Source organism: Semicossyphus pulcher, unplaced genomic scaffold, assembly GCF_022749685.1.
Source record: "Semicossyphus pulcher isolate SPU_LCO1_2020_fin unplaced genomic scaffold, fSemPul1.0.p SCAF_26, whole genome shotgun sequence".
Lineage (NCBI taxonomy): Eukaryota > Metazoa > Chordata > Actinopteri > Labriformes > Labridae > Semicossyphus > Semicossyphus pulcher.
Window position 1 is genome coordinate 4210437 of NW_027211700.1, and position 288358 is coordinate 4498794.

At 41.8% G+C, this 288358-nt stretch overlaps 8 protein-coding genes and 1 long non-coding RNA gene across 12 annotated transcripts; 7 read left to right on the forward strand and 2 right to left on the reverse strand.

Moving 5' to 3' along the window:
- Positions 1-8969: 8969 nt before the first annotated feature.
- crk (v-crk avian sarcoma virus CT10 oncogene homolog) lies at positions 8970-22404 on the forward strand. The gene is made up of 3 exons (XM_069676695.1): positions 8970-9490; positions 10237-10826; positions 18313-22404. The coding sequence occupies exons 1-3, from the start codon at positions 9271-9273 to the stop codon at positions 18448-18450; spliced, it is 948 nt and encodes a 315-aa protein (XP_069532796.1). The 5' UTR covers positions 8970-9270; the 3' UTR covers positions 18451-22404.
- Positions 22405-24111: 1707 nt separating this feature from the next.
- On the forward strand, positions 24112-39650 carry ywhae1 (tyrosine 3-monooxygenase/tryptophan 5-monooxygenase activation protein, epsilon polypeptide 1). Its single transcript, XM_069676515.1, has 6 exons — positions 24112-24342; positions 29484-29683; positions 31322-31428; positions 31523-31729; positions 33088-33224; positions 38479-39650. The coding sequence occupies exons 1-6, from the start codon at positions 24279-24281 to the stop codon at positions 38529-38531; spliced, it is 768 nt and encodes a 255-aa protein (XP_069532616.1). The 5' UTR covers positions 24112-24278; the 3' UTR covers positions 38532-39650.
- A 17090-nt stretch (positions 39651-56740) lies between these two features.
- LOC138604551 (unconventional myosin-Ic-like) lies at positions 56741-133490 on the forward strand. Of its 3 annotated transcripts, none has more exons than XM_069676483.1 (32): positions 56741-56893; positions 100733-100888; positions 102206-102321; positions 105520-105718; positions 106125-106205; positions 107390-107569; positions 108010-108108; positions 111589-111699; positions 112359-112430; positions 112622-112741; positions 113845-113918; positions 115074-115179; positions 116165-116245; positions 117891-117982; positions 118148-118242; positions 119763-119809; positions 119903-119983; positions 121400-121505; positions 124228-124345; positions 126155-126268; positions 126413-126489; positions 126588-126656; positions 126768-126852; positions 126960-127119; positions 128202-128285; positions 128371-128464; positions 128552-128607; positions 128699-128834; positions 128926-128996; positions 129107-129204; positions 129354-129453; positions 130764-133490. In XM_069676483.1, exons 2-32 carry the CDS (start codon positions 100760-100762, stop codon positions 130788-130790), a joined length of 3078 nt encoding a protein of 1025 aa, XP_069532584.1. In that variant the 5' UTR covers positions 56741-56893; positions 100733-100759; the 3' UTR covers positions 130791-133490. The 3 variants fall into 3 exon arrangements, with proteins under 3 accessions (XP_069532584.1, XP_069532583.1, XP_069532582.1); XM_069676482.1 differs by lacking the exon at positions 56741-56893 and adding an exon at positions 87436-88066; XM_069676481.1 differs by lacking the exon at positions 56741-56893 and adding an exon at positions 90000-90249.
- A 2293-nt stretch (positions 133491-135783) lies between these two features.
- LOC138604643 (large neutral amino acids transporter small subunit 4-like) lies at positions 135784-172616 on the forward strand. The gene is made up of 14 exons (XM_069676598.1): positions 135784-135918; positions 138759-138980; positions 147447-147657; positions 147749-147804; positions 148066-148142; positions 160350-160442; positions 161002-161135; positions 161547-161758; positions 164837-164980; positions 165398-165524; positions 166569-166701; positions 167025-167098; positions 167418-167541; positions 168394-172616. Exons 2-14 carry the CDS (start codon positions 138821-138823, stop codon positions 168553-168555), a joined length of 1707 nt encoding a protein of 568 aa, XP_069532699.1. The 5' UTR covers positions 135784-135918; positions 138759-138820; the 3' UTR covers positions 168556-172616.
- A 12475-nt stretch (positions 172617-185091) lies between these two features.
- On the forward strand, positions 185092-187409 carry LOC138604612 (uncharacterized). The gene is made up of 3 exons (XR_011309298.1): positions 185092-185236; positions 185543-185634; positions 187208-187409. It is a non-coding gene; the product is annotated as an uncharacterized lncRNA (long non-coding RNA).
- Positions 187410-187442: 33 nt separating this feature from the next.
- On the forward strand, positions 187443-192230 carry LOC138604543 (phosphatidylinositol transfer protein alpha isoform-like). The gene is made up of 7 exons (XM_069676474.1): positions 187443-187508; positions 187842-187925; positions 188451-188528; positions 188639-188749; positions 189480-189602; positions 191344-191399; positions 191493-192230. Exons 1-6 carry the CDS (start codon positions 187443-187445, stop codon positions 191392-191394), a joined length of 513 nt encoding a protein of 170 aa, XP_069532575.1. The 3' UTR covers positions 191395-191399; positions 191493-192230.
- A 5611-nt stretch (positions 192231-197841) lies between these two features.
- Positions 197842-207823, forward strand: LOC138604648 (inositol polyphosphate 5-phosphatase K-like). 2 transcript variants are annotated; one of them, XM_069676604.1, is made up of 12 exons: positions 197842-197946; positions 198096-198204; positions 198348-198464; positions 199420-199595; positions 199704-199815; positions 201254-201363; positions 201492-201518; positions 204098-204329; positions 204469-204606; positions 204689-204772; positions 206546-206650; positions 206776-207823. In XM_069676604.1, the coding sequence occupies exons 1-12, from the start codon at positions 197849-197851 to the stop codon at positions 206869-206871; spliced, it is 1404 nt and encodes a 467-aa protein (XP_069532705.1). In that variant the 5' UTR covers positions 197842-197848; the 3' UTR covers positions 206872-207823. The 2 variants fall into 2 exon arrangements, with proteins under 2 accessions (XP_069532705.1, XP_069532706.1); XM_069676605.1 differs by lacking the exon at positions 201492-201518.
- A 3929-nt stretch (positions 207824-211752) lies between these two features.
- Positions 211753-216088, reverse strand: xaf1 (XIAP associated factor 1). Its single transcript, XM_069676676.1, has 7 exons — positions 215975-216088; positions 215144-215279; positions 215010-215066; positions 214543-214771; positions 214374-214441; positions 212448-212699; positions 211753-212360 (listed from the first exon to the last, which is right to left on the reverse strand). The coding sequence occupies exons 1-7, from the start codon at positions 216010-216012 to the stop codon at positions 212328-212330; spliced, it is 813 nt and encodes a 270-aa protein (XP_069532777.1). The 5' UTR covers positions 216013-216088; the 3' UTR covers positions 211753-212327.
- A 4527-nt stretch (positions 216089-220615) lies between these two features.
- On the reverse strand, positions 220616-276951 carry LOC138604635 (endothelin-converting enzyme-like 1). Its single transcript, XM_069676592.1, has 18 exons — positions 276885-276951; positions 276097-276827; positions 274024-274092; positions 271752-271862; positions 271574-271666; positions 267393-267517; positions 250753-250975; positions 244180-244278; positions 243631-243705; positions 239854-239957; positions 238851-238909; positions 236951-237002; positions 231288-231355; positions 229142-229266; positions 227242-227307; positions 226518-226613; positions 222840-222916; positions 220616-221029 (listed from the first exon to the last, which is right to left on the reverse strand). Exons 1-18 carry the CDS (start codon positions 276949-276951, stop codon positions 220930-220932), a joined length of 2340 nt encoding a protein of 779 aa, XP_069532693.1. The 3' UTR covers positions 220616-220929.
- Positions 276952-288358: the final 11407 nt, after the last annotated feature.

Consider the following 288358-nt stretch of genomic DNA (forward strand, 5'->3'; position numbering starts at 1 on the left):
TTTTGTAGGTCATATTGAGGCATCAGTATAATTTGCAGTCTGTTCCATAACCAGCTAAAAACTCCTCACAGTAAGGTTAAATTATTTCACTGTGATTTGGCCAAAAAAACTAAAGAGTGTAAAATGTGCAGTTGTCTCGTTAGTAACGAACAAGGGGCACTGAGAATGCGTCAAGTGGTAAAATAAACATAATAATATTCTGCAGCATTTCTCTGTTGCCTTATCTGCAGCACCAATGCCAGGTTTTGTTGTTTATCATTTTGTTATATTCACGGCTGTGTTAAATACTTGATTCTGGCATTCCAAGGTCTGCTATTTCTCGTTAACAGACCGTTGCTATGAAGAACAGACGGTTGCTAGGGATGCAGTTCTAATCACACAATCTGGAGGACTAACTGTAATCATATAAATTTGCCGAAAGAAGTCCGGTAAATTTTGACGTCGGTTTGTTTACAGAGGGGAAAAAAGAAAAGAGACAAATCAGCGCAGAGAAAGGTTTATAATAAAATAAGTTCAAATTATTTCATTCCTAAGTTAACAGACGTTTCACGTCGGGTCCTGCGCACCCTGTCAGGATTCCTTTCTACTATAAAAACCTGCGTATACATTATCCCTTACTTATCTACTCATTATAGAAACCTGAGTGAAGTTGGTGGCCTGGGTTCGATCGTTTTTGTGCAGAAGAGTCACGTCAAACATCCCTTATATGTGAGCGCCACCACCTTTGTGACACCTGTTATCTCTTCACCTCTGTATGTTAAACTTGCTTGGTAGCACACCCCTCTGCAGAATCAAGGTGACATATTTAGAAGCCTCATAACCCAGTCATGTTTCACTCCACGGTACTCCACACATGCTAAGCGCTGTGTTTATATACAGGCCACGTTCACAAACACTTTACACTGCGTTACAATTATATCTGTGTGCAGTATGTAGCTCTCACCCAGCCTGTGCTTTGCCCTCATGTGCCACGTCTGCAGAAACAAGCTGTATTTTTGGACGTAGAGTATAGAGAGTATATATTGTTTTAATCTGTGCAGAGGAGTAGCGCTTAATTCAAGGTAAATGTTTATCTGTCGTGAAATCTTTGAGCAGTATTTGTGTACATGAATATCGCTTAAAAGCTGAAGGGAAGGTGAACCTGAGCACTTTGTGAAGACAGAGAAATTTAACTCATGTAGACAGACGTCTCGTCTTAAAGGAGGTAGAGATGAATTAATGCATATCTACTTTTCTCCTGACAGCTGCCCCAGAGACCCTCATACATTCATATTTTGAGCGTGTATAGCATAAAAGCCCTTTAATGACATGTGGATGCGTTCAGTCATGTTTGTGTATATGAAGGCAGGTTTGAGGACTGAGTTATTTAATACGGATCAAATCTGATCACATCCTTTTCTTCTTTTCAGACATTTAATTTGAGCTTGTAGAGATTCTTTCCTGCTCCTCGTCGTTCATATTGTTCATGAAGGGAGAACACAGAAACAGACGGTGTGCAGGATTCTTTGTTTGCTCTTAACATCAAGAGTTTTTGATCCTGCGCTCCTGTCACGTAGACTTTATGGTGACCAATAAGTTATTTTATTTGATTCATAAAGTTTCTCAAAAATTAATAACTGACTTATGAACATTTGTTAAATGTCTTCTCTTGCTTTTAAATACATTTTGCAGAGACCTCAGACTGTATTTAAGAAGTGGACGTAGCCTCTTGTTTTGCACAAGTGCTTTTAACCTGACCAGCAGGGGGCGACTCCACTGTTTACAGAAAAAGGAGTTCTACCAGAAAGCAAACCCACAACCTGATGTTTGTAAATGATGGTCCTATTCAGAGTAAAATAGACGATAAAGCAGGGTATGCGTCAGGGCGTGACCACCTGTGATCAATAAGCGGCGTGTAGACCAGGATAGAGGCCTAGAAATGTGTATCCACCCTCGCATCCTAATATGGTCACTTCTGGTTCCATAAAACCAAGATGGCGACGTCCAAAATGCTGAACTCGAAGCTTCAAAATGAGAGTTATATGTTGTCTATGGCTACATTCATCTCCTTTACACAGTCTATGCTACAGCATAGCACTGAAAAGTAGTCGTGTAACTCCTGTTAATGTTGTTGCCAAACCAGCTGGAGATATTTTGAATTCATGCCAACAGAAGTGTTTGACTGTAATGTCAACCTGGATAGAGATGTAGCAATGAAAATCTTCCCTCTCTTCAAGATACGGTCAATTCTGCCTCCTGAAAAACAAGATGGCGGCCAAAATGCAAAACTTAAAGGAGCAGTTCGTCCCTGGAAAAAGCCGCTGTCAGTCAAAGCTGCCGTTCTCTGTAGTCGATAGAAGCAAAGTTGAAATTGGCGCCCTAGCTGTGGAGAAAGTTGTACAAACAGCTCGTGGTTTCGTCCATTCTACATTCCTACAACACCCAGCGTGCATTGCGTCCCTCCCTCTGAAAGGAACGATTCAGCGGGAGACGCTGGAGGGAAATACTACCGTTTCACTGCAGGTGATGACTCAGAGCGGGACAGAACCTGAAATACGACGAGAATATACCGGTGGATCGTCTAAAAATCTTCAGGTCTGCAGTCTACATTTCAAACCTGACGATTCTGAATGAGACGTGACATCGGAGGCGGGCGTCCTAGATTGAGGAAGTGTAGTTTAGCTAGCTCCCTGGTTTTCCAGGGCCCATTGGAGAAGCGGATAGCATCCTCCAAAGGCACAGAGCCAAATTGCATTTTTGTTCTACCATAAAGGCATTAGCTCCCCATGATAGCATGATGGGACTGAGGTTGAAAATTGGCGAACTGGCCCTTTAACGCTGTATGACGTGAGAATGCTAAGTCCACTTCTTATATACAGTCTATGGTCAAGACTTATAGAAAGTAACCCCGTTGATGTCGTTGTGATGTCGTCGGGGGATTCTCAGATGTAGCCTGAGTTCACTTTGTTTTCTACAGAAGGCCCATGTTAAAATCTGGGGCGGCGAGCATGAAAAAACCTTCTTGGCAGGGAGGGTCCGAAAAAATACAGTATTAAGTTGCATTGTGGGAATTGTAGGAATCAATGTTATTGGGGCCAAACAAGCGACTTGAAATGTAAATATCTTGGCCTCTAAGCCTGCTGCATCAACCACATGTCTTTAACTGTGTCCTACAAATCCTGCAAGCGTTGAGATGCAACACCACATTTTTGAAGTACCCTTTTACAATATAGTAATCATGTCTTATCTACCCAGAATATGCATCGGATGGGAGCCATGTTTGATTCTGCCTTTTTGCTGCAGGACATATGAACTCTGAGAGGATTTGTTTGAGGCGTTGCTGAAAGGTCAGTGAGGGATTCCACATCTAGAATAAGATGACATTTGCACAGCATTGTTGTAGTTTTGTGCTGTACTGAATGAGTTCAGCTTCCCAAAGTATCACAGATAAGATATTTTCTCTGTTAGTACCAAGATTTTATTGAAACCAAAAATCTGATAAGCCGGAAATCCTCTGTAGAAACTCAAATAAAATGTCTCAAAGGCGTTAGTCTGTGAGTTTTATTTAAAAGACTGAATTATGAGAAAGAAACTAAATTGACCTAAACACTAAAAAGTTATCAAATGCATTTTAAAGAGTTGTTTAGCATATGCAATATTTAAAGCAGCACCTGTCCTTTAAAGCCTTTCTGCATATTCATACAAAGATTATGAAAATAATTTTCACTGTTACCCGAGAGATCCTGCAAGTCTAATTAAAGCCACAGTCTGTTTTAACCCACCAGGTGTTGTGTCTGTTTATCAGTGAGCGAGGTTATTGTGATAGACATTCAGAAGCCCCTTTAAGCCACCTGAACGATAAGCTTTTATTGCATTGTTCCTGCAGAATCAAACAAACATCACAACTCATCTGCCTCTGTTTAAAGGGTTCATTGTACGAAGTGTTTTGGCTTTCACAGTGCACATTTTTTTAACTTCAACAACTCCTGTAGAAGCTCATAGACTTTACTCTCAGGTTCACTTTGCTTGCTGTAACGGGATCTCCTTCTAGCTGCAGAGAAAAGAGACATTAGTTTATAGTCACTGCAAATCAAAGCAAAGAGATCCCACATGGTATTAGCATGTTACAGCAACATAGATGCAGGCTTTTATTTTGAAAACCTTTGATTTGTCACCTTTGTTTATCTGAAGGGACATTTAGGGAAGCCCTAAGCGCACATGCATCCATACATTTTATTTACTCTGTTTGCATGTGATAAAGAGTCCTTTCAGACTTATTTATCTCGAGTCATTACGGTAACATCAGGTGATCATACCTCGTATCCCCAGAGTTACAAAAGCACAAAACAAACATAGAAACAGACTTGACTTACCTCATAAGTGTGGGCAGTGGCAGCATGGCATGTCCTGCTCTGTATTATCACAGTGACCAGAGAAAACGAGCTTTGTTATCTCAAGACAACGAGATAAAGAAGTCGAGATCTCGATAAAACAACTGAAATTACTTGTTATCACAGGAAAACAGAGTAAACAAAGTATTTGGATGCATGTCCTCATAGGGCTTCCATAGAATGTTACCTTAATATCTAAAATTGTTAAAAGGCCTTCGGACATCTTGAAATGTCACTTCTACCAGTGAAAACTTCTACCATGTTAAAACAAGTTGCCATGACTCAGTTTGTTACTGTTATGACTTGTAGCAATTCTTATTAAGGACACTTATAACTCAATAATGTGTAGTCACGGTTGTTGTTCTAATGAGTGCCAAAACAGTTATTGATATCTATAATTAAACTAAAGATATCTGTACATCAATTATGACTCATCAATATACAGTTTAATTTTTACATGTGAAAATAGATAAAGTATCTAACATGTCAAAATTATTTACAGACATCTTAAATCAACATTTCAACCTCAAATCAAAAATTATATTTTGACACGTTGACATTTCATTTGCTCCATTGAATACTAAATTGCTAATAGGTAGCCCGTCTGATTAAATGTTTAAACCAATGACTTTATATAAAGATGTACGACGCGTCTACTCTCATTGTATAAAATTAAAGCCAAAATACCCCGGGGGCGGGCGCTGCCATCTTACACTCATGAGGTCATTTGGTGCCAGAGCTGCGCAGTAGAGATCGACAGGTGGAGCCGCCGTAGTCACTTCTGCTAACCAAAACACACATTTAAAAAACAGCAAAGATTCAGCACGTCAACGTGTTTATCAGCAGAGCAGCTTCTTGTGTCGGTCTGAAGCAGATATTCACGCTGATGGAAAGTTCAATGACTGTAGTGTTAGTGTTAGTTATGTCTCCTCTTGCCGTTCCTCCTCTACTCTGCTACTCGGGAACAGAACGCTGCAGGAGCCCCATTTGTCAGCAGAGCTGTCAATCTTGAGGCCACACCCCCTTTTTATAGCATCAAATAACTAATTAAAAGTAAACTTGTCAGAAAAATTAACTCTTGGACATAAATCAGCATGATAAGAACTAACTATAATGACAGAAACCATGTTTGAGAAAAATGTATTTTGATTTTATAGTTTGACTCATGTCCCATCTGTTAACATGGAGGAGGCGGGGCTTATGACCTATACTGCAGCCAGTCAGCAGGGGGCGATAGAGAGGGTTTGGCTTCACTTTTAGGGAGCTGTCATGTCGTCCATCTTTGTATACAGTCTATGATTTAAACAGCGTGAAACTTTCTGGATACCTATAACTGAAATAAAATGACTAAACTTTATTTTTCTTACCAAAGGTTTAAAAAACGCTCGACTATAAATATTTCGCTTCAACTCTTCTGTTGGTCTGTTTGAATCAGAGGAGAATATCGTTTACCACTCACATATTGCTCTGCTTTTCTTCATTTACTTCAGCTTCATGTAGATGTATGAATCCAGATTCTACGTCTCTATAGGTTGTTGATTTTCTCTCCCTTGTTCACAACAAAAGACCCCCCGTGCACATCACTGCACATCCTTTCATATCTCAAAGAAAGACATGAGCTGATCAATGTGTTCACCTTGGACACAGAGCAGGAGCGGCTCTGAATGCTCGTGTATGTTGTGTTTGTTTGCTCAAGGACTCTGCTTCTATAAAAGAAACGTAAATGTGTCTGTAGCCTTGGATCTTTTCTTTCTCTCCATGTATTTTCAATCTGTAATATTCTCTTTACAGTATCGTCCTCTGACACTCTCCTTTTCCCCAAAGCTCCAATCGATCTTTTATTCTCATGACACTTTCTTGACGTGATCCATTGACAAGAATGCACCTTGCATTTATTTACAGATGAAAATGTTAAATGTATAATTTTCTGTTTTGGATCCAAATAAATTCTATGATACAAAAACACATCTTCCATATTCTTCTTTGAATATTATGACTGCTCATATTGTAGTTGTCAGCTACATGCAGTGTGCTGGCTCAGAGAGCAGCAGAGACTGTGCAGGCCTCAATGTGCAGGAGCATCCTCCTGTTCAGCTGGGAGGTCGCTGTGGTTGTTTGTTAATGATAAAGGTAGTTGTTTGTGCCGTGCATAAAGTGATTTAGAATATTTATTTATATTTATAATTGAATAATTTGTTTATTTGATGAACAGGGAACACACCAGAACAAAAACACAGGATGTAAACATGCTAGCAAGAATGCTGAAAGAATTTACTTTCTTTGTAACATGTTTTTAAATAATCTCAAAGATCAGCCAGCAGTGGTTGGTCTGCCAGAGAGGGTAGGCGGAGCTAAGCGGCTGCTTTTCTGCTCTCTGCAAGTGTTGCGAGTAAACAGTAATCTACTATGGCTGAACAAACAAAGAAAAGATGGATGACTACAGATACAACTTCAACAAGAAGTGAAAATCCAAAGAAAAAGAAACAAACTCGACGCTCAGATGAAGCAAACAGTCTAAAAAGGAAAGCGACCGTCAGCCAGGAAAATCAAGAGTTACAACCGGAGCCGACCGTGGACGTCACACATGCCACACTGTCTGGATATCTGGGAAGTGTTACCGTTTATCGCCACAGGTGCCGCCAAACAGAACGAAACTGAGATCTTCGAGGTAACAACTTTAACATGAGCGGAATTATTACAAATGACATAATACAGATATAAATTTACAATACTCAAGAAAAAAGTAAATAATCTTGCAAAAGTTATGGACAAATATATTTTTTTATTAGATTTTTTATTTTCTACTTACCACAGTCCTGATTCTATTTCCTCTAACATTAAAACTAAGTTAGTACGTGTCCTGAGCAAACTACAATAATGACTTGTTTCTCTCAGGTTGAAAGCTACCACTTGTACATCACTTTTAAATGTTCCAGTTGGGCAAGAACATATCTATGTGCAATGATTATTTAAAAACATTACACCCGTGATTGCAGCTATCGGCCGGTGTAGGCCATTTTGAAAAAAGTGCTATGAGTGACTAAACACGGGAGAAACTCTGACACGCTGTAAGAATAATCAACTTCCAAAAACGATATGCATCCCACCATTTATTCTTCCACACAAAAACATGAAAAATACAAAGTTTATCAATTACCTGCTCGTAAAAATCTACATTTTTAGTGAATTCCTGCGTGCGTGCGGTCAACAGAAAATATCAACTCCCAAGCTCATACCCTTTCTCCATCAAAGCCAAAACCCAAAGTTGATCAGGTGAGTGCAATCAATACAATCAGTGCCATTACCGCCTAAGTCCCGGTGAACACTCCCACCAACAATAATAAAGTCACAGTAAGAATTAACAAAACTATCAAACAGAGAAAACAAACTAAACTTACATTTGTGGCTCCTGGGATTACTGAGAACCAATGCAAGGCACACTTTGAGGAGGTTTATAAGTCATGGCTAATGATTTTATGCCGATGATACACAGCTTTATCTCTGCACCAGCTCATCTCACCTCACAGTCCCTTACATACAGCCTGCACAACTAGAAAACCTGGATGTTTTGTCAACCTACTCAAGCCAAATAGTGAGTGATGAAATCAGAGTTTCTTGTCATTAATTTGTCAATACAATAATTTGATCCAGATGAGTCAAACAGTCCATTGGATGTGCTGGTATTCACTAACAGACCAAGAGAGATACAACAAATGTGGTGTGGGAGAGGATAAACGCCTGACACAACCTGGCAACCCAAAGGATGTTCTTATAAATGGCTTATAACTGATTCATAGAGCATTAAACTATGTATTATCCATTAACAAGCCATCAGTTACAACATATGAATCATTAACAAAGGTTGCCTTCCAATGGCAGTGATATCAAGAGAGGCATATACACTTCTTTAAATGTTAATTTTATTACTATAATCTTTTGTTAATCCTTTATTAGTTTAATTATTTATTGTGGACAAGGGTTCTGAGGGTTAAATCAAACCACAGCAGATAGTTTTAACAATATAAATGTTGAACGTATTAAGGTTTAACGGTATTTGGCTGACATCTAGTGGCCACCGTTACAATTTGCAGCCTAGACGTTATTTATTGGTTTAAATGTGCTTGTTTTATATTCGTGAGAGCCTCTGTATGCTTGCGGGAGCAAAATGTGAATCGTATATGTCCCCAGTGTAATTACAGCACTGGTGCAACAATGAGAAGAGCTTTAGATTTCACAACAACCCACAAACAAGGCCGTCAAGAAAACGGAGTAAGCTAAAACCGGAAAAGGAGCTTCCTAACGTTATTACCAAAATAAGAGCTAACAAATTTGCCACTTTTGAAAATAAAATATATATACCTTCTTTTTAGAAAGTAGGCGAAGTCAAGTTTGTAATAGAAAGCGTCAATGACATATTTGGACTTTATTTGATTATTATAAGCTTGTCTGATCAGCGATATAATAATGAGTCGCTTATTGCGGAAGTTGTATGTTACGATAGCAGATTCTACGTAGCTTGACACTGGTGCATCTGGCGCACATAATTAGTACGTCACATCCGGTGAGTGGGGTCTTTTTTTGTTTTCCCGTATCCGCCATTTCAGTTTTTGAAGTTAGTTGTCATCGGTCGTTGGATTGTAGCTGGAATTCTGTTGCTAATACGCACTACAAGATTATTAGAGCTTAATTCCGGCCCTAAAGCGAATAAGAGTCCTTTTAAATTGTTGGTTGCGCGTCTATATCGGCGAATTGATGTCCAAACGGCTAGCTGCGGATGTCGCCTGTTTACTAAACGTGCTCTAGGCGCTAAAGTTTTTGTATGAGTTGAAGGCTTCGCCTGTGGATAACGGGAGAGGGAGAAGGGAAGGCCCGGTGAAGCCTCGGCTTTGGAGTGGTTATCATGGCCGGAAATTTTGACGCGGAGGACCGCGGCAGCTGGTACTGGGGTCGGTTGAGCAGGCAGGAGGCTGTGTCTCTGTTGCAGGGGCAGAGGCACGGCGTGTTTCTTGTCCGGGACTCCATCACCAGCCCCGGCGACTACGTGCTATCGGTATCAGAGAACTCCAAAGTCTCGCATTACATAATAAACAGTATCAGCAACAACCGACAATCCGGTCCAGGTAAGGCAGCAGAGGGGTTTGGAGGGGCTCGGCATATGGGGATGCTGATGTGACCATTCTTGCATGACTTGCACCAAAGGAGATGCGCAATAGTCTTTCCCTTTCCACTGTCTTTTATGGAGAATACGACAGGCCAGACCACATGAAACATGTGCTTATCTAATGTTGGCACCGACAAGCTTCTGCTCATAGTTTCAGACCTTATTAGTGTGCTCAGACGGACAATGCATAATATATTACACAACACATTCTAACTGTAAATCATTGCTGCACGTTATTGTCACTACATTACACCCAGGTGGGCGGCGTGTGTGTTAAAATAGCAGGCTGTAGTAATGTAAGTTCGGGCCTGGTGCACCATTCAAATTGATATAATTTACCTCCTGACCCTGAGAGAGTTGTAAATGTTCAGAAGTCTGCCACACTGCCAGGTTTTATTAGACTTTGACCAGACATCGTCCACTGCCTCTGCTGGGTTTTTCCTATTCAGGAGGATATTTGTTTTATTTCCTCATGCATTTGCAGTAAACTAACACAGACCTTTCTTTGGAGGGAACAAAAATATGAAAGGAGGAAAGAAACATAAAATAAGGAAACAAAACTCCTTCCTGCTCATTCTGGAAATCACCACCATCATGCTTGGTTACATAAATAGAAAGGCTTCAGATCTGCCAGATTTAAACACGCTTACATCATTTTGTCTTTATGACCTCTCTTCCTCTTCCATCCTCCCTCATTCTCACCAGGTTCTGCCCATCCAAGGTTTCGAATCGGTGACCAGGAGTTCGAGGCTCTCCCCGCTTTGCTAGAGTTCTACAAAATCCACTACTTAGACACCACCACCTTAATAGAACCCATCAACAAGTCCAAACACACTTCCTTTATCAGCGTCGGCCCCGGTGGAGGCCCCCCGCCGCGCCTGGAAGACGAGTATGTCCGTGCACTTTTTGATTTCCCCGGCAATGACGAGGAGGATCTCCCGTTTAGGAAGGGTGATATTCTCCGAGTTCTCGAGAAGCCAGAGGAGCAGTGGTGGAACGCCCAGAACTCTGAAGGCCGGGCGGGGATGATCCCAGTGCCGTACGTGGAGAAGTACCGGCCGGCGTCTCCGAATTCGGCGGCAGGGCCAGGCGTTCCTGGGGGACCGCCTGGAGGAATGGGAATGGTAGGGAACTCTGACGGCTCTGCAGCCCAGCCCGGTGCTCCTCTGCTGGGAGACCCCAGCCAGTATGCCCAGCCCACCCCCCTCCCAAATCTCCAGAACGGACCTGTGTATGCCAGGGCCATACAGAAGAGGGTGCCCAATGCCTACGACAAGACTGCGCTGGCCTTAGAGGTAAATATGATGAGTGTGTGTGTATTTTTCCTTTACTCCATGCATCCTCTTCATATGTGCTGGAGGAAAAAAGAGGGTTAGCAAAGACGGATGTAGGACCAGCCCTTTACTCTTATCAAGCTCACATTCTTTGGCTTTCTTTCCCATTGTGCTTTTGCTTATTTCCTCCTCAGTATTTGTGGAGCAGAGTGAAGAGAAATCAAAGTCAGAAAGTGATCCATGTGTAGTTTTCTGGATGATATAGTCCTTGTATATCGATTTCTTTTGCAGAGATCAGTCTGATAACTGGTTTCAACTGCCTTGATTAGGGCTGTGTGATATGGCCTAAATATCAACTCCGATATTTTTGCGTTTCTCGTTCTCATTAATTCCCAGATTTGACTCGAAATTGATAAATCAAAGAGGTCAAATGTTAATGTAGAAAAAAACTTTATTCTTTAAAGTGTTAACTTAACACCCGAGAAGGAAACCCACATAACTCTAGGCATGCTAAATATCGTAGCACCTGAGATTAGAGGCAGTGTTGATGCTTTTTATCTTAAAAATTCTGTTATTTTAACCAAACACATTGAGCCTTATTTGTAAGTATTAGTAAAAGACTTCTAATTTTTCCTGCAAATAACGGATGCTAATTTAGAATTCTTTTTCTAAACCGATAATCGACCCCAGCTAACGATCATTAATTATTAGAAAAAACAACCGCAGACCGACAACGAGCTCTCCATAATGCACACTCATTCTGATGCGGGCTCTTTCTAATGCTCGCAGAAACACACACACTTACACACACACAACTAAGAGGTAAATTTGTTATTATCCTCAAAGGTAAATACCTGTGGCAGCGACAATCGTGCCCAGTCCACAGATATTAACACACTGTCCAGCGTCCGTTACGCACGCTCTGGAGAATACAGCCACGTGATCCAGCAGCAACAATAAGTAAACAAACATTTACAGCCGACCTTTCTTTGATGGTCAGCACACAGAACTTTTATAAACATAAGATCCTGTTCGATCCTGACGACGCGTTTGAAGATTTAAATAATTAATGAGTTACGCTGTTGCGCCTCGAGTGCCAATGTTAATTTTCGTTTCTGCTCAAAAACAGTCAATACGTTAACAGCAGGATATGGAAACTAAAAATAAAAAGGCCAGGCCGACACCAGTCCTTATTATGTAGGAGACAGTTTGTCGTCTGGCTTTGGTGAAGAAATAGCGACATGTCGACATGCTGTGGGGTTAGTCTGGTGCGCAGTCTGTTGATTGTGAGACCCGCCGCGGAGAATATGGACTCAGACGGCACCATGATCCTACTTCTCATCACACTTGATTTATAATTTATTGTTACGAAGACGAATGAAGTATTTTTTGTGTCAAAAAACACTCAATAGACTGCGTGTGTAACTTAATGCATGAATCTCTCTTGGTAGCTCAGTGAACAGACTGCACAGTTCACACAGGGAAAACCTAGACACTGAAATGCCTCTAAGGAATAAGATTCTGCCTGTGCCACTGTCTGGCACCATATATTTGGTGTTTTAAACGCCTCTGCGTCTCTTATACGAGACTGTGGGGAACTGATTCCACCAAGATGCCCGGCCTTTGAAAGGTGTTTTTGGTTTGCTGCTGTCTTGTGCAGCAAGACTGAACAACTACCAGACAAGAGGGGCGCCTCTTTTTGTCCTTGCTTTTATTTGTTATTATTATAAGCGCTTGCAGCCTCAATGATATGTTAACTGAAGAAGCTTTTTACAATACTATGAACTGCATAAGCTCAGCGAGGAATATTATAACAGCCTAAGCTAAGTGAAAGCCATACATTCAAATGAACTGATCGGAAACTGATTTTATTTCCTGCTGTAATCTGGACTAGACTTCTGTTTCTGTGACGGACACTTCGTCTCCCCCCCGATTTTAACCTATAGGGTACCCAAATATGAACACTGCCACCAAGCTGTGCTCCCTGCACACAGTGGCTGGGCTGTTAAACTGTGCGGAAGCGAGAGCGGGGCTCCCACGGAGCGGGTCGTTGGGGGAAGGAAATAGTTTGTGTTTGGGAACAGGACCATTTCCTCTGGTCTCTCTGAAGCCAGGAGTCAAGCTGAGCCAGGAGTGAGACTAGGCGGCAGTTTAGTCAGAGAGTAAGCTCTTGTCTCTAGTGCTCTCTGCTACTCTGAAAAGCTCAAACCAGAACCATCCTTTTTGACAACTTAAATCCTCCCCCTGCTTTAGTTTTCTGAAGCTGACTTCTCCTGCTTATCTGTCAGCTCGAAACCTTTCGTTTAAGTTTGTTGCTTCCAGGGCAGGTAGATCCTTTGTATGAGCTGGCTTCTGCCACTCCCACCTGTGGTAGGCTCTTCTGGCTTTGACCTGCATGTTTTCACCGCTCTAGTTGGCCAGAAGTGACTCAGCGAGGCGGTGCTGGACAGTTAATAATTAGCTTACAGTTCCTTGACTTGTTGTCTACAGAAAACCTCACTGATGTTGAAGATCACTGCTCTTATTCGGTGAATGAAACAGACTTAAAATCATGAATGATTAATCATACTGCATTATGAATTAATGCTATAAAACATTTTAGCATAATGTTGTGACAGTGGTTTCAAACTATAACAAAATTGCACTTTAAATTCCTTTTCTAGTCTTTGATGTTTGGAGTTGATGCGTAGTTGTTTAGGTTGATAAAGATCTATTCAGTCTTAATTAATAAGAAATGACTGTATTGTCCCTTAGGGAAACATGTAGCCTGCCCGATACTGGACTCTAGAGACAGATTTTATAGGGGAAAGATTCACTGATTACCATTCTGGCTGCGGCTATAGTGAATGTTTTTTAGCTTGTATAGAAATGTGGACTGTGCTTGGATTATGCACTGATATGACTAAGGGCGAAGGTACTCTGAAGGCTGCTTTCCGAAACAAAGAACTTTTATTTATGATTTTTTACATTATAATACTTCAGTAACCAATTCTAGTGTGTGCTACAGTCTGCTCAGCTGCGATGCTCTGCTGCATGTGCTGCCGACTGAGCAGAGAGGAGTGTAGACCATTTCTTAATGAACCCAGGCATTGTTTTCCACATTATATGTTCTGTTAAAGAGTTTGCTGAACACATATGCATGAATACCGATATATTGGTGCCCATATTTGTTCAAATTAGCACCCACCTCTCACCACGTGCGAGTAAAAATCTAATTTGTCGACTAAAATAAATGAGGTCGGGCACCAGAGGCGGATGATCCCATCACTACAAAACATACTCTAAGTTGTTGCCGTCTGCGTGTCGCTGGCGCGTGTATCGCAATCCTTTGAATGACCCTCGCTGACCACCATTGCTGCGCTCGTGCTTCTGTTATTTAGCTCGTGCAGGACTTTAGTGCATCAACAATCTGCTTTACACTTTCACTGGTCGCACCGCGGCGTCTGAAAATGCTGCGTTGAAATCCTACAGAACTTACAGAACAAAAACAATTAACACACCCCCTGTTTGATTACAAAGTATGAACACAGAGAAATTAAAGCTCCTGTGAGCAGTTTTTCTGCTGTCTATGAAACAGGCTGAAATTAATTTTGATTACTGATATGAGCTACAAAAGCAAACCAGATCATCAGCGACAAGATTGATTATTTCTGTATAGGTATTTTTAATGCCTCAAACCGCTGGCGGGGGGGTAAATGAAATGACCATGTACAGGTCAAAATCAGCAAACATATAAGAGGTGCAGCTTCGGCCACAGGGGGCGCCAAAATCAATGCAAACTGCAAGTTCCTCACAGCAGCTTGAAGAAAACTTGAATAAATGCATGTGTACAAAGGGACAGTTATTGTAAAGGGCAAAACAAATAAATTAAAATGAATGCTGTCAGGCAGCAGAGATGTGCTGGCCCACATAGCATACTCTACAGACTTAGGAAACATATTTGCAGGTCAAAGAGCTCCGTAAAAACAATCCTTAAAATGTGTCTGAAAATAGAAAGAATAAAAAGCTTAACGTCCACTGCTTATATCGAAATCGCATCACATTAGTCAAACAACTGCGAGATGTCTTTTTGAATTTTTTCAGGCTCGACATCGAGCTAAGAGCAAAGGTGTCTCCCTACTTATAAGACATGTTACAGAGAGTACAATGTTACAGAGTGTGGGAGAAAAGAGAGCTTAAATCGGTTGAACAGCCCGGAAATTGAACTAGGTTAAGTTTGGAGGTCTTGGTTTCATCAGTTACCAAAATAGTTCCAGATGAATTTATTATTGATCATCTGAACAGCATTTTGAGGCCACATCTTGCAGTTGTGCTGTATTGAATAACAGCATATTGTCAGTGTCTGATATTTTGTCTCCCCATTTAGAGTATGTAGCGAGGAAAAATAGCCCTCGATCCGCTAAATCAACAACCTTCTGTGACCCCTGTGTGTCAAACGGCTGTGGCCTGTTACATAATGATGATAAGGTCTGTATGCATTTCACCATGTAGACGTTTCAGCGCCTCCTATTTAAAGGATCCTGAATGTAATGCCGTGGGATGTCCTGAGCCGATCCTAAAGACTGACACGGGGCCAATACATTATTTTTTATGGCGCTGGTAGCTGCTGTATGCAGCTTTATCTATTAATAATCCTTAGTTGATTGTACTTGAGTTAAAACACCCTATTGTGCTCCATTGAAACACTGGAGCTGTCTCTTAACTGTGTGAATGATTGACACACAAAACATGCAAACACACAGCAGCCAGCGGTTTAAATTAACAAGCTGCAGAGTCACTCTGAGTTAATACTGTCATATTTTTAAGCTCAGATGCCAAACGTTCTCTGGTTTCAGGTTCTCAAATGTAAAGATGTATTGCTCTTTGTCTTGTGTAAGAGCAACTAAATAGAAAAGGGTTTTAGGATTAGGGGTGGGACAAGACATCGCAGTATATCATCGTCCTGACTCTCGCTGGCACCAAATATTTGACATTTTGACTCACCGCGTCACTACTTAATGACTCTTATGACATCAGTGAGGCTAACGTACACAGAAATTAATTGGCTGGAGAAGACGTTGATGGCAGGATAAAATAAGAAGACGACAGCGAGATCGTATCGCACAGCGGTGAAAAGAAGTTGAGAGATGCGCCTGCCTAATTTGTTTTTACAGTTCTATAGTTCTGTAAATTAAATTCACAGACTGGAAACAGTTTCATCTCAGGTTGTATCAAATTCTGTGAATAAACACATTAATCCTGCACTTTATCTTTTTAGGAGCATTTTGTGTTCTTCAGTTAATCAGATATCGTGATGTATCGTTATGATTGTCGTCTTGCAATATATAAATGATCACAGAATCACTGTATCGTGATACTATTGTTATCATGGGCCACTTATCGCAAGTTACCGTGCGATTCCCGACCCCAGTTAGGATGTTAGTTGAACATCAAAATAAAAAAAATAGTCTGTTGATTTATTCATATTTGTAAAAATTACTGGCAGTCTTAAACTTTTCAGGGTGGTATCTGAATATTTGGAAACCAGAAGGAATCATTTGACTCAAAATACACTTCGTATTCAATTCAACATTCAAACTATCATTTTAGAATACATCGGCCTATCTTATATATTTTAGAGTATCATATTTAACTGCTTGTATTCTAAAATTCACGTTACAAATATGCAAACACACAATACAAAAACAAACGTTAACGAAAGATGAGCAAAAGAAATCTTTCATCTCAATAAGGCAACATTTCAATTTATTTCATTTTTGAACATGGTCGTAAAACGTCAAACAGTTTGGAATAACCTGAAGTGATATTAGTTAAACCACCTTTGACTCTAACACGTTTATCCTATGACACATGTCCCTATTTTTCATTTTTCTCTACTTTTATTTTACATTTGTTTGCAAAAAAACTAGATTGACTCATTTCCTTCACTAATTTTAAGTGTGCACTGAAGTGTGAAAGAATATGCTTTATTTTAGGCGTAGGAACTTGACTGACGCATCTATAGTCAAGCAAATGTTTGTAGTTACAACACCAGGAAGATTGTCGTCACTGGTTATCAAGCGGATACTGTGAGTCCTAGAAGAGAGTAAACCTTGAGCGTGCCCACACAGCTTTAATGTCTGCTTCAGGCATCACACACACCGACCTGAACTTTGGAAGTGACTGTTAGTCGCTGTTTGCTCAGGTTCAGTGACGCAAGAGCAGCCGCTCCTCTCCATGACCAGGTCAGCTGTAATCAGACATGTCAGCACCCGACTGTCGGGCAGCTATTCAACTTTTTTATTATTTAAAAAAATCAATTGAGTTAGTGTTGAGAGTTTTAGAAAATAAGGGGAAATGCCTTGAAGTTGCTTATATCCTCTGACCAACAGTCCTACATTGAAAGATCATAAAGGAGAATTCTGGTACTTTCTAGCCTGGGCCCCATTTCTAAATATGTTGAGGTCTAGAGGACTAATAGGTGAAAAGGTTTTGGAGATGCTCCAGAAACTTCCCTCAACATGCGGCTGCAAACCCGGCTGCAATGGATGCAAATAAATCCTGCACGCAAATGCACTCAGTCAAACAACGTTTACTATTACGGTGCTTTTTATTTGCCGCTGGCACGCTAACATTTGAAATATGTGACAAAATTATGGAAAGGATCTCTTCAGAGACAGATCTTTCTTGTAAAGGAATATTATCCTGTTTTTGTCACACTTCTTTCTTCAAAGCCACCAGACTCCACTGACAAAAACAGTAATTTAACCCTGCAGAACACAGGAGTTTCCTGTCTATGTCTGCCTTGATGGGTTAGTTTGTGTTATTGTGTGACTTTGGTGTTAGTCCAGATCCAACACAATGTTTGTGTAACAGACAAACACACAAAAGAACTAACTAGTTCACAAGTAATTACATTTTTTTGAAGGAGTAAAGTCACTGGTTTTGTAAATGGGGTCTGGTGGCTTTCATAAGAGCGATGTAACGGCTGTTTCTGGGTTCAAAAAAGCATCTTACTCCAAAAGAAAAAGGGTTATCTCTGCAGGGATCCATTTTGTAACATAGTCAAGCCTGTGAGCTACAAACATTATGAAGGTGAAGGTATAAGTGAAGGTGCTTCAATCTACCAAATTATCTACCAAAGGACTGTGTTGCAGTCACCACAGCCTGTTTCACGATTACAGACTGAAGCTATCTCCTGGAGCAATTAAAAACTTTTTTTACCTATTTATCATTTAAATATTTAGATCCTGAAAAATGTAAAAAATAAATAAAAATAGGACCCAGGATTAAAAAAATAAGGGAATGACCCTTTACATTTATAGCCTTATAAAACAAATAAAGCTTGAATCAGTCAGTCATCATTTTTGCCTCAAAAGTAACAGTTAAAATAATTATCAACAACGCTACTTTTCCGTTGAATAGATGTAATGGATTCTAGAGGACTATCTGTTTTATTATTTCCATTGATGATGAAGTCTTGTCCTCTGTCACATCACACTGAACTCTTTCTCCCCTCCCCCTCCAGGTGGGCGACATGGTGAAGGTGACCAAAATAAACGTGAACGGCCAATGGGAGGGTGAATGTAAAGGCAAGCGCGGCCACTTTCCCTTCACGCACGTCAAACTGCTGGACCAGCACAACGCCGAGGACGAGCTCAGCTGAGAGCGGACAGCCGGGCCATAAACCTGGACACTAGTATTAGACCCTTCCTCTCTTCCTTTCCCCCCTCTCCCTCCTTTACATCCTGTTCCAACACACTCACCTGCTCCCCTCTCCCTCACATCTGCTCCAGCTTTTACCTGCACCAAGTACAGTTTCATAGAATCACTGAGAACTCAACAAACAGGCCTTTCGTTGGACTCTTGAATCACACACACCCTCCATTTCTACCCCCTCTGAATAATCACACCTGCCCTTATCCTCCACCTGTGCTGACTGACATAACCCCGGATGATATACTCTACAATGGAGCTGTAAACTGAATTGCTCCAAGGATGTTGCAACACCCTTTAGATCCTCCTCCTCGTCCTCACGTCCCCGCTGTGGACACGTTATCAACACTCACTCCTAAGGAGACTCCTCGCCGCAGACTTCAACACTTCCTCTTCCTGTGTTGGAGCCAGTAGATAACCGCTCAGCAGCGCCGTGTCATTTGTCATCCACGCCCTCATCCGTCAGCATTCTCACAGGATCTGAGAAACACTCGTGCTGCATTCATGTCAAATGGGAAAACAATAGCAAGGTGAAGATTTCCACCACAGTTTTTATGTGTTTTGACTTGTATTCAAAGCTTAGATGTGTCATTAAGACCTGAGACCGGACCCAAAGATGGCGCTTACTTAGTCCAATGCTTTTCTCTGCTCAAGGAGAGTTTTACAAGAACAAAACCTCCATAGATCAATATTTATTGTGAGAGTCATAAGCATCCTTTGCTGCTGTTCATATGTCCTGGCAACAGTTTTACAGACACCTCCCTAAAGTAGTGGCCTGGGAGTAAATGCTTTTAAGGCTACTGGGTGCTTTCTAGCTGCAGTACCGGGCGTGGCCACTGGGTAGAAGTTGAAACAAGGCTCAGAGGTGATGGCATGTCTAAGTCTTAATAATACATCTATGGTTAAATGCTATAAAGGTGCCATTCTTGAATATGTTTAGAAACTTTTTCTTGAAGGAGTAGTTTACCAATTTTCCGACATATGCTTCCTCGCTTTCTTGCCAGAAGTTAAATAGGAATGTCTCTCTGTTTGGTAAATATTATGATGTAAGGTGCTAAATACCGGCAGCAGCAATTCAGCATATTAACAGCTCCCTTCCTTTCCCAATAGAAGTCAATTTGCTATCACAAGAAAACTCAATTGGAAGGTGTTGTGGGCCTGACTATTAATTGGCTAGGACCAGTTGTGAGACAACCAATGGGTACAATGGGAAGTAAAATAGTCCAGTGCATTATTCCTCTTGACCGTGGTGTGTTCAAACCTGATTCAAAAAGTTGTAAAAATGTATTTTAACGTATTTAGTGGTGCGTTTAACACCTTGTATGTTGTGTTAAGCAGGCATGCTGCCTTTTTAATCACCAGGGTTAATATACATGCTGCTACAGATTGAGCAAAACCTCTGACACATCCACCAGATGAGAGTAAAAGCTCCTCAAAGCCTTTTGCACGCTGTTTTTGGGAAGCATGTTGTTCGGAAATTGACGCAAAAACTGTGCAAGCTGTTTTCAGATTGAACGCGTCTGTAGTTACATTTGGACAGAGCCGGGCTAGCTGTTTACTCCTCCTTCAAGGCTTTATGCTAACCTAAGCTAGCACCAGCCGCCTTCATCTTTACCGTACAAGAATGAGACGACTATTGGCTTGGCAAGAAAGAAAATGGGAGCATTTCACAACAATCTAATAAACAATCTGCACATTTTTGGTTTTACACTAAATGCATGTAGTATATTACACCTCCAGTGTCAGCTACAAAGGCAGTTATTTGCTCAAACCTGCCATGTCAGCATTATTATATTGTTTTCTTCAGTTTTGCAAACTGGTACCTTCTTGGTGGTGAGGTTTGAAGACATGGACGTCCTGGCTAATATTTAATGCTGAATAGTTGCCGAGAGGGACTTTAAGGAGTTTAAAACATCTGACTTTTACAAATACAAAACTGGACCTAACATTCTTCTGTTTACTGTCTGCCAAAGCCGAGTTTAAAGGTATTTTCAAAGCTTAAAATATCCGCCATTGGACATGAATGCAGCATTATTTTAGGGTAAACCACGACTAAGAAAAGAAACCGTGAGGCTCAAATACAGCTGCATCTTTTTAACGCTGGGAAGACTCAACAGAAGAACATTGTCTCTTTGAAATGAATGAAGTCAACAGGAGGTGTACAGTTCTCCAGAAGGAGCAGACCAAGGACCAGTCCACTACCACCCCCTCCTTCTCCTCCTCCAACACCAAATATCAAACAGAGATCCCAAACCTGAGTCGAGACCAGCAGCTCGGAGCGACTTCATGTAGTTTTAGATGTAGAGGAGCCGGCCTAAGAAGTAAACCTGAGAAACTTCAAGACTATTATTGAGGTGGAGAAAATTGCAACACTACATTCAACCTCTCACACCTCCCACTCTGGCTCACCCCAGCCCCATCCACCCATCTACTACGACCAAGTACCACCAAGTAGTCTTTTGTAAGAAAAAAAGAACATATTGTTATGAAATGATGTACTATGTGATTATCATTACATGCTAAAATATTGTTTTTGTTATCTTTGTAGTTTTTCTTCATAGCTGTTTTTCTTTTCCTGGGAGGATTTTGATTTTTACCGCCGCATGTTGGGAGGAAGCGATGGGTCTCTGGTGCAAAACGCTGACTCCAGGGGGGCCTCATCTGTTTGCCCCTGGCCCTCACTAGGCCTCGTGTGGTCGGTCTGCGTCTGAATGAAGTTGAAGGGAGTGAATGTAGGCTGTCCACCATGTTAGTTAGCAACGTCTTCTCATATTAGCGCTCTGCTTTCAACTCACTGAATATTCCTTAGCATAAAAAAACAGACCGTTGTGTGTTCACATCTTGTCAAATGTGTCCAAGAAAAGAAAGTGGTATTATTTTGCGACCTGCCCTTTTTGTTTTTAACCTTTTAATAATCGTGTTGCCTTGCACCATTTTTAAAAAGAAATGATTTCCTTCTTTTCCTCACGTAACCCTGTGCCATCCTTTTATTTAAAGCCAACTGCTTACTCTCGTATTTCTACCTTCTGCCATGTTTGTCTCACCAATCGATCAGACATTTAGAAGAGCGACTTGTGTCGTAGTCCAGATTGCCTTTTCCCCCCTCAAGAGGTGGTTTTCTGTTGAGTTTGAATCAATCCTTTTGTTGACATCGGACAATCATCCCCCTCTTGTAACATAAAGCAGACTGGTTTAGATTGAAGTAAGCTTCGTCTGTAGTTAAAGTCCTTTTGAAGAAGCTGTGGGAACTCCTCTCAAATGTCATGCTACAGTATTTCTGGCAGGCGCACCATGTGACCTTTAGGTGGCACTATAGCAGCATTTAGAGAAAAGCATTGTCTGCAAGTGCTTATGAGATTTAAGGAGATGAAATTATTAACAGAATGCACTTACTGCTTTTTACATTGAGTTTGCATTAACGTATGCTCTCCTTTTAAGGGTTTTTAATTCTCCATGATTGCTCCCACTCCACCCCGTATAACTTTGCCTGACCCTCCCCCAAAACTCACTGTTTAAAAATAATTGGCCAACTTCTTGGAAAGTAACATTTTTCTTTACCACCAGCTTTTCTACAAAGACCATCCGTGTGGTTATGATGAAATCAAGCTCTCTTAGTCACTCACACTCATGCACAAGGCAGGTGCTTAGCTCCATAAATCATCATGTTATAAATTGTGTTGCCAATGAAACCACCAAGAAGTATTTTTTTAAGTAGCCCTGCATGAAGTCATTCATTTCCTTTCATACGAAGGAAGGGGTGGCAAACAATGCCAGTGGGAATTGTGTTAATATCAAAATGTGCCATTTTATTATAACACTATATTCTTTCAAGACGATTGACAAATTACCTTTTTATTTTCTGTAGCATGTAATGTGTTAATATACTAGTAAATAAAGTCAAACCCATGACAAATGATGTGCTGACTTTCTGTGTGATTGTAAAAACTTTGAGCTTCTTTTCTCAGAAGTTAAGAAATCTAATGTTTTTTAATGCTCGCTGTTTTTATTGTTAATTTAATGGCCAAAAATGTTTTTTCATTCATGCTACACATGGCAGGTGGCAGGCTCCAGGAGGTACAGCCATTAATACTACCACGAGGTATTTTTAGTAACACTATGTGTACTTGGGTAACTGTAGCGTTAGTGTACAGTGGGATTTTCTCCAGACACGTTTTGACAGTATGTACCTAAAGCCGACTAAAGCTAACACCTGATATGTTGCTCATTTAATGCAGCTAGCAAGAAAACTGAAATGTGATCTGGTGGTCTGTTGCTGTAAGCAGCAGATAGATATTTCTTCATTTTAACAGCATCATTTAAAATAAAAAAAGTATATATATCCTTATTTTTAACCCTAATTAAATTACTATGGGCAACCAGTTGTTTTTAACTATTTATTTCTAATAAGCTTTTACTTACTGTTTTGCTATTATAAGACACAGTTTGGAAGAGAAAGTTGGGAAATAGTAAACTTCTATGATCAATTTAACAGCACTGAAATAAGTAAATATAGAGCAGTCGATTGATTTATATTCTTGAAATTGTCAGATAAATAAGTGATTGACTGACCTTTTAAATAAATGTACTTTGGGGTGGCCGGTGGTAATTTGTTGTCCCAATTATGTGCTATTCTAACGTAAGGCTGGGAAACATGACGATATATCGTTAGAACAACATGACGATGTCTATCATATGTGTTCTTCTATATCGTCTCTATCGTCATGTCACAGAACCAGCAGCTGAACTGCTTTACGGCAACCTTTACGTCATTTTGACAAAGCTTTACGTTCTAATCCTTGCACGTGGGAGTGAACCCGGAGCGAGCCATAGAGGGAGGCGCTGTTTATTAACACGGACATTAACGTAAGAAAAGGACTCAGGATCAGCCTAAGTGAAAGTGGAAACGCAGTACTTTTTATTTGTCAAGTATTTAATTCACGCAGGATTACACAAATAGGCTTTAACCATGTGGTTAATTCAGATAGACTAATTGGTAAATTACCAGAAAAAAAACCTGTATCCTGATATATTGTAATCGAGAAATGAAAAATCCTATATCGTGATATATCGTGATATAGGATTTTTGGCCATATCGCCCAGCCCTATTCTGACACGACAATACATTCCCTTTTAAATGTTTGACTCATCACCCAAATAGAATAATATGTTAATATACAAGCAATGCAACAAACCCCTATCAGCCTACAGCTTTATAATAAAGATAAATGTGATTTAATTGGGTGAAGAAAATGTGAAAACCTCATTAGAAGTGATACAGTTCCTCATTTGTCTGCTGTTAAGTGCTTTGTAATTTTTTTTGTATTTTGTGCACCACAAATCACAATATCCCAAGTATTTACATTTTTGTTGTTTTTTTACAGACAATTATTCAGTTATCTTTTTAAAAACTAGAATAAGAATCAACTGAAAGTGTAAAATATTGACAGTGATTGTAAACTAAAGCTCATAAAGCGTGTTCAGTGTTAGACCAAGAGAGTTTGCAGAGATCCAGCTTTATATTGTAATAATCTTTATTTACAGAGGGGACGTATCAGAGCTGGTGATTCTTGTGCGTATGTGCAGTACGCGGATGAGGCTGGTGGTCGCCATCTTTACTCCATCCCAGCACACAGCGCTGCCGGTGGGGCGAACACCACTCATCGACCCAGTTGATTTCTAGGAACCGCCGACAGACCTGACACACAGCCGCACCGTGTTTTTCTCCCGAAGAATCGTCACTTTTAACAGTCTGCTAATTCACCTGCATCCCGTTACAAGATGGGAGAGCGAGAGGACCTAGTTTATCAGGCAAAACTTGCCGAACAGGCAGAGCGATATGACGGTAAGACACTTGCAGGGTTGGCTCGGTGTGGGACATGTTCGCCGCAGGGATTTTTTTCTGCTAGCTAACAGCTAACGTTAACGGAGCAACTTGCTAGCTCTGTGCTAGCCACGGCTAACAAGAGATCTAACGCGGCTATGGTTGCCCTCGTTCAGTTTACTGTTCATTGACATGGCAGATGGCTCATTGTTGGAAGAGCATAATGCGCCATTAAAACAAAAACCAATGCGAGGAAGTGTCTTTTCTTTTAGTAAAATTGTACGGATGTGATTGACAGTGGCTAACGCTAGCGAAAGATGCTAACGTTACAACAAAATGGCGGATTACTGGAGCGTGAGCTGTCAGGAGTTGCCTCCCCTGCACCATGCTAGCCATTTAGCTTAACGCTTGAGCTACTGGTTTAGTTAGAAAAAACAATGTCATCTTACTGATTTGTAACTTAAGTAACATGCTAAGTTGTTTGCAAGATTCTGTTACCGATGCTAACATTGATTGAATTGCAAGGTTAGCTAGTTAATTTAAGCTAGCAGTAAGTGGGAGTGGGAGGGCAGCTGTTCACTTGGTGGGGTGTTCCCCCTGCAAGCAGGCTGTACGGATCGATTTGCGAAAATGACTCCTCTTCCTTTCTCCGGTACAGTCCTGACAGACTGTCATACCATTACAGGCCCTGTAACATGGCAGGCTGTTTTTAGACGGCTGCCTTTGCCACCGGTCACACGTTGCCCAGTAACGTTAAGTGAATGTGCCATGACTCATTCACGGGATTTGGACTGGGTGTATTTACAGAGTGATTTGTGGTTTACTGGCTAAATGCTAACCTTGCTGTGATGTAGTTGGATTAATACTGTAATTCTACACTTGCTTATCAAATATTAACGTGTTGCTGAGCGATAAATTCACAAGTTTCATATATTAACGAGGTTAAAGTCACATATCCCCTGATTTACATCAGCAAACTGTCTCAGACTCATCGTGTGCGTTTCTTCTGCAGTTCCCGTCTCTTACCTCAGTGGTTCTCAACAAAATAATGACAAAAACGACCATGTTCAACTTGTGTATCAAAATATTTAAAATGCAAGGGTTAAAAAGCCCTTTAATGATGTAGTCCACAATATTGGGAATTACTAGTTATAATGGGAAAAACATAAAAGCTGTCAGTCTAACTGGGTTACAGTAATTTGACGTTATAGCGGGTTAAATTGTGTTGGATTATTATTAATCCCCGGTGTAATCTATGTTATCATGTACAGTAGTAGCTATCTAAAGTTATCATGCATACATGAACACATCGTAAGTTTACTTATTATTTCAAAGAATAATGATGGTGACATTTACTTTCCCCACTAAATCAAAGCTACAAAATGTTTCTTTGTAATTTCAAGAAAGGGAAGCTGTTACTAATTACTTCTGTGTTTGTGTCACAGTTTTAAACTGTCACATACATCATTTTTCCGTCTTTCTAGACATCAGCTATTTATGTTGTGGGGAAAACCTCTGTATCATTGCTGAAGTTGTTTCTTGAGGGTGTTCATGAACTTTCTTTTGACCGTACTTTCAGCAGTTTCTTAAATGCAAATGTTGAAAAAGCAACTTTAACTTTATCAAACAGACTTTTGTCACTAGATTGCTCAGTCCAATTAGCCTAGAGGGACTAGAAATACAATGCAATCACTTTGTTCCAAAAATTATAAAGTTTGATCCCTGCAAAAAAAAACATGCAGATATTTGGCAAGAAACACGAGCAAGTCACTTTGTGAGAACTCAAGTGGAATTTAATTCAGAGGTGTTATTGTAACAAACGTTTAAGAAACAAGTTGTGAACAAGATATGATTTTAAAATGCATATTGTATGACAGAAGTCTTATAAACTACATGAGCATCTACATTAAGGTTTTTCTTTTACAAAACAGGCTTACAGGATTTTATGCCTCTACAATGTTGAGCTTAGATCTGTACTTTGTTTTAAGTGAGGCAACATAAGAAAGGCCGATGTAGCTGAGATAGGATGTGGTGAAGGAAAGCAGAGCCACAGCGCTCTGCCCAGTGAGTTGATGCTCCGTCTCCACTCTGAGCTGTAAACCTCAGCCTCAGGGTGGAGTCGGATCGTATCTCTGTGAACTGGTCCACTTCAGTAGAGCTGAAATCAGCAGGTGCTGCTGCGTGTAAACCTCCCACATAGTCATACTGAGCTCTGTTGTTGTCAGTGTTTTTGAAAGGATCCTCTCAGGGACGAGATGGGCCGCTTAAGATATGAAATCACTGTGGAGGCTACAGGGCTCGCTTTCACAAAGACAGACTTTGACTGGAGCTCAGATCAGACTTTCCCAAAGTCTGCCGACAATTTCCCAAATGAAATTTCCCACTGCAGATACCGAATGAAAAAGCCGCCTTGTCTAAGATAACAATGCTTAAATGTAACTTCAGCAAGACAAACAAGACTGTTAGAATTTCAGGGGTTAGGACAGTCAGCATCATCAGCATGTTCAGGGTCTGGCATTTTATCTCATCACTCGACTGTTGGACCTTGCAGCCATTTCAAACTTCATATCGTTTTGCTTTAATCAACAATTAAAGAGTCAGAATCAAAGTTTGTTAAGATAACGTTAACATTATTTGTTCATGTCGGTAGTAAGCATTTAAGCATTTATAGAATTTATAAAAACTAAGCTAACGACTAATTTGAACCTCTTTGCAAAGTGATAGTTACAGTTGAATATTTGTTGTCTGCATTAAAATACGATCAAATAAACAAAAATGTGTGTGAACTTCAGGGCTCAGGCTGCAGTTGTTAGACCTTTCAGCAAGGCTTTTTCTAACCACAAGTTGCACATGTACTACAGTTTCTGTATGACTACCTTAGATCCAACTGATAGACATCTTAATTCATCTGTTGTAAAAAGCTTGTCAAAACCAATATTGACGACAGGAGTCAGCTGTTTGTGTCTTGTAAAAAATCAACGTGGACCTTAACCCTAGCTACTATCTTTCCTAAACCAACCAATGAGAGTTTGTGCCTCAAACCTAACCAGAATGCAACAGTTTCCATGAGGTTAACTTCATGCTTGGTTAGGACCAAGATCACTCTTGATGCACGTGTTGCTGATTTTGCTACCAGAGGCAGTTTTGATCTCTGTGGTTAATGATGCAACAGATGGGCCAATTTTTACGCGCCTAGGTGCTTCCACGTCCAAAAATAGCACTAGGAGTTGACAGACGCAGATTTGATAGGGCAGAAATTTCACAACCCGACTTGTTTAAAAGGTGCTACAAGCTCTGTGTTTATGGTAGTTTCATGGCTATGTGCCGGGTTTTATGCACCTGTTAGCAATGGATGCGGCTGGATCGTGCAACTCAATATTTACAAGGGTTGTCCCCTGACTTTTGCTTATGTAGTGTATGTGTTCAGCACTTTTTTATGCCTTAACGGTACGACACAACATGTACTTAAAAATCTGCAGAAGCATTTCTTTTGGACTACGGAATTACATCTGGATCTGGTAAGTAGACTTTCAGAAATCTCTCTTGTGAGCTGAGAAAAGCAAAGCGTCTTGGGCAAAACTATACAGCCCAACTAGGTTACAGTCATTTAATTGTATAGTGTTTTTAATGAGTAAGACTAATAATTTAAGATTGAATCATCATTTGGTAGTAAGCTGAAGTTGTCAAACATGTACTGTAAGCTGCTTTAAATAGAATAGTCTATTAGATTATTGGAATGTGATACAGTTTACTTATTGAAGCATGTCAGATGATGGCATTTATTTCCCCCCCTGAAACAGGGCTATAATAGGTTTCTTTGTAATTCAAAAAATCTGGAATCATAGACCACTGGGGCTGTGTCGCATCCTCCTTTTGATTATATTCTTACTTTCCAGACATCACCTATTCCCAATGCTGTTATGAACACTTCAGTACCGATGCTGAAGTTGTGTTCTGATTTTGTGGATGGCCTGAGGATGGGTTTCCGGCTCACATACGGACGGTTTGCTGTGAAAATGCTGATAGTACCAGTATGCACCAACAACACTAATGGCTGGGAACCTGAGCTGGAGATTCTCATCACGCCATTGGTTTGCCTTTCAGTTGGCACAGAAGATGACGGACATGAAGCGAGCAGGCCGCACATCTGCACCACTTCAGCACTATGATTTTTAAATGGATGCACATGTAAATATCCCATGTTAGTAAATAAAGAGTTGAAATGCTTCTTCTGTTTCTTTCATTGCCTTTTTTTTAAGAGGATTCATCTTAAAATATTTGTAAGGGGAAAAGAGAAGTGTCTAGACATTTTGAGCATTTTCTCAACCATTTTTCACAGTTGAATTAAAGTTGTATCTGACCTCTTTTTGGAGAACAACTTGCAGAAATAGATCTTTTCTACCAGACTTGGCAGGAGGGCGCTGGATATTTCCCTCTCTGAAATAAGCCTTGGCCCCCTCACTTCGGCTGGTGCTGAAGGGATAGGGTCTGGTTAGATGGTGGAGGTGGGGTTTCCCCCTCGCTCACGATTTCAGGGGGCCTGTGCAGACAGCTGGCTGTGTTGGGATGGTCTTCCCCTGCGCATGAGGCAATGGGAACTGGAGGAATAATTGATGGTCTTGAGCCAATTGCTTCATGCGTCAGGGGGGAACCATTGCCAACAGCACGCCCTGATCGGTCCCTATTCCTGGGGTGGTCGGGTGGGGTCGAGTTGTTGGTTAGGGGCGGTAAATCATATATCCATATAATTTACCAAGCCATGCTATATGGCTGTAAAAATCTAAGCTACTTCAGTCATCAGTTAACCTACACTAACTGAGTTGTCTTTCATGATGGTCCTATTGTGTGTGTTTAATAAAATGGTGCCAGTGGATACGTGGAGTGCTGCTGAGAAGCCACGTTAACATGCGCTCCCCCTGATACCAGAACATTTTATCCATGAAGGAACTTTTAAACTAAAACAATTAATTTAATGTCAGAACTGTAATGCACATTGTCAAATGGGTTTATACTGCATACTGGTGCCTCCCTGAATGCACCTGAATGTCCCACATTAAGCCAGAAAACATGATGAGGAGTCAACTTGTTCTTCGACGTACTCTGAAAGAAACACGGTTGATTATGTCGTACTAAAGGGTTTGTCTCATGTGTCTCCTGAACAGAGATGGTGGTGTCGATGAAGAACGTGGCCGGCATGGACGTGGAGCTCACAGTGGAGGAGAGGAACCTACTATCAGTGGCCTACAAGAATGTGATCGGAGCTCGGAGAGCCTCCTGGAGGATAATCAGCAGTATCGAACAGAGGGAAGAGAGCAAGGGTGAAGGAGAGAAACTGAAGATGATCCGGGAATACAGGCAAACGGTAAAGCACTCACTCGAGGCTCACGGTGTCTCGTAGCACTCGTTTAAAGACAGTGCGTGTCAGGAGCATTTGCATAAATTCATCATGCCTCATTGTCCCAGTATGAAACCCGTTTCAAAGCATTTGCTGTGCTAATCTGCGAACACTAGCTCGTATTAATAATACACACTATGAGCAGCTACTGCACAGACTGCATCTGAGTCATAGTTGGCAGTTCCCCTTCTCTCTCTTGCTTTTATGAAGGGAAATAAGAGCTGCTTATTTATCTGGGAGAGGCCAGAGTGTGTCAGAGAGATGGGAGGGGCAGTTGGACTGCAGTCAATGATCTAATGGGATTCAGAGATTGGTAATCCTGCTGTTGCATCGTCATTTCGTCCTTCCCTAAATCCCCTAGGGGACATATTTCTTCTGTCACTATCCCGGCACCTAGTGAGCGTTCAATTGAATCAAAATTCAATCAGCAAATTAAATATTGAAGCTGCCAGCAGACCCAGAAAACATTTGTATTTGGGGCTTTTAAAAAGAGGACACTGACAGCTGCACAGTGAAGCAGGGAGACTCTCTGCTCCTGGCTCGTGGGCTGTTTGCTCCCTTCAGTCCTCTGCTCGTAGCTGCTCCTGCCTGCTGTGCTGAAAATCCCTCCACGCTCAAGTCAGATTTGAGAAATACAAAGCTTCATTGCATTTTAGCATACAGCATTGCTGCCATATGTTATTGTTTGGGAATGGTACACCTGTAAGACCTCCCTGTTCCTTTTGAAAGCGCAGTGTAAACTTGATCTTGCAGCAGTTTATTTTTGGTACATTTTTGGTCGAGCGGGCTTCAGACTAACTGTGTGGTTTTAGGAGCAAAATTTGGAGGCGGGGCTCCTCATAAAAATAAACAAATATATATTAAGCTTGTCTGAATTTTTAAATTGAGTAAAGCTGAAAATGTAGGTACTTCTTTTCTTTTCTTTATGGCTGTATTAATTGTTTCCATGGACAAAATATATAAACCAAGCTTCAGACACTTCTGAAATTCATAACTTTGTGTTTGTTTAGATGAATAAAATATGGGGGGAACAATAATGTAATATTGTTTCTTCAATAGGTTCAGAGAAAATAATACTAGTATAGTAAGAAAAGGATAATTTACTTCCTGAGATATTTGACATTGGCACATTGTCGAACTTTCTGCGTAGGCGTGTGGACTGAATGATAAAACTAGATGTAAGTTTTTCTGGCCTGAAAATACTTAATATTAACTTTAGAAACAGAATGACACGCAAAGACAGAATAAGATTTTCAACTGTAGAGCTTCATTTTATTAATTTGATGTATTTTATTAGATTTATTTACAGAACAAAGATCTTGCTGTTTGATTTCTGATATCATGCTCTGAAAAATCTGCAAAGAAATCTGAAAATTTTACTCATTAAAAATGTGTAGGAATCCTTTGCACAGTGCTGCAAACAGATATAATCCAACGCTTGTTAAAGCGTATGCATTTTTGGCTGCATGTTTTCTGTGCTGACCCTCGCAGATGATGACATTACCTTCATATGGACCCCTGCACTCAGAAGGGAGAAGGAATAAATTGGGCTTCAAAATGACGAGAAGGTTTTGCCGATTGAATAATTCTTTATTTTGTTTGCAGGTTGAGAACGAGCTGAAGTCGATCTGTGGAGACATTCTGGATGCACTTGAACGGCACCTACTCCCCTCTGCTGTAATGGGAGAGTCGAAAGTCTTCTACAACAAAATGTAAGAGCATCAAAATTGATCACGTGTGTAAGACTTCTGTCCAAAAAAATGGGAAAACTAAGTTTGTGGCCCAATTTGTCTTCCCCAATCCCAGGAAGGGTGACTACCACAGGTATCTGGCGGAGTTCGCCACCGGCAACAACAGAAAGGAGGCCGCAGAGAACAGCCTGGTGGCCTACAAAACTGCTACGGATCTAGCCCTGTCGGAGCTGCCACCCACACACCCCATCCGCCTCGGCCTCGCTCTCAACTTCTCCGTCTTCTACTACGAGATCCTCAACTCGCCTGACCGCGCTTGCAGGTTTCTATCTCTGCTCTACACTTACTTTAGTGTTTCTTTTTAGTTTCACAAACAATGTTAAAGCAGATTGTAATCTTTTGTTTACATTGCACCTTCAAAAATGTGTTACACACTGCCTTAACAAATCCTCCACATAACGTGAAGTTTGCAACATTACAGTCACTGTCCTGAGAGGTGAGGCTGAAATTTTAAACCCTCTGTTTATTATAAATGTGTTTAACGCCTCCCCTCTTTAGTTTTTGTATTAACTCTGTAAAAGCAGATGAATTTTAGTCGTCTGACATCTGGAAGTTAAGAGAGAAAAAGCTGAGCCAAAGTGGCAGCTCTGCTCCCAGCCCCCTGAGCCTCGCGTAAGAGTAACCTCATTTATTTTTATTTTAATCAACAGTGTATTCTGTTTAAGAAACAAGGAGACATCTGCAGATAATTCTGCTCTGCTAGAAACCTAGAGAGGGACAAACATCGAGGGCATCCAAACCTAAAAACTGAGCTAACGTCGTTAGCTGCAGCTCGGCCTGCAGCCCCTCCTAATGACCTCCACCCAGGAGCGCTGAGGAAACAAATATTAACCATGAAACCACTTTATTCAGCTATAATATAATATATAAGCTAAACAATAAAGAATACAGCCTTTAAAGATAATTTAAGCCCATGTTGATAAACTATATAAGCTTATCGAATGAACCCTCTGATTTCTTTATGCCTCCGTCATCATCTCTGTACTCCACAAACTGGCAGCTTTATCAAATTCTATGTCCAGATAAATATTGTGCACTATAGAAAAAACATACCATGATCATATTTTGGTCGTATTGCCCGGCTATAATTAAAAGTTAAGTTTTACTGTATAACATTAAATCATAGTGGATGTAATGAGGCTTCTTTTGACTTGAGAAAAAAAAAAACCTACGGATCAATTGGAGTTAAAGACGAACATTCAACACAAAATTGTAAATACGATACTTAATTGTCCCCATAGGAAAAATTGTCTTGGACTCTAATGCTGCATACATTTAGCTGCCTCCACAGTAGCATTGATTAAAAAAAACAGTATAAACAAACAATCAACATGTAAACATAGAAGCACAGACGAATGATGACCACCTTTTATATACTGCAATATTCCCCCCATGCATCTTAAAATAGTTGCTCCAGCTGCGACAGGTTGCATGGAAATACGGCTTTAACAGCAGCCGTTCCTGTGTAGCTTTGGCTTCATGCTAACATATAATTAAATTAAGTGATAACTACCATACTGCAGGAAAAAAAACCCTGTATGATTAGTGTGGATAGAGTTTATGGTGCTGTAAAGGCTCACTTGTCGGTCTGTAAGAATGCATCTATCTGTGTTTCCTCAGGTTGGCAAAGTGTGCTTTCGATGACGCCATCACAGAACTGGACACACTGAGTGAAGACAGCTACAAGGACTCCACACTTATCATGCAGTTGTTACGTGACAACCTGACACTATGGACTTCAGATATGCAGGGAGAGGGTAAGACGCTCGTTCATCATTCTTTTAGAGGCTGTGGTAACTCAAACTGTGATGTATGTTTAGTCTACCTGATTCTGCAAACCTGTTTTTTTCCCAGGACTATAACTAACTCACCTGCCTCCTCTGTCTTAACATTTTTACACTGGAGTTACATGTGTCTAAATATTGTGAGCAGCTTGATTCATGTTCCGCAGTCAAATGCTAGAATTTCATCTTACAGATGATTGCAGCTTTGTTATCATGGTTCTATGACATGATGTACTTGAATAGCAAAAGCAGCAATCGGCTAAATAGGACCTCAAAATAGTCGTGTTTTTCAAAGGATGGCCCTTTTAAAGCCACATTTCTAACCTGGTTGCTTGTTCAGCTTTGTGTATTTTTTCAGTCTCCTCTTTGCCCAAGATAAATTAGTTTTAGGCTTCTGAAGTTGCACATAGAGACGGTTAAATGTAAGACTCTGACATCAGCTCAAGTGCTCAGGACCTGGATCATGCTGCTCACAGTGTGCATGCCCTGATACAGTTCATCCTTTACAAAGTTCTCCATCTAACTGGTGTACATGTGGCGTTCAAGTCCACCCTCTTGAAGTCATAACCATCCTGCCTAACAAAGATCGCCGGCATTTCCACTTTGCAGCGTTACATTTTAGGCTGAACGATTTAGCCTAAGGTCGGGCCTCAGCGTTTGAATTTCAGCCAAAATGTCCGACTCTTTCTTTTCTTTACATCCTGAAAACAACCAAAGCACCTTCAGTCTGGTTGGTCAAAACTACTTGGATTACAAACAGAAACCGAAACACTTCCAGCTCTAAAATCTTGTCCTACCCACAGATTCTGTGTTCATATTTCCAGAGATAAGAAAATATCTTCTTTTAAACCAGCAGTGTGAATTAAATTGGGATTCATTTAGAGATTTAACTTCACACAGAACAAACAAAAAGTTTAACGATGGACAAATATATTAGCTCATTATGGTTCTTTTTTTAAACAGCCAGTTAGAGAAAAGTAAAGAAAAGTTTTTTAAACAAGAAAAAATGACCTGTGCAGTTCACATTTATAAGGATTTTACATGAGTGCAGTTATATTAGTTTTAACACATACGTTGTTTTTAATGTTATGGTAATAAAAGCAAACTGCTTGTTTATAAATCTGACAGTAGCCGTGTCCAAATTCAGGGGCTGCATCCTTAAAAGGACGTATTTGAAGGCTGATTGTGCCACAGCAGCACGTCGAAGGCTGTCCGACAAATGCGTCCTCCTTTTCCCAGGCCTTGAAGGATGCACCAGATGCATCCTTCAGGTCCCAACATATTGCAAGATTCATTGCGTGCAGATTAAGACGAGATGGCGGACTCTTAAGCGGCCGAGGAATACACTTTAAAATGTTTTTGGCTTCAGCTCAGTCGAATAGCTAGAGATACGAATTTAAAAATAAGTAAAGGCGCCTAGAAAGAAATGATCTTTAAAATAATAGGTTAAGTTACAAATGACAGCTAGTTAGCCCGCTAGCTACCTGTTGCTAGGCGACGAGCAGCATTTGGTGACGCAAGGGAAAGGGATGGAACGGCTGGTGATGCAAACAGGAAATCCTCCGTAGACCAGACAGTCTCATTTCAGTCAGTGGTTTGTTGAAGGGTGCAGCCCCTGAATTGAGACACGCCGAGTGTTTCTATCGGACTGATGCTCCCAAATGACTGACAGGACGATTAGTATTAATCAACGTCAAGCTACATTTTGTCAATGAAGGTTTGTGTTATTTTCATGTGTTGTGTATGAAACTTGAAAAATATAACACAAATAGTGACGGCCCGTTTACTACCATTAGATTTGAGCTCTTACCCTTTGTAGCGCCGTTCTAAAGGTCCAATACTCAGTCAAGGATTCCCTAAAATGTAGAGGGTTGAGTAAGGAGTAAGGAGGAGAGGAATTAGGATTTTGCCTTCGTGTGGACGCAGACTAAATCCGCCCGAGGGTGTTGTTTTTTGTAGCCGCAAAATTCCACTGCTACAAGCTACAACTTGTAAAGAACCAGTTAATGATGTGAGATAAAATCACAGCAGTAGTGATTTAAAACTTTCATCGCTACAAGGATAAAGAAAGGTTCAGCAGCCTGTGGTTCATTCTTTGTCTTCCTCCATGAACTCCTGCAGCTCTACTACTTCCCAGTGACTCGTCATGTCTCTTGTCTCTCTCTCGTTCCCTCTGCTGTAGAGTCCTAAAGGAAACAAACCTGACTGTTCATTTCCCATGTTAACTGTACTTTGTAAGTGTTGCTCACCCAAAGCTTTGCTGTGTGTGTGTGTGTGTGTGTGTGTGGCTGCTGCCTCCTTCTCTCAACACTGACTCACTCGGCTTAATCATTCCGTCCACTCACCTGTCACTTCCTCACTCACCTGTTCAGTCTGTAACCTTTGATCTTCCCACCACAGAGATTTAAAACTGCTGAGCTTGACTTGTGTTTGTTTAGAGAGTTTAAACTGTTTGTACACCGAGGATCACAGACTCTGATCGTGTGACTGGCATGTCTTCACACTCCGCTCACTTTAGTCGATGATTTAAACACATGCAGACCTCGGTTAGGAAATGATTTAAACATTTATTTAATGCCATTTATATTATAAAGTTTTCAGCCTTTTACATTCAGAACACACAGTTAAATGTTTGTGATGTTTCTGCATGTGTGAAGGTTTGTGGAAAAGCTGGATTTGAGCACTGGTCACTCTTAAGATTTCACGCTGCAGGTTGTTGTGGCCACTGTACTTAAATGTGTTACTGTGATTCAGTTTGATTCAACAACTTCTGTTGGGGTTCAGCATGCTCTTTTAGATTTACTGCATATTTCAATAACAGTCCTGAAAGGTGGAAGTAAAACACTACACTCCAATAATTAGGGCCCGATCAGACAGGACACGTTTTACCAGCTGGCGGCTTTTATGTCGTCGTTTTGTCTTCGATGAGAAGCTTTTTGCGCGCTGCTTTTGTGTTGCAGAGCGCCTCCAGATTTTTTATTTTTTAAAGATAATTTTTTTGGCCTTTGGCTTTATTTATAGGACAGCTGAAGAGAGACAGGAAATGTTGGGAGTAGAGAGTGGGGTATGACATGCACCAAATGATCGGCAGACCGGGAGTCGAACCTGCGATCAGTGCGACGAGGACTGTAGCCTCTGTACACGGGGCAACTGCTCTACCAACCGAGCTAAACAGGGCCCCCGCCTCGTGTTTTGAGGAAACTCTCCGAGCGCCTCGGGTTGAAAAAACATCAACTCAAAGCAGAAACGCGTCCCACGTCATGTGCGAGAGGCGGGCCTTCTGTCAGTAGACAATATAACGGTTAGGTTAATGACGGCTAATGATTCGGTGGTTGCCTTAACAACAGTAGACAAAAAAGGCGCAGTGAGCTGCTCTTTTTTTCTTTAACCGTTGGCTTCACCAAAAGCGGCAGTGCGGTGCGCCTCACGTCTGATTGGGCACTTAGTGCACTACAGTACAGTTTGGAGGTTCTTCTTATTCTACTTTATGCTGCTTTATAGATCTGCTTAACTTCATTTAAAATGTTTTCCACTAGATTATTGTGTATTTCACTATATTAATATAATAAAGTTACTAGCTTCTTATTAGATCTAGATTTTATATATAACATACAATATACTCGTAAGTGCACAAATTCTTCTACTTCAGTCATTAGACTGTAATTGAGTCGATATGTGAAAAAGTACGACAGTGCTGTTGGAGAACTGTTTTTTTTATTTTTATCAAATCAACTTTATTCAGTTCTAAACTTTATTACAGCCTCGAGGTCCAGAGAAAAGACAGAACAATACTAAAGCACAGTGAGAGGTCAGGGTTTAAAATGTAAAACATAAATCTCTCTGTCTCCAGAGCTGGGACTGTTAGCGCGCAGTTCTTCACGTGATGTTTGACAAAACAAGAGGATTTCATGAACAAATACATTTAAACACAAGGTTTATGAAAACAGCTTGGACGGTATTGACACAAATATATTACTTCTTGTCATAGTATCACTATAAGATACTCAAGTATTTTCTTCCTTTTTTCATAATTCATGCTACATAGAATTATTTATGTCAACATTTTTAACACAACATGATTAAAAAAACAGAAATTTCTCTCGTTTTAAGAACAAAATGTTTTTCAGACTTCTCCATAGACGAACATGAGACGAGGAGTAGTTGACATTAAACTCCTAAAGGTTCATAATTGTAATAATCAGCTTTATCTTATAACTCCTGCTTACAAAAGAGTTGGGACACTGTGTCAAATGTAAATTAAACCGTAAAAAATAATGCTTATTGCAATGTAAATCTCCTTTCTGAATTTGATGCTAACAAATGTTATGTTGCAAAGTAAATTTGGTTGTTAGCAGCTACAACAGGCCACTTATACACTGAGCATTAATGACATAATATCTAACTGAAACACAATTAATTGTACTACTTTTATAAGTATAATTTGTTAAATGCAAGTTTCTTGTAAAGGAGTGATTTTAATCTGTAACATCGTTACTCTAACTGCAAAAAGGCCTTTACTCATAGATATTTAAGACGAAATAAAAATCATTTTTTATTCTGGTCATCCTTTTTGATTTAAAGTCCTTTTTTCTCTCAAACTAGAAAATAAAGTCCAAAGTTTTGTTCTTCTTAAACTAAACTCCTCGAGATTTTTGATTTACCGTATAATTCAGTGTATAAGATGCACTTTTAATGCATTTTCTTTCATCTAAAAAGTGAGCTGCGTCATATAAACCGTTGCAACCAGTATACTAGTGTAAAATGCGAGGAGGTATTTAATTGTGTTACGGTATTTAACTCAGACGATGGCGCTGTAATCTAGCTAAAGATTTGTTACGGACATGCGGCGCCATGACCGCCAGTGCAGCCGCCATCCTCACAACGATCTACCTTACCGTAGGCTGAGCTCAACGACCGCACCGGTAGCTAGCAGGACTGCAAACTCGACATGATGAGAGCAGATGGTTGGCTGTAGTTTGTGTGTTTTGAATACAATGAAAAAAATAGTGTTGAAATAACTTGTATACACGTTTTTATGAATAAAAAGCTCGAGCAGACCTTTTTCCTCTGGCATACCCCAAAAACAGACTGCGTGTTATATTCCGTATTTTACGGTAACTCCCTGAGTTGACGGTGTTTCCGATGATGCGTTGAAGCTTCCTGCTTCTCATTGAGCATGAAATCAGATTAAAAAACAAACCCTCACTTTGCACTTTCTCTTCTCCAGAACAAGAACAGAACAAAGAGGCACTGCAAGACGTTGAGGACGAGGCCCAGTGAGACTATGCCACAGCAGCCAACAACCTGAGACCCTCCCCTCACCTCCTCACACTCCTCGTCTCTCCACCTTCGTCCTCCTCCATCCTCCTCTCCCTCTCCAGCTCCTCACCTTCCTCCTCCTCTCCCTCCTTTTTCCTTTTCTTCCACCTCTGCAGCTCCACGACCCAGCAGGGCCGCCGAGTTAACAAGTTTATTTTTCTCTTCTTTTTTATTTTTATATTAGCCCTTACAGCATTGAAGTAAAAACCACTTAATTGAGACAGGAAATACGATGTTAGTCAGACAAAGATAGAGGCGGAGTCCCTGGATTGTTTTTGTTTTCGTGTCCTGGTACAAGCGGTTCTGAAACGTTATCTTTGTTCTCATTATTGTATTTTTGTTTTGCTTTTTCTTCAATATTTTTATCAGTTGCTGGATGTAATGAGAATTTTTTTTCTTAATGTAATTACAGAAATTAACTTTTATTACTGATGATGTCGACTTAGTTATGGGAGCTATTTTATCTGTTTTTAGTGAAATGTCATGCGAATCATTTTAGCGTTTTACGGGCAGTTTGGGAAACTTCAGCTGCCCTTTTTTGTGAACTTAGGTTTTCAGAGGAAGTTGGCAAAATTCGCGATATCCACGTGGGGCAAAGAAGTGCTTAACTTTTACACCATAGTGATTCTGTTGTCATGTTTTTGTAGTTGTCCTTGGACTGTACTTTGTGCTGAAATACTGTAGCTGTGCACACATGCTGAACCTCGAGGTCGACCTTTCGCTAGCAGGTGGTTTAATACATTAAAAACTTGGGAGATTTCTCGCTTGTGTAAAAGACAAGTCTCAATTCGGCCCCGCTCCTCCACGCAGAGCCCTGACATCAAGAGAGCTTGCATGAGTTAACACGTCTTCTTTTTCTTCTGCTTCTCCCCTCATTCGTACTAAACGCTCCTCTGAGCTCGGAGGTTTTCTTTCTCTGCTGTCTTTTCTTTGTTTCTCTTCTTGTTTTGCTTCATTATGTGTAACTTGGAGCTGATTTGTACTACTGGATATCTGACTGAAGCCACAGACAGGGAATCTGTATTGTTTTGATTGAAACACAGCATGGAATTAACATTAAACAATCTAAATTAAACATTACTAACTGACTCAGTGTGTTTATTCTTTTATTGGACCCTTCACAACTAAAGTACTGCAGGTGGTGCTTCAGTCGTTCAAAGTCCAACCATATTTATTTTATTTGTTTATTCGGGGACGATCCACAGCTTCTTAGCTGGACCGGAGTTAGCTATAAGCTAATTAGCATCTGTCGTCCCTGGGCAGGAAACGGGGAACAACGACAAGTAATAAAAGACAATTACCAGGCAGTACATATTCACTACACAACAACATTTCACAAGATTAAAACACTAAAGCAGTTAGTGTTTATGTGTGATGGGGACATGATTGGGTTGATTTTAGCCATGATCTCATCTTTCATTTATAGTTTAAGTTGAATAAAAAATCCCAGACGGGAAATTCAGGTGTTGCAGCAAAACAAAGATAAAAATAAGCAAACAAGTAAATACAAATAAGAATAGATCACGTAACTTATATATGCATCTTGTTACAATGACCCGTCAGTGGGATATGTTCGGCAGCAAGTGAACATTTTGCCTGGAAGGATGTGAGCGACTTTGACAAGGGCCAAATTGTGACGGCTAGACGACTGGGTCAGAGCATCTGCTAACCTGCAGCTCTGGGTGCTCCCGGTCTGCAGAGGTCAGGACCGACCAAAGAGGTCCAAGGAGAACTAGTGAACTGGTGACAGGCTCATGGGCGGCCAAGGCTAAATGATGCACGTAGTGAGCGAAGGCTGGCCTGTGTGGTCTGATCTAACAGAAGAGCTGCTGAAGCTTAAACAGCTGAAAAAGTTAACGCTGGTTCTGATAGAAAGGTGTCAGAACACACGGAGCATCACAGTTTGTTGTGTATGAGGCTGCTTAGCCGCAGACCGGTCAGGGTGCCCATACTGACCCCTGTCTAGAGCCGAAAGCGCCTACGATGAGCATGAGCATGAGAACTGGACCACGGAGCGCTGGAAGAAGGCGGCCTGGTCTGATGAATAACGTTTTCTTTTCCATCATGTGGATGGCCAGGTGCGTGTGCGTCGGTAACCTGGAGAAGACATGGCACCAGGATGCACTATGGGAAGAATACGAGCCTGCGGAGGCAGTGTGATGCTTTGGGCAATGTTCTGCTGGGAAACCTTGGGTCCTGCCGTTCATGTGGATGTTACTTTGACACCTACCTAAACATTGCTGCAGACCAAGTACACCCCTTCATGGAGACCGTATTCCCAAACAGCAGTGGCCTCTTTCAGCAGGATAATGCGCCCTGCCACACTGCAGACATGGTTCAGGAAGGGTTTGAGGAACAAGTTCAAGGTGTTGACTCGGCCTCCAGATTCCCCAGATCTCAATCCAATCAAGCATCTGTGGGATGTGCTGGACAAACAAGTCCGATCCATGAAGGCCCCACCTCGCAACTCACAGGACTTAAAGGATCTGCTGCTCACGTCTTGGTGCCAGATACCTCAGCACACCTTCAGGGGTCTAATGGAGTCCATGCCTCGACGGGTCAGGGCTGCTTTGGCGGCAAAAGGGGACCTACACTATATTAGACAGATGGTCATAATGTTACGGCTGATCGATGTGTAATTAGCAAAAATAGACAATGAAGCTGGGAATGATTTAGGGCGTGGCTTCCTGTTAATGAGGATAGAGACGTCTCAGTGTGGGTCCACCGTCTCAACAAATGTGGTCATTTCTGACTCCAAAAAAACCAAAGTGGCGGCTTCAATTAAGCCGAGCTTCGAGTCTCAAAAACAATCGTTAGGTGACGCCGCGTTGGCTAAGTCCACTTCCTGTATTTTGTCGATGGATGTACCTCAACGAGCTGCAACACTCCCCAGGATTTGTGCTGTTTTTGCGGGGAGAAAGTTTCCTACTCCAAGAAACTGCTGGAGACACATCTACAGGACTTTTTTTTTAGCATCATGACTCAGATTTAAATCAACAATAATACACATAATCAAAACAGTTCAGACAAGATAATAAATAAAACTCTCCTGGGGAATCTTGTCAGTCTTGGTGCTCGTGTTACTGCGAGCTGTTATTGCAAACTCCAACCTTCTTCTAATGAGTGGTATGAATTCAGTGTGGAAACCCCGGCTGAACCCGAGCACAGTGTTTCCTCACACAGCAGATGTTGCAGCTGTGCTGTGAGGTGGCAACAGAGAGCGTAATCATAAATTTATATCTTCTATTTATAGAGTTTGAGAGACAAATGCAATCTTAATGCCCGCTGCTCTGCTGTGGCTGGAGCTGCTGGAGGTGACATGCCGACTGTGATCATCCACACATAGATTATTCTGTGTGGGCGAGAGCCAGGACAAGCCCCCGGGAGGTTTTCTTTTTCCACTGTTATTATTATTGTTTACAATTTTTATCATTATTAGGTTTTGAATTTCCAGTTAGCCTTTTGGTCGTCACAAGCTCAACTCGGGCCGTTTTAGTCTCAGTCCAAACACACCTATTTTTTGAATAATGTTTGTTGCAAGATAATGTAAATGCAGAAATGAAGTTGCATTATTAGTTACACAAGTATAAAGTTTGGCGGGGCCCTGGTTGAGCTCAGTGTGTAGAGCAGACGCCTTATTAACAGAGGCACAGTCCTTGGACGCAGTGGCTGAAGGTTTGACTCCCGCCCTCGGCCCTTTGCTGCGTCATTCCCCCTCTCTCTTCTACCTGTATTTCCTGTTATCTTCAGCTGTCCTGTCAATAAAGGTGAAAATGGCCAAAAAAACATAAGGTAAAAAATTAGCATAAAGTAACCTGAAAGCTTTAAGTGGAAATGAATCCACACATTTTATTAACCCGGTTTTCCTGTGATAACAAGTGATTTTAGTTGTTTTCTCGAGATCTCGACTTGAGATAACAAAGCTGGTTTTCTCGTGATAACAGGATAATTATCTGGCGATCTAGAGAACAAAACAACAGGCTGCTCACTGTGATATGAAGTGATGTGAAGTTAAAGATATAATCTAGAAGATTTTCATTTAAATGTTGACTGTTAAGTCACTATCTATCGCTGATTGAAGTAACACAATGGTGATTGAGTCTATGGCCCACTGATGAAAGCCTTTGCATTTACAGTATTACAGACTGAGTGTCTGTGGCGATGCGTTTTCCATCAGCCAGCAGTGGTTGGTCTGCCAGAGAGGGTAGGCGGAGCTAAGCGGCTGCTTTTCAGGTCTCTGCAAGTGTTGCGAGTAAACAGTAATCTACTATGGCTGAACAAACAAAGAAAAGATGGATGACTACAGATACAACTTCAACAAGAAGTGAAAATCCAAAGAAAAAGAAAATAACTCGACGCTCAGATGAAGGCAAGTCTAAAAAGGAAAGCGACCATCGGCGAGGAAAAGAGTTACAACCGTAACAAAGGGAGTCAACCGCAGACATCTGGATAAATTGAGAAGTGTCCTACTGCAATTACTGTATCGCCAGTAGGTGACACCCAGGAGAACAAATTAGGAATCAACAGGATCGTCAGATTAAGCCTGTTTCAATGCTTGTTTTGTACTTTTGCACCTCTGGGGATACAAGTTATGATCATCTGATGTTACAGTGGTGCAGCGCTGTTATCTCGAGATAACGAGATAAATAAGTTGAGATCTCGAGAAAACAACCGGAAATGACCCGCAATCACGGGAAAACGGAGTTAATAAAATGTATGGATGTATGTCCGCTTAGGGCTTCCGTATGAAGCAAAAAAAGTAGCAAAATAAGATTCTGATGCTTTCTGCCATTAAATTCTAATATTATCTTTAAGCACTTAATGTTAAACATCACTCCCTCATTTATTTATATATGACACTTCCCAAGATTAGAAGCTTCAATCTGAGCCCCAAAGGACGTTTGTAACTTGAATATTAAACTGTCTGTGGCGTGAAATGTTTCACCGTACCCTCCAGATGAGAGTTAGCATATTACGTGTGTCTAAGTATGTTGTTGTTGTTGTTGTTGTGTGTAAGTAGGAAAACAAAAGCTTTAATTAAATTTAAAATGTGTTTTTTTGGCAAAGTTTAGGCTGAATGAAAAAAATAATGTAGCAAAAAACATCCAGAGGGTTTGACCTTCTTCCCGGCCTGGTAGTTTCACCCTTTGTTGTTTTGCCACCATGATTTTATCACAGACTAGTGACTTAAATAATCCACCATGCTGACCGTTAAAAACTGCGCTTTTAAAACCACCTTTACTTTGTATTTTAATTCTTTTTGAGAGGAATCTGAGGCCCGTTTTTAGACTATTAGACTTTTAATAAGAGTACTCATCATAAACGTTTCTCATCCTTATGTTATTGTAAATATATAAAGACAAACTGTACAAAACATCCATCCAATATCTATACTGCTTATCCTGTTCAAAAACATTCATCACGTCCCTTTCCTTTGACTGACAATGGTAGTGAAATTATTCAGTTAAATCTGGCACCAAAAAAAACCGTATTAAATAAAATAGCTTGTTTTGTTTATGAGTAATATATAAGACCTAGACTACTGTTAATTCCTCACGCAGCTTTGATGGAAGGCTACGCACCCTCTGACTACATGACTGTGCAGCAGCTCCTCTAGCGCCCTCTGCAGGCCACATCTGACACACACAACATGAGGACGTTCCCACGAGTGACTTTGTTATGTTGTTGCTTATAGAGGCGTTTTTATGTGCTGTTTAATGCAGTAAAAACAACTCGAAAAAAGTACTAATGTTTAGGTAAGAGAGAGTATTTGGGTGCCGCGTTTTTTTCTAGAATTGTTTTTGTTGATAAAAAAAAAATGACGTTTGGAAATGGACATAAAACTTTTGTGCATCGAGGCCGGACTGCTGCGTGCTTAAAACAAACAATATCTTTTTAAAACTGCTTCATTTTCAGAGGTGTCTCTGTACCCGGATGGGTTCTGGCATCGTTATAAGTAAAGGATACGAAAAAAGGCCTAAAACTTCTCTGCAGAGGATTCCTGATCGTGACCGGTTGAAGGGAAGCAATTGCAGCAGTACGACATTATGACAGCATCTCAGCATCTTCTATTGTTAAAGGAGTTTTAATGTACAGTGAGGTTGTCATGGCAGCTTGTGGTGTCTCCTCCACTGAGCAGCCGGCCTGGTGAAACATGAAACCTCAAGAGGGCAGCAAGTTCCAGCTAATCTGAAACACATCCCTCCACCTGTAATCATTTCCATATTTCCACAGAATGGCTGCTGGTGTTGGATGTTGTGGTAGGAAACAAAACAAGGTGCAGCGGCTTAGCTTCCCGTTCATTAGCTCTCCAGGGGTGTGTCCTGCTCGTAGCTTCTCCTCTTCAACGTCTGCAGCCTGATCGGCGTCCTCCAGCTTCCTCCGCCTTCCTGTGGAAACTGGAAACTGCCGCGGTGTTCTGCTGGCAGAGTGCGGCCCAGGGAACAAACGTCAATGAAATATTATGCACTTCCTCTTCTGCTGCAGAGACAGCGGTTATAAATAGCCCGGGTTATTTTCAGGCGACACTTGTGAGATTTACTCAGCCCTGGTCTCATCTGGTCTGGGCCGCGGCTCCGTGTGAGCTCTGGTTTCAGGACTGTAGCACAAATATACAGCAGGATGAACCCGTGAACTACAGCTTGAACTTCCCTGCCCCTCGGCCTTCAGACACAAATGTTAGCGAGTGTGCACCCACAGTCCTCTCTCTCTCTCTCTCTCTCTCTCTCTCTCTCTCTCTCTGTCTCTCTCTCTCTCTCCCTAGCAGACAGGATCAACTCCAGGAAGGTGGGTGTGTTAATCAAACATACAAACTCATTAATAAAAGTCTGATGCTGGATCTGTGAATCACAGACATAATGCAGTGAAACATTGCAGTGGTTTGTGACATTGGCCATATAGAGGCTGCTTGATATGGGACTGATACTGACACCAGCATCTTTTTACGTGGACTGTGCACCAGCATGACAATCCAAAGGTACTAGGAAGGCTGCTTTCTTTAACGATTAACTTTATTAAAGAATATATCTCACATTTTTATGCCAGGGCTGCACGGTGCAGTGGTTAGCACTGTCGCCTCACAGCTAGAAGGTTCCTGGTTGTGTTTGCGTGTCCTCCTCGTGCGTGCGTGGGTTCCCTCCGGGTTCTCCGGCTTCCTCCCACAGTCCAAAGATGTTCGTTAGGTTCGTTGGTGACTCTAAAATTGCCCGTAGGTGTGAGCGTGAAAGGTTGTCTGTCTCTATGTGTCAGCCCTGTGATTGACTGACGACCAGTCCAGGGTGTAACCCCGCCTCTCGCCCAATCACAGCTGGGATAGGCTCCAGCCCCCGCGCGACCCTGAACAGGATAAGCAGTATAGATGATGGATGGATGGATTTTCACCTTCTCAGCTGTGATGCTACATGTTCTGCAGACAGTGCTGGGAAAACAAAGTAACAACACAATTTCTTAAACCCCCAGCATTGTTTTCTGCATTACATAAACTGTAAAATAAGCTTTCATAACTGCACATACAAGAAAGATATATGCAGAAAACTATACATGTGTAATAGTGCCATATCTGTGCCTGCATTGTTGCTGCTAATGCTAATAGTAGACCTCTTAACTCCAACTGTTACAATTACTGTTAACACAGCCTTTATCATTGCTCTGCTTCTCTTGCTAATATGCTAATCTTTACACTGGTGAACCACTATTATTGGCATTGACACCATAAGTATGTATTACCTGTTGTTGAAGAACATATGTTGTTGTTGCTCTCTTTGCCTGTCTCTATCCTGCATCTCCTTCTATCTCAGCAGACGGCTGTTCAACATGAGTCTGGCTCTGTGTTGCTAAGTGCTACTCACGGTGATTCATGTCGGGCCTCTCTCTAAAGAACAAAGAGTCGGTCTAGACCTGCTCTTTTTGAAAAGTGTCTCCAGATAACTTTGGTTATGATTTGGCGCTATACAAATAAAGTTTGATTGATTGATTGATATCTGCCCCATAAAATTTACCGACAGATGTATCGGCGGGGCTCTAATTTTAGGTCTGATGTCGTTTCAAATCCCTGTCAGATTAACTCAAAAACTCTTTAATCCACAACATCTTAAATGTCCCAAGGTAAACTGGTTATAATTCAACACTGTTGATTATTCAAAATGGGCATCCCACTACCACTTAGGGGGCATTCGCTGTTTGTGTCACAATGTATGCATTGATTTTGGCTATCAGTCCCAAATGTTTAGCCATTACTTTTAATTCTATATTTTAATTATCCATCACTTTTAGCTTTTTGCCATAGACTGTATATAGGAAATGGACGTGGCCATTGTGACATCAGTTTGGGACGCGAAGTGAAAAAAGGGTGGATAAACATATAAACATTGCTACTCCTTAATCCAAGCTGACAGGTCATCAATGTAGCCACAAGTAGCCACGCCCCCAAAAGAATACCCTTTCCTATTTTTATCTATCAAAATATACAAAACTAACACCATGCCGTGTTCAGAAAGACTCGAAACATAATATTTAAACCATAAACGCATTAGAAAGATGAGGTAATAAATCAACTAAGATGTCGGCTAATTTTCTCGTAGACTTCCATACAGTCTGACTTCTTCTCCCCCTGCTGGCCATTTAAAGAATGCAGGATTAAGGCAGTATCTTGTATTCTTATACAAAGTCTGTGACGTCAACATTTTATCTATGACTTCTTAACTGTTTTCTTCCCGGCTCGCTTGCTAAGCACACATCTGTGTGTTGACACTGTCAGGTCGTTCCATGAGTCTCTGGCAGGAGCGTCTCTATTGTCTCATCGTGACTCACCTTCAGCCCTCTGAAGCAAAGGAAACACAATGACACACACGCAACACACAAGCTAGATGGAAACTCCTTTGGTAATGCAGCAAAATGAGGGGAGAGGTGTCCTTGGACCTGCCATCTACTTCTGTGAGCTCTCAGGTGTTCCTCAGGGGCAAATGGAAAGGAAAGGAAGTGTGATCACTAAGGGCTTGGTGTGACGATGTGACGATCTGGGCAGGAAACTGTGCTTTTTCAATCCTTCTGCGGCCTGTATTTCCAGTAACTGTAACTCTTTCCAAAGCCTTAGATCAAATAAGATGATGTTTCTTCTTTTTTTGAATTCTTTATGCATCTCGAAACTAAAAACAAACGACCAAAAAACTGTAAAAATCCATTTAAAGCTAAAGAATCGTTTAGAACCTGTTTTCAGTTGGAGTATTTACAAATAGACTGAACTAATATCATCTGTGTTTATGTTCTTTTCATTGTTTGATTTCACTTTCAGTCCACATTAAACAAACAATGCTTTGTTTATCTTGGAAGTCAAACTCTCTGTTCTGACTGGAGAGAACAGAACAGGGCAGAGACGTGTGCGCTTCAAGGCTGCAGAGTGTGTGTGTGCACACACGTGCGTGTCTCAAGGCCACAGGTTTCCTGTTGATGCCAGGCTGTCAGGAACGACTCCAGCTGGGGTCAGAGGTCAAAGGATGTGTGTCACTGTCACTTCCTCTCTCTCACTGGCAGTCTGTGATGCCCCCGCACACCAACCCAGTGCCACGCTGGAGTTAAAGGACTGTAGCTACTGTTTAATCATCAGTCATATGTTTATTATTGTTATTATAGGCTTTATTTATTTGCATTGCTATCTGTCTGTCTCCATGTCTCCATGTCTCTCTGTATGTCTATCTATGTGTCTGACTGTATATCTGTCTGTCTGTCAATAAATACATGTTGCGTAATGTGCACAAGTAGCTGGATGTGTCCCACAGTGCTGACAGTGAGCAAACAGGAATGCAGGGAGGTGTGTGCAGTCACCAGACGGGTCAGGAAGGTCGTCCAGCTGATGGTTGTTTATCTAACACAGTGATGCTGTTTATATTTTTCTGTCACAAAGATAGAAATGTACGACCGCAGTGTCACATTTTAACCCAGCCCTCTTTAAACCACACCTCTGTATTTAGTGTGTGTGTGTGTGTGTGTGTGTGTGTGTGTGTGTGTGTGTGTGTGTGTGTGGAGTGTCAAGGGCTTGGTTAGTCTGTTCCCTGGGGACAGGAAGTGCACTGCTACGACAGCACAAGTCCCTTATTTGTCTTTAGAAAGTGTGTGCATACGCGTGCCTCTAGCTTGTATATCCTAAAGGAAGTGGTTTCTGTCATGCACACACACTAACACACACATACGTCTCAGACATACACTTAATCTACTGGGTGGGTACTGGGAATGTCTGGGGCAGGATGCTGGGTCCAGGAGGAAACCCTCCTCAGACCAGCCCAAAGAGAGAGGTTGTGCATGTGTGTGAAATGTTACAAAACGTGGACACAGAGCCATCAATTATCCAATAGAAGCTGCATGGAAACAACAAGATGAAAGAGACCAGCGGTTCCCACCCGGGGCTACGGAGGAAAAATGTGTAAAATGTGTAGTTAAGCACACGGGCAAGCTGAGGGAAGTTAGCTTAATATAATCAATAGTCAAAAAACAACAGTAAAAAATAGAAAGCTAGCTAAAAAGCTAACATAAATGGTGAAAATGCTACAAATAATGGTAAATTGGTTGAAATCTTTTGCTAAATGTAATAAATAACTGTCTGAAACATTAAGTTAAAAAGTAATCAGCTTAAATAGATAACAAGTTAAAAGACAATTAGACAAATGTTAAAAAAGACTAAATGTGATGGTTACATGGTTGAAATGTTTAACTTAAAGCATCGTATAAAAAGGTCAAAAAGTAAGCCTGAAAAAAATAAGTTCAACAGTCTAAATTCTTTGTTAAACGTATTGAGTAAACATTGAAAATAGCCAGCTAGCTAAAATGTAATTGTGGAAATAATGGTTAAATGAGTAAAATGTTTAACTATATAACTAATTGAAGCAGAAAAGCTAACATCATGATCAGTTGAAACAGATAGCGAGCTAAAACGTAATTGATAAACTATTTAAAAAAAGCTTAATGGTAAAATGGTTTTGGTGTTTTTCTTTAAGAGTTGGATAAATGTTTGAAATGTTAGCTTTAAGTAAAAGAGCTAAATAGCTAAAGGTGTTAGCTAAAAGTAATGAATGAACAGTGAAAATAGCTAGCTAGCCAAAATGGCTAAATGTTTTTAGCTAAATGTATGGACTGCTGGATGATCAGTAGTCCATAATATAAAAAGGTATATGTAGTGCATAGAGTAAGGAATACATTCCTGAAATAATTCTTGGTAATGGATAGACTTAACTAATCTTAACATTGATAGTTTAACTGAAGTAAACACATATGTGAATCGCCTTTTACATGACTAATGTGTTGAATAAAAGCCAGTTAATTCGATTCAAATGAACACATTTAGAGAATAAAGTTGTTGTCACAAATACGTTTACCACACACACTTTTATCTCCCCATGCACACACGCACACTCTAGTAAGACAAAAGACACATATCCTCTTCATGTGACATCCATCTTAGGCCGGGCTGAGCTCCATATCCTCCCCGTGATCCCTCAACTGGAGAGGCAACATCCTCTGACTGCAGCGAGGGGAAGCTGGCCTCACTGTGGCTCTGCGCTCTGCAACAGGTAACACCTCAACAACAAATCTCTGCAGCTTTACTCGACCATTTGTCATCTTCATGTCAGGAAGTGAAAATTCTCTGTCAGGTAAGAGCTTGGACTTGAAAGATAAGGTATTTCTCCTCATGTGCATGTAGAAGAAGGATTTATGGTCTATGTCTATTTCTAATGAGGGTGAAGGTCTCTGACTGTTGTGTGTGTGCTTTTCAGGCATCTCCTGGGATCGTCTTCTTTTTCTGCCTGACCTCAGGTTTTGTCAGCGGACCTGAGAGGAGAGGTGGAACACTTTTCTGACACTTCTGGGAGGAATAGACAGCACCAAACAAGGGACGGGAAAAATCGGAACGATGATGGAATTGAGGATCCAGCTGATCCCGACAGGGGAAATCATCCTTTCTCCTGGGAAGAATGGAGAAAACTACTGCCACGGCTGCAAGGTCAGTTCACACACTGTGGCCAAGACTGGGGCCAGATCTGGAGTCAGATTTTTCCACTCATGCTTCAGTCCAATGGATTTTGCGCAGCTCAGTCAGTGTAATTTCATGCAGACACAGCTGAGGTTGTAGGGTTCGTCTCCCACAGGGACGAGGATGAAAGACATTTAAATTTAAGAACTGTAAATTACTTCAGAGTTTACTGTCTGTCATGTTAATGGCATTGATAAATCAGGCCAGTTGTGGTTACAAAATAAGTCTGACTCTTTTAAAAATGAGCTTCCTCCGTTGACTTCTACTTACACAGACTTACATATAAACACTTTATTAACATGACTAGGATGTAATTTATGCAACACAACATAAGCACGTGTTCCAGACATCAGTCCTGTGTAACATACCAAGAATCATGCTGTCAAGTACGCAGGTTAGAGCCCTCTTTAAAGGGTTTAAAGTGCAAACATTATCAATGCTACATTAAAGGTGTCTGTCCTGTCACACTCTTTGGTGATGCTAAATAAATGTAAGGGTTAATTTAGTTGGTGAGTTTTCTTTAGACTTAGACTTAGACTTAGACTCAACTTTATTGATCCCTTTTATACAAAATAAAAACTGACGGCTTCATCTTACACCAATTTATTTTCTGTGCAGCTACAGGTACACTGAGAAGATAGATTTCCTAATATACCGCATAATTATTCAACACCATAAACACAGAATTTCCCTTCTGTGGATCAATAAAGTACTATCTTCAATATCTTATCTTATCTAACGACTTTGATCTCATATTTATGACTTTTATTCTCATAATTTGATATAATCCGGATTTATTTCTCAAGATTTTGACTTTTTAATCCCATAATTATGACCTTTGACCTACATTTATGACTTTAGATCTCATAATTTCAACTGCTTATCTCATGATTATGACCATCTAATCCCACATTTTTTATCATAGTTTTGACCTTTTTTTCTACATTTGCGACTCTGTAACTCATAATTTTAGCAGTTTATCTCTTTGTTATGACCGCTTATTCCCATTTTTTAATATCAGTTTGGATCTTTTATATACATTTATGACTTTTTATCTCATAATATTAACTGTTTATCTCATGATTGTGACTCTTTAATCCCATATTTGTCTCAGTTTTCACGTTTTACCTACAGCTGTGACTTTTTGTCATAATTTCAACTGTTAATCTCATGATTAGGACTATTTATTCCCATTTTTATTTTTTATGATTTATCTACATTTATGACTCTTTATCTCATAATTACTTTGTATCTCATAATATTAACTGTTTATCTCATGATTATGACCATTTAATCCCATCAGTTTTTACCTTTTATCTACATTTATAACTTTTTAATTTTTATTTCAACTTTTCATCTCACAACTTTAATGTTTATCTCATAATTCAGACTTTTTACTTATCAATTAGGACATTTTACTCCCATAAATATGACTTTTTTATCTCTTTAGCTTTTTATCAAAGAGTTCAATATTTATCTCATAAAATTCAATTGATCTCATAAATGAGATTATTTCATTCATATGACCTTATCTCATAATTTGTATTCCTCTATTTCACAATTTGGTGGCGTTTCTATGGAGACAACTAAACAGTTTGACATGTGTTACATGTTTCACGTTCTTGTGTAAGAGGATATAGGGTAAAGACAGCTGATAAACACAGTATCTAAGGAATGAAGGGAGTGTGCTTCTTAAAATCAATCATATGGTATAAGGCACAGTTTGGTACAGGGCAGCGTGGGCTGACCCAGGATTAGGATGTACAGTCAGAGGAATGTGGTTAATGCTGCCTGCGGGGATGATTGAGGAGCAGAGGAATGTACTGTAGCCTGGACGGGAGGAAACGACAAAGACATTCCTGTCCACCGCTTCGTTTTTCTCCCTTCCTACATTCCTCCAAGGTCGCATCAACCTGGATGTGTGTGAAAGGTGTCATCAGGGTCATCGGTTGTTTACTTCGATATGAGCGTGATGAATGTGCAACCTTATGATTTGTTTGGACAATGACTGATGGGATGACGTGCGATTCATTTGGACAATTTCTTTCCAGATGTATGAATGTTGTTTTTTCCCTGCATTAGAGTAAAATACATTTCGATAGACATTTTTAAAGTTGAATAAGTTAAATAAAGAAAATATGCGTTTGGTTAGTTGGCTGTTGAATAAATGAGGTGATTACGTGTGTGTGTGTGCATGGTGAGTTTTGGCAGTGTTTCCTGGGTTAGGGGTCAGAGTCACGACCGGCCTTCCCGTCCAGTACAGTCTGTCTGTCTAACTTTGCCTTGTCAACAGGATACAACCTGACTTTCCGTGTGTGTGTGTGTGTGTGTGTGTGTGTCAGTGAATGCTATTGGTCCGTCCCTGGCTGAATCGATCACTCCCCCCTCTGGCTGTGCAGCCATATTGCAGTCCAGCTCTGACATTGATTCACCTTCAAATTGGCACGACACATGCTCATTAACTCTGCAGTAACATCTGATTTGACTGTGAGGCTGCTCTGGAATGTTTTATTTGTTTTATTTCTTGACAGGCTATAAACACAGCCGGGCCGCCGGGTGGGGGTCAAAGGGTCCAGATGACCCAGGCACATGTAAAGGTCACGGGTTGACCCTAAAATAGGATCCAAAACAACAACTTACCTAAAGTTAACTTACTTACCTATTGAGTTAAATAGCTATCAGTACAATGTATTCACAAGATAAATATGTTTATTGTTGACATTAATATACATTTTAAATAGTTTACGCTTTTATTGTGAAAATGGTGCTTGAAATACGATTGCTAAGTACTGCTAGCTAAGGAAAAGTTGCTTAAAAAAACATCTGCGACTCAAAAAATAAAAGCCAGAGAAGCTTAAAGAGACTTCTGAAGGAGCAGTGAGACAAAGACCAAATTTCTTACTGACAAAACAAAGAAGCAGCAGGCAGGTACAACAGGTGAAGCTGAACCAAAGTGATGAGCTAGTAAGACTAGCATATAAAGCTTTAGCTAGCTTAACCTTTTGTTATGTTAGCATGGGACTGAAAACAAGTAGTTTTGAAGCATAAAGACGTCCAAACTTTAACAAAATAAAGTGTCAGTAAAAGCACTTGATTAGGTTTAGTAAGTTTTTATCATGTGTTAGAATAGTTATCTAACTGGATTTTAAAAAACAAACAGTGCTGCACCGCCCCTATTGTGTTGCAATCTGCTGGTTTTACTAAAGCTTACAATAAGAGAATTGTAAGGCCTAAAGTCAGCAGGAGGTCATGACCTCAGTTCAGTTTAATTTAAAGTTTGTATTCTACAGTTAAAAACATAAACATGGTGGGTATTCAACAGGTGAATTTCAGCAACTTATCTTAAATAAAGTGACTTATTTTAGGCCAATAAAGGTCATAGTGAAATTAATTTAGACGCAGTGATCGTGATCATTCTAGAAAGGGAAATGAAACTGAAAGTAGGCTGGGATTGTATACGCCTTACTAAAATCTCCAGACCCTAAAAACGGTTTAAAGCTATTTTATAAATAAGAAAAAGTGTTAATCAAGGACTAGAATTAGGAAGTATAATACAAAAACTTTATTGTACTTTACTTTGCTATTTATTACTCTGACAACTCTTTACTTCACCCCCCTGCATTTTAACACAAATATCTGTACTTTCTACTCCTTGCACTTTCATTAGGCTTTTTTTTACTTTGGATCATTGGGTATCTATTTTCCAACATCAAGACTATTTTCAACCTAAATGTTGGAATAACTCATGTTTATGTTATACCAAAAGCAGTGAGTTTCAGTTAGCTTTGCACAGACTTTTACTTCAGTAAAGAAGTTTAATGAGAACTTTACTTTTACTAGAAAATACACAAGATACACAACTTCTATTTAATAAATATTGTGTGTAATTTTTCTACCTCCTTTTATGAATGATAAACTTCTCAGCTCGAGTTTGCTATACATCTCCTCACTCTGACATTAGTTTCAGCTAGCTTGATATGAGAAGCAGTCTGGACTGTAGAGTCTTCAGACTGTGTTCAGCTCCTCCCTACAGTGTAGAGTCTGAAGCTGCAGTAGCTGCTTTAACGACGGTAGAGGGTATGAGAACTCTTTAAAACTGATATCACTATTTATGACAACAGTCCTATGCAACCCTGGCATGAGATCATGCCACTGTGGTGTATTTTACAGCCGAATTACACCGACTACACCCTACGTTGAGGAGAAAGATGAATACGCAGCGGCTGCGCCAAACTCCATTCAAATATCTGCTTATTTTAAAGATGTTATACATTTGTGCCCGCCGTTCGCTGAGTGTACTTTATCACTCAGAGGGGATATTTAGTTAAAAGTTTGTCTTAAAAAACTGTTCCTGGATGTTTCCCCCACTACATTTTTTTATTTGACTTCAACCAGGCGTTTCAGTGTGCGGTTAACCATCAGAAACTAAATGTCCACATTTTTGAACAGAGTTTGGCATGTTATATGAAGAGTCAAAGTTATTTTTCTCTCCCACTCACGAAACGTGTCTGTATATTATTCCACATTAGTTCAGCACGAAAGGGACTCTGTCAGGGGAACCTGGCACGCTTCGGCTTATCTAACCACGGGAAATTATTTGTACAAGACAACTCAAAGTATGTGAAAGATTAGGAGATCTGAAGAGGACAGCTCCTTTTTTTTTTAGCCCGGTTATTCTCCGTGTTGTAGAGTGTTTGTATAGAAAACAATGACGACATGGTGCGTGGCAGAGCTAAAATAAACCGTATCACTCATGCAGGAGCTGTGGGGTGGGTTCTTGGTGAACTTCCTGGTATTACAGGGCTGAACTGCCCCACAGTGACAGAGTAGGAAGGGGGAAATTGCCACACCACTCCCATACAGGGTTTAGAGGAACCGCGTTTAAGCATAACCGCACATTGACTGTGTTTTTTTTTCATATTATGTATCATTGCGCCACTAGTGATGGGAGTTTCGTCTCTTTTAAGTGAGTCGGATCATTTGGCTCTGCTCTTTATTTAGTACCACTACTGGATTTAATAATGAGGGCAAATGTATCAATATTTTGTCCTATGACTGATGTTGGAGCCAATATGAGTGCTTTTGGTTTATCTTTGGTGGAATGATTTAAAGTGTGGTTATTTGTATGCGACACCACAAGGGGGAATTAAAAACACCTTGGTGATGGTTCACGTCATCTAATTACTGTAGTTGATAAATACACACTGATGCTATGGTTCTTACAGCAAATGCTATCCTAAACTAACACAACTTAAACTACACAAAACAGTAAGTTAATATGCACTTGAGCTAACACTGCAAAGAAGGCTTCAAACAACACCGCTAGAAGAAGCGGCAACAAACTGAAGGCATGCGCATAAAGAACACCTCGTAGCGTTTCATTCACCTCCGTGGCTATCGATATTGGGCAAATTAGTCACCACAAATGCTCTGTGTGCAGACATATCTATTAAATTATTTAATATAAGCCTTATGTTTTTCAGAATATATCTTATGTGTTGTACAAAAACCGAAATAGAATATGAATAAATAAAAGCAAACAAGAAAAGAAAACCTGTATTACGTGCATGTATTGATCGATTACTTTCTTATTTGTTGTGAGAAATAATTATGTAAGATTCGTCATCTTTAATACATTGAAATATTCAGTTACATTGGTAATTCAAAAGTGGGATATTTCAAGAATAACCATCCTAGTTGTCTTACAAAATTAACATACTAAATAATATGGGTAATAAATAATGACAGAACTTTCTACAGACATACAGTATTTCATTTAATATATGTGATAAATGTTAAATGTAGGTTGTGATGCCTCTATATGTTATCGCCCTGTAATTACGCCTGGTATCAATTTAGCCCCCAAAATATGTACCAAAATAAAAAAAATTAAAAAAAAATCTTCTCGTAGAGAAGAACCGGATCCTCTCGTTCACTTTAAGGAGTCGTTTCTAAGAGCCGAGTCGTTCGCAAACAACACATCATACTACTCGCCCCTAAGATATTAATATGACTGGCTCTGGTAATATGAGTATTATACTATTGAACCACCAGAGGAGGTGAAGTCCTCTGCTGAGGCTGCAGTCTGGGAGAAGCAGCACAGTTGTGACAGAGCCTACAGTGGGAGCGCTGGTGTGTACTGGGAGTGGTGGGAGGGTCAGGAGAAACCTGGCAGACACCAGTCACTGACTGACTGACTGTGAAGCGGAGTGACTGAACCAAATATCTCTACTGGTCTATTTGGACGATAAAAACTCAACCAAAGAGGAGAGACTACCTCGCTTTTTACATCGGCCGTTTTAAGGTATGTTTCGTGTTACTACCAACACTTAGAAACCGCCTGCTTGCCGCCCAATTTAAGCGTTAAGTTCCTATAACGTCACTTGGTAGTCAACTGTAAACTTTTGCTTACGTTACTCGTAATGACAGTGGTGTTGTGTGTGTGACATTTGGAAAGTTTCTGCACACTAATTTCTGACACTGCAGCATGCTTGAGTGAGTGGGCTGGAAAGCTTTCATTCGTGCCATATGGAGAAAACGCCATGCCAAATGTCATTCAAAAATGTGTCAATTTAACCCTGTACAGTCCTGTTGGCCACTCATTTACCTGTTAAACACAAGTTAAGACATGTGACAAATCAGTGAGAGCCACTGTTTAGTTCTGCATATCTTAAATATCTAAATGTTCTTTGACTTTGACAATATTTAAGCGTTTAGACTCGAACTAACTAAAAGATACTCCGTAGTTTTCCACTAACGTTTCTAACGTTCTTAAAGTGTGATTTGTGATAGAGGTTATTGTGAACAAACCCAACAGCTTGCTAAGTAAAGAAGTGGTAAACTTATTTTTTAATACTGTGAAGTACATAAAGTTAACTTAGATATGATTTCAGTTTGGACTGTCGTTGGCAAGTAGCATCAAGCTAAGAAAAATACACTTAATTGTAGGTGTGTTTTTGAATGAAGTTGGGTTGAACGTTCTCTCCTCAACGTGTCAGTCATCAAGACTTGTAAGCGCCAGTGAATTTGCGAACTGACGTTGAGTTACACTGTTGTGAGCTCTTGACCACGTACTGATTTTGGCGTTTAGCCTACAATTTAAAATCCTTCAGGTGGGGCTTGTCTTTTTATAGACACCAGACAGACACAGATTAGCCCTGCCTTCACGTGCTCCTCGGATGCTCGGAGTTCCCATGTTGGAAACTCGTTCTAACGACTTCGGTGTGTTCACGAGCCTTAGTAGTATGTCGTAATATAGAAAATTCATAGACGTTACAAGTAAAATGAGTTGAAAAGAAGTTGTATCTTATTGCTGAGAACTAATCAAGGTAACTCTATGATGTCGGCAACTAATGCTTACCATCGTATACCATATCACAGAATAAATAATGATTTCACACTTTATATGCAATACGTTAATTAATAAAAGATTTTCCCAATTAACCCAACATTTACTCTGGTCAGCCATGTGTTTGCGTAATATGACATAAATTCAGTCAACTCTGCAAGTCTGTTAGCAACAATTTCCGGATCATTTCTTCGACCTGAGGGGCTGTTATGTGAATTTTCCCAGTCAGAAACTTATATTTCCAATTATTACAACACGTCGTGAAAAGTGAATATTTTGGTACTTGACAAAAAATGGCGGACGAAAGTAAATGTAATGTTAGAAGACACCTTTTCATAAATTGATTTATTGCTGATCAATTTGTGCTTGCATGTAATGTGCAAAGTGGTATTAGGTCTGAAGCATTAGTTTATGTACACATAGAGCTACTGAGATTAGCTCTGAGCAATAAAATACAGCATATTATATTCCCAATTTGTGATCCGAGGAGCATGTGAATGCAGGGTAAGATAGTTAAATAACCAGCTAACCTTCCTGTCTACCACACCTGTCTGTGTAGAAAGCTGTTATCCTGTCAGGAGGGAGTGGAGCATGTGTTGTCTCTAAGCCAGTGCAGTGTTGTTGTTGTTGTTGTAATGAATGCTTGGCAACCACCGACCTCCATCATGAGTATATCAACCACTAACATGTGGGCTGTTTTACCTAAAATACCAAACTGCCATTTAACTTTGGTCAATTTGATAGAAATTAGAAGTAGGTGCTGTCAACATGCCTCTCCACCTGTGAATGTTTATGTGTGTGTGTGGTTTGTGGGCTACATGGTGTAAATATAAGTGAAGCACCTGGCTTACAGTGCAATTCTTTTTATATTGGCTTTCTCACCATTGATTACGTTGGCGATCAGCTGTTCTCTTTGGAGAAAGTGGAGATTACCCACCCAGCTTGTAGGGATAGACAATATAGCCCTGCACACAGAGGGAAGTGTGAAGAAATAAGCCAGCATGGGTCACATATTCCTCAGGGGTCAATCTGCTTAGAGCAGCTGACCTGTCTCTTCAAGGTCACCTGGAGGGCGGGACCTCCCGGCACTCACTGCCCGCCTGCAGCTGCCTCTCAGTTGGCCGTCACTCTGCTGTAAGGTTGATGTAAGCTCCTTTAGATGACAGGTGGAGATGATTAGATGTGAAGGAAGGGCTGCAGAGGAGCAAAGACAGCAGTTTTGTAACATGGGCGAATCGATTACTCAATGAAAAGAGACTTAATCGGAAACTATTTTGATTTTTTTTTTTATAAGCTGAAATATCAGCTGGCTCCAGTTTGTTAAATGTTGGGATTTGTTGTTTTTTTGTGTTGGTTGTCTCAGTAAATAAAGAGTCTTAGGTTTTGCACTGTTCAGAATCAAAAATCACTAAAAAAAACATGTCATTTTTTTCAACTTGAGGCCGCCATTTTTTCCGATAATGTCGACACCGAAATAACCATTATGACCAAAAAGATAATCACGATTATTTTGATAAATCATGATTGTTAATCATAATTATTTCTTAATTTTAGAGACATTTTTTATGTACTTTCATATTTGAATAAACAGAGCAACGCTTTCAGTAACATTTTGTGCTACTTGTACGTGTACAAATTTTGCATGAACCTTAAAATCAGGTTCCTTACCCGTATTTGGTGCATCATGGGTAATTTCAGTGTGTCTTTGGGAGTTGGGTGGACAGGATGCCAATGTCTCGCTGAAATACCTCCAAACAAGCGATGACGAGCCGTTTCGGGGGGGCCAGCTCTTCGTCTTTTGTTCCAGATGTTTGACTTTAGTTTCTCCTGACCGTCTCTGTTGTTTACTCTTCCACTCTAAACTGCTGCTTCACGGTAGGCGCTCATGACGTGACACGCCAGCTCCCTTAAAAGTGAAGTCACAACCTCTCCATCGCCCCCTGGGGGAAGGGGCTGTTTAGGGAGTGCTTGATTTGATATGCAGCAGAGTTTTCTATGTGTGGAGGATTTTAAACATCAATATCACCGTCAATCATGTTTATTTAATCATGGGACGCCAAAACTGTGATTGTGATTAATATTAGATAAATTATGCAGCCCTACCTACATTTATGTGACTGGTAACGTCAGAGAAAATGTTTTTTTCTGGCTGTAGTTTTTTTTAAATGTGAGGATTTGCTGCTTTTCTTGGTCAGTTATGAGAGTAAATGACGAGTCTTTGGGTCTTTGGACAGTTGGACAAAAGAAACCTCACGTTTGCCTCCAGAAGAGCTCAAAGTTAAGAGCAAAGTCATGTCAATATTTTGATGGACTAAAAGTTCAATCGATTTATTGTGAAAACAATCAGATGAATCGATTACTTGCTGCCCTTACGTATTGTTCTTTTTCACCTACCTAACATTGGTGACTCCATGCAAAGTACTCAGACTGCCTCCGTCGTCTGCACCATTATCTGACTTTGACACATCAACGAGCTGTTGTCGATACATTTTTCCAAAGCAGCTCCCGTGTGTTGTTTATCCTCCCTGCTGGGATTCATTTAGCTGCATTTTCCATTGGACTGATGTGGGGCAGATGCTTTAAGGCTGATTTTTCCCTTGGTGCTCTGCTTCGAGCCCTTTTTAATCTCTATTGGCTGTTTTTTTTTTCAGTGATATTTTTGGTTTGTGGCTGTGGTGAGAGTGGCGTTGGGTAGTTTGGGGTTAGAGTGAGATTTTACCCCAGATTTCAGCCTGCTTGTGCACGGTCAGGCAATTCCTTTTGGCTCTTTAAGCAGAAACATATGGTTGGGAAAGTGTTTTATAAGTATTTAAGATGTTTAAGGTAATGTTAGAAGAATTAAAGAGATTTATCGGTAAGTTCATGCAGACTGAGGGTTGCTGTTTGACTTTTATCTGATCAAATACAAGCCTGGCTTTGCCCCCATTGTTGTGGTATAGTAGATTCCTTAATGGCAGATTCCTTATCTTTCTTATTCAACAGCTCATACAGTATGCATCTGCAGAAGTAGAAGTGAATAATATAGGCGGATATTTGGCGGATAGGACCTGCTGTTGACAGGGTGTAGGTCGTCTCTCTGCTACATGTTGTAGATCCTGGGTGGAACCCCAGAGGATACACCTGACTGCCTGGCTGTCGTCCAGACCTCCATCACCTCTACAACAGGAAACACTCTCACGCATGCATACGCCCTGAAACAGACGCATGTACTTGAACTGTGTTGTAGGAGGGGGGGGATTTATTTCCACATTTATGGCCTTTTATTGTAAACTTGTCGTATCAAACGTTTGGATGTCAATACATTTCAGCACCTCTAGAGACACCGGCGTCCTGCTGGAGGAAGTTTACCTCGCTCACGAATGAAAGAAATGTAAGGAAACAATCAGCAACAGAAGCAGAGACGGATACATATTTTTTTGACATACTTGAGATGTCAGAGTGAGGGCGCTGCACATGGACATACGCCCTGAGCAGTTAGGGGATTCGGTGCCTCGCTCAAGGACGCCTCTCAAGCTACCAGCCCCATATTCGTGCTTGATCCGTACCAGACTTGAACCGGCCACCCTCCGGTTCCCGAGCCAAGTCCCTACCGTCTGAGCGACCGTCTTACGTCTAGAAATGTCTAGCTTTACTACTTCAGCTGAGGGTACATGTAAAACAAGCCATGTGACATTTTTAGGGTTGCATACTGCCACCTACTGTATTGGAGTGTGCAGAGCAAGGTTAGCTTTTCGCAGTCTTTATGCTGAGCTAAGCTAGCCAGCTGCAGGCTGTGGCCTCATTGAGTTTACGGACCTAAGAGTGTTAATAACCCTCTGATTAGGCAAGAAAGGGAACAAGCACATAAAAGAGCTATTTTATTCAGCATATTTGCGTGTTTTCTATAAAGCTAGGAAAGGAAGTGTTGCAGATATTAATTAGCATTCAGGAGCTAACTGTGGTGCATGTGAAAACACAGTGATGACCTATAACTGCTAGCTGGCTTGCAGCTCCTGTGTGTCATGCGGAAGGCATAGAGACAGTAAAGATAGCATGAGGCACAATTAATTGAAGCGCTTAAGTGAAAAGAAGAGCTACAAAAGTGCTAATTATATTACCGTTTATTGGAGGCAGTGAGAGCGCAGACGGGAGCAGGAGCCTGACATGATGGAGACAGACTACCTGCCAACTAAAACTTCTCCATGTGGAGGTTCACTCATGGGTTGTCCAGCTGTTCCTCACATTAATCTAGACACGCCTCGTTCATCTGCGAGTACAGCATTAACCCAAGCATTCAGATATAGTCAAGTCTTAGGACACGCTGCTCCGATAACATTAAGCACAGATATACAGCAGACTAAGCCAGGAAGAGGACTGATAGGGTCCTAATGCAACAGCAGATTCCAGTTCAAAGTGCACTCACACTCTGTGCTCATTTCTTAAGACATGATGTGTTGCATCAGCGTGAGTTATTGAACATTAAATGAGATTAGCCTATATTTCTCAGGCTGATAAGGCTGAAGCTAAAGATTGTTCTCGTCATCGACTAATCTGCTGATTATTTAAACAATTAATCGTTGAGTTTTTATTGTGAAAAATGCCAAAGTAATGTCCCAGAGCCTACAAAGCTTTTTATTTCAAACCAACAGTTTAAACTTCATAGTTAGACAATGACGAAAAGGGATTAGTGATTAATTCTTGCTCCTCCTTAAGGCTGAAGATTTTCAAGTTAAAATGTGACAGTTATCATGCCTCCATTGTTTTGCCGGAGAGCTTGATTTGATTTCCTTCTCCATCTTTTTCTTGTCTCTCCTCCATGGTTGTAAGCACGGTACAGTTCCACATTTCCTCTAAGAGAAAGAGTTACATATAACACAATAACTTTTTATCGGCCACTTTTTCTGTCATACAAAGTGCTTAATAACTGATATGACAAAATAAAACACTTTGCTATTTCCTGTGAGAGAGATCTTAGGAATGAGACTGATAGTGATTTAGAGATGCTGTCGGTCGTACGTGTGGGAGGTTGTTCAGATGATGACTAATCGAGGCTGTGGGTATGTGGGAAGTTGTGTCACACATCTTGGTGGGGATGTTGTGGAGACACTGAACTTCCCGTTCAGTGTCTATTGATCCAGGCTTTGTGCGACGGACGGAAAGAGACACACAGGTGCAGAAATATGATGAGAGGAAGAATTTGCATTAGAGATGGTGGAGGTGTATTTCATCTCAGCTAATCCACCGTTTAGTCCCTTAACTTTTTGCCATCCTTTTTTAAAGCTGTCACAAGTTCATTGGATCAGAATGACAGTATGCTGAAATCCTCGAATGATCCAATCGGTCATTTGAAGGTAAAGTTTTAGCAGAGTTTCTTTTGTATTTCAAATAATAAGAACAGATTCTTTACGGAACATTTCTGGTGTAATGAGGGTTAATGTCAGGCAGGTTTCTTCACTTTGCTTTGTGTCTCCGGTGGCAGAGATGCTGAGTGAGTTTGAAGTTATGCAGAAACACTTAGTAAAGTGAGAAGAGGGTCCAGTGGAATGGAAATGATGAGGTGTCTGGCAGTGATTCAGACTTTGTGTTACCTGTGTGTTCATGACTCACAGTCAGACGCAGGGTGTGTATGTACAGTATGCGTGTGCCTGGTTAGTTTTAGCCTGCCGCTGTGGGCAGCTGCTTTAGCTTTTCCATGCGATTCTTTCCCACATCCCAAAGCCGGCCCTGGCGGTGGAGCCAGCCCCGCCCTGCTGGGAATAAACGTTATGAGTGACTGAATGCTGCTTCTCCTCAGTGTAACAGCTCTGACTGCTGTGGGATGGAAACCAGCCTGGAAGTGAGTCAAAATCCACGACGGCTTCACTGCCATTTTTGTACATGCAGTGCGACTGCAGCAGGAGCGGGGAAGTCCTCGAGTGACTTCATATGAATGCTTATTACAGGCGTTTCACATAACACTACTGCATTACTTTTTTTATTAAGATATCATTGATTAAAATCTCTTATCAAAGACAAAGCTTTGACTTGATGGAGAGCTTAATGAGAGGAGTGGAACAAATAATACAATATATTGTGAATTAGTTCATGGAGGTTAACAAACATAATGAAGACAGCTGTAGACATGGCATCATACCACCAGTGTTTGAGTCACAGCAGCATGTATCCCAGTGAATGTGTCAAAAGAACAGTAGCAGGACTGTTTTTCTTTGACTGCATTCGTCCCTCAATCTCGTCTGACAGGCTGAAATTGGTGTCAGCTGACAACAGAACAGCTGATTCATGTTTATGTATCACACTGTTGACTATCCCATTTTCTAATCCTCTTCTTGACGACATACTCGCACACATTAACCTGCACAGCTTCTCTCAGATTAGCCAGGTAATAACATATCTAGTAATCCTATTTCATCTCATGCTCTTCTTCTCCCTTGTTTCTTTCTAGGTATTTAAAGGTTAATTCCTGTGTTTTTTTTAAACCTGGACCATATTTTTTAAATATATTTTGGGGTCGACATGACTGATGAAACTGCTTGGGTAGTTTGCTTCAGCTGGCAGCCATAAGACAGGCTGTAAAGACTGATAAGTATTACTTGGGAGCAATTGCACCCCCATCAAAGTGCATCCACTAAAAGTTCTTGAGAGGCTCAGATGGTTATTCAAAGTGTCTGAATACGTAATGGAAGGATCCCTACAAATATAAACCTTTTTTTAGAAGCCGGAAACAACAGTTCCATCGCTCTCTTCAAATCCACCAGACTCCATTGACAAAAACAGTGATTTTACCTTGCAGAACACAGCAGTTGCTGGTCTACCACTACCTCGATCTGCAAGTTTGTTTGTATTATTGTGTGTCTTTGGTATTTCAAGTGGTTAGATTGATCTAACATGATACTTCTGTAATGCACAATAACACAAAACAACTGACTAATCGAGGCAGTGGTAGACCAGCAACTCCTGCGTTCTGCAGGATGAAATACTTGTTTTTGTCAATGGAGTCTGGTGGGTTTGAAGAGGGTTTAAAAAAAGGGTCTTACTCTTAAAGTAAAAGACTATCTCTGTCTAACTCCTTTCCTTAATGTTGTTAGACATAAATTGACAATCAAAGCCTGTAAGTTGCAAAAGCAGGGACATTCCCTGCTCGCCTGTAATTGCCCCAAAGGATTACATTGCAGCTATTGCTACTACAGCAGTGTCGTGGCTGCTGTTTGAGGCGATCTACTGGACTAATTCTAAACAGTTTGTACCTATCAGTCATGAACACACCAGGACATTTAAACTAAGAAGGATTAGAGAGTATGACTCTTTTCTAAAGGCTATTGGATGTTGAGCCCTTAACCTCATGAGCAATAATAAACTTTGATGTTTATTTAAATACCTATTAATGTAAGTCATTGTACTCCAGCCCTGCCTCCCACACACGGAGAAGGTAGGTGGCCTAAGGAATAAAAAACCTTCCCCCAGTAGGTTCAAGATAAACTGTGTATAACATCCCAATATAGACCTTTAGTGAGCTAAATATTATGACAACCCTTTTAGTTAAAGAGTTCTGATGTTCGTTAGCTTACATGAAGCACCTGCGTTCACCTGTTGTATGTGTTGTACATGTTTGGTACGCGTGATCATGCATCCATCCTTATAATCAAACTAACCCCCTGGACCTGTACTGTATCATACCTGTTATTATGTCAGCTCCCCTCCTGTGTACCTGTTCTTTCCCAACTGCTTCCTGAGTATACGGTCAGTGTTGGGACACACCCACCCGCTCTGTGTTTGCCGTGTTGTGACAGCGAAGGCAAATCTCTGTGTTTTGTTGAAACAAGGGTGCATATTGTGTCTCCATGTGTTCGTGATTGATGAGGAACTAGCATACTAGGACATTTTAATACCACTCCTACTCACCATTCCTCTTCCTCTACCCAACTCCTTCTACACTTAGAAACTCTATTTTTTACCATTTTCAGCTGGCTGCATATCTCTCCTTCATGTTCAAAGAAGTGAGAAAGAAGTAAAAGTGGAGAGAATGAGGCATGTTGCATCAGTTGACTGGAAAGGACATGGGAAAGAACCAGTTGGACTGTGATTAAAAACCATAAAATGACCTTGATGGCTCTACTTAGACTCCCTTCAGACACAATTTACCCTGCCCTGTGGGTGACTAATTGCTGCCTTATCAGGAAAGTTCCTGCTGGAGCAGTTTCGGACTTTGACTTCAAGGATATTTAATGCACCATTTATATTGTTAGCTTATAAGACCAGTCTGCTCTGATTGCTCAAGTACAGAGAAGGAATTTTATATCTTCCTTTTGTCCGTACAATGCTTCAGGCTATGTAAATATGCGGCGACTTGCAAGGCTACTTGGTAAGTTAGGTGGATTCTCTTGTTGCATAGTCACCAAAGTTAATACAGAACACATTTTTTACACGCCAGAGAGAACATTCCTACAGTATTACTCGATAATGCCAGCGTCTATTTCCAACCATTTAAACTGAAATGTAAAATAAGTAAAGTTAATAAACCTGTGTTTCTTTTTGCCTAAAACTGCAAATATTGTTCTTATATCTAACTCATATTGAAGGCGGAGAAAGAGACCAGACCCACTTTGGAGACAGGAAGTGAATGCTATTTTAGTAGCTTGTAATGCGTCATCTTTGTTATAAAGAATCTTGCAACTTTAGATTTCAAGTTAGCCACTAACATGCTAGCGCTAGTCAGTCTGTTTTTGTGTTCTCTCTGAACTTGGCCCATTACTCCCCCAATGCATTTTAATTTCAGGATTCAGAAATTATTTATTAAGAGGGATAGAAAGTCTCCAACTAGCTAGCTTAATAACATCAGGTAGCAGGCTTCTTAGCTCAGGTGCTAATGTGACTTCACGCAGCAAAGCTCCTGCTCGTTCTCACTGTGACTTCTTCAGAAAGACATTATTTTGTATGAGGGATTCAGCCAACCCTTTGAAACCACAATTCTTAATCGTTAGCATTAGCATGTAGGTATAGCTTTTGGCTAGGTTGATGATAGCAATTTATCAATTAGCGTCGGAGTATTTAACATGCTTCATGTAACACAAACAGGCTTTTTCCATGTCATTTAACATGGTGGTAACTGAGTCTTTTTTTGCCTCTTACCAAGAGAGGACTGACAGCTATTTTTAATAATGGTGTGACTTACTCTTCAGTCTGTGGTTAACACCTTTTTGTCAGGCTCATTACTACTATCTATTTTCAGAATGGTTTTATTTGTGCTTATTTCCAAAAGATTAACAGTAAGCTGATGAAATAGGACATTTTTTATACTTCTGCAGGACAAACGGAGCTTTCCTTATAGCCAGTGTAACTAAGTGGAAAGAAACTGCATGTGCTTTCAATAACCTTGACTATGGTGTCATTACAGCAAACATCCTTGGTTGACACCATGACGGCTTCCTCTCACTCAGTACCTTTTGTTAACCTTTAACCAAATCTTTCCATGGAGCTTTGATAATGTCAGTACAATACGAGCAGGTGTGGCCTTGGACCCGCGAGGAGAGAGAGAGAGCGAGAGTGTGAGAACGAGAGAGAAAAGGGAGGAGTGTCAGGAAGAAAGAGTATGAGGTGGTGGAGTAGGAGGCAGAATGTGGGCAGAAAGTTGTCTTTATATATAACCTGATCTGTACAGTGAGGCTGAGAGAAGGAAAAACGAAATGTGGCATGAAATCACAGCCAGATACCAGCAGAAGGAAAGGAGAAAATGAAGTTAGCTGAAGGGTCTGAAGGAATGCAAACACAGCTGATGGAGATTAGAAAGCTGCTGCTCGCTAGGCTCTAACCAAGACAGGGTACGGATGGTTGATATTGCAGCTGGGATGCAAATAATATGATAATTCTATTTTTTGCTATAAGTAAAGATAATTAGAACTGGTAAAAACACTGAATGCAGCTGCTTGGTGTCTATTCTTTGCGGGGGCTGCAAGCCGAGGTGCAGCTAATGAAGTTAGCAACGTTTAGCCAATGTTATGGAAGGATTCCTTTAGTGTTCATTGTGTCCTGCTCTCAAAAGCAAAAATACTTCTTCATTAAAACTGATTGAACAATAAATAAATACATAAATGAGTCACTAAATTAAAGTCTGTGTTTCTCCAAAAGGGTTTTGAAGTCAGCGAGACTAGCAAACTTTACAAGGAGCTAAAAACTGACGTGACGTGAAGAAAGTAATCGTCTGAAAATGTTGAATGCTGATACATGTTTTTCCGCACTGCGTGCTGTTAGTTTTCTCCAAATTGAGTTCAAGTTGTCCACAGATTATCAGGGTTTTCAATTTATATTGTATTATAATTCCATATTGAGATTGTTTTATCGCCCAGGTCGAGTTGATCTGGCCGACTGATTTTCATGCATTCCTTCTCTTTACCTGCTCATTATCTGCTAATGAAGGTGACGTGTTTTGACACGCAAGGGTTGAAAGTGAAGCAGGTTAACACCCTGGACTGGTGATTAGCCGATGATAAAGTTGACACACATATTGAAGATTGTTAAGGACAGACTGTTCATGCTAAGATGTGAAATCCTTATCAGAAAACTCTCCCTCTCTCACTTGTAGTCACTCTTTACCCTCTTGTGAAAACCAGGTTGCTTTACTATCTGGGTGAGGAGGTCAATGTTCACCTGTTTCGCAATCTTTTCCATCCCTGCAGAGTCCACATAGGAATAGCCTGACCGTGTTTGTAAGTGTGCAGGGTTTCTTCAGGTTTCGTTTCTCCTGATCTGGGAGAAAGCCTTGCTTTTTATGACGGTTTTGTCCCAGATTATAAGTGCAAAGGATGTTCTTTGTTATCCAAGCTAGAGTACTCGAGCAAAAAAATGCGAGGGAGTGAGGCTGAGGCAATGCATCCTGGTACATGACTTAACAAGCAGGAGAATTCAGCTCTTTGGGTCCAGCACATACTGAGATATTTATCACTTCAACTGACTACTCTTACTCTCAACATTCGAACTCTAAAGTTTCATTTTTCGGTTACATGTTGTACTGACGGCAAGTGTCTAACATTTCACACTTTCTCTTTGCACTATGAAAGTTAAACCGTTGTATTGGAGCCATTGTAGTTGCACGGCTCCAGGAAGAGCAACCTCAGCCAGTTGGAACACTTTGGTTGATCATTTTTTCATGCTCCCCAAAGGCTAAGAAGTGCAACATTATGGGATTCCCCAACCTTTCCTCCAGACAGGAGGTTAACGTTTTCACTTATCTAGTTATTATACTCGATGGATTGGCAGAAACTTTTGCACAGACATTTATGGTCCCAAGAGGAGGTATCCTATTGATTCTTGCGATCCCCCGACTTTACCTCTTGTGTTGGATGGACTGCCGTGAAATTTGGGAAAGATGTATGTCTCCAAATTAGGAAGAACTGTGAACAGTTTGATGATCCCCTGAGTTAGCAAGAAGCGCCAAAAATACTTTTTAAAATTACTTTTACAAAATTACTTTACAATATTTTGTCCAATACTTTTGCTTATGTGTTTAACCGCTGATTAGCAAATTTAAGTAGCTAACTACCAGTCTGATCATGGTGCATGTTAGCAGATCACTGTGGTATGATAGAGTGGAGATTGTAGCATGTAGCTCAAAGCATCACTGGCCTTAGTTCCTGAAGAGTTTCCCTCCCAGAGAAGCTGCGGGCGCTCAAACTGCGTACGTTGTGATTAAAACGTAAGAATGTTAAACCGCTAGGATTTCCCAGTTGTCTCCTAATTAATGTATTTTTATCACCGACACAGTTGTGAGCCACATTCCTCCTTAGCTCCCACAAATAATCAAAGCTCTCTATCTAACATACCACCGCAGCCCAACCCAGTACAACTATGACAAGCGGTCGGATGGTTGTGAGCGTGTGCATGGGGGGAATCTTGAGAGTTTGAACAACTGGTCATTTTGAAATGTTCCCAGAGGGATTACATTTTTGCACATGTAGCACTGGTGCTATCCCCACAGAGGACATTCTTACAGTGCACCTGAATTTAAATAACACTTTCATGCCTCCGTGGCAGCGACAGCCATCGCTGAAGGCTTTATGTTGTTGGGTTCGTCCCACTGTCCATCCCATTCTTCTGAACATGATATCTCAGGAACGCCTCGAGGGAATATCTTCAAATTTGGCAAAACCATCCCCTTTGAGTCAAGGTTGAAGTGATAAGAATTTGGTGGTCAAAGGTCAAAGGTCAAGATCACTGTGACCTCAAAAACGCCTTGGCCGATAAGGCGTGATTGAATATGACCCCATTTCACACGAATTTGAAATAGGATAAAATGAAGAAGTGAGGACATTTTATATCCAAAAGGTCAAAGGTCAACTGACTGTGTCATCATAATGCCTGTGAAAAAACAATTCCTGCCTGTATTTCTGCCCCTTTCTTGTGAACTCAATATCTCAGGAAGAACTGGAGGAAAAATCTTTAGCTTTGGCAAAAACGTCAAACTGGTCTCCGGGGTGAAGTGATTAAACTTTGGTGGTCAAAGTTCAAGAATGAGCTCACATCCGTCTTACTCTCATGAACACTTTATCTCAAGTAGTGCCAGGAGAGAACTTTTGCATCTGCAATTTATTAGTGGACAATCTCCCCTTAAGAATCTGTGCAGTGTAACAATTTGTTCTGTATTTTGTTTGGATGCATTTTTCGTTTCACAGCTGCAGACTGAAGCAGTCTATCGGAGCAATTCCAAAACGTTTTCTATAACTCATCAAGTCATTAAGACCCCAAAGAAAGTAAAAATAGAGTTGAGATTTAAATACGGGAATTCCCCTTTAGGTGCGAAGTGTTGGAGTTAAGGGTAGTGAATAAAAGATCCTCTCAGCATCATCAGGTCATGAACACGAGTGTGTCTGTGACCTCAGAGCAGTTGTGTTTATATCTTCTGTCTCAGCAGCCCAACCCCGTGTAATAAATCTGTGAAGGAGAAGATTCCAGAGAATTTGCGATGAACTGTGTGCGACTGAAATGCTGAGCTGTCCTCCTGCGTCGGGAGAGGGTCTGTGTTTGGTTACTTTCTCCAGAGATTCCTCAGAGTTCAGGCAGCTCACACATAAATTCTCATCCATCTGTCAGGTTTAATGTAGGTGGATTGCTGACATGTCAACAGCACTTTAATGAGAAACCGATGGCCTCCGAGGAGCCATCTTTCTGTCACTTCCTTTCAAACTTTTCTTTCTTTTAAAAATGTTTCCAGCTTAAAGTCCCCCTCCCTTTCTTTCACCCCCATTAGCTTCATTCAGATATGTGTGAAGAGACAGCTGAGCACTTTAATGACTCGACTGCATGTATATGTGTGCATACATATAGCTGCTGAATATCATCTGTAAAGTGAAATCTGCAGAAAGGATTCAGTTCAGAGGCATAAACAGAAGTAAGAACGGCTTCCAAAAAGTTACATTAACCAGCGTGCAGTATTAAAAGGCCATCTGTTTGTTGTGATGGTCTGGTTTTGTTTAGTCCCGCGGCTCAGCTGTTAATAATGTCTAATCAGCAAAGAGGAAGTGCTCGGAGTAAACAGGAAATTCATTGTTTGGAAATTTGTCAGCTTAGTCAAAGCAGTTATAACGCCATAGAATAACTGTGGACTCAAAACATGGTGAATAACATTCAGTCAAAGCTGATGGAATACTTCCTTATTTATTGTGTGGAGTCCAAACACATTTGGTCTCAGACTTGTTCGGATGCTGACTGAAATACAAGGTGATGACAAACGGGAGGAAAGAAGAGGGGGAAGGGGGATATGCTGAATTGTTTTTTATGGGGTAGTAGTGTACCAAATTTTAGTCTGAAGTCTAAAGATACTTTTCTTTTTAAGAGTATTATGTAGGCCACTAAACTCTCAAAAAGAGCTACTCAACATGCAACCCAAAGTGCTTCACAAAGGAACAGACAGAGAAATTGGTACAAAAGAAGAAAGTAATAAATATAATAATAAAAAAATAAATAACCACAGTAAAAACAATAAAATGTTAGAAACCACTCAATTAAAAACAGTAAAAAGTTACATCCTTTGTGTATTATATTTTGTATTTATTGTAATAGACAAATTTTTCATTGTGTTAGCGTAATTCAAGCGTCATCTTGTGGCCTGTCACATGGATTCAGATGTTTAGTTTTTACAGGTTTTATTGGTGTATAACGATGACATGCCAATACGATCATTAAGCCCTACTGTTGAGTAAAATCCTCACGTGTGACCAAATTCACCATCTTGCAGGAAAATATCCAGTTTACGGTAGTTGTGTAGTTTCTCTGCACAAAACAAGTCAAACTTGAAGGCGATGAGTATGAGCCCAATTATCAGCTGGTTAAAGTTCCAGCCGATAATTGGGCTGAAGCTCAGAGCCAAAGAGTGGTAATCAGCGTCGCTGTAACACGTCTGTATCAGTCCCAGAGTCCATTGTGCTGCTCCGTATCGCAGGCTGACCGGCATTGTTTTAACCTACAGCTAAAGCTTCTCCATATAAGGCCTGCTGGGTATAAATACAACCAAGAGGCCCTCCATTCATAGGGGAGGAGAAAACAGAGGAGGGTCATGGAAGAAAGAGGAAAAGAAGGGAAGGAATAAGAGACAAAGAAGGGATAGTAGAAAGAGAAAGAGATAGAAGTAGTGAAGGAGTATCAGGATGTTCTGATCTGTAGGTAGAGCAGAGTGGGAATGGGGGTTGGAGAGGCTGAATGTTCCCGATGTTTTGAGTTCCTTCTCAACAAGTCACCACCTGCCCCGTCGACTGTGAGGGCCTGTCGACTGTGGGAGAGTGGAGTGTTTTCATTTACCTCCGTGTGTGTGTGTGTGTGTGTGTGTCAGAGCCTTTCAGGAACATTACAAAAGAGGGAGTGAATGGAAAGTCTCCATAAGTATACAAAGGTTTCTAATGGTTATCTCACCCTTTGTTTACATTCTTTATTGCTCTTTATAGGCTCGTCTACCAGCTCTGTATACATGTGTCTTGCACTATTGTAAATTGTTGTTTAAAAATGTAAACAACAATTTAAAGCTCCTTTATGCTTCATTTACTTTGGTGCCTCCCATTGGTTGTATCAAGGACTTGAGTTAAATGGTTCGACGCTGAGATAAACAGGCTGAAATCATATTTAGTGCACCGATTTTCACCATTTCCCTCCATTTTTAGGTAAAGAAAAACTTCATTCGGATAAAAATGCTGAAATCAAATAAAAATTGGATTCAAAGGAGCATCAAAGTTCATTTTTTAATTCGAAAAATTGTTGGTTTTTAGGTCTTTCGTACTAATTTTGGGTCCAATTAAAAGCTTTCTCAAAGTCCTCCATGATGCACAAGACTCCCAAGCTAGCTAGGAGTTATTGCTAATCCCTGTGTTTGCTCTTGAATTTACTCACAATGATCCCTATTGGTAATCTCAGATGTTTCCTTCGGGAGCGCACAGATGTTCGATATGTCCTTCAGCATCTGATCAGTGGGACTGGGTGCGGTTGCGTCAGAGCTGGGACACGGGGGGCACGTTGTTGCTGTCCACTGTGTTGCTAGCTTTAGCTGTGCTGTCTTTGCTAGCTTTGCCGTGTGTGTTGGCGATGTGTTGAGGGCTTTTGCTGCTGGTTTGGTTAAGTCCTTTATTTCCTCCTCTATAGATTGTGTGATTGGTCAGGAAATCATATCCTGTATAGCTCAAACTTTGTAAATTAAGTTGCCTTGGCTGCAGAGCCTCTCGACTAAGCTGCCGTCTTCACTGCCTGCATCACGTGACTCCTCACTGCTGGTAATCTAAATTTCAATCAATATCCACAGAACCTGTAGCTTTCTGTTTTTATAGGGAACAAGAAAACAAGCAGAATAAATTCAGAATATCTTGTGCTAAAAAGATCCATCATACAGTATGTACGTCTAAAAAGAGGCACCTTTGCGAAGTCAAACTCGTTGACCTCCTACAGTGTGTGTATCATGTTGACAACACCAGCTGTGAGGACGAACAGGTTTAAAATAGGGAGTTAATTTAGGACGGTGTTTGGTGTTTTGAGGTTTTAATTAGGCTGAACATGTTTTTAAAAGAGGCCGGTGCGAGCTTCATTTCATCCACACGGAAACCTTTAACTCAGATCCAGGTCGGCCCAGGATTTAGTCTGTAAGGATGCTAGACACTTTAGGAAATGCCTGCATGACCAAAACGCTGCCACAGTGGAAAAGTTGGCGTGTGAGTGTGTGTGTGTGTGTGTGTGTGTGTGTGTGTGAGGGACAGGGAGTGTCTCCATATTTGGTGTGTATGTGTGTGCGAGTAAGAAATAAAGAAATATCCTGGTTTAGTTTATTAAGGTTTTTTTTTATTCTGAAGCTTAAGTCTTTTATTTCTTTGTCTCACATCTGGTCACAATGGAAACATCGCACATAGACACACACACACACACACACACACACACACACACACACACGCACACACACACACACACACACACATATTTTGGTGATTCACTAAACCCAGAGTAATGAGGAGAGAAAGACAGAAGAAGAGAGACACAGGCAGAAAAGAAAGACTGGTGGACAGACAGACAGAGAGGGAGAGAAACAGAAAGAGAGCGAGAGAGTAAGAGAGACGGACAGAAAGAGAGAGCGACCGAGAGACAGTCAGACTGAAGAGAGAGACAGAAAAGGAGAGACAGTAAGAGAGACAGACAGAAAGATACAGAGAGAGAGAGAAACAGGAAGAGAGAGATGAACATGAAGAGACAAAGACAGAAGGACAGAGAGACAGACAGAAGAACAAGACAAAGACACATAGAGAGAGAGAGAGAAATAGATTGAGACAAAAAGATTACGAGAGAGAGAGAGAGAGAGAGAGAAACAGGAACAGGCCATGTATGAGTGTATTCGGCCCCTGGGAACCCCCTGTGTGTAAATTTAGGGGCTGAACCACCAGAAGCTGACACACACCGCTAGTTATGTCAGCACACACACACACACACACACGCACACGCACACGCACACGCACACGCACACGCACACACACACACACACACACTCATTCATTCAGTATCTTAATTCCTCCTCTGACACTTTCACCATCTGCCACCAGCTTCCTGCCTCTCATCCTCTTTCTTGATACTTCTCTCTCTCTCTCTCTCTCTCTCTCTCTCTCTCTCTCTCTCTCTCTCTCTCTCTCTCCTGCCGTCTCGTGTCTGTTTCCCGACTCTTGTTTGCCGCCTACATGTCTTGCATTCCTTCGCTCTGACATCACAGCCGCCCTGCACTGCCATTTAACTTTTCTGTCTAACTCTCTTGCCCCTTTTTGCCGGTCCTGGACTCTTGGTATTTCATTTCTTGTTGTAACGATGCTGGAGGCTGATAATGGATTAAAGAATGCAATCTTTGCATTTGTGGAGGTGGGACTTTCCCTCAAAGGTGGAACATTTGAATCATCAGTCAAAAAAACCCTCACATTTGGTTACTTGAATCGCTGCACTCAGAGCAAGGCTTTAGCAAGGGAGGTTGTAAACTTCACAAACCTTTCATTATTCATCTTTTACAAGGTTTTTAGCAGGGCCAAATAATCCGCAGAGCTTTCCTCCTCTCCAACACAAAAGTACCTGGTTATTAAAACCTGTCGAGGCACAGAGTAAAGCAGTTGCAGTGTTTCTCGGACACTTCTTCAGGAGACAAAGTAAACCTGGAGTGGCTGAAAGATGAACTGCTGCTCGCTTGTTTATAGGTGCACCGCTTGTATTTGGGTTAGCATTCCTTAAGTGTTGATCCAGAATGCTTTTATTCGGGCGCCGAATTGTCCGCAGAGGTTTCCTCTTGTCTAAAACAAACAGATCTGTTAATTTAAACAGTTAAAACACTGAATATAAGAGTTTCATAGTGTTTTTCCAATGCTCTTCTGCAGGCTGTGAGCAGGGCTGCTGCTTGTGTTACCTCAGTAGCTGACTCAAATTAATCATGCATTTTAAAATGACAGTGACGTGACTTCAAACACTGAAAAAGTGGATATAATCAAGTGTTCGATTTACATTCTTTAAGGTAAAACATGACGCTGATAAAGGAGTTTGCTGTGGTGCTAAACGACTAAAAAAGGAAGAAATATTTAAAGATTCCTGTTGAGCTGCTAAATCTGATTTAACTGACAACATTCAGCGTCAGGTAGAGGCCAAGAAGGAGTGTTAAGGATGTAAGAATGATTGAAAAACTGGGAAAGGAGAGTGAGGAGGAGTGTAGGAGAGGGGGAAGTGAAAGGTGAAGGCAGGAGACGGTGATGGACTGACAGTCTGGATAACGTCAGGATCTTGTTTGCATGGCTGTGTTTGATTTACAGCAGCTTTAAACAGGAATTTAATGTTTTAAAGAGACACTTTGAGACGCTTTATATTTCTCTCATCCTTTGATTTGTAGCCAGAAGGTTAAAGTTCAGTTCATCTCTGTTTTGTCTCTCACAGCTCACAGCGACGGTTGTATTCCGCAGCAACGACGGGCCAGAAATTCACGCAATATTTATTGTTGTAGCTGTTGTCGTGACTTGTATTAGATTACAAGACTGGCTTTGTTATGCTGGAAGAACCTGCAGAGCGTCAGGAAGAAAGCCAGGCCTGCTGCCGGAAAGTAACAATAGAAAGAGGAAAAACATGCAAGGAGGAGATGATGGTGGACTTTATCAAGTGTGCTGTGTGTTACAATGCTCAAAATTATCATGTTTATCATATTTTATTACATTTTCAGCCACTATTTTCTTAGTGTTTCAAGTCACACTGATGTAATTTTATTTAATTGGATGTGTTAGTTGGCTAGCAATGTTGGCATAAAGTTAGAAGCAGCTCAGATTGCAGCCCCCAAAGCCCCGCAGAGAAGTATCTTAGAGACACGGATTTTAAAATGATAATCTTGAAGATTTTCATTTAAATAAATGTCTGTTAAGTCTCTATCTATTGCAGATGAGGTAACACAATGGTGATTGAGCCTATGGCCTACTGATGACTAGTATTATGGACTGGATGTCTGGTGCAACTTTCACGGAAAAAATCACAAGCGGCGCTCTGCAAGTGTTGCGAGTAAACAGTAATCTACTATGGCTGAACAAACAAAGAAAAGATGGATGACTACAGATACAACTTCAACAAGAAGTGAAAATCCAAAGAAAAAGAAACAAACTCGACGCTCAGATGAAGCAAACAGTCTGAAAAGGAAAGCGACCGTCAGCCAGGAAAATCAAGAGTTACAACCGGAGCCGACCGTGGACGTCACACATGCAGCACTGTCTGGATATCTGGGAAGTGTGCTCCTGCAATTACTGTTTATCGCCACAGGTGCCGCCAAAGAGCACGAAACTGAGATCTTTGAGATTATAACTTTAACATGACACTTCTTTATTCAGCGTTTGTACTGGTTTTATTTACTTGGTCCATTTGTCAAGCAGAGCACCAACAAGCAAGCCAGCAACAGTTCAGCTCGCAGTCCCTTTTGAGGCCCTGTGTTCACCAAAGAGCGTTGGAGAAACTCAGATCTTCAACATGAAATTGCTTAAATAACCTTTTTTTTGTTTAGGAGCTGAGGAGAACTCTTCATCTCGCTCAAAACTAAACTACTTTTATCTGTTTCAAAGTAGCATTAGAGCTGATTCCACTTCTTATTTCCTTAGAGTTAATCCTTCTTTTATTAAGTTTTTCACATGGGTTTAAGAGTTTAGCCGAGCCAGTGATCCACCAGGGACAGGGTGTATCCGGTAGATCGATAGACAGTCTCTCATCATGTGACGGCTAAATTAACCACAAATCCTCCCAAACTAGGAGTGTTCCCTTTAACATAACATATACAGTAACTCAGCTTAGAGAGCAGACATGGATGAGAGCCAGCTGTAGTGTAACTCTGCCTCCTGGGACCGAGGCTGATGACATGTAAAACGATTCTTCAGGATATTGTAATGGAGACGGGTGGAGTCATCGTATAGACTGTACAGCAATGTCAATGTTCTTCTGCCTCATGGTGCTATAAAGCAACGAGCCCTGGTCCCATGCTGTCATAGGCTGGTTTTTATCAGCATCCCGAACCCCTGGGATTCATCAGTCTGATGAAACCTTCACAGCACAGGCTGAAAGTGAGGCAGCCGTGAGACAACCGTGCGATCCAGGGTGTGCTCGTCATGATGCAACAGTGCAGCGCTGACAGATCGCTCGTCCCAAAAGATTATGCTGAAGGATGAAAGTGCAGAGTAAGAGATATTTGATATCTTTGGCTTCTAACATTTATATACAAAGAAATCACAAAATACAAATGTGATTTTTAGAGATGTTGCAGGGCTCGATCTGATCGCTGAAACCCAACTCGAATCCCTTTGCTGCCGTGTGAGATGACTCAATAAATTAGATTTATCTAAGTTTACAATGCGCAATACTGTTTTTTGAATCTTTGACTGATACAAACTCAAAGTAATGACAATAAATCCCTACTCCGTGAGAGGTTCATCTCTTACGATTTTCCCTCCTTTCCGGGCACGTCCAACTGGACGGAGAGTCCAGGGTAGACCCAGAGCTCGCTGGAGGGATTATATATCCCACCTGGCCTGGGAACGCCCTCGGGATCCCCCAGGTGGAGCTGGAAAGTGTTGCCAAGGAGAGGGACATCTGGGTCACCTTGCTTAGCCTGCTGCCACTGCAAACTGACCTCGGATAAGCCGAATAGATGGATGGATAAATCCAGGTGTTGAGAGTATGAATCACCCTCTTCCACATCTTCCGTCTTTGTTTTAGCTCCTTGGCTAGTAGCTCACGAGTCGTATGCCTCATCATAAGATAGACCACCTAGGACATAAAACAATTAGCATTCAAGCTATGTTGGATTAATAATCCCTTTCTATCCTCTTTATTGGACAACTCTCTGACAAAATGATTAAAGAGAGGGTATAATGCTGTTGCACATTTAAAGATATATACATTATTTTACAATGTTGGATGTCCAGACTAAACGTGGGTGAAGTTTCAAATCTGTCTGTAAAAGTATGTTGGAGTAATCCCCAGGCTTCTCAGCTCAGTCTGCAGGCTGCTGTGAACACCAGGTTTCACACAGTTTTTTCTACATGCTGCATTTTGTGACGTCACAAAGTGCAGGGTTTCGGAGAGCTGACCAATCAGAAGAAAGTGGGCTTGTAGGGGCGGGGTTTCTTAAAGGGACAGAGCTGACTGAGTCGTTTCAGGCAGAGGCTGTACAAGAGGTTTTTTTGACTGTAAATTATGCTAAGCTACTCCACAGGTATCACAGAGTTAAATGTGAAGCTTGAAATTAGTATAATACCCCCCCTTTAATCGCTGAAATGTAGAAAAACAGCAGATTTAATGGATCATGAAAATGTTTGCTGCAGCCCTTCTGGTGGTGAAATGGATGTGATATTTATTAGGAATGCAACTTTTTCTATCTTTGTACTTACTGGCTCTGATTCATTTGTATTCCCTCACCTAAATTAAGAGGTGACATTATTAAAGTTGCTAGTGCCCTCTTAAAACGTCACTCACTTGAATCATTATGCTGAAAGATAAGATGTGGCCTCACATTTCTGTGGCACTAAAAACCGAGGCAGACACCGGCTGTGACTGAATTAATGAAACCAATAGAGGAAATATTGGATTTTATGAAGACACTGACATAGAAACTGTTATGTGGAGCAGCTTAATAAGGTCAGTATCCCCTCCAATATCCATCCAATGTTCTGAACGTACTGGGTCAGTGCCTCCCTGATGTTTACTGAAACACCAATCATCCCTGTGTTAAAGCAAACAGTGCCACAGCCTGATGCTGCTCTCTTTTATAAGTAATTAAAAGGTCACACATTTGTTGTATTTATATATGTTAAAGCTTATCGTTTGCTGAAAGAACATGCTAAACATGCATTTAGCATTACTGGTTAACTAGTGTTGCACATGTGGAAACGGGAAATCCCCTGTGCTCAGTGGGATGACTGTGGGCAGCTTGTTCTCATGACATCATTTTTGATGCAATATTTGGTGCACATGAGTCATTATCATTGGCACAGAGTTTGACTTCATTGAATTATCCAGGATGCTATGATAGAAATGTTGTGACGAATTGCATTGTGGGTGCTCCAGAGGGTAGTTCTGCATGCGTGTGGCAGCAGGTGTCTTGTGTTTACATGCAGCAGCTGTAGAGGACACTTCAGTTGTGTTAGCTGCCACACAAATAATGACTGAATGATCCACAGATGACGGCACAGAGTTGGTAACTATACTGCTTTTAGGATTTATTACTAACTTCAATGATGAACATGGTTTTTCAGTTTAAGAGTATCACATATCGATTTCACGCTTCAAATAGTCCCTGCTTGCACTTTGATTTGCTCTACTTGTGCTCAGACTGTTTTCCTGAACACGTCTGCTCCAAGATTGTGGTGTTATCTTAACCCAATCAAATGATCCTGCTTTTCCTTTTTACTTCATTGCATCCTGGTTACTCTTTAACAGGGTTCATGTACTCTTGCCCTACATGAATTTATTATATGTACTTCTATTGTTTTCTTAAAGACATTAGCGCATACAAGAAATTGAACTTGGTGTTTATGTGCAGAACAAAAAACTGTATTTACACACAAAACAAGACAAAACAATGCGCATCAATACACCGAGGCAGCCATCCGCGGCGCCATCTTGGATTTTAAGACATTACATGAGTGCACAAATCTGTGCATGCAATTTGAGCACAAGCAGAGCAAAGCAAAGTGCAAGCAGGGACATGAACGTCATGCACTTGAGCAGAAAGTCCATGTTCTTAAATGTAGCTAGGAAAAAAAACACGAATGAATTTGAAGAGGCAGCCTTAGTGCAAGAATACCTGGGCAAGAGAAAATATATCCTAGAGCAACAGTTTGAGCACAAGCAAAGGAAATGTAAGTGCAAGCAGGGACTGTTTGACTGCAAAGGCAGAGTTTTAAGGAAAATCTGAACTTAATATTAATAAGTCAAGCACTTAAATTTAATTAACCACTTTCTTGAGTAAGTTTAGGAAAGAAACCCGTACACTTCCACCCTTCACAGCCTGATTAAATAAATTCATATGATGAATTTGTTTCTGTTGGTTTCTTTAAGAGATTTCTCGAGTGCACAGAAGCCTGAGCGTGAGATAAAGGGCGAAAGCTGGACATGGTGTTAAGGGAAAGCATTACAAAATCTGAACGTGACATCAATACATCGTGCTCTCAAACTTAAGCACGATGCTGTAGACTAAAGGTATGAAAAAATATGCTGTAAAGCTGCAAGCATGAGAAGACAATATTGCTGATGAGTCTTCTACAGGCCTAGTCATGCCAGTGCAATGCAGCAGTGCAGTTCAGTTTGGTAATAGCCTCAAATAAATATGGCATAGTAGTGTTGCATGATGTTACATGACCACACGTTCCCAAGCCTTATTTCCGGATCATATGTGCAGCGGAATGAGTGGAAAATTTTCTAAATATACCCGAGATAGCTCTGAACAAACTCTGCTGCAGAGGAAGTGAGAGAGAAAAGAAGAATTTGAGGGGAGGGGAGCAGAGGAGAGAGAAGTGAGGAGCGAGGGAGCAGGAGGGGAAAGTCAAGTTCCCATTTCGGATTTCCCACGGAGGCGAGGTCACGTTGGTTTCCCTCAAAGTGGTCAGTGGGATTTAGGCTTTTTTTCTCTTCCCTCAATGTAAACAACCTAATGTTGATTTGCTTTTCCCCAAAGTGGCGAGTGTGAGTGATGAAGAAGCAGGTCTGCATAGACTGGGCTTTGAATAGGAAGGAAAGAGAGCTACTTAGACATCTTTTAATGAGCTAGCACACACATATTTTGGCGGAGGGATTGGTAAACCCTGTAATCATTAACCCTTCTCACACCTGGACTATATAACCACACTCCTCTTAAGTAAATAAAATAGCAAACTTGACGGCCAAAAGGTTGCGTATGACATCAGAGCCATTGTTCAAAACCTCCTCCGCTTGCCAAATGGCAGATAAAAAACAATGTTTGTATTGTTTCCATGGCTTTATGCCCCTCATTGTGCTTTTATGTCAAATCTTTTAAAGCCCCAGAGCTGTAAAAGATTGATTAAATATGCTGTATAGTTGCTTCAGCTAGTGTGTGCAGGAAAATGAGTGCCAGGCAGATTGTGTTTCTGATAGAGGAGGAACAGCCTGATAATAATGTGTTTTTTGTTGTTTTGGTCTTTGTTAATTATTTTCCAAGGTTAAAGTTCTAATCTCAAAGACCTCAGTTTCGTTCTCTTTGGCGCCACCTATGGCGATAAACGGTAATTGCATGCGCACACTTCCCAGATATCCAGACAGTGCTGCATGTGTGACGTCCACGGTTGGCTCCGGTTGTAACTCTCGATTTTCCTGGCTGACGGTCGCTTTCCTTTTCAGACTGTTTGCTTCATCTGAGCGTCGAGTTTGTTTCTTTTTCTTTGGATTTTCACTTCTTGTTGAAGTTGTATCTGTAGTCATCCATCTTTTCTTTGTTTGTTCAGCCATAGTAGATTACTGTTTACTCGCAACACTTGCAATGTAACCCCTTCTTGTATCAAAGTACATCCACTAAAACTTCTAAGTGTCTAAACACATTATGGAAACGATCCCTACAAAAATCCATCTTTTTTGTTGAGCTAAGATCCTATTTTTTAAACCAGAAACAGCCGTTACATTGCTCTCTTCAAAGGCACCAGACCCCATTAACAAAAACAGCATTTTTAATCTGCAGAACACAGGAGTTGCTGGTTTACCGCTGCGTCTATCGGTTACTTTGTTGGTGCTATTGTGTGACTTCTGTGTTAAAAATGTTTTCCTCAGCTCCAACAGAATATTTGTGTAACACATAATGACACAAAAATGAAAAGCATCTCCCATGTTCTGTTAGGTAAAATTACTGCTTTTGTCAATGGAGTCTGGTGGCTCTGAAGAGATCAGTGTAATGGCCTTTTCTGGTGAAAAAAAGGGCATTTTCCTTAAACAAAAAAGGTTTATTTCTGTAGGGATACTTTCTGTAATATTATTAGACACTTTGAAGCCTGTCAGTGGCAATAACAAGCTCTTTAAATGGAGGTATTTGGATGGGGTGCATTTGCCTTTACGGATGATATTGTTGAAATCAAGGCCTGATTTGTTGCTGCCTGCTGAAGCAAACTACTGGAGCCAAAACTTGTAGTTTTTAGACCCCAAAATATGGAAAAACAGGGTTTAAAAATAGTAGAATAACTCTTTAAGTGAAGCAGAAGTGGGATAAGAAAAGTGGATAAGAAAGGGTTAAAGTCCGACAGCTGAGTGAGATACTCGGGGTCAGATTCAGCCCCTCCTTCCTCCAACTCAGCACAAATATGCTGCCTCAGCATGAGCCTGCAGAAACACACACTCAGACAAACACACACATCTTTACAGCCAGCACACTTGCCAAAAGTCGGTTTAAGCCAGAGACATTAGCTTAGATTAATAAACACATTCATCTAGATGAGATGCTGGGTGTTTAACGTCTCTATCCCCTCTGGTGTCTTCGCCTTTTTGCAGCCGTCTGTCCAGTGAACTCTAACACAGTGGTGAGAGAGAGACACTCTCAGACAGAGAGAGAGAGAGCGTCTGGAAAGCATTACTCAGATTCCTGCAGCAGGGGCTCTGATTATCCTGGCAAAGAGGAGAGAGAGAGAGAGTGAGAGAGAGGAGTGAGTGAGAGGGGGATCAAACGAGGTATAAAAAGTTAAACCTCTGACACCGCTGAGTCGAGGACAAAGTGTGTGTCGCTCCGAGCATGCACGCAGAAGGAGATGCTGTTATTTTCGGGCGTTTTGATTTCTGCCTCAGCAAAAACCCAATGACTCATTATTGAGTTACATCCAGACCAAGTGACCAGTAGAGGGCGCTGTGCAAAAGAGAGATAGTGCTGTTTTCTCAAGGTGTGTTCTTCATTTGTCCCTGTAGTTCTCTTTGATAAGAGATGACGGTTACACCTGCTCTCTGTCTGTGGATGAACATAGTGAAGCTCTGAATGGCTCTTGATAGCGTGTTGGAGTTCTGCACTGCACAGTTTACCTCCCACTGTTTTGTAAAGGACCTTTGTGCTCACAGAAAGACTCCTGAAGCGGCTTTTTGTCCGAGTTAAAGAGCGACGAGAAAGCATGAATGAAAGGCATGAATAGAACGACCTTGACCGAGACTTTACCTGAGCTCTGCTAGCTGCAGATTTGACAGAGCACATTTATTGATAAAAGAGGAAGTGCAGGAAAAGTGTTCAGCCTGCTGCTGAAATACACGGATACATTTAATATACAGATATATTTAAATTAGAGATGGACTGATATGGTTTTTTCAGGGCCGATACTGATTATTAGTAGTCAAGGAGGCCGATAACCGATATTTGCAGTAAAAGTAAAAATATTGGCGTCAAAATTTTGAATAATACAAACTCCAACACTTAACTTTGTTTAAATTCCCTTAAGCATATGTTTATTAAACAAACAAGCAAAAAGCGCAGGGAGTTCCCAGGGTCAGCAGCGTCTCTTATAAAGTTAACTGGAAATTTAAATAAATAAATGAATAAATAACTTCCTGAAGTTTTATAAAGTAAATAAAACAAAGTGAAATAAAATTTGCAAAGAAATGTGAGTCTCAAATCAAAATAACCGAAATAACCCAGTTTTAAATTGATCTCTTATCGGTCGTCGGATTAAAGAAAAAGGGCGATGCCGATATGCGTCAAATGCCGAATATCGCCGCCGATAATCGGCCGGCCTTGGATATGTTACAGTTATGTTAAGTATGGGTAGGAATAAAATGGTTAACACTTAATCCTACTTCTTTTCAGACATGTACTGTTTGCTTTGTGTTACATTATTTATTAAAAATTGTTGTATTATTATTTCTTTTGTCCATTTTATTTTATTAACATGCTTTAAGAAAAGATATCAATCAATCACATAAAACATCATCTATATTCAGAAAAACAGGTATACCATTGTTTATGTATTTGTTTAATTATTTAGACTAACTGTAATAATAATCATCGATAATAATTAATAGTTGGAATAACAGCTGTTTGACTGAAGTTTCAACGACAGGTAAAGTGTGCAATATAAGCAGTTAAATGAGAGATGTTTCAATCCTCGACTTAGACTTCCTGGAGAATCACTGATTTCTGACATTTTGCTATTTTTGTAGTTTGTTTAGTCGCATTTTAATTAGCCTGACACGAGTTTTGGGGGGGCTTATAACTTATCTAAACGGTGCATTGACTGATACTTGCTAATATCTGAGGCCACATTTTAGGCAATATCAGAGGTCGATACCAAAACAACTTGTTGAAATTAAAGATTTGACAGCAGAAAAACATAAGAGCAAGTGTCAACTGGCTTGAAAGCACCTGAAGTGTCATAAGCTCCTTTCACACATCGCTGCCCTCCTGAAGATTTCCGACATTGTTCGGATGGGCTGCATGTGTGAGCGCACACGGGCGAATTTTTCACCCCGAGTTCACAGACTGTTTCCTGCCAGCCTCCGAGTAAAATATCCGCAAGAAGTCAGGGTGAGCCGACGTGTAAATGCAGCAGGTTAGAGCATTCCCCGCGAGCGAGTGGGTGGGGCGATGAGGTTTTATATCACGCAATCAGTGTGAAACCAGAAGAGCGAGAACAGGAGGATTAAAAAGATCCGAGGTTGAACAAGAAGAATCGTTTACAAGACGACAGCAAAGAGGTCTGCAGACGGGAGAGAGGAAGAGATTCAGGAGCTTCTGGCTGTGAGGGTTAACACTGAAATTGTTCGCCAGCTGGGGGGCCACGGCGTGCTTCATACATCATGCCCTGCCTCATTAGACCCACATCCTGACAGACAAGGGCAACTCTGGAAATTGTCAGGAGTGTACGTGCGAAAAAGGGCTGTAGAAAGTATAAATAACAACAACACTTGACTTTTCATCGTGTTTAGTTTAAGACCCTTGGAAACCCTTTTTTTGACAGTGGAGTGGTTTTAAGGAAACATGAATCGAAGCATGAATGGAGCGACCTTGACCAACTCTGAACCTGAGCTCTGTGAGCCTCAGAGCTGACTGAGGGAAATAGAGACAATGACAAAGCTCACAGCCGTTCAAATATCTATTTGAAAGACAAATTGAAGCCATCCTCTGTCTCCATATTTGATTTATTGTCCTCTTACATCATTTCCAGCTCTCTTCTCTTAGAGTATAAACCCTCCTGGGCACGCACGTCTCTGTTAATCAGGAGTGTGTCGGCTGAAGATTAGTAACTTTAAATGGGCCGAGAGACATGGAATATACAGTCCCAGCAGGCACCAGCTCTTTGGATTCATGGGCCTTTTTTTCTCAGATCAGCAGGAAGGAGTGGGTCATCCTAATGAGGTTATAAAACGTCGCCTTCCTGCTGCTGCTCTGCTCTTTGAAGCTGCACTTTGTGGCCTCTTCAGCCTCACCTGCAGAGACCGCCGTGCTGTGTCAGGCTGCAGGAACTCGTGAGGTCTCAAACATGTCTGAAGCATTTGGTTTCAGATTTCACCATAAACTTTAATCCTTAGTATTTTCTTCTTCTCTCTCTCGCTGAAAAGTTCAAAACCCTCTCTATCACCCCCGGCTGGCTGGCTGCAGTATAGGTCATAAGCCCCGCCTCCTCCATGCCAACAGATGGGACGTGAGTCAGACTATAAAATCAAAATACACGTCAAATACATTTTCCTCAAACATGGTTTCTGTCATTGGGGTGTGGCCTCATGATTGACAGCTCTGTTGACAAATCAGGCTCCTGCAGCGTTCTGTTCCCGAGTAGCAGAGTAGAGGAGGAACGGCGAGAGGAGACGTAACTAACACTAACACTACAGGCATTGAACCTTCCATCAACGTGAATATCTGCTTCACACCGACACAAGAAGCTGCTCTACTGCACACACGCTGGATAGAAATGGGCAAGATGGCAGCGCCCGCTCTGTGGGGGGTCTCGGCGTGATAATTAAGATTAGTGTCTGTCTCCTTATCTTACTCTTAGCAAGACAGCCAGTCAGGTAGCTTCTAAAGAGTTCACCTTTATGCTTCAGACTCATTAATGTGCGTGTTTTATTCCGGTGACTGTAGTGGAAACTTGTCTTCCTCTTTGTTCTCAGACACACACGCCCTGTGCCTGTAAGATGTCAGTTGTTATTAGTGTTAACAAGCAGATGCATTAGACTGCTGAGGCCTTTGATCTGCAGCTAGTGTGTGTGTGCGTGTGTGTGTGTGTGTGTGTGTGTGTGTGTGTGTGTGCAACGCTGGTCTGGAGTAATTACACTTCCTGTAATGATATTGGACTAACGATGGTAAGTCCTTGTGCATGCATGCGTGCATCATTGTATATATGTAAGGATGTGTGTGTGTGTGTGTGTGTGTGTGTGTGTGTGTGTGAGCTGGATGCAGCCATATTTATGACAGTGGGACTCTTGGCTGCCTGTCTGGTTTTCTGCTTCAGCTTGTAAATCACAGAGCGTGGAGAGAAGGAGGAGAAGAAAGGGAGGAGGGAAGGAAGAGGAAACAGTTTTGGCTCAAACTGATGATTATTTATTGGCATTTACTACTTAAGAGTTTCCCTTTTTTCACACAAGCACGCTTGGATGCACACACACACACACACACACGAACTCTTTACCCCTTTGGCATGAGGACACATTTTTCCCCTCTCATCCTTTTTTCTCTCCAGGGGTGGTTTGGGCCAGATGTGTGTGTGTGCACATGAAACGAGATTTTTTTTTTAGCTTACTTATACCCTATTTTTTCTCCTACGAGCAGAGAGAGCAAGAGGAGCGATGGTAAGTTTTTTAGCAGAAGTGGAGAGGAGAGGGCGACAGGGAAAGGAAAACACAGAGAGAGAGAGGGAAGAAGGGGGGTTATGTGTCACCTAACACAGGGACTATTTCCTCTGTAGGGAGGGAGGAGAACAGTGGGCGAACGAGTGGCGAGCAGGAGAGACAGAGCGAGGTGTGTGTGGAGCGTGTGCGAGCAGCAGTAAGAGGAGAAGCTATGGCAGCTGGGTCTCTGCACCGAGGGGCGAGCTTCTAAAAACAAACTCTCGGCTAAATAGTGGTGGGACGCGGCGCTGGAGGCCACATTCTTAGAGCTGGACTATATCGGCGCTGCAGGGACGAAAAAAACCCCGGGCTGAATTACTCGAGAGCAGGGCAGGAGACATGAAGTACAGACCTTTGGTAAGACGCGGAAAAGTCAGGGGGGAACTTTATTGTGTTTTAGAGTTTGCATTTAAAGGTGTCAGAGGTGAGGAGTTATGTGTGAGAAGGGTTTGCGTTTGGTTGGAGAGGTGGAGTTTATTTAAGTGGAAGGAGCTGCTTTATTGTGTAGCCACCTTGACAGAGTGCTCTTGAACTTCAAGGACGCACAGGTGAGGCAGATTCAGGTGAAACAGTCTGTTTGTTGTCACTCTCCTCCTTCATCTCTGCATCCTTCTACACCATCATTCTGTATGTGTCACATCGATGTCAGAGCTATTTGAATTAGAATCTGTTTCATATCCTAGAAGGTGTGTCCTCAACTTTTGTGTGTGTGTGTGTGTGTGTGTGTGTGTGTGTGTGTTTGCACCGCCCCAGGGCGAGGCAATCTCATGGTGGTGTTGTGTGGCCGGGCAGCATTCTTTGGCTTTCAATGAGAGTAAGAGTGAGTGTGTTAATGAAAAATGTGTGTTGATTAATCCTCCTCACGTAAGGCTTCAGGTCACCAGAAATCCAAATCCACAATAACCTTCTTAGTATGTAATTTAGGGTCTAATGTAAATAAATGTAAACATCTAAAAGTATAAGAAACTAGTGTGAATCCAGAGTCAAAATATTGGGTTAAAGTTTTTGTACATTTTTATGATATTTGGTTTGAATTTGTCTTCATTGTTTAAGATATATATTAAGAACCAATCATAAGAAGCTCACACAGCAGCTATTTGGCTGTTTACACCCAGCGTGAGCATCATGCACGTTTTTTCATTGACGAAAGCAGGTCCTGACGGTTGACCGCAGTTGTGTATTTTTGGCAGAAGAAGTTTAGATCTGTATAATATTGAAACCAAAATAGCCCCCGTGATTGGTGATGTCATTTGGAGCCAGAGTTGCGCAGTAGCCACTTCTGTTAACCAAAACACACACTTAACTTACTGGAAAAAAAACCCCGGGAAAAGTTCCGGCACGTCGGCGTATTTAACAGCAGAACAGCTTCATGTGTCGGTCTGAAGCAGATATTTACAGTTAAGGAAAGTTCAGTGACTGTAGTGTTGGTGTTAGTTACGTCTCCTCTCGCTGTTGCTCACTGCAGGAGCCTGATTCGTCAACAGAGCTATCAATCATGAGGCCACACCCCCTTTTGACAGCATCAAATAACTAATTAAAAGTAAACTTGTGAGAAAAATGAACACGTAAACATAAATCAGCATGATAAGAACTAACTATAATGACAGAAACCATGTTTGAGAAAAATGTATTTTGATTTTATAGTTTGACTCATGTCCCATCTGTTAACATGGAGGAGGCGGGCTTTATGACCTATACTGCAGCCAGTCAGCAGGGGGCGATAGAGGGGGTTTGGCAGTCTATGATTGAAGCTACAGAGCTACCATTTAGCATTGCATTCATGCTAATGTAGCTTGTGTAAGCTAACTACTATGATTTCTATACCAAAGCATTCAGTGAACAGTTTAGATGTCCTCTGCTTCCTCGTCTGACGTAAATGACTTAACATTTTAAAGCTTTGGAGCCATGAAGATGTTAAACGTTATCTGCCCGGCTCACACACTCTCACCAAACGGTCTTATCAGCAAACGAGCTCAACCAGGTTTCTGTAGTTTCATTTTTCACTCAGTTTTTTCTGGATGCCTCACGAGACTCTTAACTTTCATATCATTCACTTTTTCATATTCAGTCATATTTTCAGAGGCTGTAAAATCCCCTCTTGATGCTGCAGGTATTTAAACTGCTGAAACTTGTTCTCCGGCAGAGCTCCCACAGTTAACCTCCATATTTACCCCCACATTCTGGCACATGCAGCCATATGGACTTGATCAATTTTTACGAGCCTTCTCTCTCTCTCTCTGCTCCTACGACAGCGTGTGTGAGAGCAGTACGACTGACAGACTCGTCCGGATGGTACAATGCACTGAGAGATTCCTGACACAGTTGTCATTGCTGCCTGCAGGGCATCTGACTCCAGTTCAATAGGTAGTTTATGTTGGGCTCGGCTCACTCTCGTAAGGCTCTCAGGTCGGAGCTGCGAAGACATATGACCTGTTAGCCGCGCCTGAGTGGCTCTGTAAACTGGATTATTGTACCTGGAATACAAACCGGATGACTTGAAGAAAGGAAGTTGTTTCCTCATGGAGTATCGGTGGGGTCGGGTAAGTGAGTGCTGCCAAACTCTTGCGTCTGATCGACTAAAAAAGTAGTTACTCGAGTGAATCTGACAGAGTAAAAGACTTTTGTTGAGCTCTTCTCGGTACTAAAACAGCTGAGTAAAACCAAGGGGAACCTCAGCTGCTTGTCCAATATAGATGAATAAAATCTCTCCTATTATTGTAGTTGTAGCTTGTTTTTGCAGCTGTGCTAATGCGAGGAGTTTTTGTTGGATATTTCAGCAATTTGGGTTTAAAAATCAGCAACTTTTAAGATCTTAGAGCAACTTTTCATTCCTACAAATACATAACTTGTCACTTGTATTTTATAAAGGTTGTAATTATTGAAACAAAGGCTGTAGCTGTAAGAAAAATGTTCCCTGCCACTTTAAATCAAGATCAAAGTTCAGGATAAGCTACGTCGAACAGCGCACCTGGAGCTGGTAGGAACGCATCGCACTACTTCTCTTGCTCTGGATCATTTAAACCATGTTGTGTCATTAGTGAATCAGTGATCTATAAAGCACTCCCAGCTGCACGTTGTGTTGTTTGGACCCACATGCCCTCAGGTAGGAAGGTTGCTTTCTGCAGCCTGCAGGCGACTAGGCTAGCTCGTCCCACCTGTCTGACGGCTCTGCAGAGCGACGCCTCAGTCTCTCGGGGTAGAAGTGAACATGCTGAGCCTGCAGGGTTGTTCCGTGGTTATCATGAAAAAGTTAATAAGCTTGGATCCTGTGCAGGTGTGGAATGGAGAAATGCTATGGCGATGATATATCACTGGATTTTTACTTCACCTGCATTTATGTTGACACACGTGCTAACATGAGGTGGCTTCATACGATATATATACCTCCAGTTAGGAATTCTTCTTGTCTGTTCCTTATGTTTCTATGAGCGCTGCCCCCAACTAAAGACTTTCTAGTAGTCGATAGTTGAAGCCATTTTTTGAGTATTTGCTGTTGCATGATATTACTTTAATAACCTTTTATGTATTTTTAAGGGAAAAGAATAAAGTGTTGAGTTTTAGGGTTAACATACACTAAGCCCCTGTGGCCACAAAGTTTTCTCCCAATGCTGCAGGCCTTCACCATTGCACAGTTGCAGTTTAGTTTATTGTCCCACACAAAAATAGAAAAGCATTTAGAAAACTAACTTACTTTTATGTAAACCACAAAAAAAGACCTATAAATGTTAATAAAAACCAACTCTAACCTGTCATCCCTATTCCTTTGTGCTAGCTTTAGCGTTAGCAAAGGCTGTTGCTGTTGCTCTATGAAGTCTCCAGCAGCGAAAGAGTCTGAGAAACTGGACTCTGCTCATGTTATTTTGCTATTTTGTGACGGTACCGAATTCGTGAATAACTAACACCCCTTGCAGTTCAGCGCTTAACTGCCGCCTCAGCCCGCTGCCGGAGTACGTTTTGTTTTTTTCACTGCAGTGCATTGCCCAGACGGTAAATCATCATCGACACGAGTAAACACAGCATGAGCAGTGGAAGCACAAATTTATTATGGCTACTAAGTTCGTATCATTAATTGTTGAAATAAAATCTGTGATGGCTCGTTGTTGTTGTAGCGGCTAAACTAGCATGTCGCGAGACTGCACACGGGCTTGTCTGCGCCGATTAGTTGCGCAGAGGGTTGAAACAGCAGTGCTCTGACGGCGAGGTTTCTTTTGCTGATGACTGTTTGTAATGTTGTTCATAATGTATCGTCCTGTATGGATGATGAGGTGCATCCCCTGTGATGTATGGATAGTGACTTTACTGCGTCCCTCTAGATTTTAATGCGGCAGAGACGCTGGACGCGTACCGAGCAACATCGCTGGGTCCACCCCGCGGTTGGCGTCACATAACCGCGGTATTAGGGTCATGCGTTTACCGTGACAACCCTGATTTTGGATACTTTTTTGGCTCTTAGAGGTTATATTCTTTTCTGTGATTAGCTCCAGCTTACCCGGACCCTTAGGCTACCCCAAGGTTAGGTTGGACTGAAAAGAGACTAAAAAGTCACCATATAGGCTTGAAGCAGAGTCTCCCTGGTTGGCGTATGTTGTGATTTGTCGGCCACTTCCTTTTTCAATACATCCTGTGGTTGGATTGTGGGCACCCTCAGCTCTTGCATGGCTCCTGATGTCAGAATCTTTGAATCATTATAGCTTTATTACACCTTCACAAAGACAACATTCATGTCTCAAAACTCACATTCAACATTTCTGCACATCATGCCCCGTTTTTTCTGCCAGCTTGTGCAGAACAGATGAGAGAGGAGGAGAAGTCGGTGCCAGGCGACTGATTCATGGTGGAAAAATGCAGAAAAAGGGCAAAAATATTCTACGAGTAGCTCAAAGCTTTCTTCATCTGAACTGCAGGCCTCTCATTTGGTTGTTTGCTCTATGATTGTAGTGGATATTAAAGTGCTTCCATCCTGAGCACTGTACGGTGCTCTGGAAGAAGCAGGTTAGATGAGGTTTACATAAACAGTGTGACATCTGAGCTCTGCACGCACCCAGGGCGATGTAAAGGTCAAGTCGCTATTGTTCTCAGGCCGGCTGGATGATCAAATCCCTCTGCTTTCTCCCCCTTTCTCCGCTCCGCTAAGATGTGGTGGCTCGTCTGGTTTCTTATTTGAAAGAGAAAGGAGGGATTAAAGCAAAGACAAATAATTTAAAAGCTTAAAATGGAAAGAACTGATATTTAGTGTTTGTAAACCAGGTTTTAACAAATGCTAAACCTCTAATCTCTGACATCCCACATCAAATCTTGGTCTGTGTGTCTAAACATGTAAGTTAAATATTGGTCCAATTCACCATTTTCCTCTGACGTCACCTGTTTTATTGTCGTACTGCTGTGTTTGACGCTCCATATAAACGAAGGGGAATCTGACAAATCGCTGCTTCCAGATTGATCATCTAACAACAAGAGAAAGTGAAAATCTGGAGCGTCATTGGGAATATTTCAACATAAAACAACATATTTAATAACCCATTATCCACCGCTAGACAACAGCTAACGTTAGCATTCTGCCACTGATAGCTAGGAAGTGGTTATATGCTTATAGTGTCTAAAGTGTCTGTTTTATAATGAAATAAGGCCCGATAGCGCTCAAGATTATGATGCCCTGTTGTGTTTTTAGTTGCTGATCAATCAGGAGGAAGTGAGGTGGTGATTATTTGTTAGATTCCCTACTTTTACACCATAAGCAACCTGGAACACGGTAGTCAGACGTTATAACAGGTTTTGAGCTTCCCAACTTAAGTGTGACATCAGAGGAAAATGTGAATATGGTGTGAATGGTTCAACTGGAGTGTGACAAGACTACAAGTGAGGCTGTACTAATGCTCAGCAGGACTTTGACTTAACGCTAGCATTGCGATGTTTTTTCAACCAATCGTTTCAAATGTTTCGCACATTTTTGCGACCTTGCAATTTTGTCCGATCACCCTGTTATCTCCGCACTATACATCGAATCCATAAGAGTAAATCCAATACTCAATGTCTTCTTGTGATCATTCATCTATGTTGCTAAAAGGTATTAGCTGTCCACGTAGCCACTTCCCAATGCCTTGTGTTGAGTCTATCTCTGACCAATCAGAGACTGTGCTACTTCCTTCCACCAACCAGAGGCTCTGTTACAAATATGTTAAAGAAAAAATATCCCCATGTCTCTTTTCAATGCTGTTACACTCACCCAGCACCCGAAATAACAAGTAGAACAACGTTAACGTGTAGGTTCTTCCTGCGCGTATGGTTAGCATTGGACCACGAGCTGTTCTACTTTAGTTTCAGTCAACTTTCACACATTTTATTTGACGTCTCGTCACAGGAAACAAACGGTAATGATGTCAGAACACAGACGGCTCGCTCAGCCAACACGTGGCTTTCTTGTAGCTTTTGTCCCAGTCGCTCACAGTGAATGTGGGATGTGTTACACAAAAAATAAAGCTTCAAAAACATCACAACTTGCATTGCAACTTTTTAAAAAAGCTGCTGCAAAATCAGGAAATTCTGGAGGGACTGGTATTGACCTGCTTAGTTAAGCGTGCTAGCATGCTAACACTTACGATAAACTATTGGAGTATCACCTGAGTGCCATCTCAAGTGACACCCAGACACCTCTGCAGTTAGACTTTTCCTGACATAAAGAAAGCCCTGATGCTCTGTGAATGTCCTGTTTGGTTTGCTGTACTCGTACAAATCAAACATTAGCACAGGTGGAGGAGTTAGCAGCGAGTTTCAGGTCTCCTCAGGTCTCCTCTTGCTAACCTGGCTCTGTGCGGCCTTGTTTGCTGCACAGGATTTGGAAAACATGACGACATCTCAGAACCGGGTACTTGTTGTGTTCCTGAGAGCGGGTGGAGGTCCGGTGTGCAGCACCGCACGCAGGAAAGCCAAACAGTGAAAGCAGCGTTGGGAAACAATGAAGTAATGGAGAGAGAGGGAGAGGGAGGGCGAGGGACTGAAACGTGGAGGGAAAGTGAATGAGAGACAGAATGTATGGAGGAGGAAGAGGAGGGGAGAGGGGAGGAAACACGGCTCTGGTTTCTTTCCTCCCAGGCGCCATAATATTTGGAGGGTTTTGTAATAAACTATGACACCTTTAAGTAAATGCACGTCAGGTTTGCTACTCCGAACTGTGATTCAGCCTCTTTCCAGGTGATTAATTTCTTCACCTTTGGTTTAAACACGCTTTGTGCGTGTCTTTTTGTAATCTGAGTAGCGTTAGCGTTTCAGCAGGCTTTGGTTGTATGCAGGAAAACAATCTGTGCAAAGAGCAAAAGGGGCGGAACACGTCGACCACATCCCAGAAGCCACCGGCTTTTGTCTGACAGCGTTTAAGCATCTTATCTCTATTTAAACAGACATCTGCATGTACACCGATCAGCCATAATATTATGACACGTTTTCTATTACATCACGTGGATGGCCGGGTGTGTCGCATGGCACCAGGATGCACTATGGGAAGAAGGGAAGACAGTGTGATGCTTTGGGCAATGTTCTGCTGGGAAACCTTGGGTCCTGCCGTTCATGTGGATGTTACTTTGACACCTACCTAAACATTGCTGCAGACCAAGCACACCCCTTCATGGAAACAGTATTCCCTAATGGCAGTGGCCTCTTTCAGCAGAATAATGCGCCCTGCCACACTGCAAACATGGTTCAGGAATGGTTTGAGGAACTCCACTAGTTCAAGGTGTTGACTCGGCCTCCAAATTCTCCAGATCTCAATGCAATCAAGCATCTGTGGGATGTGCTGGACAAACAAGTCCGATCCATGGAGGAACGTCTTGGAGCCAGATACCTCAGCACACCTTCAGAGGTCTAGTGGAGTCCATGCCTCGACGGGTCAGGGCTGTTTAGGCTGCCAAAGGGGATCTACGCAACATTAGGCAGGTGGTCATAATGTTATGGCTGATCGGTTTAAGTGCAGGTTAGAATCCTGTCATAGACTTTGCATCTCCATGTTTCATCAATTCTGGCATCTGAAGTTGCTAATCTGACTCTAAACGATGACCAGCGCTTAGACCAGATATATTCTTTATCGCTTCCAGGCTAGCTACACTGGAAGCCCCCCAAAATCCAGAGGCTACGTCTTCATTAGAAGGTAGCTGAGGATTTCTAAGATTGAAGGATATGTAACAGCTGTGAGTGCGTTCTGCCTGTCAATCTATGTGATGACTACAGTTCTGAATCACCCCAAGAATTGTTTTCTGCATTATGTCTGTAAAAACGTTTCCTGGTGGCACATATGTGAAGACCTTTACGCTGATATCTCTGTGACAGAACCAGTTCTGCCCGATTATATCGGCCAACAGATATAACGGACAGGTTCTAGTTTATGGCATAACTTTCTATAACAGCTGCATGTCATTGTAATTCACAGTAGCTGATTAGGTTTCATCTTCCTTTTAAGCATATGCATTTTCTGCACAAGCTGGTCAGTCCAGGTTAGAAGGTGAGGCGAGCACTTCTCTCTCCTGATCCACTATCACTCCTAGAAGAGGCCCCTCTGAGGGGCCATTGAGGCAGCAGCAGTGAACTGTATAGTGCTTTTATGGGAGGTTCACAGGGTTCTATAGTTGTCATTGCAAAATGTGGCGATATGAACTTCCCATAATTTTGTTTTGGGGCCCCAAATATTCTGCTGGTTTCATCACCTGATCGTGCACCTCCAGCTACAAAGGAAGTCAGAGGTTTCATATGTTGTCAGCTGCAGCAGCAGCAGTGTGCTCGTGTTCAGAAGAAGAAGAAGAAGAAGAAGAAGTGGTTATTGAGCATTAGCAGAAATAACATTAATAGAAATGAACATCAGATATAAACATAGATTCTTTATCTGCAGCAAACTCAAGTGGTGTAAATATCGTCCATAATGTTTGCTGACAAGTGAGAAGTTTCACAACTTTAAACACAGAATGTTGTCAGATACACACCACGCACTTGACCCACCCACACACACACACACACACACACACACACACACACACACACAGCTGTGTTTCTTTGCTTTCTGTAGGGATGTGTGAAACAAAAGGTCACCAGAGCTCACGGTGTCCTGCAGTGAGAGAAACATGTTGAGATGTTTCAGATGTGAAACACGCAAACTCACATGTTTGTGTTAATACTTAAGATATTAATATTCCCGTTAAGCTTTCCAAAACGATTTGTTCTTTTCCTCCCTTCAAGTTGTAAACCTTCAGGCTTCAGTCCTGGAGCATCTTGCAACACTCATGTTTACTATAGTAACACGAAGTGGTTTAGAACTACAGTAAACACTCGACAAGAAGCTACTTGGTCAGAAATATAGCAGCTGGTGTTTCTGTTTACGGTGCAGCCAAACAAACGGACACTGTTTGGAAAGAGGTCCGTCAATAATCATTGACCTGCCTGCAGGTCGCTCCTGATTGTTGCATTATTCCCTATAATGTTGTAGTGACTAGGTGGGGGAATGGCAGGGTAACTCATGATACAATAAGATACAATACAATATGACGCGATACGATACGCTACTCTACGATACGATATGATAGATACGATACGATGCAATGCGTTACAATATGATACACTACAATACGCCACGATATGATACAATAAGATTCCATACGATATGATTTGATACGATATGATACGATACGATACGAAATGAAACGATACAATAGAATACGGTAGGATAAGATATGATAGATATGATATGATGCGATACGATACGATACAATATGATACGCTACGATTTGATACGATGCGATGCGATACAATACAATACGGTAGGATGCGATGCGATGCGATACAATACAATACGGTAGGATACGATACAGTACGATACAATACGATGTGATACGATGCGATACGATGCGATACGATGCGATACGATGCGATACAATACAATACGATAGGATACGATATGATAGATACAGTACGATATGATACGATACGATACAATACAATACAATACGATAGGATACGATATGATAGATACAGTACGATATGATACGATACGATACAATATGATGCGATACAATACAATACGATAGGATACGATATGTTAGATACGATATGATACAATACGAGGCAATATGATACAATACGATATGATACGATACTATGCCATACACTATGATACGCTACAATATTATACGATACGATATGATATGATACGCAATATGTGGTCCACGATAACGATAATATCACGATACAGTGATAATTGATATATTGCAAGAAAATCATGTAATGATACATCACGATATCTTATTAACTTCTTCTTCGGCTGATTAATTTCCCTTCAAGTCACCCTGAAGAGTCATGAAGTAGTGACGCGGTGAGTCAAAATCGCAGGCAAATCTGTTAAGAGCGCCGTATAGTTGTACTGTGAATTAAAATATCGATATTTTGCGCCAGCATATCGATAATTGTATCGCACGGGTCAAGAAGAAGATACTATATTGCTGTATTGACATTTTGTTCCTCCCCTAGTATTGACCCACTTGTGTTGACCTGTTGCTTCTAACATATGAATATGTTGCCTGTGAGTGTTAAAGTTGTGTATACGCACCACAGACTGTGTCAACAATGGACGTAGCCACTGTGACGTCACCCATTGGTTTCTCTTCTGTGTAAATGAGGCCTCAAGTTTGGGGTTTGGCAGCAGCCATGGTGGTTTTCTGGAGGCAGATGTGACCATATTTGGACGAGAGGAAGCTATGAAGCTATAAAAACCCAGATTGACTTTTAGTGCATGTATTTCCCACGTGAAAGTGGCTGTTAGATCGATCGATAGCAAGTAAAGTTTATTGTCTTTATCAACGTACATTTTAGCCTTGTATCATCATAGTTCTGCGGCGCCGATCTTCACTTTAATTTGTTTCTCTTCCCTCCTCTGTTTTTCCCTCCTGTCTCACCCAGCGCTAATTAATAAGTCCTCTCCTCCCTCTAGCTTTCTCTTCCCTTTTTCTCTCCGTCTCTTCTTTCTGCTCTCCTGAGGGACGAACACTTCTGTACAGCTTAGCACAACAACAACACCTGCTGTACATTGTGTGTGTGTGTGTGTTGTCTGTCTCTGTCCCTGCGTTGGTTGCCCCTGCCTCTGCTTGGTTTTAGTTCTGACAGTCTCAGTACAAGTTAAACATGGACGTGGCCGACATTCGCAACCTTATGCGCAAAACTCAAGCCTCTATTTTAGAAAACGGCTTCCTGAGCAAACGTGTCAGCGATGTTAAACTTGTAAGTGTTAATTTACCTCGTTTCTTATTCTAAATTTGTGCTCTATATTTCTAGACATGTGCAACCTGGGTGTGACTTGATGCACTGGTTGAAGTGAGAATCACACATCTGGGCTTGGCTTCATGTCACTTTGAGAGGTGATAAGATCGCCGAGGGGCTGTTTTAAATGAAAACTTTGGATGATGTACAAACAGGAAGTCTCCTCTCTTTGTGTTGTAGTTTAGTTTGAGGTCTGTGGATGGTTTCTAGACTTCAAACAGTTGTTCCTGGCATCGGTCTGAATGTGCTCTATTGTTGGGTGAAAGCTGGAGGGGGAGATGGGATGTGATGAGAGCTTATGGGACAGGAAGGGCTTAATGATGTGCAAATGGTTATACTGCAAGAAATGTGGACTCCAGGCCGGGGCTTTTATTTTGAAAAGGCGCCTAACAGCCTGTAGTTTTGCCTTTCATTAAGAGCCGAAACAATTACTTGATTAGTCGATTGACAGACGAGTAATTAACAACCATTTTAATGATTTACAAGTGAAAGTATTTATTCTCTTGTCCCTGTTAGCTTTTCGCTGTTACGGTAACTTTAATATCTTTGTGTTTTTAACTCTTGACTTTCTTAATTGTCTTGTTTTGTCTGAACACGACAATCCCCTTTGGCAAATTGAAAAAATTTTCACACATTTCTTGACATTTTTTAGACAAAACAAAATATCAAATTGCCAAGACAGTAGCCCTCGGGTTCTTTATAAAGAGAACCTCTTTTTATTAAAGTCCTCTTTACATTCATTATCGTTAATTTTAATATTTCTGTGCTCATGACAACGTGCAACAGGAGAAGTGTCAACAAGCACATTAGCGAAGCAGCAGTAGCTTTAATGCTCCGTCTGTGTGTACACAGGATGTGTTGAGGCACAACTACAGTTGTATGATTAAAATAATTACAATACTGGATTTGTATTGAGAAGGTTCCTGGTTCGAGTACCCGTTTTCGCCTTTCTGTGTGGAGTTTGCATGTTCTCCCCGTGCATGCGTGGGTTCCCTCCGGGTACTCCGGCTCCCTCCCACAGTCCAAAGACACGCTCGTTAGACTCTTAATTGCCCGTGGGTTTGAATGTGAGCATGAAAGGTTGTCTGTCTCGATGTGTCAGGCCTGTGATTGACTGGCGATCAGTCCAGGTGTAACCCCGCCTCTCGCCCTGAACAGGATAAGCTTCTCCTTTCCTCAACTGATAACTGCTGTTTTTTGTACTTTAAAAAGGAGTTCATAACCTGTGATTTTTTGCACACCTGAGGGTGAAAAAGGCTGAAAAGATGTAGAGAGCGTAGATGGATGATTAATTGATTCATAGCTCTCAGACTGATGCAGAACATGTGTTGTAAATGCCAAACCAGCGACGACATGTTGACTTAGGGCTCCATTTCTTTCTTTTTACTCGAGGATCTTTTTCTGCTCCGTGGTGTAAAATGTAGAAGTTATAATGGAGGTTTTACAATTTGAATTCCACATCTACCTGGTACTTAAATGTTAACCTGCCTGTGCTTTCACTGCTTTTTACTAGTAATTTGTCTCTTAGTTGGTGCAGCACTGACGTCTGATTTAAATCATTTACTCTTGTCCTCTCCCCCTCGCCCCTAATGAGGATGGATTATGTGTGATGTGCAGCGACTCCCTTCATTTTTCATTTCTCCTTTTTCTCCTCTCATGTGATGGGTTTAATAGATGACAGTTACGTCTTCATATTCAGTCTCTAACCTCTCCTCCTCCCTGCTTGTCCTCCTCCAGGTGGTGGCAAGCGACGGTGTCCGGGCTATGATGGAGTCGGCCCTGACAGCCAGAGACCGGGTGGGCGTGCAGGATTTTGTCCTGCTGGAGAACTACACCAGCGAGGCGGCGTTCATAGAGAACCTGCGCAAACGCTTCAAAGAGAACCTCATCTATGTGAGTGGCTGCAGTTTACCTGCATGTGTTTGTATTAGAGATGAAGGATGGGTTTCTGGGGTTTGGTCGCTTTTTTTTTTTTGTGACATTTTTAATGAAGAGTTCCTTAAATTCGGTTTTTAATTCGATACCAACGATACCAGGATTTTAACCTTTTGATACGACACCAGTAAAACAAAACGTTACGCAATACCTGTTTCGATACCACGGCAACTAAAAGTCCTATTGTTCTCATTATTCTGCTGTGTTTGGGACAGTGTCTGGACGTCCATCGCTGGGCACATGGCTGTCTCTCTGCTCTGCTCTCTGTCTGTCTGCAACACACACTATCGTCACTCTTGCATCTTTATGAGACGTGAAAGGGAGCTCACAGATTTGCCGTTGTGTGAATGAGAACAGTCCACTGTGTCGTTGCTGTAAAGAGCTCCAGGTGTGACGGAGGGCGGAGCAGACACACACACGGTCGACTTCGGCCTATAAAAACTAAACCCTGTCCCTTCCTGCAGGGCCGTACGGAGGTGTGGGCGCCTTAGTTTGTTGTTTATCTGCTGTGAAACAATCAGAACATAATGTTCTGTTTCTCTGCTTTATTTACATTAACGGCGCTCGCTCTCTTCACTTCCTGTCTATGTCGCTCGACCACAGCTGCTCTCTTTTTTTATCACAGCAGCTTTGGGTTGAAAATGTGACTGTTGTTTCTTTAAAGCTTCGGTTCCTTTCGGTGCGATCGAAGGTAAAAATGTTTGGTTTAAAAACGTGGTGTCGAAAAGTATCAAACATTTTTGACTACCCTGGTGCCATTGTTTCTACTTTTAAGACAAACAAATCACAGAAATGATTAAGAATGTGTCTCTTGTTGTCTTGGACCGGCTGACCTTTAAGCCTCTCCTAAACCCATTTTACACTTGACCTTTGGTGTGCCGTCCTGCGGTTGATTAGGATTAAACTACTGTACATTTTTACTTCAATACGCCGGGTTCAAATGTATGTCTTGCAGTCTGGAAACAAAACTAATACAGTTCAGTCTTTGTCATTTAATTATTTTCAAATGTTTTATTGAGACAAGATGGTGGAACAAAGTACAATGGAAGAGAAAGCAGACGACTCTTTCTTATACATCTAAACCCACTTCAGTCCAGTCTAATCCCGTCCGACAGACTCCTTTAATGAGCAAAGGATTGGCTGGACAGATGAAAGTAGAGATCACAGGATAAATCTAAATGTGCAGATAGAAATATTGCAAGTAGTGGATAAACAAAACATCAGAAGGCTTGAGGGTGAACGTGTTTTTCATGCAGTGTGTTCCCTTTCTGTCAGACGTACATCGGTTCAGTGCTGGTGTCAGTGAACCCGTACAAAGACCTGGAGATCTACACCAAGAACCACATGGAGCGATACCGAGGAGTCAACTTCTACGAGGTCTCCCCACACATGTAAGTGCACACCTCTGCTATACTTACATTATTTACATGGTTGGGTCCTGTATTATTATTGGTACAACATTTTTTGGAAAAGCTTCAGTTGATTGCTTCCGCCAGCAGCCGCAAGACGGGCTTTGATGGCTGCAACATAATCCTCAAAGGGAAATTTGACCGATCAACTACTAGTGTTTGTTTCTCCACTAATAGGCTCAGACTGTTTTTCCAAAGCTGTGCCCCAGTTTAGGGGCTGCATCCTTCAAAAGATGTATTTGATTGCGTCACAGCGGCGCATAAAGCGCTTTCCTATTTTTGAAGGCTCCTTCGGGTGCTGCCGACAAATGCGTCCTTCTTTTCCCGGGCCAGGAACGATCCATCTGGTGCATCATTCGTGGCCCGACGTATCCCGAGATTTATTGGGTGCCAATTCAAAGGAGGTGGCGGACTCTCAAGCAGCCGAGGAAGTTTTTGTTTCAACTCAAACAAAGAGCTACGATACAAATGTTAAAACACGAAAGGGGCCTTGAAACAAATTATCTTTGAAAGAATACGTTTAGTAACATGACATAAGGTATGTTAGCTAGTTTGCCAGCTAGCTACCTGTTGCTAGGTGAGTAAGGGCGGGAAGAGCTGGTGACACAAACAAGAAATCCTTCATAGACCAGACCGTCTCATTTCAGTTCGGTCTTAGCGTCTACGAAGGCTACCAATGATGCATCCTTAACAGACAGCGTCCTCAGGAAGGATGCAGCCCCTGATTTGAGACACAGCTATAGTGTCGTAAAACATACTGAAGCAGAAAGGATCCCTAAAGAGACTTTTTTGTTAAAGCTCACTTATTTTCTTTAACACTCTCTTTAACACCACCAGACTCCATAAAACAAAAACAACAATTTAACCTCACAGAAAACGGTAGTTACTTATCTACCACTGCCTTGACTGGTTTGTGTTTTTGTTAAACAAATATTTTGTTTAATCTAAATTAACCATCTACAACTTTAAAGTCACACAACAATACAAACACACTAACCGTTAAAGTCAGCGGTAGTCCAGCAACTACAGTGTTAAATGACTCTAAAATGAGTGTTTTTGTGATGGGGGTCTGGTGGCTTTAAAGAATGATTTGGTCTGTATCTGAAGGGATCCTGTCTGTGATGTTGTCAGACACTTAAAATAACAGTCTGAGCCTGTCAGTGACAAAAACTGGAGCTACTCCAAAACATGTTGTACCTACGACTCATTTAGACACACAAACATGTTTAAAAATACCTTTTATTTTGACGTTAACTCACACTTGCAGACAAATTACCGTCCTGAAAGTTACGAAACACAAATAAATAAAATAGAGTGGAGCTAGTTTCAACAAACACTCCTTCTTGGTTTGGTAATATACAAACATTACAACCAATGTCATGTTCCTCCCCTTTAAGCAGACAGTAATTGCAGCATTTTGTACACAAGTGAAAGCTGGGAGGAATGATTCACTGCAGAAGTAGTTTCACCTGTAAAAGCAAACACTGATGCATCGTTAACGACGGGCAGCGTGTTTACTGCTGCCTTGTTTTTGTTCCAACACCATAAGAGAAGACGTGTTGATGCTTTTTGACCGACGATGACATAACGTGTGAATGCATGAGACTTCTACCTACGTAATACTCTCATGGTCAGACGGACATGTCGCACGACGTCATGGCACGAGGCAGAGTGTTTGTTTGAAAGGTTGCCACAGGGATAGTCAGGGAATTCCTCCTCAGGCCCTATAGGTCAGCGACCAAACAATCCGGTGCATTATGGAGACTCAAATCTGAGCTCTAACCCCTCATAGTTTCTTGCTCTCATTACTTCACCACTGGAGCATGAGGACAAATGTTTTCTCTCCCTCTGAGTGGAAAGAAAGATGTGCTCTTGGCGTGTGGAGATGGAGGGTCGGGGAGAGAAAACGGGAGGGAGAGAGGTGGAAAGTAAGCAAATGATGGCACCATGCAACAAGTTTCCTCCCTTTAGAGGGGATTCCTCTGACCTGAACCTGACCCCCTCTCCCTCCCCCAGCCCCCTGTAATATCACACACACATACAGTACACACACACACATGCGTTCCCCCAAGCTGGTAGTTTTTATCTTCCAGCAATTAGTCTGGTGTCGAAAATGTGTCCAGACAGGCTCAAACAACATATCAGTGCTGATAACAGCAGCAGGCTGAGAAATGATACTGTAACTAAAACAGGCTGCGCTCCGCTCGGGAGGTTATGATTCATACTGGAGGTCTTTCCATGTTCGCACAATGAGATGCTATCATACCTGACATCCAGACGTGAGTTTTCCAAGAGAGTTCAACTGCTAGAACAGAATAACCTGATTTTCTAATAGTCACTTAAAGATTCAATCTTGACGATCTCAGTCTCGGTCTCTTTGGCGGCACCTGTGGTGATAAACGGTAATTGCGGGAGCACACTTCCCAGATATCCAGACAGTGCTGCATGTGTGACGTCCACGGTCGGCTCCGGTTGTAACTCTTGATTTTCCTGGCTGACGGTCGCTTTCCTTTTTAGACTGTTTGCTTCATCTGAGCGTCGAGTTTGTTTCTTTTTTTCACTTCTTGTTGAAGTTGTATCTGTAGTCATCCATCTTTTCTTTGTTTGTTCAGCCATAGTAGATTACTGTTTACTCGCAACACTTGCAGAGAGCGGAGAAGCAGCCGCTTAGCTCCGCCTACCCTCTCTGAGTTGCAGCTCTCTTGAAGCTGCAACTTCACACAGCTGTTTTCAAGATAAAGCTCTAAAAATACACCGTACACTTCCTGCTCAGCACCAAACGGCAGACAGAGAAAGTTAGCTGCTAGCCGGTGAACATAGTTCAGCATTTAGCCGCTAAAGAATCAGATATTCAGAGATTATCAGAGCTTAACAGAGAGTGGATGTTTGATTTAATGTGAAATTGCCAGAACAGAACCAAAAATGTCGAGTAATGTTGATCTGTGTCTGCTGAATTTGTTTGGCCTTGACCTTGAGGTCTACAAAATGTGTCAAATGTTTGTTTGTTTTTCTCGTACTGCTGTGTGAAAACTATTTTTACCCCAGATGTTTCTAAAGCAGTTTCCATTCGCAGTCTGACGCCTGTTTAAGCTGAACTTGCTTTTGTCTTGTCCGTCTGTCCCCCCCTAAACATCCTTCTGAAACATCTGCCTGATCTCACCTCTCCCTCCACTCCTCCAGCTATGCGGTTGCAGATAACTCGTACCGTTCCTTGCGGACGGAGAGGAAGGACCAGTGCATCCTCATCTCCGGGGAGAGCGGCGCCGGGAAGACGGAGGCGTCCAAGAAGATCCTGCAGTACTACGCCGTCACCTGTCCGGCCAGCGACCAGGTGCAGACCGTCAAAGACCGCCTGCTGCAGTCCAACCCTGTGCTGGAGGTGAGATGATGCTGCAGCACATTAATCTGTGTAGAGCTAAGTAAATACAATGTATGGATGCTAACCACTTCGGGCTTCCGTAGAAAACCGTAAAGAACATACAGTCATCGTCTGGTGTGTTTTCCTGCATGTAGGGAGGGTTTACAGAAGTTCTTGTTTTGATGTCAGGCGTGTCTCTGCCAGATGCTTTCCAGATGTGCACAAGTGTGTGAGCGAACGCTGTGTCCTGTGATCTGAGCTACTGTCTGAGACACACACTGCAGGGACTCTTAAGCCCGTGGTTTCTCTGCCACCTCCTCGTCCACCAGTCTTAATCACACTTTATCTCTCTGTTATCTCTCCACCTCTTAATCCGTCACTTATCACTCCTCTCCTTTCTCTCCCTCCCACTCTCTCCTCCCTGCAGGCCTTTGGCAATGCCAAGACGTTGCGTAACGACAACTCCAGCCGCTTTGGCAAGTACATGGACATTCAGTTCGACTTCAAGGTGAGGAGGAGGTTTGATTTACACTTTCAGCTACTTTCACTTCACTCTGCAAGAACCTAAAATATATGGCAAGCTGTTTTATTGTTCAGTTTAGCAATTTAGTTTTTACTGGTTTAATTGGCAATCGTCAAATTAACATTGTTGACGGGTTGAAATAAACATAAAGATCCTTAAATTAGCTGTTAACATCAGTAATTCCTTTTTCAGCAGTAAGAATAAAGCTAACATGAGGCTCCGGTGTGATCGTCTGTCTTTCACGAGCTTCCTGATCCGGCCTACATTCTTCTTTAATGAGACTACAAACAGTGAATCTATAATACTAAATCATTCTTGGGATTATTGATCCATGTAGAAAACTGTTAGCTGTGCACTTTGCCACTTCCTAGTGCCTTTAACTTTTCCACCAATCAGAGGCTCTGTTACTGATCTCAGAGTGTTTGTACATTGAGGTAGTAATCACTGTCTCTTATCAGTGGTTTCATTCAAGTGTAGCTCCTGAAATAACAAGTAGAACAGCTCACATGTAATACATAATGTGTAGATTCTTCTTTGGGCAGATGGACAGCATTGAAACAGGCAGGTGCAGAACGAAATAACTATTCCACGGTAGTTTACCGGATGTGATGCCTTATTGGAGTGTTTGTAGCTCACAGAGGATGTGTTGTGTCACACACAAGAAAAGCCTAAAAACATCGCAACTTTCACTGCAACTTTTTCAAACATCTGCCGACATTTAAGGCAGCAACAATCACAGAAAAAACCCACGAAATCCTGGAGGGACTGTCAAATAAAACTAGTACTAGTGCAAATATATGTTCGCTGCCTTGCAGATACCTAAAATGTTATTTTTGATATGTGGAATTATATATTTGCATGTTACAAATCAAAGCCAACGTATGAATAATTTAACTTTGACTTGATATCTGTTATGTACGAACGATTGTAGATACCTACTGGCTCCTTGTTTTGCATGGTATACTTATATTTACGTATATATCACATCACTCCTCCCGCCTGTCTTTCTGGATACACAAAACATGTCACGAACTATAAAACACCTGCATGTCGACCTGCATGTTGCTGCATATCAACCCCACATCACACCTCAGTACCCGAGCCTCACCCTCTCCTCCTCCTCCTCCCCTCCCCCTCCCTTCTTTCCCTGGCCTTTATCCCGTCGGCAGGGCGCCCCAGTTGGAGGCCACATCATCAACTACCTGCTGGAGAAGTCCCGCGTGGTCCACCAGAACCACGGCGAGAGGAACTTCCACATCTTCTATCAGCTGATCGAGGGCGGGGAGGAGGACCTGCTGAGACGCCTCGGCCTGGAGAGAAACGCCCAGCAGTACCAGTACCTCGTCAAAGTAAGAGTCCATATCTCGCCATAATGCACAGCCCTCACTCTTGCTCTCTACAGCTGTCAAAAGTCATCGGTCTGTTCTGTGTGTGTGTTTGTGCGTGTATGTGTGTGTGTCCCAGTGGGAGTGCTGGTTAATAGGCTCTCAGTCGGGGACTCTCAGTGCAGCAGGAACAGCTTTCCTCAGGGGGTAAATCAGCCTTAAGGCGCTAGCTGAACACTCCCCTCATTGAACACACACCAACACCTGAGCAAAACACCTCTCATGTGTTTGCACAAATAGGTGTTTACATGACATATAAACAGGTGTTTACTAGTTTACACATCACCTTCTTTACGCACTTTGTTCACAACTTTACCGGGAAATAAAGAGCTGAAGTAGATGATAAACATAAAGTGTGTTCACGGAGATTTAAGGGTTTTAATGTGTGTGTGTGTTTTCTAAAGGGCAACTGTCCCAAAGTGAGCTCCATCAACGATCGCAGTGATTGGAAGGTGGTGAGGAAAGCCTTGAGCGTGATCGGCTTCAACGCGGACGACGTGGAGGTGAGTTTAAGCCGTGTAAATCAGGACTGACGTGTTTGTTCTGCCACCCAAAGCAGTGTGGGAGGTGGAGACGCTACAAAATCTCAGGCTACAAACACACTACTACGTCTGCTTTTGCTACGAAGACAAAAACACTCTCCACCCAGATTAGAGTTTTAGCATCTAGCAGATCTGCCTGCTTCTGTAAACCTGCACACACAAAACAGTCACATAAAAGTATCAGGGCTCAAAGTAGATATCTTATAACGCTTCTGGACATGGGAACCGCTCAACTGATGGCTTCCCTCCTGCACATGTACGCAGTAGATGCTTATGAAACAAAGAATTAAACTGCACAACAGCAGTTAACATAGACAGCAACATCAGCAGCGCGTGTAATTAGTTATTTATGTTGAATTAAAGGCCGCTGTGCCATCTTGCACTTTTGCATCCAGAGTGTGTGCAGTAGAGATCGGCTGGTGGAGCCGCAGTACTGACGTCCCGCCCCCTTCCTCGACCCAAAACACACATTTAACTTTTATCATAACGTGTTGTTGTTGTGCAGAGAGGGAGACACAGGAGCGAGTGAGTCCAGGCTCGGTTTACCTTTCAACGCTCACTGAGAGTTTGTCTTTACATACATGTACAGACGTCAACCAGAGCGTCATCTGAGAGGATCTTTATTGTCTTAAAGTTTTGAAACCGGTCTCATGAGTACTCTGAACATCCTCGACCGTAAGCGCATAATATCCACAGTTTTGGACTAAAAGTGAAACTACAGGAAAAACAAAAACAGCTCAATGAGAGTTTCATAACCTGTTTGGTGTCACATGACTTCGGCGCTTCTGTCTTTTACTGTCAGTATTTGTCAGTGTTTTAATCTTGGTTACACTTCAACCACCATGTTCTTCCTGTGGCAAGAACACTACATAAAACTAAATATTAACAGATTTTAGAAACTCAAATTATATATCTACAAAGGATATCGGATGGGGGTGTCGCAAGTATTGACATCCAACCCCTTCCTCTACCCAAAACACACCTTTACCTTGACGTGTTGGAGCCCTCAGGTGGGCTCAGTCTGCAGCAGAGCAGCTTCTCGTTTCGGTCTGAAGCAGATATTCACGCTTATGGAAAGTTCAATGACTGTAGTGTTAGTGTTAGTTACGTCTCCTCTCGTCGTTCCTCCTCTACTCTGCTACTCGGGAACAGAACGCTGCAGGAGCCCCATTTGTCAACAGAGCTGTCAATCATGAGGCCACACCCCCTTTTTATAGCATCAAATAACTAATTAAAAGTAAACTTGTCAGAAAAATGAACACTTGGACATAAATCAGAATGATAAGAACTAACTATAATGACAGAAACCATGTTTGAGAAAAATGTATTTGACGTGTATTTTGATTTTATAGTTTGACTCATGTCCCATCTGTTAACATGGAGGAGGCGGGCTTTATGAGCTATACTGCAGCCAGTCAGCAGGGGGCGATAGAGAGGGTTTGGCTTCACTTTTAGGGAGCTGTCAGGTCGGCCATCTTTCTTTACAGACTATAGTTTAGTCTTAACAGGAGTATTTTTTTATTTCTTTATTCTTTGAAAACTGCAACACTTAAAAAAAAAAAGAGGGCAGGTTTACCCCAGACAAACTTTAATAAAATATTACGACCCCCTTTAAAAGCTGCACAACAGTTTTTTACAACAGGTTTTACTATAAACACTTCAGTTCCCACTGTACAGACTTGCACAGTGGAGGTTTGTAATTAAAAGTGCTCGTTACACGTTGTTATGTGTGGCTGTTATTAAATGTTGAGGACTTATTTGTGCTCAGTGTGGGAGTCCTCCTACATGTTCACGAGTCTGGGCCGACTGCCAGAGTTTCTTAGATCTCACACAGCTTTAGAGAGAAGAGCAGGTGTGAGTTTGTGCAGCTCTAGGTTGATATTTTGGTAAGCGCGTTGCTTCAGTTCTCTTCGTTCAATTCTTAACTCCTTGAAAGAGGCCCACGGGCGACCGCCGAGGTCTTTGTTGCATAATCCTGTAAAAAATATATCTAAAATAAACAACATGTAAGTAACACGTTTTCTTTTTAACTCTGGAGTAGAGAATGCCTCATAATTTTTCTGATGCTTTTATTTTGCTTTTTCATATCCTTAAGCCTATGTTATTATTTCCTGTTTTGATAATGGAAGCTTTTAGTTTGAAAGCAGTAAGTATATGTATGTATCTTTGACTACTTATGGAAAATACGTTTTTTTATTCCACATCAAAGTTGGGTGTAGTATCCTTATTCTTGCTCTCTGTTAAGGATTTTGACACAGGATTACTCGAAAAGTACTCTGTAAAAGTACTTCATAGTTGTTATACAAGTAGTCTAGGAAGTACTAAGTTCAGAAGTGTATGAATCTTGGACTACTTATGGAAAAGAAGGTTTTTATTCTACATCAAAGTTGGGCGAAATATAATTAATCTTGTTCTCTGTTAAGGATTTTGACAAAGTATTACTCGAAAAGTAGACAGTAAAAGTACTCCATATTATTCATGCAAGTACTCTAGGAAGTACTACGTTCAGCAGTATATGTATCTTGAGCTACTTATGAAAACAAAGTTTTTTTGTTTTTTTCTCACGTCGTCCTTTACTTTGAAATCCGGAAGGATACCTTCGTGATACCTTCAGTTTATAACCGGGAAACGCGAACCACGGCTGGCTTGACCGCAGTTGTAATATCACAGTGACCATCCTGTTGTTTTGTTTTCTAGATCTCGAGATTACGAGATAAATAAATGGAGATCTTGAGAAAACAACCAGAAATTTCTCGATATCACGGGGGACAAGTAAATAAAATGTATGGATGCATGTCCGCCTCGGGCTTTCGTAGATTTTTTGTATTTCTATGACACAATATCAATACTTCTATCAATAATTATGTGTCATTGACCTGCATAGTCTTTTATCTTAGGTTGTACAGATTGTAGGGATATTTAGCATGTATAAATTCTCAAAGAAATGACATCACAGCAAACTGGTGTTTCAGGTGTCGCCAGGTACATCAGGCAATGCATTGATTTCTTACCATAATTTATGAGTCTTTGTACTTGTTTCCGGTTAATCATCATATGACAATAACAAAAACAACAGTGCTAGTGGAGAGTCATGATAATCAAAGCTTGCATTTTGCAATCAGTGTTTTTCCACCAATAGTTTGTATGTTTTCTTTTTCACTCATCGCATTGGGAAAGAAATAAATGTATTGGTACGCCTCTAATTTTAAACAGGGATTGACCTTTTCTCAAAGCCACCTTTATCTACCGAGATGCTCATAAAGATATCCTGGGCGGTAACTTAAGATATGCTTAATCTTATCGTGTCGCAGCCTCTCATCTCCGCACCTTTGTCCTCTCCTTCCTGTCCCCACTCTCCACCTCTTTGAACTCTTCATCTTTTGTCCTCGCTTCTCCTCACTTTCCCTTCCCCTCCCTCTCCTCTTGCTTTCCTCGGCGCAGGAGCTGTTGAACATCATCGCCAGCGTGCTCCACCTGGGGAACGTGCAGTACGGCGGGGAGGAGGGCAACGCCTGCATCACCTCTGACACACAGATAAAGTACCTGGCCAGGGTAAGATGCTGCACTGAGCAGGTTCAGAAACACTCCTAACAGGGCATGAGGGAGGTGGGGTTTCTATGAAAAGGTTAAAGGTTGTGATGGTGTTGCATCTGCTGCCGCCATTTTGCTATGTTTTGTTTACCTGTCGCTTCCTGGTCGCTGTTTTGCATTTGCAACTCTCAGCAGAGATAGTGAGGATGCAGATGACTCACCCCTCAGCAACTGAGCTCCGGAGAATGATGTTATGTCTGCACTAATAATCGACAATTAAAGACAAATTTAATCATCAATTTTTGTCAAGAATGTTGACTAATCATTGCACCCCTTCGCGAAACACACACACATATGAAGGCAACAGAGGCTCAATGGTGTTAGCCTGGTGTTTTAGGACTACAACGAGGCCAGTTAGGACTTATCTCCTACTCTGAGACACTTGATGAGTAGGGGCCGAGGCATGTCTCTGTCTGCACGCTACTTCATAAACGTGTGTCATACTTTATATATTACAATCTTCTTATTATCTCATTATGATTCACCAGACCGTTTCACAGATCCCAGGAGGTCACTGCTGCTGAGTGGCGTGACGTCTGTGTGTTTGTCAGACTGGAAATCGTGTATCAGTGTTGGTCAGACTGTTTGTGCTGCGTGCTAACGTTGTTGTGCTTCTCCAGTTGTTAGGGGTCAATGGGACGGTGCTGACGGAGGCGCTCACACACAAGAAAATAATCGCCAAAGGAGAGGAGGTGGGTTTGGACACACTTTCATTGCTAAGCATTTCTGTACGAGGTTTCCTGTGTGTAACATCTGCTCTGCTCTGCTTTAATTATACTGTAAGTTGTCTAAGTGTTGCTGCTGTGTAACTCTTATTGTCTGTCTGTCCTCTCTCCTCCGTCCTGTGTGTGTCTCTGTGTGTTTGTGTGTTTTTCTTCCTCAGTTGATGAGCCCGCTGAACCTGGAGCAGGCGTCATCGGCTCGGGATGCTTTGTCTAAAGCAGTTTACGGACGCACCTTCACCTGGCTGGTTAACAAGATCAACGCTTCACTGGCATACACGGTACTCCCCTCTCTCTCTCTCTCTCTCTCTCTCTCTCACGCACACACACACACACACACACACAAATACATTCTCTCCAGTGAACATGACTTGGTGCAGGCCTGAACAGTTTCTGCTAGAGGATGTTCATTTTTAAAACTTTGTCACTTGATCTTCCTTTTTTGGCTCAAAGGGGACTTCCTGTATTTTTAAACCTGGACTCTATTTTCACATATTTTGGGTATTAATGACTCATAAGAGCAAAATATTTTAAAATTGCTCCTGTAAATAAGTTCAGACAGAATCCACAAAGCAGGCTGTCATAGCTGCAATGTGATCCCAATGTTCCCGATCAAAGTACGTCCACTAAAAGTTCTTCTTTGCCACTGACAGACTCAGATTGTGTTTCATTATTGAAAGGATCCCTCAGAGCTTTTAATAGTAACAACAACTTTTATTTATAACCAGCAACAGCCGTAACATTTCTCTCTTTAAAGCTTCCACTGACAAAAACAGTGATTTGACCTCACAGAACAGGGGAGCTGCTGGTCTACGGCTGCCTTGATCGTGAGGTTTATTTGTGTTATTGTGCGGCTTTGGTGGGGTTTTTTTGTAGTTCACAATAGGACAAAAAACACAAAACATCAAAGCAGAGGTAGACAAGCAACTGCTAGAAATAATACTGTCTATGTCAGTGTAGTCTGGTGGCTTTGAAGAGGACGATGTAAGGGCTGTTTGTAGTTTATAACAGTATCTTAATCTGGGCCTGTCAGAGGCACTTTTAGTGGAGGTATTTTTCCAGATCCAAAACTAACCTAAAAGTCGTTTTGACCCCAAAACATATCCATAAATTGGGCCCAGAAAAATGTTTGAATATCCCTTTAAGTAATTCACCACCTTTCTTAATCTAAATCCAACACAGCAGCACTTTGAGAGCACGTTGATGTCCCTGCTTTAATCTGTTGCAGCACAGCTCCCCCTTGTGGACGTTTACAACTCCACAAGGAGAACACAAACCACTTTATTTCACTGTTTCATTCTTGAATCAGGATTTGTCAGTAAAATATTTATTTAAAGGCGTCATGTGAACTTTAAATATAAATGAAGATGTTTTTTTCTAACAGGATGACTCCGTCAAGAATTACTCCGTCATCGGCCTGCTGGACATTTACGGCTTTGAGGTCTTCCAGCACAACAGGTAGGTGCAGTGTCAATGATTTAATGCGGAATTTAAACCTTGACTGTAAAAGTGAACAAAAGATAAGCACAGATATCTTTACAAAGCACGACAGAGGGGATACGATTCAATATACTGCAAGCAGGGTGATTGATGGATTGATAGAAATAGACCACATTTGGGATCTGCATTTGTGTTTATTACTGTTTCTGTAACATCTAACATCAGGGGTCTCCAACCTTTTTTCATACACATTGCTGTAACTGCTGGTGGCGCCTCATGTTGATTCTTTTGACGACTGAAACGTTGTTACCACAGATGAGGCACACACACTTGTCCTTCACAGTCATTACTAAAAACTTGCTTTCCCACTACCCGTGGAAATAGTGTTAGTGAATAGTGAAATCATGTTTTCCGCTTTTTCTTGGCGTGGCCACCTTGATTGTTCATAAATCTGGCGAACCGACTTGCTAACAGCACCGAACTCCTCACTTTAGCTCAACTATCGTACAGCATAACTGACCCGACCTGTGGATGGAGGTTGCTGTAGCGTTGCTGTGATTGGTTAGGTTCAGACGTTGACAAACTTGCCAGGAGCATCACAGTTTTTTGTTGATAGCTGATAGGCCTGTCCTATTATTTTGTATTGGAGGGGGTGAGACATCTGTGTATTTGATTGAACTGAAGTGGGAAGAGGCTTTCAAGGTGCATTTATTGTTGTCAGATTTTTTGTACAGAGTCTGTGAACCTCTTGGCGAGCTACTAAAATCCAGGCCGCGAGCTACCAGTAGCTCCCGAGCTACCTGTTGGAGACCCATGATCTAAAAAGTAAAATCCTAGCATGTTGACTTTTCATAAAAAATCTATACAGTGTGTTTGAGAATCTATACAGCATCACAAAACATAATGTTGTGATACTCGGGTGTATAGAGCTTTTACCTGCACCTCATGGCCGTCATTGGCTGCTGGAGTTGGTCGAACCTTTGTATTTAGAGGCAACCTCCAACCGTAACCTACTCTGTGTTTTTTTAACACATATTCAAATTTGGTTAAATTAATATTGTCATGGTAAAAACAGACCAATTAACTTACGTAAGCCCGAAGTGAAAGGTCTGAAACCCTGTGCTTTGTCTTCCTCTCATTCAGCCGCTGTGTTTTCATGTTGTTGTGTTTCAGCTTTGAGCAGTTCTGCATCAACTACTGCAACGAGAAGCTGCAGCAGCTCTTCATCGAGCTCACCCTCAAGTCCGAGCAGGAGGAGTACGAGTCCGAAGGCATCACGGTCAGACATCTTCTGTTTGATGTTAACTCATCCTTTCTACATTTAAAGCTTTAACTCTGTAAATGGATTCATGTATAAATTATTTATTTTACTGTGCTCTCCCAACACCGTCCGTCTGTACGCCTTCGATCGTGCTTTTTGACACGTTCGCCTTCCATCATCAGCTCATCTCTCCTCCTTCAGCTTCAGTTTAGGCTTCACAGAGAGCTCTTTATCTGATTGTGTTTTCCAATTCGGAATTGGTAATTTAATTTATCACTGCTGAGGCTTTCACTTAAAGTGATTTACAGTAAGTGCATATATTTACAGAGGATGCTACGGAAGCCCTAAGTGGACATGCATCCATACATTTTATTTACTCCCCAGAGCTGCAAAAGCTACTAAGACAGACATCAGGCTCTCTCTCCTGAATATTCTCCCTCAGCTGCAGCCTCTCGTCTTTTATTTCTGCACTTTGTTTTGTTTTGCCTCTTTGGAACAACGGCCCGTTGTGTTCAGTCTGATATAAATTCACTGGTCAGAGAGCAGGTTGTGGGAGAAACTTGGACTCACCTCTCAAAGAGCCCATTATCACCCGACACACAGGGCCGTGGGCCGCTCTCTGTCTGTCATCTCTGTGGAAATTATGCTGCTGTTTGTGCAAACGTAAACGTAACGGCTCTGTGTTCATGCGTGTCCACATGCGAGTGGGCAGGCAGCGTGTCTGTGAGCCGGGATTCCTCAGATTCTGCACATTATGGACTTAACGGTCATTATATAGCTCAGAATAGTTGTTATTGTATACGTGTCAGACTTAAACAATCGGCAAGATTTATGTTCCAGATGTTCCCAGTTTTTTTTTTTTTCACACCGGAGTTCAGAGAGCGAGAAAAACAGCAGCAAAGAAAACTGTTTATTTCAGTTCGTGATACAAGAAATCCCAATTAACACCCCTCATGTTCAGGTTTATTTCTCTTTAACTAATTCAGTGTTTGTGTCTGTGCAGTGGGAGCCGGTGCAGTACTTCAACAACAAGATCATCTGCGACCTGGTGGAGGAGAAGTTCAAAGGCATCATCTCCATTCTGGTGAGGAGGCGCACTGTGACAAGGACGCTCACTTACTTTCAAAATACCGAAATAACCTGTTATGTTAAAGGAGCAGTTCAATGTTTTTAGAAATAATCATCCAGTCTTCTTATCAATGTGTCTCCAGAGAATAACTGCAAGTAAGAAAAGTTCCATGCATAACTCTGTAAAATAAAGATGTGTAGTTTTTAGACTTTGATTTTTTTACAGATCAATAAAACAAAATAAAATAAACTCATTATTGAGCTTTGGAGCATCTCCTGGCTCTAGCTGCATATTTAGTTATTTATAAAAGACACTAAATTAACAATAAAAATAACTTTTGTTTATACAGATCTTTTCAAAATAAAGTTAAAAGTGCTGTGCATGCACAACACAGAGCAAAGCCATAAAAAACATTGGAAGAGGCAAAGTGTCAATAAATACAATGAATAAAGCAAAGAGACAAAAGTCATAGAATCAACAATTAGAAATAAAATTAGCTTTAACTCGGGCTGCACGGTGGTGCAGTGGTTAGCGATGTCGCTCACAGCTCGACCACTCCTGGTTCGGGCATAGACGGCCTTTCTGTAGTTTGCATGTTCTCCCCGAGCATGCGTGGCTTCCCTCTGGCTTCCTCCCACAGTCCAAAGACATGCTCGTTAGGTTCATTGGTGACTCTAAGTTGCTCGTAGGTTTGAGCATGAAAAGGTTGTCTGTGTCTATGTGTCAGCCCTGTGATTGACTGGTGATCAGTCCAGGATGTAACCCCGCCTCTCGCCCAATGACAGCTGGGATAGGCTCCAGCGCCCCCCACAACCCTGAACAGAATCAGCTGTATAGATAATGGATGGATGGATCAGGTTTAAATATCTCAATAACAGATTTAGGGAACACACTTGGTCTTAAAGAAAGAGTAGCACAGAGATATAAGGAGGTGCTAAACCAGGCGGCCCAGGGAGGTATTTTAAAGTTGATTCTCAAAGGCACTGGTGGCTCATGTAAGGAATATGAAACAGGTGTAACATGATTACATGTTTAAGGACCCAGTTTAAAGCAATGGAGAGACATAAACACCTTTTCCTAACATACAGTGAGCTAGCTAACGTTCATGCGAAAGAATGGAGCACAAAATAATGTCCAAATGTATTACACGAGACAAGGCAGTGCTGCAGAGATTTTTTCCCTCTGCGAATTTATTACAAGTTCAAGAAACAGACATAGAACTCTGTGTGTTCCCTTACACACCGAGCAGGTTAGGACATCGTCTAAGAGAAACAATAAAACTATCTGATGTTGCTCGCTTGCTCACATTGCCTCCAGTTGGGAATCGTGTAAGGAGAGACGTTTAAAGGGAGTTGAAATAGTCAAAACCTGAAGACAGGTGGGTGTGAAAACCTTCTCAACATCAGTGAGTGACACAAAGTTTGGTATGGATATGAGAATCTAACTCTCTGCAAGAAAGTGAATCAGCATATGCTCTAAATGTTGAACTGTTCCTTTAATGAGCAGTCATGGAGAAGCTAAGAAGCATCTTCCATAGAATAAATCTGATCCAAGCGCTGCAAATACCTACACTGTTCCCTGGTATCAAGATTATGTCAATGATATGGAGACATGTTGTGCTGTAAGACTGATTGCTGCTGTTTCTGTCCTCCTATCACAGGATGAGGAGTGTCTGAGACCCGGAGACGCCAGTGATGTCACCTTCCTGGAGAAGCTGGAGGACACCGTGGGAGGACACCCGCACTTTGTCACGTGAGTCTGCTCCTGTCTTCAAAACCACTTCCACCCTGCACTTTCACGAGAAACAAGTCCGGCAGTTTTCTGGCTTGTTGTTCCGTATTGTGAACTATTGAATGTGTGTGCGGTCCATTGACTCATATATCCATGCTGCGTGTGTGTGTGTGTGTTTCCCTGCAGTCACAAGCTGGCTGATGGAAAGACCCGGAAGGTAATGAGCCGTGACGAATTCAGACTGCTGCACTACGCTGGAGAGGTCAACTACAATGTCAACGGTGTGTGTGTGTGTGTGTGTGTATTGGCTGCTGTAAACAAAGCCAGTGTCACCTCTTGTTGTGATCATTCTGATGTGGAGCTGCAAATGTTATCATAGTGAACTTCACAGCACAGAAAGCGACACGGGCGTAGAGTTGTCAAAATGTTAGACTTTTCGATACCACGTGTTTTAAAACGATACAACCTCTGTTATTATGACCTTCAGTAGCACCGAAAGGTACCAAAGCTTTAAAAAAACACAGCAGATCTGCAGTCAGATTTTCAACCCAAAGCTGCTGCGGGCTAAAGAGAGAGAGAGAGCAGCTGTGGTCGAGAGACATAGACAGGAAGTGAAGAGAGCGAGTGCCGTTAATGTAGATAAAGCAGAGAAACAGAGAAATGAGACGTTATGTTCTGATTGTTTCACAGCAGTGAAACAACAAACTAACACGCCCACACCTCCGTACAACCCGCAGGAAGGGACAGGGTTTAGTTTTAATGGGCCGAAGTCGACCGTGTGTCTGTCTGCTCCGCCCTCCGTCACACCTGGAGCTCTTTACAGCAACGACACAGCCGGCTGTTCTCATTCACAGAAAGGCAAATGAAGACGTTTGGTTCACGTCTCATAAAGATGCTAAAGTTGCAGACAGACAGAGAGCAGAGCAGAGAGACAGCCATGTTTTCATGTCATCCGACCTGCAGACTGTTGGCTGAGCTCCTGCCCACTGCCCAGCGACATCATGACAACCCTAGTTATAATAATATAAGTCTTTTTGAGTTGTTCTTTTCAATTCAGCTTAGTTTTAATTAGTTTTTAATGCTGTTTGTTTGTTTAGTTTAGTTTTTATTAGTGTTAGTTTTTAGTTTTTCTCCAGTATGGGACACTTATCAGGGGCGAGACCCAAAAGGGCCAGAAGAAGTTTACCCCTTTCCCACCGAAATTAGCGCGTTGACGCAGGTTTTTCAGACCCAGGCAGACCCACTTGTCTCTTTTCCCATTGCCAGTGAAGTATACTCCTGTCGGTCTCTTTTCTGCTGCGTCACCGTCTGACGTCACAAACGCGTCGGAGACAGGGTTAGTAAACAGTGAAGATGTTACGGTGGTTAGGTCTTTATTGTATCTGTTACTCATTCAGTCTGTTTATTAAACTCGGCGCCGACAAATTTGGAACGATGTTCGAGCGCTGCTTGGACGGAGACAGGCGGAATTTGTAGCTGAGATGACGAGGAGTCGCAGAAGTTTCGATAATTACCCGGGTCTACTGCAGAGTCATGTGACTCGGGTCTGATTGTAACCTTTTCCACTAAGCAAAAAAGGCGGGCGTTGGTGGGTTTTCTCACTAGTGGGAAAGTGGCTGTGTTGTATACTAAAAACTTAAAGCGTCAAACTGCTTTAAAAATGTATTTGGATTGGAAACACAGACGCGTGATGTCACCTGCTGCCATCTGCTGGTGTTAAACAGCCACAGCTAATAAAACAAAAAAAAAGAAAGATTTAAATAAAGTTCTAAAGATTTTAAAAGTCTGTCTTCTCTCTCAGGATTTCTGGACAAGAACAACGACCTGCTCTTCAGGAACCTGAAAGAGGTGAGTTTAACTTGGAACAGGAAGAAAATGAACGACCTGAGGGGATGATTAGACAAAAAGAGGTTAAAAATGTCCTTTGTGTGTGTTTAACAGGTGATGTGTATGTCAGAGAACAAGATCCTGAACCAGTGTTTCGACAGAGAAGAGCTGAGCGACAAGAAACGTCCAGACACGGTGAGATACCTGTGTGTGTGCGCGTGTGTGTTTATTCCCTCTTCATGTCCGGAGGTTTTCCCTGCCTGTCTTTCTCCACTTTTCGTTTGTTAAATAAAGATTATCTAATTAATTTCAGTCTTTAATCACATATATAAATGATTTTTGTGAGAAGCACCACATCACATGTAAACGTACTCAGTCTGGATTACCCTGTTTGTAGATGGTTAAATCTTACTTCCACACTTTAGTTTGCAACTTTTATCTGATCGCTTCACTTCAGTCCCCCAACACATCTGCACCTCGACACGCAGCTGCTGGCCCCGCCCCCCTCTGTCTGTCTGTCTGCTGTGCTGTCTTCATCAGCAGTCTGTCTTATTAAGTCACCAAAGTTAAATATTTTCACTCACGATTCAGTTCTCGCTGCACGGTGGTGCAGTGGTTAGCGCTGTTGCCTCACAGCCAGAAGGTCACCATGTTCTCCTCGTGCATGCGTGGGTTCCCTCCGGGGTCTCCGGCTTCCTCCCACAGCCCAAAGACATGATGGAAGGTTAATTGGTGACTCTTAATTGCCCATAGGTGTGGGTGTGAGTGCGAAAGGTTGTCTGTCTCTCTGTGTCGGCCATGTGATTGACTGGCGACCGGTCCAAAGTGTACCCCGCCCCCCGCGACCCGGAACAGGATAAGCGGTATAGATAATGGATGGATGGATTCAGTTCTCACAGCACATGAGCCGCGTGTGCACGAGGGATTTTATTAATGTCGCGTCTCGAAGCGATCGATCGTAACAGAATGACATCGGCACCTTTTTACAAGCTTTAAAACAGCGACAGATTTAAGTTCAGTGAGTTTACAGTAGGGACGTACCAGGACGTCTCTAGGCAGGCTATGGGAGGGGGAGAGAGGGCAGATTGTCCACTTATTGATCATCTCAGATAAAATAGTAAAAAAATGAATAGTAATAATAAAAAATAGTAAAAAAAAAATTCTTTAGTATTTTATAAAATGCTCCTGACAGCACTCTGATTGTGACAAACATCTAGTTAAAAAAAAAGACTCAAATAAATGAATTCTTCTCTCAGGCTTTCAAACATACTTTCCCAGCGCAGCACAAACAGCGGTGTGTTTCCCCTCTGCAGCGTGGAGTGGGAGTTGTGATGGGGATTCTCTGCTGCCTCCCTCTCACCGAGGAATGCCCTGACACTTGTGTGCCCTTCACGCACACACAGACGCACACTTAAACAGGGTGCTGTCACAGCGCCCGTCCTCCACACTGGTCCCAGTGTTCAGTCTGTACTGACTCTGCTTGCGTCGCTCCTCTTAGGTCATCATCATCCGTCTGCGGGCTCAAGCGAACGCTCTCTTCGGTTTCGTACCTTCACCTGTCCTTCTCTTCCTAACCTCCTTTCCTCTCTCTGTCTGTGTCTGCCTCTCCAGGCGGCCACCCAGTTCAAAGCCAGTCTGGCGAAACTCATGGAGATCCTGATGTCGAAGGAGCCGTCGTACGTGCGCTGCATCAAGCCCAATGACTCCAAACAAGCAGGTATGAAGCTGTGTTTTTCTGCTCAGTACGCTGCTTTGAATATCCTTCCACATCCTTAGTTATCAGACTGAATCAGAATTATCGTAGTAAAGAGTCGAAAAACTGATACATGTATTAACATTTAAAGCTTAATGCAATGTTTCCAAACTTTTTAGACTGTTTCTCCTCTTAATTCTTTGTAATTTATAAGAGCTCAAGTTTATTTTCCCACTTCACAATGGAAGAAAGATGTGCGTTAATATTGGGCATTAAAAGGAACAGAACTTAGTTAGAGGAGGGGTGATGAAGCAGGACTTTTTGTCCTTACCTGTGTTTCGACTTTTCATTAATACTTTCCTTTCTGCATATTTGATTACACCATAAAGTTCGGATGTTCTAACTTTGATATGGAAGCAACAAACTAAAAGAAATACCAATACATAGATTTAACTTAAACATGTATCAATTTAAAACATTGTATTGTAAAAACATTGTGTATTTCCTGTGAGTTCCCCTTTGTGAAGTGTTCAGAGGTGAAGTCCCTCAAGCGTGAAATTACAAAGATTCTGATTGGTTGATTACGGCATTCTGAGGTCTGCCATTACTCGATAACAGACTGTTGCTATGAAGAACAGACCGTTGCTAGGGATGCGGTTCTAATCACACAATGCGGAGGACTAACTGTAATCGTATCAATCCGCTGAAAAAAGTCCGGTAAATCTGACCTCGGTGTTTACAGAGGGAAAACAGAAAAGACGAAATAGCGGAGAGAAAGCAATAAAGGTTAAACGATGCAAAAACTGAAGCTACGACAGAGAGATCTACAAAACTTAAGACGGCACATGAAGTAAACATTAAACAGAGCACAGTACGGGATACGGCGGTGTTTAAAGACAGTGAATGCAAAAGAAAATGTCAACAGACTCTGACAGTGACGAGACAGAAAACCTCCATCAGGTGCTGCTCTGGTTCCTGCGGTCCCGTCTCACGTCACCGTCAGAGGAAATGTTTCCATTTAATGTGAGTAACAACAGCTAGCTTAGCTCGTTTTAAGAAGGCTACAGAGTTAACCGTTGCTATGGACGCAGCTCTCACTGTGAGTGTAACGGGCTGTTTTTAAACGGAAAGATAATCATTTTTTAAGTAATAAAATAATTTCCAAATCAATATATTGTGTCAAATAATCGATTTTGTAGTTAAAAGCTTTGTAATAAGCGGGATAATGTAGAGCGAGCAGGTTGTTATCGCGGAGGAACCACTGCAGGGTGAGCAGGAGCCCTTAGTTGAACATCCAGTAGCCAAAGATTATTACTTCACTTGCGTTTAATCGGCCGACCGATACCGATACAGACAGTCGATGAATTCTGAATTCTTACGCAGGAATAAAAAAGACAGACCTTCTGTTTGTGTTTGTGCTCCAATACTTCATCAATATGACTGCGATGATATCAGAAGAATTCCTACTTCAAAAAATACTATATTATTTCTGCATTATATTTTCTGTGAAAAAAAGTGAGCATGTTGGCATCTATCCAAAGTAATGTATATGCCAACACCAATTTATATGATAGTGCTCGAGTATTAAAGGAACACTACACACTTGGAAACTAATTGCAGGCTTGATCTATTATTCCTTGAAGCCTAAATATTCTGTTTTTTATCTTGAATTAGTGTCTGAATTTTCCTGATTTAAAAATAAAGTAAGATCTTAATTTAAATAAATGTCTGTTAAGTCTCTATCGCCAAATGAGGTAACACAATGGTGACTGAGCCTTTGGCCCACTGATGAAAGCCTTCGCATTTGCAGTATTACAGACTGGGTGTCACAAGCAGCGCCCAGTTAGTGACGCATTTTCCATCAGCCAGCAGTGGTTGGTCTGCCAGAGAGGGTAGGCGGAGTTAAGCGGCTGCTTTTCCGCTCTCTGCAAGTGTTGCGAGTAAACAGTAATCTACTATGGCTGAACAAACAAAGAAAAGATGGATGACTACAGATACAACTTCAACAAGAAGTGAAAATCCAAAGAAGAAGAAACAAACTCGACGCTCAGGTGAAACAAACAGTCTGAAAAGGAAAGCGACCGTCAGCCAGGAAAATCAAGAGTTACAACCGGAGACAACCGTGGACGTCTGGTTAAATTGGAAAGCGTCCTCCCACCATCGCCGTGTATCACCATTAAACGGCGCCCAAGAGAACGAAACTGAGATCCTCGAGATTGTCAGTTCAACGTGGATGACGAGTTGAATTTAATGTTTTTTGTGAGCTTTAAAAATAAACCTTTAAAAGCAGCTTTTTCAGAAGACACAAACTTATTTGAGTGTTTTTGTTTATTGTTTGCTTCCGTACACCACAATAGTTTTCATGTGTTTGATCCCAGCTTTATGTAACAGTTCTCGTAAACACAGATTTAGCAGCTTAGCAGCTTCAACAAGCTAATAATTCTCCAGAAGCATCATGTTAATCCTGAGCTTCAGCTGATTCCAACCCAAACAGTTTGTTTTCAGCTGCATGAGCGGCCGCACTGTGACTCTCCGTGTGGTCGTCAGTATATCGGCCCGGCCTTTGTTTCTCTCCACAGTCGACCTTTTGTCTGACTTTCACACTGTCGCTCTGTCCTCCGTCACTCCTACTGCTCATGTTTAGCATTTACTGGTTTTCTCTGGTTCATTTTGCTCCAACTGACTTTACATTTTTTCTCACACTCCTCTCTGTCCCCCACTTCTCCCTCTCCTCCTCCTGCCACAGGGCGATTTGACGACGTGCTGATCCGCCACCAGGTCAAGTACCTGGGGCTGATGGAGAACCTGAGGGTGAGGAGGGCCGGCTTCGCTTACAGACGGCGCTACGAGGTCTTCCTACAGAGGTGATCAGCTAAAAACACACCGAAGTACTGTATAAAGAACACATCAATTATACTTGCCCTTTAATGTGACGGAGTGTAGTTCAAGCTGTGCAGGAAAGAGACGCATGAAGTGAAGAGAGAGCATTCAGATTTAAGGAAAGAGGCGCTTTGTTTTTATACCCCACACAGTTTACTACAGAACAATCTAAAAGTAGCCACTATAAGTATTATTCCTCCAGCTTCTTCCCTTAATGTAAAGGTACGATTTAGTGTCCAGGAAGTGTCCTGTGCTGTCAAAATAAAGGTCCAGAACATTTCACTGGTTGATCATTGGTTCATGGACACTGTGGGCATTTAAACCCTCTTTTGCTGAAAGGATGTCCTCTCTAGTCTTTTTGGGTTATTTCCTGAAGCAATATAAGCAGAGCTGCCTCCCAAAAATAGATGATTATTAATCATTAGTCAGAACATGTCAGACTGTAATCTCTATTTACAGATTCTACATAAAAATGTAGAATCCGACCCGCAGGACCGGACTTTGGTTTGAGAATTGTTCTAGTTTCTGTTTGTTGTACGTTTGCTCAATACTTGGATTACAGTCACGTATCAGCAGGCTGCAGTGTATGCAGAAAGAACACTCCATGTGAGTAGAGAGGGAGAGTAAAAGCTGGATGAATGTAATCCACCATAATCACATCCCGGCTCCCATCAGCTTCATCTGATGACGATTCAGCTTCTTATTAATCTCTATAAATAAACATCTGCGTGCTTAAAGCTAACACTCTGCTCTAGAACAAAAATTCAACTTGAGGGACAAATTTACTCGACACTCACAAAAGCCTATCAGCACTTAAATTTCCCGACTTCCTTGAATGCACCAGAAATTACAAACGTCTCATTTTAAAGTAGTTTTCAGACCTGACAAAGCTTCATGTTGTTCCTAATCTGCATCATGATGTTGTTCTTTCAGCAAACTGAAGAGCCGTTAATTAAAGTCGATCACAAGAAAATCTGTTTCTGTTTGGGCTTCATCCCGCTGAAGTAAGCCAGAGTGCAGCCTCTGTGTAACTTACTGTTTACAGTGAGACTGAGACTCAGCACAGACAGATGAACGGGCGCTCCTCCGGGGGATTTAATGAACCAAGAGATGACAGCATTTATTTTGCAGACATCTGTAGGGGAGAATTTCACTTCACTTTGATCTGAACACACGTTGGCTTCTCATGTTGCTAACTGAGGTCTAAAGTCTTGGCTGGAAGTCGTTTATCGCTAACACATGGCTACACCGGAAATACAGAGAAGTCGGCCATCGTTCCCAGAGCCTATATAGTCGTCAGATGATAGCCGATGGGTTCTGAGATTGGTCAGACTGCAAAGTTTCAACATGACCAAATAACAGTGTTCATCATTCACAAGCTTAAACAAACCAGGCCAGTAATTAAAACCAGTACAAACACACTGTCGCTCTTCACCGAGGCATCGGGCCTCGAGCTCAGCTACTGCTAACTCTAGCTCTCGAGCTGACTAAAATCCTTCATCCGGTTTAACGTTTGTAGTTAAAAATGACGATCATGTGATTAGAAACAGGGAGAAAGTGTCGGCTGGAAAGGATTTAACGTCTGGCTGACCTCTTAAACAGCATTTTACAGGTAAATGAGCCTCATGCTCAGGTTGATTTAAGAGTTTGTTGTGGTGCCGAACTGAAAAAAAGGGAACAAATAATTGAAGCTTCGGACGAGACAGTCAAATCTGATTTGACTGTCAAAATTCTGAGTTGTTTACAGCCGTAGATCTCCGCATTAACTTGTGTGTGTGTGTGTGTCTGTTTAGGTATAAGTCCCTGTGTCCGGACACGTGGCCGAACTGGCAGGGGAAGCTGTCGGACGGAGTGGCCACACTGGTGAAACACCTGGGATACAAGCCTGAGGAGTACAAACTGGGAAGGTCAGCAACTAAAACTACTGTTGAACATTTCCCCTGCTCTTCATCTCGACCCTGACCTGAACTCAACCATGTCTTTAAAGCGCTCTGATGTTATGTAATGTTTTGATTAAATTGTTGTTTTACTTTCCCTCTTTTTTTTTTTAGGTCCAAAATCTTCATCCGTTTCCCAAAGACCTTGTTTGCCACAGAGGACGCACTAGAGACCAGGAAGCACAGTCTTGGTGAGAGCCTCTGACACAGCTGATGGTTTGTGTGTCACATTTTCATCATCTCCACAGGTTTAAACCTTTTGTTGTCTCTTTCTTTCTGTCCCCGTCAGCCACCAAGCTGCAGGCCGGATGGAGAGGCTACAACCAGAAGTCCAAGTACCAAAAACTCAGAATCTCAGGTGAGAGAAATGTACTATTTCCTCACACTTAAGTCATGAATGAGTTAGTTTAACAGCCATAAAAACCACTTTGTAAGTTAAAGTTGATTATGTATGTTATGTACTTTGCAGCTATTGCCATCCAGGCGTGGTGGAGAGGGATCCTGGCCAGGAGGAGGGCCAAGCGCAGGCGACAGGCTGCTGATACCATCCGCAGGTACAGACCAGCTGAGAGCAACAATACACTCGCTGTGAAAGCAAATGTGTGCTAACATTTATACGTGGATTTTGTTTTTTAATTTCCTCTACTCGTCGCATTTTCAGGTTCATCAAAGGCTTCATTTATCGCCACAAGGAGCGCTGTCCAGAGAACGAGTACTTCCTGGATTACGTGCGTTACTCCTTCCTCATGAAGCTGCGCAGGAACCTGCCGAAGACCGTCCTGGACAAGAGCTGGCCGACACCTCCGGCTGCTCTCACTGAGGTGGGGATGAAACACATACTCATATACTCTACTACAGACTCATAAAGATCTTTATTGATAAAAACAATATTTTACTTTTTACTGTTTCTTCAAGCATTAAAGTTGACTTGGTAACAACATTTAATTTTCATTATTGTAGACTTTGACTGCGACTAACAATTTGAAACGATTAATCTGCCAATAGTTTTCACATTTTCACAAATATTTAGCCCGGAGATGTTTTTTAAAAAGGTAGAAAGTGCAGATCACAATTTCTAGAAGCCAGAAATAACATCTTAAGTTGCTTTTTTTGTTCAACCAACAATCCAATAACCCGAGGCTCTTTGATGGTTTTCTTTGTCATTTATGACAGATAAAGGATGTTGCAGCTCTAATAACGTGAAATCGGATCAAAAACTTTTATTATTAATTCATGTTAAGGCACTCTTAGGGCATGTGTCCACTCACTTTTTCGCGCTGGAACTGCCTCATGCAGTTCAGCGTGTTAGTGCTCAGCATCCTCAGCGCTAAAACGCCCTCGGCGTCAGCTATTTTTAGTTTCTGCACTCACAGTTGAAATAGTTCAACTTTTGGAATACTGCCGTGCTCATCAATGTCATTTCTCACTCACCGACCAATCAAAATCACAGTGGGCGGGACCTACGATCTCAACTTTGTCAACAACAATGGTGGAGGAGAAGCTAATCCTTTCTGTTTTTCGAGGGTACAATTTCCTGGACAACGCCAGGGCACAATTCCTTTACATCGTGTTTATGTTTTCTTTGTAAAATGTCCTTGAATAAAAGCAAATATTAAGCATACAGAGCGATTTGAAACAGAATTAACGGTCACTACTCAGGAAGCTGAAGTGCCGCCAGACAACTTTTGTAACCTAGCAACAGTAACCGCCAGTGAGAAGTGCTCTGAAAGTGAGGGAATGGGCCACTAGTGGACACAGGCCCTTAGTGAGAGCAGAGAAAAATAAGTCAGTTCTACAAAAAACTTCTCTGTGCTACAAAAGCATCAAATCTTTCATGTAAGAAATGTTTATATGCAAATATATCTGCAGAGCTGAAGTGAAAACTTTGTGTCTGTGTCCGTAGGCATCAGAGCATCTGCGCAAGCTGTGCATGCAGAACATGGTGTGGAGCTACTGCAAGAAGATCAGTCCTGAGTGGAAGCACCAGGTGAGTTTTATCCCATCACAGACTCCCTCTCTGTAATCCGTACTTCTTTCCTTTGCGTCACTGTTTGCAAATCTGTCTTGAGCAGATGGAGCAGAAGATGACGGCCAGTGAGATCTTCAAGGACAAGAAGGACAACTACCCACAGAGCGTGCCCAAACTGTTCGTCAGCACCAGACTCAGTAAGACTTTTACTCCTACGGCACACGAGTCAACAAACTTCTAAAGGTTAAAGTAAAGATTTAAACAGCGTGTCTCCTCTGGTTCAGATGGCGAGGACATTAACCCCAAAGTGGTGCAGGCTCTGGGCAGCGAGAAGATGAAGGTTAGTGCAGCAGAAAAACCTTTAAAGCCACGTTCGTTTGGTTTTTGACATTATTTTTCTCTAATTATAACCGTCATCCCTCTGTGTGCAGTACGCTGTGCCCGTCACCAAGTACGACAGAAAAGGCTACAAGGCTCGACCCCGCCAGCTGCTGCTCACCTCCAACAGTGCCGTCATCGTAGAGGAGGGAAAACTCAAGCAGCGCATCGACTACGGAGCTCTGAAAGGTCAGAGGTCAACAGCAGGTCATCAGTAGAAAAAGGGGGCAGGTGTCTTTTGTATCGGGTTCTTTCTAATAAACACTGTCCTTCCCTGCAGGTATCTCCGTCAGCTCTCTCAGCGACGGCTTGTTTGTTCTGCACGTGCCCAGTGACGACAACAAGCAGAAGGTGAAACCATCATTCTGACTAAAGCAGCTCTCGTGTAGCTTTGTTCGAGTATAAATGTGTGAGTGTACTGTGAGTTTTAACTGTGAATCTGTGCGGTGGTTTCTTCCCAGGGAGATGTGGTCCTGCAGAGCGACCACGTGATCGAGACTTTGACCAAGATTGCGATCTGTGCCGACAAAGTAAACAGCATCAACATCAACCAGGGCAGGTGAGGAGCACAAATCAGCGTCATGCTGCTCTTAAAGCAAAGCCTTATACTGGTTCTTTCACTGTGTGTGCTGCACCTCCACACCTGCACACTAAATCTGTAAAAAGCAAGAAGACCTGTCTAACTGTACATCCCTGTTCCTCCTCCAGTATAAAGTTTACAGTGGGGCAGGGGAAGGAGGGCGTCATAGACTTCACACCTGGATCAGAACTGCTGGTGGCCAAAGCTAAGAATGGACACTTGTCTGTGGTGAGTCTGAAAAATCCTCATTAATGTTTAATTCAGATCTTACTTAAAAAACACAATAAACAACGATTCACTTATTTGTCTGTTAGCACTTAACAGTCAGAGATGTCTGGTTCATATCAACATCGGTCTTTAGTGTTGAATTAAACATTTGTTATTGTAGTTTGTTTACTTCCGAAGTATAGACTGTATACGAAGTGGATGTAGCCACTGTGATGTCACCCATTAGTTATGGACTACAGATCAGAGACCGAACATAAAGATGGACGACTTGACAGCTCCCTAAAAGTGAAGCCAAACCCTCTCTATCGCCCCCTGCTGACTGGCTGCAGTATAGGTCATAAAGCCCGCCTCCTCCATGTTAACAGATGGGACATGAGTCAAACTATAAAATCAAAATACATTTTTCTCAAACATAGTTTCTGTCATTATAGTTAGTTCTTATCATGCTGATTTATGTGTTTATGTGTTTATTTTTCTGACAAGTTTACTTTTAATTAGTTATTTGATGCTATAAAAAGGGGGTGTGGCCTCATGATTGACAGCTCTGTTGACAAATCGGGCTCCTGCAGCCGTTTGGTTCCCGAGTAGCAGAGTAGAGGAGGAACGGAGAGGAGACATAACAAACACTTGGCTTCACTTTTGTACAAGAGGAGATGGAGATGCGTCCATCTTTATATACAGTCATTGCTACAAATTTTAATAATTTTTTCATTTTTATTTTCTTTTTTTCTTGACCATATTTGGGTGGGGAGGTAGAGCTAAGAGAAGCAAGGGATTAGCAAACACGTAGTTATCACCTACTGCTAGCGTTAGCTTGGTTAGCCAAGTGTATCTGTAATTTAAGGTAATTCAGATAATAATTAGGATGCTAATTTTGGCTGGCGAAAAAAAGGTTTTAAATAAAATGTAGCTACTTATAAATACGTGTTTAAGTACAACTGAACTTTTTCAAGTTGTCTTTGTAGCCATGTGGCGATCGCAAGTTTTCCATTTACCCTGCTTTTTCATCCACTGACTCTCAATGGGAGCATAATTCAGAAAAAGAACAATATGCTGTATTGAAGGAGGCTTGAAACTAGAGATTGAGACCATAAACTCGGAAGGAAAATGTTTTCTGAGGTGATAAATCAGTTGAGAAACAAGGCCATTTTCTTCTGTTTCTTTAATGAGTCGCCCCCTGCTGGCCAAAGAAAGCGTACAGGTTTAAGGCACTTCTGTATTGGCTTCTTTAAATTAGGAGGCAACGTCCACTTCTTATGTACAGTCTTTGGTCACTCTGCTCACCTCTGACGTGATGTTTTGACTTCCAGACGGCTCCCAGACTGAACTCCAGATGATGCCCGGTCTGAGCGCACACCGGGACCTTCGTACCCTCGACCCCTCCCATCCTCCAATCACACGACTGCAGACCCCGCTCTGCCTCAGCCTAAGTGCTTCCAATTAAAAAACAAATAAAAAATCAAGCAAAACTAATTGATATATTTATGTTTATATATTATATTTTTGGGATTAATACTGTTGCTGTTTGAATATTCTGATTTTTATATATGAGGCCAAGGAATAACAAATATTTTTGGTGCATTTTTCTTGCACCGTCTGTGTTTATTGTGCTTTTTTTTTTGGGAACATGACCAAGACAACGATGAGGGAAGAGACAGAATGAGTAGAAGGAGATTGTTTAAGAAAATCAGGGTTAGTTGTTGCCTCTCTTTTTTCCCTGTTTACTTTTCCTCTGACTTACAGGCTTACTCATCGTCTTGCTGACACTAATTACAGGATTGGATTGCGTGTTGTTAAAGCATAAAGGTGTTAAGAACAAGGCTGACAGTATGTAGGATGGCAGATGAGGTGTTGGAGGATTAAAAGAACATTTTTTCAATCAAATGTTGCATGAAAAGGCGGGTAGTGTCTGTGACTCTTACAATCAGTTTTACAGTGTTTTCAAAAGAAAGGGAGCTTGTCAAAAGGATTTCAGTACATACGACGTAAACGCTGCAAAAAGGAACCAAGTATGTGAGCGATGCGCGAGAAAAGGCAAGAGGAAAGTGAAAAGAAAGACGATGGAGCGCGGCAGTTATTTGACCCCAGGTTGCCTGTGCCTTTCTCCTTGACTAATTTATTAATAATTAGTGAGATGAGCTGTATATTGAGGTATGAAAACCATGACACTCTGCACCTGAATGAGTCGAGTTAAGTGTAGATAGAAACCCTGTCACCCTCTGACTGGATATTTTTTTTACCTTATTCAGAACTACATAACCTGCTCAGCCAAAGGCCCGGCTTCTCTCTCTCTGTAGTCCTCAACATTTCCTATGTTATTCCACCTCTCCTCCCTCACCTGCCTGTTGTCTCTGGAGCGTCTGTCCCGCTATGACTGAACTGGTCTGATGGCTACACCTGACTAGGGTTTGAGCCTATATTTTTTAACCGCCACTAGAGTTTGTAACAATTTGAACAAAAATACAAGAGTAAAACTCACAATTGAAAGCCTTATTACTGAAGTTTTGTTGTTCATAAAATCTGGATTTAACTCAAATATGTGTCAAAAACAGAAGTGTGATCTCACTGTAGCACATGTCCCTGGAACGAGATCCCACATCGGCGGGTAGTTCTCTAAATTGAAGTCAGTAAAATGTCCTTAACTGCTTTAAGTCATTAATATTTAACCTTTGGAGTCTAGTATCGCCCTACAGCAGGTTAATTGAGTTAGCTTGCTAACTAGGACGGTTATCCTAAAAATTAAGGTTGCCAAAATTGTTCTAAATGGAATATTAATGACTTAAAAACATGCAAAAAATGTTTAGTTTATGCTCAATTGTACTTCATAATTTGACCTTTTGTAGGAGTACTTTCTTGCCAAGTCTTGGACAAGAAGACCGATACCACTCTTGTGTTTGTATGCTAACTATGAGCTACAGCTAGGGCATGGCTAGCTTAGCTCAGGGGGAAACTGCTAGCTTGACTCTGATCAGAGGTAAAAACCTCACCGCCACATTTTGTTTGTTTTTAATGAAACAAAAGATGTTAAAGTAGTAAACATAACTGATGAGAGAGTTGGATTTGTGTTGCTTTCAAACAGAAACTGGCTAGCTATTTCCTGGTGTTTATGCTAAGCTGAGCTAATCTTCTCCTGGCACTGGCTTCATATTTAATGCACTATTATATAAATGAAAGTCACAAACATCTTCTCATATAAATTCTCCAGAATTTAATCCTTTTCTGGATGAAAAAACAATTGAAATAGCGTTTAGATTGTTATAAGACTAAATCCTTCATTAACTTCAGACTAAAAAACGATATTTTTGCATCCTTAGTTCAGGTTAAAAGCCACCTATAGACCAGTTCTACAGTAAACATCTCTCACTCTGACCAAAGGCTGATTCTGAAAAGTTATTAAAAACTTTTGAGAGGAGCTCCAAAATGTTTTTTTTCTTCCAAATCTCACTTGTTAACAGAACTTTGTTTTTTCCTCTGCTCGAGGCCGCTGCAACATGCCGAGGCAGGACTGTGCTACTGCACTTACAATTTACTAGCCAAAGACCATGTTGATTTATAGTGATTCTGTGTTGTATGATTTATAAGATATTACTGTCAGTTTTGAATGTTTTTTCAGGAGGGAGATCTTTATGTACAGTTTGTTTTCTGTGTTGTAAACGAGAGATTCAAGCCAAGTGACGGTTTGATGACGTTTTGGGGAGAAAAAGCTTCTAGTATTGTTTGTTAAAGCAAACTTGTTCATGTGCCTTGTCTGATAGCAATACAACAGATTAATGTGGAATAATAAGAAAATACCTCCTTGATAGAGTCCAGTCTTTGTGGCCATTTCTTAAATTTCCCAGCAGCACCTAAACGCCTCCTCCCGCTGTGTGTATAAGCTTTATTCAAACCCAATCCTAAGTTTATCTATTGATTTACAGATGCACTCCTGTTATCAGTCCTGACTTACTGTACGCACCACACCGATGTATAATTATGCCAACACACTAAAAGATAAAATACTAAAGATTTGACAAATAAATTTGAAAAGTAAACGGATATTTGGCTCTTTGTGTTTTCACTCTGTCACAGCTGTGTTTGCCTACAACACACTTCAGTTTTCTAGGCTTCAACTGGAACAGATTACACTAAAATGTTTCTCCAGATCCTTCTAGAAACCCAAATCCCCTGTGGAGATTAGGTTCATCATTGTTCACAGGACAACAGTACAAAGAATGCTACATTTCATCATCCCTACGTCACACTCAGTACATTGACTTCATAAAGACTCCTTAGCTTAGGGGCCTGCTGACCCCTTGACCCCGTGAGTCTGTGCCTGGTGGTCCTGAGTTTTAATCCAAAAACAGTTGTGGGATGTAACTGTACTTTTACTTAAGTAGTGTACATAATACTGCCTCTGTACTGTTACTTAAAGCAGCTAACAGTACGTCTTTTAACTTCACAGACAGATCCGGTTCGATCCGTTTTTCAAACAAGCAACACGTCACTCTGCCTATTCACCACATGGAGGCCATTTTCCTCTGACGTCACACTCAGGGTGGGAAGCTTAAATGCTTGTATTATCTCCAGATGCAGTCTTTGAAGTTGCTTAAGCGTAGTGAAATTGACAAATCATTATCATTTACTGTTTCACGATTAATCAGCAACTGAAAATACAATGTATGGTGAAAATCTGAAGGGACAGGGCGCCATATTTCAAGTTAAAACAACAAATTTGATCATTAGCTATCGTTAGAAATCGGCTAACGTTAGCGTGAAACACTTCCTAGCTAATATTACTGTTTAGTAGTATTATTAAGGCTGAAATTCCCTGCTAACGTTACCATTCGATAGTATTTTAGCTTTCTACCTATGTACCAGTAGGCTATGCTAACAGTTTAGCTTTCCAAAAAGCTAGATCATAGGGAAAGCTTAAATTCCAAGCTAACAGCACCGTTAGCAAGGAATTTAGGCCGTTGCTCCCGTATCGTGTTACACTATCTAGTTAGGCAAAAAGTGATTGAATGCTAATGTTAGCTGATGGTAGCTAATGAGCGAATGAGTTTTCAAATATGTTGTTTCAAGTTGAAATACAGCCCGATGTCACTCCAGATTTTCAATTGGAAGGTTGGAGGTTCGATCCCTGACTGCTACAGTCACATGTCAAAGTGTCCTTGGACAAGACACCGAACCCCAAATTGCTACACAGTTAACTAAGTACTAGCCATTGTCTTTTCGGTTGGTGTCAATCAGGAAGTGGTGAAATTATATTAATTTATCAGATTCACGACTTGCAACCTGTAAGGATTTTAAAGTTTCCACCCTGAATGTGACATCAGAGGAAAATGGCTGCCGTGTAAAGGTTAATTGGCAGAGCAGGTCCGATCTTAGTTGGGAAAAACTGAAATTATGCATAATTAGCAGCTAGCTGGAAGACTTAGCAGAGCATTTAGTAGTAAAGCTAATATGAAGTGAAAATTGGGCTTATATACGCAAGGTGGAAAAATGAATGGCATTGTAGGACACTAACTGTGACACTAACTGTCCTTGTCAGAAGCAGCCACCAGGTGTCGCCCTCGGTGTGAAAATCCCTTCAGCGGTCTCTGTTTTCAGCTGCAGTTTCCTCTGGACTTTGTGAACCCACCTCTGCTGTATTTGTAAGAACCAAACGTAAGGCATGAAGTTAGAGGTAAACAGTGAGTCACCTCGCATGCTGAAGGCAGGATTTATATCCTACATGTACTGTAGGTGCGGCTGCGGAGTGTAAGTATATAAGCCCATTTGTCACACACAGCTAAAGGATATTGATTTCTCTGGATATATCAGAAGATAGATCCCCAGGAGGTTTGGGGCTATTGTTCCTCCTTTTTGAATATGCTTGAAAGCTATATGGGAGGATTTATAAATTGTCAAAATGCACCACAGTTTGCTTTGTTTTTGTACAACCCTAAATTATCAATTTCTTAACTATTTTAGGGGTGTTGTTTCATTAAACCAAATAACATTGTGAACTTCAGAAGAGGGCTACCTTTAAGTTCACATTTGCCCATGTTTAGTTATTTTACAGACCGGAAGTTCAGTTTTTAATTCACAGAAAAGTCACAAAATTTACTTGTGTTCATATAACGACCTGTTCAGGCTGCGTCCAAACAAACCTCAGCGAACTGTTTTCCCAACAATATTTTAGTATTGAGAAACATCACACATGTAATATTATTGGAGCCCTCTGATTGGCTTCTGCTGGTCTCTAGCTCACCCACCGACCAATGGGGAAGCAGTGTTGTTTGTGCACTGCTGCTGCGCTGCTATAAATCGGCAGCAATGATGGTGAAAGGGGAAATACTGATTCAAAGACACCGAAGACACGACCTACTTGTGATTTTCAACTTCTGCTCTTTGTGTTTGTCGTCGAGGGACATTCAAACGGGCTAAAGCTGATTTGACGGAGGACGCAGCGGCTCTTTTTGTCCCCTGAATCCACGGACTCAGGTAGGATGTCCGCACCAAGGATGCTCCGCACACTGCACTTCACCGGAGGAGAGGCTGACTCATATTTTGGCATATTTCACAAAATATATCACCATCTTCCAATGACACAGGCATCATCTGGGAGCGTTTTTTCTCCTACACTTTAAGCCTATTCCTGACTGTATTGTCTTTGTTTAATGGCTGCAGACAGGAAGCTGCAACAGCCTGCAGCATCAACTTAAAGTCTAACATTGTTTTTATCCGCTCAGTCATTTCCTCTCCTCTGATCAGTGTGTTAATCCAGTATATTTGCACACACAATAGATCAGATTAAAACAGATTATACTGGCAGTTTTTTTTCATTTTCATCATGAATACAAACCCTTTCTTCTGTTTCCTTGCATTTTGCAGTGACGGTCAAAAGTTCTGATTTAATTCGTCAAATTAAATAAGATTTCACAAAGACAGTTGTGAAACAGCTCAGTAACAGAAGTTTTTCTTGTATCTGGAAGCTTATTTCTTTGCCAGTTGTTGTTGCCAGTTAACTGTCTTTGTTTCAGCAGCGTGATGATGGTAATTCCCCATACTGTTGTTGATACTGAACAGCTGAGCGCCTCTTGCGTAGATATGGGTCAAGTCACTGAGATAAAAACCGGAAAAGTATAGAAAAGGCCTTCAAGATAAAAGCATCGATTGTCTTTAAAAAAACTGTTAATGTAAGTAGATTAAGAACTAAATAAAAATAACAACAATAAAAGGATGAACAGAAAACCTCCACAACAATCTCAGTTGAAAAATTCAACAAAGTAAACACAAATGTCAGAAAAGGAGTAGAAGTATAACCCCTTTTTTTGTTCAAAAATCCACCCTGTGTTATTAACAAAGAAAAGTAAACCTTTCCTAATCTCTCTCTCTCTCTCTCTTTCTCTTTTTTTTAATTAAATTTTTGATTTATTTTTTTGATTTATTTTTTTTGTACAATTCCTTAATGAATATGGAATGTGCTTTGTTTCAGCTCCAGATTCAGACAGTATAAAATGTGTTTAAACAGTTTGGTAAAAACAAACAAAACTCAAGCTATGATTGCCTTAATATAAAGATTTGTAGCTAAATTGGAGCATTTATCTTACAGTCAATACCTTGTAAAACGACACTCATGAGACTCTTATTTTGAAACAAACAACCGGAAAACCGATGTTTTGTTCATGTTAACTTGATCCTGTGCTGGGAGGAGATTGGAGATGCAGATTGGGGTAGGTGGAGGGGGGTGTATTGTGCGGATGATTTCAGTCCAGTTCAGACCAGTTCTAACGCTGCTCTTCATTCACCGCAATATACTTTGTCTTATTGTTCTCAGTACGATGACTAACTGCTTTAAAACAACATTAAAGGGAAGTCTTGACTGTGCGAGTCATGTTATCTATTTTCTTTGGCCTTTTTTATTGTCCTCTGTGTTGGTGGCGATGAGTGACATCAAGTTTTACTAACAGTATGTCATGTGAAATAATGGGACGGCGTAAAGTTATCACTGTTTTTAGTTCATACTTGTGGGATACAGCATAAAGAAATACATTAAAACGGCTGCGAATTATTTTAAATAATGGATTTATTAAAGGTCATGTTAGTATCTTATTTGCTCCACGGTTTCATATTTCACAATAAAATAGCTTATTATTTCTTCACTTGTAATCACTACAATTTAATATTGTATACTTTTTGTCAATATAGCGAATATATACATTTTCACAATGGTTTACGTTAATGTTTGTGTGTATTTTTGTTTTTCTATGTTATTTAATGTCGTCATATTAGGCTAACTATAATTAGCCTGGCAGCTAATTACATATAAACTCACGAAGCTAAGAAGCTGTCTCTTAACTGCGGAAATACAACAACTACTGTATCATCGGAGCGCGAGCGTTGACAGTTAAATGACACCGAGTCTCGCGCCGCACTGGTTCGAACCGGCTGGAGCTCGTGCTGCATTCACGTGCAGTGGAGTTTTCTGTAAACAGAAACTTGTTTTTACCAAAGTACATTAGTCACACTCGACACAGATCCGCTTTAACACTGAAACTTATATGTTTATGTTTTCGTACAAACAAAGGGCAATAACATCATTTAGTTACAACCTATTAAGTATTTATTCACAAAATCAAATTTTGTTTACACTTTGAATTGTTTACATAAAATTTAGAAAAATTGCATTATGTAGATTTGTAAATTGGCTACTAGTGTCGAACTAAGAACCTTTATATTGAATTTTTACTTTAATGCTCAGCAGAAAAAAACATGTTCTGGCAATAAAGACCCCACAATAGTCTCCCCCCACGGGTTTTGAACGCAACATCGACCTCACGTGTAGCTGCTGCACGAGCTATGTCACCAGCAGCCAATAGGAGAAGAATTGTTAAACCCCTCAGCCAATCAGATATGTGAGGAGGCGGGAGTTTTTAATATTTATAGGAGGGGTTTGAGCCTCAAAGGTCTCAGCTGTTTTCTGTTTGTGGGAGTCCCTCCTCACCATGAGCATCAGGCAGAGACAAAGAAATGTACATTATCCAGACTCAGTGAGTCATTCACAACAATTAATTGGGAAGTCAAGCTTTCAATCAAAATCAGCTCTAGTGAGCAAGGAGGTGTATTCATATAAAGGATTTGACTCTGGTTTTATGTTCCAACAACAGTTTTAAAAAGTAAAAAAATAGAAATACTGCTTAGACAAACAACCTGGACAAAGAAAGAAATAAAGTTTATAAACAGGCATAAGGGTTCCTGTCATATTAAATACTTAACCTAAAAACAATTCTGCACCCTCCTGATCATCTCCTCCTCACTTTCCCCTCTGCCTTGTCTTGCAGGCTCTAGCAGCCTCCCTCTGCCCCTCTCAGGCCAGTGAAGTGCTACCTCGGAACCAGCTGAGATGGCTCCCACCTTGGCAACAGCTTTTTCCCGCCGATGGTGGATGGCGGTGACGGCGGTCATCGAGAACCTGCTTTTCTCCGCCGTGCTCCTGGGCTGGGGATCCCTGCTCATCATGCTCAAGTCTGAGGGCTTCTACTCGTACCTGTGCAAAGGACCAGGTGAGTCACTCATACATGGGTTATCATATTTAACAAAGGTGGGTGACTTTTAAAAGTTAAACTTAAAAATTCCACTCCACTACAATAGTTCTACTAAAGTTCAGGTTAACATTTGACATTAAAAAAAAAAGATGAAAGATTTTCCACAGAACATCCACTCACGGTTGACAATCTAAATAAGGATGAAGATCCATGCTGTAGAACTTGAGATACTGTCAAAACATAGTGCCTACATTACCCATAATCCAACTTTAACTGCTGAAAGTTCAGTCCGAGATTCACGTGTTGTGCTAGTAACCCTGTCTCCGGCGCATTTGTGACGTCAGACAGTTAGGCAGCAGAAAAGAGACCGACAGGAGTATACTTCACTGGCAATGGGAAAAGAGACAATCAGCATCTACTTTTTCAACTTCTGCTGCACCTACAACAATTAATAATAAAGTTACCTATCATTTAAAGACGCTACAAATAGCTTCAGTTTGAATAGGATGCTAATGGGACGATCTTGCGTGATTGAGGGACGAGCCGCTGGGACAAAAACTGTTCAGAGATTTAAAGCTCCTGTGAGGAACTTTTAGTTTGTGTTGATTTTGGCGACCCCTGTGGACAAAGTGGTTCCTCTTCTCTCTTCGCTGATCTTATCAAGTCGTGTTCTTTTCAACCACTTCAAACAAGTCGCTGTGAATGTTAGCCATGGAAAATGTAGAAAAAAGGCTGATTTTGCAGCACAAAGTTAATCATCTAGTCTGACACCTACCCCCCGGCAACGATATAATCAGTCTTGTCGATGATGGTCTGGTTTGCGTTTGTAGCTCGTACAGAGGCAGCATTATTCATTTCAGTTTGTTTCATAACCAGCTGCAAACTCCTACTTTATTTTTTTTCTCATTCATTTTACGAGAGCTTTATTTCCTCAGAGAGGACGGCCACCTGCATATGAGCAAATGATTCCTATTGATCCTATTGACAGTAGGGATTTCCTCATGGAGAACAAGTCACTATGGCAGCAAAAGGGTGGCTCAGAACCACCTTCAAAGCAGACAGATCACATCAGGTTATTTTATTGTTGTTTTATTCTGTCCTTTAAGATTAAAGGCAGCAGAGGCAGCTGCTCCACTCAGTGAGGCTTTATTAGTTTCCTCCTAGACCGTACTTTGTAACCACTCATTGTCACAGCAGCGATGTAAGTCAGACCAAAACATGCTAAAATGACAGCTTATCTTCATTTCCGTCATCAGCGAGGTTTTCAGTTGTCTTCATTTCCGTGCAAGCAGATGGACGTGTGAATGAGTCCATTCATCCCTTCATTCTCCACAGCGCCCATCACACAGACTGTCTCTTTGATCCGCTGATTCAGTCTCTGTCTGAGTATTTCTCGCTTTGTTTCCTACAAAGGAGCAGTGATGAAAGCCTTGCAGGGTTAATTTGTGCATAAGAAGTCTTATAATGGATTTATCCCCCTCACACACACATAGGGTCATCATATGACCCAATCTGAGGCCACTGTTGTTGACCATATTCACGTGGCGGCCATTTATCTAACATGTTGCTCAGATGGGATTGGTATCTAAAGCTAACGTGCTGTTACAATGTTGTTGTGCTGTGTTCCAGCTTTGCTAATTTTATCACGTAGATAATCGTTTCACTCCTTCCTGAGACGAGCAGCTGAAAAAATATTAAATAGTGAAAACCTGGTGGGACGTTGAGCTATATTTTAACAATAAACAACATGTTTGATAAACCATTAGCTTCTGTTTGACATCAGCTAACGTTAGCATTCAAATGCTCCTCGTGTTACACGTTATAAAAGGAACCACTTAAATTCCTTGATAACTTATCTTGGAATTTACACTTTTCCTTGTATAGCCTTCTGGGAAGCTAAATTGTTAGCATAGCCTACCTAGTTAGCATGCTAACCCTGCAGTAGCAAACAGTACGGTTAGCTTGGAATTTAAGCCTTTACTGTTGTATCCTATAACACTCTTAACCAGTGACGTTAGCTAGCAAGTAGTTGACTCTAACTAGCTCGTCAACTTGGTCTGTATTAACTCCTCATAGGTGACTGATTTCTTGCTCTTTCAATGAACACAACATGTTTAATTTACCATGAATGGAAGCTAACGATCCACTGGTGTTTTATTAAATTGTTTATTGATTGGATTAAGTATCTCTCTTGCCATTGACTCAGCTCTGACCGCAGTGACCTGACCCCACATCAGCAGCTTTGGTGTTTACTTGTACAGCTCAGGTTAAGTAGGTGCAACATACATTGTTTTTGTCAGGTCAAGTAGGTTGACGTTGTTTTTAAGGTGAAACCTGAGAACTTCTTACAGTCTAGTCAGTGGCTTCGTTTGTCCTCAGGGCAAAGAAATGTGCAAACGTGCAGCACTGAGCTGCTTCTGGTTTGCAAAATCTGCAGCTGCAGCTGCTTCATGACATTTTTGGCATTGTTTGCAGCAAGTTTAGCAGAACCCTGCTGCTGTTGTTTTGAATTATTTTCAGTTGTTGTTTTCAGTTAGAGTCGAAAAAGGTCAACCTATCATTTAATCAGCTTTTACAGGGTTTTGCAGCATCATCTTGAGCTCTGCTAACTGAAATGTTCACTAATCTACTATTCACTGTTAAAGTGTATATATATGTAGTACGTTCAAAACACGTCTCTGACATCGTTTAGTGGCAACTGTTGTAGCAGTAACGTTAAAGTTAGTAGTCAGTAGTGAGTTTGCAAAAATGACAATGATGGTTACAGCTGTCTCGAGCATCGCTGAAGTGGTTGCCATAGGTTACACATAGTGATATGCATAGCGTCGCCCCGTCCATTAACGGGATTGGCTCCTTAGGTTTGTGACGTCTCAAACCTGCCAATCTGAAAACGTGTTGTTCAGCCTGTCCTTGGTACACTGCAGTTTAAAACGGGCCAAGCCAAAAGCAAGCAACAGAAAACAATTTAGAAAACAGGTGATGCTCTACTGGGTTACTTAAGCTGTATATTCTGAGTCAGCAACTTAGCTTACATTACCGTTGTTTTGGCGTTGAATGTATTGTGTGCATGGAGAAATGAAAACACTAAAGGCTGACAGGAAACTTTCAAAGACTGTGCTGGAAAAAGCATCATTTTATCACCTGTTTTCAAGTCAAGTCAACAATTTAGATCAGATGTAGTGAATGGATCACCAGACTTTTTCTCTCGCCTCTCAGGGCTTCATGAATTATGCAAACTGGGATTGAAAATTTGATCGCTGCGTTTATTGCATTGTATCTGGACCATCTATTATGGGGTCTAAAAGCACAACTAAAGGGAGGACTACTGCTGAATAATTGATCTGTTGCACACAATTCAGCATGGCAGTAAATAAGAATAAAGCACGTCAGCATATGTGTCAGAAATACACATAATATTGTATGTTCTGATGAAGGTATTTTACACAGAGAGGTCAGACAGGAGGCAGGACAGAGGTTTGAGTTTGCATGTTCATATGTCTAACTGTGCTCTGTTTTAAACATCATGCTCTTTCTCCTGTTTGTGAAACTCTGCTGTTGTTCAGCCGCTCAGCACAGCTTGCTCTCCCACGGCTGTGTTGTGGTTTCGTAGCCTACGTGTGTGCCACACAGTAGACACAGAAAGATGCACATTCCTTGATCTAAATCATCACCTGCTCTCACCTCCCTCTTCGTCTCGTGAGTCCTCCCGTCTGCACGGTTCTTTCGCTCAGGTTCTTGGTTGTTTCTGAAAGATTAGAGAAGCTTGTTTGTGGTCTGTGCGAGCTAAGCGGACGTCGTTGCCAAAAAGGAAAACAGTTGGGGATTTGAGTAGCTGCAGTAGCCTGCACATTTGTTAGTAAATGACCTTTGAACCCTATTTTGACCCCATAACCTTTGCATAATAGTGAATGTACTCTATAAGCAGCCGAGGAGCAGAGCATCTATCTAAGAAAACCATACCTGATTTGTTGGTGTATGAACTACTATACATGTCAGGTTTGAGGCTTGTTGTTTTAATGTTTTGAGTCATGTGTCTTGGTGCTATGTAGAGGGACAACATTGACTCCAAGGAGATGTTAGTACATCCTTGTAATCATTAAACAAAACAAGTGTCAAGGAGGAGAGTCTGTTTGACATCTGCTGCGTGTAAAGGAGCGGCTCGGTGAAGAGGAAGGAGCGGCGTAAAACAAGGAATTTGGCGAAACATAAACACAGATGTTGAGGTCGAGCAGGTTTATTCAGCCTGTGAGTTTACTTCCTTGTACTTACGTGTGTGTGTCGTCGGAGTTTCTTCCCTTACTGACTCAGGTCTGCTGCAGCCATTTGATTAGTCAGCAGACGCGGCAGCTTGGGAACCAACGCTGCTGTTAGTTCAACAGTCAGCGCAATTCCCCTCAAATCAGAAGGTTGAGCGCATAATCTCCATATTGACAGCGAGGTTTGATCACAAACAGCTTTTGATAGCTGATACAGAAGCTTTTAGCCGCACTAGCGCTTCATTAGCATCGTCAAAGTCACTCCATCTCTGCGACTATTGATTGTAATCGGTGAGCATGATATTTTGACGTTCATGGTTGACAGAGGATGAACCCTGGGGGTCCTGGGTTCGTTATATCGCCCTTCATCCCCGACCACCACCCAAAGCTTCTTTGGTCTTTCTGCTCTGTCACTTGACCTCTCACGTGCTGGACGGCCGGAGTAGTTGCTCTCACATCTAATCTCCACAATCCCACTCTTTTCAAACTGTATAGCCTTAGCGCTGCTAGCATAGCTGTAGTCTTGATTGACTTTGCATTTGACAATTTTAAGGGCAAATGACCTACTTCATTGGGCAATGAAATCTTTCTCTGTAGTGATGTGTGAGTCATGAGTCATTCGTTCAAAATAAATGACTCTTTTTGCTGACTCAGGAGTCACAAGTCCTCATTTCCACTAACCCGTCACTGACTCACCCCTCCTACCTGTAACTAGCCGCTGCAAGCTGCGAATTTAAGGCGAGACCACCGTCTCAGCCTCGCCCTGTGAGAAAAACAACCACTTTGGCGCTTGTTTCAGCTCAGTACTTGCTCCAACAGGTCTGACTCGAGTTACGCGAATCACTCACTGAATCACTCACTTACTCAGTACCCGCTCTCCCTACACGGCAGGGCACAAAGCGAGCGTCACAAACCTGGGAAATGACTCGCTTTATTATCAGAAATTGATCAGTTAAGAGCTGGTTTAGCTCAGCGGTTAAATTGACAGCCATATAGGCTATAGTCCTCGATGTGGCAACCCCGGGTTCAACTCCTGCCCTCTGCCCTTTGCTGGTGTCATGCCCACTCTCTTCCCCCGTTCCCAACACCATCCACTGTCCTCTCAATAAAGACATGAAAGGCAAAAAACCTTAAAAGAAAAAGAAATTGATCATTTAGGTCCAAAAACAATCAGTAGGTCTAGAAGGTTAAATTCAATCCCCATTAATGTTAGCGGAGCGCTAAACCGCAAGTTAGCCCGATCGGGTGACGGAAGTCTTAGTGTGCATGCTCTATGGGCGCTTGGGCTGGTGGGGGATTCAAGCTCTAGGGAACTGACTCGAGTGACTCATACAAACTTGAGTTGGTGAGAAGAGTCGAACTTCCCATCTCTGTTGTTGTTGATCATAAAACAACATCTTTAATGGAGTTCTCAAAGTTATTAACGATTCGTTTCAAACCAAAACGTGTCCATTGTCTTAGTAAAATTGCGAAGTTAATTATGAAGGTCTTTTACTCTCTTACTGCATTTTTCCACATTTGTTCTTTATTTCTAGATTAGATGGACGTTTAGAAATCTTTAATGGCAACCAATCAAACTCCATTTGCTTTGATCCAGACCAAAGTTTGGATGTACTGATATCACGTGTATGACAGTAGACTCTTATAAAACTCAGATCATTACAGCTCACATCCTCATGTTACATCGAAGCCGTCTTTTCTGCAGCTGCTTGTTTTTAAATCCTCTCGAGCCCTCACTGAATTTATGTGCTGGCATTAGAACAACAAAGCAGATGTTCAGTAAGCTTTGGTACCTTTCACCCACTTGCTGTATATCCTCACACCAACTCTCTGCACCAGGATGCATTTGATATCGCATAACAGCTTCCTGTTGTTCCCCTCAGCCCTGCGACCAACGTCACCAACCCCCTCCCCTCGCTCCTTTAACCTTAAGCCGCCTCAACAGATGCAGAGATCGGCATCGCTCCCTCCTTCGAGAGCGCAGCGGGCCAGCAAAGCAGATTTTAAGTTCTCTTGTTTGTTGGATGCAGCAGGGACTTTAGCTGCTGTTGACAACTTGCCCGCAGGACTGTAATCATGAAAAACACTTGATGACTAAGTCTTTTATACCCAGCCCCCCCCTCCCTCCCCCAGACATCAAATATGCTGTAACTGCTGAGTCGGTCTCTATTGTTCTCCGGCATTTGAACCAAAAACAACTCAAGGTGAGCGAGGAGTTGTTTTCCTGCTTCGGGCCTTTTGTCCGCTGTCAGTCTGTCTGTTGATACCGACAGTTTCACCACAGGCAACAGGCTAATACAGCTGATAGACAGAAATAGACTCCACTTGAACTCAGCGGACTTTGTTTACGAGCGATCGGGCCGCGTGTGTTCTGGTGAGACTGTTCCCCTCCAACGTGCACGCAGGGGGTCAGCTCTGACTATTTCTGGCACCTGTTTACCTCGTATTGTGTTGTTTTTCCTCCGGTGTGTTTGCTTGACCTTTAATGAGGCTCCTGGCTTTTAAGTCAGCAGCTCAGCTCTATGAGAGGGAGGGGTGAATGTCCAAGCTCAGGCTTCAGAGAGGAGCATTAGAAATGTGCTCCTTTGAAAGGTGTTTATTTCAGATCGCACCAAAACCTTTAGAACAAATGAACAAGTCAGAAGGTGTTTTTAAGGTGTTGCTTTTATAATCAATACAGAGAGAAAAAGATGGTTTTTGAAGCATAACACAAACACAAAGGCTGGTTTGAAGCTCCAACTTTCAACGTTGAACAAACTCATAGCTCAGATTCAACCAATTTAAACAACATTTTAAAGATGGATAGGGATACCTTTTCAGTCAGAGATAAACTGAGCATTACTAGAAAACATAGAGCTATCGTGCTACTAGCTAGCCATTTGTTTAACGCAGTAAGTATTCAGTAGCTTTATGTTACTTAGGAAAAAGTGGAAAAATATAACAAGTTAAAAGAACTTAATTATAAGCAATAATCCAACAGAAAAGTAGATTTTATAGTGTTCTATTTTTGGATTATTATTTTAATGCATAATGTGAAAGTAGCATTCTAATAATACAGTAGTGAGGTGGAGCTAATGTAGGAACTGTTTTTGTTTTTTAATCCAAATTTAAAAACGCTAAAGAGGCTAAAGTTAGCATGCTAACACACCTGCAATCTTCTTTGACTTTGCATTTGACCATTTTAAAGGGCAAATTACCTATTTCATTGGACCATAACATTTTGTATACAGATCATATAAGATACGATAGACTTTATTGATCCCCCATTGGGGGAAATTCATTTGTTACAGCAGCTTAAAGTAAAGGACAAGGGTAAAAAAAGGTTATAGATTAAAAATTGCAAAACCAAAAGACAACAAAATACAATAATAATATTAATAGTACATATATACACTATGTGCACCTTTCACGTATTGTGGACGGTTACGTTTTTGTACCAAAACCACACACAGTGTGTAGTATGTAAACACAAGAAGGGTTTACAGGCTTGCTAGCAGCTATAGCCCTTTTGAGCTAAATGCTAACATGTGCACAATGATAACGTGCTAATGTTTACCAGGTGTAATATTTACCATGTCTGCCCTCTTTGCTATGTGTGTTAACATTTTTACCCTCGTCCTTTACTTTGAGCTGCTGTAACAAGTGAATTTCCCCCATTGGGGATCAATCAAATCTATCTTATCTTATCTTATCTTATATGATCTTTACACAAAATAGGATTTTATTGTCCAACAGAGAGTATACCGGAGGCTGCGTGGATTGTCATAAGTTTAGCAGGTGTGTTGTAATAAAGCAAAGTATTGACCCGATAATGGTGTTATATCGAAAGTTAAGAAATCACTCATTTATCAGGATTAATCTTCTGGGAACCAAGATTGTTTGTGCATTGTTTAATGGCCCTCCTTCCTATATCTGCCAAGATATTACACTAAAACCTCAAGATTTAAAAGTGTATCTTGGTGTAGACGTACTCCCAGTCATTACCAAAGTGTACATATTTACTAACTGGGTATAAAGCATCACAGTCTGGTTCCCCAACTTAAATATGTTGTGTGCAGACAATGTTACAGAATTTCTAGTTGTTGAATTTCCAAAGTTCATAGTCACTGGGAGCCACCAGTACAGCCACAGTGCGCAGCTTTAAGATCCAGTTAATCCAGTGTTTCTTTACCTGACATTTCCAGTCTGACATCCTCTCCTCTCTCCTCCCGTTCCTTCCATCATCCAGAAAACAGCACCAGCCTCAACATCACCAACATGACCACAGCTGAGCCGGAGGAGGAGTACTGGGAGATGAACGGCTGGCCCATCTGCAAGGACCAGGACGAGATGCTGAACCTGGCCTTCACTGTGGGCTCCTTCCTGCTGTCTGCCATCACCCTGCCCATGGGCATCGTCATGGACAAATACGGTCCCCGGAAGCTGCGCCTCCTGGGCAGGTAAGGCTTGAGAGAAAAACAGAAGTCAATATTTCACTTGTAAGTTGTTGTTTTTCTGTTTTTATTTATACCCATTGTTTTGTGTTCCCAGCGCCTGCTTCGCTTTCTCCTGCCTCCTCATCGCCTACGGTGCCAGTGACCCCAGCAGTAAGTGTCCCTACTCTCACGTCATCCACATTCATCACTTTAACAGCATCATATGTTCGCTCCGGGGCTGCACTGCGTCACACACTGCTGCTTTTGTAGGGCAGACATATTGTACAGCACATTGACACACAGGCACGTAGGCCCACGGTGTATTGATTCAGCGGGGACACTTTAATCAATCAAATGGGATGTGTGGGAGTACCTCGAGTCAGCAGAGCAACCACGTCTGTCTGTGTCACTAATGTGCTCTTTCTCCTGCAGATCTGTCCATCCTGATCTTCTTTGCTCTGGCGATGAACGGGTTTGGAGGCATGTGCATGACCTTCACTTCTCTGACGGTGAGTCGGAAAGCTTTATTAAGATTACAGCGCTTTCAGATTTAAGCTGCTTAAAGTTGACATTTTGTTTCACCGGCCCGTTGGTGCTTCTTGCCGCCCCCCCGAGTTCTGTTTTTAGGGATATTTATAAGAAGCTAATTTTTCGACCAAACTCTGAATTTCAATGAAAGTTCTGTTCAGTGGATTTGAAGAGGCAAAGAATCGCCGCGCTGACTTTTTGAATGAAGGTCATCTTGGTTGAACTTGGACATTCAAATGATGCTGGCAGACAGCAAACCAGCTTCAAAGTGCTGACATTTGAGGCAATGGGGCCGCGGAGTACGTGACACATTAGCTGTGCCAAAACATCTAATTTTAAACAACCTAGTTCTGCAAGAGTAGACTGCGTGCCAGAAACATATAACTCGACTTGACTAGAACACGTGCAGTATGTGTAATCGCATCGTATCGCATAGTGACTGTGATAGCTAGCTCCCTGAAAGGTAGTCAGCTAAATGATAGCAGGCCAAGTAGCCGTACGCACGAACAAAATATTTTGCTGACTTTTGCCGGCATGTTAAAGCTAGTTAGCGCCTTAGCTGGACAGCCACAGTATCTCCCAATTAACACTTGCAACTAGTTTTATAAATCACCCATATTACTTATTAGAATATAGGTCGTCTGAGGTTGTGTTTGGTATGTGCTACTCTCTTTACATGTGGGTTGTTGTTTGTTTTTCGAGTCCAAGACTAATTTCTTGACAGGGACGATAAAGTTTATCGTATTGTCGCGGCTCGTATCGTATCGTATCGTATCGTATTGTATCGTATCGTATTGTATTGTGACTCAAATAAAAGACCCTGTTATGCTCCAGCTTGTGAGGGGAAAGGGAAGCAACGTAAAACCAGTTGTTTTTTGGTAAAAACAAAAATTATTTATTAACAAAGAAGAGACAAAAAAGTGAGACGAAATACAACTGATAACGGGCCTGTGCATGCTGCTCAAATCAAAATAGGACTTTAAACTAGAGCTAATTTATCTTCTCAGAGTGAAACAAAATACAAATAAAACCTGAGTAACTATACTGACTAACTGAACCAAACAACAAGTGAAACAGCACCCCTGATCCTAACGCCAGTGTGTGTAATTAATGAAAGTAATCTAATCCCTGGCCCTGTCCAGGTACCAAAAGCGAGTGCCTCAGAATAACAAAACACCACAACTCGTTCCGCTTAGATCGACGCACAACTTCTAAAAGAGATTACACAAACGAGAGGCGCGTTAAGAGCTGCACCCCGAATGACGAGCTGGCCATACTCTTGGGTGAGATCAATGAGCTCAGAGCTCATCAATGAGTAGAGGTGGGACTCGCAGGGTAACTCATGATACAATGGGGCCGTGGAGTCTGTAACACATTAGCTGTGCCAAAACATCTAATTTTAAACAACCTAGTTCTGCAAGAGTAGACGGCGTGCCAGAAACATATAACTCAGCTTCGATGTGGCAACGAGTTTTCCCTTTGACTAGAACACATGCAGTATGTGTAATCGTATCGTATCATATCGTATCGCATAGTGACTGTGATAGCTAGCTCCCTAAAAGGTAGTCAGCTAAATGATAGCAGGCCACGTAGCCGTGCGCACAAACAATATATTTTGCTGACTTTTGCTGGCATGTTAAAGCTAATTAGCGCCTTAGCTGGACAGCCACAGTATCTCCCAATTAACACTTGCAACTAGTTTAATAAATCACCCATATTACTTATTAGAATATAGGTCGTTTGAGGTTGTGATTGGTATGTGCTACTCTCTTTACATGTGGGTTGTTGTTTGTTTTTCGAGTCCAAGACACATTTCTCTACAGGGACAATAAAGTTTACGCTGCTTTACAATAAAGCAGCATAAAAAGGTTTGTCAAAACGAGTGTATGCACGAGTACTGTATGTTACTGTATGTCATAGCGTGTGTGTGTTGTTGTAGCTGTGGAGGGCTGCTAACCCGCAGCAGGTTGAGTTACAGCTCCCTGCAGGCCTCGACAAATGTTTCGTTTATACCAGGGCCTCGGCGCGAGTATCAGCAGGTCGTATTTTCCTCGAAAACAAAATGTGATAAGAAGTCAAAGCCCTGGTTGCAAACTGGTGGACATTATACTTGACATAAATGACTAAAAAGCCTTTATTGTAGTGGCTAAATCATGAAAAGAAAGACACGTTTGGGCCGTAGATTTTCCTCTGGGCTATAAAAACAGACTTCATATTTCAATCTTTGGCTCCTTCCTCTCCCTGCCCTTTCCTGGATCTCTGGGTGAAGGGTTACTCCAGAGGAAAACAGCTATTTTAAGACACCTGTAACCTTTATTTTTCAGGGAGTTAAAAGCTCTGACGCAGCATGTCGGGCATCATGACTCACTGAATCTCAGCAGGTCAAGGTCACCCAGCCGTTCCCCCTGTTTATGTGTGCATTTCGGTCATTATTCTACCTTAATCTGACAAGGAATATTCCCTTTGAGATGCAGCAGAGAGCAGCATAAAAAGGTTTCATATAAAGAACAAACAAAAGACTTTAAACAAATAACTCCTGCAACTTTCTTTCTTGCACATACCAAGACGAGGGTGCAAAAACTTTAAAACCAAAGACAGGGCGAGTTTGAGGAATATCTTATCGTATCGTCTCGGCTCGTATCGTATCGTATCGTATCGTATCGTATCATCTCGTCTCAGCTCGTATCGTATTGTAGCTCATCAATGAGTAGAGGTGGGAATCGCAGGGTAACTCACGATACAATACGTGATACGTGGCCTACAATAACAATAATATCACGATACAGTGCAAGAGTGTGCAAGATATTGCCTAACATAAGCCATTGTAGAGCCAAATGTAGCGGCCAAACGTCAGTATAAAGTTAAGTGACTCCAAAGCCGGATGAAAGTTGTTGACAGAAAGTTTTAGATAAAATTTCAATGTCAGGAAATCAAAAAAAAACCTGCTACTTAGACTTCCTATGCTGGGAAATCAACCGAAAAGATTGGGAGGAGATTTTAAAAGACACATTGTAGAGATGAAGAAGAGAGCTTGGCAGGGGAGTGGATTAGAGCCCTGTGAAGTGACAACATCAGACACTAAGGGAGAGAGGACAAAACAAGAGGGTCAAAGGACACAGAGAGAGAGAGAGAGAGAGAGAGAGAGAGAGGCGTCAGAGAGAGCGTCTGAAAACATGGACGGAGGAGGAGACGGAGACAGACGGCTGAGCAGTGCACAAGAGACCACTGGGAGTGAAGCATGAGCAGTGATGCGGAGGGGTTGAGTGCATACGGAAAGCCAGTGGTCGGGATGATCTCATCAGTCAGAGAAAGTGCTGCATCACAGGAGAGGCCACGTGAGTGAGAGACATAGGGAGAGAGCGGCGTTGAAGAGAGCGGGTCTGCATTTGTGATCTATTATTCACTCACTCGTGCGCTGCTGCTGCCGCCGCTGCTGCTCAGGCTGGGAGCCAAAAAAAGACCTCTCCTTATTACTATTTCATACACACAGAACACATGGATCCCAGTGTGTGTGTGTGTGTGTGTGTGTGTGTGTTATTGATTGCTTACAGATGTGTGATTGATATGACAGGACAATAGAGTGTATTGAAGGTGATTGTTAGGGTTCATCTGGTCTTTAGAAAATGCAGTTTATACGATAAACATGTAAAAAAAAACGTAACGAGAGGTACGTTATTTTGTTATTGCATGGGAGATATGTCTTTGCAACACTTTGCCACTTGCAGCCTGAACAGTCGGTTACTTTATCACAAAGCGCAGAGACAGTCTGTCGCCGAGGAGACAAACAGGAAGCGGCGACAGGGGAACTGAGTGTGTGTGTGCGTCTCTCCACCCATGCCTCCTCTGCTTCCTATTCAGGCTGCCCACAGGGACCCTGACCGACACACACAAACACAAAAACACAAAAGTTGCTCAGCTGGTTTCAACCCTCTGCAGACCCCCCCGACTCACTCACCCACCCACCACTCAGCCGGGTTGTTTTTGTCTTCTCTGGTTTCAGCTGCTCCCTCTCAGCAAGGCCGGACCTGCACACGACTGTCAAAACGAGTGCATGCACGAGTACTGTATGTTACTGTATGTCATAGCGTGTGTGTGTTGTTGTAGCTGTGGAGGGCTGCTAACCCGCAGCAGGTTGAGTTACAGCTCCCTGCAGGCCTCGACAAATGTTTCGTTTATACCAGGGCCTCGGCGCGAGTATCAGCAGGTCGTATTTTCCTCGAAAACAAAATGTGATAAGAAGTCAAAGCCCTGGCTGCAAGCTGGTGGACATTAAACTTGACTAAAAAGCCTTTATCGTAGTGGCTAAATCATGAAAAGAAAGACACGTTTGGGCCGTAGATTTTCCTCTGGGCTATAAAAACAGACTTCATATTTCAATCTTTGGCTCCTTCCTCTCCCTGCCCTTTCCTGGATCTCTGGGTGAAGGGTTACTCCAGAGGAAAACAGCTATTTTAAGACACCTGTAACCTTTATTTTTCAGGGAGTTAAAAGCTCTGACGCAGCATGTCGGGCATCATGACTCACTGAATCTCAGCAGGTCAAGGTCACCCAGCCGTTCCCCCTGTTTATGTGTGCGTTTCGGTCATTATTCTACCTTAATCTGACAAGGAATATTCCCTTTGAGACGCAGCAGAGAGCAGCATAAAAAGGTTTCATATAAAGAACAAACAAAAGACTTTAAACAAATAACTCCTGCAACTTTCTTTCTTGCACACACCAAGACGAGGGTGTAAAAACTTTGCAGCTACAGAAAGTTTTAGTCGTCAGTAGAAACTTTAATCCGATCTCATCCTTTCTTTGTCTCTGCTCCTTTCTTGCAACCTCAGAACTGCACAAACCAGACTGTTTTGCTCAGTGCTGTCTGCCTTATCATATCCTTGCTCGACTTCCTCGTTCCCTCCTGTTGATGCACACTCAGCACTCCCCGCGATGGAAAAAACAGGGAGTGAAGCTGAGAGGAAGAGGAGGAGGAGGAGGATGGGGGTGCTTATTCATCCCCTCTCTGCTCTTCATTCCTCCTATTTTTGTGCTTGTAAACAGCTTCATGTTACGGAGAATCTCTCCCATTTCTCATGAAATGTTTCCCAACAGACCCCTTGTACATTGAATACCCACACCCAGAGGCAGAGCAGAGCTGAAGCTCCTCCTCTTGTCCGTCGCCCTGCTTGTGGCACGTGTTGGAGCCCCCTCTGTTTCCTGGTTGGGTCTACAAGTGTGCAGCTCTGCTCGCTGGCCTGATCTACTTTCTGCCAGATGCTTTGTAATGTGCATTTCCTCTGCTCCCAATCCCTTTTTTTCTGTGTCAGCGTGACCATCTGGGAACACTCTTACAAGCTCATTTATCGTCACAATGATTCACAGCGTTAAAACAAACAACAACGCTGCCATAAGTGTGTTTTTATGGTTGAGAAATCTAAACCTCCTGCATATTTTCTCCGCTAATGAGCGAAACGTTAAGGTGGAGCTTGAAGAAAAACATGAAGTGATTTCTTGTTAGGTGGAAAATTTATGAGGTGCAAACACAGTGCTTCATTCAGGTCGGCGACGGGATGAGAGCAGTGAGATCAGCCCGAGCACTATTTTTACCCTGGTGGAGATGGCAGGGCGAGATGGAGGAAGTACAGTATTTGCTCTGTGTGCTACACGTGACCACATGAATTGAAGGGAAGAGGGGAAAAAAAGGATGAACGAGTGCCAAAGGTCAAGAGTTGCTGAGTAATTTGAGATACGACCGAGCCAGACAGAGCGGCAGTCGCTATCAGGCCCATGTGGATGTGGCTTTGTGAAGTTATGTGAACTGCGGTTCCAGGAGGTAGATGGACGTCAGTTTGGGGGTTTTTTTTCTGTGCAGCTGGAGTATCTGATAATCCTTCCAGGACACAGAGGGCTCTCCACCCTTCCAAGAACTTATGTCTCGTGGAAATGTTTTCTGGTGTTGAAGCGACTGGTAAAAGTCCAAAAAACATCAAACTGGACTTCTTATTTGAGGGAGTGAAAGATGACGTCAGGTCGATGGAGGTATGCAGGCAGTCTGGTGTTCTTCAGCTCGTGTTTGCTAACACAGATCACTTGGCTGCTCTTTATGATGGATGGAGTTCTATCCTGTGTTTCAGGACAGGACCAGTCAAAGCTGGTTCTAAGTGGTCCAGCAGCCGGCAGCTGAAGTTTCCACATGCTGCAGCAATCCCTCTTCCCTTTTTCATTTCTCTCTTCTGCCCTTTGAAATGACTCTGTCCAGTTTCCTCTTTTCCTTTTGCCTGTAGGCCCAGCATGCTGTCTTGTTCCCTCCCAGGCCTCTTTGTCACGTTAGCTTCAGTCTTTTCCATTTCCCTTTTCAACACTCAGCACTCACTCTTATCCAGAGTGACGTTCAAAAGTGCAGGATGGACAAAAAGGTTGCCGTCAGGGGAAACTTTTGACTAAGCAACTTTCCAAACTGGATAGGGATGTGTCAACATGACATACTTAACACCCCATTGAATACTTTCACAAAATAAATGTACGTGTTAGTACATGGGAACATTTACCCACAGGAATAAGGGTTTAAAAAAACACACCTACACTTTAGAAAAGACTGTTTTGCCTGGAGCCCTGCTGAAATATCATCAACTAGCATTAATGTAATACTCAGGTGTAAAGTGTTCGAAGCATTCACCTCCTTTCACTGCACTGATAACATTTATCACTCACACCCAAACAAGATCAAATCCCAGCTGAACTGGTTTCAACAGGAAAACAACAAGAAAACTTGGCGGCCATCTTCCTCTGAAGAACAGCAACTAAGAAGACAATGGATAGAAAAAATCTGTTAGGACATAACGCCATATATTAGGTTAGAACAACGTATTTGATGACTCATAATTGATGACTCATAGCTACTGTTATCAACCAATTCCTATCAAATAGTAATGTTATTACTGTTGGCTAGGAATTGGTCAAATGCTAACAATAACTGTAGATAAAGAGTAATCAATTATTTTACGTTGCTAACATTACTGTTAGCTACGAATGTACTACAAGAAAGGTAGCTAATGAGTTAGCTACCTTGCATAACTCTATAACTGTAAATATAAATGCTAATGTCAAGATGCTAACATACCCACAATGACATGCTAATGTTTTGCAGATACATCGTTTACTATGTTTACTTTCTAGGCAAGCTCGTTAGCATGCTAATATCTGTTTATTATCAGGTTGGGTTAAGCAAGTTCAGTAGTTTTAACCTGCTTTACTGTTCCCTCTGAAGCCCTGTTTTTATTGGCTAATCCAGTGACATTTAAATGCACTTGCATCATTCCAGGACATTTTGGCAAAGCCCCCAAAAGAAACGTTTTACAAGGAAGACTTTTGTTTTGTTTAAGAGATTGGCTGTTAATTTAAAAGTTCAGTTCAAGTTTATAGGTGTTAGCCAACAGTCTTAAACCAAATAACCTGCGGACTCATGGCAAACTGTGGTGCTTGTATTAAACACTGAGTCACCTGGATGCTGTTTAAACAAAACCCTGAAATGCAACGCCTGTAACCCCCTCCCTGCACCTGCTCCTAACCGAACCAGCCACCGAACCCTGATCTCTTATCTCCAGGTGACTGAAGCTAAAACAGACCTTTAGTGGCTGTCCAAACACTGAGCCCATCTGTGTGTGTACGCTTCAACTCTCTGCTTGGATACACTGTGACCAGAGAGCTAACAAAGGGACAATTCACTGAAGAGGCAACAACAAAGTAGATGGTGGGCATTATTATTTTAAAGAGGTGTCTATACAAAGGACTGCTCTCAGTCCTTTTTCCCATCGAGGTATCGTCACCATTTTCCCTGGAGATGCATAAAAAGAATGTACTAATTGATATATTTGTAATGCAGGTGAGATTAGGACACTTGTGGAAGCAGTTAGGAGATTAGAAAAGCCTGTGTTTAATGAGGTAGAAAAGGGTAGATGAGGGAACGAGGTGAAACTTCCAGAACAAACAGCACTACATAATCACATACCGTAACTTTGACGGAGGAGAAACACAGGCAGCTCATTCCTTTGATAGTTAGAAACTCAACAGGAAAGGCCGCGGCTCTCTGAGGACAAATCTTGTTTTCATCTTTAAATACTTTGATTTTTGAGCTGGCATTTTGGAAAGATCAAATGGACGGTGGTTTGCCATGAAATTTGGTACAAAGGAAGAACGAGAATACAATGAGTATGTTAGCATTAAGTCCAAAGAAACAGTTGTTTTGAGCAGGTGTTCATCCTCACAAAGCACTGTCTTCTTTAACTGAAAATACACTTGTAGATTAGCATTCGAGAGCATTATCCTGCCTCGAGCACGGCGTTAAGAGAGCTTATCTATGCTCCCAGGGTGCTATGTTCCCTAGCTTAATATCCTTTTAAAAGAACACATTAAGGAATCTTCAAAGGATTTTATGTTCTCAGCAAAGTTCTCTTGACTGTAGGCATTTATATCTAAACGATGGCTGGTGCAAACCCCTTTTAAAATGTCTGTGTGCAAAGATTGCGCTTGACAAACTCGTAAAATGTTAGCTAACATAAGACCCTGGGAAACATGGGACCCTGGGAACAAAGAGTCCCAGATGGAAAATGTATACGTACATTAGCTGGCAAGTTTCCACCGGCCCAAAAGATCACCTACAATGTCAACTGTTTATTTTTAACAGCAGTGGCATTTATGATGTCTGTTATCCTCTGACTGTGTACAGTTGCTGTACAGTGAGTGTTTTATTGTGTCTGTTAGCGCCTGAAGCTACAACACATTCTTTGTCCTCCGCTGTTTAACAGACACATTCACCTGTCTGCCTGACTGATGTGTTATTGACTCCAGCTACAAAAACACTGTTATCTGCTCCTCGTCAAGCCTGACAGCTGCTCCTCCTATCAATACACTCACTCGCACACTAAACTCACGAAGCTGAACCCATTAATCCCTACTTCTTCTTTCATAATTAGCCGACCAAACCGGTTTGTAGCATGTTTTTGGGAAACAGTGGTCTCAGCAGCTGACTGTGACTCAGGCCTATTAACCCAGAAACCTCCCGGTGTGACGTAACGGCTCAGCATCACAAGGACTTGAGGTTTTATTCACGTTTCGACATGTTTCTGCACACACAGACGGTCTGAGGTTTTGCTCTGGCTCTGACTGTTCGCTCACGTGATTTTGTTGTTTTTCCCATTCATCCATGTGCTCGTAGACAACTTTGCCGGTGGCTTCAATCCTGCCAAACTAACCTGTTCCCAGAGTGAATAAACAAGCCAGGGTGTATTTACGGGGAGAGACTCAGAGGAGGTGAATGACAGGGAGGTTATGGACTGAGACACACACTGCACACACACACACACCTTGTTACTCTTGACGGGAAACTGTTTATTGGTTCAAATCGTGACTTAGGGACGGATTGTAAAACTTTTAGGGGCTACAACTTTTAAAAACAAGCATTATTATTGTTTTCTGTGAAATCTTCCTTCACCCTCCCAACAACGTGTCGAAGTTATAGAACAAATTAGTTACAGATAAGTTAAGCAAAGTCTAGGTAGGTTGCCTCAAGTGATGTCATTTGAGTCACCATGGGGCTGAACATTAAAACAATCTTAGGGTGTATATTTAGAAAGAAAGCTACTTATCTCTGGCTGAGGCTAGCGACTTTAGGCTACGTTAGCGACTAGCATAACACAATCGATATCTCCAACTGAACTGTGGGCAGTCGAATTGCATTTTGGGTAATGTAGGCACTAGGTTTGGACAAGTTAGTCTCTTAGTAGCTGGTCCCCGTGTAGCACAAGTCTTATCTCCACACTGTGAGTCTTTGTCAGCGCACCGTACAGGTTATTTTTTCCTTCATGCTAACGTTAGCAAAAGCTAATGCTCTGGCTCTTGAACTGCTCAAGCAATGAAAGCTGTTTTACAGTTAAGGAAGGCTTTATTAAGTTGAGTTAAATTTGGGCCACCAAATTTAGGGACTTTAAAAAGATATGTGTACATAGTTTATTAATGTTCATTTATATTTTTGTTAATGTTATTGTTTCTTGACAGTAAGAGCACTGTTGTTGAGTTAATTTCCCTGGATTTTTTTCTGTTCTATGTTTACTTTTATGCATCTCTTGTCCAACATGGTGATAAACTCCAGCTCTGATTCAGATGTTGGCCCGAGGGACCAGTGCTTTAACATATTAGCATCTTTCCCTGCCGTCCATCATCTGTCTGGCAATGTTATTAAAGTGCTCTGCTAAATCTTCAGCTTCTCATTTCTTAATGGACCTCTAAAGCACGCTACCAATGCACACACCAATAAAACCCTGATGCAGAGTACGCTCCACATTTTCATCGAAGACTTCTGATATTTATAGAGCTCTTGCACAAGACTGGACGTGAAAAGTGACCCATCATCACACGCCAGAAAATGAGGAACTGAGCAGTGAGGGGAATCTGAACCTGATTACTCTGCATAGCTATCGCAGTCTTGATTCATCATGACTGCATCACGTCTGCTGAGCTAGACACAAGCTGAGCTGGTCATTTGGCGTCTCTTCTTTTCCACACAAACTGGGTCAAATGTCGGCCATCTTGCCCCTGCTGTTGTCAGGCAGTGCGTGTCCTCCTGTAAGGTGTCATTACTGGATTCTTTTGGGGAGTTGGGGCCCTTGTTACTTTGGATGTTGTAGCCGTTTTTGTAGCTCACCTTTGGTCCAATTAATGTTGGAAGTGACGTCTCCCTGGGGTGAAGGGACTCACGCGTCTGCCTAACAAGCTGCACCCCTGTGGTGAACACAGCGGCCGGATTCATGGACAGATGAGGGCAAGGGGAGAGGGACTGGAGGGGAACTCTGTGTTTAGTTTTGACCTATATTCACTGTAATTTAACTATTAAATTTCCTCTCCTGCGTGTTTACACGTAATATTTTCCATATGGAATGAATTAAACATCCCACTGGCAGGGGAAATAATCTGTTGGCCACATGTTGCTCACTGTTGTTTTTGACTTCTTAAGGACACTACTTAGGGTTTGAAGTTGCCTGATTAAGGACAACTTGTGCTCTCGTCCGGAGTTGCAAGATTTTCTGGCTTTTCTCTCTGCTGTGGTTCAAATACTGGAACAAAAACAAAGCCAGAAACACACTGCTGCGGAGAGAACAGGGAGTGCTTGTGGTGACAAGCCTATCAATCGTCAATAATGTAGAGCACTGGGGTGAAATATTTGCCAGCATGGGCGTCGCTCGCTACATTTTTAACATTGAGAGATCTTTTTGTGACTTGAAGTGGACTGTAGAGAAAGTATCAACAAAGATGTGCAAGCTAACGTGCTTTTCACCCAGTAAAACTATTTATCTACTGTACTTAACTAAACGGAATCATAGATATAATCTGGGCTAACAGCAGAGAATCTGTCGTCACACGCAGACTACAGAGATTTAAAGCAACGCTGACATATTTACAGCAGCTAATGTTGACACAAGCGTAAGTTTACAAGAGGAATATGAGCGTTAGAAAGTCAACAAATGGAGTCAAAATGTCTACAAAACCAGAATATCTAAGTCAAGTTTGCTGATATTTAACACCAGAGGCTAAACAGTCATACGAGACTAAGTAAGGCCGCAACAGCAAAGCTCCTGAGTGAATGAATCAAGCAAAGGTTCGTTTTAATTCCTGATGAATCCAACCTTTCATTTTGCAAAGCAGAACACAACAAACCAACAAAAACAAACATGCAGGTTTGGGAGTCCAGCTAACCCGTAAATTGACTCTTCACCAATAGACCTTGCACATCCTCACATCCTCTTCCAAGCCGTTTCTATCAGACTGAATCCAACTTTTAATTTAGTGCTTTGCTCTCCGTCAAAACATGCGTCGTCTGTCTTAATGTCAGTAGGACATGTTCTGTTTCCTAAAATTGCAGCACAGTGTTTGTTTCATCCACTGAAGCACTTTTTCTAAGAAGGCTTTTTTTCCAGGCCAGTCGGTGCGTCTGCATGTTGTATTAGCGGATAATTGATTTTTCTCCTTCGGGCCTGAGGCTGATAGAGTTTCACAGTGATGTAAATCATATTCAAAAGTTCCATCGAGTACAAGATCAGCCGCAGTGCTTTTAAAAGGATTCATTAGACATCACTTATTTATATGTGCTTATTTGAACCTGCTGTGTATTCTGTTTAAGTTATTAATCTCATCTATACTTTGTGCTCCCTCTACAGCTCCCTAATATGTTTGGAGACCTGAGGTCGACCTTCATTGCTCTGATGATCGGATCCTACGCCTCCTCTGCTGTCACTTTCCCCGGCATTAAGGTAATGTTTGATTTGTGCAGGAAATTACATCACCTGGATCTTCATTTAAAGAGGGGGTATTATGCTGTTTAACATTTTAAGACATATATATATATAATTTAATAATGTTGGATGTCCAGACTAAACGTGGGTGAAGTTTAAAATCTGTAGGTAAAAGTATGTTGCAGTAATCCCCAGGCTTCTCAGCTCAGTCTGCAGGCTGCTGTGAACGCCAGGTTTTTCTACACTCTGCACTTTGTGATGTCACAAGGCTTCAGAGAGCTGGCCAATCAGAAGAAAGTGGGCTTGTAGGGGCAGGGTTTCTTAAAGGGACACAGCTGGCTGAGTTTTTTACGCTGTAAATTATGCTAAGCTACTCCACAGGTATCACAGAGTGAAATATGAAGCTTTAAATTAGCATAATACCCCCCCTTTAACCATTTTTCCCCCCTCATCCGTCACATAAGGACTCCTTTCAAAAAGGCGGTACTCTGACAGAATGAAAACACCGCTACAGCTGAATGGGATATTGATTCTCCATTAAAGTGTGTCTGTTTTGGTGCCATCTGTCCACCTCTAGGTGATCTATGATCTGGGTGCCACCTTCATCACCATCCTGCTGGTTTGGGCCGCCTGTGCCTGCCTCGTCTTCCTCAACTGCTTCGTCAACTGGCCTCTGGAACCCTTCCCCGGCCCAGAGGACATGGACTTTACGTAAGACAAACACTCACTCAGTCTCACACGCGTAAAAGCACGTTAACATTTCCATAGCCTGCAGCTATCATTGTTAAGAAGCAATCATAATGCTATTAGCTCACCTCAGGTTATACCGGCTGCAAATAGCTTTAAACTGAGCCTAGACAGTCTGCATTCTCCACAGAGATCACTGCATCACCGCACAGAGAGCAGGATTGCTCTCCTGCACAGTAAATCCCAGCGTAGTGCAGCAAAGGCCAAGTGAGGCCTGAAGACAGGAAAGACCATAAAGCCTGTAGATCAGCCGGCTCTGCTCTGAACCAACTGAATCCTTTGTTTCCTACCATTGTTTCCCCTCTCTTTCTGCTGCTCCTTGATGTGTATTTGGTCACTTCTTCAGCTTCTCCTCTCTTTCCCCTGTTCCCTCAGAGTGAAGATCAAGTTCAGCTGGCTGGGATTCGACCACAAGATCACAGGGAAGCAGTTTTATCGGCAGGTGACCACCGTGGGGCGCCGCCTCAGCGTCGGCAACTCCATAAAGCGTGAGCACCAGCCGCCCAAGGACCTGGCAACGCAGGAGGCCAACAAGCTGTGCCTGTCCACCGTCGACCTGGAGGTGAAGTGCAAGTCCAAGGAGGAGCGTAAGTCTGAGACAAAAGATCGAACCTTTCTTTCGTGTGAGATAACTTTATCAAGTGTGCGTTGATAGATCTTTGGCAGGCTGTTGATGCCTCCCTTAGGTCTGTGTTTCCGTGAGAAAGAGAGGACAGATAAGTCAACATAAGTGCTCCTTGTAATTGAATAACAGAATCCTAAAAAGAGGCAGTCCCAGTATTTGTTCGCCAACTTATGAATATTCATCCTCGCATCTCAAGAGCCGGTCTGCTGCTATTCGAGCCGGCTTTGTGAATGAACCGGGGCAGGAGAGACTCGTCTGAGAGCACCATGCCGTGACAAAAGCTCTTCAGACAACAGTCACAGGGGGAGGAAAGGTGATACGAGCTCTTTATAAAGTTCTACACTGAGAACTAAGTGATGAAGCTGTTCCTTTTCTCTTACACACATGTTTGAGTCAAACTGTGGTTAAAAGCAAAAAACTTCTGTCTCTTTCATGCAACTGGTTCTTGCACAAAAGCTACACTTATTCAAAGCTACAAGAGGCAGTTGTTTTAAATAGAAAAAGCTTTAATAAATACAGTGAAACCAAGTGCAGCTAGACCAGCTGCTAGCCGGTTAAAACTGTGGAGCATTTAGCTGCTAAAGCCAGATGGTGGAGACCAGAACCGAGCTAAAAGGAGAGTCGATGTTTACTGGCCAGAATCAAGACCCTGAGTGAAATCTCATAATGTTTTGTTTTTAATATTTTACCCTGAATTGCAAAATGAATCGAGGGAAATCTTTAGGAAAATATGAAGCATCCTTAGGGCCTGTGTCCACTAACCGTGTTTTTTGCTCTGGTAGCGCCAACAACCTCAATCTGAGAGCGCTTCTCACCGGCGCTTACTGTTGCTAGGTTACGAAAGTTGTCTGGTGACCGATACGTTTAAATTTCTCTGTATGCTTAATAATTCCTTTAATTCAAGGAAATTTAATAAAGAAAACGTAAAAAGAAAACGATTAGCTTCTCCTCCGCCATTGTTGTTGACAAAGTTGATATCGTAAGTCCCGCCCCTTCTTGATTTGACAAAACAACACAGAGACGCTAAATGTCAATAGCCATGATAAAACTGATCACTATATGGTCGGACAGTCGTCGGCATCAACTCTCAACTTCAGACCTGACCTACATCTGTACACAACAATTAGGCTCTATATGGTGCTCCTTAAATGCCCCTTTACCTCTGCCCTACATCCACGCTAACCTAACCTCAGTTACCCCTACACCTCCAGGCCTCCTCGGGGCCTCCTGACTCTTCTACTCCGGGGTCAGGGACTCCCATTGGGGGGATTTGGTCGCTCCCATCTCAGTCTCTTTGGTACCAAACGGACCGTGGAATTGGTTCGGATCCCCTTCTTAGAAGGCCGCTCAGCGGGCGTGTGGCGTGCCAGCAGGGAACCCTTGAGAAGCATTGTTGTGTGTTGAGGACAGAGCGTCGCTGTGAGTGTGTGTGTGTGTCTGTTCGTGTGTGTGTTTTGAGTTCTGTTAGGATGCCCATGGTTGGTTTAATAACAGCTGGATATTTTCCGTCTGTCAGGAGCTTTAAAGAGGCCCGTATTACACAAACATGTTTCCCTCTCTCCCCCTCTGTCTCATTTGATGGTAGGTAGGTAGGTAGGTTTAGCTTGATAATTAATGTTAGGTTTGATGGTAATATATTAAGCTCTAATTCTGATATTACAAGCATGACCTGTTCCCCAACAATTCCCTTAATGAAGCCTCGGATGGATTCCTGTTGTCCCGGATAATAAACCCATCTGCTCCGTCTGTGCTCCGGCACTTAATTGGTTTGTCCAGTGCTTCACCATATGGGCAGTTGTGTCCAATTTCCATTTATATTAACAACTTTGATTAATCATCAACTTTTCATGGAGCCCACCTTTAGCTTGAATCTCCCAACCACTCAGCTCCTCGTGCAGGATGAGACGCGTTACCCCGGCAGCCAGGGGCCAGAGGGGATATTTAGATGACAGTGTTTCCCCTCCGTGTTGGCAGTAAAATTAAGCCACAGTAGGAAGCACACTGGTGTAGTTTTCCATCATGTGAAAAGAGGTTAAAAAGTTAAAATAGAAAGATAGCACTCGTAGCTATCTATCTAAAGGTTGCTGCTGCTACTGCTGACCTGCAGCGTGTGGAGGCTGAAAAGAGATAATCTATGTGTTGTCTTTGTTTTGCCTCATCTGTACTTTGTGTTAATAAGAAAATGTTGGAATGCTTATTTATAATCCGGATTTATGAGGAAACATTTATAGTGCAGCGTGAGGCCCCACTGGTGACCTCAGCACATCATCATAATGTTATTTTTTAGCTGTTTTCCAGCAGCGTGGTGCATATTTAAAGGTATTTGTAGATCCGAGAGACGTGCACTGTTTGTCTTTAATGATAAAATTATTTCCCCAGGTAGAAGCTGAAAACCCACATGTTTTTTTTCTAATATTAATAAGCCTAAACCTTGTTCCTTAATAACTATGACTATAGGGTAGACGGTAGCTCAGCGTGTGGCTTGGGAACTGAAAGGTGGCCAGTTCATGTGTTGGTACAGACCACGCATGAGGTTAGGGCTGGTAGCTGGAGAGGTGCCAGTTTCTTACCTGGGCATCTCTCCATTAATGCATGTCCACATAGTTCTGTTTGGGCATGTGTGCATTTTTAGGCCTCGAAAATTGAAATTTGAGTATTAATAAAGTATGTCTTCTTCTTCTTCTTTGTTTTCTTCTTCTTCATCATCTTCTTCGTCCCTTTCTTCTTTTTTGTCTACTTCTTGTTCTTCATCTTCTTCTTCGTCATCTTCTTGTTTTCTTCTTCTTCTTGTTTTCTTCTTCGTCTTCTTCTTCTTTCTTCTTCTTCTTCTAGACCAATGGGGAGCATTTTAGTTGCATTTCTTGTAAGAAAGGTGGCATACAAATAATAATAACTTTATTACATGAACTTGAAAAATAAAACAGTTGATTCTTATTTCTCCTATGACTGTGTCAGCCATGATCCCCTGTGAAACGTATCCTGTATTTGTTATTTGACCAGACGAGCAAACTGATCTGATCTGCTTTCATTTCCTCTGCAGCTCAGTCCTTCATGAAGAGTATCTTAAGTCCCATCTTCATGCTGAGCCTCATCACCATGTGTGTGACCCAGCTGCGTCTCATCTTCTACATGGGGGCCATGAACACCATCCTGGAGTCCCTGACGGAGAGAGACCTCAGCACAGGTGTGTGTTCTTTAAATCTAAGACGTCTGACCTCAGACTGTGTTTCAGTGGATGACCACGTCTTCTGCAAACTATTTTTATCTTTGGTTTCTGCTTTCTGACACTTAACAAATCTCAGCTGCTTTCTGCTCAGCTAACCTGCACTGTTGCTCGTTGTTAACTCAGCTCCGTCTTTCCTTCTCGGTTTGTCTCTCGCTCTTTCTCTTTGTCACGCCGGCTGCAGTGGAGAAGATGCAAGTGGGTAAGAGACCTCAGGCTTTAACTTACAAAGATCTAACCGCCTACACTCTTCATCCTTCTCAGCTGTCTGTGTTTGCTTGTGTCACCCTCCAAACATCGTTCATAATCATTCAAACCCTCAGAATAAAGCATAAAACCCCAACAGTAACACTAAGTCTCAACTGTTGTGTCTCTTAGTGAGTGACTACACGTCCATCTTCGGCGTGCTGCAGCTCCTCTGTCTGGTCACCTCTCCCGTGATCGGCTACGTCATGGACTGGAAGCTCAAAGACTGCGAGGACGAGAACGACAAGATAACCAAAAGGTGAGGAGGCACACTCACAGTTTTTTCTCGACTGCTTCGGCACATTACTCAGTGCAAGTTCTCAGCACTGAAGATGCTTTTCCCAGAACAGCTCAGTCGTGCTGCCTTCCCTTCACTGTTAACCAAAAGCCTTGTTTGGAAATCCCCAAGCCTTGAGCCTCGCACAGCCCCGGACTGATTGGTCTCCCGATCATAATAATAATGACAATATATTATTAACAGAATGTATGTAGAGACAAAAACATTTTTTGGTCACACAAAAGGTCAAATTGTCATCCTGATCAGTGGAAACGCTGAATGTAACAGCCCTTATAATACTGTGGTGCAGTTCCCACCAGCTCTCTGCAGGCGGTAATATTTTCACTCTAACTGCGCGGTGCTGTTAGCGCTGCTGTCTGTGAATGAGACACTTTTTGCCACGAGGCTCATTTGCATAGAAAATTTACCTCAAATGTTTGCACAATGATTCATTTAAATACACACAGACAGCGCCTGAGCACAGAGACGCTGTTTGATCTGCAACGATCTCTAGGGTGCATTTAACCGTCTGCGTGTTGGAGAATGAGGCGGATTCTTTTTGTGTCATCTGCTCAGGTTTTGCGGGCGCAAAAGCCGCGTAATCTTTTAGTGAATTCCCCCCAAGTTTCTTATTGCCAAAAAAAAGTACAAAAAGATTTCCATGTCATCATTTTGAGTATCATATTATGTGCCTGCAAAGGTCACACAATAAAGTCTCAAAAAGAAACTTGATACTAGATACTGGAGATACTGGACATTGACCAATTTTACCAGCTGCCCCTCCGTGTGTACGTAAATCAATGCCTCTCTGCAGTTTTTGACATTTAGACGGACTATTTTGGAGAACAAAACTATTGAACTTAGACAAAACATAATTTGTTTGATCGCAAAGACTTGTATTGTAGACAGATGTACTCAATCATTTGCCTAAAGGTGCAAAAACATTTGCAAATAGAACCAATTTATTTCTGCACAGGAGAAGGAGAAGCTGGAAAAACCCTGACTCTCTTTAATGATCTCTTTCAGGGAGCCTGGTCAGCCGCGTCGCCCCGACAAACAGATTCAGAAGATCATCAACGCCACCAGAGCCTTCATCTTCACAAACCTGCTCCTGGTTTGCTTTGGAGTCACCTGTCTCATCCCTAACCTGCCCCTTCAGGTACACACACACACACACACACACACACACACACACACTGACAGGATGTTTTAATCTTTTTAAGGGGATGCACATTCCCCAGCATGTGCAGCTGAAGCCCCAAGTTAACACTGCAGTGGCAGAAAGAGAGGCTGAGAGATGTACATGATGTTCAAACAGGAGACTCACATGGCAATGCAGCTCTCGAGTTTCTTAGGCCTTCACTGACACCTACTGGACAGAGGAGGCATTGCATGTTATTTTAACTGTATTTATCAGAGATGGTTTCTCACTGAGGACAGGATTTGACCTTGGAATTAATGGAAAATGTGTTTTTTATTCAGATTCTCTCCTTCATCCTGCACACGATCGTCAGAGGCTTCATCCACTCTGCAGTCGGAGGCCTCTACGCTGCTGTGTAAGTGTGCCAAAGATGATAAAACAATGACAATAATACACCACGTGTTATGATAACATAAGTACCGTTTACTACAAAAGTATGAAGACACTCAAACATTACATTCCAGATCAATTCACACATTCAAACATACATGATAGATGTCGATAATGTTGATAAAAGTTTAGATTTGCAAATACACAATGTGCAGAGTTGTACATAAACATGTAAGTAAACATATTGTGCAATCACAGTTAGAAATGGCTCGAGTTTTCATCATAAATACCACAAAACCTCTTTGATTTTACGTCTGAGACTGACATGTTTTTGTCCCCTGCAGGTACCCGTCCTCTCAGTTCGGCAGCCTGACAGGCATGCAGTCTCTGATCAGCGCTCTGTTCGCGCTGCTGCAACAGCCTCTCTTCATGCTCATGGTGGGACGCCTGGACAAAGATCCTCTATGGGTAAGATGACAAAATTAGTGGAGCATAAAGTATTTAAAAAGTAATTACCTGGGCACTAGTGGGATCTCCTTTGCTAGTAGGCTGTAAAGGCTGCAACATTTTGCTTGGAAGCAAATGTGGCTGTTAAATCTGCTTGTTGTTAATCTAAGTGTTTAACAACATTACGGAAAGAATCCCCACAGAGAGAGACCTTTTTATTAATAGCTTAACTGCTTTTTTCAACCAGAGACAGCCACTACATTATTCTCTTCAAAGCCACCAGACTTCATTGACAAAGCCAGTACATTTACTATGAAGAACAAGGGACTTGCTTGTCTATCGCTGCCTCATCCAGTGCGTTTTTCATGATATTGTGTGTTACACTACATTTTTTTTTGGTTCAGAACGAACCATTGAAACACAAAACTCACACACAACAACACAAACACACAAACCAGTCAAAGCTGCAGTCGACCACGAAAGTCACATTAAAATGACCAGTTTTGTCAATGGAGTCTGGTGACTTTGTAGAGAGCGATGTAACTGCTGTTTCTACTTTAAAAAAAGGATCTTATTCAACAATCTCTGGAGGGATCCTTTTCAAAATATTGTCACAGAATACTTAATAACACTTTGATCAGGAACATTTGCTTGTTGGGATTGCGTTGCAGCCATTACAGCTTATTCTGTGGCTGCATGCTGAGTCCATCTGCTGGAGAAAATACACAACATCATTTACCTTAAAATATGTTACAAAGAGGAAAGGTTTAAATTAAAGAAATTCCCCTTTAAGGAGCTAGTACTGTGAGAAATAAAACATTTGAACTGCTATTTTTTCTGGTATCGTTGGTCTGATCCTTATATTGTCTTCAGGTGAATGTCGGTCTCTTGGCGCTGAGCATGCTGGGATTCTGCCTGCCCATCTACCTGCTGTGTCACAGCCGCCACCTCCAGCGCCTCAGAGATGAGCAGGACGAGGATCCCAAGATCTACGTCAAGATGAACAGCGACAGCAAACCCGAGGCCTACGTCTAGACCGGGAGGGAAAAAGTCTTATCTTATAAAAACCGGAGAGGACAAGCTACGCTGAAAAGAGAGAAGAAGAAGAAGAGATGGTGGAGGTCACGTGTGATTAATCCCTTCACCTTGTCATCCCTGATGCTGCATCCAGACAACTCACTCACCTCTTATGTTCCTCATAATCTCACTCATTTAACTGCCAATAATATGCGGTCAGGTATGACTGCACACCACTGTGACACACACTTTTAACCTCTCTGATACACTGTGAGAAAACACACACACACACACACACGCACGGAGAGGTCTCACTCCCTCGACTGCATCTCTGACCTGAGGAGAAACACAGACTAACGGGAGAAAGAAGCAACGTAGGACTTTTGACACCTCCCTGAATGACTCCTCTGCACATCCTCTCTTCACTCTTTTTATTTTGATTTCTTGCTGTTACATTTGTCGCTAGTTCTACTTTTAAAAACACAGAAGAAGAAGAAGAAAAAGATGTCAACCAATGGGAAGCCACAATGAGGAGACAAATGTTAAAACCTCAGTGACAGTGTTTGGTTTCCTGGTTGGTCAAGGCTTGTCATAGGTGTCGTTTCAGACCCTACAAGCTACTCGGTCGTTACATACACATAAACATAAACCTTCCTCTCATTTTCGAGGGCATTAAATGAATTGACAGAAAGCAGTATCGGTAGCAGTCCAAACATAGTTAGATAGCTTTTTAAACGACACAGGGTGCAAATAAGTTGCTCCAGAAAACACTGCTGCAGCTCTGCGTGTGTGTTACATAATGCAGTGTTCTGGGGTTTAAAAACTGCATGATGCCAGAGACAGTGCTGGTCCTACTTTACTGTTTCACTCAGTCACTAGTGCAGGACGACACACACTCAGATTGCCATGTTTTTTTTTATTATTTTGCTCATGAATTCCTTTTCTGTGTTTAAAATATGTAATCTTTTGTTGTTTTATTCAAATGTATTTACTTGCAATATGATCGCAGATATGTGGAAGTGTGTTTAGAGTAGGTAGACAGGATAAAGATATTAGATGTAGTGTGTTTTTAAAGGTGGGAGTTAGTAGCTCGCTACACACATGGATTTTGATTCGTCGTAGCAATAAGTGCTTCTGTGAGGTGCTGGGCAACATGTTGACACACAATCACACACACACACACACACACACACAGGCAAACGTGGACTGTATTTCTTAATTAATAAGGTGCTAATCTAATTACAAAGATGTTTTTGCATTTTGCTTTAAAGTTCCCATGAAATCATAAAGATACTGACGCTATTTTTATGACCAAATCTGACCCAACAATGACAAGAAAGTCGTTTTTTAGATGCTTTTCATGGTATTTCACACTTTTTTTTTTGCATAGTTCGCCCGTTAATAGCCTTTGTCCATTACTGTAACAACGCTGGCAGTGCATAATTTATATTCAAAACCAATGCAGCGTTTTCATTAGCGAAAGAGAAGCGTATCGTTTCGTTTTTTCGAAGGTACAATTTACAGGTCTAGAGCTGCTACTAATGCCAGGACAAGTTTTTATGTTGTCTTTGTAAAATCTCAGTGAATTAAAGCAAATATTAAGCATACAGAGCTATTTAACGATCACTGCCGAGGGAAGCGGAAGTGCCGCCAGACAACTTTCGTAACCTAGCAACAGTAAACGCCGTCGATAAGCGCTCTGAGATTGAGGTCGTGGACGCTGCCATCGCAAAAATCGGCGTTACAGCTAGCAAGTAGTAACTGAATTTGAATGAAACTTGTATGCATTAAGGCCGCTGTAAGAACCAATCCAAATCTGCACCAAGTCCCTCCCTCGCTTCTTGTTTTTAAAGGAAAAATAAAAAAGTTTAAGCTAACAGCTCTGCTAGCTGTTTCATGGGAACTTTAAAGGGCACTTGCCATCAAATTTAGCAAAAGACTTGTTTAATAACGGATTCCAAAGAACCAATCAACTAACCATTTCAAATGACTCTATTGCTGTTGGCTTCCTCTAAGTTTCGGGGTATTTCAGCACCCTGTGAAACCACAACAGCAGCTCTGGGAAACTTGAATTCACCTCTTACAATATTTAACAAACATAAAGGGAGATTAAACTGAGGGTAGCAGGCTGAATGAAATCCATTCCTCCAGCCTCTGAGACTTTTCAAAATAAAAGCTCAGACACAGAAGTGTAACGAGAATACTACAGGGAGATACTAACTGCTGTTTCATTCAGCCTGCTGTCTTCAAACGCCAAACAGAGAAGATGTTTCCCTGCCTGGCAGTTACTCACAGAGGCACTTCCAAAGACAGCCATGACCCTCAGAGTGCCTCTTTATGTGTACAGATGACGGGAGGAGTGGATCCAGGCAGGATGTGGCGCACCCCGTCCCTCTCCCCCCTCTATCTATCCATACATCTGTCGTGTCATCCACCCATCCGCCTGCGAACTGACAGAGCTGAGAGACGAGCCTCTGCTTCCATCATGAATGACTTTAGTGAGAAATGAATGGCACATGATGCACTTTAGTAACCTCTAGTAATGGACCTCAGTCATGTGTTCGTTAGCGGCCTGCCCTTGCTGATATTCGTACATTGGTGCATGATGCAAAGAATGTAAACTTCAGATGTAGATTTTTAACTCACAACACAAGAAAGAAAAGATGCTGTTATTTTTTTATATACACCGAAATAAATTGCTTCACATTTTTATTATATATATATCGCCTTTATGTGCACGGAAAGTGGAGCAGAGGTTTGTCTCTCAGTTCTCAGGCGTGGACATAACAATCACAGCGTATTCATCCTCCAAACTGCATGAGTTTATCTGCAAAGAGAATTGTATGGAGGAAAGTTGCTGCAGTTTTCAATTATTTAACCATGTTTAGTAAGAACATCGTTACATTGTTGTATCTCTGAAGTGCAAAATTGGTGCAACAAGAACAGATCTCAATCCTTACATTTGTTTGTAACCACTTTCCTGGATCTGACTTCTTGATCGTCCTCCTCACAGGCCATGATTTCCAGCTTGGCTCCTGGGCAGGAGCTGGAGAAGGAGTCATGATTGGGCTATTCAATTGTAAGATTTTACTGCAAGATCTTTCTCCAGGGACGAAGAAGCTTTTGAGGAAGTTAGTGTGTTTCCACTGCAAAAACAGTGTCCAAATTAAAAAGATGGACCAACGACAAAGTCCAGGTCCTATTGAGCCTTTACACGGAGGAAAAAGAGTTGGTTTATATCATTTTCACACTCGAAAATGAGACATACGTCTAATCTTCAAGGGTCTTAGGACCACTGTTGTGCAATATTATTCCTCTGCACCAGTCTTGTACTTGAGAGATGCGACAGTGGGGATTTGAGCAGAGAAACTTCAGGAAATCTTACTCACATTTCTGATTCTTGCAAAACAGGTTTAAATAATTGAGCTCCGCAGAGTGTTTGTAGTAGCTTGGCATGCTGCTGAATAGAGCTGACATGCATGCACAGACGCACTCTGATGCAGCACTTTGCTCCAGCAGCACTATGAATGTGGGAGATGATTTTTCTTTTGCTTGGTAACTCATCCTACACTCATGAGCATTAGCTAGCTTACGGATTGAAAACACAGACTGGTCGATGAGTGGTGAGTTACCAGGTAAACAGCACTTTCCTTCACTGCCGTACCTTAAACGTCTCACCCCGTCCGCAGTGCCATCACCTTCCCCGTGTTACAACAACCTCCCAGGATCATGATTCTACATTAGATCGGTTTATTGATTGATGTATTGATTGCATTTTAAAGGTTGCGTGTGGTGAAAGTTAAAGCGGGTTTCAGCTGGCACACAGACGCCTTGTTTCCCTCCCTTTGGCGTGATCCTTTTTGTATTTTTTTCTACCTACCATGCTCCAGTTTAGTTTGATTTTCTTTGTTTGTTTTTCTATAATGTTTACGATGAATGTGTTTTTCATGTTCCTATATTGTATATTTGGTTTTCTTCGTCTTGTACCACAGTATAGCCATTGTCATTGAAATTTCAAGTCATGTTGTTTCAACTGAAAGAGAAAAAAAAAAAGACAGATCAATATATATGAAGCAAATAAACACAATAATTTGTAAACAGATGTGTCTTTTATTTCAAACAGCAGACAAAACAGATGTACCAAAAGCCCTCGATGTATCAGGCTCACAAAAAAAAGAATCACCATTTGCTCACAGTGACCTTTGACCTCCAAAACCCTCATCAGTTCATCCTCGAGACCAGGTTCACATTTGTGCCAAACTTGAAGATATTCCCTCCTGATATATCACTTCTACAGAATTGGAAAAATCTTGGTCAGATACTTTTTTTTTTTTTTAATTTCCCAGTTTGTTAGGATGTCAAAGAGAAGTTGACCTTTGACCTTTTGAGCAAAACATGTCATCCCTTTCAGAATTATCCTATCCATTATCCTACTGGACTTTTTCTTTTCAAAACTGTGCTGTAATCAGGGTGTGAATACTAGGGCTATGGCCAAGAGAGTTCTTTAAGAGATCATTGTGACTTTGACCTTTAAACTGACAAGCTCAAAAGATCTCAATTACATTCTCTTGGGTGCCACTTAAGGGCAATATATGTTCATTAGGGCAGGAAACTTTCCAATTTAATCAGCCGTCTACAGCTGGCTCCCTTTGTCACGGTTGTAACTCTTGATTTTCCTGGCTGACGGTCGCTTGCATACTAAGAGATGGGAACGCATGACATACTCAATTTTACGTCACGGTTAGTATGATCAGTATGATCCGTATGATAGAATGCGGTTTCGGACACACCGCCAGTCTGTGATACTGCAAATGCAAAGGCTTTCATCAGTGGGCCATAGGCTCAGTCACCATTGTGTTACCTCATTCGACGATAGATAGTGACTTAACAGACATTTATAAGAAGTTGAATGTAAATGTTAGCTGTTGTCTAAAGGTGGGTAATGAGTTATCAAACATGTTTAACTGGAGACACGGCACAATATTCCTACAGATATTTACTAGCTATTGTCATTGAAGTTTCCCAGGCTGCACGGGAAGGGTTGCAGCTGAAAGGTTCCTGGTTCAAATCCTGTTTCAGACCAGCGTTATTATCGTTTTGAAAATTCCATTAGTTTTTATTTTAATTTAGTCTTTCTGTTTTTAAAAAAAATTTCAGTTGAGTTTTTAGTTAGCTTGACAAGTTCATAAGTATTTTTATTTTTATTTTGAGAAATTGACTAGTTTTAATGTTAGTTTTAGTTTTTCAGGTGTTATTAGGAAAGCCTTGATTTAAAGAAGCTGAAAAAAGTACAGTGAAAGAATGCATGACATCAAATGCTAGTTCTAACAAGTTTGTTACCGAGTTATCTTCATTTGGTTCTTTTTATCAGGCCAGCATCTCTCCTCAAACAGAACAGGACAAAGTGGTTTTGCAACGAAAACGAAGCTGATTTTATCTGCAATTCTTTTTAATTTTAGTTTGTGTAGCACAGTTCATTTTAGTTTTTATTACGTTTTTTTTTCACTGCAAGTTTTAGTCTTAGTTTTTGTTAACTATAATAACACTGTTTCAGACACAGGGGGCCTTTCTGTGTGGAGTTTGCATGTTCTCCTTGTGCATGCGGGGGTTCCCTCCGAGTACTTCCTCCTACAGTCCAAAGACATGCTTGTTTGGTTCATTGTTGACTCTAAAATTGCCCGTATGTGTGAATGTGTGCATGAAAGGTTGTCTGTCTCTATGTGTCAGCCCTGTGATTGACTGGCGATCAGTCCAGGGTGTGACCTCGCCTCTCATGCAATGACAGCTGGGATAGGCTCCAGCCCCCCACAACCCTGAACAGGATAAGCGGCATAGAAAATGGATTGATGGAGGGATGGATGGAGCTTGGTGACCAAAAATATTTATGATGACAATTCTTTTTCAGAGCAGCAGAGGTCAGACTTTCACTGTGATTTCAATTCAGTTTCAATTCACTGTGCTTTATTGGCATGAATGTATTTGAGACAATATTTCCAAAAGGTCAAGTTATAATAAGATGTAAAGGAGTAAAAGAAAAACAAACAAACAAAAAATATAATTCTTAGAAGAAAGAAAAAAGCAGGATATACTGTGATACGTTTATTGTCATGAATAATTTTTACATTCTTTTTTGATATTCTTGTAATATTATGATTATGATACTCAGGATAAAACTGTGAGGAATCAGCAGCCACACAGTTTTAATCACACAGGAACATCCTGAGAGGTCTTGAATTGGCTGAGTCATCTCACAATCAGGTTGAACCAGAGCTGGCAGTTTCTCCCTGTACTGGTTCGACTGCACTGGGTGTTGACAGACTCACACTCACGCACAACAAGAAGACACACACACACAGTCAGTGTTGAGTACTCCACCCTCTGAGAGGACAAGGAGGTGCACTATGTATTTATGAATCATGAGTTTGATGCCACATAAAAACATCTGTAAGGATTTTTTTAGCCTGAAATTGAGATAAAGTTGAATTTAAATTAATGTTATGTGATTTTTCTTCTTTCTGCAATCAACCACCTATTATTCCTATAATTACAATTAGTATAATTATCAGTATTTTAAATGACTGATATGGTATGTGGTAGAGGCAGCAATTAGGCTCCTGTAGTTGTAGAGAAGGTACCACAGCTAACCAATGACCTTTGTAAATTACAGCCTAAAGCTATTGAACCTGTAGATATCAAGGAAGCCATTGTTCTAAATACTTACAAAAAGTTCTTAATCTCTTAACTTAAGCCTTTAAATATAGGACTTTCAAGATAAAAGCTTAAAAACAGTTGAATTTAGCTTGTTTCTATGCATCCTATTGTGATTTTACATTTATTATTTGTATAATTATTCAGTGGACTATAATTTCCTTATGTTATAAATTTATTTTAATCTTATTTTTTGACATATTTGTATCAAGGGAGAATTAATATTTCATTTTATGTTATATATTCTATGTTTATCTATTATTAAATCTTATTTTTTACTATTTTACTATCATTAATACTATTATCAAGTAGCCATCTTCCCATCTTATTATTATTATGGCATTCTGTCTCGATTTATGTTGCATTTACTGTCCTTACTGTAAAGCAATTTGAGCTATATTTCCATGAAATGTGCTATACTTCTGAAGTTTTTTTAATTATTATTATTGTTATAGTAATAAAAAGCGTAGTAGTAGTTATGGTATTTTCATAAAGCCATAATCCTAACAAAAAGGTATTATGGAATATGAATGGATGGATGGCAAAATAAGGTCAGTACTATATTCTTGTAGGATAGTAGGCCTAATTAAGAGCGATTGTAGTCATTTAGTTATTAACTTGTAGGAGTGTTTTCATAGCAATAAGCAATATTAACAACATAAATTTCACATTAGATCAGATGAAAGTTTCCCAGCTGCACTCGAACGTCCCGTCACAGTTACCTGAAACTAAAGGTGGGAGTCTCCTCCTCCTTCGACGCCGCGCCCCTTCACACACACGGCATCTTTCAGGAAGAAACCCCGGAGTAAAAAGCGTCCTGTGTCGGTGAATGAGCGGCTTCTGTCAGCTGTGTGGTGTGGACTTCTTCTAGCGGTTTCAGACTCTTTCATATGCTGCTGAACGGACGGAGGAACAGTCAACATGCACATTAAAGAATAGTGAGTATCAACACTTCTTCTACGGTTGTTAAAATGTAGCTCAACTTAGCGAACGTATTGTGTTTCAGCACCTTAGCTTGGACGAACTTCATATAAAGTTGTTGCAATTTAAGTTAAGCTACCAAAAGGTATTTACATGCTAGATTAATTAGGCTACTATCGGTAATGTGAGTTAATTCACCGTCGATAGGTTGACCTTAATATATTTTAAAAGGTGGCTAAACTCCAGTAAATGTTTAGGTTCGGTTTCCCTGCTCACTACTAACCTCGATGAACTAATTGCTGACATTACACTGTAATTTGCTGGGAGGAGGGAGGTTAAGGGTGCGGCGAAACAACTTTAAAACTTTAAATTCCCTCTGACGTCTTCCTTTTGTGGGTTATTTATACATGCCGAACTGGAGATTTCCCCTCAAGTGTTCAGAACATGTATTAATTCGTACTTTATACGGCATGTATACGAAAATATAAGGAAAGAAATCTCAAATTAGCAAATATTCAAACCAAGATTGGTGTGTTTGACAAATATAGTGGTCGATTTGCCTCAAACGACTTAATTAAAAGAAGTAAATGAATGAGCCTTTCTACTTTTACTACATTATTCTTACTCCTGAACCCTGCACTTTTATGACTGTATGTCATATGCACATCATTGCCTGAACAACATCCAGTAGCTGGCTGTCATCTGATCATGGTGCAAAGTGCATTCAAAGGGTCAGCCATGTTTAATAAGTTTGCTCAGAGGATCGACTTGGGAATTTAAAAGTCCTGCGTGTAAATTAAGACAAACGGACACTTTTTAATTTGACACCATGACCAGAACTTAAAACTGTGCAGTGTTTCTGTTAGTACAGGTATATCTTTTTCATCACACAACCCATCAAATTCATGCTTGGCAGGCTCCTCTGTCACTCTGATCTGTTCTTATGAAATATTCAGGCCCTGCTACACAGGCAACAGGTGGCGATTAATTGGCTATTGTGTCAAGGCACACTATGGGATACACGATGAATGCACACACGCAAGGTTTCCACATCAGGTTCCAGGCTTATTTGTTCCCTCATTGCTGCTGTATAATTTCCTCTTCCTCTTCTGTAGGTTCCACTTGCAGAGATTTAATCATATTTACACTGCAAATGATCCACTCTTAACTCTAATTAAATCAGTTAAAATCTTAACTCGGGATGAAAATATTGGGCATTGTTTTCATGATAGTTAGCATACTTCAATATAGCTCCATTGCAAACACTAATTAGACAAAAATAACCCTGTTGCATTGCCTCAGAGGTTACTATTGATCGTAAAGGTTAAGACTTGGATGAAAAGATCCGTACCACTCCAATGCCAGTACGGATTAGCTTAGCTTGAAAGACTTAAAACAAGGGGGGAAAACAGCTAGCATGGCGGTTCTTGACCACAATTAGCCTGGCACATAACCCACATTAGTGCTTTTATACTTATTTTTATAAAGGTAAAGTAAAAGAGTTATTGTGTCTTAATTAGCGAGCGTTAGAAGTGAGGGCAGGTGGATATTGTTAACCTTTGGATAGCCAAGTTAGCTGTTTTCTTTTTCCCTTTTTGTCCTCACTTTATGCTATGCTACGCTAAGCTAAACAGGTGTTGGATCAAGGCTACATATTTCCGAGTGGTATCAATCTTCTCTTTTACCTCTCTGCATTAAAGTGAACTTAATTTGGATTTTTAGACACGTGCTTGTTGGTACAGTATTGTCATGGCTTTATTTCTTCCTTGTATATCTGCGTCCTAATCGGTGTTTTCTTATTTTCCCTCTTTTCTTTCTTGTAGCCGGATCGTGCTGCCAGTTTCAGTGGCCGAGGTAAGGACTCAGTTGTTTCCTTTTATTCTTTCAGGGACACCCATTTTCAGGCCTTTATCTGTAAACTGTTTTATTCTCATTGACCCAGATCATTCATTAAAAACAGAGTTGCATCATATTTGAAGCTCTTTAGCATACCGTCTCAACAAACAAGTCAAACTCTGATAAAGCTAAAGCTAGAAGCTTGAAAAAGAGGCTTGAAGAGATGTATAAATTCAATATTCTGTCTATACAATAGTTTAAAAAGAAGCAGTGTCTATTACACCTTTCAAGAACATAATTAGACATCTTCAGACTTCTTGTTTTTTCTGACCAAGGGTCCAAAACCTTCATAATATTATTTTTTTTTATCATGTAAACAGCACAGCATTTCATGCTTCTATGATGAACATGAAGCTACAGCCAGCTGCTGATTAGCTTAGCAAAGAAACAGCTAACATAGTGTATTCTCCAAATTGCCAATCAACAACTTTGTTGTTTTAGATTACAGTATTGTCTTTTGACTCACTGAGCAAAGGTTGTTGAAAGCTGTTTCTAATTAAAAGCAGCACAATAACGGTGATGAAGCTACGATAGATATCCATGGTGCGAAGAGATTGCTGAATGGATTGGTGCTGAAAGGTTAAGTCCTAATGCACGGTGCCTCTGACACGTACACACACAGCTGTTCGGATTAAATGTACCGGTGCTTGTAAACAAAGACCATTTTAGATCATCACATGTAAACAGCTAAATTAAAAGTCTTCAATCGGGATTATTTCAGTCAGATTGACAAAAACCTGTGCATGTAAAAGCTGCCTTTGGTATGATGTTACTTCCTCTAAATCAGGGGCTCCCAACCTTTTTGACTTCACGGACCAGACGGTAGCAATAACATTTTTGATGAGACAGATACAGATACAATTCATTCCGCTAAATAATGACTTCCCCTCTCTCTGGTGTTGCTTCATTATCTTTGACTGTGTTGTTTGTTGGAATGCTATTATGAATTCTCAAGGTGGCTGATCAACGTGCTTCAGGTATCGCTGCCATAGATATCGTTGGACTCAGACTACAGGACTATCAGGCCGATTTATACCCGGATCCCCCCTCCTGACAATCGGGGAAGGAATCTATTTTGGGCCCTTGGTCTTTGCAATTGTTCGGCCTGGATAATCTGTTAATGCGAGGGGTTTGATATCCAATCTTTAACCTCCTGAACGTCTTGAAGATGTGAGAAAGTTTCAAACATGTTTGCTCCTTAGGATTTAAAATCAAAGTACTTTGCAAGCAGGACAACAACAGCCAATGAGAGAGCGAAGGAGAGAAGGAGCCGCTGACAGTGTTTACAAGCTTCGGTTAACATTCTAGCCCTGAGGCTAACGGTAACTAGCATACTACTGTTCACAGTAGACCAACAGGTTCAATCACACCTGCAGTTCTTGCTGAAGAATTGACAACCTGTGTTGAGGGCGTCTCACAGTTATCCCTCTGCATTTGTTTTCTTTGGCTACAGCTTGATGCAGTGATAGTTTGCAGTGGAGTCTCCATTTGAGTGAAGGGCCGTTATTTTCACATCCTGTTGTCGGTGCATGTCTGAGATTGAATAGAAGAATAAATGTGAAGTTTTGGATGATGCAACCCTGATTTTTAAATCTGTTAGGTCTTTAAAACTCCTGCAGCGTGAGCTCGGCCTCTCAGGGCTGTGAATTCAGGCTGCCTTCAGACACCCCCGCAGCTCAAGCACTCCGCTATCAGGTCCAGATTTGATTTAGCTGTGTAATCTATCATACCATTGTCTGCCACCGTGTTATCAGCCTCTTCACCTTTCACCTTCTTAGATTTGTGCTACAACTATCACTGCTTTTATGAAGCCTCCTCACTGCACTTGTATGTGAGCTTCCTTTTTCTGACCCTAAAGCTGTTCAGTCAGAATGCTCCGCACAACACGGCCCTCTTTGTTGTTTCCATTGCCTAACACGAAGCACAGGCCAGTGTTTCACTAAGCTGTGTGATCCCTGTTAGCAGTATGACCAGCTTTTCCTCTGATCCCTTTCAGTGTGAGGCTGGATTCATGAGTTACTTGGGTACGTAAGTGTTGCATGTTTAATCCTCAGATGGATTAAATCTGAATGAACTGTGGGTGGAGTCTGCAGGCTGTGAAATACCTCTACAGTTAGTTAAGACCATTGACTGTATATAAAGATAGAAGATGCTTCTGCACCTCCTCCTGTTGTGCAAAAAAGAAGCCAAAACACCCCTGGAGGCAAACGCTGCCATCTTACACATTTGTATCATGTATTGAGTGTTAGCGGTAGAGATTGACTGGTGGAGCCGTAGTGTTGACGTCCCGCCCCTTCCTCTACACAAAACACACATTTAACTTCTGGACAAATGTGTTGGAGCCCTCAGGTGGGCTCAGTCTGCAGCAGAACAGCTTCTTTTGTCGGTCTGAAGCAGATATTCACGCTGATGGAAAGTTCAATGACTGTAGTGTTAGTGTTAGTTACGTCTCCTCTCGCCGTTCCTCCTCTACTCTGCTACTCGGGAACAGATCGGCTGCAGGAGCCCCATTTGTCAACAGAGCTGTCAATCATGAGGCCACACCCCCTTTTTATAGCATCAAATAACTAATTAGAAGTAAACTTGTCAGAAAAATGAACTCTTGGACATAAATCAGCATGATAAGAACTAACTATAATGACAGAAACCATGTTTGAGAAAAATGTATTTTGATTTTATAGTTTGACTCATGTCCCATCTGTTAACATGGAGGAGGCGGGCTTTATGAGCTATACTGCAGCCAGTCAGCAGGGGGCGATAGAGAGGGTTTGGCTCCACTTTTAAGGAGCTGTCATGTCGTCCATCTTTTTCTACAGTCTGTGGTTAAGATCAAGTCATTTAAATGGACACGAAGAATTCCAGGAAATACAATCTTTTAATGACTCTGTGCTGCTTGTCAGTCTATTGTAAACACGCAATATGACACTCAAGCTCCTGCTGATGGACTGAATAACAGCACGGCACATTGAAAGTTCACACCTTGTTTTTGTAACGATGTAACGGAGCCGGTTCTAAAAAGACAGTTGGAGAACTTTGTCTCAGCATGTACGGTCCAGTGGGTGTGAGTGCGAAAGGTTGTCTGTCACTATGTGTCAGCCCTGTGATTGACTGCCGGCCAGTCCAGGGTGTACCCGCCCTTCGCCCAATGACGGCTAGGATAGGCTCCAGCCCCTCGCGACCCTGAACAGGATAAACGGTATAGATACTGGATGGATGGATGTTCGGTCCAGTATTGATGACCACCTCCTGTCAGGTTCAGCCTGTTGCTTATAGCAAGTTTAATGTCGTGTTCCCGCCCCTGGACTCGCTCAGGAAGGCCCGCATTACGTCTGAGTGTCCCCGTCACTGAGAAAACACACTGGTTATACACGACGAGTCACATTCCTGAGCTCCTACTCACAGTGCATCCACAGCTACCAAAATAGGTTAGTCGCCTGCAGCAGCGCTCTGTCTCTCAAGAGTGAGACGATACGAGAGGTGGCAGCAGACGCGTCATATTGAATTGTGCAGAAGAAACAAAGACAACACTTTATTTCTCCAACAGAAGCATCAAAATGCAAAGCAACCACAAGTTGTTGGATGCTTGACTCCATCTCTTGCAGCGTGTATAATAACCATTTCTGTTATTTTCGTAGTTTAAAAACAATAAAGCCGTGTTGTCACTCCATTTAAGGCTCTCCTTTTGATTGTTAGTATGTCTCCGGCTCTGAGGCTTATTTTACTCTCTCCTTTCCCCATTTGTCTTTTAAACGGGGTGCCAGGTGTGTTGTAGCAGTGTATTGCATGCATCTGTCGAATACTTGATTCTGATTGGTCAAAAACTGCATTCTATTTTGTGTTATGTCTGTATAACGGACTGCTGCTGAAAAACAGACCTGTGCTACATGCACAGTTACGATCATAGACTCTAGAGGAACATGTACACTAAAATCAATCGGCAGAAAGAAGTACGGGAAATGTAGCATCTGCCTGTTTGTAGGAATCTGTCCATGAGTCTGTAGACAAACGAAAAGCATTCAGCTGTGGTGGTGTATTTCCGCTATAATGACCAGCTCGCTATTCACTAATCCTGAATCTATTGTCATTTATAGTATGGCTACATTAAAGTAATAATCTCGAAGATCCCAGTCTCGGTCTCTTTGGCAGCACCTATGGCGATAAACGGTAATTGCAGGAGCACACTTCCAGATATCCAGACAGTGCTGCATGTGTGACGTCCACGGTTGGCTCCGGTTGTAACTCTTGATTTTCCTGGCTGACGGTCGCTTTCCTTTTCAGACTGTTTGCTTCATCTGAGCGTCGAGTTTGTTTCTTCTTCTTTGGATTTTCACTTCTTGTTGAAGTTGTATCTGTAGTCATCCATCTTTTCTTTGTTTGTTCAGCCATAGTAGATTACTGTTTACTCGCAACACTTGCAGAGAGCGGAGAAGCAGCCGCTTAGCTCTGCCTACCCTCTCTGGCAGACCAACCACTGCTGGCTGATGGAAAACGCGTCACTAACTGGGCGCCGCTTGATTTTTTTCCCCCCTGAAAGTCGCACCAGACACCCAGTCTGTAATAAAAGGCTTTCATCAGCACGCCATATGCTCAGTCACCATTGTGTTACCTCATTTGGCGATAGATGACAGAACAGATATTTATTTAAAGGACAATCTTCCAGATTGTCACAAAGTGTAACAATAGTGGACTTCTGCGTTGTGTTGGTTAGAGAAGAAAGACGCCGTCTCACTTTTCTGATCACTTTTTTGTTTCATTATTCTGACCAAGTCCGGAAACAGAACCTCCATGTTAATTCTGCTACCTGCCTCCTTTAGAAATAACATCAAAATACAGTCACCATGTTCACTGTTCCAACATTGCATGACACGTCAGTTGGATGAAACGACAAAAAGGATTTCTCTGTGTGTTTAGTGGGAGTGTGTTGCCCTAGCCCGGCCTGGCCTGGCTGACAGCACCAGGGTTGTGAGTCACTCTTTCCAGTGTCACAACACTTCTGCCTGACTCAGGAAGGGTTTCACACGGGTGGTTGGGAGAAGAGGAAGTGGAAGAGGTAACAAAAAGCTTACTCTGCTGGTTTTCCGATGCTGAAGTGTGTCTGGGTTTACGTAGAGGACAATGGTTAACTGGCAGCCATTTCCATGAATGGTTAACTGAGGTCAGAAGGATTCGTAACAGGAGTCTTTGAACTCTCATTCTGTTATGACTCTCTTATTATTGTAGTGCTATTTTTGTCATGCCTATTTTACAGTATTGTTACATTACTAATGTACTTTTTCAGCCATAATTAGCCTTATGATGAAACATCCGACGCAGAAGATTTTAAAGACAGCATGTCATATTTCTCGCAGGTAACCGACATAGACTGTATATAAGAGGTGTGTGTGTGAAGCCTCTTAGTTTTAAATGCGAAGCAGATGTGGTAATGTCTAGAACCTGCAGTATTTCCAATAGCCAGCAGGGGGCGACTGCACTGGTTGCAAAAGAAGTTCAATTGTAAGGCTGGAGAAATACCTGCTGCTTAGCTTTGCGTTCGCGTACACAACCGGCTGCGTCATGAGTGTAATTGTTCACATACTTTGTCTCTGCACTACGCGTGTTACTGGAGGATACCTCTAGAGGGCGCACCAGAGAGCTCAGGCTGTATGTGCGGGATGTAAGCAACAGACATGGCGACACCTGAGGAAGTTAGTGTTGTGTTCATTCTGAGATGACAGCAGGAAAAGTGACAGCTTTTGTGTCTGCGGTGGACAAAGGACACTGTCAGCACTCCGTCTCTCCAACATGTTCCTCCCTGCACGGACACAAAGGTCCCAGACTTGTTTCCATTTAGTTTTGCAGGTTTCCACGTCGACTTCTAAAACAGAACTTATCTGTCTGCAGCTGTTCATGTTTGTCTCTGTGCAGTGGCAATGACACATCGTACAGATGTGGATAATTGAAGACTTGGTCTATCAGCTCTTCCTTAAAACTTTCTGTCATTGCTGTCCCTGCTGCTGTGTTGACCCTGTCACATCCCCTCTGCCCCTACACTGCCCCTACTGACCATGTGCATTCTGCGTAGCGTTAATGTTTGAGGACGTGCACAGCCGACACTCCTAACAGATACAGGAAACGCTGGACAGACATGTGCACGCAAACACGTAGTTAACAGCAAGCAAGATGAGAAAATGTTCCTTCTTCTCTCTTGATTTATTTTCTCAGTAAACGTTTCATGTCTTCTTCAGCACAGCATGATGTTCATTCAGTGAATTTATTTTAGTTTGTAATTTAATTTTAGGTCTTTGTGGGGATGGTGAGGTAATTGCTGCAGTTAAATGTCACCAAATTAAAAACCAAAATAGAAGACGACATAAGGAAGCAGGTGCCATCTCGGTGGTGAATTTACGTAAGGAGGAATTAGTTGGGTCCAAGGTCAAAGTTCAGGGAATTTGGCTGTTTTTTTTAAAGTGAGATTTATCCAAATTGTTGCAGGGAAATGACATCAAATTGGTAACCGTGACAAAGGTTGAATCTTTAAAGCAGACGCTTTGACATTGGTGAACCTACCTTTGGAGGAATTCGGATGTTGAAAGGTCAAAAATCTGAGAAATGTGTCCGTGTTGGGGCTGAGGTTAGTTTGAAGGTAAATTTCCCCCAGTTTAATTTAACATCATGTGTTGGACTGAAAGAAAAATCTTGCCTCTCCTTCGCCTGTCATCGAGTGAAAATCTTCCGTCACAAAACATGTGTTCTGCAGTGAATTACAAAAAGATCTTGCGTTTCTAAAAAATGTAAGGATATTAAACTCCTTACATGTATTCTTTGCTACGGCCACTAGAGGGCTCAGTGAGTCTATGTGCTGAATTCTCTCCTGTGGTGCTGGTCAGGTGGAGTACGGTGACTTTATCAGAACCTGATTAAAATGCAGTTTTTGTTCTGAAATCTTGGCACCGTCACAATTTGCAAGAGAGAAAAAGTGTTTAATTAATTTCTCCATGCTTTTATTCTGAAATCACAATAACCACGCTCTTCTCTTGTCCCTCCAGTACCAGGTGGGTCAGCTGTATGCCGTAGCAGAGGCCAGTAAGAATGAGACGGGCGGAGGAGAAGGTGTGGAGGTGATCGAGAACAAGCCCTATGAGAACGAGGATGGAGAGAAAGGACAGTACACGCACAAGATCTACCACCTGCACAGGTAAGCACTGCTGCAACACACTGCATGCAGTTAGCAGAAATACACTTAAATGTATTCTTTAGTTGGGAGGGAATATACAGTGTATATTTGTGTATGTATATAACCATTTTCCTAGTGGAAAAGGATGCTATACGTACATAGTCCATAGTAATTCTAGTTATTTACTTGTTTTTGTAGCCTTTTTAATAAATCACTGACAGTCACAGCTGATCTGCTGAGTGCGTAGAAATATGGACGTTGTGCTGGACTGTTTTATGTGATTTAGCATCCTTGTGACGACATCGGCGCTTGTTTGTTTCTCTGCAGTAAAGTTCCAGCTTTTCTCAGGAAGTTGGCTCCTAAAGGAGCTCTTTCTGTTCACGAGGAGGCCTGGAATGCATATCCTTACTGTCGAACCAGTGAGTACCAACACACACACACACACACACACACACAACATGCTGAGTGACAATGTGACAAACACTGCATACAGGTTAGCAACCCGTTGACAGTGGATGCCTTTTGGTCCGTTGGACAGTGAAGATATCTGGGTATTGAATATATCTGAGTTTTCAGGTATCTCTGTTCTTTACTCTAGTATTTTTTTCCTGCCAGCTTTGACCTTTACCCTTTACATTTGAACACAAATAGCCGTAGAAACAGCCGTAACATTGCTCTCACCAAAGCCACCAGACCCCAGTGCCTTGTTCATTAGGTTTGTTTGTGGTATTGTGTGACTTTGGGGTTATTAATTGTGAGCTTTGATCTAATACAATATTTGTGAAACACATTAATAAGAAAAACACAAACTTTTCGAGGCATTGGTAGACAGTTATCCCTTTTGTCCTTTAAGGTACCGATTTTGTCAAGGAAGTCTGGTGGCTTTGAAGAAAGTAATTTTAACTGCTGTTTCTGTTTCAAAAACAGCGTCTTTCTTTTTAACGAATCACTGTCGGGATATTTTCAGTAATGTTAGACGTCTAAGACAACGATCTGGGTATTGTCTAAAGACTTGTCTCTCTTCTTTCCTTATCCATCCTTTTCCCGTCACCATCCACTTTTTCTTCTGATGCAGTCCTCAAAGTAAGTCCTGTTTCTACTTATTGTTTCGACTTTTTCAAAACGGTATACAGCAATAAAACATAATAAAGGAAGCTTTTCATTTAAATAAATGTCTGTTAAGTCTCTATCTATCGCTGAATGAGGTAACACAATGGTGATTGAGCCTATGGCCCACTGATGAAAGCCTTTACATTTGCAGTATTACAGACTGGGTGTCACAAGCGGCGCCCAGTTAGTGACGCGTTTTCCATCACCCAGCAGTGGTTGGTCTGCCAGAGAGGGTAGGCGGAGCTAAGCGGCTGCTTTTCCGCTCTCTGCAAGTGTTGCGAGTAAACAGTAATCTACTATGGCTGAACAAACAAAGAAAAGATGGATGACTACAGATACAACTTCAACAAGAAGTGAAAATCCAAAGAAAAAGAAACAAACTTGACGCTCAGATGAAGCAAACAGTCTGAAAAGGAAAGCGACCGTCAGCCAGGAAAATCAAGAGTTACAACCGGAGCCGACCGTGGACGTCACACATGCAACACTGTCTGGATATCTGGGAAGTGTGCTCCTGTAATTACCGTTTATCGCCATAGGTGCCGCCAAAGAGAACGAAACTGATGATTCATCAGTGGGCCACAGGCTCAATCACCATTGTGTTACCTCATTCGGCAATAGATAGAGACTTAACAGACATTAATTTAAATGAAATGATCACTTTAAGCACTACAGTATAGGGAGCAGGCCAATAGTGGCTTTTAAACGCTGTTTACTTACCTTTATAAAGTAGCATTTACTCCTTTTTGTGACACTTTTCATGACATTATTTAAAGATTGAGTCAAAATCTGCTGTTTTATGAGTATTATACGACAGTTCAGAAGATGATGTGTGTGTTTGTGTGTGTGTTGACTGACCATCATGTATCTCTCCCGTGTTCACAGAATGAATACATGAAAGAAAACTTTGAGATCAAGATCGAGACGTGGCACAAGCCCGACATGGGTGAAACGGAAAATGTAAGTCATGTTATCTGGCAGTGTTTCAGTGTTTTGATTATGCTACAGCCACTATACACTTTAAGAAAATACATTTATAAGTATGGCTGAAGAGTTCGACTTACTGATGAGAAATAGGCATTTTTTGTGACGGGACTTTAATTTGAATCCGGTTTTACGGATGTGTTTTGGGGAATTGGAGAACTCACAGCTCCTCACAGCGAGAAGGTTCCAAGTTCAAACCCCGGTTCGAACGTAGCGGGCCTTTCTGTGTGGAGTTTGCATGTTCTCCTTGTGCATGCGTGGGTTCCCTCCAGGTTCTCCGGCTTCCTCCCACAGTCCAAAGACATGCTTGTTCAGTTCATTGGTGACTCGTGAGTGTGAGCGTGAAAGGTTGTCTGCCTCTATGTGTCAGCCCTGTGATTGACTGGCGATTAGTCCAGGTGTAACCCCGCCTCTCGCCCAATGACAGCTGGGATAGGCTCCAGCCCCTCGCAGCCCTGAACAGGATAAGCAGTATAGATCATGGATGCCTCTACCGAACACTTAACTTGATGGTTTGATTTTTGTCGTGCTGCAGGTACATGGACTGGACGCAGCTACGTGGGAAACAGTAAAAGTAGAAGTCATTGACATCGCTGACAGAAGCATCGAAGGCACAAAGGTAAGGGCGAATATTCTGCATGTTTCAGAAACGAGCCCAGGTTTTGGGTCGTTCACAGAGAGAGTTTCACTGCTTTGAAACGCTGACTCCGCCATATGTTTGTAACATCTCTCTGCTAACACCTCACTACAGAGGCAAATTAAGAAAAAGGGTTGCAAGGATTTTCGGGCCGCTCAACTCGCTGCTTAATTCTCGGAGCGCTCTTTAAAGGGGAAACGCAGCCATTACTGCACTGCCAAACAAACAGCATCTCAGTGCTCCGGTGCTGTTTGCATGGATTTAAAGCTTCTGTGGGGAGCTTTCATTTTAGTCGATCAGGGTGACCCTGGTGGAGAAAGCAAAGAAAGAGAGCTGACGCCTCCCCTCCCAGCTCATCATCATCACATTAGAGAGAGGAGAGGGAGAACGCTCCTCCCCGTGTTTGGGCTTTATACCGTATCACTGGTCAAGTGATGCACAATTAATGGTGCTTTCAACAGCTGCAACCATTCTTCTCTCATTGAACTTGTTGCATTAATTCTTTAGGACTACAATCCAGAAGAGGATCCAGCCAAATTTAAGTCACAGAAGACTGGAAGAGGGCCTCTGGGACCGGACTGGAAGGTACTGCACCACATACGTCCCCTCTCTGTGGCTCCACTTTCACTATCGTTAAACAAATGACATAATAGACTCTGTGTTTGTAACTTATCTGTGCGTCTGTTTGTTTGCAGAAAGAGCTGGCGACCAGCGCTGACTGTCCACACATGTGTGCCTATAAGCTCGTCAGCGTGAAAGTGAAGTGGACGCTGGTGGGGAGCACCTGCGAATCATTGATTCACAAGGTATTAAATTGTGCTGCTAATGAACAAATGAACCAGACAGTTCATTTGTTCAACTTCAGATTATAGTTATAATATTTCACACATTTTTAAGGCTGTATTTTTTTTAAAGTAAAGATAATGAAAAGTAGGGCTGACTCGAGTGCATTGAAGCTTCACTCGTTGCCATGGTAATCGACAGCAAAAATTGTTTTTTTTTTTCCTTTTTAACCACAGGCGTTAGGAGACGAGCAGATATAACACAGACCTGTGTGTGTCTCTCTGTCTGTCCGACGCTCTTCAGCAAACACAGGATGTACAGTGAGGCGGCTGCTCGCTAACGTCCATATATTTGATATTGGCTACCTTTTATTGAAAACAATTTCCTCATCTTTGAAGGATGACAGGAAGTCACTTTCTTTCGTACCCGTCAGTTTCAATCATATGTTTTTTTACAGAACCAGCTATTGGCGGGTAGACAAAAAAGTTTGCACCCTGCGTGCACCTTCTGGCTGTTGTTGCTGTGATAGGATGTTTGATTGATCCAAACTAAGATTGTCATCGTTTTTGGACATTTAATCGATCGTGTTATTGCCCAGCCCAGGCCCATTTATGCTTTATTTTGCTTTTCAATTGAAATCCCACACATTACTGAACATGTACTTCAGATATGTGTATGCGTCTCCCTGTAACTATTCTCTCTCCTCTCCCTGTGTTTTAACTCTGCTTCCTCATGCCGTCTTCCTCTGCTCAGACGGAGAAGCGTTTGTTCACCAACTTCCACAGACAGCTGTTCTGCTGGATGGACAAATGGATCGATCTGTCCATGGACGACATCCGACGCATGGAGGAGGAGACAAAGAAGGAGCTGGATGAGGTGACTGAGAACTGATTATAGCAGTGAAACCCTATTTGTTGCCTTACATCAGTCCAACAGTTACCTGTTCCTTCTCATGGAAACCTCTTTGATTTAACAAAATATTTTTCATTTATTAAGATTTTCTCGCCCTATTATGAAATATACTTTTTATAACACTGGCTATATTTCTTATGACAAGTGGGTTTATCCTGTTATATCCATGAAACCTTCTTACACTGGGGCGGTGGTTTAGCTGAGTTGGGTACAGGTGCCCCATGTACAGAGGCTACACATCTCGATGCACTGGTCATCCCCCACTCTCTACTCTCCACGTTTTCTGTCTCTCTTCAGCCGTACTATCAAATAAAGACAGAAAGCCCAAAGAATTATACAAAAAACAAGTTAGTATACAGTTAACAGAAAAGATACAGTCGATGCCTGGAGACACTAGATCAGTCACATGAATAATAAAGGAGAAGTTTGGTATTTTTAAACCTGGGCCCTATTTGTACAAATGTGTGTGTCGAAATGACTCATAGGAACAAAAACAGTCCAGTAGATGTCCTCCGCCGTAGCCACAATGGCTGCAACATAATCCAGGGCAACTGCGCCCGATCAAAGTACCTCCACTAAGAGTGCTTGTTTTTGCCACTGACTCTTATTCACTACTTTTAAGTCTCCTCCAGTACAGCCTGATGTTCATTTTCTGAATGATGGTCAAATTTAGAGTAAAATAGACATTAGAGCAGGATATACTTCAAGGCTGGTTACCTTGTGATTCACCTGTCAGCGAGGATAGAGTAATAAAAAGGCAAAAATAACCTCTTGTCTAAAGAATTTTCACTTCTTGCTCCAAAAAACAACAACATTGCTTTGGCCAAAATCCAAAACTCTGTGCTTCAAAACAGTGGTCCATAACCATGTCTACTTATGTATATTCTATGGGTTTACAGCAATGACTGTATATTTAGATTATCGACGCGTCTCCATTTGCTCCCATTGTATGAAAGTGATGCCAAAATAGCCCCACGATAGGCGCTGACATCTTGCGTGGTGACTTCATTTGGAGCCACAGAGATCGGTGGGTGAAGCGGCTGTAGCCACTTCCACTAACCAAAACACACACTTAACTTACTGAAAAAACAGCAAGGATCTTGCTCACTGGTGTGTTTAACAGCAGAACAGCTTCTCTGTGTTGGTCTGAGGTTAACGTTCACAGGTGTGGAAACTTCAACGACTGTAGTGATTGTTTTAGTCACGTTTCCTCTCGCGGATCGTCCTCCACCCTGCTCACCCGGAACTGATTGGCTGCAGGAGCCCGATTTGTCAACAGAGCTGTCAATCATCATTTTGACAGCATCAAATAACTAATTAAAAGTAAACTTGTCAGAAAAATGAACACTCTGAATTAAATCAGCATGATAAGAACTAACTATAATGACAGAAACCATGTTTGAGAAAAATGCATTTGACGTGTATTTTGATTTTCATGTCCCATCTGTTAACATGGAGGAGGCGGGCTTTATGACCTATACTGCAGCCAGTCAGCAGGGGGCGATAGAGAGGGTTTGGCTTCACTTTTAGGGAGCTGTCATGTCGTCCATCTTTTTATACAGTCTATGGCTTAATGCAAAAAGTGCTGTTGTGTCAGATTATTTCTCTTTATTGTTCTGTCCCTAACAGCATTTCTTGGCGCCACATAAAAGACATTTGGTACTTTTGTAGTCTTTAAAATAACATGTCCCTCTTCCTATCATAGATGAGGAATACTGGTGAAATTAAAGGCATGACAAGTGATGAGAAATGTTGACTGCAGTAAGTATTAATCCTTTGTTGATTGAAGTTAACACTTTAAACAGGATCAATCATTATTTTAACCTGCTTTCCTCTTCGGGTGTCTCTCATCAGGAGGATTTGACTTCATTCAGCAGGCTCAGACTCCTCTCCTGGGACACTGGACCGACAACAGCTTGATGGGCATAATCAGGAACACCACACTTACATTCTAATAAAATCTGCTCTTAATAAGAGCTCATTGTTGTGTGTATTTATGTATTACATTTGAATACAAATACAGCAGCTTTTAGTGTTTTCTAAGAGGCTTTCAGATTGTAAGTTGGGGGTCAGTTTTGAATTATTCTTGCTTATGCCTTTTAGGCCCTTTTTACATTTTAATACGTTAGGGAAAAGGTGTGGGTTGTCTTTGAAAGAACTGATTATTGTTATTACATTTTTAATAGCAGTTATTTAGCATTTGTTCTTTCACTTGATTTTGTATTCTTCAGATTTCAGTGATTTATTGTTAATTGTAACCGTCTACAGCTGCAGACGTTCGAGATGTACCAGGATCTGATTGCTCTGTTCTTGCACCCTCCCATCTGTGCTTAAAGTTTCCTCAAGTAATTTGATTCCTGTCATGGTGGCTTAAGGACATAAGATGTAAGATATATTTAAAACGATTAAACACACTCCATCAGTAATTATAATTTCAGAATATTCTGATTATCTTGATCTGACTGCAGCTGATGAAGCACTTCAGTCTTAGTAACTGTTTAAAAGTTAGGCCTGCCCTGCGTCTTGTTCTTTGATGAATGAAATGACCTGGATTTTAATGTAATGAATTATATGATTGAGTAGTTTATTAAAGAACATGTATTTGCTCCTTACTCTGTGTGCTTTTTTTCGTGGGTTTTATTTGCCTCAATTTAACAATTCAGTTCATAAAGTTCTAATTTATAAGGCAGCGTGTGTGTTTTGTACGGAAGCCCATTTCTACCAGTAAAGGGAAAAAATAAGACAAAAAACTTAACTGTAATAATAAGAGAATCCCCATGGTAAGTAATAATGTTTTAGAAAAATTGTCAGATATGAAATTTAGTCAAAATACAAAATAAAAAGTCCAAAATAGAAGTAGAAAATAGAAAATGATGTGAAAAGTCAAGTCAAGTATAAAAAATCCCATTAAGAGATAGAAAGGCAAACTTGTGTGAATCCAAGTTTTAGAAAATGGCATTAGAAATTAATGATTATGAGAACAATTATGTATTGTGGTTATGTTAAAATGATTAGACTACAGGTCAAAATTACTAAATAAAAAGTCTAAATGAGATTTTTTTTTTTGAAAGTCAAGAGAATGCTGTAAAGTCTTAGAGATAAAAATGCTAAAGTGACATAATAAGTCACAAATATGATTTTAAAATAAATGGAGAAAATTCATAATGAGATTCAAAGTCAAACCGATAATTTTGCCCCACATATTTTGACTTTTTTTTCTCATAGTTTTAACTTTCTAGCTCATTTTTTATCTCATAATTCTAATTTTCAATGGGGATATTTTTAATTTCAAAGCTTTGTTTTAATCTTTTTTTTTTATTTACTGGCGGATATGGGCCTCCATACACAGTATTTATCACCAGCAGCGACAGCAATAAAACCTCAAGCATGAATCCTTCAGAATAATAGCATCCCCTCAAACGGCAACTAGCTGAAATACCTAAACAACCTAAACAATGGCGTAAATGTTGTGGATGTCGGTAGGTGGTTAGTGTATTGCAGTAAAGATAATTGATATTATATTTGATAAGGAATTTACATTTTCCTCATTAAAGCCATAAATGCTACGCTTTTATTTTGAAGGCAACTAAGCTCTCTTCCGGACAAGGGGCGGTAACAACAACATTAGCTACTGTACTGTCAAAGTGCTGCTGCTGCTCGTTAACTGTACATCTCCTTTGAAAAAGAAACCAACAAAAACAGGTACTAATAAAGCATATCAGGTAGTATACGAGAAAACATCATTGATTATACAGGTTTTTAGTATTTAAAGTGTAACGTTAGCTAGCTCCGCAAGGTAGCTAGCATGATCTTTTAGCGTTAAGTTACAGTAACCAAATGACAACACAACAACTGCAGGGTGTGATGATAACGTAAGCTTCGTGCATTTAGCTCGATTTATGTGAGTACCTAAGCCTTCATCCCTTTTACAAAGTAGTGGCGGATGTAGCAATGTTAGCTAACAGTTACTGTAAATTAACCAATGCTTTATGATCATATTTATCAGTGTTTTTTTTGTTCAGTCTCCAACTGTGACTTACTACTACAGTGCAAGTTATAGCACATTTGTCTCATTGCTTTCCAGGTGTGGAGATGATGGAGGAGAATGAGGAGCAGTCAGACGCCCCGCAGCCAGACCTCAGTTTGAGGGAGGAAAACGGCGAGGAAGAGAGCTTCAGGTGAGACGCTACCCTGCGAAAACATCCGTGTTAGTCATAAGTCCATTCATCCTGCAAGCCTCTTTAACCTATACAACATAGAAGCTCGTATTGAGGGTGCACAAGACAAACGCTATGGATTTACAACCCGGGTGTCAAGCAGGATATCAGACGAGTTGCCAATAAGCAGCTGATTTCTGAATGGACTTTGGTCTGAGATATTTGACTTTAGACTCTTCAGACACATCAGGAAATGCGCAACAGTAATGAGTGAAGCTAGTGGATAAATACTTGGTGCAATCATCCATTGCACAGTTGTACTGTCACAGCCATAAAATGTTTAAGCCTGATTACCTCAAAAGTGACAGCATTTGGGAAGAAACTGCTGTTATTTAAGTATTAAATGGTTTGAAGTGTCTGTAAAAGGAAATAGTGTTTATGTGGTAGTTAATTAACTCATGTAACCTTTCTGCAATGCCAGTGCTAGATTGTATCTTTTTACTTGGTCCGTTTTGATTGCAGAACCACATCAGACTTTTAAGGTGAATATTGGGAGGACTGCGAGTGGTCAATGGGCAAACTTTTTTAATTTGACACACTACACATGATTTATCACAATTTAAAACAAGGATTTTGTTACGAAGAACGTTTGGAAGTGATGCATATATTTTTTTTTAAAAAAGGGAAGTGTGGTATTATGATTAGTGTGTGAATTAGGGATGCACCGATTGAGAAAATCAGGGCGGTTACGGATGTTTAAAACAACAGTTTTGCCAATGGCCGATGCCGATACCGATGTTTTTTTCAATAAGAGTCATTTCTGTAATTATTAATGCCCTCGTCTGGACAAGATAAAATAAGATAAACCTTTATTGATGGGGCCAAAATTAACTTTAATTATAAAAAAATAGATTCATTCAGCCTTCATCACACTCTTTGAGAAAGCATGCACTGAATCTTTAATATTCCCAATACATCTTTTTTTTAAAAACTTCTTTCACATAAAAAATAAACTTTTTTCAAACAATAACTGCCTGAGACGCCTCTTCAGCCTGTTTTAGAATCACCTGGTCCTTGGGTGGGCAAGACACTGAACCCCAAATTGCTCCCGGGTATGAATGTGATATCTGATTGACAGTTGGGCAGTAGCAGCCTCTGCCATCAGCGTGTGAATGGGTGAATGTGATATGAGTGGTCGCAAAGACTAGAAAAGCGCTATATAAGTACAGTCCATGTACCATTTACAGGGCTGACACATAGACAACCTAGACCAAGCATGTCTTTGGACTGTGGGAGGAGGGAACCCACGCATGCACGAGGAGAACATGCAAACTCTGCACAGAAAAGCTCACCTTGCCTGAACTGGTGACCTTCTAGCTGTGAGGCTAAATACTTTTATGTTACAATTAAATTTACTGCACAGTTAAAGCAGTCAAATAATAAAAACTTCAGCTACTGCCATCAGCGCATGCCACCTTATTTGCCGATGTCTGTCAACACGTCCGATAACGGCCAATTCCGATGCTTCGGTGCATCTCTATGACGGGGTGTGATGGCATGTGGACTGGACCCCAATTTGTGCTTGGAAACAAATGTATGTATTAAACAAAGTTTCCACCAGTGTATTTCAAACCCTGTGGTCTTTAAACATGTATTTTTAAGATGTTTGTTACACTCGTTAGAGAGCAGCTCAGGTAGAAAAATAAACATAATGGTCAGAGAGGCCGGCAGCGCCTGTTGGTTGAAGCAGGTCTGAGTTTAGTGTCCTTCTCCCTCATTGTGCGTCGAGTAAAATCAACACTTTCAACTATCACAAGCCTGCGGCCCCCTTCATGTAGGACTCTGTTCATAGTTGCCAGCCTCGGTTTACAAATACTTGCCACCGGGCAACAACAACTTTTCAAGAGAGTATGCAAAAGAGTGATTTTTGAAACTCACAGACACTTTGTCGTGTGTTTGTCTTAGACAGTTTGACGAGGATCACATTGAACAAGTGTGGCTGTAAAGTCAGCCAGAAGGACAGGCTTCACAATGTTCACATTATTCTTTCCTCCATTTCCATTCACTTCCTATGTATCGCTTTTGTAAGTGACATGTAAGTTTAAAGTTGCCAAAATATTTCTGTTTATTTTAATGAACGGTCTGGCTTTGATAGCTGACGAACGCTTCATGTCAGCCTCAGTTATGTGCTCTGAACCCAGTGCTGCGTTTTCCAGTCTACAAATCTGTCCTAATGCGGATTTCATGAAAAAAAACAATGTTGTGCCACCCTGCCAGAGGAAAGCGCAGCCTGGTGTGTGAATGGAAACGTTCTTATGTTGATGTGTCGCAAGTTGGTTTCGCAATTTTTTAATAGGCCTATTGTTGAGGAATTTCACAGATGAGATTATACGTAGTTTTAAGCACACAAAGAAGACTTGTGGACAAAGTTCCTAATCGATGTGCCCGGCTCTGGAGCACCAAAAGCCTCACGCAGGCACTTTCCTCGCTTCACTCGGGTTTGATTCAAAAACCTAAACTACAGACTGACGCTGGTTTGATTCACTCTTGTCTTCCTACCGGCCTTTGAGAAGACGGCTAACCCTGCTGCGTTTAACACTTTGAGCAAGGATGGAAGAAATCTGTCAGCTTTTTGGAACCATGGGGCGCGAGCGCTCTGACACCCACTCCACACAGTCGACGGGCACCAAACTTGCTCTTCGCCATCGCCTCAACCAGCTGATGACGTGCGTGGATGACATAGACCCCAAACATGAGCTGCACGGGAAAATGGTCCAGACGCTGGATAACGCCTTCCTCATCTGCGGGAAGAGAGCCAACAGGCCGAAGAAGGACAAATTCAGGTGCAGAGGAAATGTTGAGGTTAACCACCTCCACTGATTTCTTTTCTCGTAGAAAATTGTCCTCAAACATCTGTCGTACATTTTTCTGTTGCAGCTGATCATAGAAAATTCGATATCTTGGATGTTGTGAGTTTGGGTGAACTTATGACTGCTTTCTTTATGTGTTAACCGCACGAGCCTGACCTGCTCGTAGTAGCAGCACAGTGCTTTTACTGTAACAGCTTTTACACTCGGATCATGTGCTCTTCTTTGATTTATGTCCCTCTGAATGAACCTCTTTGATTGTAAACCTCAGTGCACAGCTCCGTGTTACTTTGTGGTGCGGTGCAGCTGAATGTAATCCTGTATATTTTCAGCGTAGACTCACCAACATGTGATTTTTGGTTCCTGTGCGATACAGATATTAGAAAGAAGTGAGAAACTGAAAGGAGACTTCTTCGATGAGGATTGTGCACCAGTTTCGCACTGATATGACTTTACATTGGTAATCAGAAGTCTTTAACTTAAAGAATATTTAGCATTGTTATTTAACATTGATGCTTTTGCTACATGTGCTGCAAATAGTGCTGAGAGTGTTGTGAACTATGATGTTGGAGAATTGTATTTACTGCAAGATCCTTTAGAGGCTTGGCACTAACTGTCTCACTTATACCTCGTTCTGAATATGTGATTTAGTTTGGATACAAGTTCTGCACAAATGAGTGTATTGCCATCAGTGACTGTATATATAGATGGAGGCGTCTCCATCTGCTCTCATTGATGCCAGTAGCCCCCGTGACGGACGCTGACATCTTGTGATGGTGACGTCATTTGGAGCCAGAGTTGCGCATTAAAGATCGGCAGGTGGAGCCGCATTAGCCACTTCCGCGAACCAAAACACACACTTAAATTATTAACTTAAGGATACACGTCGGTGTATTTAACAGCAGATCAGCTTCTTGTGTTGGTCTGAGGTTAACGTTCACAGGTATGAAAGTTCAATAACAGTAGTGATTGTTTTGGTTACGTCTCCTCTCTCCGTTCCTCCTCCACTCTGCTAATCCAGAACAGATCGGCTGTAGGAGCCCGGTTTGTCAACAGAGCTGTCAATCATCCTTTCTACAGCCTCAAATAACTAATTAAAAATAAACTTGTCAGAAAAACGAACACAGCGACCTGTCATGTCGTCCATCTTTTCATACAGTCTATGATTTCCACCTTCAGGCTTCACATGGTGACGTGGAACGTGGCCACGGCTGATCCTCCAGATGACGTCACCTTGCTTCTCCACCTCAACTCCCCGAAGAGCCCAGACCTCTACGTCATCGGGTAGGTGGTGCAGGAACGTGAATTAATCAGTGCGGCCAGTAATTCGTTTATATAACTGGATGTGTTGCAAAGTGACTGACCACTAATATCGTGCCTGTGTGTGTGTGTGTGTGTGTGTGTGTGTGTGTGTGTGTGTGTGTGTGTGTTAGTTTGCAGGAGGTGTACTCGGGGCCAATGAGATTCATGTCGGACACATTATTCGAGGACCCATGGAGTCAGCTGTTCATGTCCATCTTGGCACCACGGAATTACGTGAAGGTACATTTCTTCTCTTACAAATGCACACTTGTTAGGAACAACAGGTGGTTTCACATGTCAACAAAAACAAAATGATCCTTCAAATGTTTTTGTCTTTCAAGTAACGAAGAGTCATTATGATGTGTTGCTGTCTTTCCTCTCAGGTGTCGTCCATCAGGATGCAGGGTCTGCTGCTGCTCTTCTTCTCCAAACTGGAGCACGTCCCCTTCATCAGAGACATCCACGCCACATACACACGCACGGGCATTTTCGGCTACTGGGTGAGAAGAATTACACACGTACAAATCTTCCTCTTGCTGTGTTTGACAGTTATAATCAATTTTCACTTTAACTTGGGTTATTAAGGTAATGAACCACCATTGTTTCCCTGAGCTTTGGTTTAGAGAAACTCACGCTTTCCTCAGACACGGGGCAAAAGTAAACACGACGGCATGCGTAAATAAATATCTCTTCTTTGTACTTCTCCTTGTACACAGCCAGCTCAAGGCAGATTATACGTCTGTTACGTCTCGTCTTTTAAAACGCACAGAGGCGATATGTTGGGGCGAAGTCGTTCCCCTTCGGAGACGGCATCGGAGTTAGTAACAGAGGCGTAACAGCGTCAGTGAAAATGAAAAAGGCGGCATGATGGCAGAGGTTCTGCAGTGTAGAAAAGGCTTTTGTCTAAAATCTGTGGCAACCAGAAGCAGCAGCGAGACTAATTTAATCGAGCAATTCAAACAAAGGCGCGCAAGGCAGCGGCAGCCTGTAAAACACTCGCTCTAAAGCAGCAGACACAAGCATCACTGGATGTTTCGAGTTTGGGTAGATTTAGTCCATATTGCTCAGCTCACTTGAAAGTGCTTATACATTGATGAATTATACTTATAAATTGTACAACCCTGATTGATTTGCCTCTCACACAGCTTTCTGTGCCCGATGAGACAGAGCGTGTTTTAGCAGCTGGGCTTTCTTGTAGTTTTCATTGAGAGGGACGGTTTTTTTTGCGCTTCAGAGCGCCTCGTGTTTTTGAGGAAACTCTCTGAGCGCCTCGAGTTAAAAAAAAATTCAACTCAAAGCATCGTCGTCATTGGCGATTTACTCATTATCTAATCGGATGAATGTTGGGGCCTGCCCTCTGTCAGTTTACAATATAAGGGTTAGGTAAATAAGTAAATAGATTCATTGAGTACTTCAACAGAACACATGCTTCTTCTGTCTCTTATCTCCTGTCAGGGTAACAAAGGTGGCGTGTCGGTCCGCCTGTCTTTCTACGGCCACACGCTCTGCTTCCTCAACTGTCACCTGGCTGCTCACATGAAGTACGCCACCGAGCGAGTGGATGAGTTCGAGTACATCATGGGCACGCAGACCTTTGAGTGTAAAAAGGCTCAGAGAATCGTTGACCACAGGTGAGTGCATGCACAGACTACAAACTGTTCTGTATGCTCTTTTCCAGCTTAACTTAAAATCTGCTCACATTATTGTCTTTATCGTCTCTCTCTCTCTCTGTTTTTCAGGCTGGTGTTTTGGTTCGGAGATCTCAACTTCCGGATTCAGGACCACGGCATGCACTTTGTTCGCACCTGCATCAACAATCAGAACTACAACCTCCTGTGGAGCAAAGACCAGGTTTGACACGTGCATCTGTAGGACAGCAAAAGAAAAGTGAATCATCCATTAGTATTTCATCGCTCGAGTTTGACTGCGGGATCATTTGTGTTTATAATCAGATAAACACCACCTGCTTATATTCAACCTTCCAGATATGTCAGAAAGCCAAAGCGAATCTGTCGTGTGTGGGTTCATAGCGTAACTAGATGCACACACAGATCGGTTAGTTCCACCGCTTTCTCCAGAGATTGTCTTGGTTAATGTTCCTGCTGCTTCCAGCTGCTCGAGGTCGACCAGTTGGCAGTTTCACTGTATCCCGCTAATCACACGTCTGCTGCATTCCGGCTAACTACAGCAGTAATGATGTAGTGGTTATAAAATGGTGAAAGGATGCTTAAATAACTACATCATGATGCAGGGTTTTAAAAAGTCTGAATCGTTCTGTGTGAGGTCCGTCCCCAAAGCGGTAAACTTTTTGGATTACGTTTGGATCGACCATTTCTTTACTTTTGTGACACAGCGTTATATAAGCTTCTTCTTCTAAAATCAAACACTAAATTGTATGAACAAGTGAAACAACAACTGATTTTCACATTGCAGATAAAGATATCAACAGCCAAAATGTCCAGTGGAAAAACATGCAGAATAAATAAATAATGAAAAAATTAGTAATTAGGCATTTTGTTAAAGACGTGTTGCTGAGAGAACTTAAATATAAATGTATGCAGCCTTTGCCTCCACTTTTAAAACATCAAGAGATGGACACGCGGAGACGGACAAGAGCACAGTGCGACCCATCATTTGCATCTCGGTACTCGGTGAGATGCAGCGCTGCGTGGCTATGGCAGTTTGAAATTCCACACAGGCTGTCAAACTTTAATTCGGGATTTCGAGGTAAAGATTCTGTCGGTCTGGCAAAGATTGCCAGCAGAATTCCCGTGTCGAGTGTGGCTGCAGAGCGAGGATTCTCGCTCCAGAACTGGATAAAAAACAGCCTCGAGAAGCCGCCTCACTTTTTTTCTTTTTTTTAAGACCTATTGGCTTTTTCATGTCACCGTTAATGAAATGCAAAGACACATTAAGGATGATGTCTAATGAATTAATTCATATCGAATGTATTAATTGGGCATATATGGCTGTGCTACGGAGCCCCTGAAGTTTTTTTGTTTTTTTTTAACTTTTGGGACTTCGGGGGCTCCGTAGTATGCAAAGTATATGTTGGATTGTTTTTCTATATGCTCGGAATACTGGAGTATACAAAACAAATTCTAGCGTAAAACTCTGGTCTGAACACTTTACAGAACAGTTCAGCTGTTTACATCATAATTTGTTCCTGGGTCCAATCGCAGCGCAGGAATGTTTGATGCCTGAGTAACCAGATTATTCTAAGTCACAAGTCTTTACTGTGTTAGTTTTATTCTGAGGACGGGCTTGATATGTGTGTTTTCATTTTCAGTTGACCATGTTGAAGAACAAAGAGGAGATGCTCCAGGAGTTTGAGGAAGGACCTCTCGACTTTCAGCCCACATACAAGTTTGACCTGAAGTCTGATACTTACGACAGCAGGTAACGTAAAAGAAAACATCGTCATAATTAATACCAATCAATCATAATGTTTTAAATCAGTTCTTATCTCTAAAATGTGCCTCTAAAAGATCTTGTTGTATATATCTATGCCTCCTCTAACTTCACAGGCTCTACAGGACATGGTTTGGCTTTAAGTAAGAGTTCAAAACTCATTTATGTCCACATCTCCACTAATACATCATGTCACCCCTTTTTAATCCACTATTTAGTTTGTGCATAAAAAGCTACTTTTACCACAACGCTAAAAGTAGTCTCCCCTTTTTTATGCATTAAAGTAACTCGACGTTTTAACCACTGTTAAGGGCTTAATGAAGTTTGCATTAGTTACATAATGCAAATGAAACACGCAGGTATTATTAACGGTCTTTTCAAGACAAACGTCAGATTGTCTGTGAATAGAAAAGACTGAAACACTTGTTTATGTAACTGAATGATGTCTGAGCTCACAGCTCGACTGCTTTGGGAGCCAAACTGTTGCTGTTAAAGACTCTCCATGGAGCAGTGTTCACGGGCCATATGTTGCTGCTTCAGATGGTTTTATGCTTTTCTCCTGATAGACAGGTGGTGGAGGTAACGCAGCAAAAATACAGAAATAGACTAATAGGGGACTTTATTGAGCAAGCACTTCTGTAAGGAACATATTTTAAATTATTAATTTGTGAATTATTATTATTATTCCAATACTTTAAAGCTTACCTTATTTATTTATTATTTTAGGATCTAATAGGTATAAAAGTGTAGATGTCTTCAGCCTGCAGCCCTCGCATGCATGCAATGTTATACTGGGGGGCAAATTCATGTTATCAATTTACACCAACTAAAAGTGCATGTTTTTGTCACTGACAGACCGAGATTATTATTTAAGTTTGAAACAGTGTTACAGAAAAGATCCTGACAGTCCTGTTAAAGAGTAAGATGCTTTTCATTGCTCACCAGGCTCTATTGACAAAACCAGTAATTTTACTCTGCAGAAAAGAGGAGTTGTTTGTGTCCCGCTAACTCGCTAATTTGTTTGTGTTGTTTCAGAAGAATATTTAGTTGGATTCTAACTTTTTAAAACACTTAAGGTGGCGTACACACTACAAGATAATCAAGCCAATTTTAGGCCTGATACCCTTCAGACAGAAGTAATGAAAGGCCTCATTTTTAGGCAGATGTTCCTGTTGTGTGAAGGATTTTATGTCCCCCGATCTGCTCGGAAGAATATAATTGTCACTCTGATTTCAAATGAAAAATATTAAACATGTTCAATATTTACGATCTGAGCCGAGCACGCTCTCTGTGGATCGTCACGTGGAACCAAACGATAGCCAAACGATGGGAAGCAAGCTGAGTTAAGACAGAAGCACAACAACCGCAGCCATGGCAACAAAAGCAAACATGAAGCATAAAGTAACATGTACAGCCCATGCTCACAGCGTCTCCACCACTTCATCCACAGTTTGTTCTTTTTTCTTCCTGAATTTTTAGTAAAAAGTCAAAAAACTATCAATTCTTCCTGCCCGTTGTCCGCCAAGTGTCATTTGGCCACGTGAGATTTTGTGAGATTTTGTGAGATTCAGTGAGATTTCCAGCTGTGAGAGTCGGACTCTGGTTGTTGGTGAATGAATCTGTTAGTGTGTGGTGGGCTGTTTTGGTCATATCGTTGCTCTCCACACACGACAGGAGCAAAACTGTGTGGGCGCTCTCACATTTTACTCGTCTTTAAGACTTCTTAAATCTTTTAGTGTGGCCGACCTTAAATCACACATTAACAAAAGCAAACAAACCTCCACTTACCTTTAAATAAACAAATATCAATTTTAACCTGCATTTAACCCACAGTGTGTAATACCATCCTTCTGCTTCAGGCCAATGTGTGTGTCTCACTCGGTCCCAAAACAGCTGCTGCATAACAGCTAACATGCATGGCAATAAATAGATGTTCTTCTAATACAGGCACCATGGCCTTTGTAAATGAAATATGAGTGTGTTAGAGCCATGGTTCTCAACTGGTGGGTCGGGACCCAAAAATGGGTTGCGGATGCGTGCTTAAAAAAAACAAGTTGTGGCTGCGCTTTTATTTTGAAGGACATGGGTTTACTATGGTGTGCGTGCAGTAGAAGTTTAGTTTATTCACACTCCATGTCTCCACTGATTCTACAACCCCAGCTGCAGTTACATCGACAGTCTTGAAACTTGATTTATGTTGCACTTTTTTTTGTTTATTTCTGTTGGAAAAAAGCTGCTAATGGAATGAATTGTAGAGGGAATACTTTCCTTGCACTGTTACCTGCTCGTCAGGTAGCCGTCTCAGGTCCAAACTGCACCACGTTTTATTAAATAAATTTGAGTGGTTGAAATTTTGGTCACGACTTGTCGTTAAGGAGGTGGTGGTGGGTCCTGAGGCGAGACCAGTTGAGAACCACTGTGTTAGATTATAACTTGATATCACACTCATGAAGCTCACTAAAGCTACTGAATATGCTTTAGTTCATTAATTATAAGTATTTTATGAGTCACCGCTGTGTGAAAAAGTGCCCCGCAGTCACAGCAGCTTTCTCGTAGATACTGTTTTTATTTTAATATAATTTGACTTACATCTTTAGTTCTTCACCTACTTTCGCACACGTGCTGCATAACTTGCTTGATTCTTGCTGTAAAGAATTGTCTCCTAATCAAATGTCCCCGTCTCTGATCTCTGTCCATCCTCCATCTTTAACCGCCTCTCCAGCGGTAAGAAGCGTAAACCTGCCTGGACTGACAGGATTCTGTGGCGGCTCCGACCCGCGGCCCCGCCTCCGGAGGAACAAGATGAAAGCGCTGACCGACTGGATGCGAGGGAGCTCAGGCAGCTGGAAGAGGATATGGAGTACCCTCTGAAAGTCAGTCAGGAGTTGTACACCAGCCAGATGGAGTACAGCATCAGTGACCACAAGCCCGTCATCGGCGTCTTCACACTGGTGGTGAGAAAGCGGCCGAATACTGTCTGTGCTATCCCTTCAGACTGAGCTCTCTCACTGGTCCTTTGATTACAGATAATAGATTTTCAAATCAAAAGCCATCTTCATTTATAATGTGAACTTTATTTCTCTGTCCGTCCAGCTGAGGAAGATTCACACGACCCCTCTGGTGCGTCTGCAGCCGGAGGGCGACTGGAGCGCAGACATCGACTCCATGGTTCTCTACAGCCCTCTGCAGCCGTTCCCCTCCAGCACGTGGGACTGGATCGGACTCTACAAGGTTTGCAGAACGACAACTGTTTAACACCTGCAATTGAATTATGACATTACGGTATGACAATGTTTGTGTGTATGAATTTCAGGTTGGATTCACCAGCGTGTCGGACTACATCACCTACACGTGGGTCAAAGACGACGAGGTGGCCTTCAATGAGGAAGTCATACAGGTATTAAATTGTGAACCAATGACTTCGTAATATAGTTTCATCTTCTCAATACGACGTTACAGATGAATGAACCTCTGAACTGAAGGCTTTTGATTTGGTGCAACGCTTATACAACTTATAGAACTCAAGCAATCATTGCAGATGATGTGAAGTCACCCTTCATGGTGGTCAGCAAAGGAGTGCCCCAGGGATCTATTCTGGGGCCGCTTCTGATTACTGTTTATACTATGCAATACTGTATTTCTCTGTGCCCTCAGACAGAGAAGATCTTTGTCACTTAACTTTTAACTCCGTCCCACGAGCTGAACTGATGCTGAACCCAAGAAAGAAACCACATACAGGATATTCTCATGACAGAATAATTAACCCATTGATGCTACGTTGCCTACGTTAAACAATGTTGACATTGAATGTGTCCAACAGTTTGGTATCTGACTTGATCACAATCTCTTGTTTAGTTAACACATTTCAAATTAAACAGTCAAACTGAATCTCAACTTGTTTTTTTATAGGAATAGATCCTTCCTAACTGTGCGTAATAGAAAACAAGAGTAGGTCAAAACCTCGTATGTGTCTGACCGCATCAGGTCAAAGTGCGCTTTTGTGGGCAATGAGTTACAAGGACTGTCCTAATGAGGCCGATGACAAGGTGTTTGAAAGCAGGTGCGCGCTGCGGACGTTGGTAAAGAGAGCGGAGGAGCAGCCCCGCCTACTCCCCGAACAAAGTATCCAGAGCTGTATAGACAGAGAGTCGCGTCAGTGGAGGTGCACTATGCTCCATGATCTGCCATTGTGATGTCGCAACTCTCTCTCTCTACGGCTGTGAAAGAACCGTCACTCACTCAGTCAGTCAGTCAGTCAGTCAGTCACAGACAGACCTGTGTGAAGGGCTGACCCCGGCGGTCAGTCAAAAAAGATGGCTATGGAACTGCTAGTCTTGGAAACGGAGTCACACTCTACACTGATTAAACATCCTCTGTTATGAAGCTGCTGGACGCCATATATCATAGCGCTCCGTGCGTTATCTTGGATGACTCACTCTGTTGGCTGCTGATGTTGGGTTAATAGAGGAAGCAACATTGTATTTTGTTTATTTATTGAGCACTAATTTACGATGGCATATTGTAAAACATTTTTAAAAATGGAGCCGGAGGAGAAGAGTAATATTCCAAGAAAAAACTGGAAAATTCAGAGATTAAAGTCAGAAATGTGCCAGAAAAAAATGGCAAATTTGTGAGATTATAAAGTCAGAAATTCACAAGAAACAAAAACTATGAAAATAGTGTTTTTGGGACCTTTTTGAGCCACGACCCCCCGAAAAAGTAGGTTCGGTTTCCTGGCACTGAACCCCAACTGGCACTGCTGCTTACACAGGCGCACATGTGTCAGAGCTCGCCGCATGTTTAATCTATTTTCTCTGCGCACAAGAAGCAGACTTCATAGCGGAGAAAGATTGAGCGACCCTCTGCTGCAAAAACACACTTTTCTACGCTCCCTGTTTGCCCCAGGGGTTACCATCACACATGAAAGTTACTCTTCGCACTGATAACGGCTACTGAAAGTAAACAAACCTGGTATTTTTTAAAGAGCTCGTGTCTGAACTGCTAAAGAAAACAAGCATTTATATGAGTGTATGTATAATTGTCTTTAACTGTGTTAATCTGTTCTTTAATTGTTGGAGGGGATCCCAAAGAGGAATCTTACTTTCACTGTGTCCTCACTGTTAAAATAAAGAGTTAATAACAATGAAATAAATGTGTCTCTGTTTTGCAGGTATACGTCGGTAAAGAGGAGATCCCTGTGGAGGGAGGAGAGTGTGTGCTGTGCTACTACTGTAGTACTCTGCAGAGCATCGTTGGAATCAGTGAACCATTCAAGGTGAGTAAAAACCAAATACGCACATGTTGTTTTTATTCCTTCTTTATCCTTTTTGGCATCTTGAAACTGATTAAATATGTTTTAAGAAAGTAGAGTGGAAGTCTGGATCTGCTCTCTCTTCTCAGGTCCACGAGTCGAAGGTCGCCATCGAGGAAGGCTTGTTGCCCGAGAGGATCAACGGACTCGACAAAGCCGTCGGGAGTGAAGACGCTTGGAACTGATCCGTCAGGAGTCATGGGGTGTGGTAGGATGTAGAGATGAATCTGGACTTTTTGAACCACAACAAGGCTTTTTAATTACTGTGTTTCCCACTGAAGGTGCAGATGAGGAAGTGCTGCCCTCATGCGCTGTTATACATCCTCTCTTACCTCTCTAATGCTGCCAGTGTGGCTGTGAGCTTCTCACATCTGTGGTCAGTACGCGATTTGACAACAACTTACAGCCGAAACTTTGAGCTATCCTCACTCCAATTTAAATTGAATATACTGGATGATAAGTGTTTGATTACTGAGGTACAGGAGGTAACAGATAGAAGGTGAAGTAAGTGGGCCTGCTGCTTCGTGTGACAAGTCGTAGGAAGGAAGCTCTCACTTTAGGGCTGTGTTTAAAGGTAAATGTATTCGTATAATCTCCGTGTTTTAATGCTCAAGTTGCTCTCACAGCTGCTTTTGCATGAAAGACGACGCTGGAAAGTTTGTTTGTTTTGAAGGGTGGAAACACTTAAACTTAACCCGACTGCTGTAACGACGAAAAGGGAACTAACAAGGCTCATTGGCCCTTCCTTGTTTACATGACGCTTAAAGAATTCTGCAGTAAAACAAAAATAAATCAATGTTCACTTCTGACAGAGAAAATTTAAAGAGAAGTCTGTGGATATATATATGATATGATATGATATATATAATTAGCATAAATGATGCTGGAAAAGGAGCTTAAACAGAAAATTACTTCTTTTTATTTAGCTATGTTTTCTGTACTGTCATTTCAGTCTTACTTAAAGCTTTAAAGTAATAAAGTGCTCCTTCTCTAGGGGATGATGAGAGCTTAAAGAGTCCGTCAACGCATTTCACCTTGAAGTTTAAGATGGAAGGACCACTGAACATACAAAGTCACAGGAATATTACTGCACTCACCACCAGAGATCTGCGAGTGCTGTAGTGACCGGCATCAAGTGATGGGAAATAAAGGGTTAGCGCTGTCGCCTCACAGCTAGAAGGTTCCTAGTTCGAATACCGGTTCGAACGTAGAAGTCCTTTCTGTGTGGAGTTTGCATGTTCTCCCCTGTGCATGCGTGAGTTCCCTCCAGGTACTCCGGCTTCCTCCCACAGTCCAAAGACATGCTCGTCAGGTTAATTGGTGAGTCCAAATTGTTGTCTGTATGTGTCCGGTCCAGGTATAACCCCGCCTCTCGCCCAATTAAAGCTGGGATAGGCTCCAGCCCCCCTGTGACCCTGAGCAGGATAAGTGGCATAAATTAAATAAAGGGTTAAATGTGCTAAATAAATTCTCCAGCACATTAGTATAGTGCCGTTTTTTAAAGAAATTTTTATAGGAATTTTAAGCTGTGTTTTGCCCACATTTGGCCCAAATTTCAGCAGTTTAAAGCTCCCCTGAGGGAAGGAAATAAAATCGCTTTGTGTTGATTTTGGCGCCCCCTGTGGGCAAAGCCGTACCTCTTCTCTCTTTGCTGGTTTTGTCCTGTACATGCTTAATCTCACCCTGTTTTCTTTTAACAGTCATGCATCACTCACTTTAAATCTTTGCCCTGGAAATATAAACAAAGGCAGCGTAAGGTCTGACTCCTACCCCCCCAGCTAGCTGTTTCAGGCATTAAAAATAACTATATAGAAATAATCAATCTTGTCGCTGATGGTCTGGTTTGATTTTGTAGGTCATATCGAGTCATCAGAAATAATTTCAGGCTGTTTCATAACCAGTGAAAAACTCCTCACAGGAGCTTTAAGTACAGCAGTGCTTTGTATGTGTGGTGGTCCTACAGACAGAAGAGAGAGGTAATGAGTTAAACCCTTTAAGGCAGAAGAACAGAGAACTGTTTCTTTAAAACAAGATTCAGTTCTTCTTTCTACTTTTTCCCGCTGAAACTTGTTTTGCCGTAAAAGTTTGTATAAATTTGCAGAGATGATTAGACAGCGGTGATCTTTGAAAGCGCTTCTTCGATCGAGGTTTGAAATGTTTTGTTTTTTGAAAATATTAACGGGGCTCACAGAATATCTAAGTTTTTTGAATGAACTGCTGTAGGAAGGTTTTGCAGTTTTGATTTTCTCACAGTATTTTAATGAACTTCAGTTTTTCCTGGAGGACTTGAAAACATAGAAATATATTATATATATTATAATTTCCTTTGTTGTGGAGCAGATTACCTTTAGCTCGTGTTCAGCTTGCTCTCTCTTTAGCTCATCAGCACTTTGCAGTTTAAGTTTGAAAATATTAATCATTCCTTGTTCACACGTTTAAAGAGATGCACTGTTTATTGTTATGGTATGAGGTTGTCATGTTATTATGTGTGTTGAGTAAAAGCTAAAATGTTTTCACAACATGGATTCAGCAAGTGCCTTTGAAACGATTGTTGCTTAACCATTAGCGTACTGTGAAATGCTGCTCGATTTTGAAACGTGATTTGAAACGTAATTCATATTCATCAGATTATTTATCACGACTTTATAAGATTTCACGGCCTCTTCTTGCTCCTCCTGATTTCAAAGGATCTCTTCTACTGAGTGTTGTCGGCCCGCTGGAGTCAAATTTGCTTGTTGCTGTTTTTATTTTTTATTTTTAACTCGAAAAGCTTTTCTCAAGTAGAGATACTACTGTACTGTACCGACAAATTTATAGCTTTGAAATGCAAATATTAAAAAATATTACACTTTGTTCTTTGTGTGGTTCATTGATGAGACGTCTGCTGTGTGGCTCTGACGAATGTGATGTCATCTTACTGATTGACGTTTTCTACGGAAGCCCTAAGCGGACATGCATCCATACATTTTATTTACTCAGTTTTCCCGGGATGACGAGTAATTTCTGTTTGTTTTCGAGTTATTTATCTCGAGATAACAACGCTGCGTCAGATGATCATAACTCGTATCCCCTCACTAGCGTGGGCGATTGCAGCACATGTCCTGCTCTGTAATATCACAGTGAGCAGCCTGCTGTTCTGTTTTCTAGATCAGCAGAAAATTGTCATGAGAAAACCAGCTTTGTTATCTCAAGATAACGAGGTAAATAAGTCGAGAAAACAACCGAAAATTATTCGTTATCACGGGAAAACTGAGTAAATAAAATGTATGGATGCATGTCCACTTCAGGCTTCCGTAGTTTCCTTAATCTCATAAGAAACTTGGCAAAAACAGTCGCTTTAAGTGGATGTTCTTTGGACAGGAGAGATTATGTTGCTGCCCTCAAAGCCCGTTCAGCAGCTGCCGGCTGAACAAATCGACTGGTGCAATTGCAAACTTGAAAGTAAATGGGTTTAGAAATATTGAACTTGCCCTTTAAATTGGTTTTAACACACTAACTGGTTAATGTGAAGATTTACTATAACCCTACATCTACACTCAGTAATGCCAGCCAGTTATTTTTTTACTTGTCTAACTAGATTGAGGAGTAAAAGAGGTCTGCATATCACACGCAACATATTGGACCTGAAACTTCATCAACATAACATTTTAAACCATTAAAACGTTTGAAATGAATTCTAAGAAAATAAAACTGTCAGGCTGAGAAATGATGGTCCGTTGATCCTGAGAGCTTTTGTGACCTAAGGTAAAGCTATGTTCAACCTCACCTATCGTCTGGAGATGGGCCAAACCTGGTTGTAGGATTTGAGATCAAGGTCAAGAGATATATGAGTGACATGAGGGTCTTTGATGAAGGGTATTAAAAGGATAAGAAGAGGAGCACCAAAAGGTGAAAGGTTAAAAGGTCATCTTCCAGATGTTGGTCAACAGACTGTTTAAACCCTGTTGGTGCTGTGTTCGATGAGCAAAGAGTTCTGTACACCTTGTCTCCTTCAGCTAATTGAAGCTTTCTGTGTGTGTGTGTGTGTGTGTGTGTGTGTGTGTGTGTGTGTCCTGCATCTGTTCTCTCGGTCAAGAAATCTTTCCTATCAATAACAATACAACCTTGATTAAATAAAATATGCAAGTAAGACACCGGCCTGGTAAGCTTCACCAAAGATTTTCTCACTCTTAATTCCATTTCACAATTTTCCTGTGATAACGAGTAATGTCCGGTTGTTTTCTGGAGATCTCTGTTTTGTGCTTTTAACTCTGGTGATTTGAGTTTTGATCATCTGATGTTATAAATAAGTCGAGATCTCGAGGAGACTAGAAATTACCTGAGTGGGAATGTCGACTGTAAACAATACTGCAGTCACTTTAAAGTGACAAGATGACATTTGCAACTTATGAAATTCTTCCTTCCAAAACTGAATTAAAAAAGGAAAATCACTTACAGTAACATTTATGTCTTTAAAGCACTGATAGCCTGATGATGGCCACTCTCTCTTATTGTCTCATTCTTTTTGGGTTGTAAACAAAGTCCTGCAACTGACTCAAGCCGCTCCTCTTCAAGGCATTAACTTAACAAATCATGTTCTGCTATGAACGTGCGCACACATATTTTTTGGTCGGTCTTTGAAGGCGCTGTGGCAGCTGTAGACGTCGTTCCAGGTAACGCACTTGTGCGACAGAGTGCACGGACCGAAGCTTTGCGACTGGCATCTGATTCATGACGAACAAGCACTTCTTCTTCCTCGAACAGTAACTTCCTCGAACACACGCTGCAGACGTGCTGTACGGCTTCCCGTCTCCACCACTTTCCTCGATCCAAGCCGAGCGCCATTTGTTCTCAACTACTTTCTCGAGTAAGGCTGTGTCTTCGCCAGGTTTAATAATAATAATAATAATAATAATAAGAGCCAGTTGCTGGGCTACAACACCACACTTACACTTCTTGACAAGACCCCACTCTGCCCCTGATTGGTTAGCACGTTTATGGTTGGCCTCATCCCATTGGTAGGTGGAGCTACCCCTTTGCTTCTCTGAAGATGATTGGTTAAACCACGTCAAAAACAAAACCCAGGTGGACTTTTTTTTATTTAATAAAATAGTGAATAATATGTATAGATGCATGTCTGCTTAGGGCTTCCGTACCGATGTAACAACACTTCTTACAGGCTTCTCCCAAAATTAAGAAACTCAACAGGTTTAATGTCACAGGAACTTCCTTCTGCTGTTTGTTAATATGTTTTCAAACATGTGGAACTCAGATTTTTGCCTGTAATTAATCTATATGAACTTTAAAAACACCCATTTATATATAAACAACTATGCATTTCTTTAAATGTATATGATAAAACATTCAATGCACTGGTAAAGACAGAGGCAGTGAGCGTCGTAGTTAAGCAGCTGTATTTGCAATCAACAAAATGAACAGTACAAAGTGTTAAGAGTGTTAAGTTTACTAAGATACAGGTAATTAAATATTCTGAACCGCTCTCTCCTCATGCATGCTCTGTGCACGTACTTTCTAAAACCTATAAAAAACATTTAAAGAGAAAAACCTAAAGTAGGTGAATAAGACTAACATTTTAGAAGACCAAACACTCGTCTTCCTTCCCTTTGCTCTGAGGCAGCTGATTGGTCTCTGGCGTGTCGCTTTATTTCAAGAGGACGTTGATTTGGCACTTCGGCTGAAAACACAGAGAAGAGAAGAAAACATCTTAGTAAAAGAACTTCTCAACTATCTTTCCACTAATGTAATCGTGTCGGACTGTTACCTTATGCCAGCGCAGCGTGATGAGGGGCAGGGCCAGGTGACAGTGGGGGCAGGTGCTGATCTGGTTGGGGTCGACTCCGACAATTAGGGGACCATTGCTGGGTCTGACGGGCAGGGAGGTGGCCTTAAAGGTGCTGCTGAGTCCAGGAGACGCGCCCTGTGTGGAGGTATCGCTCTCATCCTCACTCTCTTCCTCTTTCTCCTCTGATTCAGCCTCTTCATCTGCCCGAGTGGTTGCCAGAATACACTCCATCTGGTTTGGGGAATACAGACCAAGGTTCAGTTCAGTTCACTCCGGGGTTTTACTATGGCAGCAGTACTTGGTCTGGTATGACCAGTAGCTTGTTGTGGCTAAGATAAGCTAACGTTAAAAAACGTAACGCTCTTGTTAGGACTTTTTTAACCGCTAATGAAACAGGTTAAAATGTTTAATTTTTAATGCCTGTAGCCGCTGCCACCGAGTCCCGTTAGACAAGGTGATAAACTGAACTTTCTGGCCTTTCTTTACATTTTCCACGGCAAGCATTCACAGAAGCCCTTTTTACGCTGCGGTTCCGCCTCAGCGCCGTAACGAAGCTCCGCCGTCATGCAGCCTTTGCCGTTATTCATTGGACCAAGCAACGCCGGCATAAAGCCGCCCCAGGGTGAGTTTTTTAACTCAGTGTTCCGGCGTTGAGGAAGCAAAACATGCGCCAAGTGTAAACAAACGGTGCGTGCTTCACACACACACACACACACACACACACAGCGCTGTTTCACCTCTTTTACTACCTCCAATGCCGGCTCAGAGGCGGAACGACTTCGCCCCACCATTCCGCCTCCGTGTGTTTTACACAGAAGACGAAACGTAACAGAGGCGTAATAATCCTGCCTTGAACTGGCAGTGTAAAAGGGGCTAGTGAGAGATTCAGCTGACTGTTAAAAAAACAGCTGCTTTTGAAGTTTTTTAGCATCAACACATTTGGAGTTTTTGTTAAAAAATAGAATATTTCAAAATAATTAAAAGGAATATTTTTTACAAGAGCACTCCTAGTTTATAAAAAGTTTTCTGTATGCATTGTGAATGCTGGAGCTCTCCTCTTACATCACAAATATTCAACCAGGTCACTTTGGCCATACCATCTTAGTCATTAAAAATATTCAAGTAACTGTCCTTTAATTTTTTTAAGTATTGTATATATGATTACACCATTTGTGATTATAATTAAAGCCCCCCTCCAGTGAACAGTGTTTAACCTTGTAAACATCTCCATGTGGTGTTCTTCATGTGCTACAAGACATATCAGGGACAACATCAGCAGTCATCTCCATGGCTGGGCCTGTCTGCTTTTAAACTGCAGTGTACCAAGGACAGGCTGAACAACACGTTTTCAGATTGGCAGGTTTGATACGTCACAAACCTAAGGAGCCAATCCGATTATGTGTAACCTATGGCAACCACTTCAGCGATTCGCGAGCCAGCTGTAACCATCATCGTCATTTTTGCAAACTCACTACTAAAGTTAACGTCACTGCTACTAATTACTACATTTCAAGCAAGCTAAGTTTCAACAAGCGTCCACTAAACGATGGCAGAGACGTGTTATGTTTTCGCGACGGAGGGGGCGGTTGGAAATGTACATAGTGGGCGGGGCCTATGCAGATTCATGAATTTTTAATGAGTGAGAAGGTAATTAAATGTATTTTGCAGTAAAAACATATCAGACACAATTTATTATTTCAAGCAGAGTATTTTATAAGTCTTAAAACATGACTGGAGCTGCTCTTTAAGACATCAGACAGTCATTTTAATTTTAGCCCTATATTTTTAGTACAAACAATACATAAATATGTCTGTCATTTATCTTCATGCTCTGCACATAACCTTCATTAAGCTTCAAGAATAGTTCCCATTAAAATGTTGTAAACTGCTTTAAAAGGTGTTTACCTCATGTTGCTCTATGTCCTCTGCTGGAAATGACGTCATACACGCTCTACAACTCGCTGTGGTTTTTTCTGTGAATAGAAAACAGGCATGATAATAGTTTAATTAAAAAGACAGTACTCTGGCTGTTAATAGGGTTTCATGCCGAAGCCTCAGAGGACTCTCCCCTTACTGTTGTCTGCTGGTAGTTTGGCAGTAGTGACAGGAGGACCTGAAGCACTGTCAGCAGCTGAGCAGGTCAGGCCGTGGCCCGGCTGGTCCCTCATGGTGACGTAGCGGCCACAGTCCGTGCAGAGCTCGGTGCGACTCCCACAGGCCAGACAGTGCTCGTCCAGCTCCTTGAATGGAAGCTCCAGCTCGCAGAACTCACAGCTCTGCAGACGCTCCACACACTGGTCAGACTGAAACGCAGAGCAGAGGCAGAAGAAAACTTTTACTACAAATGTGATATCAGACAGTCTGTGTTGATCTTTTCCACCTCGGCAGGAATTAAGATCCAGGATGAGACTGATTATTATTATTTACTTTTCCTTCAGTAAAGAAGCTGAATCAGTACTTTGATCAGAGTGTTTTATTTAAATAAATATCTGTACTTCTACTTGAGTGGAAAATGTGAGTACTTTTTCCACTTCTGATTACCTCATGATCCAACAGGTGACAACGTTCCATCTTCTGGTTACACTTGGAGCATTTCACCTGCAAACAGACAGAGGTGTTAATCTACAGAGAAGAAATACATCATCATGTGTGCGTGTGTTTTTGTGTGTGTGTACCTGGGTGTGCTGCTCCTCTCTGTGTTGGTTCAGTTGCTCTGTGGGGACTGTTTCATCACAGTCAGGACAGATACATAAGAAGCGTCTGCAGTGTGTTTCGTGCAGAGCGAAGTTTGCCTCTGCAACCTCTTTGTGGCTGAGAGAGAGAGAGAAAAGAGGCTCATAAGCTGACTTAAGTATGTATTTAAGTAAAGGTATTATTTATACTATTGCTCTATTGTAAGATAACTAGGAACGTTTTTTTTTAATCCTACTTTTTAATCATCAATATGACTGGAAATTTAAATGTATCAAAGGTAAGATAAGAGCCAGAATTCCCATCACTACTAATGATAATACCTAACAAGTAACATCTATCTTCCCGGTGACCTTAGAAAGTGAAAGTAAACTTTATGTTTTGCTTTAGTCTAAAATTAAACCTTATGATAGGCTGTCTTTAAAGTAATCGGTTCTGTCCTAGTCAGTGAACCCTAATATCTACTTCTTCACCTGCTGTATTAAAAGCTTCATTGAAACATTATATTTTCACATCACATGGCAGTCAGACATTCATTAATAGGACATTTCTGAATATCGTCTTAAGTTACCAAACGCAACAGGCAGAACTTTCAGCTGTTAGTTGGTTTAAATACATAATCAAATTACACTGATAAACATCCGTAACAGTGTACGAACTGTGACTGTGTCGATTCTTAAAGCGTCCATATCGCCTTTCCCCATCAGAACTGTATATTAACCTGTCAATGATCAATCAACCTTTAACCGGCTGGTTTTTTAAACGTAATTTGGTGTGTTCTCCTCAAACAAATCTCTCACATAAATAACTCTCACCATTGTCCGCACGTGCGTGTTGCCTCCTTGTTATCCATCGACACAATCTTTGATCAATGACGTTCTGACAGAACAAAGTTAAGCCGGAGCTTCTGACTTAACTTTTCGTCTCATTTGACCAGAACTGAAAGTGAAATTATCCCTCGCACTGTAGCAACACATGTTGTTGTTCGGCGTATCCTCCACAAGATGACGCCAAAGATCCGCTAATGCGATTTCCAAATGCGTTTCAGATTTTAGTTTATACTCCGGGAACAACACAAAACTGCTAACAGCTAATTATATAATTAAAGAGGTTGTATTAAACTGCTGGAATAATGTTTAATGCTAAATATATAGGTGTCAAGGGGCAGGAAATAATGTTTTGTTTGCTAGGTTATGTGAGCTTATGTTTTTATAGATAGTAGCGGAAAATTGGGCCATATTTCAAAGTAAAACTACATATGATAACTCGGTCATCAGACAACAGCAAAGCTAGCATTAGTGTTAGCTAGCTAGCTAGTTGCTAATGAATGATAAAGTATGTTTAAACTTTAAATATGGCCCAATGTTTCTCTGCACATTATAACAGCACCTTCCCACCCTGAGCGTGTAGTTACAGGAAATTGCTTCCATGTGAATATGGTCAATTTTGTTAAGCGTATCTGTGACTACAGATTAGACAAAAGGATGTTAGCCATTGAACTGTAATGAGCGTTTTTTTAAAATGTATTTATTAAAAACAAAAATGAAAGTTTGAACAGATCATTTGGCCTAGGCTTGCTGAAAAGTACTATTACTACACTGAAAATACCCCTCAAAAGTAAAAATCCTGCATTTAAAATCTAACTTTAATATCATAATCAAAACGAAGTTCAAGAACTTAAATTAAAAGTATTGATAGTGCACTTTAATGGTCAGTTTACGATTATATCCAATGTCTTTGAATTTATAGGCCTATCTGCTGCAATAACATTGCTACATTTACTACTGTATGCATAAGGTTGTGATAATTATTATTAACTTACTCTGTCAGAGGATGCAGTGGAGTAAAAAGTACAATATTTATGTCTTAGTTTAAGTGGAGTAGAAATATAAAGTACACAGTATGGTACTGAATTTTAACATCAACTGGTGTGGACTCATCAAGGCCTACTCTGTGTCATGCACATGTGCTAATTAAGCCCTTTCAAATTAATAAGTAATTTATTATATCAGCATTGCTTATAGGTTTTTCCTCTATTAATATATGTTATTTTTATAAAGCAATTCTTACATGAATACAGGTATGTTTACATAATATATTGCATACTCCTACTGCCTGTTACCACTGAGTGTTTACAGTTCTAAAGGATTCTACACAGATTTTAGACCCTTTTCCGCCTGTTTTATACACTTTTATTATGAGCATGTTAGCATGTACAGCCCCAAAGAGCTGCTAGATTAAATAAAAAGCCTTAGTCTCTCTAATATAGCCGGTTAATATTTGGGTGTCTGATTCTTTAATTTTAAACTCTTTGTTAGATAAGTTAAGATAGAACTTTATTAAACCTGAAAGAAATGATAGAGCCAGATAGCTCCAAAAATACAGAATACAATTAGAGAAATGCAAAATAAATATAAGTGAAAATATAAAGTTTTACAATAACAGAAGTAGACAGGAAGTAATGGTGGCAGTTAAATTGACAGCCACCATTACTTCCTGCCTACGTACACTGTTATTGTCTTGTTGTATTTAGGAGACATTTTAAGACAATACTAAAGCTATAAAATGCTTCTTACTATGAGGCCACTGTGTGTTTAAAATCATGTATTAGGTTTGTTTTAATTGCATTTCAAACAGCTTAGCTTGATTATAAGTTGCCTTCAACAGTGTGCAGACACTCCAGGAGTAAAAAGAGACCTATCTATCAGAAAGAAATACTGTTTCACTCTGATTGTTAGTGGTTTAACTGTATCTCTGGTTTGCACAGCTTGCTGATTCTGAATTATACATGTGTTGTTTTATACCTGTTGGTTTTGCAGCTTTCACGCAAAGGTGGACTTCTGGAGAGGCCAAAACGAGAGCTGGCTCACATCTCCAGAGGATCAACTCCTGCGGGGACACAGCTGTCGACACAAACACGCCGATAAAAACCAAACACATCTCTCTGTCACTCACACACAGACTAAAGCACATGACACAGTGATCCTTTGTATTTATTCACACATTAAACGGTGACCAACAGAGAGGAAGAGATAGCAGCCACGAGTGGATTAGCAGCTGTCGCGTCAGGCCTGTGTGTGTGTGTGTGTGTGTGTGTGTGTGTGATGTCCTCCACACATTAATGATGGAAACATGCACTTTCATTAGAACAAACTGTACAGCCATAACATCTGATATACTTCTGCACTGTACAAAGAGTTGTATTTTTTTGTACCATCAGATTTATACAAAAGTAATTCTTTACACTGCATACAAATGTCGTCTTCTCTGCCTGCCATAGTCTTTCTTATCTACAGAGTGTCGGCTTCTGTTATTTGGTGAATAAACTGTATTATGTGACCTCTTACCTAAATCCTGGGTTGTACACTTAGATTGTACATAAGAAGTGGACGTAGCCTCTTGGTTTCTTAAGTGCATTAAACTTGCATTCTTTCTAGTGGCCAGCAGGGGGCAACTACATTGTTTGTAAAGAGAAATCAGACGTCAACCCGAGGGAAAACGGACTTGTCACCTGATTTCATACCTCAGAAAACATTTTCATGATGAGTTTATGGTCTCGGTTGCTAGTTCCAAGTCTTCTTCAGTACATTATGATGTTTATTTAGTAAATTATGGTCCCATTTAGAACAAAATAGACGGCAAATAAGGGTCTGATTTTGGGCGTGGCTACTCCAGTGACCTATCAACCAGGATGGAGGCATCAATATAAATGTAACAGGGTCTTATGTACCTTTATTTCATGCTGTCTTGCTGTTATAATTACACAAAATCTGTCAGGTTATAGTTTACATTTGATCGGGAGGAGCCCCCACTTCTTCATTTCTTCTTCTGTGGTGCTTTCTAAGTAGTAGAGTTGGGTGTCTTACTTTAGCTACTTTGTTATCCTAATCCATCCCTTTATCAAATTCTGTAGTTTTTTTCCACACAATGCAATAGTTTCTGTCCCAACCTGTCGATATATGTTGATTTCAAATTGAAAAGTAGCTGTTTCAAAGAGCTGCTAGCTTAACGTTACTGCAAACTCTAATAACTTACAGTTTGTATATGTGTTTTATTTGTGTAGGAGCTGGAGCAGGCTGTAGAGTTAACATTGAGCTTCTGGTTCACTGCATGTTTATCAGAATAGGTTGACCGTGGTGTCACGATCACAACATCGTTGGAATGAATCCACTCTCTCGTCCAAATATGGTCACGTCCAGCAGCAGAACCAAGATGGCGACGAAAAAAATGCATAATTTGAGGCTTCCAAATGGTTGTCGTCAGCTGTGTCTCAATTCGGGGGACTGTATCCTTCGCGGAGTCATTCATAGCCTGTGTGGACGCTAAGGCTGAACTGAAATGAGACGGTCTGGTCTACAGAGGATTACCTGCTTTCATGTCGCCAAACGTGGCTCCTGTCACCTAGCAACAGGTAGCTAGCTGGCTAACTAGCTATCATAACTAACGTCGCGTAATTTAACCAATTACTTTTAAAGATAATTTGTATCAAAGCCCCTTTTGTTTTTTGTTTTTTTGAACATTTGTATCTCTGGCTGTTCAGTTGAGTTGACACCAAAAACTTTTAAATTTTAAAGTGTATTCCTCGGCCGTTCAAGACTCCGCCATCTGGCTTGAATTGGCCACAATGAATCTCGGGATACGTTAGGCCTTGTTCCCGGGAAAAGGACGACACATTTGTCAGCTGTATCTGAAGGAGCCTTCTAAATGGGACAGCCTTCGACGCGCTGCTGTGACGCAATCGGCCTTCAAACACGTCCTCGAAAGGATTCAGCCCCTGAATTGGGACACAGCTTACAAACTAATGTGTGATGTCACAGTGGCTACGTCCTCTTCTTATACAGTCATTCAGAGTTCATTAGGAAACATCCAGATATGAATTATCCACCAGCACATGCTCTCAAATCCGCTCATCAAAAGGGTGAAGTTGTTGCCGTTACAATTTTTCACGTTAATGCTCCGTTGTGATTCTGTCGGTTGAAGAGTTGAATATAGATAGAGACCCAGAAGATGCTTCGTTTGGCGCTTCACCTTGCTTCGAATCCTGAGAAAAACATCCCCCATGAGTCCTCCTTCTTTTTCTAAAAAAGTTGACAAATCTTTAAAAACCGTACAAACACTCACAGCAACAAGAGGACCAAATGCAGGCAAACGATACAACAGTCATGGCTTGTTGAACAGTGAACCATTACACTCTGCAGCCACTAGAGTGCAGCATTGCGACACGAATCAAACTCCCAATACCGAAGTGAAAGAACAACATTTTGACAGGCACGAGGATGCTACTGATCTCAGTTCATTTTGAATCGCTCCATCTCACGTCAGGGGCTGAAATCACTGCTGCGGCCAGTCTGTAACGTTTTTCTACTTGATGCTACAAAGAAGAGAAACAAGAGAGGAAAAAACATGTCGCTGAACTCAAACACCTAATGAATCATGTTTGTGATATATCTGCTAAAATAGAAAAATAGATGATCTGAAAATAATCTTAAACATAGAAAAATATATATAATAAGATGATATATATGTACATGATCATTTGTCATGTGTTCGAACAGACGATGGTCGAAGTCCCCAATTGAAAACTTGTGATGATGATGGAAAGATACATTTCCTTCTTGTATCCTTTATAGGCAAGAAAAGGCTCGATGCGCTCTGTATCATCCTGTTGGCTCTGATGAACGTGATGTAGGGCAGTATGTCGTGTGTTCGTTGGGGGCTGTGAAGAAGAGGTTTGTCCTTAGGTCAAACAGGCGGGCGGAGGAGGGGGGGGTCACCATACGGAGCACTTGTCCACAGGGTTCATCGGCGTTCCCCTCGGACAGTGAAACACACGGGCGAACTCGTCAAACTGGGAAACACTTCCAATCACTCTGCAGGGGGAGGAAAAGAGGAGATTAGGAAACATCGTAGCAGTCAAAGTCCCTTGTGCATGGTTGGAAGACAAGTGTGAGCAACATAATGTACGACTTTGTGAATGAGGGCAGCTCAAAGCTCAAACTGGACAAGGATATAGAGCCTGATCAGAGAGTGTCGAGACTAGATTTGTCAACATCAACTTGTTTCTACTTAACAGTACTTCTACCTAAACAGCATTATTACACGGCTGTGTTCAACACTTGATTCTGATTGGTTAATCATAGCATTCCGAGGTCTGTTATTTCTCAATAGCAGTCCGTTGCAATGAAGAACAGACCGTCGCTAGGGCTACGGCTCTAATCACACAATCTGGAGGACTAAGTGTAATCATATCAATCCGCAGAAAGAAGTCCGGTAAATTTGACGTCGGTCTGTTTACAGAGGAAAAAAGAAAAGAGACAAAACAGCGGCGAGCAACGACAGAGAGATCTACAAACCTGAAGACGGCACATGAAGTAAACATTAAACAGAACACAGTACGGGATACAGCGGCGTTTAAAGACGCTGAATGGAAAAGAAAATGTCAACAGGCTGTCATTTTAAGAACGCTACAGAGTTAACCGCAGCTCTCACTGTGAGATATTTTACTTAACACATTTTATGGCTGCCATATGCAATCACTGTTTTAGAGTCACAATGAGAGTGTCAGGGCCCCTCGACTTTGGGGCGATCTGCCTGAGGAGGCGTGCAGAATCAGTGACTTCTTTTAAATCAGTTCTTGAAACTCACTTTTACAGACTTTCTTTTGTGTGACGTCTGACTTTTTAAATTCATTTTCAAAATGCTTTTAATCAATTAATCTGTTCCTAAGTCCTCGTCTGATGTCCTATTCTGACCGTCCATTATTGCTTTGATTGATTTACTTAATTATTTATCTTTTATTCATCTCACAAAGTGATGTCTTCTTATAATCATTTTATCATCTCTTATTCTTTTATCTCTTTATTTGCATTACTTTATTGCTTTAACTGTATTTCCAGATCTGCCTGTTTTATCACTGTTAGTCCTTTTATTTGCATCTATGCTTGTTGACCTTTTGCGTTTGCATTTTGTTCTCGCCTTTTGTTTAATTTTCTAGGCCACTCTCTGTCTGGCCTGACTATTAAATGTTCATTCTGTTATTATAATTATTATATTAACCTCAGCCACAGCTAGCAAAATGTCAGCAGTCAGTGTTTCCCATCACACAATTTAAGGCTGTGTCACTTAAAATGGTAAGAGCATAACTTAAAGCACTTTCATATTAAAAATCAGGGTTTCTCTGAGCCTCTTACAGCGGACACAGGACGTCAGGAGAGGCTACGAGCCGAGCTGCTGCTAACGTTAGCTCAGGTCGGTATATTTTCACATCGCATTATTATTGTTGGTGTACTCGGTGTTGGCTTGAACAGAGGCGTCTGCATTTGTAAAGGGAAAGAAATAACGGTATCAGATTTTACTGTGTCACCTTGAGTTTGTTTCCACTCAAATCTTGTCGTACAAACACTTTCAAGCTCGATTACTTGTTTCAACAAGCATCATCTTTTTCCTTGTCTCACCAACCGAGCACAAATTCAACAACAAAAGAATCCAAGCTTAAAGTTTCAAACACTTGTGCAGGTGTATGCGTGTAACACATGTTGTGCAACTGCCTGCAGTTATGTCACAATTCAGTTGAAGTGTTTTAGATGTGCTGTTTGGATATCACGCAGGAAGTGAACAATGTGCACAAAGAAGGTTGTCTGGGGTTTATGAGTGTTTTTAAGCACGCAGTAGATTCTCTACCTGTAGTGCTCTGGTGCATGTTTGTCAGTCAGCAGCTGCAGGTAGATGGACTGAGATCTTCTCTTCATACACCAGTTCTGAAAGGACACAGAAAAACACAAGTGAAACAACCTTGATGCATTTTAGACAAAGCAGAATCACCCTGAGGAAAAGGGGACAGTCTTTCTACCAGGGGTGGCAAGCACATAAGTATTAGGGATGCATGATATTATCGGCACGCTATCTGTATCTGCAGATTATGGCTTGAAAATGACATATTGGCATCAGATATGTCATTTTTCGGCAATAAAACAAGGCTGTAATTATGCCTAAATGCTCGATGATTCCCTAAAAACAGCTTGGTGTAACGCTACGACATTAACTCACACTCGCGCACACTGCATGCAGCACGCCTCTTCCGTCAAGCGTGAAGAAGGGTGCAGGATGTCTGCGATATGGCAGCTTTTCAAAGCTTCTGAAACGGACAGCAGGTTGCTATTTTCAATGGTTGCTCGGCATCGCTCATGCGAGGAGGGGCCAAATCTCATCATCCAAGCGTGTCTAAGTTGTACGAATATTACAGTTTTATTTGAAAGAAAATGTTACATACTAATAAATATGGCTACAAAACAAACGTTTAAGTAGTTTTCTTATCTTGCCAATGAATGTGTACATTTTGAAAAGCACTGTATTATGTTATTTCTTTCTATCTGCCAGTGGGCCACTACAATAAGAGCAGTCATGATATCAATCCTGCTACAGTGGAGACTTGATGTTCTCTGCAATTAGGTGGGAAAAAAACATGCCTAATAAATTGGCAAAATGGATTGGAAAATATCGGATATCGGCAAATTCAATATAGTGCATCCCTAGTAAGTATATTTAGTATGTAGCCTAAGTGTAAGTACGGCACTAACATGAGGGACTTTACTTGAGTTTAGAGATTTTCTGTGTAATACTTTGACAACGTTTCAGAGAGAAATATTCCACCTTTACAGCCCTTCATTTATGTAATAGCTATATTTATTTTTCAGATAACATTTTGCTTGTTCCGACTAAGTGATCTGATTGGACAAGAGGCATTCCATGAGTGGCGATATAGAGAACAACATCACTGGGACTTTTCACTCTGTGTATCACTCCGCCTCAGTCAGCTGTTCTGAATACTGTTAATTAACATCACAGCAGGCTGTCAAGCTGGTACACATCACACGGCAGACTCTTATTTCACTGGTTGATGATAAATTAAAACCTACAGATAAATGTACAAAACAGCTGATCTGTGGTAACCTGTAGAGCAGGAGAATGTTTGGGTTGCTTGGCAACAACAGTCCAGTTTCAGTTAAGTTGTGGAACTAGTTGAGTTGGTGGAGCAGAAAGTAATTTGGTGTTGATTGTTACTCTTTACTACTATTTGCTGCTTGTATAACTGTTGTATAAAAGCAATATCACACTTGAGGTCTGAATATCATCACAGCCTCGTGCCTACGACCGAATCACAGCCGTGATGAGAATCGGTACATCACTCCCTCTCATGTGACATTGCTTAATTAAATCGAGATCTAACCAGTGGTCCCCAACCTGTAATGTGGATTAACTTGAATAAGAATCCCATTCACCGAGAGTGATTCCCTCTCTAAACTTTTCATTTGGTTTCAGCCCAAAGAAGATCAGAAACTCAACTTCAAGTTGTGAAGGGAGCTTCTTTGTTCTTCTATTTACATCCCAACAGCAATCAAATCAAATGCTCTGGGAAATAAAAGAAAAACAGATCTGTGGCTGCCACGGGCCTGCAATAACAAAATCCCACCATTTCATTCTAAATTAAAAGTAGTATGGCTTACCTGCCTGTCTACCTGCCAACCCTCGTGCGCACAAAGGTGCTTCAATCATGCGTTCCATTCACCCTGCGCATGCACATGTGTTTATCATGTATCCGTGCGTTGTTTTATGATGTCACGTCTCTGTTTTTCAAATGGGCTCAAAAGCTGCAGATTGCATTGAACAGTCAGTCTACATTTCTCTCGTTACATTAAGCCGTGAATTTTAAAGAAGCCATTGAGTTTGAGTGATAGTCGTAATAGTTACGAGGAGCAGGGGTGGTCTAGTGCTTAGAGCCACTGTTCTGTCATCAACACTGTTTTTTCTCTTCCTCTGATGGTAAACGCATCCATCAGCTAATGTCGGGACGATACAGAACTCCTACCTGCTCTCTGTGATCAGTCGCTCCAGCTGTGAGTGGAAGCTGAAATGATCTAACATGTTAAAGCCTCTCCGAAGTTGGCTTGATAGTAAGAATGAATGAGATATCAAAGCTGAGTCTCAGGCACAGAAAACCTAGTTAATGTTATGAGCTATTTAGCCCATTGACTGTGTGGCTGTGGCCGATCACAATTTGATTGACATCTGCATGGCTCCGCCCACAATGCAACATGTGACAATGAGCGTAGGCCAGCCCTAAGCAGTATGTTTGAGTCACCTGAGACAGAATAAGTGGAGAAAGCAGAGGCCTGTCATAGTTAGCAGTTAGCGTATGCAACGTTAGCTGAGATGCAACTTTTTGCTCTCAAATTTATGAACACAAGGCTAAATGATGCCTCTGTGTCTTTAGTGAGTGCTACATTATTACAGATCAGATCATCATCGTGGAGCTGACTGCTGTGGGAGGACCGTATGGAGGACGCCCACGAAAGGAAGAGGACCAAGTACGATTAACTAGTCACTAATTGTTGCACGCAGGGCTGGAAATATAAATCTCATGGAGGTAGGCTTCAGAGGTTTTGTGGGGTACTCACTCCACAAATCCTTTAAAGGAGAAATTCTCCCCTGTAAAAAGCCGCTGTCAGTCAAAGCTGGTGTTCTCTGTAATCGATAGAAGTAATAATATTTGAAATTGGAGCCGTAGCTGTGGAGAAAGTTGTACAAACAGCTCGTGGTTTCGCCCATTCTACATTCCTACACCCAGCGTGCATTGCACTCCTCTACATTTACATCTACATTTCAAACCTGGCGATTTTGAACGAGACTGCGAACTGGCCCTTTAAGCGAGCTGGGCAACAGAGGACTGGCAAGGAGCAGGGCCACGAAGAACATCACAGAAGCAGCTGAAAAAGCCTCAAGATGACTCTGGATCCGGAGAGAAGGCCTGTGGGGATGAGTGAGCGCTGCATGAACACAAGCTGTGGCCGGATCAACCACGGCTGGGTCGCCTGGGAGAGGACGTCTGAACACCCTATGAGCCCCAGGATACATGACTGAAGATGTGTTCATGTGCATCGGAAGATGTATTCTAAGAATCAGAGCTAAGTTTTCCCCAGTGACGCTCGACACCTGCGGTCAACACTCAGGATCCACGGCCATCAGTAATAACCACAACTGTCACTGTTTTGACTGCAGACGATGCTAACACAGGGTGTAAACAGCCGATTAGCTGCCGTGTGGCTTGTCCTATGTTTGGATTGCATAGTTAATTATGTAATAAATATCAGAGAACAACCTGACTTAATTCAAACCTACTCAGAAACTTAAATGACAAAATTTCAAACTTGGATCGAAGCTAATTTAAAATACTATTTAGATGCTTAATATTATGTACACAAGACCCTTTATTACACAGCTACAAAGTTATAGTGGATTTCTGGTTTCCAGTTGCTTTGATGAAATGAAAGGAAGTGTGAAACTACTGGAAGGTTTCTGTACCTGTGCAAAAGCAATGAAGAGCAGCTGTTCATGTGTGTATCTGAGGCCGGGCAGGGGCCTCTCCGGACCGTGTTCCCGCACCCACTTCTGATACGCCTGGACGGGGAGGGAGAGAGGTGTGCGGAGGCAGTGAATAATGAAACACAGGGGATACAAACAAACTTATGAACCCTCACCTCGCGTCAAAAGCGTCGCGTTAAATTAAAATCTGAAACCAAGCGGCACATTTACTGTCTCCCCTTTCAGAAATTCCTGAAATGTGTTGAATTACTTGTAATTTTCATTCTTTCAGTGTGACTGATTGACATGCCCTGCAGGCATGGTGACACTAGTGCTGCATTTTGATATCATCATTTATTTAAAGGCATTCACTCATTCCCTTTGTACTTTTGTTTCTGCATGCACAAAACACTCCTTCCTTCAATATAGACCACTGACACGCTCAGTATGGAATTGAATTATGCAGCATAGAAGATACTCTGCTGTCCATACACACGCACACTGTTACAAGTAGAGAAAGGGAATAGAAGTAAAGCAGTTTATCTTTTATCTTGATTCTGCTGCACGTCTGCTCTTTACTTACATGCAAATAGAGCTGAGTGGTTTATGAAGAATAAAGAGAGAATAAAGAGAAAGACCAGGAAATGGACAGAGGCACTTTACACTCACTTAAGATTTGTGGAGCCACAGTATTTGAACGATGATGGTATCGAAGAACACTTACATAGTACGACAGCTTGAGCCCTCCCATGTCTGCTATGTTCTCCCCCAACGTAAGACGACCATTCACCTGGACACACACAGAGGAAAGGACTCAGAGGACAGATGTTGGCTAATTTCAATGTTTTTACCACACGAGTGAGAGTGCATTGTTCTTGTTATTCGGTGTAAGATAGAGGAAGACTTAATTTAATTAATGCATCATCTAACTTCACAAAAACTACCTTTAATGGTGCCACATACTCTGTGCTTATATGTACGTACATAAATAATCAATCTAGGATTTATACAACACCAATCAGTTTGAAGTTGCTTCCAGCTAACTTGTCTTATGAATTAATAATAAAAAATGAATCATGAGATTCACCTGACCACAAACTCTCCAAGAAATCCATTAAAATTGTATGAGAGACATTTAGTAATGCACTTCTTTAAACCGAGGGCATGTTGGGGAGAAACAGATAAACAATAAATGTAAGCCTTTTAGTTCCTACAAGTGGTCAAGAATGGTCCAAACACATTGGAACCTACATTTCCCATAATACATCTCAAAACATTGCTTGACATTGAAACATTGAAACATTGAAGTTTGTGCCCCGCAGGACTTAAAGCAAATGGGGTATTTCTATTGGATTTTGGATGACTGCAGAAAATAAGAAAAAATCTGATACTTGCACATTATTTAAAGCAAAATTATCTTTACAAATGAACACAGCTTGTATGGTTTTTGTAGCGTAAATGCAAATGCAAGAAGTAAAAAGCTAACGCTAGGCTGAACCTACAACAGGTCGGTAACTTTAATATTGACTTAGCGTTCAACTTGTCCCTGCTCTCATGATGAGGTTATAATGACCTCTGCAGTCTGATTCAGGTACTTTTTAGCAACAGCTATTTTATAGTCAATAACGCTAGAAAGGACACAAGTTTGGTATTTGCTGATGTATTAAATGTTATGGAAAATACTTTAAAGTCGAGCTGAAACGAAAAATGTCATTTTAATCCTTTTAGATCACATCCCCGGTAATATTGTGCATCTATTTGACAATATAGGCCAAAAAAAATACAGAAAATCCATTTCTTCGTATTCTTATATCAAAATCCGATCATTTTTTCTTCCTGTTAAACTAAATTTCACGCGTGCTTACGTAAGTTAGCACCAAAAAATTTCAGCCAATCAATCTGCAACATTTAGCCGCAGAGCACCAAGAACGCTCGGTCAGTTAGCTAGCTACTGCGCTGTGGAGAACATCTGGCTATGCCCACTTCTCAACGATCAAATCAAATCCCTCTAATGATATGTCCCGCCTGCACGTCCTGTTTCACTCGGAAAGACGTCACGATACGGAAGCTAGATACTCTCGAAATGCTGTTTCAGCTTGACCTTAAAAATCCCTTCAGCTTGTGTTAACCACAGACCTTATTTCTGGTATGTTCCACACACAAAAAACGGCTTCGAAACTTTCTTTTTCTGGAAACATTAAAATGTTGAGAGCTTATCCTGTGCTCACAGGCGTACACTTAAAGTAATTTTGTCTTAAGTGAAACACATTGTTGAATTTTTAAGTCACTCCAACATGACTATTCATTCAACTATTTACTGTCCAGTTTGCAGGCTCAACAAGCTAGGAAGTGAGTTAGCATTGTTTTGGTAACACACCTCAGTGCAATTAGCTGCTGTAAACACCAGTCAGTTACCACAACAAGCCTTCCATAGAGTTCTGTTAAAGGAAATACTTCAATGTGTGGAATTTTCATGAGAACTTTTACATGTAATCACACATATTTGTTTGTTAGCTTAGGTCCAGAATGGCACAAAGCCATTGAACTAAATGATTTATATTTATCATGTAGATTTATGTTCAAGTCAGGACTTGTGCAGTGTGTGTGTGCGTGTTTCCACCCACCCTCTGGTTATAAACAGTGAAGTTATCGTAGAGCTTGACGATACATTCAGCCTTCGTCTGGAACTTTCTGTAGGACTCTTCTGTCCACCACTGTTTGAGATTGCCATGGCGGTCGTACTGGCCCCCTAGGGACATGAACCATTGCATCACTAAGATGAAGGGCAAAAGGGCAGGGGGGATGGCAGTGTTAGCATGGAGACAACACAATCTGCAACTTTCCTTTATAGTCCAAAGAGCTGCCCAACCAGTCACCCTCTACGTTTTGTAGCTTCAGTGGTCAAACCATTGACCATTGATATTCACACGGTGGCCAATTTACTCTGAGATAGAGAAAAAATGGAGGAAAAATGGACGATATTTCAAGTTAAAACAACATATTTGATGATCCATTACCTACCATCAGACATAGGCTAATGTTTAGCAGCTTCACAGCTAGCTAGGATGTGGTTGAATGCAAACATTACAATTTGATAGTGTTATACTACACAATAAGAAAGACATAACATTAAATTCCTAGCTTACATGAATGTTAGCTAGGAAGTCGTTGAATGCTAAAATTACAGTTTGATAGTGTTATAAATTATTAGCTTACAGTAATGTTAGCTAGGAAATTGTTGAATGCTAACATTACCTTTTGATAGTGTTATAAAGTGCTAGCTTACACGAATGTTAGCTAGGAAGTGGTTGAATGCTAAAATTACTGTTCGATAGTGTTATATATTATTAGCTTACAGTAATGTTAGCTAGGAATTTGTTGAATGCTAACATTACCTTTTGATAGTGTTATAAAGTCCTAGCTTACACGAATGTTAGCTAGGAAGTTTTTGAATGCTAGCATCACTGTTCGATAGTGTTATACATTCCTAGCTTACAGTAATGTTGGCTAAGAAATGGTTGAACGCTAACATTACCTTTTGATAGTATTATAAAGTCCTATGCTACACTAATGTTAGCCAGGAATTTGTTGAATGCTAGCATTGCCATGGGATAGTGTTATACATTCCTAGCTTACAGTAATTTTGGCTAGGAAATGGTTAAATGCTAAAATTACCTTTTGATAGTGTTATAAATTATTAGCTTACAGTAATGTTAGCTAGGAATTTGTTGAATGCTAGCATTACCATATGAAAGTGTTATACATTCCAAGCTTACAGTAATGTTAGCTAGGATGTGGTTGAATGATAACATTACCGTTCAATAGTGTTGTAAATTCCTAGCTTACACGAATGTTAGCTAGGAAGTCGTTGAATGCTAAAATTACAGTTTGATAGTGTTATAAATTATTAGCTTACAGTAATGTTAGCAAGGAATTTGTTGAATGCTAGCATTACCATGTCATAGTGTTATTGTTCCTAGCTTACAGTAATGTTAGCTAGGAAATGGTTGAATGCCAACATTACCTTTTGATAGTATTATAAAATCCTAGGCTACACGAATGTTAGCTAGGAAGTCGTTGAATGCTAAAATTACTGTTCGATAGTGTTATAAATTATTAGCTTATAGTAATGTTAGCTAGGATGTGGTTGAATGCTAACATTACCAGTTGATAGTGTTATACTACACAATAAAAAGGGGTAAGATAACATTTTTATTGTCAGATATTAGGTGGTTAAACTCTTAAACATACGTTGTTGTCTCATGGTAGCTAATAGGTTATCAAATATGTTGTTTTACTTTTAAATATGTACCTCTGGATTTTTCCAAACTTTTCAAACACTAATAAGCAGTGAAAGGATAGAAATTGTCAGATTCCAAGCGTTAATACAACTTACACAGTTGAACACTGCAGTATGAAATTGAGCCTCCCACCCTGACGTCAGAGGAAGTGCACAAACCGCACAGTTCTTCCAGCAGTGGGTAGATTGCGGGCAGAAATTTTGAACACTCATTATATTACTTTGATGTATCATAAAGGGCAACACTTTAGACTGGAAATGAAAGTTGGAGATTGTGGCTCAAAATAGTCTTTTCTGCACAGTTGCAGCATTATACAAGTGTCATAAATTAGAAAAAATATTAGATTAGAAAACCTTTCGCTCTTTCTGGGAAATTGAATAGTCAGTGGTATTGCAGGAGTAAATGCAAGCGGTGAAAATGTGTGAGTGTGTGAACATTGTCTCCCTGGATTATGGGTTTTCATTCTTACCCCAGTCGTCATATCCATGTGTTAGCTCATGGCCAATGATGGCTCCTATTCCTCCATAGTTCAGAGACCTGGCAGAAGTACGGACAGAAATTGGAACATTACACAAAACTAATACTTTCGTGTTAGCTACAGGTGCTTGAAAAGTCGTACTTGAAGCAAGACTATGAATATTTGAAAAAAAAGACATACAGAGTGACATGAAAGGTTGAATTCATAAGCAATAAGCACAGTAAGAGGCTATATGCCCATGAGTCTGTTATCTGCAGAATGTCTTCAGGGACTCATGTTACATGGATGATAAAGGAAATCTGCTTGGAAGTTTATCTGTAGAAGACACCATCTGGCTACATATTGTGGTTATTTATTGCATGTTTGAAGAGTTGTTCCTACTTTGTCAAATGTGCGCACAGGATTTACATAATGGTGATGGCATAGGTTGTTTTTAAATATGTAGGCTTAACACGAATGTAAAAAAGACATATTGAGGTTTGGCTTTTTGTTTGTTTTTATAATGGCTTTGTTTCCAGGTAATATGTGTTGGCCTATTCCCTCTTTTTACACCATTTCCAGCTCTAATGAACTCACACGATACCTTGGTGTGGTGTCATATAACCAAAGGATAACAACGTTAGCTAATGTGAGCTAATGTTAGCTTTAGATTTTGCTGTATACTCTACCTTTGCATCTGTTTCAACTTGGATACTGGTGATTAAAAGTCATATTCAGACTATTGCTTTCTTGCCAAAATAGAGATGAGAAGTTAGATGCCACTCTTGCATCTGATCAATAAATAAGATGGCGAAAAAAGCTAATTATGTTAGCTTTGGACATAGCCTGGCTAGCTGTTTACCTCCACTTCCAATCCATCCATCCATTATCTATACCGCTTATCCTGTTCAGGGTCGTGGGGGGCTGGAGCCTATCTCTGCTGTTATTGGGCGAAAGGCGGGGTTACACCCTGGACTGGTCGCCAGTCAAACACAGGCAACCTTTCGCACTATGGGCAATTTAGAGTCACCAATTAACCTTACAAGCATATCTTTGGACTGTGGGAGGAATCCAGAGACACTGGAGGGAACCCTAGCATGCATGAGGAGAACATGCAAACTCCGCACAGTGAGGCCAACTTTGCCCAAACCGGGGTTTGAACCAGTGACCAAGCTGTGAGGCAACAGCGCTAACCACTGCACCACCGTGCAGCCCCCACTTCCAATCATTAAGCTAAACTAAGCATGTTGTTCACAGCTTCATAATTGTGTGGCTCCACTTATCATGAAATTACAGGTATTGAAAGTTTTTAATGGAATATCTAATTAAAAATGCTACCTTGTGTTGCATTACTTGCTCCCCCATATACCCAAAGCAAAGTCTGTATGCATATCCACTCCCTGCAGAACAAAGCAGTATGCCTGTAGATTGATTTTAAGTTTCTTAGAGTCATTAAAGTCCGCTCTGTGGCTTTCTTTTCTCTTGTTTCGTCCCATTTTCCTCATTGCTAATTCAGCTCAGCAAAACTAGATGAAACACAAGTTGCACTTGGGATCTAATTTTGGAGCCTTGTGGTTCGAATTGTTATTGAGCGAAAAGAAGCTCAATGGCACTCCTCTCTGAGCGGAGGAAAAACTAGTACGGTGATCATAAATGACAATTTCCAAAGTTTTTATTATAAAATACAGCAACATGAAAACATCCCAGCCCTTTCTATGCACCCACTGGCCGACAACCCTCATGTGCCCCCTCCTCCATAAAAGCAGCATGTCGTTCCACCTCTCCTTGACCCTGGTCGAGCTGGAGCGCTGTCTTTGCGACACATGCAGATATGGAGAGCGATGAGAGGGCAGACTCGGGGCTATTCACATGGCTACGTCTGAAAATGACTTTCTGACAGCTAGTCGATGCGCTGCCTCACACAGGGCACCGACTCCCCCGCTAAACTAACAGGCTGATTGAAGCTTCATTATACTCAACGTGATAGTGGAGGTGTGTATGTGTGTGTAAGTGTGTGTGTGGAAATGAGAGCGCTAGAGTTTATGGGAGGTTAGGGCTACTGCAGTAATAACTTTAAGGGGACAGGTGTACACACACACACGCACGGACACACACAGCCTTAACTACATCATTAATTAGTATTGATTAGCATGCATGGAAGCAGGTAGTGGAAATAGTAGAGATCACGTCTAATGAAGACGTAGCAGTGTGAGCTAATGTTGGGTACACAAACTGCTAATAGAGGTGTGTGTGTGTGTGTGTGTGTGTTTTTGTGTGTGTTTCTCAGAGGAGTCGCTCTAAACGCAGGAGGTGCAGCTATTTGGACTCTGCTGTGTGTATTGGCTTAGAATCATACTTAATACTGGCAGCAGTAGGTCTGCTCCTCAGTGAATAGCTTTGATTATTAAAGAGCATTTCTGGCGGAAAAATAGTTGTTTACATGCACATTACTCGGAGCAGCATGGCATCGGTTTCCTACTGACCACTATTCAAACAACACTGAAACTTTTTTGGTTTATTTTCTACCCTCCAGACAGCAATTATGTTTCTGAATTCATGCTGTTCAGTTCTGTTGACGCATGGATGCAACATGTAATTCATCCCAATTATTTTCTTACATTCACACATTTGAGTGTATCCAAGATAGTAATGTACTGCTAATGTCCCTATATTTTATTGTTATATATATTTTGGGGAATAAATAAACCTTGCCTTTTTAGCTACCAATGTTTTCTTTAAGGATGGTGTTATTTGCACAATCAAATTAAATCAAAAGTGCACAATGAACAGCTTTCTCATTCAGTTGCATTAACCCACATTTAAAAGTTATAAAGTTGTAATCTCGAAGATCTCAGTTTCGTTCTCTTTGGCGCCACCTGTGGCGATTAACGGTAATTGCAGGAGCACACTTCCCAGATATCCAGACAGTGCTGCATGTGTGACGTCCACGGTCGGCTCCGGTTGTAACTCTTGATTTTCCTGGCTGACAGTCGCTTTCCTTTTCAGACTGTTTGCTTCATCTGAGCGTCGAGTTTGTTTCTTTTTCTTTGGATTTTCACTTCTTGTTGAAGTTGTATCTGTAGTCATCCATCTTTTCTTTGTTTGTTCAGCCATAGTAGATTACTGTTTACTCACAACACTTGCAGAGAGCGGAAAAGCAGCCGCTTAGCTCCGCCTACCCTCTCTGGCAGACCAACCACTGCTGGCTGATGGAAAACACGTCACTAACTGGGCGCTGCTTGTGACACCCAGTCTGTAATACTGCAAATGCAAAGGCTTTCATCAGTGGGCCATAGGCTCAATCACCATTGTGTTACCTCTTTCCTCATAGATAACAGACATTTATTTAAATTAAAATCTTCAAGATTAGACCTCATCTGACTGTTTTCCTTCATCTGAACCTCATATTTGTTTCTATTTCTTTGGACTTCTGAAGCGTTGACACAGCACATACAAAGCACTGAAAGCTGTCCAGGATTTAAGGCTTGCCTTGAATGTCTAATTCAATGCAAATGTGTAATCTTCATGACCACATTTAACACTTGAAAAGTTTGGCTTCTTTGTTACATTTTTTTTTTTTTTTAAACTCATTTATATTCTCAAAGTAATGAAAAGAAGCAAATAATTGCCATGGTGATTTAAATCTCAGCAGCAACTGAATACCTAATTTAGAAATGTAACCACTCTTGAATACCTAATGATGAGATTTGAATATTGCCTAATTTATAGCACTGAAATATTTCACTTTGAAAACCATCTATCAGAATATACATGGTGTGAATTCCCCTCAGTGAAATCTCCAGTGCTCAGTTTCAGGTTGTGCAATTTCAAAAAGTATTATTATATATTATATATTATATATATATTAGGGCTGCACGATATTGGAAAAAATGGACATTCGATCTTAAAAAGTAGATTAAATAATACCAGATAAACGCAGTGTTTTCATGTCCATATAAAAAACTAACAATATTTGTTCTTATTTGGGACTTTTGGATTCTATTTTCTACTAACAAAACAAACCCCTCCTACTTTTACCACAGTTGGTTCAGCGACTCTGACACCCGCATGAAAAAGTAGAGCAAGTTCAGGAGGAGCGACACGTTTCTTTATAAAAGTAAACTAAGATGGCGCCGCGGATGGCTGCCTCGGTGTGTTGGTGCGCGTTGTTTTCTCTCCCACACAGGAACAGTTTCTTCCCTTCTGCTGCCAGCCTCATCAACAAGATGCTTTTTATATTTTTATTCTTATTGCTTATTTTCTTTATCTTATTCTATTTTCTTATTTTTATTCTAGTTCTGTGTTAATAGTTGTGCACCAAAATCACCAAAACAAATTCCTTGTATGTGCAAACCTACTTGGCAATAAACCCTGATTCTGATTCTGATAAAGAACAAAGACAAACAGACTTGTGGGCTGCAGTTGCTTAGGATGGGCTATACAGTATGTCATCAACCATTTCTAACAGTGTTCCAATGTATGTTTAACTTTTTGAAACAAGAACTCGGGTCTCCTGCTTCCTGTCAGCACACACAACCTCACCTAAACAACCAACCTAAAAGTAAACACCTGAACTCCGTGAACAGTCTGTTTATGTAGCCACAGCGTTAACCAGCACCGGGATAAGGTGCTGCTGATTACCGAAATACACTCACTCAGCCAGCTCGCGTGACATCATGTCTGCCTCGATCAACCCGCAGACATGATCTGTGACTGCAGCAGTGTCACATGTTTACAGGCTTCACTCTGTGCTCTGGTGCAGAGCTGCACTAATGTGATATCAAATTAACTTTGTCTGTAAGTTTTCATTTTGCAGCGAGCAACAATAAAGTAGCAGCTTGACGTGTTTCACTTATGTGCTATGAGCGCATCATGATTGCGATTGTTAAACGACATATCATGCAGCCCGAACATATACATATTTTTTTATGTTAACAAATTCAAATTCCACCTGCTCAAATCAGCCCGGGAAAATTGAGACACAAAAATTCAGATCTGACCATTCAGCATACCGAGGATAAGTGGATATAATATTTAATATGTATAAGCCAACGTAAATTATGCAGTATGGATTATGCAAAAACTCCTGTACTTACGCCATCTTTCTTTTTTAAAGTAGGTGTTGTTTCTGCATCAGCATCCCCGCTCAGTGTGTTTTTAAAGATACTAGATATTATCACAAGAGGATGTTTTGCTTATCAGCAGCGTACAAAGTGCCTGTCAGAGCCGAGATAAAAACACAAAGAACTTCTATCTAAAAAACAACTGAAGGAGGAATAATTTGTATTCTGATTTAAATGTATGACTAATTTAAAGTTATGAATGGTTTTGTGTCTCTTAAGCACGGATTCATCAACTCGAAGGGCTTATTTGAGAGGCAGAAATGAGAAACAGACAGGGAGGCTCTCTGCTTTCATGCACCATCAAATTACTCGACGGGCTCAAATTTAGGGAGGCAACCTCTGAATGACACCTGTTCCATTAGCGGGACCTTGTTCAGTAATTGAGCTCTTGGTGGGTAGTTAAATTGGTTTAATCAGGCGTGCTGGGACTTGAGGGAAGCACAAGCTTGCCAGTCTAACGTAGCCTTTAATGACCTTTGTTGTGGTGGCGGTGGGGATGTTGTTGCCTCCCTACGGGCAGCAGCAGGGAGAGGCAGGAGGTGGGCTACTTACTGAGGGAACTCAGGGTTGTAGAGAGTGGGCTGGAGGATGCCGGCGGGAAACACTGGAAGAGGGATAAAGAAACAACATGAGGGAAGTGGAAATACAACATCTATGAACATTACACACTCTGGTTTGAATATGAGGGGGGGAAAGGGTCAGCTTAACATCCTATATCAGCCAACACGAGTCTTCTGATTTACCTGTAAGACATGTTTACCAGAACTTTCTTTAAGGGTCGACTGTTGGCCTGACATTGAACCTTTCCAGCCAACTACTTTCTAAAGTTACATCATTAGCTAAAGAGGCTAAAGAGCTGTAGTTAGTGGCAGCTCGGCTCACAGCCACTGAAGCCCTGCCAAAGGTCATTATAAAAACAATGATTTTTAACGTTAAACAGCTTTCTGTAGTGTTTTAATAGATTTAATAACCAGGTCAGTTTGTTTTGGGGAGGGGGAGACCTCTGTGGGTAATTCGGCTGCAGTAAAAACAATGAACACTGAAAGTCCAAACAGAAAAACAAGCGGAGAACCTTCAAACAAGCTTGCGGCAGCTCAGCTCACGGACTCCCCCCCCCGATGTGCTTTGACCACCGAAGAAGAGCACGAGAGAAACACTGGTTTTCAACATGAAACTGCTATATTGAGTGTTTTTAATGACTAAGCCTGTTTCTTTGTGGAGAGAAGACGTTGGTATTTTGGTATTTTGAAGGACTGAAGGCCTCTCACTTTGCTCTGTGTACAATGACGCAGCTGAAAAACAAAAGTGCAGGTCTGATGACTTCAACTGTTGACTTTTTGGGAGGCAACCCTACTGGATTTATATGTTAATGGTATTTCACGATACTCAGCAACATCTTAATAAGTCTGGGAAGGCTCTCAGATATCCACGTCATGGTTATTCAGAGCAAAAATATGTCTTTTAATAAACTTTACGGAATTGTTTCTGTGATAAACAAGGTCGGCTTTACCGATCTCACAGGCGATCCTTTTCTTTGCAGCGTTGAGGGTGAAATGCTCCCAAGCTTTAGGACGCAATGGTGTTGCACCGGTTTTGTTTACCTGACGCTTCCTGGTCGCTGTTTTGCATGAGCAAGGATGTGAGATGTCTCACCCTTGAACAAACTCAGCTCCGGACAACAGCATGAAAGACGCTCTTGATGACGTAACCGCCTCATTATCGACATTAAATTAGTTGGCAGCTACTTCTGTCATCGATTTTTGCCTACAATAACAATCGACTAAACGTTGCACCCCTTTTCAAAAGTAACATGAATCAAGACATGAAATAAAAGAAGCCAAGAAGATGGAAACACAACTAAAGGTGGCATTATTCATTAGATTTTTTAAAAAGAGAAAGTATGAAAATGATTACGGAGCAGAGGAGTGAGGACTTAGTGAGACACATAATGTGTGCGGGTTAAAGCACATGACCCATGGGGCTCCACTGACTGTGTTTGCCTGACTCCTACTGTCCTCTAGCATCCGCTCGAGAGCACACCATCGATTTTTCCGTGAGAGATTTAATCCAGCAGGCGGGCTGACACAGACAGCCGGCCGATCCTGGGAGCAGACGAGGAGGCGAGGGAGGGAGGGAGGGAGGCCAGATTTGTTAAAACTCGAGAAGGTGTTCCTGCTTGTTTTTCCTCCAGGGCGGTATTAAGTATGTGAGGAGGAGATGGAAGGAGAAAGTGAGTGATGAGAGGGAATATGATATGAGGATGTTTGGACGCTCTTTTCCTAAGCGTCCGCCGTGTTTGACTTGTTGTAAACAGGCGGCAACACGGTGTAATTGTGTGTAACTAATGCACAGTCCAGGTCGTAGCGCAGAATGAAAATGGGGGGAAGATTAAGTGTGTGTGTGGAGATGACAGACAAATATCAGTATGTGCAGGGACGAGTCACGCACTCACCCATTTGGTTCTTGTTAGGGAGGTAGTAGGCATTAAGGGCCTGCGGGGGGAGCAGCCACCTGAGGAGAAAAACAGTGTCAAACAAACAGCGTTTTGAAGCTGGGATCCTCACACATGCACACACTCGAATCACCAATCTACCTACTCCAAACACTCCGATCCTGAACAGAATCCCAAACACCTCCTGCTATCTCTCCCTCTGCACCCCCGGGTGAGAAATATTCAATGTGTGTGGTCCCACGACCTAAAAAAAGTTCCCCTCTGCTTATGAAACCGCGGACAGTTCCTTTATGGTAATCCACTTAAAGCCGGACCAATCGATCGGCCCAAAATCCCCCCAAATGAGTGACTCTGAAAGTGCGAGATGCCCTTGTTGTTCTTGGAGTGAAAGACTGATGGGCTGCGGAGAGACGGAGGGAGGAGGAGGAGGGCTTCGTTCTTTTATTTCCAGGCGACAAGACGGAGTGAGTGATGAGGGGTTCACTTTTCAGTGATAAAGGAGGATTGTGGGATTTAACTCTTCGGGGCGCTGCGTGTGGGCTAATGATACAGTTGTTTTGGGCACCTTTGAATACTAATGTGACTGTAATGCGTTGTCATCGCAGAGAGGAAATCAATCCAAACACACAGGGCTGCAGCGTAGAGAAAAAGAACCACATGTCCCACAGCACTTTGCTGCTGCCTGGCTGCTACAGATAAGTAAATCAAATGGATTTTCTCAAGCTGTATGCGTCGATTTGGTATCTGTTGCTTTAATTTGGAGGCGCATCAACAAATATGTCAAACCAGAAAGCCGTTCTGGAGGACACATGTTAGGCATGTCAAACATTTTCCAGACACAAACCCTCACAGCGCAGCGTCCGGTGTGAGCCTCAGCTGCGCGAGCTCGGGCCGGATTTCACATTCATTACCCTTTCTTTAATGACTTTGCTCCGCGTGTCAGGGAGCGGAGGCGGCAGGAAACCGTCGCAGCTCGTGTGGCGCGAGGAGAGGTGACACTCACGTCGTTTTGTCCACTTCTTCGTGGATCTTCTTGACCGACAGCTTGATGTTGAACTTGATGCTGTTGAGGATGTTTTTGAAATACGTCTTCTCGTCCACGTCAAACTGAAAACACACACATGAGGAGATTGTGAGTGTGTACATGGTCAGTGTTAGCCAGGCTTGGGGAGTAAGGGAATACAAGCAACGGCGTTACGTCATCAGGACACAGAAAAAGGCAACTGTATTCTGTAACAGTTACAGTCATTAGCAGGATTAAAATTTTAAAATACATTTTTTAAAACAACCTTGTATAAGCAGCAAGTCGTTGACACCCCAGCACAATGGCAATCAGTCGGTTTTAGCTCCCCGTTACAGCGGCACCTGCCCCCCAGAGCTACCGCAGCGCAAGCAGCTAATAAACTAGCTATCATCAAGTAATAGCCTAATAGACCGCGGAAGCTCTGGCAGGTCTCGGTAGCCACCATAAGTAATAATATAACTATTACTAATGATATAACTGTATATAATTAGCGATTATTAGCTCTGGTAGCTACCAGAAGCTCCATGTAGTGAAAGAAACGATCAAAGTCACAGGTGCTGCTGATCGGCCAAAGAGGAGTGCTGTGAATCTGCACTCGATTGCTCTTCCTCATCAACCGGACGTATCTCAGCAAACTGAAATTTCATTGTGAGAACTGGATGTGGAATGTGACTTCAGTTTCGGATGATTACCTTCAGTTTCGAGTTTATTGAAATTCAGTTTCAAACTAATAAATTCAGTTTCTACTGACACATATTTCTGCCCACAGGATCGCTCCTGTTTTCTTGTTGTGTGAGGGAGGTACGTAACATCCGGTTTAAATTCTGTTGCGGAGATGGCAGTTACATTTTTTCACTTTGGCCGTTGCCGGCAATCTCTGCTGGCCTCACCGCATTTTACCGTGCTGCTCTCGTCCACTAAAATGATATCCGGTTTGCCGTCTACCGTCTACTTGAGTCCATGTGAACGCAGCATAGAAAAAAAAAGCATCTTACCTAAATAATAATACGGTATTTTTCTGTGGGGGTAATTTCTGTAATGTTGTTAGATATTTTGAATCACTATCTGAGCCTGTTAGCAACAAAAACTGGAACTTTCAGTGGATGTTCTTTGGATGATTCGGCGCATTTGCACTGAAAGATTGTTGCAGTTATATTACAGCTCATCTTGCGGCCGCCCACTGAAGTGATCTACTGGAGCACTTCCAGAACTTCTTACAGTAGTTTACTTTACACAAATTGAAAACTGGATTTGTTCATTTGCCAAAACAATTCTCGTAACTTGCTTTGGCAACATCTCCATCCTTTAAAGTGACAGGAAAGTTGCTGCTTGTTTAGTCTCACAGAGCCAGATGTGCTTCAGTTCGTCACTTTGACACTGAAATACAAATCTGTGCAGATATGCGTGAGCATTCACTCAAACTGAGGCAGGAAAATCTGCAGCTAATGCCTGGAGCATGCTGGAGGATTTGTAATTCTAAACTGACTTTAAAAAACGTTGGTGACCACTTACAAAACAAAGGATTAAAGTGGTTAATTCACCAAAGGACGGCTTCTGCAGCTGCTAATTACAGTGTTTGTTATGCAGAATAGCCACTTTGTTGTTTTATTGTTTAATCACAGGGTTATTTTTACCACTAAAATCAGTGATAGATATAAATCAAACATTTCGATGTGAAGCTGAATGACTTCAAATGAATTTTTTTGTTTCAGCTTTTTAACACTTGAACCGCCAACGGGTAAAATTTACCCACAGATGTCTTTTGATTGGATGTAACTCCAGGAAATAGTCAAGCCCCTCAGTCTTTGACTTTTCCTAAAAGTGTGTTCGCTAGCGCCCCCTATTGTTAAAAAATGTCAACATAAAGCCAGATTTTAAAAATGGCCATTTATACCATCAACTGTATGTGTGTAGACCGACATGACAGCTCCCTAAAAGTGAAGCCAAAACATTTCGGGCGCCCCCTGCTGACTGGCTGCAGTATAGCTCATAAAGCCCGCCTCTTCCATGTTAACAGATGGGACATGAGTCAAACTATAAAATCAAAATACACGCCCGATACATTTTTCTCAAACATGTTTCTGTCATTATAGTTAGTTCTTATCATGCTGATTTACGTCCAAGTGTTCATTTTTCTGACAAGTTTATTTTTAATGAGTTATTTGATGCTGTCAAAAGGATGATTGACAGCTCTGTTGACAAATTTGGCGATCAGTTCCGGGTGAGCAGAGCGGAGGCCGATCCGCGAGTGGAAACGTTACAAAAAGAATCACTACAGTCACTGAAGTTTCCATATCTGTGAACGTTAACCTCAGACCAACACAGAGAAGCTGTTCTGCTGTTAAACACGCCGGTGTGCGGGATCCTTGCTGTTTTTCGGTAAGTTAAGTGTGTGTTTGGGTTAGCGGAAGTGGCTACGGCCGCTTCACTCGCCGATCTCTACTGCGCAGACTCTGGCTCCGTATGACGTCACCATCGCAAGATGGCAGGGCCTAACGCAGGGGCTATTTTGGCATCAATTTCGTACAATGGGAGCAGATGGAGAGACGTTGTCCATCTATTTATACAGTCATTGATTTATACCTATAAATGCCAGCGGGTCAGATTTACCCATAATTAGAACGCCGTCATTTTCATGCTATTCATTCCGTGCGTCTAGATTGATACATTGTATGTTGCTATGGCAACGCCTTTTTTTCTACTACTGCGTGTCATCAAGCTGCTCATCAAGTCATACACAATAGAACATGGATAAGAGGAAGAGATGCATGGATGTAAATCAGGCATTAGGTTTACTCAGTGCCTCGAGTGAAGGTGAGTCTGATGGCGGGGACGTCTCTGGACGCTGTTCTTTGTTTGTTTTCTGTGAAGCACCTTGTTCAGAAAATGCTTTGCAAATAAAGTTTATTGTTATATGTATACTTCATTGTCATGTTGTCATTTTATAAGCTGCATAAATTAACCTTGTACCTTGAAAATTAATACAGTCTAATAGCGGGTAAATTTTACCCGTTGGCGGTTTTAGGCAGTTCTAGCGTTAGCCTAAACAACGCAGCAAATGTAATAATCTTATCACAGGTTTGATTTACAAACGGAGGCTGGGAAAGATATTTTCCTCCGACATACGAATAACAGCAGGGGTGGGGAATACTAAAAGGAAGTATGAGCACTTCAGCTCTCTATTCACTATCTCCAGTACTTCAGTGGAGCTGCTGCAGTGGAAGGTCGGGCTTGTTTTCAGAAGGACTTTGTTAAGAGCTGCAGGGTTACAGCACCCTAATTTGAACCCCACCTTCGTGAAGCACTCGAGCGGTTAATATTTTTTCCACATCTTGATTACTCTTCCATCCTTTGCACGCACTTTAAAGCAAAAACTCATCCCAGTTGTCCCCAGATGTGCAGCTTAAACATATATATATACATATATAGCATATCCAGCTGTCTGCTCTAGTTTTCCATCAACAAACTCTTGATTGCATATCTTTGACAGCTGAGCTGCCTGGTTTAACTTACACCTCCTGGTTGGAGCAACTTATTGTTTATTCAAACAGTCTCGGGTTCATTTACTCCTGCACATGATCTATTTCTTGCTTCCTCTGAATAGAATTACCCAGAATGAATGGTAATGTCAGGTGGAAAATCATCTACAGGCAGAGAGAGAGAGAAAGGGATGCTGGGAAATGGGATGCGTTTGTGTGACGAGTGGGCGCTGGTACGTGGCGAGGATGACTGGAAAGTAGGAAGCTCGTGACTCACCCCATATTCATTATCGATGAGCTCAGGTTTGAGCAGGAAGTCGGGGTACCCTGTCATCACCATCATGTGCTTGAGCTGGGAGAGGAGAAGAAGAAGAGTGATGAAGAGGAGGAGAACTGGTCAGACATCCACTCACAGAAACTAATAACCATCCATACACACTCACTTTTTTGGACGCAGGCAGCAAACACACACACACGCGCATCAACTAATCAAGCAAACCCAACCTAATAGGATTACAGGGAAGCTCTTTATATTCAGCATGGCCCTCTAAAAGGATTATAACTTCAGATTGTAAAAGTATTAGAGGGGATATCTTGCAGTGCAGACCCTAAATCAGCACCGCAGAGAGATCTGGATTAGGCAATCCGCACTTCTCAATGTCAAGCCCTTGATGTATTCTATCACACACTTCCATCTAACCAAGCAATCAATCAAACCCCCGGAAAGAAAGGAGTTTGCAAAGAAATAATTAAATCCTTTGCAAATACTAATCGGATCTGGCAGGGACTCGTGTTTGTGATGCAGGAGCGGAGCGAGGCTCTGAACCTTTGCTCTGGCAGCCTCCTTGGTGGCCTCGTCCATCCAGTCCAGCTCATGCAGCCGGAGATCCAGGGAGTGCTTTATGTCCTCTACCAGCTCCTGTACCTGCAGAGACATCAGATTACAAGACTTTTTTTAAAGCCCTTAAAATATATTCTGTCAGTCAGCTTCTTAATATCAATTATGAACATGATCTTTTAGTTCGCCAAAGAAAAAAAACACATGAAAGATTATTTTTGTTTCTTGAACAGCTCCTTAAAAGTGAAGCCAAACCCTCTCTATCGCCCCCTGCTGACTGGCTGCAGTATAGGTAATAAGCCCCGCCTCCTCCATGTTAACAGATGGGACATGAGTCAAACTATAAAATCAAAATACACGTCAAATAAATTTTTCTCAAACATGGTTTCTGTCATTATAGTTAGTTCTTATCATGCTGATTTATGTCCAAGTGTTCATTTTTCTGACAAGTTTACTTTTAATTAGTTATTTGATGCTGTAAAAAGGGGGTGTGGCCTCATGATTGACAGCTCTGTTGACAAATGGGGCTCCTGCAGCGTTCTCTTCCCGAGTAGCAGAGTAGAGGAGGAACGGCGAGAGGAGACGTAACTAACACTAACACTACAGTCATTGAACTTTCCATAAGCGTGAATATCTGCTTCAGACCGACACAAGAAGCTGTTCTGCTGCAGACTGAGCCCACCTGACGGCTCCAACACATTTTGTCAGTAAGTTAAATGTGTGTTTTGTGTAGAGGAAGGGGTGGGACGTCAATACTGCAGCTCACAAGCCGATCTCTACTGCACACACTCTGGATCTGAATGACCAAGATGGCAGCGCCTGCTCCGGGGGTATTTTTCTTTTATAAAATAAAAGGAAGAGGAGACGCGTTGTCCATCTTTATTAACAGGCATTCGTCCATGCACTATCAAGATTTATTTTTCAATGTTAAAGAGCAACTTAGCATGCTACTTTAGCTTGAATACACTCGTGCGCTAAGAAAAATATTGAAGCACTTCAGTGTTGCGGTATGTTCTGTGACACTGCATCAGTTATTGAAAACAATAGATTTTAAATAAATCATTTCTATAAACTTAATTACTTTTACTGATACAGGCACATGCTTACTACCTTGTGCAAGCTGACAGTCCTGCTATGATGTTAGATATGACAGGGACTGTGGCAAAAGCCAATGTTGTGATTTCATTACTACTTACTCAGATTTGATGTATTTGGTGGTTTGTTCTTTGTTCAGTTTTCCTTGAATTCGATTAATCAAAAATCAAACAGTTTTGTAAGATATTGAATATTCTTATATCAATATTATATAATGATGTTTATGCTTAGCGCTGTTGCCTCACAGCTAGAAGGTTCCAAGTTCGAGGCCTGCTTTGGATGAAGAGGGCCTTTGAGTCTGCATGTTGTCCTCGTGCATATGTGGGTTCCCTCCAGGTACTCTGGCTTCCTCCCACAGTCCAAAGACATGCTCGTTAGGTTCATGTGACTCTAAATTAAACTGCAACCTGCATTGTGATACTATCGAAGAGCCTGATTCTTGCCAATAAACATCAGAGATTTAGCAGGCACATTAGTCATACACACAAGCAACCCCCTCATCGTGGGGAACCCCCGGCAGCTTGTGCTCATAATAGTAACAATCTGAGACTATTATTGTTGCAGTTAAGGAGTATAAAGTCAGTAAACACACACTACAGAAGAACGTGCTTCTGATTTTCTGTGTTGCTTGTGTTATTAATATGGATTTATATAATCAGATCAGATCGCCTGTAATGGTGGTTTTTTCTTCCACCTTAGTGTCACATTTCGGACAGTTACTGACTGACGTCACTTGTACAACATGAATTCTCAATGCTCCAATGTGTAATTACCACTTGCCACGAGTCAAAGCATTCAACCGTCACTGAATTTCGATTTCATTTCAAAACCAGCACGGCACCCGGCTCTATTTTCCAGGTGCAGGTCAGAGAGACTGAGAGGGACGCTTTGACTTCAGTGGGAAAGTTTCTTCCTGTCACAATCAAACAGTTCATGCAGATTAAGGGGAAACCTCGGGGGCTGAAAAATAAAGCCTGCACTTCCTTTTTATTGGCCTAACCTGGAACGTACCGTGGTTTATTTACCATTTTCAGGATCTTTGCCTCACAATAACCATGTACCACGTACAAGGTAAACTGGACAAGCAGAATTGTTCCAAATCAAATGTTTTCCTGGTGGTAGGTAACTTTCATTGGTCTTTTGATTGGTTTAAAATGTAAGCTTCATTTACATTGGTGGTTCAGGTTAACAGAAAGCCTCGTCGTTCCCGCTCTTTCTGCTGCCTCTCAGCCTCAGCTCCTGAGACTCATTTATTCCTGCTCATGCTGAGTCAGTCAGGGCTTCACACGTCGGCCACTGGCTGCAAGTCCGGTATCTCTCGTGTTGATAATGAGGTCTCCAACCTGTGTGGACCTGCCAGCTCTGTACAGATGGATGTCTACAAGCAATGTGGGAAGAACAGTGTGAACCTAGGCCAGGTATATTTAATTACTGCGGCCAAATGGGGCTTGACATTTACATTACCTGTGTCTTGGCCTGTAAGTCTTTTTAAATGTGTAAACAAAGCACCTTTTAATCTTTAAGGAGTAGTACATTCCCGTACCAACCCTTCTGCTAGATGAGTTTGTTATAGCCTTCCAGAAAAATGATGCTCTTTTTAAAGTGAAACAGTGTAAACACCTATAAACTTAGATTGTTGTAGACTGTCCAGGGCAACACTGAGATAGTTTAAGGGCCAGATTTGGCCCACTGCTGCCAACTGAAATGGTCTGACCTTAATCTCTACCAACATAATCTAAAGATACAGCTCTTAAAAATAATAGACCACTCCAAATGTTCCTTAGATCAGCATCCCTCTCTGCGTGTCATGGTCAGCCCAGTCCAGATCTGAACCATTGGAAACCTCCTGAATGTGATCAAGAGGAAGATGGACGTCACAAGCCATCGAACAAGAGCGGCCAAACGTCGCCCAACAGCCTTGTGACGACATGAACGCTGTGATTAAAAAACAGCTTATTCCACCGTGTATTGATCTGTGAACTCTTCCTGAGTTAAAACATTATTCTGTTGTTTAAACATGAACTTGTTTTCTTTGCATTATTCAAGCTCTGAAAAACATCTTTTCTGCATCTTTTGTTTTCTTAACCAGTCAACAGTTTCTGCAAATAAAAGACCTGAAGGAGAACATTTGATTTGGACGTATTGATAAATGTTGTTTACAATATTTGACACAAACACAAACCTATAAATAGAACCAGAGAAAAATGTTCTTATTTGTTCCAGAGCTGTAAATGCAGATATCTGAAGGCATGTGACACAATGTTTGGTGTCGGAAGTGTTCTGGTTTCCATTTATAGTCCGAGTAGTTTTAAGGGGCGGGGCCAGGGGTGGCCTGGCCTATGATTGGCTAATTGCCTTGTCAGAGGCGGGACTAATGTTAAATATTTGGGCTGTGTTGCAACAAGCTGCTCTTAGCTTTCAATGTGGCACATTTCCCTTTGTTAGCACTTTAAATTGTTACTCTGGACATGCATCTCTTTCTGAGTCCTTAAAGAATCAAACTTAAGATTTACATGTTGCCGCTCTGGTGTGTTATTTTTAAAGTTAAGAAATATACGCAGGAATATAACGTCTTTTAGATTCTTTAATGTTAGAAGTCAAAGTAGATGATTTGTGGAGATAGTAAAGGTAAATAAATGCGATTCATTCGTGGATGTGTGGACACATACTTTATGCCACCCCTGTGTAAGTTAGTGCCCCAGTTGGGCCACCCCAGCCAAAAAAGTCTGGATCTGCCCCTGGTAGCATCGTACACTAGCGGGCTTTGGTTGTAAGCAGGTCCATGCACCGTCCATGTGTAGAGCAAAAGATCTACGTGATGCAATATCAGCTCCCATTGGCGCTAATCTGACAACAATTTAACTTCAGTTAATCCCTATAAACAGCCATCTACATGCAAGTGCAGCTAACAATCTGCTCTTAGACGTCGTATCTCAAATTCAACTCCATTCTCGCTTCTCAAATTACCAGTCGGACTGTAAACAATGCAGTGCACAGAAAAGAAAGTCTGCTTGCCGCTTGCTATCGAAACCAGCAGTTCCAAAAGGCTCCAATGGCTTCCAAGATTGGTCTGACCTAGACGATACCAAAAGAATTTCTACCCTGCATACATTAGACACTCTGCAGCACATACAAGCAATGCTGTTAATGGTTTGATTGACGCTAGATGGGATTAGCACCCACTGCATCTGGCAAAAACCCTCCACACTGTGGCCTTGCTGCAAAAAATCCATCTTATATTAATCAGAAAAGCTCCACCAGCTCGAAGCTTTGTTGAAATGTACTCTTAGTATCTTATCAGAGTCTTCAATGGAACATTAGGAGCTCGGGAACTTACATTTCAATTAAGGTGTACGACACAGAAAGTAATTAGCGCCCAGAACTTATCCAGTAGTGTCAAACTTGCTTTATGCTTCGTAGTGGTGAGCTTTGGCGGAGATTTAAAAGTTGCCAGAGAAGAAGAAAGGCAGCTCAGTGTAAGATAAAGCGTGTAGGGTGGACCGTGAGAGTATAAGAAGACGATGATGAAAGGGAGATGATGGAGGGCTTAGAGAAAGAGCAGAGGGTTACAGGGGTTAGAAATCTCATTGGGAACCACATCCCCATGTCCTAGACCGGACACGAGACTGAGATAACAAAACGTATGGAGGAGGATTAAGGTGAAAGAGAAGGGGACCAAAGGGCAGAGGTGGCGGATAAGAAGAGACTGACCTAGAGCTAAACAGAAACAAAGAAAGCAGCGAGTGAGAGGTCCACCCAGCAAAATCATCTACCCATGTCAGAGACACACCCGGACCCCGGTCACTGCTCCCACAGATGCAGAAAGAGGATGAGCTGGAAAAGAAAGGTAAAAATACCCCCAGAAATTTGTGGCCAAGAGAGTTGTAATTGGTAAATCTGTCATAATGAAAAATTTCAATTCAAGCACAAGGTTAGTTTTGTGGATCGTCCTCCATCTGCCTCTGAAGGTCAGGTGGTTTCACAAAGGGGGCTGTCAAACTATTCTTTGCCCTCTGGGGAAATTGCAGAACATTTCTCATTGCTGGATAAATATTACGGTGAAGAGAGAAGGAAACTCTGCATTACACACGCATGGATAAAGATAGCAGTTACTATAGCTTCACACACTGTCTCACAGCACACCTGGTCTGCTACTACCTCCGACATGCCTGGTGTGTGAGTCAGTAAGGTTCTAACACTGCACAGGTGATCTAATGGAATCACATGCAATGAAAGTACCGCTGCCAGACCTGAACTTACAAGAGCCTGACAAACTATTAGGTCAGTTTTGTTTTGTAAATTTAGGTGTTAAGTTGTTATTTATGCAAACGAAGAAGGCATCTTAACTGAACACAGTTGAAGAACATACATTTAACTTTGTTCTGATAAAGCCACTTTACTCTACCTACCTAGCACTAAACAGCAGACAAAGTTAGCAAGTTCCTGCCATCCCAAAATATTGCGCTGGTGACGTTATTTGGAGCCAGAGTCTGTGCCCCACCCCTTCCACTCACCAAAACACACTTTAACTTACTGAAAAAAACTGCATAGATCCCACATGTCAGTGTGTTTAACAGCTGAACAGCTTCTTGTGTCGGTCTGAAGCAGATATTCACGCTTATGGAAAGTTCAATGACTGTAGTGTTAGTGTTAGTTACGTCTCCTCTCGCCGTTCCTCCTCTACTCTGCTACTCGGGAACAGAACGCTGCAGGAGCCCCATTTGTCAACAGAGTTGTCAATCATGAGGCCACACCCCCTTTTTATAGCATCAAATAACTAATTAAAAGTAAACTTGTGAGAAAAACAAACACTTGGACATAAATCAGCATGATAAGAACTAACTATGATGACAGAACCATGTTTGAGAAAAATGTATTTGACGTGTATTTTGATTTTATAGTTTGACTCATGTCCCATCTGTTAACATGGAGGAGGCGGGCTTTATGACCTATACTGCAGCCAGTCAGCAGGGGGCGATAGAGAAGGTTTGCCTTCACTTTTAGGGAGCTGTCAAGTCGGCCATCTTTTTATAGTCTGTGGTTGGAACCAGGACACAACTTAAATGCTGCTAATGTATAGCTTTATGCTAGTTAACTATAAGTTTGCCTTCATTTCAAGGTGTACTTGGGTGAAATTTTGCTCCTGCCTCAAATTTATAAATACATCAATCATGTAACAAATCTTATATCTTCTTAACAGGACAAAATGAAGGCCATCGAAATGCATCCATCCATCCATTCATATACTTTATATCATGGTTTGGTTGGTTCCTAGATTCTGATTGGCTGCAGACTGTTAATAAATTCCAGACAATGGACAACATCGTAGTTCCAGTGAAGCAAAAGCTTGGGGTCAGACTGTTTGGGCCTCCACATGGTCCATTATTAATGAACGCCTCGTCCATTATCCCTTCTGTAAACCAGTAAACTCTCCCACCAGCCATCCGTTAGTCCCCGCCTCCATACCTTGGCCTTGCTCTGTGAGGAGAAGTGTTGCTGGACGAACAGGGCTCCCAGGGCCATGCCGAAGTGTTTGTTGGCCTGAGTGAGGCAGAGCCGGCCCAGCTCCAGCTGCTGCTCGGTGCCGTCGATCTCCCGGGAAAACTCGTGGATGGTGCTTCTGAAGGCGGTGGACAGGTGTTCACTTAGCGCTGCCACGATGCGCCACAGCATGTAGTTATGGAGAACCCTGGGACAGAGGAAAAGAGAAGACAGGTCAGGTACATTATGATAGATTTGGGACGGATGTTTTTCGATCAAAGACAGGAGGCAGTGAAAGTAGCGATAGCAAAGAGATGCATCCATCCATCCGTTTTCTTCCACTTATCCGGGGTCAGGTCGCGGTGGCAGCAGGCTAAGCATGTTAAGCCAGATGTCCAGCTCCTCCTGGGGGGGATTCTGAGGCGTTCCCAGGCTAGATGGGATATATAATCCCTCCAGTGAGCTCTGGGTCTACCCCGCGGTCTCCTCCCATTCGGACATGCTCTGGAAACCATGGATGGATGGATGGATGATTTAGCAGGTGAGTTGACTCAAAAACCACTGCTACCAATTTATAAAGAGCTACAAATGACAGAAACACTCTCTCCAATGATTGATTGAAGCAGCAGAAACGGCTTGTGCTGTAAGAAACCCAAACAACCCATTCCTGTCCAATATATAACCCGTGAAGGAAGGATATGTAAGTAAAAGAGTCATAGTGACAGAAAACTCACGAGGCAATGTGAGTTTTAAGCATGTTTTTACTGTTAGCAAACTTTATCCACCATAAGCTGCTACTGGCCATGGGACTGCCATGAGATGGCGCCTTACTGGCGAGTGTTTCGTCCCTGTTGCTCATTCTTAACGTCTCACATTGGGTCGGCTTTTTGGATAAGCTGGTAAACCTTAAAAAACATTAAAAGTTGTTATTAACCCAATCCCTGCATTGACCCCAAGAATAAACCAACAGGAGTTGATGAGAGGGTACACTTAGGGCGGGTTCACACCAGCCTTGTTTAGTCCGATTGAACCGAACCCTGCATGAGCGTTTGTCCCTTCGGTGGGGTTTGTTTAGGTGGTGTGAACGCTGGAATGAAACCCTGGTGCGGACCAAACAACCGGACCATGGTCCACTAGAAAAGAGGGCCTCGGTCCGTTTCCAAACGAACCACGGTCCGGTTTGATTCTGGTGCGAACGTAAACGGACTTAAAGCAGGACCTAATAAAGGAAGCAAACCATGAAACTGTGCATTGTAGGATGTTTACGGGTGCTGACATTTGCAGAGACATGCAGCGAGATGAGTAGAGGACAGACGTGGGGGAGCAATGACGAAATAGAAATATGGGCTGACCAAATAAATGCTTGTGGAAACGCATGAGAACAGGGAGGTGTTCAAACTGAGTGAGATGGGACCGATCGACCTGTGGAACAGTGTCGGCTAAAAGTAAAAAACTCCAACATCGACACATAAAGTCCGCGATCGTGTTGAGTGTGATTGATCAGTGTGCTCTCTTGCTTTGTTTACTTCAGGGAGTTTTACCACGCGGAAGTTCTGACCAATCAGAGAGCAGTTTCCTTGCGCATTAAAACGTTTGGTCCGCTGGTAAAAGCTGCCGTGTGAACACAAACCAAACTTGACTTTGCAACAATTTGGTGTTTGATTTGGACCAAACAAACAGACTTTAGGTGTGACTGCGCCCTAAGAGGTTTTCGTCTTGCTGGCACGGCTACAACAGCCACTCGACTTAAACCTCACTGTAGACCAGTGGTTCTGGACTGGTCTAGCCTCAGGACCACCTCCTTAATGACAAATCACGACCCAGATTTCTGACATTTTTGCAGAGTTAATGCAACTACTGCAGGGCTCAGGAATGTAAATGTAACTGTAGCTAGGATTACCCGATCAGTGGATACATGAAGTGTGAGTAAACAGCACTACTACTGCACGCACGTCATAGAAAAGCCATCTCCCTAAATTCGGTTTGCAAAATCAAGACCTTTTCGATACTTAAAGATAAGGGATTATATAAACTAAAAATGTAAAACAAATGTTAAGTGAACTAATTCAAATGTTTATTGGAGCATACAAAGATGAACCATATAGAAAGGTAATTTCCAAACTACACCTGGGCCTTCAGCAACTGAAGAGAGAAAATACACGCAAGGTTAAAGCAAGATGGGAAATGGACGTAATCTGACAATCATACAAGAGAAACGGGAGGAGATACTCAGACAACAGTGGAAACAACAAGTGCTCCATTATGGAGAGAATTTAGCTGGAAGGATATAATTTGGTATTTCAGTGCTCCTGCCCGGAGGAAATCTTATTCGGATCAGACTGTTGGAGATCCTGTGAGAACAAAGATGCAAATCATCACATATTTTGGAGTTGTCCTTCTGTGGCTCTGTTTTGGACTAAAATTAATGACTGTCTTTTTCACCAGAATTACTTTTAGTTTTGAGCTGATGCACCTGGTTAGACTGGATGAGCTTTGGAGAAAGGAAGATAAATATTCGATGAGATTACTATTGGCTGCCTGTGAGAAATCTTAAACCCAGAAATGGCTGAAAAAAGAAGCACCTGGCGTAGATGATTGGATTGTTGCTCGACATATATGTAACGGAGAGAATGACTTTTAATTCGAGGAGCCAAAGGGAAATAAAATACATCAAGAACGTTAGACCTGATTTAGTCTAAAAACAAAACAAACAAAAATAATATTACAAATAAAAACGCCACCTCCAAATTGTTGGCGTGTTTATTGTGGCATCGTAAACCGACCCAATCATTTATTTGAGTCCATCTTTTTGTGTGTATCTTTTATTTTCTCCTGTTTTCTATTAGCAGTATTATTATTATCCTTTAATATCTGAAAGGTCTTCTTGTTCATGTGGTGTCAACGTGTTATATGCATGTTTGTCAGTTGTCTTTAAAAGCCAAGAAAAAAGAGAATTACAAAAAAAAGGAAACCCATCTCCTTCAAAATAAAAGCGCAGAAAATAGATTTTTCAAGTACACATCCACGACCAGCTGAAAACAGCTCCACGACTCACTTTTGGGTCGTCAAGTCATCAAAACATTACACTGGAAAATACGGCAAACAACATAAATCTACCCAGATGGGGGGTCTGTGTTCTGACATTACTATAGAAAGCCTACAGATCATCACTTAAGCCCAAAACATGTTTGACCAAGTCGTAAGGGCGCATAGACCTACAGCCGACCTGGTCTGGTATCTTTAAACGCTCACATTTAAAAGTGGAATAATACACAAACATTGTTTTTTGGTTTCACAGACGACACAGAGAAAGAGCTCTGCTGAGAGCTCGCTGAAGCTTGCAATGCTACGTCCTGCAAAACCCCCTCACTTACGGGTGAAATACTGCGTTGTGAGACTTCCTGTCAGTCAGATCACATTAAGCGAGGCTGTTGGTACGAAGCTCCTGAGTGTGTCGGATTAAAAAAAGGGGTCTGCTCTATTTCTGATGAATTCAACTTTTCAGTAATAAGACCGAGAATGTCTTTTTTTCACTTTAAAAAGTTGACTAGTCTTCAGTCTTGTGTTCCCATTGTAAAGTGACATCCACTGTGTCTAGCTGTAATCTCGTTCCATCTGGCCCAAACGTCTGCTTCTCCATCTGCCCTCTGAGCCACTTAAGAGTCAGAAAAGTTAGATAGAAAACAGGAGGGAGACAGTGATCGAGAGCGAGAGCCGCGGAGTCAAGGGGGCCCGCCAGTTAGAGAGCGGCTCCCCCCCCGATCCAGAGAGAGACACAGCAGAGGGGTGAGGACAGAAAATGGATCATTCATTTATGTATTCAAGCTGTGTCTCATCCCCCAGACGATGGAGTGCTGGTGTGTCCCCGTGCCCCCACTGGGTGCACACATCTAATCTGCCCAGCGGGGACAAGTGCCCCCCTCTCCCCTACTGCGAGGCTCCATGTGAACCTCCAGGCATGTTGTTGTTGTTTTCCCCCTCTTTTTAAAAAAAAAAATTCCCTATGCATGACAGATATTAAATCAAAAGCGCCTTGGCAACAGCACCCCGAGGTCCCGCCAACAGAGCACTTGTGAAGTGAATTTAATTGACGGGAAAAAGGAAGGAGAGGAAGGAGGCGGAGGGAGGAGCTGTAGATGAATGAAGACTCAGGTGGTGTCCTTGATCACCAGAACCATCAGAGGAATCCACATGTGCTGCAGGTGTGGCTGCTTTGTGTGTGCTATTGTGTTGACACCTGTTTGTTGCAGATTATTTGATTATATTTGGACCATTGACGGCGTATAAAGATGCACGACTCCTCTCGTTGTGAGAAAAAAGGAGCCAGAATACTCGACTGCCATCTTCTGCATCCAGAGCCATTTAAACCTGCATTCTTTCTAATGGCCAGCAGGGTGCAAATCCAATTCTATAGAAGTCTATGAGACTTTTTACATCATTTTCCTGACGGGTCTAAATCGCAAGTTTAATGTCTCTTAAATTAATTTGATGGTGGTGGTAAATGATGGTCTCATTCAGTGTAAAATAGATGATAAACAACTTTCACGTAAAAAATCACAAGCAGCGCCCAGTTAGTGACGCGTTTTCCATCAGCCAGCAGTGGTTGGTCTGCCAGAGAGGGTAGGCAGAGCTAAGCGACTGCTTTTCCGCTCTCTGCAAGTGCTGCAAGTAAACAGTAATCTGCTATGGCTCAACAAACAAAGAAAAGATGGATGACTACAGATACAACTTCAACAAGAAGTGAAAATCCAAAGAAAAAGAAACAAACTCGACGCTCAGATGAAGCAAACAGTCTGAAAAGGAAAGCGACCGTCAGCCAGGAAAATCAAGAGTTACAACCGGAGCCAACCGTGGACGTCACACATGCAGCACTGTCTGGATATCTGGGAAGTGTGCTCCTGTAATTACCGTTTAACGCCATAGGTGCCGCCAAAGAGAACGAAACTGAGATGATTACATTGATGGAGAAGTTGCTACACCGGGGACCAACCAGGAAAGAGGCGTAGCAATGCGTATCCACCTTCCCCTTTCAAGTCACTTTTGGCTCTGAAAAAACAAGATGGCAGCGACCAAACTGCCAACATTTATGCTTCAAATTGTCCACAAAGATCTCCCTTAAATTTCCATGATATGGCGTATAAAATATGACTCTTCCAAAATGTGTAACCCATGATCCATTTGTCTCCCTTAAAACATCCCTTAATGCTCCAACGCCCCCACTCTCCCCTACACGTCCACACACGGTGTACATACCTGCGTGTGCTCTGTGCAGTAATGGAGTCACAGCGGGGCTAAATGAAAGCAGAGGGCTTGACGGTGAGGCCGCTGTACAGATCAAGCATTAGGTCTTAATCACCGGAGGACTGAGTGAAGGCTCATTAGCTGAATGGATTTTAATGGGGCTAGTTAAGAAGATGGAGAGACATTGTCCCCCTTACACTGCATCAACACATTAGCACAGGTAATGACCCTGCAGGTAATGGAGGAGGGAGGAACTCCTTTATGCCGAACTTCGAATAACTTGGAAACTGGAGTTTGATCAGTTTAGTGGAATAATGAGACTCCACAAATGGATGTTTTCAAACTACAAACGTTATGTGATCAGCTTAAACTAAAAGTAATAAACCAAAAGCACATTTTAATGATATTTACAGGTTCAGGGTTGAGCTCCAAACCAGACAAGATCATTTCTCCTGAACAACAGCCTCGAGACACTCCTGTCCCAACAGCTCCACCTCAAAGAGGAAAAATAACTGTTTGAAACTTTCATCCATGCAGACAGGCTTGGCAGGCCGACCTAAAGTCAGAATCTCTGGGATGTATCATCATTGATAAGCTCTGTAACAGGTGTAATAACTCGCCTGCTTTTGGGTCAACGATAGAAGCAATAATATTTTAAATTGGCGCTATAGCTGTGGAGAAAGTTGTTCAAACAGCTCCTGGTTTCGCCCATTCTACATTCCTACAACACCCAGCGTGCATTGCGCCCCTCCCTCTGAAAGGAACGGCCCAGCGAGAGTGATGGAGTGAAATACTACCGGTTTCTCTGCAGGCAACGGCTCAGAGCGGGACAGAATCTGAAACACAACGAGAATATACCGGTGGATCGTCTAAAAAATCTTGAACAAAACATGACTCGTTATAAATGTGAAATGTCTGGGAGGGAAACGGGAGAGCAGGCAGCGTTTCAAGACCTCATGGAACTAATATTTTCATTTTACAGTATGTGTTTTTTTCAACTAAACTGCAGACATAGGCGGGCGTTCTAGATTGAGGAAGTGTAGTTAGCTCCCTGGCCTCCGCCTGATGACGCCTTTTACGTAGTCTGGTGGAGGTTTTCCAGCGCACATTGGAGAAGCAGATAGCGTCCTCCAAAGGCACAGAGCGACAATGCATTTTTTCCGACCATAATGGCATTAGCTCCCTATGATAGCTAACTAACCCTTCAACTCCCACACACACACACACACACACACCTTTTCGCCTTTCTTTTACTTCCATAATCTCTGTTTTCTTCTATTTGATGTATTTTGTTGTCTGTGTTTATTATAGGTGTACCTGTAAATTTGAATGCAACATTTTTCTTTTGAAATTGTGAAAGAAGTAGAAGAAGAAAACCCCACATTTGTTTGTCATATCGGTGGAGACCTGCATCTTAACAACATTATAGAGGCGTTTATTTTCAGCTCCGGAAGCCCTGCTGGGAATCAAACCCCCGACTGCTGAAAGCTGTAGCGCCATTTAATCCACGACTTGGTGAACAGCTTCATCTGAAAATGCTTCACAGCTACCTGCAGCGTACATCTTTAAAAGCAGTAGACTCAACAGCAAGTGAATATTGACCGCGACCGTTCCTTTACGAGGGATTACTCGTGAACGTACATCTTGTTCTCTGAAACACACCGGAATAAAACACACGTGAAATGATGGACTCTCTCGCTAGCCTTCCAATCGCCCGGCCCAAACACTCAGCGGTAATAACACACCACGGATTCCCTCACACACACACACACACATACACACACACGCCTCGAGAGTGACGGATGAATGGAGGGAGCAGACGGAGCATAGTGTGTGTGTGAGAGGGGCGCTGGTGTTGTCATTATGCTTTCCCCTTCATTGGAGGCCCGCTCATCTGGCTAATGGGATTGGCTGCAGTCATTGCAGTGTGTGGGGACTGCACATGAACACACACACTGGAGGAGGGGGGGAAGGAAAGGAGAGATGGATGGAGGATGAGGAGACGGAGGTGTGACTGCTCTTGTCGGTGGACTTGTATGATTGGAGAGCCATCAATGAGATAACATGGTGGGGAATGAAGAGAAAGACTTGGTCAATAAATGCCTTTAAAGACGGAGAGTGTTTATTGTCACGAAGGGAGGAATTGAGAAATGGATGGAGAGAAATCAATACGTGGATGTTGTCAATACGAACCTTAAAGCACTGATAATGAAAAGGAGAAAAGAAGAAGGAGAATACAAAGGAGGGATGGAGTCGCACAGGTGAAGAGAAACGCTTTGGTTTAACCAGAAAGGAAGGTAAAAAGTCGTATCTGAATAAAGGAATAAACGCCTCTACCAAGCAGTCAAGTTGCATTTGACATCCACCCATGTGTCTTCCACAGAGTGACAGAAGGCAGATATCTCAGTATGTTGAGAGCATTTCAAAGAATGCATTCGCTTTAAATATATAAACTGCAGAAGCAGGCACACATTAAACAGGACAGGTAGCACGACAATCATTTACAGAAGAGACGTAATACCCTAAAGCTTCGTACAATCAAATGCACAACAGAGAAACCAAGAGAGGGCAGACAATTCTTGTTGTTCTCTCAAATGGATTACATATTATAAAATAAACCAGATGAACGTGAACCCCGGGCGTTGCTGAGATATTGAGTATACAAGAATGGGGCGGAGAAGACATTGACCTTTGATCTTTGACCAAAACCTAATCAGTTCTTCCTCGAGTCCAAATGGATGTTTGTGCCAAATCTGAAGATATTCCCTCCAAGTGTTCCTGAGATTTTGAGAATTGTGTCATAATTAGGGTGATCATTAGATCATAGTGACCTTTACCTTTAGACGTTTACCACCAAATTCGTACCAACAAATTCTACTCAGTTTGTCCTCAAGTCAATGACTGAATTATGACTTATTTGGATGAAAAATATCATCACTTTATCATATGAGACATTTGTGTAAATTTGTGTCATAATTAGGGTATGAAATTTATGTTTTAAGAGATCATAGTGACCTTTAGCTTCAAATGTTTACCATCAAATTCTAATCAGTTCTTCCTTAAGTCCAAGTGGACGTTTTTGCCAAATCTGAAGATATTCCCTCCAGGTGTTCCTGAGATTTCATGTTTGAATTTGTGGAAGAAAAATACAGTTTAACAGCTCATAGGGACCTCAAACTTTAGACGTTAACCATCAAATTCTACTCCTTTTGTCCTCAAGTCAAGGGGGACGTTTGTGCCAAATTTGGAGATATTCCCTCCAGGATATTTGGATTAAAAATATCATCACTTTATCATATGAGACATTTGTGTAAATTTGTGTCATAATTAGGGTATGAAAAACATGTTTTAAGAGATCGTAGTGACCTTTACCTCTGAATGTTTACCTTCAAATTCTAATCAGTTCTTCCTTAAGTCCAAGTGGACGTTTCTGCCAAATTTGAAGATATTCCCTCCAGCTGTTCCTGAGATCTCATGTTCACAACAGTGGGACAAAATTAAAGAGAAAAAAGTGTTTTTCCACGACATTACCATGTCAAAGAAAAGTTTACTTATGACTTATTTGGATAAAAAATGTCATCACCTCATCACTTTGTCACATGAGAAATGTGTGTGAATTTGTGTCATAATTAGCGAATGAAAAATATGCAATAGGACGAGAATAACACTGAGGAGAGTGTTTTTCCAGCACGTCATCATGTGAAAGTGAAGTTTAAAGAGATCATAGCGCCCTTGACCTTTGAACTCTTTAACCCCAAACTTTTATCTGTTTGTCCTCGAGTCCAAATGGATGTTTTTTGCCAAATTTTAAGATATTCCCTCAATGTCTTCTTGCACTCACAAGAGAGGGAAGGACGTACATGTAGGAGGCATACAATTAAGGTCCAGCTGGAGGGAGGGAAACGGTAGAGGAAGGGAGACTCACTGTTATGCACCTGTCAAAGCGAAACACACACGTATGTCTAACAAGCCGATGAAGCACCTGTCTGTGTTCTTTTCACTTGTCTGTCACCTTTTCCCCTCGCAGAGAACAACTCCACACGACTCCACCGATTTAACAAGAATCCAAAGCTTCCCCCGGAGTTTTTTCTGTCTGCATGTCAGCCGGCATCAAACTTTACAAAGTGTACTCTTGGACAGTGTGTGTTCCTGTGGTCCATTAGCAGCCGCGAGTGGACAAAAACCTCTTCTCCATCTGCTCCACTGGACGATAATACAATGGGCCAACACCTCCGCTGCGACCCCTGACTCCCACCGCATGAACACAAACACTGCTTCTCCATGCATGTGTGTGTTTCCAGGAGGAGATTTAAACAAGCGCAGACAAATAGCTGTTATTCTTTGCTTTTTGCAGGACGACTACATGCTCTGTTCAGCTGGATTAAACTGGGCAATCAAGCGTGTGGGTTAATCACTCTTGTTTTATCAAGCTCCTGCACTGTGAGAAATAACAACCCTCCGTATCCCACATCAAGAAAAATCAAAGAAATTGGCCGGTAGTTCAAGCTGTGCTCTCAGAGCAGTCAGGGGTGGGTTTGAGGAAATGCAAATTTCCCGTGATGATTGACCTTGAACACAACTGTCAAATATGAGCACCTGCTTTGGTTGCAGTTATTTATATTTTTTAACCATCATGCCGTTCTGTTTTCAGCCTCAGTAACGTTGCTTTAGCGGTTGCAATGTTGGTGTGCCATTCGGTCAGTCTGAATCAACATCAACGACTATTAGATGGATGTCCCACAAAGTTTGCTCAGACACTGGCCCCTTTCACACATGCACTGCTTGAACTTGTACCCTCAGTACCGTGAGGAGCAGCATGCATGAACGTGATAAATGAACTACACTGCCCCTACCCTGTTACAAAGTCCCTCTCATGTCAGATTTGGCTGTTGTTTGAAGAACATGCTCTCGTGTGATCGGGACTCATCACCTGCAAGCAGCAGCAAGCATGGACTTCCCGGCTCCGCTGCGGTTTATGCAGGACACCTCATGAAAATATTCCCTTTGACAGCATGCAGCCAACGAGGTAATTGTTTTGTTTGTTTGTATTTTACCGAGATGATGTTATTCACATGCTGTGCATGTTATTTATGTTTATCTAACATCATATTATATTGTCTGTTTACTGTGTAGTTGTCACGGTGGATTTGGAGGAGAACACTTCATTAAACCTGTAAAAACAAAACCACTTGTTTTTGTGCTTGGAGGGAACTACACATGCTAATGCTTACATGTAGGTAAAAGAACCTGTAAGAGGCAAAACTGGTGAGTGGAAGTTATGTATTTGATGTTTAAAAATTGGGCTCATGTTTTAAAAATGTCAGGAATATAAAGACTTTGTTACTGCACACAGGAGTGTCAGTTAAGCACGGAACAAAGACGGCTTTTAACCTCTTATTACAGGTTGAACAGGTTGAATTTACTTCTTTATTTTACAATAAAGAGTTCATTTATTAACAAAGTTTAAGGAGGTGTTGTGTTTTTTGACAGCATCTTGCTCTGTCAGGTTCAAATGTACGGTGCTATCCCACTGTGAGTGCTAACTTCAGTTTCCTGGAGTTGCTGTTTCTTTGTGAGTTGTTGCTTACAACAAGCTGTGTGACTGGCAAACAACAGGCAGTGGTGGAGAGACCCCTTGATGTGAGAAACTGTGGTGTTTTTAACAGAATTCTCTTAAGCCAAGCTAATGAGCAACAACCCCCCCGGAGATAAAACAGCTCTATTCCTCCATTTGTAAGAGTAGGACTCTGCGTGTGAGTCGGAACAAGCAACGCCAACCTTTGTTTAAACCCAAACATTGAACTTCCTGGGAGACGGAACCTGGAGACGGTGGTGGGAGGAGGAAGAGGAATGAGAAGAGAAAAGAGACAACAAAGGAAAGAGAGAAGAGGAGGGAGACAGATACAGGACAGGAGGAGGATGACAGGAGGTAGAGAAGTGACAGAACGATGGAAGAAGTGCAGAAGGCAAGAAAGACGAGTAATGTCTGGAGGGGAAAAAGGGAAGTTAAGAGGGAGACACGTAGTAAGGGAAAAGAAGGAGAGGGAGTCACACAGAGACGAAAGAGAGGAGGGTGACACAGAGAGTTACAGAGTCAGAGAGGGCGAAGGTCAAATCATAAATTGCTTTCTCCCAAAATCAATGTACAGAAGCTCAGAATACTGATCGCTTTTTTAAGTCGAGTCAAATCTATATTTTTTAAATCAGAATAATGAGATGCAAAGATTATGATCACTTATCACAACCTTGTTTCCTCGTTTGTTCAAGCTTTTTACGATTCTTGCAAATGTGATACATCTGTTGAAAAAGACTTAAAAGACTAAAGTCGGACACCTTCTCACATAAAACAGAGCTAGGCTGATTTATGATGCCATAGTCCATCACCAATGGCTGACAGCCATCAACCACTGAGCTCTCTAACATCCGAACAACATCGTCTGTAAGAAACCAAGCTGCAATCTCTGAAAAATTACGGCAGTATGGAAGTTCCAAAAGTCTGCAGTTCCGCAAGTGGCCACTTGAGGCTGGCGCCGAAAGCGAGTCAATCCCCATTAGGCCCCATGTTAAGATGCCAAACTTTACAGAGGAATTAAACATGCGTACAGCTTGGTATAAAAATGGTTTTGGGTTAACAAAGCTCAATTCACAAGTCATGATAAATGCACAGGAGGCAAATATTATTTAACTCATCCATCCATTATCTTTAATGCTTATCCTGTTCAGGGCAATGACTGTATATATAGATGAACGACGTGTCTCCATCTGCTCCCATTGTACGAAATTGATGCCAAAATATCGCCCGTGATAGGCGCTGCCAGAGTCTCGGCTGCAGGAGCCGTATTGGTCAACAGAGCTGTCAATCATCATTTTGACAGCATCAAATAAATAATTAAAAATAAACTTGTCAGAAAAATGGACATAAATCAGCATGATAAGAACTAAGTATAATGACAGAAACCATGCTTGAGAAAAATGTATCTGCCGTCTATTTAGATTTTATAGTTTGACTCATGTCCCATCTGTTAACATGGAGGAGGCGGGCTTTATGACCTATACTGCAGCCAGTCAGCAGGGGGTGATAGAGAGGGTTTGGCTTCACTTTTAGGGAGCTGTCATGTCGTCCATCTATATATACAGTCTATGGTTCAGGGTTGTGGGGGGGCTGGAGCCTATCCCAGCTGTCATTGGGTGAGAGGCGGGGGCACACCAAGGTTCAGGACTGCTGGAGGAAACCAGTACCCGGAGGAAACCAGTACCCGGAGGGAACCCACGAATGCACGGGGAGAACATGCGTGAACTACTCCCCTACGTCTGAACTGACAGACTAACCGCTGCATCACTGTGCAGCCCTATTTAACTCATCCGTTTCAATAATATAAAGGCATAAAAAGATGCATTTAAAGGCACCTGGTCTCTTTGCCTGACAGGTTGGTGTTGCTAGCTGTCTGCCAGGTGTCACCTCAGCTAATTCAATCAATGAACCTCTTCTGTGCTGAACAGGCCTTAAACCAAACTCTAGAAAAGGCAGTAAATAAAACAATGTGTGGCGTCCTCTTGGCTGTGTCCGTTATTTTTGCCGTCTGTGAACGTAACATTATCAAAATCTGGTTCCCTGACAGTTATCACCAGAGCAGGGAGCGTCCAAGCAGCCAACAGACATCACCTTTCTCTACCTCCAACAAAGCTAGCTTTGTGGGTTGTGGTCATTTTTAGACTCTGTTTGCATCCTGTTACACTCTTGCTCCAACACTGCGCGGTGGACAACAGCGAATCGAATAAATTAGGAATAAAAAGTCTGACTTAAGACAGCTCATACTCAGTTTCATGACCACCTGAGATGACAGGAGCCCCCCACAACTCCACCAAAACTTGGAGAATTGCCCGTCTTTTGGTGTAAGACCAGCATAAGTAGCACGAAATCCATCTCAGAAATGGGAGGTCGATTTAAACTTCATCGCAGCTGCACACTGAAGCCCGTATCAGCTGAACGTTATAGCTGAGGGAGTGATAAAAGGGAGGGAGGACAGGGTGTCACAGGTGGAGGGAACAATAGACAGGGAGAGAGGATGATTGAAACTTAGGGTAGAGTCTATTACTAAAGCCATCAGGGGGGATGGATGGACAGACAACTCAAAGATTGGTAAACAACAAGAGAAAAGATGGAGCATCAACCTCGGCTTCTGCAACCTGAGGAGAAGTGAACCCGGGCTAATGGATGACAGCGGCGACACTAGCTCTAGTGTTACAAAGAGGATTATGAATCCCGTAATGATATGACCTACACTCAATGGGGAAGCATGTTGGAGTGTTGTGATTATAAATTACATCTCACAAAGAAGGCAGAGCAGCAGGAGGCCAGATAAAAGAAGCGAAGAAAACACGGCACAAAACAGATTTTGATATAAAAGATGTTTATGATGATAGGAGCCGAGCTAAATCACAGCAACAAGACAGATCCTCTCTTTTGTTGTGGCTGTAAGCGGCACAAAACACGACAGATTCTTCTGATCGGCGAATAACATTTATTTGCATCCTGTAAAAATGTGACTGCAGAAAGACGAAAGAGGCAAAATGCAGGCTGTACAGTATATTAAGTTTTTACTAGGAGTATCTGTACTTTACATTTCTGTTAACTTCCACTTTTACTCCACGACATGAATAACATGTACTTTTACTCTGATGTATTTCCCCTAAAAGTCTTAGTCAAAATTAAATGGGGAGAAATTTGGTGCTCTATTGATTTTGGATTTCTTTGACTGAAAATACGACTTTAAATTAACAGAAACTGAGAGGTTAAATACTGAGCGGGGTAGTAATGCAACATTGTGGATGCCAACAGGTGTAAAGCAGAAGATGATAAAAAAGAAGAAGCAACAGCAACAGAAGAAGAAGAACAAGCAGAAGCAGAGCAAGCAGCAGAAGATGAAGCAGAAGCACATGAAGAAGAAGAAACAGAAGACAAAGAAGAAGCACATGAAGAAGAAACAGAAGAAGAAGAAGCAGCACATGAAGAAGAAGAAACAGAAGAAGAAGCAGCACATGAAGAAGAAACAGAAGAAGAAAAAGCACATGAAGAAGAAGAAACAGAAGAAGAAGCAGCACATGAAGAAGAAGAAACAGAAGAAGAAAAAGCACATGAAAAAGAAGAAGCGGAAGACAAGAAAGAGAACATGAAGAAGAAACAGAAGATGAAGAAGCAGCACATGAAGAAGAAACAGAAGAAGAAAAAGCACATGAAGAAGAAGACAGAAGAAGAAAAAGCACATGAAGAAGAAGCAGAAGACAAAGAAAGAGAACATGAAGAAGAAGAAACAGAAGACGAAGAAGCTGCACATGAAGAAGAAGACTCAGAAGAAGAAAAAGCACATGAAGAAGAAGCAGAAGACAAAGAAAGAGAACATGAAGAAGAAACATAAGAAGAAGAAAGAGAACATGAAGAAGAAGAAGAAGAAGCACATGAAGAAAAAGCACATGAGGAAGAAGAAACAGAAGAAGAAGAAAAGTAAATCAACGTGCAAACGTGCAACAAGGTTTTCAAAGCAGCGGTTTCACTTTGAAGTAAAGTCCAGGCATCTGATGCCAGCGAGTAGCAGAATACCACTCGACTGTGATACTGGATGCATGATGGAGGCAGAGACAGCCACAGCGAGCTTCGGCACCAGCTACTCCAGTGAAAGATGACGGTGGTTACAGTGGTGCCGAAGATGGACAGGCTGACAAACACCCCTTTCAGTTGCGAAGACCTTCATAATTCTTGTCCCCTTTCTTTTTTAACATCTTTTACTTTCAATACAGAAAAATACTTTTGATACTTAAGTCCAGTAAATATCAGATACGAAGACTTTTACTGGAGTAATATTAGAGTAACTGACTTCCTCTGCAGCCCTATTGCTGTATATATAATTCATACATTTTACACTCTATTTATATTTCCTATATTTCTTTGTGCTTCTCTCTGTATCAGAGAAAAAACATCTGCAACCATCGATCGCGCCCATCAAGTTGTCTATAAATGCATTGATAGATGACTCAGTCTCGAAGTGTCCAGCTGAAAGCAGAGGCTCGTACATTCATAGAAGGTAACTGAATCCAGGGACACCGTCCTCACAAAGAAACACAAAAAAATTTAATTTGTGGGAGATTTTGCAAAGTCTTGCTCTTTGGAAAAAGTGAATATATTTCATTTTGATCGATTTGTTTATTACATATGTGGTGTGTGATTGATCACAAGACACCAGTGTGTCTCTCTGAGCTGTAAATCAATCCAAAGTTTTTTATTGGTTTTTTTTTTTCATTGGTTTGATAAGATGACAAAAAAAAAAGGTTGAAAAGAGACGATAGACAGACAAATAATAACAGCCACACTTATGTGTGGATGATGTAAGAAGCAATTCTTGCATAAAACAAGAACACAAGTGCTGCATCCCTAGCAACGGTCTGTTCCTCATAGCAACGGTCTGTTATCGAGAAGTAACAGACCTCGGAATGCCGTGATTAACAAATCAGAATCAAGTATTTAACACAGGCGTGTAACAACAGCTAATAACATACATTAAAGGCGCTGTTACGTCGTCAGTCTGGTGAGTCATGAAATTACAGCAATGCCTGAATACTTTATGCTGCTACAAACACAGACAGACAGACAGACAGGCAGACAGGCAGACAGACAGGCAGACAGGCAGACAGGCAGACAGACAGACAGACAGACAGTGTATCCAGTCTCAGACATAAATGACAAGCCAGAAATCCAGCTGCCACTCATGCAGCCAGCCAGCCGAGCACGAGGCCTGAGAGCTGTTGTGTATTTGTGTCGAGCACAGTGACTATTGGCGAGCTGTCAGTCGCTGTGACACACATCCCGACGTGCAGCAGCCCTCTAAAGCCCCCCCCCCGGAGTCTGTCGAGGGGGGGAGAAGAAGTGGAAAGAAAGTGTGTGTGTGTGTGTGTGTCCGTCCATGTGTGTCTGCAGGTGGTAGAAAGGTGTGGGTGTAGATCAATAATAATCAGCTGCAGTAGAACTGGAAGTCCACCCAACAGTGACTCTCACACACACACACGCACACACACACACATACATAAATACATGCACAGCAGCACTCAAAAAGCAATCCATACACCTCGTGACACCGCCTTGTAGTCCAAACTATAGTGACAGCCCTAAACCAAAGGCATTACACACACACACACACACACACACGCACACACACACACACACACGCACACACACACGCCAAACAATCTCAAACAAAAGCGCTTACTCACGCTCAAAAAGTACGGACTCAAAAATTCCTGCGTCTAATTTCATCGATTTTCCATACACCTCAGCGCCCTCATCCCTGCCCCCACCCGCCTACCCGCACCTGACCCCCGCTCTCTTTCTTTACCTCTTGGACGTGGCCTTGATGATGTCAGACACCTTCTGTATGTAGTCGGTGGCGAGCACCACGATCTCCTCGTCCTCTGAGAAGTTATCGTGGAAGATTCTGTCCAGCAGGCGTTTCCAGTGGAGCTACAGAGAGGAGGAAAAAGAAGCTTTCAAAATAAAATACTGCTCTGATAATAATAAAGTAATAATAAAACATGAATTACAGGTAGTCAGGTAAATAAAACAATTACAATTAGTCCCTTTGGTGCATTAAAAAGGCTGAGCTCCTAATTTTCTTACTTGTGTGATAGTTTGTATTAATTAAACCGGCTGCAGAGAATCTAAGAGGCCATGAAGGATTATAAAATGAGAAAGAATTAGTTGTGTTGGCCGGTCCCAAACCTTTAAGAGTGGTGTAAAACAGTAAATAACTTTATAATCACTCCAGGAGCTCCTCATGTACATATATTTGTGTGATAGTTTGTGTTTAAAACAGCTGTAGAGGATCTAAGAGACTGTGAATGATTATAAAACCAAGAATCAGTTGTGTTGGCCGGTCCTATACCTTTAAGAGCCTTGTTAAACAGGACAAAATCAATCCTAAAACACACTGGAGCTCCTGGTTTTGTATCTGTGTGATAGTTTGTATTTATAAAACCAGACGTAGGAGATGTAATAGGCCATGAGTGATTACAAAACGACTAAACCTAAACCTTTAACAGCTGTGTAAAACAGGTAACTTTAAAATCAATCTTTAAAGACGGGAGGAGCCAGTGCCATTAGCTAAACTGGGCTGATGTGCTTTTTATTTCTTGTTCTAGTTAAGAGCCCGGCAGCAGACTTCTCAATTAATGTAGATTATTAATGGGTTGCTTTCAAAGACCAGTTAAAAAGAGCATTCTAGTTTGGCTGACGTGTCCCCGCCTGCTCTCGTTAGACAAAAGTGAAGCTAAAATATCGTGCACATTTGTATCCAGAGTGTGTGCAGTAGAGATCGGCTGATGGTGCCGCAGTATTGAAGACCCGCCCCCTTCCTCTACCCAAAACACACATTTAACTTAAAAACGGTAAAGTTCCCTCATGTTGCCGTGTTTAACAGCAGAGCAGCTTCTTGTGTCGGTCTGAAGCAGATATTCACGCTTATGGAAAGTTCAATGACTGTAGTGTTAGTGTTAGTTACGTCTCCTCTCGCCGTTCCTCCTCTACTCTGCTACTCGGGAACAGAACGCTGCAGGAGCCCCATTTGTCAACAGAGCTGTCAATCATGAGGCCACACCCCCTTTTTATAGCATCAAATAACTAATTAAAAGTAAACTTGTCAGAAAAATGAACACTTGGACATAAATCAGCATGATAAGAACTAACTATAATGACAGAAACCATGTTTGAGAAAAATGTATTTGACGTGTATTTTGATTTTATAGTTTGACTCATGTCCCATCTGTTAACATGGAGGAGGCGGGCTTTATGAGCTATACTGCAGCCAGTCAGCAGGGGGCGATAGAGAAGTGGCTTCACTTTCAGGGAGCTGTCATGTCGTCCATCTTTATATACTTTTTATTACTTTTCTCTGATCTTTAACTTTATTTAGTTAAAAGCAGAATAGTTTTATCCACTGTGTGACTGTACATAAAATGAAAAAAAAACATTAATATTATTGATTATTATTATCATAGATATTAATAAAAATCTGCAGCCCGTACCTGCCTCACACCTAACGTACAGCAGCAGAACTGATCTGACACTGAGTCAAGTTTACACGCGACCAACCCGGAGAGTAATCCGTCGGGCTCAGAGCAGCAATAGCATTAAAATAAGATATTAATATGCAGTTGTAAATAATTGTTGTTAGCACTACAGTTGTGTACGTTATGTTCAGTGTGTTTACCTTTATAAATGATTTAAATCCTCAGGCACAGTGTGTTTGTGTTTGTTTAATGATATTCAGACTGTTAAAGGTCAGTTTCCCTCTTTGATAAATAAGCACAGATTATTATGCATCTCGTTTATGTTTATTAGACCTTAAAGATACAAATGAGGCTTTTTAAGTTTGCAAAGTAGGAAAAGAACTGCCATGTATTCATATTTTCTAATGATCAATACCAGGTATATTATTTGGCTGCACGTCTCACCTTTAATATTCCCCTCTGTAAATCATCTCATCAACATAGATGTATAGAAAATTAGTGTTAGATACACAGACGAGCTGTTAAACTGTTAATTATGAAACCTTTGACAAAGACTGTGTGTAGAAATTGTTTTCCTTTAAACGCTAACAGGCCACAAAAAGTTTGGACCACCGGCCTTAAGCCGGAGATATACTTGCCTTTAACTATGCGTGACGGCTGCCACGCGTGCCCTGTGTCTGTTTGGAGCACCGGCTGTCACACCCAAATAAATTAACGCTAAGCGAAAGCACGCTGCAGTGTGCACACGAACAGTAGGGGCAGTGTAGAGGCAGAGCGGATGTGGCAGGGTCAACACAGCAGCAGGGACAACAATGGCTGAAAGTTCTGCAGACAAGCTGATAAACCAAGTCTGCAATTATCTGTACGATGTGTCGTTGGCACTGCACAGAGACAAACATGCAAAACAGCTGGAGCCAGATTAGTTCTGTTTTAGAAGTCGACGTGGAAACCTGCAAAACTAAATGGAAACAAGTCCAGGACCGTTACGTCCGAGCACGGAGGAACATGTTGGAGAGATGGAGAGGGGACGGTGTCGACGGTGTGTTCTGTGCACCGCTCATCAGTCGCCTGAGCTGGCTACAGGGTTCTGTCAGTCACCGTGCCACTGAGACTTCAGAATTAACATTAATTAACAGTAGCCTCCTCGAGTGTCGCCGCATCTGTTGTTTACACCTCGCATATACGGTAGTTGTACACAGCCTAAACTCTCTGGTCTGCCCTCTAGAGGTATCCTCCAGTAACACACGTAGCTTATAGACAAGAATGTGAACAGTTGTGTTCATGACGGAGCTGGTTGTGTACGTGAACGCAAAGTTAAAAAGCAAGTTTATCTAAGGCCTTAGATCATCCACAGAGATCAAACCAACTTCAATTTCATCATTTTAATTTTTTACTTCTGGGTAACAATGTTTCTTTGATGGTTAGTCATTGAGCCCGACCGATATGTGATTTTTGAGACTGATACTGAAACCGATTTTAGCGTAATAATGTCTATTTTTTCTACATGGATTGTGCACCAATATACAGATATTAATACTCAAGGGAACTCAGAACGCTGCCTTCGCTGTCTGTTGTTTACAAACAAACAAATCATCACATTTAAGATCGACAACTTCAACGATTCATCAAAATATTTGGTGTTAAATTGTCGTTCGAGCGACTCAGCCGACAAGATTTCAGCTCTATTTGGAAGCCTGTATCTTTGAGATAATATCACAGAGGGGATATCCGTCTGTTACACACCAGTTAACGTTATTTATGAGGTAAAGACACAGCTTCAGGGTTTTACATGAATTTGGAATCCAGACTCACTGAAGCCATTAAGCAGCAAAATGTCTCTTTCTCTTGAAATCTCTGTTTTCTAATATAGAGATGATGCTTCTCTTTTTTTTGTCTTTTTCGGTCCCAAACCCCTTTAACTCTTTCCCAAACTTTTTTTCATTTTTTTGGCTGATAAATTCAAATCAAACTGTTAATGTTCCTCTGCCCAGTTTGCATCCCTCCGTCCCTCCGTCCCTCTATCTTGGAACATCTTGAGGACTCTCTGTCAGTGGTCGTGCAGCTTCAGCAGAGCCTCCTCCGTCTCCTCTCCCTGCATGCGTCTTTCCCTTCCCTATCCTCTCCTCCTCCCCGTTCCCTCCATCATTCCCAAACACCCCCAAACATCTCCTCATTTTCCTCTTTTCTTTCTGCCTATTTCTTTTACTCCGTTCCCCAGCCTCCCTGTGTGCCCCCTGCAGGGCGGACAGCTTTGTGACTCACTTAGGCCTCTATGTGTGTTTCTGTTTGTCTGTGCGCGTGTGTGTGTGTGTAGCGCTTCACCTCTCCTCCCTTCCCAAACACACACACACATCCTCCCCCTGTGCCGTCACACACTCGCCATGCTGCTTAAAATGCTCAGAGTTCAAATCTTAATCCATCACGTCTGCATCCACCCAGAATGCTTGTGCACGTATGCCCGTTATTGACGGGTGTGTGCGTGCGTGCATGTGTGTGCGTGTGCAGTACTCACACTGGGAGCAATACGCTGTAGCTGCCTGAGGGTGATGCGGTTATACATGGTGCTGATGTCCTTTCTTTGGTCATCATATTCTGACACAGTGATCTGAAGAGAGAGCAGATTTTACTCAACACTGCACACACGCGCACACACATGCACAGATGCATGCACGCTCTAACGATCAGCTCACGTTGGCCAGACGGGTCTCCAGCTGTATTATCTCCTTGGACTTCTGCGTGGCGTTGTGAGCTCCCAGCATGCTCAGCAGTCGCTCCATCAGGGCCTTGTACGCCGCCAGGATCTGAGGAGCACAATGACATCATCCCATCAGCTGCGACATCACCAGTAATGGCCGGTGACGGGCGTGACATGTGGCAGAGTGGACAGGATAACAAAAGCACAGCGGGTGACGGAGGAAAACAGGTGGATTGATGAGGGGAGAGATAGAGAGAGACGAGTCGATGAGACAGATGGAGGAGGGGAAGGAAGGACTTAGGGATGGAGGAAGGAAAGGAGGAGGGAGTTTAAGGAAAAGATGAAGTAGAAAGGGGAGAGGAGTGTGGATGTACGAACAGGAGGGGAGGGTTAAGGTGGAAAAGAGGAATAGAAGATAAGAAAGATGATAAACGCCCTAGAAAGGCCACATGGAGGTCCGGATAAGCTACGCAAACAGTTAGTTCAAGATAAAACTTACGGGTGAACATTTTTTTGTTTGTGATCTTGTGATCTTATATTTACCTTCCTGCTACTTTGTCTTATGCTCTTGGGATCAATAAAGAGTTATCTTATCTTAGCTGTGTCTCAATTCAGGGGCTGAATCGTTTAATGGATGCGGTCGACGGAGTCGTTCGTAGCCTGCGTAGACCAATAAGGCCGAACTGAAATGAGACGGTCTGGTCTACGGAGGATTTCCTTTTTGCGTCACCAGCTGTTCCCGCAAACGTGGCTCCTGTCGCCTAGCAACAGGTAGCTAGCTGGCTAACTAGCTATCATAACTAACATCACGTAACTTGACCTAATATTTTAAAGATAATTTGCTTCATATTTTTGAACATTTGTATCATCTGTTAAATTTAAAATTTTCTAAGAGTCGTCCATCTTGTTTGAATTGGCGCTCATTGAATCTCAGGATACGTTGGGCTGTGAAGTATGCACCCAATGGATCCTTAGTGCGAGCGAGGTAGCATTTGAAGGAGCCTTTGAAATGGGACAGCCTTCGACGCGCAGCTGTGACGCAAAGGGCCTTCAAGTACGTCCTTAGAAGGATGCAGGCCGTGAAGTGGGACACAGCTTTAGATTGACTTAAAAATGTCAAACAGCAGATCTACTCCGATGGGGATGTTTATATTCTGATAAAGATCAGGATATTTTCCTCAACCTAACCAAGTAGTTTTGGTGCATAAGACCAACCAAACTGTGAGGATTTGGTCACAGTTTGTTCAGGTTTAGGCACAGGAATAACTAGCTAACTAGGAAAAGATCGTGGTTTGGGCTAAAACTACAGGGGACACAGCGATCTCCTGCCGTGAACGTCGACCAGGGTTGTAACCATTAGTTATTTGTCAGCAAAAATCATAGACTGTATAAAAAGATGGACGACAGCAGCGCCTATGATGGGGGCTATTTTGGAATCAATTTTATACAATGAGAGCAGATGGAAACACGTCATCCATCTATATATAGAGTCATTGGCAAAAATCAATGTTAGAATTAGTTGCCAACGAATTTAATTGTCATAATGAGTCGATTACATCATCATGTATTTCATGCTGTGCGTGGACATAACACTGTTTTCCGGAGTCGAGTTGCTGAGGGGCGAGCCGTCTCACTTCCTCACTATCTCTGCTTAAAGTTGCCCATGCAAAACAGCGACCGGGAAGTGACAGGAAAACAAAACATAGCAAAATGTCGGCGGCAGATGCGACAACATCGTGTCCTAAAACTGAGAGCATTTCACCCTCAACGCTGCAAAGAAAAGGATCGCCTGTGAGATCTGTAAAGAGGACCTTGCTTATCACGGGAGCACGTCGGTAATACACAAGCGTTTGAAGAGAGAGCAGGATGGACTTGTGTTCTTGATTTGATTTATTTTCTTACATCAGCACTTTGTCTGTTGTTGGTTTTAAATGGACAAAAACTTTTTGGATTTTTAATTTATGTTTTGCATCAGTAGAAGCCAAATCAGCAGCAAAATTTATTAAAAGACATATTTTGAATGAAGAACTCATATTTATCTTAGTGTTAGTATGTGCTGGGGGCCACTGGGCGGCTGTGGCTCAGCGGTAGAGTCGGTCGTCTTTCGATCAGAAGGTCAGCGGCTCTATCCCAAGCTCCCTCAGGCTACATGTAACCACACCATAAGGAGTCTTAGGTGGACTTCAGGGGAGGTCGAGAGCCGAAGGAAGAAAAGGAGAGATTGAAGGAGGTTGAAACGGAGAGAGAGGGGCAGAGATGCTGCTTACCTTCACACTGTCCTCGTCCTGCCCGAGGTAGAGGCTTCTCTCGGGCAGCGTGAGCCCCTCCTGGTCAATCTGCACAAACAGACGCACACATACAGTCGGAGGCTTGTGCACTAATTACAATTTTCCTGGCAGGCTGTCACACATGTGTTGCTAAGCCTTCAACAGATGCACATTCAAAGGACTTGTTAATATTTTAATAATCTGTAATCATGCCAACATTTACAAGCCATTCAACACACTGTATGCTGAATATATATGAATAATGTATTAGGTTTAATAAATAATGCCCGTATGCAGGGTTATTTTTTTGCATCTGACTGATTTATTGATAATTGTTTAGTCTGAAAAAGCAGAACTAAACTTTAAAGCCCGTTTCATTTTCTGAAAGATGTGCTGTCAAAAAGCTGAAAACTGGCCTGTTTTTCAGACAGAGTTTAAATCTTGGTACGGTTTGTAAAGATCAGCAGCAACACTGGAAGTTTCTACGTCTAACACTGAGTCTAGATTGCAAACATCCTCTTTGTGCATTTCAAAGTGTCTGATGTATTTGATCGACACAGGCGTTTTTCATAATTGAACCTACGTTGCAGTTACAGGCTCCTGTTTACGGATGCAATCTGCCGTAATGATAAAAACTATATTATTACCGTATCCTTGTTTATTGCAGTCGTCCCATTTCATGAAACCTGTTGTTAAATAAATTGTTCAATTTGCTGATTTTGTGTCAAGGAAAGCGCCGGCTGTAAACAGAAACTCGCTCTGCTGCTCCCACAGTTTAAATATATAAATATATTCATGCTTGTGTTTACGCACGTATTGTCAAAAAAGAGACGTGTATTGGAGTACAAATAGGGATGCACCGATACTATTATCGCGTATTGGTGCGGCATCGGAGCGCAAGTACTCGTACTGCACCCGAATACCACTTTACAGCTTGACGTTAGCCTCCCGTTAGCTCAGCAGGTCGGCGGAGAAGCAAAGTTAAAATGTCAGCTGCAGTTGCATCATTCTATTTACTTTGTTACAGTCAGAGAGTGAGGAACATCTGATGAAGATGTTTTTAAAGTCATTATGAGAACTGTAATGATATTATGAAGTACTCAGGTATCTGCAAGTACCTAAATGTAAGCACTTGTACTAAAAAAAGTGGTATCAGTGCATCCAAAAGTAGAAATAAACGCTTCTGGTTCAAAGATTAAAGCTCCTGTGAGTTTTTTGCTGGTAATGAAACAGGCTGAAATTAATTCTGATGACTCTTTATGAGTTACAGAAGCAAACCAGACCATCAGCGACAAGATTGATTATTTCTATATAGTTATTTTTAATGCGTGAAACTGCTGGCGGGGGGGGGTAGGTGTCAGATGAAGCAATTAACTGCACGCTGCCTTAGTTTTTTTTCCAGGGTAAATTTAAAGCGAGTGGTACATGTGACTGTTAAAGAAAGCAGGATGAGATTTTATGTTAAACACCACCACTTAAGCGTGTACAGGACAAAATTAGCAAAGAGATAAGAGGTACGGCTTTGTCCACAGGGGGGCGCCAAAATGAACACAAACCGAAAGTTCCTCACAGGAGCTTTAACATGAAAGCGATTCTGTTCCCTGAGACTGAGAAAGTACAAATAAACTCTAAAATTATTTTGGTCTACATGTCATTAGTAAATTTGTTTGGTTATAATTACTTTGCGTCAGCCAGAGCATCAGACCAACCCTCAGGGGTTCAGTCTTTAAAACGTCTACAAAACTTCTTCTGGAGCTTTCATCCAAATATCAACTCATTCAGGGGTCACAAAATAACTCAAAGAATTTTAGTCTTTTCAGTCTTGAGATAGCCGAGCTGTTTGACTCTAAACGGGACCAGAATTTACTCAACTTAAAGTCGGCCCATTTAGTCAGCTCCATACACTCTGACTTCATTTTGCAACCAGAGGAGTCGCCCCCTGCTGGCCATTAGACAGAATGCAGGTTAAGGTCACTTTCACAATGCTTCATCTACTTCTCATCTACAGTCTTTGACACACACAAACACACGGTTACACATGCACCCTCAGTTCTCAAACACCCTCTTTCTCACCCTGATGGCGTTCCTGGAGGAGTTCTTGTCGTCCACATTGACAGTGAGGGAGAAGAAGACTGCAGTGCTGTACACTCCCTGCGTCCTGTACAGCAGCTCGTTGAAATCCGGCCTCTGGGGGGCGCCCTCTCTCTCCCACCCAGCAGCACCGGGAGGAGCCCCCACCAGGTCCCACCCCCCACAGCTGTCTATCACCTCCGTCATGGGGTCGGAGCCCAGCTTGTCGATCTCCTGGATGTTGACGCAGGACCGGTAGAACTCCTTGACCTTACGCTCTGCTGAGTTTGGTCCTTGCCTTCTTATGGGCTCCAGCAGGAGGCGCTGTAGTTTCTCCTCATTGTGTTCTCCTATGGCGGTGATGATGCCGTAGCTGAGCTTGTCCTCAGGGATCCCGTGGCGCCTCAGCCAGCCGCCACAGGCGAAGGAGTAGAAGTCCTGGCAGGGCTGGATGGTTGGGTCAATATTGGCCTGAACGAAGCGCGCCGCCCGCAGCAGGGAGCGTTTGCGTTGGCAGTCCTGCCGGCACTGCGGGTCCTGCTGGTCCAGGGAAATGTACTTGAGTGCCAGCATGCTTCCCAATATGACGCACATGCCTGCTGCAAAGACCAGCGCAGAGAGGAGGCAGATCTCCCTCCGGCTCCATCGAGGGAGCCCGCCGCTGCTGCTGGTGCTGCTCAGGTCTCTGTTTCGACCGTTAGACAAGGTCCCTCCTCGGCCGCGCCCCACGTGGCGGTCCAGGCTGCCCCCCAGGTGAAGAGTCATGCCATTGCTGAGGATGTCACTGCTATATCGGCCGCCGTACTTCACTTCCTGAAACTCATCATAGTGGGCAGTAAGCGAGTACGTCTTCTCCATGGCAATGAGCTGTCACCGGGCAAAAAGTAGCAGAAGCACAAAGGGAGATATTTCTATTTTAGTGAATGGCCATGACTGCTCCTACTGAGACAAATGAGTGGACAAAACACTGATGTGATGTCAAAATCCTGCTGGCCCTCTTTAGCCAAAGTCCCCTTTATTCTTTTCAAATCAGAATCCGGTAAAGCAAGGGGCTCCCATCGCGCAGGAGGACTCTCGCAGGTCCTGCTCTCATCCTCTTTCTCTCTGCTCCCTTTCCATTTGTTCTCCTTTCCTCGCTCCCTCCAACCAGTTACAGGTCACCTGTCGATAAAAATAGAAATGAGATAGGGGAGGGCTGTAAGTCGAGAGTGAGAGATAGGAAATTGAATCCATGATTACAACAGCAGAGGCTGACAAAAAAGCGTCTGTTTTGGCACTTCCCCCCCCACTTTGCCTGGATGTGTTGTTTGTCAGTTAAAGCTGTTGAATTGATCGGTGATAGTAGTCATCCCTCAGGGAGATCATGTCCCTGGGCGACTTGAGGCTTCAGATGGATCAGTGGAGAGAGAGAGAGAGTGGAGCATCAGCTGGGTACAATAACTTAGCCTGTGTCAGTCCAAATTGATGTAAAACTTTATAATATTACGGAAAGACGGGGAGGATTTATGTCCTCTCGCTCACCAAACTGAGGAAACACACACCACCAGCACAGAGGGCATCAGCTGATCCTCGTGGAGATTTTGAAGGAATAACAAACTATCACATTACAAGCAGCCACTGTAAATCTTATGTGCATACACCTCAACTTAACACAGCAGATGTACAATTCACCAAAGTCACACAACGACCATTTTCCACTGAAAACACGCTCAGAGTGGAGAGCTCAAATGCTGCTATAATGTTGTACTACTACTGTCAAATAAATGTTATGTACCTGACAGTCGTTATCAATTTATCACTTCTTGATAAATGAGCAACAGAGTATTGATAGTAGAAATCTAGAGGTAAACCTGTCATATTTTAAAGTTAAACAACATATTTGAAAACCAATTAGCTGCCTTTAGACAACAGCTAATGCTAGCATTCAAGCATTTCCTTGAAATCATGACGTTTGCAAACAACAACAGTAATATTAGCTTTCTACGACAAGCTAACGGTAATATTATCTTGTCGGTGGTGGCTGGATGCTTAAGCTTAAATGCTGCTATAAAGGAAGTCAAAAAAATGTGGGGTACCTGAGAATCTTTATCATTTATCACATCTCAAAATCTGCAGGTTTATTGCTATATTCTTACTAAAAATCAGCATATCTGATAGGCCTATAGCTACAGCTAATGCTAGCATTCAAGCACTTCCTTGATAACATTACGTTAGCGAACATTATGTTAGATAGTAAGTAGGCTAATTACTTATTCGTTCCAAGCCAACGTTGTATTAGCTAGAAGCCTCTCCCATTGCACGATGTAAAAATACCAAACAGTTATATTAGCTTTCAACGACTTCCAAGCTAACAGTAATATTATCTTGTTGGTGGTTGGATGCTAAAGCTACCAAAGGGTTTTTAATTCAACTAAACAGAGCAGACCTACAATTCACAATATTCACACAGCTGCCATTTTTCAACAACTGATACTTAAAATCTGCAGTGAAATCGTGCCAAATTTAAAGTGAAACAACATATTTGATAACCAATTATCTACCTTTAGACAACAGCTAATGCTAGCCTCCAAGCGTTTCCGTGATAACATTATGTTAGCTAACAAAAACAGTAACATCAGCTTTCAATCACTTGCGAGCTAGGCCTAATGGTAATATTATCTTGTCAGTGGCTGGATGCCAAAGATAACCAAGCGTTTTCAATACAACTAAACAGAGCAGATCTGCAATTCAACATATTCACACAGCGGCCATTTTCTTCTGAAAACACGCTCAGAGGGTGGAGCTCAAATGCTCTTATAATTTTGTTTAACTGTATTCCAGGTTCTGTCAAATAAATGTTGGGTACCTGACAATCGTTATCATTTATCACTTCTTGAAATAAGCATCAGACAATTGATCTTAAAAATCAATCAACAATTAGCTACATTGGACAACAGCTAATGCTAGCATTCAAGCACTTCCTTGATGACATTACGTTAGCTAACATCATGTTAGATAAGTAGGTCGACTTATTTGTTCCAAGCTAACTTTATGTAAGCTAGAATTTTAAGCCTCTCCCTTGTAGGCCAACAGTACCCAGTACCAAACAGTAATATTAGCTTTCAACGACTTCCATGCTAACAGTAATATTATCTTGTCGGTGGCTGGATGCTAAAGCTAGCTAAGTGTTTTCAATACAACAGAGCAGACCTACAACTCACCATATTGACACAGCTTCTATTTTCCGACAACTAAAAAACAACATTTACCAATTAGCTACCTTTGGACAACAGCTCATTCAAGCACTTCATAAATAACATTATGATAGATAGATAGTGAGTGGGCTAACGACTTACAAAGCTAACCTTATGTTCGCTAGTAATTTAAGCCTCCCCAATTGCATAGTGTAAAACTACCAAGAGGTTATATTAGCTCTACAACGCCTTCCTAGCTAACAGTAACTAATATTATGTAGCAGGTAGCTGGAGGATGCTAATGTTAGCTGTTGTCTGACCCTAGCTTATGGTTCAAAGAATGTTGCTTCATCTTGAAATATATCCCTCCGGATTTTCATTGTCTTTTCAGTCACTTATTAATCTAGAAGATAAGCACAGCAATTGATTAACTCTATATGACCTACAACCTGAAACACAGCAGTTCAACATTATAACAGCACGTAGCCTAAGCTTCCCACCCTGAGCATGATGTTAGAAGAAAGTAGCAGCTGTGTGAAAACCGTCAATACCCTGGATTCACAGCATACATGCGGCAAAAACACTCAGCTGTTTGCATTTCCCTTTTAGACAAATACCCAGACTGATAAATTGTCTTTTGGATGCAGTCCCAGTGCGAGTTTGCAAGCCCTTATGCGTGTGTGTGTCTTGTCAGTGAACTTGCTGAAAGCTGTGAAGGCGATCTGTGAAAATTGATCCCTGTTATCTCCTCTGAGAATAGCAAACTTCAGCGCTGATGTCTTTAACAAGCTTTCCCCTCGCCTTAGGGGAATGCTGTATGTAGATAAGAAGGGAAAAAAGAAAAGACAGAAGGAAAGAATAAAAGAAATAAGAAGTGTACAGGTAACCAGAGAGGTGGGTAGCAGGTGGTGTTTCTTTTGGGGGGGAGGATGGAAAGATGAGGGGAAACGGGTGTATTTGTGGTGAAAAGATAAAAGTGTTGTCTACCAGTGCAGAGCTCTTGGGTTTCAGTGCCAGTGGAAATACCTCTGTTTAAGGTGTGAACAAATAAAGTGGTGTTTGTTTGTGGGTCAGCTGTACTTGTAACAGCCAAGAGATGTGAAACAAACTCACATATGCTGCTGGAGATGTGACCAACGACTGTTCTTCATAGCTTATAATTACTGTCTTTATATCAGTGACTGTCTGCAGCATACACTCTACTGACATAGCACCTCACTGTAGAGTAACATCAGGCTTCATAAAGTTTTTATATCACTTCTGTCTATCTTCACTCTCTCCCGATCTCTCTTGGTCACCCGTTCAACAAGAAAAGTTGCAGGAGAAGAGGCTGCTAATGCTGCTAATGCTAACGTAGGCCTAATGTATGATCCTACAGTTACATTAAGTGAATTCATCGACTTATGGAAACTATGTAGGCAATGTGGACAGTAGAAAACTAAGTTTTGGTAACTGATGAGAGAAGAGTCCAGACTATTACCGGCTGCGTTCACATATCGATTCACCCCGACTTCATTCAGACTTTTCACTCAGGGAATGGCAGGAAACAGCCCACTTAAATTTAGGGTGCACGAATTTGGCCGTTTGAGTTCACACATGCATCTCGCCACCTTTCAGGAGTGCAGTGCAGGTGTGAAAGGGGCTCCTGTTAGGGCTGCACAATTACGGCTCATCATGCTGCACTCTGTGCTGTTTTTTCAGCTGGCTGAACAAGATAGTTGTGCTGCTTTGCGGTGCAGACACAGGTTTCATGCACTCTTTGCAGGTTATTTTTGCTCAACCTGAAATACCTCCAAACAAGCGATGACGAGGCGTTTCATTTGACTGTTGTTTCTCCTGACCGTCTCTGTTGTTTGCTCTTCCACTCTTAAACTGCCGCTGCAAGGTAGGCGCTCATGACATGACATGCCAGCTCCCCCAAAAGTGAAGCCAAAACCTCTCCATCGCCCCCTGGTGGAGTGGCTGTTAGTTCAGGGAGCGCTTGATTTGATATGCAGCAGAGTTTTTGTGATCAGGATTAATATTCAATTCATTGTGCAGCCCTAGCTCCTGTTGCATTCAAATTCTGCTTTTGATATTCATTTGTGGTCACTGTTCCAACAATTTGAAACTTGCATGACAAAAACAGGAGGCCTTACATTCCTAATGACAACATGTAGCACAGCACTCTCCACATCCTAACAGCAGCAGCGAGGACAAGTGGGGACAGAGGGGAGTGGGCCTTCAAAAGTGGGAGAAAATGGGGCCAAAGAAAGGTTGTGTTTCTGTGTGTGTGTTGTCTCTATCAATTGAACTTATCATCCATCAATCCTCTGCCTTGTTACACACACAAACACGATCCCATGCAATTAGAAACACACTGTAAGAGGTCACTATGAACCTCTTACACTTCATTGTTTTCATGAATTGATTTAATATAATTGAATCTCTGCACAAAGTGCATTTGTTCTCTCTTTGCAACTTTTCTCTGTCTCTCCTTAAAATGCTCGTGCACGCTCTCATGTGTCACGACTGCCTTAGCATTGTAATAAATTATGATACATGCATGCACACTCACTCACACACACACACACACACACACACACACACACAGTTTCACACTCGGAGTGGACACCCTTTGTATAGCTAATGGATTGGATCTAGTGGGTACCATCACAGGCAGAGGCATGTGTGATGAATGGCTATTTACCGAACATGACAGGGCCTAATATCTGAGAGTTATACTAATACAGCTGCGCGTACACACACACGCACACAATCCTCTCTTTCTCACACACACACAGCACATGCATGGACACTTAAATGCATCAAAAACACACCCCTGGTGATACATAGCACCGTGTCAGTTGTAAAGCATTTCCCATACATCTTTTCAGCGACAGACAATCACTTATTCAATTATAGCAGGGGGTTTCCAATGTGTGGTTCGGGGACCTACAGGGGTCCTGGAGATGGTATCAAACGGACAAAAAGGCCTATCGCATCCAAATAGACCACAAGCTATTCGATAAAAGTAAATGAAACCAAATTACACGTACAGACTTTTCATTTCAGCCCGGATTATTTTTCATTTCAGAGAGAAAATCGAGTAAATGTCCCTCCATGATGTCATGGTGGGGAAGCCTCTAAAAAGCGCCATCTCACTGGGGATCGATACCTTACGTCCTGCGTCACACAGAGCATTATTATTACCATTATTTTGCCTCTAAACAAAAGATTGAACATTTAGGAAACAGAGACTTTCCAAAGACTCAGTCTGAGTTTGGTCCTTGTACCTTCACTGCTGGCACGGCCGCAACAACGACAAGACTTCCTGCAGATTTTTTAAATGGCTTTAACCTGACTGTCTATAAATTCTCGAACTGAACATCTTGAGGTTATTCTGAAAACTGTGCACAAATAAATAGTGCTTAAAAATATTAACATTATGTCCAACTAGGGCTAACACCCCTTTGAGGTTCGGCCGTTAGCCACCAACATGGCTTGTGCTAGAGTACATTTTGTTTACACAGTAAAACTAAACTGACATAAGTGAACACTACTACTAAGTTCGTATCCTAAATTGTTGAAATGAAATCTGTGGTGAGGGGCTGGTTGTTGTTGTAGCGGCTGAACAAGCACGTCACAAGACAGCACGCGGGCTCGTCTGCACACGGGCTCGTCTGCGCCGATTAGATGCACAGAGGGTTGAAACAGCGGTGCTCTAATAGGAAAGTTTCTTACTGTGATTATTAAAACGACGTTGTTGTTCACAATGTATCGTGCTGTATGGGAAAGATGAGGTGCTTCCCTGGGACGCATGGATAGAGAGTTTCCTGCAGCGCTTTAATGCATTAGAGACGCAGGATGCGTGCCTAGCAACATCACTGGGTCTATGATATTATAATATATATATAAATAGCATTGATGACGGTCACCGGATCCACCCCGTGGTTGGCGTCACATAACTGCGATATTGCGGTCATGCGGTTACCGTGACAGCCCTTTGTCCAACAAAGAAAATCTACTTAGTTGGATAAGGGTCTACTGTACATCCTGATATCAATGCAGCAGGCCTATAGATCCTCATTTTAGCCCACACCAAGATCATATCCAAAAACAGAATGCCAAAACTTAATCAAGGTGTGACAGTTTGCTTTGTTTGGTGAAAACAGTCACAGTTTGGTTTAGGCACCTCAACGACTTGGTTAGAGTTTGGAGAAGCTCATGGTGGAGGCTAAAATATCACATCAACATGATAGTTTGATTTAAGAGGGGACACATCGGCTGCCAGAGTTAAAGAAGCAGCATCATAAAGTTCTCTGAAATGTTCACAGATGAAATGTTTTTAGAGAGACGTACAGAGAGTGGGGACAAACTGCATTCCCTGTTCTGCAACTCTTTGTTTCTGTTGCACCTGCAGAATACCTCACGTAGCTAACGTTACGCTAGCAGGTCAAACGTCTTGCACATGAGATACGGTTGTGACCAATGACTGTATATGTAGATGGACGACGCGTCTCCATCTGCTCTCATTGTACAAAATTGAAGCCCAAATACCGTCTGTGACGGGCGCTGCCATCTTGTGATGGTGACGTCATTTAGAGCCAGAGCTGCAGAGAGCGGCGGGTGGAGCCGCCATATCCGCTAACCAAAACTAACACTTATATTACCGCAAAAATCCCGCACCTCGGCATATTTAACAGCAGAACAGCTTCTTTGTGTTGGTCTGAAGTGACATTCACAGATATGGAAACTTCAGTTTGTTTTAGTCATGTTTCCTCTCGCCAGGAGCTGTCCTGTTGTCCATCTTTTTAAGCAGTCTTTGGTTGTTGATAAACTTGAGCAATGCTACAAAAAGAGTTACCTATGCAGCTGCAGTTCCACGAACTCCTGCTGATCATCAGATGAAATAAGGGCATTAAAATGTCTGATGGGAATGGTGGAAAGAAAGTAAGGAACACCGGGGCAGCGATCCGACTATGCTGAGCGTGCTGCAGGGATATTTTTTAATCTGTGAAGGGGGCGTGTGTTCAGGCTCAAACAGGGTGTTACTGTAAGTTGTTCCTCACTCTGAAGGCTGGGTGGATCTGTCTCTTTGTCTGCTAACCACTAAAGATTTATCCACAAAGACGATCAATGACTAATCAATAGGCAGAGGCCTCTGACAGGGCGGGTTCACATCGCTGTTGTGGGGATTCTGCAGATGGATCGCTGCATAAATGTAGGAGGTTTAAATCAGTTTGGCTCCATCTCTCACTGTAGCGGTAGCTGTGTTGATTGAGGATATTGTTTCAAGCGAAAGTGAATATTTTACTGCTGATTTGTAGTTCTTGAAATGAGCGTATAAAATGCTCCGAGTATCACCACAGGCTGCAGGACTTACAGGCTTTAGTGCTTTGGGAGTTAACACATCAACACATTCAAATTGTTCCCTGTGGTCTGAGAGAGCCGTCAGATTTGTGACCACTGAGACATAAAGGCACCTGGGGTCAACATCGCCCAGTTGAAAAGATGCCAACGATTGCTAGAGGGCGCATTAAACAGACCATAAAAGAAGCTGTTAATACTAACTGTCTGTATTATTTACTGTGGAATCAATACGTCCAACCTTCTGGTCTGTAACCAAAGACGTAACCTGCTAAAACTTCCCCATAAAGTTTAACGCAGGAAGTAGAACATTTAGCAGCTCGAAACTTTCCGCAAAAATGTTTGAATGTTTCCAGCCGAACTTTTAGCTCAACCAAACTCTTTTTCCCTGCAGCAGTTAGCGATGATATTTGTAGGCATCCAGAAATAAGAACTTGACTATAAACTCTCTTCTTTTATCTCCTCTCTGTGGAGTTACGTCACCTGAAAGCCCCCTATAAATGGGTTTATTATCCCTCTAATCAAAGTGGTCACAGAGCCTGCCCCGAGAGCTTCACGGCACTCAGAGGGTTCAGCGTGGGAGTCAAACCCCTCGAGCCTTATCGCCGGCCGCCAGAGGCTGCAGCAGAGTGCTACACTGTGTTTGTATGGACTACACATTTGGACACACAGCTCAAGGGTCCAATATAGAAGCAGGGGATGCTTCTTAGGCTTGTAGCCGAGCAGACACTCCCCAATGTCCTGCATGTATGACGTGTCCCTTTTTTAGGGGTGTTAAAAGACATTTGAAGGAGCACAACAGGCCCTGTATTTCTATTTTTGTTCATAAAACAGTTGAGTCATAAAGAGCAATAATACTCTCCTGCTTTAGTCCCTCCTCTTACACACTCACATACACACAGAAAGACTTCAAAGTGCTCACACAGACTGTAACTCTATTAACCTTAATGACTCCCAAAAGTCCTATTACAAATAGGAGAGCAATATGCAACCACAAATCAAAAGTTTGATTTATTTTTAACTCTTTACACATATAGTCAATATTAGGAAATAATGTGCTGGTGTCCCTACTTACGCTCATCACTGTATCATTAGTAATTTACCTTGTTTGGTACCCAGCCTGGTATATTTCTGTTGAGAATTCATTCACAAAAAAATCCATCATCTGTTTGTTCATATAAAAAACGCCTTTATAAATGTGTGATCCCCGCCGAATTAAAAAATATTTACAAAAACGGCTGAAGAGTCTGAAGTAATGTGACATGAGGTGTGTCTGTTTTCCAACAAGCGAAGAAGTATTCAACCGCGCTGATTTTAATGGGGATTCTGTACAGGCGATAAAGAGCGCGTCACTGCTACTGGATTGAGCCGTTAAAACTGATGAACGCAGGTAGTGTGGCGGCGTGAAGGCTAATAAATAGAGCGAGTTCGATGAGTATAAACTTTTTGGATGATGGAAAAACTCGTGGTGCGCAAAAAAGACGCGGAACGGGCTGCTGCTGGTGCGCAAAGAGAAGGGGACGCCGAGGCATAAAAGCAGTTAAGTCCGTTTTTAGGCAAATTTAAGCTTTTTGCTTTGCAAAGGACGCCGAACAAGCAACATGGAAACAGCAAGCAAAGAGGAAAACAGTAGATGTCTCATATTTTAAAGTTATTCCAATTTTAGACGAATCATCTTTGCAGAAAAAGTGCAGTCAGTTAACATAATTTCCAGAGCGACTGACTCCCTCAGCACCCACACATGCATTTTTTTTCTTTCTTTTAGTGCTTTCAACAAAATCATCTCATCATTCACCATCAAAACTTCTGTTCATGGACACCGTGAAGAGACGACTAACAACTGAGACCATGTGCGTAAAACACGAGTTGACACCTCGTCGTCGTGTCGGCTGCTGAGACGTGACTTCCAAGTTAATCTGCAGTTTTTCTTCTTTCCTCTCTCTCTTTAAAACATATGGATTTGTAAGACCCTGATGTGCCACATTCCTACGATACGCTGCGTGGTTGAGGAGCGGCTCCAGGAGGCTCAGTAAAGGTGTGGGTTTCCCCAGAGCGATTAAAAAAAAAAACTTGTGTAAAAAAGACCTTACCTGTGGTGAGCAGAGAAAAATCCCCGGTGGGAATGTTTAAGTGCCTTAAGCTCAGGAGTGTGCGGAGATAAAGAAGAGATCCACTCCACTGAAGGTCCGCCCGGATTATCCTTCTTCCCCCTCCGGAGATCGGCACACACCGGAGTCCGCACCGCGTTCTGCCGCCGCTGCAGCTCACAGCCTCCGATGTATGGAGGGGAGAGGGAGAGAGAGAGAGAGAGGGAGGGAGGGAGGGAGGGAGAGAGGAGGGGGGGTCCTTTATTAACAAGGTAAGCCGCGCACGCACACACACACACACACACTGAACAAATGTTAATCCGTATGTCCACTGGTTGTGCTTTTCGTTTTTCTGTCACTGGTTGTATTTATCTTTAATAACTGGTATGATTTATTACGGGGCCTAGAGCACATTTTCTGGCTGCACTGCAAGTATTTTAGAAAATATAACATAAAGGGTTGAGTTATATTCATTTTTGGAACCCGAGTGAATTGAATTTGAGACTTTTTAGCTCAATTCAGCATCAAAAACGCTCATCACACACAAGGGGACAAAAGCTTTTACAAACACATATTTTCTTTCACAATAAAAGATCTAAAACCTCACAATGAAAAAAGATGTATCTCACAGTAATGAAACAAAACAAAATCTGTCTGGAAATTCAGACAGAGAACATTCCCAAATGAAAGACTCTATACTCCGCTGATTGATCCGACTGGCCTCCAACATTTTGTGGTGAAACCGAATCACAAAGTCTATTTTAATTAAGAGAGAGTCCAAACATTTGCTTTGGAATCATTAATCTCCTGAAGTGTTGCGTGAAAATCCCACCAACCAAACTAATCGAAGCAAATGGTCCACCTGACTAATATTATTATGCAAATCAGGTGAGTAACCAACCGCTGACTTCATTACCCAGATTGCTCAGTGAGAGGGGGAGATGGCTGGTTCACTTTGGAGACTGTAACAACCAGTTTTCCCTTAGTTAGTTCTTATTATGCTGATTTATGTCCAAGTGTTCAGTTTTCTGACAAGTTTACTTTTAATTAGTTATTTGATGCTATAAAAAGGGGGTGTGGCCTCATGATTGACAGCTCTGAGGGCTCCTGCAGCGCTCTGTTCCCGAGTAGCAGAGTAGAGGAGGAACGGCGAGAGGAGACGTCACTAACACTAACACTACAGTCATTGAACTTTCCATAAGCGTGAATATCTGCCTCAGACCGACACAGGAAGCTGTTCTGCTGCAGACTGAGCCCATCTGAGGGCTCCAACACGTCAAGGCCACAAGGTTTTACTGGGTAGAGGAAGGGGCGGGACGTCGATACCACAGCTCCACCAGCCGATCTTTACTGTGCAGACTGCGGGGGTGTTCTGTCTTCACTTTTGTACAACAAGATGGGTCAGAGACGTGTCGTCCATCTTTTTTTTTTTTTGCCTTTTATGCCTTTATTGACAGAGAGCAGTGGATAGTGTCGGAAAGAGGGGAAGAGAAAGTGGGGATGACACGCCGCAAAGGGCCGAGGGCGTGAGTTGAACCCGGGGCATCCGCAGCGAGGACTATAGCTTCTGTATGCTCCCCGCGCTAAACCAGCACCGTGTCGTCCATCTTTATATACAGTCATTTGTTAGGTAAATAAATCCTTTAGAAGGCGTAC

Bases quoted from the DNA above. Each gene is read 5' to 3' on its own strand.
- LOC138604543 (XM_069676474.1), top strand. From the start codon at position 187,443: ATGTGTTTTGGGGAATTGGAGAACTCACAGCTCCTCACAGCGAGAAGG. The intron at 188,750-189,479 runs GTATTAAATTGT...TCCTCTGCTCAG, and splicing joins GCGAATCATTGATTCACAAG to ACGGAGAAGCGTTTGTTCAC. The intron at 189,603-191,343 runs GTGACTGAGAAC...TTCCTATCATAG, and splicing joins CAAAGAAGGAGCTGGATGAG to ATGAGGAATACTGGTGAAAT.
- crk (XM_069676695.1), top strand. From the start codon at position 9,271: ATGGCCGGAAATTTTGACGCGGAGGACCGCGGCAGCTGGTACTGGGGT. The intron at 9,491-10,236 runs GTAAGGCAGCAG...CATTCTCACCAG, and splicing joins CAACCGACAATCCGGTCCAG to GTTCTGCCCATCCAAGGTTT. The intron at 10,827-18,312 runs GTAAATATGATG...CTCCCCCTCCAG, and splicing joins AGACTGCGCTGGCCTTAGAG to GTGGGCGACATGGTGAAGGT.
- xaf1 (XM_069676676.1), bottom strand. From the start codon at position 216,012: ATGGATAACAAGGAGGCAACACGCACGTGCGGACAATG. The intron at 215,280-215,974 runs GTGAGAGTTATT...TCTCTCTCTCAG, and splicing joins ACACGCACGTGCGGACAATG to CCACAAAGAGGTTGCAGAGG. The intron at 214,772-215,009 runs GTAATCAGAAGT...TCTGCGTTTCAG, and splicing joins GTCACCTGTTGGATCATGAG to TCTGACCAGTGTGTGGAGCG.
- LOC138604551 (XM_069676481.1), top strand. From the start codon at position 90,229: ATGGAGTATCGGTGGGGTCGG. The intron at 116,246-117,890 runs GTGAGGAGGCGC...CTCCTATCACAG, and splicing joins AAGGCATCATCTCCATTCTG to GATGAGGAGTGTCTGAGACC. The intron at 129,205-129,353 runs GTGAGGAGCACA...TTCCTCCTCCAG, and splicing joins ATCAACATCAACCAGGGCAG to TATAAAGTTTACAGTGGGGC.
- LOC138604648 (XM_069676604.1), top strand. From the start codon at position 197,849: ATGGTGACGTGGAACGTGGCCACGGCTGATCCTCCAGATGACGTCACC. The intron at 198,465-199,419 runs GTGAGAAGAATT...ATCTCCTGTCAG, and splicing joins CGGGCATTTTCGGCTACTGG to GGTAACAAAGGTGGCGTGTC. The intron at 201,364-201,491 runs GTAACGTAAAAG...CTAACTTCACAG, and splicing joins TCTGATACTTACGACAGCAG to GCTCTACAGGACATGGTTTG.
- LOC138604635 (XM_069676592.1), bottom strand. From the start codon at position 276,951: ATGGAGAAGACGTACTCGCTTACTGCCCACTATGATGAGTTTCAGGAA. The intron at 231,356-236,950 runs GTAAGTAGCCCA...TACTTCTGCCAG, and splicing joins TACAACCCTGAGTTCCCTCA to GTCTCTGAACTATGGAGGAA. The intron at 221,030-222,839 runs GTAGAGAATCTA...CTCCCCCTGCAG, and splicing joins CATGCACCAGAGCACTACAG to AGTGATTGGAAGTGTTTCCC.
- ywhae1 (XM_069676515.1), top strand. From the start codon at position 24,279: ATGGGAGAGCGAGAGGACCTAGTTTATCAGGCAAAACTTGCCGAACAG. The intron at 29,684-31,321 runs GTAAAGCACTCA...TTTTGTTTGCAG, and splicing joins TCCGGGAATACAGGCAAACG to GTTGAGAACGAGCTGAAGTC. The intron at 33,225-38,478 runs GTAAGACGCTCG...TCTCTTCTCCAG, and splicing joins TTCAGATATGCAGGGAGAGG to AACAAGAACAGAACAAAGAG.
- LOC138604643 (XM_069676598.1), top strand. From the start codon at position 138,821: ATGGCTCCCACCTTGGCAACAGCTTTTTCCCGCCGATGGTGGATGGCG. The intron at 147,658-147,748 runs GTAAGGCTTGAG...TTGTGTTCCCAG, and splicing joins AAGCTGCGCCTCCTGGGCAG to CGCCTGCTTCGCTTTCTCCT. The intron at 147,805-148,065 runs GTAAGTGTCCCT...TTTCTCCTGCAG, and splicing joins CGGTGCCAGTGACCCCAGCA to ATCTGTCCATCCTGATCTTC.